General features: G+C 38.9%; 5 protein-coding genes and 1 long non-coding RNA gene across 22 annotated transcripts; 3 read left to right on the top strand and 3 right to left on the bottom strand.

Annotated features, from left to right (window-relative positions):
• Positions 1–54,441: 54,441 nt before the first annotated feature.
• LOC139079822 (uncharacterized) lies at positions 54,442–63,722 on the bottom strand. The gene is made up of 3 exons (XR_011533759.1): positions 63,441–63,722; positions 60,876–61,060; positions 54,442–57,384 (listed from the first exon to the last, which is right to left on the bottom strand). It is a non-coding gene; the product is annotated as an uncharacterized lncRNA (long non-coding RNA).
• A 6,027-nt stretch (positions 63,723–69,749) lies between these two features.
• Positions 69,750–167,059, bottom strand: MAP3K7CL (MAP3K7 C-terminal like). 8 transcript variants are annotated; one of them, XM_070597257.1, is made up of 10 exons: positions 166,746–167,034; positions 166,279–166,333; positions 163,809–163,897; positions 162,395–162,451; positions 142,255–142,320; positions 106,325–106,484; positions 101,325–101,433; positions 89,355–89,416; positions 79,214–79,329; positions 69,750–70,909 (listed from the first exon to the last, which is right to left on the bottom strand). In XM_070597257.1, the coding sequence occupies exons 6-10, from the start codon at positions 106,370–106,372 to the stop codon at positions 70,729–70,731; spliced, it is 516 nt and encodes a 171-aa protein (XP_070453358.1). In that variant the 5' UTR covers positions 106,373–106,484; positions 142,255–142,320; positions 162,395–162,451; positions 163,809–163,897; positions 166,279–166,333; positions 166,746–167,034; the 3' UTR covers positions 69,750–70,728. The 8 variants fall into 8 exon arrangements, with proteins under 8 accessions (XP_070453358.1, XP_070453359.1, XP_070453360.1 ...); XM_070597258.1 differs by lacking the exon at positions 142,255–142,320 and adding an exon at positions 108,554–109,110; XM_070597259.1 differs by lacking the exon at positions 142,255–142,320 and having other exon boundaries at positions 166,763–167,059.
• Positions 167,060–167,097: 38 nt separating this feature from the next.
• Positions 167,098–180,721, top strand: CCT8 (chaperonin containing TCP1 subunit 8). Its single transcript, XM_008527053.2, has 15 exons — positions 167,098–167,348; positions 169,775–169,865; positions 170,587–170,666; positions 172,070–172,219; positions 172,729–172,909; positions 173,022–173,083; positions 174,050–174,187; positions 175,085–175,263; positions 175,943–176,009; positions 176,082–176,169; positions 176,259–176,374; positions 176,925–176,996; positions 177,075–177,239; positions 177,574–177,693; positions 180,499–180,721. The coding sequence occupies exons 1-15, from the start codon at positions 167,289–167,291 to the stop codon at positions 180,574–180,576; spliced, it is 1,647 nt and encodes a 548-aa protein (XP_008525275.1). The 5' UTR covers positions 167,098–167,288; the 3' UTR covers positions 180,577–180,721.
• Positions 180,722–182,094: 1,373 nt separating this feature from the next.
• USP16 (ubiquitin specific peptidase 16) lies at positions 182,095–210,110 on the bottom strand. Of its 8 annotated transcripts, none has more exons than XM_008527058.2 (19): positions 207,921–208,061; positions 206,945–207,132; positions 204,728–204,829; positions 202,909–203,087; positions 199,698–199,801; positions 198,802–198,905; positions 197,458–197,642; positions 196,796–196,891; positions 196,085–196,215; positions 195,692–195,779; positions 194,554–194,632; positions 193,136–193,227; positions 192,728–192,784; positions 191,392–191,568; positions 188,786–189,449; positions 187,368–187,462; positions 186,364–186,450; positions 182,621–182,777; positions 182,095–182,517 (listed from the first exon to the last, which is right to left on the bottom strand). In XM_008527058.2, exons 3-19 carry the CDS (start codon positions 204,786–204,788, stop codon positions 182,393–182,395), a joined length of 2,481 nt encoding a protein of 826 aa, XP_008525280.2. In that variant the 5' UTR covers positions 204,789–204,829; positions 206,945–207,132; positions 207,921–208,061; the 3' UTR covers positions 182,095–182,392. The 8 variants fall into 8 exon arrangements, with proteins under 8 accessions (XP_008525280.2, XP_070453354.1, XP_070453355.1 ...); XM_070597253.1 differs by lacking the exon at positions 207,921–208,061 and adding an exon at positions 207,672–207,727; XM_070597254.1 differs by lacking the exon at positions 207,921–208,061 and adding an exon at positions 207,566–207,689.
• On the top strand, positions 207,766–222,376 carry RWDD2B (RWD domain containing 2B). Of its 2 annotated transcripts, none has more exons than XM_070597256.1 (6): positions 207,766–207,868; positions 213,340–213,514; positions 218,777–219,001; positions 219,083–219,150; positions 219,275–219,637; positions 220,255–222,376. In XM_070597256.1, the coding sequence occupies exons 3-6, from the start codon at positions 218,795–218,797 to the stop codon at positions 220,487–220,489; spliced, it is 873 nt and encodes a 290-aa protein (XP_070453357.1). In that variant the 5' UTR covers positions 207,766–207,868; positions 213,340–213,514; positions 218,777–218,794; the 3' UTR covers positions 220,490–222,376. The 2 variants fall into 2 exon arrangements, with proteins under 2 accessions (XP_070453357.1, XP_008525276.2); XM_008527054.2 differs by lacking the exon at positions 207,766–207,868 and adding an exon at positions 212,088–212,224.
• Positions 222,377–233,205: 10,829 nt separating this feature from the next.
• Positions 233,206–287,760, top strand: LTN1 (listerin E3 ubiquitin protein ligase 1). Of its 2 annotated transcripts, XM_008527063.2 has the most exons (30): positions 233,206–233,421; positions 237,783–237,986; positions 238,782–238,880; positions 239,389–239,619; positions 242,030–242,082; positions 242,795–242,975; positions 251,095–251,268; positions 251,573–251,763; positions 252,494–252,629; positions 253,459–254,268; positions 254,629–254,670; positions 257,457–257,646; positions 258,120–258,359; positions 259,175–259,328; positions 260,101–260,245; positions 260,833–261,019; positions 262,545–262,704; positions 263,659–263,763; positions 268,185–268,327; positions 272,017–272,152; positions 272,366–272,510; positions 273,441–273,654; positions 274,137–274,374; positions 274,727–274,801; positions 276,748–276,934; positions 281,515–281,686; positions 282,800–283,020; positions 284,574–284,768; positions 285,664–285,831; positions 286,425–287,760. In XM_008527063.2, exons 1-30 carry the CDS (start codon positions 233,380–233,382, stop codon positions 286,485–286,487), a joined length of 5,301 nt encoding a protein of 1,766 aa, XP_008525285.1. In that variant the 5' UTR covers positions 233,206–233,379; the 3' UTR covers positions 286,488–287,760. The 2 variants fall into 2 exon arrangements, with proteins under 2 accessions (XP_008525285.1, XP_070453353.1); XM_070597252.1 differs by lacking the exons at positions 281,515–281,686; positions 282,800–283,020; positions 284,574–284,768; positions 285,664–285,831; positions 286,425–287,760 and adding an exon at positions 277,902–278,092.
• The last annotated feature ends 598 nt before the right edge of the window (positions 287,761–288,358 follow it).

The following is a 288,358-nucleotide window of genomic DNA, read 5'->3' as shown; positions in this document are numbered from 1 at the left end:
AAAGAAAGTCTCTTCAACAAATGGTGCTGGGAAAACTGGACAGCCACATGCAAAAGATTGAAAATTGACCATTCTTTTTCTCCACACACCAAAATAAACTCAAAATGGATCAAAGACCTAAAGATTAGGCCTGAGACAATAAGTCTTTTGGAAGAGAATATAGGCAGTACACTCTTTGACATCAGTTTCAAAAGAATCTTTTCAGACACTGTAACTCCTCAGTTGAGGGAAACAATAGAAAGAATAAACAAATGGGACTTCATCAGACTAAAGAGCTTCTTCAAGGCAAGGGAAAACAGGATTGAAACAAAAAAACAGCTCACTAATTGGGAAAAAATATTTACAAGCCACTTATCCGACAAAGGGTTAATCTCCATAATATACAAAGAACTCACACTGCTTAACAACAAAAAAACAAACAACCCGATCAAAAAATGGGCAGAGGACATGAACAGACATTTCTCAAAAGAAGATATGAATATGGCCAATAGACACATGAAAAGATGTTCATCATCGCTAATCATCAGGGAAATGCAAATCAAAACTACACTAAGATATCACCTTACCCCCGTTAGATTGGCAAAAACATCCAAAACCAAGAACGACAAATGTTGGAGGGGTTGTGGAGAAAGAGGAACCCTCATACACTGTTGGTGGGAATGCAAACTGGTACAGCCACTATGGAAAACAGTATGGAGATTTCTCAAAAAGTTAAAAATAGAAATACCCTATGACCCAGCCATCCCATTACTGGGTATCTATCCTAAGAACCTGATATCAGATATCTCAAGAGTCCGTTGCACCCCTATGTTCATTGCAGCATTATTTACAATAGCCAAGACGTGGAACCAGCCTACATGCCCAGAAACTAATGATTGGATAAAGAAGATGTGGTATATATACACAATGGAATACTACTCAGCCATAAAAAAAGACGAAATTGGCCCATTCACAACAATGTGGATGGACCTCGAGGGTATTATGTTAAGCGAAATAAGTCAGTCAGAGAAAGACGAACTCTATATGACTCCACTCATAGGTGGAAATTAGTATATTGAGAAGGAGATCTGATTGGTGGTTACCAGGGAAAAGGGGGGGTGGGGGGAGGGTACGGAGGGGGAAGTGGTGTACCCACAACATGACTAACAAAAATGTACAACTGAAATCTCACAAGGTTGTAATCTATCATAACATTAATAAAAAAAAAAAAAAAAATTAAAAAAAAAAAAAAAAAAAAATATAAGAACTCAATGTGGTTGTGAGTTCTGGAAACCTTCTTGAAAGTACTTACATTTTCTTTGAGTATATAAAATATTCAAGAATAATTACAAATAATGGGATATTACCCTTGTTCTCCTCCCCAATTTGTGCATTTCTCATTCTTTCATACAATAGCTAATTGACTGAGAGAAGTCGCTTGACTTTATAACTTTTTATTAATAAAGCAACAAAAGAATTGTTGCCCTTAATGATGAGTCCAACCCTTAAAAGGGTGGTAAATATAGGCAGAGACACCAAAAAAGTAGGAAGAAATAGGACCCCTCCACCTTCCCAAGTTCAAAAGGACACATATGGAGTAGAACCACGTAAAGTTAGAGCAAGAAGGGACTTAGAAAATATCTACCCCCCAACTCCTCATTTTATAGAGGAGGACGTAATGGGAAGTAGTTTGGGCCACATCAGAAAGCGCTTTGTGACTGCTGTAGAACCACAAAGTAGATTTCCTGTCTCTTTCCATTAAGCCAGATCTCCATTGCCTAAATCAAGGTAAGTCAATGGTGTTCTAGAAGAAAATCTGCATTGCATTTTACCTTTTTGTTAACAGCATCCAATCTTGGCCTCCATTTCACAATGCAGAAAGAACGAAGAGGATATAAAACAAGGGAGATATTGGAACTATCAGGAAGTGGCTGCTACCTTATTGCAGTGGGCCTAAAAGTGAAATGCAGGATGCCCCTAAAGTCAGGAAAGAGAGGATAAACCGTGTTCAACAATGTGTCAGGTACATTGTCAAACAACACAGTCTGTGTTTCTTCAATTTCCAGATCCCTCAAAATGTATAATAATTATACTATTTTCCATGTACTCCCAGAATTTTGAGGCAGTCAGTAGTGTTTTATTAGAGTTTTTTTCCAAATTAACAATTAGGCTCACTGCTTTAAATGCAGAGCAACTCCATCTCACCTGAAAACATCTTGAGCCTATTATTTGAAAATGTCACTAACGTCTTGTTTTAACTAAAGTTTATCCTACGTTTCCTGACTTTGCAAATACATTATAGAATGGAGACTGAAAGATAAATAAGAAGTTCTTGGTCAAGAAATGTTGTAGATGAATAATGTAAGCTGGCTTAGACAAGTGCCTGAGACCTTTTAAAAAATGCTTACTATATGAATCTACACTCTGATGCTTTTGAACTATTTAAGCCTTAAAAACTACCAAGCTCGTTTTTCAGAATGTGTTGTTTTGATAGAGAGTAAGTTCCCCAAGGGTAGTGGTCTGTGTCGGTTTTATTCATTGGGGGCTCCCAACATTTGGGGAACATAGAAAACTTTCACTGAGTGTTTTCAAATGAGTGCTGCCATTCATGGAAAGAGGATTAACTTGATTTGGCTGGCTAAATAATCAGCTCACTGAACAGTGAGCGGTTGAGCAAAATCCCCAGGGCCTCTTGCTCAAGGATGGGTTGCATAATGAGAATCCCTCTCACCATGTAAGTTATCTGGGAATTATATCAAATATGTCAGCTTGACAAAGACACATCAGTGAGTTATCTTGGGAATTCATCATCTTCTGCATGTCTGAAGAAATACAGCACATTTTGACAGAGAGCCACAATTCATGGTTTCATGATATAATTGACATAATTGCAGCACTTAAAATAAGTTTTCCTTGCTTTTGGATGGATCTTGCCATCCTCTAATGCACAGTGTATTTTTTTAGAAGAGGATGTCAACAGTGAAGAACAAACATCATAATTATATAAAGTGTGTTAGCATAATTCTCTTTAGAGAAAAACTTCCTCATTTTAAGTATGTTATTGTCAAATGTGCTTATATTGCACAACTCTAACTCTAAGAGGCTACTACTTTGGTTGGTAGGGTGGACGAAAGGCACTAAAGGACCCAATGATTCATAGAGAAACTGAGAAAGTAGAAAATATTGGGAATTAAGATGAAACAGACCAACCACGCTTTGTGTTTCTATGGTATCAATAACCACGACTTCACAGTTACAGGTGGAAACTCTACCTGCCTGACATACTTTCTGGAGAAGCCTAGGTTTAGGAGGGGCATGAGGTATGTGGGCGGGGACACCAGAAAAAATTATAAAGAAGAATAGCTGTGTTCATTTTTTAACAAAGCGGTATATAGATGGTACAAGAGCTACTGCTAGAAGTGTGGGAAGAAAACCCAGGCAACTTGACTGTAAAAATGCCAACCCAACAAGTAGCTGCAACGCAGCTCTCTGAGTCTTAAGAAAGGGAATTTTATGCTACATCAATCTCTTTGGTGCATAAACTAAGATCATTTTACTTAGCAATATCTTCTTTTCAAACCACAAGCTGTGGAATCAAATAACCATTGTTCTCATCTGAGTTTCACCACTGGCCGACTGTGAGGCATTGGGCAAGTAAATATTCTCTCTAGGCCTCAATTCCACATCTCCAAAATGTCGAGCACAGTCCTACTTCTCACATCTGTAGAGGCCTTGGCACAGGGCCTGGCATACAGGAACATGTCAATAAGTGGTAGCCATTATTTTTCATCTTCTATATGGAGGGGTACGTAAATTTTCATTTCTTATTGTAGTTTCCCTTGGTATTTTAATCAAGTTCCTTTTGAAAATATTGTTCCATTCAAAAGTGGCAATGTGGCAAAGAAAAGGTGATATTGTCATTGTTTAGACTTGAAAGAGAGCAATGAATGCAGAGAATCCTAGGACCATAGCTGCAGTTCTGTGAAGTGTCAGCATGAAAGGCACAGACACCAGGGAAAGAAGATGGGGAACCTTGGAGCAGGCATTCCCGTCTCTACTGACTGCTCTGTGTTACACGTTCTTTTCTTTTCTGGAACTAGACTGTGTATTTTGTTCATTTTTTTGTTTAGTTACTCATTCCATTCAACACAAATGCTAGGCATTGTGCTAAATGTGGAGAGAGGGGACAGAAGATGACAGGGAGCCTGAGCTCTTTCAAATCTCAAGATCTAGGAGAGCATCAGACAAGGAAAATGACAAATGTAACGCCACATGATGAAGGGGACAGGTTTAAGGAGATGCTCCCAAGCAATTCCATTTCTGACACTTGTTTTGGTGCCAATATACATGTACATTTGGGAAAATATTTTACTGATCTTATGTGTTACAATGCTTATTTATTATTTTTCAAACAAGTCAATAAAAGGAAATAATTATAGGAGAGTTTCTTTCACTTTGTTAGCAAAGATGTTTTGCATATACTGGAAATCATTTTGATTTCTGGAAAGAGAGGGAAATTCTCTAATTAATTCTACACTGAAATCAAATTTTTCTCCTATTTCAAGTTTATTATAAGAATTCCTTATTGCCACAGGTCAAAAGCACACATCCTCTTTTAGACTTCCAAGAAAGCCTAAAAGTCAGGAAAAATAGTCTCACCATCTAAGCTACATGTCCCATGAAAAGATGCACTGATAAAACGGCAAGATAATCCAAAAAAATTCACCTGTGGAAAGTGAACAAAACTGTTCCTTACTATAATCCCAATAATCAGGGAAATAGACTCATGTTAAGTGTTCTTACTACAATAAATTAATCCATTAATCAATTAATTAAAATCAGAGAGATAGATGCATTTATTCTTACGTCTCACTCTTCTGTCATCTTCTACTTCTTGAACTTGTCTGGGAGTCAAATTGCCGAGATCTCTGCTTATGCTGAATCCTGCACCTTCTGGCCCAGCTCCAAGCCACAGTGATGCTGCAGCTACAAGAACACAATTTCAGACTCCGCCAAAAGAAGAGCAAAGTGGACTTTTATGAACACCAAATGAAATCAAAAGATGAAGTCGAACAAATGGAAGCACCTCACAGCAAAGGAGATACGGTTTAAGGCAAGAATGAGTGAACCTCAAGAGAGTTAGAACAGAGCCAGACTTCATGTCATCAAAGGAATGCTGCTATAGGCCCTTACAAACATGAAAACCAAAGAGACCTTCTTCTCTGTCTCCTTTATATAACAGCACTCAAGGATAGGGAAGACAGATTTATGGATCAGAGGGTTCTGTCCAGAGCCACACCTTTCTCATGAAGTTACATGTCTAGCATGTCAGCCTGAAATGATGGATTATGTATTGTTTCCCACATTGGCTCTCTTCCCTATAAGGTGACTACACATCCCAGCCCCTTTCCAGGTGACTTTTAGTGCCTCTCAATAGGTGGAGTATACATCTCTGCCACATTATCAGGCTTGGCCATATGACTCGTCTGAGCCAATGAAATGTAAGCAGAGGTGACAGGCGAATGCTTTGAAGAATCACATTTTTCAGCCAATTCTCCCTTTTTCTCTCTGCCACAAAAATAACATGTCCCAACTAAGTGCTGCTTTTTTTACTGGTTCCTGGAAAGAGGAGACACCGGGAACAGAGTTACAGTAACTGACGCACAACCCTCACCCTGTAATGTTAGTGGGAAATGAAAATGTGTTAGTGTGAGCCCCTGAGATTTGGAGACTATGTGTTACTGCAGCTAAGCTGACTAATATATCTGATATATCACAAAGTTTTAACACAACTGCATGGGGATAAGCATCCCATCTCCAAGGGGCATCACATCCCTTAAGGGGCTTGGATTTTATTCTGAAGATGAGCCAAAGGAGATTAGATAGGATTGGCTCAAGTCCTATGTCATTTGTAATCAGAAGGTACCAGGGATAAAAAACCAATTGTTGAACCATCCTAGAAGATCTGGGTTGCTATAAGGTAAGCCATAGTTATCCTGGCAAGTCATAATTAACTGCTTCACCATTCTGGGAGTAGATATGAAGTAGATAAGCCTTGATGGAGTGGGGCACAGGATAGGTTAATATTTGTCCCACCACAACTCATTTCTTAGAATCCATAGAAAGTTAATTTGTCCTCCGTTCCCAGAGTCCAAGGAATAAATATACACTGTCAATGCTATTAGAGAGTCACTAAACAGAAACTATTCCTTTTGGCTCCCAGTTCTGCAATTGCCTTTATGGCCCCACCTCTTCCTTTTAATTTATTTATGGGCTGTTTGACAACTCTACTGCTAAGCCAGCGGCTTTGGGGTACAATTACAAACACTTTAAAACTCAAAGTTAGCATGTTTTTCCAATCAATTAAAAGCATTTAAAACTATCTAGAGAAGAAGCCAAGAGCAACCAAAGTCCTAACCACCTGGACAGGCCCACGGGAACTTATAGGGCCTGACAGACTCAGTCTTGCCAGGACCAGCAGGAGGGGAGGAGAACCATGAGATTCAGAAAATAAGTTGGATGGCAGAAAAGCATGGCAGAGCAGAAGGGATCTGTTCCTAGAGTGCTGCTGCCTAATCCCAGAAGGACAGACAGGGCTAGGAAGCAGACTCAAGTATAGCTGTGAGAGTTATGTTGCAATCCTTAGCAAGCTTAGCTTGATGGTGCACCCCAGCCCTCATAAGAACAGTCAATAATGAGGTGACTGGAGCAATCAGAGATGATGTCTACTGTCTCTGGAGTGATTCATTCTTCAGAAGATTGGTATCAAAGAGGATTCACTCTTTGGCTAGACCCACTTGACAAGCTGACTCACCTTCTGGGACTTAGGAGTCTGGAAAAGGATGAGTGGAAGGAACTCACGGAAGACAAAGCTCAACGGAAGGAAAACAAGGACTGTCCAAGGATGTTCTATCACAGAGCAGCCACAGCTGGAAGGGACCTTAGAGCCAGTTTTCCCTATCAGGCCCGTTCCTTTCTTTTACAGATGAGGAAACTGAGCCCAAAGAGGTGAAATGACCCACTCGAGACCACACAGCCAGTGAGAACATGGCAGAGACAGGGCTGGGGACCAAATTTCCCATCTGCTGGTGGGAGCTCTTCCTGAGTCTCCACCCTGGCCTGTTCTAAAACAAATACAGGGCTTTGCAGAAACCCCTAAAGTCCAGTCCAACAGGCAGAAGGTGTGACTACACCCAGAAGGGCTTATGAATCTTGTTGCAACTGACAAGCGATCAGCCCAGGACATTGACCTTTATGCTCTAAGTTTCCAGAAAGAATAGGAGTATCAAGATACTATTGTACAGATATTATCTGTGTGTGTGTGTGGCAGGGGAGTTTAAACCATGTGGTCTCCAAAACCATTGAAAGTTCATATCTGAGAATTCCAGAAGTCAACCGTAATGTCAGTGGTAAAGATCCTCCCTAAAGAGAATTCCTTGAAGCATAAGTAAAACGCATCACACTCTATTTGGGGCTGGGGGTGGGGAAGGCAGGTGGGTGGAGTGGCAGGAGCCCAGAAGAGGAAGGAAGAAGAGGGAAGTGCTTAACAAAAATAAGTACTGACAAATAATGAAAACAAAGAACTTGACTGGGGTTGGTGCAGCTCAATTAGCTTTTCATAGGAAAAACAGAGCAGAAGACTCTTAAAATGTTTTAGGTAGACTGAAAGTTGTTTTCAAACACTGGATTGACATAAAGATCTTAGAAATACACAGAAAAGGCACATTCATTTCTGTGGATTTCCCTCATCCTTGCTGGTTGTCAAGCTTTCACTTCCTCCCAAATCAGATTCTAAATACTCATTCAGCAGAATAGAATACATGAGATCACAAACAGACATCTTCAACTATCAGAAAAGCAACTTAATCTCATTCTACAAATATTGTCAAGCTCCAGGAGAAGACATCCTTTTCCTAATCACTTGGTTGCATTTGGGCTTCACAAAATGATGAACTTCTCAAGAGGAAAAGCTTCTCTTAGTCTTTGCTGAATTCATTTAATTACTTCCATCAACGGCCTCTCGTGGTTCCCGTTGTTGCTACTTGAGGAAGATTATGACCAGCGTTTCTCTTTGCATAAACCACACAATAACCATGACCTCAGAATAGCTTTCAGGGTTTATTGAGCTGTGACAAAATTCAAACAACAGTGTGAGTTAAAGGGTTTCAAAGAACCACTGAGGCATCGGAACCCTTCTGAAAATGATTCTATGATGTGCTTAATCTATCTAATAGGGACCAAATGTGTTTGAAAATTAAGAGACAGTGAGAAACTAGACAGGCAATGTGATTCCATGGAACTTGGGCTCTTCCTCTCCAAAGAAAGCCAAAGCAGATATAAGAAGGCATTTGAGCCCATACTCATTTTAGAAGCAAATTCCTTGTGACTCCCTCTGCCCTCCCACTCCCCCCTGCCTTGGGTCCCCACTCGAGACCATGAACCTGCTCCTTAAAGGAACTAAACTCCACCTACAAAAGGGAAAACATTAAGGGGATTGATTTTAAGCTTCACACAATAATGCCCTATGTAGCAGAGCAATATTTGTGTTAGCATTGATATTAGAATGAAATTTAGTCTGTGTCCAGAGCTGTAACATTATAGCCAATTTTTGATCACGAAGCATGGTAGAAGTCCCAGAGAAAGCATGGCTCATACATAATCCAAAAGCCTTTTCTAGTCTGTAGCTTCAAAAGAGCCTTCCCCAAGAAGGGTGAGCAAAGCTAATGTCAGAGAAACCCAGTCGACCAGTTTGAGTTTCATTTCCCTCCACGCAAGAATAATGATGAAATACCACAAAAGTAACTGCTTTAAAAAACACCTAGATTCCCCAGGTTATTTTAGATGATCTCTTGGGAAATAAAATCTATGTGTGCTTGTTCACCAAAAAGAGTTTAACAAATATTAAAGTATAGATTTTTACAGGCCACATTGTGTGATCATAATTTAAAAATTATAAATAAATAATAAAAAGATGACCAAAAATTTCTTAATTACCTGGACATTAAGAAATAACCTCCAAATTAATCCTACATTCGTTTTTTCCCACCAGTTAAGACCTTAGTAGGTATATGCTGTGGGCTGAACTGTGTCTCGTCCTCAAAATCCTTGTGGTGAAGCCCTAACATTTAGTACCTCAGAATGTGACTATTTTTGGAGATAAATCCTTTAAAGAGGTGATTAAGGTAAAATGAGATGTTAGGATGGGCCTTAATGCACACAGATACACACAGAGGGAAGGCCATGTGAAGACACAGGAAGAAGACAGCCGTCGACAAGCCAAGAAGAGAGGCCTCAGGAGAAACCAAGTTTCCAACACCCTGATCTCAGACTTTTGGCCTCCAGAATTGTGTGGATTAAATTTCTGTTGTTTAAGCTACCTAGTCTTTATACTTTGTTATGGCAGCCTTGGCAAACTAATACAGTGTATTAACGCTTCCATAGTTTAACTACATACCTGAATGCATACATTAATAAGTTAAAAATTCACCACTAGGAAGTCACTTAAAAACTAAATATAATCTGTCATATTTCATATTTTGTTAATGTCCCTATTTCACCAGAGCCACATCTGAATAACCAACATAATGACATGATCAGCCTGGAAGTTTTGGCTCTCAAATCCATAATACTTGCTCAAACTATGTGGAGATCAACATTCACAGTTTGCTACTATCATCTCCATTTTACAGATGTGAAAAATGAGGCCTTAAAAGGCCAAACAACTTGTTCAAGTTATGCAACGGGAGAAGGGACAGACTAGGATTTGAATCTAGATAGCCTGAGTCAGAAGTTGTGTTCTTAACAATCATGAGACACTACCTCTGCAAGCAGGGAGAAAAGAGATTGTGATAGACGGTCGTCTGCTTTAACCTCAATCTCACTTTCTGCGGTTTCAGTTACCCATGGTCAACCATGGTCCAAAAATATTAAATGGAAAATTCCAGAAATAAACAATTCGTAAGTTTTAAATTGCAAGCCGTGCTGAGTAGCATGATGAAATCTCACACCATCCTGCCCCATTCCGCCCAGGACATGAATCATCTCTTTGTCCGGCAGATCCATGCTGTAGATACCATCTGCCCATTAGTCACTTAGTAGCCATCTGAGCTATCAGATTGACTGTCATGATATCGCAGTGTTTGTGTTCAAGTCACCCTTATTTTACTTAATAATGTCTCCAAAGCACAGGAGCAGTGATGCTGGCAATTTGGATATGCCAGTGAGAAGTCATAAAGTGCTTCTTTCAACTGAAAAGGTGAACGTTCTTGACTTAATAAGGAAATTAAAAAATTGTATGCTGAAGTCTCCAAGATCTATGGTAACTTTCACTACAGTACATTGTTATAATTGTTCTATTTTATTATCAGTTATTGTTAATCTCTTACTGTGTCTAATTTATAAATTAAACTTTATCATAGGTATATATGTTTAGGAAAAAACATATTATGTACAGAGTTCAGTACTGTCTGTAGTCTCAGGCATCCACTGGGGTCTTGGAACGTGTCCCCTGAGATGAGCGAGGACTACTGTTTTCTGAGCTTTAGTGGCTGAGAGAAAGTTCGTATCACTGGCAAAAACAGAGAAGATTCCAAAGTTTTGTTTTGAGGGGAAAACAAAAGTTGTTTGAGTTGGATGTTAGATCGGTTAACTCCAATGGCGCGCTGGTAGAGCCAGGGTGTGGCCAGTGGTGGGAATAATGGGGCTTCTCCCCGTAAGGAATGGAAGCAGATGAGACCTTGAAGCGAGAAATCCTAAAGAGACAAGAGAATGACAAAAACTTTGTTTGAATAGGGCCACGATTAAGAGGAGAAGGAAGCAGAGGCATCTGTGAAGAAGGCAGAGAGGCATAGCAGAACCAGAAAACACAGAGTCCCAGGGATCAAGGGCAAAATAATGTGAAGGATGCGGTGGCAAATACACAGAATAGCAAACAGCTGACCTGTGTTGTTAGCAAATAGAAATAAGTGTTACATTGATCTATTATGAGGGTAGGCAATCTGTTTAATCAACTTTTCATTATTGAGGTATTTGGGTCACCATATAATAGTAACAAGAATTTTCAAAAAATTCTTAATTTTCAGTATTCACTTAAATATGAGGAAAAAATTTAAAATACATAGAAACAAAAAACATATTATTGGCCTTGCAAATAATAACAATGATCTGAATATGAAAGAATGCTATAAAATCACTTCTTAACTTCAGAAAAATATTTAAGGGCTTAAAAAACCAACAGAGAGACAACTACATTTTAACAAAATAATGGAGATTAGTAACACAAATATCTAGTGATCCCTAATTTGTGACAAATTGAAAAAATGAAACTGTAGTCTAGTAAGAAAGAAGTAGAAACCCTCTTGCTTGGCTTAATCAGTGAAAATAAAAGGTCTTCTGGGGTAGCATTTTCATTAATGGAAAAAGGCATATATCCCACATATTTATTATCATTTTTCAAAAAATTAGACTAAAACTTACTTCTTAAATAGAATCTTTGAGTTGGAAAAACCATTCAACCTAAACCACTACACCATATATCTAGGCAGGAATTCCTTCTGCAACATCCCTAACAGGTGGCCACACAATAGTCCACGTCATTGTCTCTATTAAATACAGAAAGTTCTTCTTTATATTGAGTTTAAAGCTGCCTCTCTGTAATGTCGATCAAATGCTTCCCTTGGGACAGGATAAAGCAAGTCTGGACTTAAATAATTAGCCTCCCAGAAGACATTACTCTTGTCTTCTGCACATTCCTGATTCTTCCACTGCTTTCCCCTAGCACATAGTTTTCAGACCCTCCCTGTTAGGCCATAATTGTTTGTGTCACTCCAGCTTAGCAGCTGACCCTTAAAATGTGACCCCCCAACTTTTAATACATGCTCCAGCTATGTTGTGACCATTATAGTCGTTATTCAATGAATAATAATTGAGAATCTATTAAGCGCAAGACACTGGGGATATAAAGAGGAATAAAACATGGTGTTTAGAACTCAGATCTTCTGGGCATTATCGGCAGTTAGAAGACTGTGTTAAGTTTTTGGCAGCCATGTGGTCTTTTGACCTCACAACAAATTCATATTTGTTTGTGTTTTATTTTTATTTTCGCAAAAACTGTCGTCAGAAAAGGTTTTGTATGTTCTATCTTATCATTGTAAAGTTGAGATTTTGAAGCTCACAATAGGAACTAACACATTTCATGTCATTTTATAGCCAGTTGTACAGCCTGGTGAGATTATTTAGAACCTTTGATCTTTCACCCCCAGCTTTGTAAATTGTAAATTTTATAAACATGGCTTTTATGTTTACATCCAAGTCATCGATAAGAATTTTCACAGAAAAAGTCCAAGAACAAAGAACTGTGGCATATCTAGAGACATCTCCTCCCTTGATTTAGATCCTTTATGTGACTACCCGAAAAGCCATCTGTTTGTAGCATCAGCCATCCCACAAGCCCTTTATCCTGTTCTTAAGATTATTGAGATAGGCTTTATCCAATGCAATACAATCATAAAGATTGCCAAGGGTTTATTTGTGCTGTTTACAGTTACTTCTATGGAAAGAAGAAAAAGAAGAACTGTACAGGTAGCTAACTGATAAGAAAGCCAAACAAAGAACCAAACACAAAAACAACAGCAGAAATTGTCTGTAAAGAAACGATAGGACTCAGATAGTGGGGCACACCACTAAATCATATACAAATAGTCGTGAGAATGCAGAAATCCTTATCCCCTTAGGAAATCCCCATGTTTCTGGGAAATATGCCTCTTTCTCCTCTAGGAATATTGTGAAATAATTTGGGATGTGTCAAAGGAGCACACTGTATATTATAGGATGTGGTAGACACAATGAGTATAGAGATAGAGGACACCTGCCTGGGTCATGGAAGTCTTCATGGACTTTGACTTGAGCTCTGGTGATTCCTCCTCTGGACGGTATTGAGACTAGTCCTTACTGATTATCAAAGTTAGTTTTAATTTGAAGTTGTTTCTTACTTTATCTTCTCCCATGTGGATTTTGGTTCAGTGATGACAACAGGGCCAATAAGTATATGCTTTGTCTGCTCTTTTACGGTGATCATACAATCTAGGAAATCTATGATAAAAGAAAATGGGAGTTTACTTTGACTGACCTGTTCTTAGAAAGCATATGTCAGTCCCCATTAATTACCATCTTCTATTCCAAGTGTTCATCAACCATCTATCTAATAAAAGATTCCAGATTTCTCAAATCTATTTTTTAAATATTTGCACATTGCCTGGCTTCTTTCACTTTTCTAATTCCCCAATATCTCTGACAACACATCCAGAAAACCTTTACACTCTGAGAGGTAATTTATCTAATACTGGAGGCTTGACCACATTTGAGATCTCTTGAGGCTCTCTTACTCTCTCTTCCCAAATCCCAGGCTTGGTGATAGAGTGGAAAGAGATCAACTTTGGATTCAAAAAGCCATATATTAAGATCCTGGCTCTGCCACTTATTAACTGTGTGACTTTGGGAAAATTACCAACCCTCACAAGCCTCATTAAGTTTCTCTATAAATTGGGGATACCTCTTAATTCAGAGGGTTACTTTAAGAATTGACTAAAAATATGCAGGCAAACCAAATAAATAACAAAATATTAGCAATAAAATCCAGCAATATATGAAAAGAATTATACAATATGATTAAGTGGGGTTTATCCTGGAAATGCAAATCTGGATTAATCAATGCAACTCGTCATACTGAGAGCCTACACAAGAAAAACCACATGATTATATCAACTGATGCAGAAAGCCATTTGACAAAATTCAACATTCATTCCTGACTCAAAAAAAAAAAAAGGAAAAAACTTCTCTGCAAACTAGAATGGAAGCAAACTTCCTAAACCTGATAAAGAGCATCTGCAAAAAAACCTTCCGATAACATCATACTTAATGGTAAAAGACTGAGTGCTTTCTTCTTAAGATAAGGAATAAGCCAAGGATATCCATTCTCATCACTCCTATTCAATAGCATACTAGAAGTCCTAGCCAGTACAATAAGGCAAAAAGCATAAAAGGCATAAAGATTATAAACAAATAAATAAAACTGTCCCTATTTGCAGATGATATAATTGTCTACATAGAATGTCCCAAGGTTTCTATAAAAAAAAAAACTCCTACTAATAAGTAGGTTTATCATGGTCATGTGATACAAGGTCACCCACATCAAAATCAATTGTATTTCTATCTGTTAGCAATAAACAATCGAAAACCAAAATTAAAATCACAATACCATTGACAATAACTCCAAAAGTATAAAACACTTAGGTATAAATCCGAGGAAACATATACAGGATCTGCATGCTGAAAACTACAAAACACTGATGAAAGTAACCTAAATAAATGGAACAATATACTATGTTCATGGACTGGAAGACAACACTGTAAAGGTATAAATTCTCCCTAATTTATCAATACATCCAAGGAAATCTCAATCAAAATTTCAGCAAGATTTTTGTAAATATATACAAACTGACTTTAAAATTTACATGGGATCACAAATGAATGAGAATAGCCAAAAGAACTTTGAAAAAGAATAAGTTTGGAAGAATCACACTACTTTATTCCAGGATTTACTAAAAAGTTACAGTAATTAAGACAGTGTGGGACCAGTGAGAGTTTAGATGCGTTAAAGGGTGGAATTGAATACAGGGTCCAAAATTAGCCCCACGCAAAAATGGCCAATTAGTTTTGACAAAGTTCTAAAGGCAATTCAGTGTGGAAAGGTAGTCTTTTCCCAAGAAATGATATTGAAATAATTAGATGTTCATATGCAAAAGATAAACCTCAACTTAAATCTCACACCTTACACAAAAATCAACTCAAAATGGATCATAGATCTAAATGTAAAACATACAGTTATAAAACTTTGAGATGAAGACATAGGAGAAAATCTTCAGTATCGAGGTTAGGCAAAGTGGTCTTGGGCATCAAAAGCACAGCCCATAAAAGAAAAAATGACAAATTGGACTTCATCAAAATTAAAAACTTTTACTCTGTGAAAGATACTGTTAAAAGAATGAAAAGACAAGCTGTTGACTGGGAGAAAAATACTTGAGAAATGATATATTTGACAATGCACTTGTATCCAGAAAGTATGAAGATCTCCCAAAATTCAACAGTAGAAAATCAAACAATTCAATTTAAAAACAATTCAATTTAAAAATTTAAAAGACTTAGACCCTTCATCAAAGAGGATAGAGGATGTGAAGTAAACACACTAAAAGATGTTCAAAATTACTTGCAGTTAGAGAAATGCAAATTAAAACCAGGATGACACAGTATTGCACAACTATTAGAATGGCTAAAATAAAAAACACTGACAATACCAAGTGCCAACTAGGATGCAAAGCAACTGGAACTTTCATATACTGCTGGTGGGAATGCAAAAATAGTACAGACACATTGGAAAACAATTTGACAGTTTCTTATAAGGTTAAACATAGAGTGACCATATGACCCAGCAATCCCATTCCTAGGTATTTACCCCAGAGAAATGAAAATTTATGTTCACAGAAAAACTTTTACATGAATGTTTATAGCTGCTGTATTCATACTTACCCAAAACTGGAAAGAATCCAATGTTCCTCAATGGGTGAAAGAAAGTGTGGTTCATTCATAAAAAGAAATACTATTTAGCAATAAAAAGGAACAAACTATTGATTCACACAACACTTTGGATGAATCTCAAAGGCAGTATACTGGGTGAAAGAAGTCAGTCTGAAAAAGTTAGATACTGTAAGATTCCTTTTATCAAAAAGATAAAACTATAGGCAGATGTAGTGCTTAATGTTTGCGCACTCTGCTTTGGCGGTGGCCTGGGGTTCACATGCTCAGATCCCAGGCATGGACCTATGCACTGCTTATCAAGCCATGCTGTGGTAGGTGTCCCACATATAAAACAGAGGAAGATGGGCACAGATGTTAGCTCAGGGCCAATCTTCCTCAGCAAAAAGAGGAGGATTGGTGGCAGATGTTAGCTCAGAGCTAATCTTCCTCACCAAAAGAAAAAAAAAAAGATAAAACTATAATCACAGAGAATAGATCAGTGGTTGCCAGAGATTAGCTGTAGGGGAAGGATGTTATTACCAAGGCATAGCACTAAGAAAGGGGGGAGTGGAAGTAAGAAAACTATTCTGTATCCTTATTGTGGTAGGGGCTACATGAATCTATCTGTGTGTTACAACTCAGAGAACTGTACACCAAAAGATAAAAGTCAATTTTACCATATTAATTTAAAATTTTACTGTAGTTAAAGTAAAAAAAGACTTACAAAAGGACACCTCATTTTTGTCTCATCTATAAAACAGGAGTTTTAAGCTTACTTTATAGGATACAGTTAAGTAAGAGGCAAAACTGTTTATCAATGTGATTTTTGCATTGAGTAGTCAAGCTTCCTCAGGCATGAAGGATGGAACAGAGGTCAGTGCATGTATTTTAATTTTACAAGTTTAATTAAAGGTGCAGGCCCCCACGAGAACTGGCTTTAATTGAGCATCATTGTTTAAAAGAAGTTGCTTTCCTGGACTGACTACCAGAACCTGTTGGGTCAACCCCCAGTGATTTTCTTCTGTTTTTTCTTTGAGTTCTACATTACCCATTGGTTCAGTTCAAGATCCCATGCTAACTGGTCAACCATGCACTGATTTACAAATTTTACAGATTTTCAAGTCTCTATTTGAAAATAGCCCAAAGTTCAGTTCTTAAAGTAGAGTATATAACATCATCTGTCTAAAGCTCCAGCAAGTGCCTGAACCAGTGCTTGAACTTTAGAAATTCCAACTCGCCTCTAATGAAGGCCATGAAAATTGACTTCTCTCCCTTCCCCACTGCCTCTGGCAATACGGTCTTGGAGACATTCTAAGTCTTTCTGATGTTTGGAGAGAAGAGAATAACTTCTGAACTGGAAACTATCTCAAAAATCTTCCTCCAGAGCTAACACAAGTATTACTTCAGAAAAAGAAATTGCTGTTTAGGCTGGAGGAATAAAGCTGCCTTGTAGTACTTTTTACCTAATATCTAACACAAAATGTTAACTATTTTTAAAACTGCAAAAGAAAAAGTTTCGCAGCAGATTCCAAATAAAGTAAGGGATATAGCTAAGTGTCATTCACTTTAATATCTAAAAGTAAAAGAGGCAGGAGATTGTGTACCACAGCAGAAGAGCGTGGCACCACTCCTAATCTCACTCCTGTCCCCTAAGAAGACACAATGGTCTGTAAGCAAAATCCTGAGAATTCTCTTTTACATACCCTCACACACACATCTGAAAAGATGTAAATATAATATATTCTCTTATCTTCTTCCTCCTCTGACAGGGAAGGATGAAAACTAGACACTAAAGAAAGGCAGGAGATTTAAACAATATGACGTATTCTCTGTGAAGGAAATGAAGTCCCTGAGGTGCTTGTGAATTGAGAACAGTGTGAATCCAAGATCTAGTCATGGAATGTATCCCAACCAGGTTGAAAGAATCCAGGTGCCTGCCATTAAAGAGAGTCTCAAAAGTGAAAGCAGAGACCAGCCACACACACACACACACGTATACACACATACCACACACTCAGGATACAGGATAGTGAACAAAACGCAAATCTCTGTTGCAGCAGTGATGGGTGATGCAGCAAACTGAAGCTAGGCTAGACACAAAGTCTGGTCCAGATTTGAGTACTGGGGAGAATATTCAGACTCTGCTTAGATTACTTCCACTTGTTTCACTATCGAATCACCAAATAGTGCAAAAGTTCAAAGTTTCAAGTAGGCGGGAATAGATCCCAAAGGCTCCCTTTGCTCCTCAGAGTCACCGAAAGTCCAATGAATCTCAAAGAGAGCAAAGAATCTGCTGGCTAGAAGGGTAAAGAACCACGGCCAACAATAAGAGAGAATGAGATTTCAAAAAATAATAAATGGCACGACAACAGTGAAAAGAAACTGTAGACAAATAGGAGAAGAAGAAAGAACATGTAATATGTAAGTAGTAAAGACCCTAACCTAGCAAAAACAAAGCAAACAAGGAACAGAAGGAAAATTTTCAGAAGAGCTTTGAGTAATAGAGTAAGTTAACAACAACCACTTGAATTTGACAGAATAAGAGCACAAAGATTAGAATACAAAGAACATTATAACATGAAAAGAGAAAATACTATTCTCAGAAAATAAAATGGGGACCAAACAAGGTCATTAAAAATAAGCAAGTGGGGGGCCGGCCCCATGGCCGAGTGATTAAGTTTGTACACTCCACTGCAGCGGCCCAGGGTTTCACTGGTTTGGATCCTGGGCACAGAGATGGCACCATTCATCAGGCCACGCTGAGGCAGCATCCCACATGCCACAATTAGAAGGACCCACGACTAAAAATACACAACTATGTACTGGAGGGCTTTGGGGAGAAAAAGGAAAAATAAAATCTTTAAAAAAAATAAAATAGGCAAGTTAAGAACAACATGAAACTAATAAATAAGACTGAAAAAGCAAGAAACATATTCAACTGACTGACATTTAGAAAAAGATTATGACCCTCACAGTAATGCAAAGGAACATGGGTGCTTAAAGAATCATAGAGAAACTACTAATATAGAGGACCAAAACTGGCCCCCAACAAATGTATAATTGGTGTCCTAGATGAAACGTAACAGTGGAACAAGAAAAGTATTACAAACATATATTACCAGACAATATCCCTGAAATGAAGAACTGAATCTGCACAGTGAATGAACAGGAAAATTAGGTATAGAATTCTGTACAATGATATATATCCCTCTTACATTAACAAATTTCAAGAATGAAGAAATAATTATTCAGGCATCAGGAAAAGCTATCACCTCCAAAGGGAAAAGAAATCAGACAGCCCCCAGACTTCTGCATAGCAACATTTCATGCTCAACTATAAATGAGAATTGCCTGCAGTGGGCTGTGCCATATGATAGCCACTAGCTACTTACGGCCTTTGAGCACTTAACGTGGCTAGTTCAAAGGGAGATGTGCTCTAAGTGTACAATATATGCTGGATTTTGAAGACTTAGTATGAAAAAAAGAAATTAAAAACCTCATTAATAATATTTTATGTTGACTACATGTTAAAATGATATTTCAACATACTATGTTAAATAAAATATATTATTAAAATTAATTTTGCTTATTCCTATACATTATTTTTAAAGTGGCTACTGGAGAATTTAATGTTACATATGTGTTTACATTATATTTCTATCAGACAACATTGCTCTACGTAGTTCTTTAGAATATAATAGCCACCCAAGATGTTCTAAAGTAATTTGTAACCGGCATACATTTTTGAATATAATAAAAAGGAAATTCAGGGCCTGCCCTGTGGCCCAGAGGTTAAGTTCACACACTGCTTTGGCAGCCCAGGGTTTCGCTGGTTCGAATCCTGGGCATGGACCTGGCACCGTTCATCAAGCCATGCTGAGGCGGCCTCCCACATAGTAGAACCGGAAGGACTGCAACTAGAATACACAGCTATATACTGGGGGGGCTTTAGGGAGAAGAAGGGGGAAAAAAAAGAAGATTGGAAACAGATGTTAGCTCAGGTGCCAATCTTTAAAAAAAAATCAATCAATCAATCAAAGAAAATTCAGATCTTACAAACCTTTATTGAAGAAACTACTTGATGAAATCCAGAAAAGAATCAAAATGAAGGACTCAAAATTGGAGAGGTCATGGTAAGGAGGGCTAGTGGTGAGCATGCTATCCATTTAAATATAATGATACCAAAAAATGTGGAAGTTATGGTTACAAAGCAGATAATAAGTATTATAAATCTTGATAATATGAAAAGTAACAATACAACAGGGGTAAGCAAACTTTTCCTGAAAAGGGCCAAATAGTGAATATTTTAGGGCTTTGTGAGCCATATGGTCTCTGTCAAGACTACTTAATTTCACTGCTGTGGCTCAGAAGCAGGAATACACCAAACATAAACAAAAGGGTGTGGCTGTGTTAATCTAAAACTTTATTTATAAAAACAGGACCATATCGTCCCCTCAAGATGACTCAGTTTCACTGCTGTAGCTTGAAAGCAAGAATAAACAATACATAAACTAATAAGCATGGGCAATTGGACAAGTTACAATAAAACTTTATTGACAAAAACAGGCAGCAGGCCAGATAGAGTTGTACTTTCCTAACTGTATAACAGAGGGGAGGGGAAAGAAATGCGATGTGATAAAATTCCCATCTTCATAGTGGGTGTTCAAAAACGACTATCTAAAATTGAAATGTATTGCTTAAAACCGCATAAAGTCTATCTTAAAATTTGTTTAATATATTTTCCTTCAAAGAGAACTTTTACAGAAAGTGATCTTTTTGACGATTAAGAAATCTTAGTCTAAAATTCAGTTATTTCCATAGTCTTACCTAAATTTTTTTTTCTCTTTCGGTTAGATTCAAGTAACATTGAAAAAACTTTTTACTTTAAAAAATTACTTATGGGGCAGCAAGTGGCATAGCAGTTAAGTTCGTATGCTCTGCTCTGGCAGCCCGGGGTTCACCAGTTCAGATCCTGGGTGTGGACGCATGCACCACTTATCAGGCCATGCTGTGGCGGCATCCCACATATAAAATAGAGGAAGATAGGCACAGATGTTAGCTCAGGACTAATCTTCCACAAAAAAAAAAAAAAAATTACAGATTATTTTTTATGCCACAGGATTAATGTATCCCTTTGCTCTTGCTCTTTAACCCTTTTATAGTCATACACCAAAAAAGGCGTATGATTGCATTTCCTTAAAATGGTCGTTGAAAAATGTTTCACTTGGAATTTAAAAACTTCAGAGTACAAGATAAGCAGTTGTGTTACAATTATGATTTGCCACGTAAGGCTCAATATTCTCCAGATCTGATATCAACAACTCAGGGATCTTTTACAAGGGAGATTAATTTCTACAGCGATAAATCTTTTGCCTGATACTTGTTCAAGCATGAACTCCAACCACCTGAACCTTTTATTAGATACTGTCTTTCAGTATGGTTTCTTCCTTAATACTTGAAAAATCTTACTACAATTCTCTGCATGACTAGAACACCTTAAGGGGGGTTCCCATTAGAACCCTCTTTGTTTTTTCTCTGAGTTCCCCACTATTTTTCTGGATAGCGCTAGCTACACTTTAAAGTAAGCCACTGTGTTTGTTTTTTTTTTTTATTTCCAGCTTAGCCTCTTTGGTCAACTCAGGTCAACTATCCTGATAATGTGTGCTCCCCTCTCATATCATCTGACCCTGAAAATATATCCCTCCAAAGTCAAAGGATGTGTTTTTCTTTCCGAGACATTTTAACAGGTATACGATTCCTAAACTAAAGAATTATAACTAATGGAATTTCAGGCATGGTGGGCGCTGGGGTGAGAAAATTCTTTCGTCAAGGCCACTGTGTTCAGTCACCATTTCTGCTCCAGTTTTTGTCTGTTAGTTAGAAAAGAGATCGTCTGGTCTCTGTAGGTGGCATGCTGTCCACAGAACACGACGAAAACCAAAAGGGACTTCCCAGTTCTCTGAGAAAAGCAACAACTGGAGCTTCATAATAAAGTGCCAGTAACTCATAAACAACTCAGATATCTTTTACAAGGGAGATTAATTTCTGCAACGATAAATCTTTTGCCTGATACTTGTTCAAACTTGAACTCCAACCGCCTGAACCTTTTATTAGATACTGTCTTTCAGTATGATTTCTTCCTTAACACTTGAAAAATCTGACTACAATTCTCTGCATGGCTAGAATACCATAAGCGAGGTTGCCAATCATTAATTAAATACCAACCATTTCAATTTTTAATGCTTTTAAGAACTTCTACCACGTATTTGAACATTAATCTAAATATAATAGCTCAGGCCTAAAAAGAAGAAATTAGAAACTTTTTCACCTGAATAATGTACATTTTTTTTTAAATAAAGATTGGCACCTGGGCTAACAACTGTTGCCAATCTTTTTTTTTTTTTTCTGCTTTATTTGCCAACCCCCACCCCACCCCCCTCCCCACCCCACTCCCCACCCCCCTCCTCAGTACATACTTGTATATCTTAGTTGCAGGTCCTTCTAGTTGTGGCGGGATGTGGGACGCCACCTCAACGTGGCCTGACGAGCGGTGCCATGTCGGCGCCCAGGATCCGAACCCTGGGCCACCGCATTGGAGCGTGCAAACTTAACCACTTGGCCACAGAGCTGGCCCCCTCTACATTCTTTTTCACCTGAATAATCTACATTCCCCTCATAAGTAATCTCACCTCAATAACTATCCATTTTCTGAAAATCACTATCACTGTAATGGAGCCAGTTTCTTGCAGAAGAAGAAAAATGAAGTTCCTTGTACTGTATAGATTATATCTATTTTCCTCTGATGTCATCACAGCTCTTAGGCTGTGTCATCTTGGTGGCAATGTAAATTGTTAGATAACTTTTATGATAGACATATTTTACTCAAGCGCCATTCAAATATTTAAAAATAATTTTCTCTTGAAGAGAAAAATCTATTCTGAACTTGAGATAGGATAATTCTCCTTCACTCCTTAAATAGTAGGGTGCGTCATCAATCACAAAGCACCAAATACTCAGGGTCCCTACAGAAATAGTCATTTTGTTTGTTCAGCTGCGAATCACCCCACATATCTCAGCCCCATGTGTGCTTGATATATTTAGTAACTGCTCAAGTTGCTTATCTTTCTTTAGCATATTCTTTAATAATCCTAAGGAAGAAACTTCTGCCTCTCTAAAAATTTATCGTCATTTTGCTTATAGTCAGTGAGTCTTGTGGTTTGAGATTCCTTTGATTCAGAGGTTATCACTTCTCCACCAGTTCCATCAAAGGAGTTTAGATAAGAGATGAGATCATATTAGTAATGCAGGAATCACGGGTGTCTATATCCGCAAGGGTGAGCATCGTGGTAACCGCCCAAAGCAATATGAGAGTCAGAATGGCTGAGCCGATGGGGTTTGCTACTCTGCTGCAGTGTATCTTGATTCTCACATCTTGGTCAGGGAGAAGGAGAAAAGTGAGTGAAGGCCGTGGTGAATTTGTGTCAGTATATCCAAAATATTGGTAGGTGCTTTCTGGATTCCAAAGAAAAAGGATGTACTACTAAATAATTTATGATCCAGCCTCAACTTTCGTTCCAGGAAGACAAGGAGAAGGTTGCTGTATTTGTTCCATATTGGGTTTTTTTCCTCAACTGTGAATAAGGAAGGAAAACAAAAAGAAAGGCAGATGTTTAAACAGCACATCCGAGATCTAGATTCCATTCTGGAAGGATTTCTAGACTGATCAGTTAAATACGGGGATGATTTTCTGGGTGATGTTCTAAACTTCTCACATAGCAGGGTTTTAAGAAGATCTCGAGCAGTCTTAAGAAAGCAACTATTTACTATGGACTCACAGATAATGTGCTTTTTTAAAACAAACAAACATGGATCCAAAAACTTCAGTATGTCTCCTTCATTGGTATTGACGGGCTATCTAATATTATGGTTACAAGTGTGGCCTCTGGAGCCTGACTCTGTGAACTCAAATCCTAGGTCTACCATATATGAGCTTTGTCTACTTAACCTTTCAATGATTCAGTTTCCTTGTCTGTAAAAGTATCTACATCAAAAGATTGTTGTAAATATTAAATGTGTTAATTTAACGTGCCTGGCACGTGGTGAGGACTCCCTGTGTTTGCTACTATTATTTTCATTGTGCATCTTACATTTCATTTCTTATCAGGATAAAATACTGTATTTAAATTTGATTTTCTTAATGTCTTTATAGATGTAGCCTATTACAGAAACCTGGCATAAAGGCAAAGACAGATGAACTGTTAAATTCTACTATTCTTTATTTATTCACTCACTTTATATGGCCATTCATTTATTCATTCATTCATCCATTCATGTGGCATGTATTGAAAACCTATTATGGACCTCATATAGTGCAGGACCCTAAGGACACAAAGATAAATAAAATATAATCATCATGAAAGAAGAGAGAGTCACATATGTTACTAAGCACATCAATGTCACAGGTCGTATGGTAGAAGAGCGAACAGTGTACAGTGGAGGCTATGAATGAGGGAAGAGGAATTCTACCCTGGAGTAGGGTTAGGAAAGGCTCTGCTGAGAAAGGGATGCTTGAGCTGAGTGCTGAAAGATGAGCAAGGTTCCCCTGGGGTCTGAATTGGTTTGAGGACAGTGCACGATATGTAAAGAAGGACACAAAGAGAACCTCAGCGGATGAAGCAGAGGTCCTCCAGCAACCTAGTGGACAAGACTGATACAGAGCTTCCCCATGCTAGATAAAACAGCATAAGAAAAAATAGCCATCCTTGAGAGAAGGCAAAGGAAAGAAACCCATAGGTTCAAGAAATGATGAGAGAAATCAAATGAGTAGTAAATCAAGCTGATGCAGCAGCCTCTCAAGGGCTTGTCAGGCACCTTAGGACTGGAGGCTGAGTTTTAACGTCCAGGCAGGAAAAGGAAAAGGACATAGCCCATGTGAGGTGGAGAGCTGGAACTGAGACTCCTGCACTTAGCCAGGCCATCTATGAAAAGGGAACTAGAAATGTCCCACCCACCAACCCAGAGAAGTAGCAAGGATATTTGCCATATGCCTGGAGTGTGGGGTTGGGAAAAAATGGAAAATCCAAAACCTAAGGCACAGGTTCACGGGAGGGCACAATTTATATTTTCCCCATGGTATCAAAATCCTGGGATAAGACATAACATAAAGCTGGTCTAGGACCCGTGAGACCACTAGGAAACTGGCGAAACTGGTTCTTCCACTATCTAAGGCACTACTTCTTATGGAAAAAATGGGGAAAAATCAACCCCCGCTGAAGATTATCTCACAGTAAAATAAATAATTAAAAATCACACACACACACAGAGACACTAGGAAACAACTCACCATCACGAGAGAGAATCAGTAAATGTAACCCACGGAAAATCCACATCACAAAAACTAGATATAATAGATCTGAGTAAGACTATAAAATAAGTATGGTTTAACTAACCAAAGAGATAAAAGAAGAAAGAAACAAAGAGAAAACAGGAAGATGATGAAAAAAGACAAAGAAGTTAATGCTGTATGGTCCATTTAGATAAATACTTGGAACTCAGCATCTCTAAAGTGGATAAGTGGGGTGGGGAGTGGAGAGGTGTAGGGGTGGTCATGTGTACTGGTGGGAGTGTAGGGATGGTTGTGTGTATTGATGAGGAGGTAGAGGTGCTCATGTGTATTGATGACAGCATAGGGGTGGTTGTGTGCATTGATGTGGGGGGGGTAGAGGTGGTTGTGTATGTAAGTAGGGGTGTAGGGGTGGTCATGTGTATTGGTGAGGGAGTAGAGGTGGTTGTATGTATTGGTGAGTGGGTAGAGGTGGTTGTGTGTATGGGGGGGTGGTGGGTAGAGGTAGTCCTGTGTATTGGTGGGGGTATAGGTAGGGGTGGTTGTGTGCTATTAGTGTGGGGGTAGGGGTGGTTGTGTGTATTGGTGGGTGTATAGGAGTGGCTGTATGTATTGGTTGGGGGTTAGGGGGAAGAATGGAAAAGATGCATCAAGAGATAGGTTCTGAAAGGTAGACAGGATCAAGTTATGTAGGATCTTGGATGCCTTCTAAAAAGTTTAACTTTATCTCTTAGCAAAGGGAAGACTTTGAAGAGTTTTAAACAAGAAAGTAATGAATAGATTTGTTTTAGAATATTCTCTTTGGTAGTAATTGGAGAATGATTGAAAGGAAACAAGAATGGAGATATGGAGATCATTCAGATTTTTTTTTACAGTAGACCAGATGTCTTTAGTTCCAAGATGCATTTACAGGCCCAAGGAACGTTCCTATACACTTACCAGAGTGCCAAACTTTGTCCTGCAAACACCAGGAGAGCCCCAAAAGCTGCACGACTACTCCCAGTTTTAACACACATGGAGCATTTATGCTGTCTGATGTCGGGGTTACAGAGATGAATAAACACGGGCTCTGTGTTTCTCTTCTCCTCCAAGTGCTCACAAACTAGCAAGAGAATCAGACGTGTAAATAAATAATCATTACACGATGTGATGTATGTAAGAGAGGCACAAAGAGAACACTGGGGAGCCGGAGCAGAGGGCTGTTGACAAAGGCGTTACAGAGGAGACATTTGAGTTGAATCTCAAGGGAAGAATAAGAACTTTCTTATGCAGGAGGAATTTTGTAACTGCAAAGACTCATAAATGTGACATCTATATGATATAATTTCAGGGAAGACTTCCCATAAACTTCATATCTTGATGATATTCTGTCCTATGAGTCATCATGTAGTATAAGTAAAGTATAAAACTTGATCCTCAGGGAGCTTTTAATGCAAGAATAATTCCTTATTCTGGTATATCTTAATAATTTTACAAGCATTACACATGTTCTTTTATTTTACCCCCCACAATAACTCTGTGAAGTTGGTCTTGTTCTACCCATTTTGAGATGAAGAAATTTATTAGTAGAATAGTAATTAAAAACAAGACTAATTGACAAGAAATAACGAATGTTAGAAGCCAAGCAGTATGTGTAATGGTGGTGATAGGTCCACAGTTGTTCCATCTCACAGGGAAATTCACAACTGTTCTGATCCATCTGGACCAGGACACCCTGTTTTTCTTTCACTCTTCCTGCCCTAACAAGGTGCCTGTAGGATGGCAGAATATGGCACCACAAAATATGCTACTTTGGCATAAGGATTATTTTGAGCTGAGGACAATTGAGAAGAAGCAGATATAACAAGTGTTCTGTGTCCTACTCCTATTTGCCTAAAAGCTGGACAGAAATTTACAAAGGTGTCCAGCCCTTCTCTCTCTAGCAGGAAGGACAAAAGTTAATCACCAGAGACAACTTCAGGCCATTATCAGCCTGAAGAAGGCGCCAGGGTAATCGACGTAAACTTTACTAACCAGGCTTTATTTACTTTTAGTTTCCCATATATTTGCCTTCCCACAGTTTGCTGCCCCAGAAGGTCAGTCCTTTTCCTTTGTCTCATCACTTTTCTAAAAATTTGCTATTCCTTTGCTAAGATGCTATATAAGCCCAAGTTCTATCCCCCACTTTGAGTTACTTGTCTCTGAATGCTCCTATGTGTAAGTCTGATGAACATGCTGATAAACTTCTGTTTGTGTTTCTCTTGTTCATCTGTCTTTTATCTGTCAATTTATAGGGCTCCAGCCAGAAAAGTGCTATGAAAATTTTTCCCTTTTCCTGCAGGTACCCCACCTCTATTCAGGGGACAAATAAAGGCTCAGTACTTTTAGATGATGGGCTGTGCATGGACAATAGGTTACTGAGGGCAAGCTGATCTCAAGCAGAGTATGACATTGACTCCCTCCACATCCTGGTCCTTCCTCCTGCTCCCTGACTCCACTCTGATGACTCTCTTGCTTCCACACCATCCTCCTGTATCCCAGTCACCCTTCTGCCATCTTCTCCTCATGGTCTCAGCCCCAGACTTACGTAGTATTTACAAGAAAGCATCTCAAAATGCTTAAGTAGGTGTTTTATTAGAGTCTGGGGGTACCCCTGGGTTCAGGTGAAGATACGACACAGGAGGAAAGAGAAATACACAGATAGCAGATGAATATTCAAGATAACCCTGCCATGTGTGCTATAGCCTAAAGAGGCAATTGGAGTTCAGAGAAGAAACAGCTAATTCAAACTTAGGAAATGTGCCAAGGCCAGAGCTAGGCTGGGATGGAAAGGCATTTGGAGAGGAGAGAGAAGCTTATACATTTGAGGACTGAAAGGGATCTTAGAGATCGTGGAGTCTGTCCTCCTGCCACCCCGGCATCTTAGTCCTGGTCAGAAGGGCCATAATAAGCAAAGATACAGCTTAGACCACATGGAGCCCTGTGAGGAGTCAGGCCTAACAAAGGACATCATTGACATCAAGAAACGGTGAGAGAACAGAAGGATTTGGAAAAATAAAAATCTGTGAAAAATGAGCACTTCCTTTGACAAGCAAAGCTAGTGTTACAATTTTATTAAGTTCCTAATTTTTGTCCACCGAAGAGTCCATTCTCTTGATGACCCAGGAGACCCCAGAGGAACAGATTGTTCTTAAGAATGTACTATTTTCTTGAATAGTTGATATTAATTGTATCTTCCCGCTCATAAGTACATTAGAGTTAGTGTACTAAATTGCTTTCTCTTATTGAGGAAGCTACCTCTTGGTTGTAAATTATGTGTCTTTGATTGAACAGGAAATCTTAAGGCCACTAGCAAACTATTATTGAGAAGATTACTATTCCACCATAATATCCTATCATTTAAGTATGTAAAACTACTTCAAGTTCCGGGGAAGATCAGCCTTATACAAATAAACTCTATGTGTAGAATTAAGTCAAGTCAGTAAACCACTCTGTTTCATGCAGGACCTGGCAAACTTGATCCCAAGCGCCAAATCGATGTGCCACCTGTTTTTGTAAATAAAGTCATATTGGCGCACAGCCTCTCCCAATCATTTATGTGCTGTCTGTAACCACTTCCCTGCTACAACAGCAGAGCTGAGTCGTGAAAGAGACTGGATGGCCTGCATGGCATAAAATATTTATGATCTGGCCTTTTCCCAAAATAGTTTGCCAGCTCATGGTTAGTCTTAGTTTTCTTGCCTGAAAAATGTGATTAGGAATACATCCTGATCCTCCCTATTTCCCTCTATCCAATAAAGAGTTATGGAGCACCTGCTATGTGGTAGTCACTGAAGTAGGCACCGTAGGAGAGGGGTACAAAGACTGATAAGACAAGGCTCCCGCCTGGAATGTTCTAAGGGCTGAAAAGGAGGCAGCGTGGGTAATTTGGAGGTGTGTTGAAGACAGATAAAAGTATGCTCTGACACTAGGAAGACATAATAGGAGTAGAACTTACTGGAAACTGGACACAGCATTCTAGAGACATCAGACCGCAGCCAAGTGACAAACGATGAGTAGACGTTAGCCAATGAAAGGGCTGGAAGGAAAGTGGGAGGATTCAAGAGCCTATGTTGGCAGTCAAAAGCCAAAGTTTGGCTCTTTCTCTTTGCATTTCTACTGTGACAATCTCTACTGAGATAATGGAAGACGAGGGGTGTCTTGTACCTTACATAGTTTGCAAAGTTGACTTCATAATGACTTGCTACTTAAAGATTTATGGTGAGGAAGGAAAGAATGAAAAGCTTTAATGTTAAACTTGTTTAAAATGAAGGTTTTATCTCCATGAAACTCTAGTCATATTTTTAAAAGTCACGTAGAACTTACTGATAAATAATTCGACTTGCAAAAAATATAAACATTCTATTTTTTTTAATGTGTAAAAATCTGGACAATATCCACCCTGTAACAGGGTATGAAATAAAACTTTTTCTGTCTCATTTTCAACTGAGCCCCCAAAACCAATTCAATAGGTGACAAGTAACCCCCCAGAACAAATTCTTGGTAAACTTGTCTACGTGGTATGAATGGAAGAGAACAAACAAGGTCCTAAGCTCCAGGAGTATCTCTTCCACCAACCAACGTGGTGCCTTAAATTCCAGTCGTTAGAGGCACTCCTATGGGTTAGCACTGTAAATTTCCAAAGGCCATTTATCTTTCAGCTGTGTGTATTTGGTACCTGAGAAGTATAACACATTGTTTTTCCTTTCACTGAATGCACAAGGAGGAAATATTTTTTCTGACTAGTAAGCGAAAAGTAAAATCTTAACGGCCTAGGACAAAAGACCACAAATCCTGTCAGGGTTTAGGAGGCAGGAAAGATCCAGAACATGAGACACTGCACTGGAATATTTAAATGGATTATACATTATAGAAACAGGTCGAGAGAACAAATAGGAAGCATAAAGACCGAGGGCTTATTTTTCCTTGTGCAAGGTCTGTGAATGTGTGTGTCTGTGTGTTTGTGCATTTGTGTCTCTGTGTTTGGCAGGGCCAGGAGTTGCAGAGGGAACAAAGGCCGAATAGTACCAAAAGGAGGAAAGGATGGGTGGGCAGAGTTTATCAGAGAGAAAGTTTCCCGCATTCCAATTTCTGCTTAGCTATTTTTTAAAACACAGCCATGCATCACTTAAAGACAGGGATACGTTCTGAGAAGTGGGTCATTAGGCAATTTCATTGTTGTGCGAACATCACAGAGTGTATTTACACAAACCTAGATGGTATAGCCTACTACACACCTAGGCTATATGGTATAGCCTATTGCTCATAGGCTGCAAACCTGTACAACATGTTACTGTACCGCATACTGTAGGCAAGCGTAACACAATGGTAAGTATTTGTGTATCTAAACATATCTCAACATAGAAAAGGTACAGTAAAAATACAGTATCAAAGATAAAAAATGGTACACCTGTGTAGGGCACTTACCATGAAGAGCTTGCAGGATTGGAAGTTGCTCTGGGTGAGTCAGTGAGTGAGTGAGTGGTGAGAGAATGTGAAAGCCTCGGACATTACCATCCACTACTGTAGACTTTGTAAACATGGTACACTTAGGATACACTAAATTTATAGAAAAATATTTTTTTCCTTCAATAATAAATTAACCTTAGCTTATTATAACTTTTTACTTTATAAGCGTTTTAATTTTTTTAACTTTTGACTCTTTTGTAATGACACAGCTTAAAACACATATTGTACAGCTGTACAAAAATATTTTCTTCCTTTATATCCTTATTCGATAAACATTTTTCTATTTTTAAATTTTTTTATTTTATTTTTTTTACTTTTGAAACTGTTTTGTTAGAAACGAAGACGCAAACACCCACATTAGCCTAGGCCTACACAGGGCCAGGATCATCAGTGTCACTGTCTTCACCTCCGCATCTTGACCCACTGGAAGGTCCTCAGGGGCAATACACACATGGAGCTGTCACCTCCTGTGATAACAGTGCCTTCTTCTGGAACACCTCCTGAAGGACCTGCCTGCGGCTCTTCTCGAGGAGGTGCCACTCCTTTCAGAAATAGTCTATGGTGGTTTGCTTGGTTTGTTTCCTTGTTCCTCATAGATTTGCTTGCAAGCGGATAACATACCATGAACATTCCTCTCTATTAATGAAAACTTTTTGGTGTTAGGGTCTAGGTTTTCAAACTTTTTAAGGAGCTTGTTGAGGTCTGCAAAAGCTTCTGCTAAACCCTTCACTGAGAATTTTCTTGGGGGTTCTTCCTCATTTCCTTCTCCTGCAGTTTCCTCTTCTCTTGCCTCTTCTTCAGCTATGCGTTCCTGTTCCAGTTCCAACAACCCCTCAGTAGTCAATTCCTCAGGAACCACCTCTAGGAGCTCCTCAATGTCATCTGCATCCACACCCAGGTTAAAGTCGTTTGCCATCTCAACACAGCCTTGTTGATTTCTGCAACCTCCTCATCCCTGGCAAATCTTTCGAAGTCATGGACAAACCTCTTCAGTGTCTTCTTCCAGATTCCATTCACACACTCCTTGGTGACATCACTTCAAGCCCAAGCAAGGTTCTTGATGCAGTCACAGATGTTGTAATCCTTCCAGGATTGCATCAGTGTCTTCTACATTTGCAGCAATAGCCTGGGCAAAATTCCTCCTCAGGTAGTAGGCCTTGAAAGCTGCTATAACTCCTTGATCCATTAGTTGGATCAAAGAGGTGATAGGGGGGGTTTTGTGGTTTTTTTCTTTTTTTTTTTGAGGAAGATTAGCCCTGAGCTAACATCTGCCACCAATCCTGCTCCTTTTTTGCTGAGGAAGACTGGCCCTGAGCTAACATCTGTACCCATCTGCCTCTACTTTATCTATGGGATGCCTATCACAGCATGGCCTGATGAGTGGTGCTAGGTCTGCACCCGGGATCCAAACTGGTGAACTCTGGGCTGCCAAAACAGAGCATGTGAACTTAACCATTACGCCACTGGGCCAGCCCCAAAGAGGTGGCATTTTGAGGGAGAAACACTGCTTTGATGTTGGGATAAAGATCACCAATAAAAGGAGGATGTCCAGGATCATTATCAACAATAAGCAAAATCTTGAAAGATATGTTATTCTCCAAACAGTACTTCTCCATTTCACTGGGATAGCAATTCAGGAAGGCATGTTGGAAGAGGAGCTGAGTCATCCATGACTTCTTATTGCTCCTGTAGTAGTACGCTGGCAGTGTGTGCTTACGGATATGCTTGAAGACCCTGGATTTTCATGGTGCCAGATCATAAAGGGTTTCAATTTGTAGCCGGCAACATTGCCCCCAAGCAAGACTGTTATCTTGCCCTTAAAAGCCTTGAAACTGGGCCAGCCCCGTGGCCAAACAGTTAAGTTCATGCGCTCCACTTCAGCGGCCCAGGGTTTCACAGGTTCAGATCCTGGGTGGGACCTAGCATTATCCATCAGGCCATGCTGAGGTGGCATCCCACACAGCACAACCAGAAGGACCTGCAACTAGAATAAACAACTATGTACTGGGGGGCTTTGGGGAGAAAAAGAAGTAGAAAACAAGATTAGCAACAGATGTTAGCTCAGGTGCCAATTTAAAAAAAAAAAAAAGCCTTGAAACCTGGCATTGACTTGCCCCCTTATGGATGAAAGTCCTTTCAGGCATCTGTTTCCAGTTCTCACCCATTTTGAATATTTGCTCTGGCAAGTAAGTTTCGTCCACAGTCAGCTCATCTAGAGTTTCCAAAAATTCTTCAGCTGCCTTCACATCAGCACTCGCAGACTCACCGCTCACTTTCACATTATGTAATGAATAATGATTCTTGAATCATTTAAATCACCCACACCCAGCAGTAAATTCAGCATCGTAGTCAGGTTCAGCCTTTTCTTTCAACATCGCAAACAAACTTTTTGCTTTGGCCATGATTGTCAGGGCTCTGAGAAGGATATGCTTCTGTGTCTTCGATCCAGGTCATCAGAAGTTTCTCCATGTCTGATATAGGCCCTTGTCAAATTTTTGTCTCTCATTGCCTTCAATGAAGCAGATCCTTTACCAGCTCCCATTACTTTGTTCTTGTTCTTCAAGATCGTAGCTATGGTGGAATGGGACATGCCTGACTGACAGGCAATAACCATCACTGATTTTCCACCATCATAGTCCTTACTCACTTTTAATTTCATTTCCAGATCAATCATTTGATATGGCCCCTTATTGGCAACATTAGCAGTGGATTTTGTACACTTAGGGGCCATGATGATGAAAACAACACAAGATTAAATCAAGCACAAGAGAAAATGATGCAATCAAGAGACTTGATAAACATGAGATGTCTAAGGCTGCTGCCGGTCCAACACAGCATGCTGTTTTAGAGTAAACTTTTCTTTTTATAAGTAGAAAGAGTATACTCTAAAATAACAATAAAAAATATAGTAGACTAAATATACAAACTGGTAACATTGTAGTTTATTATCATTACCAAGTATTACATACTGTATATAATTTTATGTGCTATACTTTTATATGACTAGCAGCTCAGTGGGTTTGTTTACACCAGCATCACCACAAACATGTGTAATGCGTTGCACAACAACATCATGAGGGATACAACGTCATTAGGTGATAGGAATTTTTCAGCTCTGTTATAATCTTACGGGACCACCATGGTATATGCAATCTATTGTTGACTGGAACATCATTATGCAGCACATAACTGTAACCTTAAGTCTGTAGTTAAAAGGTAAATATATCCTGAGGCTAGTTAGAGGAGCAAGGAGAAAAGAAGTACTAAGCTGTGTAAGGAATAAGACAACCATCCCTACACATTCCCAGGAGACAGCTGCTCATTATTCCCCAACATACAGGTTCTTCCAAAAACTGAGGCTTCCAAGGAGAAAAGCAAAGCTTGAGGGTGAAAGGCAATAAAAAGCTCTGAACAGGTTCTCGTCAAGATGGCGCTGTGAGCAGACATTGAACTCACCTCCTCCCACAAACACAACCAGGTTACAACAATTTTAGGAAGAATCACCCTGGATTGAAAACTGAAAACTGGATAAAAAGAACCCTCACAACAAGGGACAGTCCTGACGAAAGCAGAAGAGGCAGTAACTCCAGCCAGAAAGGAAAAAAGCCACCTTTGGGAGCAGCAGAGCTTCTCAGCTGGCCAGGCGGGAGCCAACCTAAGGTACGCAGCCCTCCCTGGAGGAGTGAGGTCTGGAGCAGGGGCAATACTGCTATAACCATCCTTTGGACTCAGCCCAATTGAGATGGGGGTCTTACTCTCTGGCTTTGCTGGCTATTAACTGCAGTGAGGACACCCCAGAAAAGCTATCAGCCAAAAGCCGAAAAGATCCGGGTCTTAAAGGGCCCGAGCACAAACTCACTCATTGCAGCAACTTAAAATCACCAGAGAGAAGGCTGACTGTCCTTTGGTGAAACAGGACTCACCTGGTGGGCTCTGGGGGCATCTTGGTGAGAGGAGGGTCCTCTCCGGAGACTGAGACATTGGTGGGGGCCGTTGTTCTGAGCTGGTCCAGGCGTGCTGATAGGGACACAGGTGGGGGCCACTGAGGTGCGTCCCTTGGGCTGTTAGCCCAGGAGTCTGCCACACCCACTAGAGCACAGATTTAATCCAGTTCAGCCAGGGCAAGCAACCCGCCCTAGGGACTGGCCCCACCTACCAGCAAGCCCTCAGGCTACTTTTCAGCCTGCATTGACTGAGTGCCTTGATCCTCTACAGGCAGGCAAAGGTGTCTGCCTCTGTGGGGCAGGGCTTGTGTGAGGAACTGGTGAACTGTGGGGGACATTGGGGCAGAGGTGGGGACCTCTGCAGTGTGGCGGTGGGGTATGCTCCAGAGGGTCTCCGGCACACGGGTTGGTTTAGGGGGTGCCCGGACTTCCCGTAGACATGCTTGGGGACATGGTTGGAGCTCGAGTGCCCTGCTCTGCGGCCCGGGGGGAGGCTCAGGGGTCCCGCACCTCCCTGGCAGGGAAAGCCCCTGCTCGTCATTAGCAGGGAGGCCATGCCCAGAATCCAGGACAAAGGGAAGCTCCCGGCAGGCAGATTCCCTGGCACTGCACCAGGCTGCCAGCTGCTGCTGGGCGCACGGTCTCTGGTGCATGGGTCGGTGCAGAGGGTGCCCGGACTTCCCGTGGACGTGCTTGGGGACTGGGTGGAGCTCCAACACTTGGCTCTGCAGCCGGGGCCGATGCTCCAGGTTCCCACACCCGCCCAGCAGGGAGGGCCTCTGCTCGCCATTGGCAAGGAGGCCCCGCCCAGCATTCGGAACACCGGGAAACTCCCTAGAGCAGAATTCCCCACAAGGCAGCAGCTTACAAGCCACCGCCAGGCCCACGGGCTCTGGCCGTGTCCCAGACGAGGCAAGGGGCTCCCAGAGATCCCATGACAGTGGAGTGGGCAGAGTGGAGCTCCGATGAAATGGCTACATAGCCCAGGGTGGAACTCCAGGTTCCTACAGCAGCCTCGGTGAAAGCCTCTGCACAGCACTAGTGGAGAGGTCCCAACTGGCAATCATAAGGCAGGAAGGCCCTGGGGCAAAAGTAGCACAGATAGGTGAGCTAACAACAGACTGCAGAAGATACCCATAGCTCTGCTGGGACCTATAGTGGACAAGTGTGATCTTGTGGACTCTGTTAGGGACAAAGTGGCTATTATAGGTGATCCTGCTCCTGGCTGCTGGGAAAGCCCACAACACCGCTGCAGACCACAAGGAGGGAATGTGTCTAAGTGTGCTGCAACAGTAGGCATCAGCAGCCTCAGGCCCCCTTGCGATTGCCCCCACAACCAACGAGGGACCCCACAGGACCACTGTGACTATGAGGAGGGGTCCAGCTCCAGTCAGTAACAGCTGACAGGGTTCCTGGTTGGGGCAGTCTAAACAGCTGCATCCCCCCCACACACACCCCAGTCGCAACAAGTGGAAGCAGCGACTAAACGCTATCTCTATGCGGAGGCACAAATCCACGCCATAAAGCAGTATGAAAAAATATATTAAACCTCCAGAACAGAAGGAAAATGATAAGCACCCAGAAAACAATCCCAAAGACAATGAAATCTGTAACCTAAATGACGATGATTTCAAAACTGCCATTATTAAAAAACTCAACGACCTAAAAGAGAATTCAGATAGACAACTCAATGAGTTCAGGAGCTATATCACGAAAGAGCTTGACACTATAAAGAAGAACCAATTAGAAATACTGGAGATGAAGAACACAATGGAGGAGATTAAGAAAAATATGGACTCTCTGAACAGTAGGGTCGATAATATGGAGGACAGAATTAGCAATTTGGAGGATAGGAATATAGAAATGCTGCAGACAGAGGAGGAGAGAGAACTAAGACTAGAAAGAAATGAAGAAACTCTCCAAGAATTATCTGACTCAATTAGGAGATGCAACATAAGGATTATAGGTATACCAGAGGGAGAAGAGAAGGAGAAGGGGGCAGAAGGCCTGTTCAAAGAAATAATAGCTGAGAACTTTCCAAACTTGGGAAGAGAGATGGAACTGCATGTGACAGAAGCCAATAGATCTCCAAACTTTATTAACGCAAGAAGACCAACCCCAAGGCATATAGTAGTGAAACTAGCAAAAGTCAACAACAAAGAGAAAATACTAAGGGCAGCCAGGCAGAAGAAAATAAATTACAAAGGAAACTCCATAAGGCTATCAGCAGATTTCTCAGGAGAGACCTTACAGGCTAGAGGAGATTAGAATGAAATATTCAAAACTCTGAAGGACAAAAACCTGCAGCCAAGAATACTCTACCCAGTGAAAATATCCTTCAAATATGATGGAGAAATAAAAACTTTCCCAGATAAACACAAGTTAAGGGAGTTCATCACCACAAAACCTCCTCTTCAAGAAATGCTCGGGAAGAACCTCACTCCTGAAAAATCAAAAAAAGGAAAGGGGTTACAAAATCCAGAACAAAGGAGATAAGCAGAAGGACAATAACACAAAGTAACAGCTCTCCATCAGGACAAAATGCAAAAGAACTGGAAAACAAGTGATAAAATGGCAAGAGTAGGCCCCCACGTTTCAATAATCACTCTAAACGTGAATGGATTGAACTCTCCAATCAAAAGGCACAGAGTGGCAGGATGGATCAAAGAAGAAGATCCAACAATATGCTGCCTCCAGGAAACACACCTCAGCCCCAAAGACAAACACAGACTCAGAGTGAAGGGATGGAAGACAATACTCCAAGCCAATAATGAACAAAAGAAAGCAGGTGTTGCCATACTTATATCAGACAAAGTAGACTTCAAAGCAAAACAGATAAAGAAAGACAAAGGGGGGCAGTATATAATGATAAAAGATGACATAACACTTATAAATATACACGCACCTAACACAGGAGCACCAAAATTCGTAAAGAAACTATTAACAAAGCTAAAAGGAGACATCAACAGAAATATAATAATAGTAGGGGACCTCAACACCCTGTTAACACCAATGGACAGATCATCCAGACAGAAAATCAACAAGGAAATTATAGAATTAAATGAAAAATTAGATCAGATGGACCTAATAGATGTATATAGGACACTTCATCCATAAACAGCAGGTTACACATTCTTCTCAAGCGCTCATGGAACATTCTCAAGGATAGACCATATCTTGGGAAACAAAGCAAGCATCAATAAGTTCAAGAGGGTTGAAATAATATCAAGCATCTTTTCTGATCATAATGCTATGAAACTAGAAATCAACTACAAGAATAAAGCTGGGAAAGGGCCAAAAATGTGGAGACTAAACAACATGCTGCTGAACAAACAATGGATTATTGAAGAAATTAAAGAAGAAATCAAACATTATCTGGAGACAAATGAAAATGAAAACACACCATACCAAATTATTTGGGATGCAGCAAAGGCAGTCCTAAGAGGGAAATTCATTGCAATACAGGCTCACCTCAATAAGCAAGAAAAATCTTACATAAACAACCTCAAACGACACCTAACGGAATTAGAAAAAGAAGAACAAACAAAGCCCAGAGTCAGTAGAAGGAGGGAAATAATAAAAATTAGAGCAGAAATAAATGATATTAATCAAAAAAGACAGTAGAAAGGATCAATGAAACAAAGAGTTGGTTCTTCGAAAAAATTAACAAAATCGACAAACCCTTAGCCAGAGTCACTAAAAAAAAAGAGAGAAGTCTCACATAAATAAAATTAGAAATGAGAGAAGAGAAATCACAACAGATGCCGAAGAAATACAAAGGATCATAAGAGAATATGATGAAAAACTATATGCCAACAAATTGAACAACCTAGAAGAAATGGATAAATTCCTAGACTCATAGAACCTCCCCAAACTGAATCAGGAAGAAATAGAGAATCTGAATAGACCGATCACAAGTAAAGAAATAGAAACAGTAATCAAAAACCTCCCCAAAAATAAGAGTCCAGGACCAGACGGCTTCTCTGGAGAATTCTACCAAATATTCAAAGAAGATTTAATACCTATCCTTCTCAAACTGTTCCAGAAAATAGAAGAAGATACAGCACTCCCTAATACATTCTATAAAGCCAACATCACCCTGATCCCCAAACCTGACAAGGACAACACAAAGAAGGAAAACTACAGGCCAATATCACTGATGAACATAGATGCAAAAATCCTCAACAAAATTTTGGCAAACCGAATACAGCAATATATCAAAAAGATTATACACCATGATCAAGTGGGATTTATACCAGGGACACAGGGATGGTTCAACATCCGCAAGTCAATCAACATGATTCATTACATTAACAATATGAGAAACAAAAACCACATGATGATCTCAATAAATGCAGAGAAAGCATTCGACAAGATCCAACATCCATTTATGATAAAAACCCTCAATAAAATAGGAATAGAAGGAAAGTACCTCAACATAATAAAGGCCATATATGACAAACCCACAGCCAACATCATACTCAACGGACAAAAACTGAAACCAATCCCTCTCAGAACAGGAACAAGACAAGGGTGCCCACTTTCACCACTCTTATTCAACATAGTACTGGAGGTGTTGGCCAGAGCTATTCAGCAGGAAAAAGAAATAAAAGGAATCCAAATAGGCAACGAAGAAGTAAAACTCTCGCTGTTTGCAGATGACATGATCTTATATATAGACAACCCCAAAGAATCCATAGAAAAACTCTTAGAAACAATCAACAAGTACAGCAAAGTTGCAGGGTATAAAATCAACATACATAAATCAGTAGCATTTCTATATGCTAACAATGAACTAACAGAAAAAGATCTCAAGAACTCAATCCCATTCACGATCGCAACAAAAAGAATAAAATACCTTGGGATAAATTTAACCAAGGAAGTGAAAGATCTATACAACGAAAACTACAAGACCTGCTTGAAAGAAATCGATGCCGACATAAAGAGATGGAAAGACATTCCATGCACATGGATTGGAAGAATAAACATAGTTAAAATGTCCATACTACCTAAAGCAATCTACAGATTCAATGCTATCCCAATCAGGATTCCAATGTCATTCTTTAGAGAAATTGAACAAAGAATCCAAAAATTCATATGGGGCAACAAAAGACCCCGAATTGCTAAAGCAATCCTGAGAAAGAAGAACAAAGCTGGAGGCATCACAATCCCTGACTTCAAAACATACTACAAAGCCACAGTAATCAAAACAGCATGGTACTGGTACAAAAACAGATGCACAGATCAATGGAACAGAATTGAAAGCACAGAAATAAAACCACACATCTATGGACAGCTAATCTTTGACAAAGGAGCTGAGGGCCTACAATGGAGGAAAGAAAGTCTCTTTAACAAATGGTGCTGGGAAAACTGGACAGCCACATGTAAAAGAATGAAAATCAGCCATTCTTTTTCACCATTTACTAAAATAAACTCAAAATGGATCAAAGACCTAAAGATTAGGCCTGAAACAATAAGTCTTCTAGAAGAGACTATCGGCAGTATGCTCTTTGACGTAATCTTCAAAAGAATCTTTTCGGACACCATAACCCCTCACATGAGGGGAAACAATAGAAAGAATAAACAAATGGGACTTCATCAGACTAAAGAGCTTCTTCAAGTCAAGGGAAAACAGGATTGAAACAAAAAAATGGCCCACTAATTGGGAAAAAATATTCACAAGTTATGTATCCGACAAGAGGTTAATCTCCATAATATACAAAGAACTCACACAACTCAACGATAAAAAATCAAACAACCCAACTACAAAATGGGCAGGGGACATGAACAGACATTTCTCCAAAGAAGATATATGGATGGCCAATAGACACATGAAAAGATGCTCATCATCACTAATCATCAGGGAAATGCAAATCAAAACTACACTAAGATATCACCTTACACCTGTTAGAATGGCGAAAATATCCAAAACCAAGAGTGACAAATGTTGGAGAGGCTGTGAAGAAAAGGGAACCCTCATACACTGTTGGTGGGAATGCAAACTGGTGCAGCCACTATGGAAAACAGTATGGAGAGTCCTCAAACAGTTTAAATAGAAATACCTTATGACCCAGCCATCCCACTACTGGATATCTATCCTAAGAACCTGAAATCAGCAATCCCAAAGTTCCATGCACCCCTATGTTCATTGCAGCATTATTCACAATAGCCAAGTCATGGAACCAACCTAAGTGCCCAGCAACTGATGATTGGATAAAGAAGATGTGGTATATATATACAATGGAATACTACTCAGCCATAAAAAAGGACAAAGTCATCCCATTCACAACAACATGGATAGACCTTGAGGGTATTATGTTGAGTGAAATAAGCCAGACAGAGAAAGATGAACTCTGTATGACTCCACTCATAGGTGGGAGTTAAGATATGTACAAAGAGAACTGATCGGAGGTAGCCAGGGGAAAGGAGGGTCAGGGGAGGGCACTAGGGGTGAAGTGGTGTACCTACAACATGGGTAATAATGATGTACAACTGTAATTTCACAAGGATGTTAACTTTCATACCTTAATAAAAAAATTTTAATTTAAAAAAAAAAAAGGTAAATATATCCTAAGCCTGGCAAAGTTATTTCTACATGTTAGTATACAATGTGCACTATTTGGAGGTGATTTGTGGTCAAAAAGAGGTGAATACTGGTATTTTTTTTATTTTGAGCATCATCCCCTGAAGGTTAGGAAAGTATTTTTTAATGTACTTATATTCCTTGTTCTTTATAAGCCTTGTACCTCATAATTTTGAAATTGCTTCCACCAGATGCCAATTACTTCTCTCAGTTCGGTGAAGGTTATCACAGGGCACTGTATCGCCAGTCCTAAAGAGAGGTGTTGGGACAGAGACTATCCAGAGGCAGGAAAGGAGGTCGACAGAGGGTCTGGAATAAGAATTGTTTTCTACTTTGCCTCCTGATAGGTCCAGCCCGTTCAAAGACTGGTTCTATATCCAAAACACAATTATCAAGTGAGGAAACTAGTTTCCTTATGTGACGTATAATCCAATCCTGAAGGAAAGACCCAACTAAAAAGATGATATTTTAAAAACACCATTAGTGCTACATTTAAAATAAGGAAAGAGCTCAGAGGGGCCTTCTTTGGAGGCCAAAACTTGTACTGGTTCATTATTTGAAGTCTTCGCTGGTGGGATGGTGGCAGGTGGGCAATGTACACATCTAAAAACTGAGTCTTTTATTAGTCTAGTCTCAAATTTTAAATGTCTGTCAGGAAAGGATAAAATAAATCAATGGGCTTGGTCAAGTCATTCAAAAGTAATATAAATAGAAACAGAATATGGCAGACCTGTGAAACCAGCAGAGATTTTTCTTCACTGTGCTCACGTGTACATCACTGTGCTCAAGTTGTCCTCTCTCCTTTTTCTGTGTACCAGTCAAGCCTTCCCCATAGACGACAGGTATCAGGGTATCTTCAACTTTATGTCAAGCATTTCTGTCTCTTTTATAACATTGTCTAATGGACCACTTGTCATCATTTTTAAGAAACTCTCTCTAAGCAATGGCACTGCAAATATTATAAAATGTGTTCTCATGGGTGAGGTACCAAAGGGTTTTTTTCTATATCCATAAACTAGAAAATAATATTAAGAAAGAAAAATATTACTCTAAATTTTAAGTTAACAATAGAAAGAAAACATTCCTAGGACTGCATGGTCTAACATGGTTCCACAGGCTACATGTAACTGTTTAGATTTAAAGTAATTAAAGCGAAGAAATTAAATATTCAGTTTCTCACTCATGTTCGCCATGTTTCAAGTATTCACTAGCCACATGTGGCTACCATATTTGACTGTGTAGATATGAAACACTTTCATCATTACGGAAAGTTATTTCAGACAATGCCAATTTAGAGTTTCAGAGCCAATCATTTTCGACCCTTGGAAAATGACTCCTGTTTTCTCTGCGTGACTAGATTCTTAATATTTTAATCCTCAGTAAAGTTGAGCTTTTGTGAAGTATGAAGGTATGTGATATCAGAGGCTTATAAGAACAGAATATTATTCCTCATTTTAGAGTCAGGCCAAATTCCCTTGATAATTTTATTTTTAAACAGCCATTTTATGGTCAAAAGACAGGCAGAAATCCAGAATTGCAAAACTTTTTCCTAGAAGCCTGAATGCCTTTCAGATTGCTTGCAAACCATAAAAATTGAGCACTGGGGGATTTAGAATGTTGAGCTAGTGACCTTATGAATTTAGCTTTTTCTCAGAAGTTTTTATGGCTTTTCCACTAAACACGCAACACACTTCTTTGTATCACATTCTTTTCCCATATTTGTGATTTTCACTTCCTTTTTACATAAAATTTATTTTAATATATTAAGGCTATATTATTTATTGACATGATAGATATTAGTGCAAGTATTGAAGAGGAGAGAACTTTCAGGAAAATTTTTGGAATTCTGTCATCTTAGAGGCTAATAAACCTAGAGACTTGTTATTTGCTTGGAACAAGAAAAATTATGAGTTTTGAATATTTTAGATTTCACTATACAGCTCTTCTTCTCCATCAAAGAGAAAGCTGAATAAATCTTTGTCAGAATTTAAATTTTCTCTAACTGCTTCTTCCGGAAAACTACATTCATTGTCTAGTGAAGACACGGTCACATCTCAGAAATTTTATCCAATGTATAGCCAGAATACATTATTTAATCAGCCTAGAGTGGAAAATTTTATATTTAACCTATAGAGTCTCATTATTATTTTTTTTAAAACTTTCAGCGGATTATAGGGAGACAGAAAAGACAGTCCCTTTACCAGCTACATGGCCACCAACACAGAGCAACACCTTGACCTCATCTTGGAGCCCTGAAGCCCATAGGGTAGCTACCTTGCTAGAAAATTCTATATATGTGCATGTATGATGTTTATCATGGCTACCATTACATGAGTCTGACAGGCAGACTTCTCAAAATAAATTACTATGATAAATAATGTTGTTTTTCATGTATGCAGAATTTATACTTTTAACCCTTAGGAACCTTTTTTAAATAGAAAGGGATCATTAATACACTCTCCACCCTTTCATACGATTAAAGAAAGACTTTTAGAGAGACTGACTTTGGAAAACTAATTAATAGTGTTCAACAATTTAGGGAATCTTCTTAATTTTCTAAAGTTTACTCAGGTCCTCTTAGAATTTTCCCAAGCCCAACCATAATATTGGAATAAAATAAACCACATAGGATAGCAGAATTCAGAGAAGGGAAAGAGGAATGAAGGTTTGGATTGAAATGAATGGTAATGATTTTGAGTTTCCAGGAAGGGAAGCGTTGTGAGGAATTCCAGATGGAGCAGGCAGTGAGAGAAGGAGGTGACGGGACTGGGCCTGAGTCAGGAAGAGTACGAATGCCAAATGCTGTAATCAGGGCTTTTCAGACTTTGGCTTAGGAAGCACATCTTGCCAAAATGCAGCTTTTGATAAAATAAATCTAGATTAGGGCCTGAGATTCTGCGTTTCTGACAGGCTCCCAGGTAACGTGTGCGATGCTGGGCCTCCATAGACCGCATTCTGAGTAACAAAGCTATGGTAGACCCAATTACCATAATCAGGAAATAACTCAAATCTATATTGATGCTTTGTTATCTGAGACTGGCCCTCACATATTTTACTTAATTTGATCCTAAAGGGACAAAACAGGATTCTGTGAAACATCTGGTCTTATACATCATCTCAGATCTTCTAAACTCGTCTTTCCCAAGCAGGATATGATTAGATATGCCAACAATAAAAACGTTCCATGCTCAAAGAGGTTTAGAAAATGAGTTAAACATAGATAAGTTACTTTACTACAAGATTCTCAGAGCCTTGAACGTAAATGCATATTATGAATCTTCAAGAGAGAGAAGTGACCACACATAATGCTTTCTTCCCAGTAAACCTGTAGAAACTTCCCTACACTGTGAATAAGGAGGTTTTGAATACAAGTTCTGAAGTCTCATTGGTTCTTAAGTTCATAGACACTACCTTGGTCAGTGTAATTGGTGACCTACACTTAAATGTAAGTCACTGATAAGAGAGTTTTCAAGGAGGGTCAAAGCATCAGTTTAGAAATAATGATCGTTTTAGCACCAGTCAGACGGGGTTGAGCAGAGAACAGCTGCTGTAGAAAACATGGGAAAAAGCATCATGTTAAGAATGTACAGAAGACATGTTACAGAATTGGGATGTTGAAAACCACCATTTCACTTGGTACAGCATAGCTGTAACCTGTAAGGAAATCATAGTGGCAACCACGACAGACCAGTCTTTTGTGTACCAAACAGAAACAGAATTGCTCATCACAAGTAAGAGAAGTGCCCTACCCAGGGACACGGTTAAAATAAGTTTTACAGCCATGCCACAGTGTCTTGTGATCATTGTCTTTGCAAGTGGAGAGCAAGAGAAAATGTTTTCTATCACCAAGATTTGGGAAGTTTGATCTCAACTCTGTCCACTGTGATGACTGGGAGAGAAGCTTCTAACTATATAAAATATATGAAGCCCAAAGCTTCAGGAAACACTTCTCTGACTTTTCTCCGGACTGGTTATGTTGAAATAAATAGTAATCGCGGTTTTGCCTAAAGTAAATGGACACAGGGTGTTGATCGGCACTTCCTAAAGTGAACTCCGAGTAAGCAGATAATGAACTTCTTCCTTTTGATATAAAGAAAACTAAAAGAGCTTCAACCAAACTGACTTTTTCTTTTACACGTATGTGGGATTTCATGCTTTCAAACTTCAGGAGGAAGGAGCGAATATACTCTCGTGGTAGCTGAGGCTCCCTCATCTCAAAGTCCCATCTCACGAGAACCTGGAGTGTGATGTTCTCAATATTTAACTGCATCAGAATCACCTGGAGAGCTTGTTAAAACACAGATTATGGGAACTACTCTGGAATTTCTGATTTAGTCGGAGTGGGATGGGGCCTGAGGATTTGCATTTCTGACAAGTTCTCAGGTGATGCTGCCAAAGTGGGTCCAAGGCCCACACTTTGAAGAACACTACTTGGAATGGAAAGAGCCTTAGTGATCACCCAGGCCATTCCTTTACCTTACAGATGAAGAGTCTGAGGCACATAGAGGAACTTATCACCCAAGGCGCAGCCAGAAACGGTCCCCTTGACCACAGTCCTGTGTGCCATCCCTGCACTCTCTCAGTTGTCCATTGTGTTTCAATCACATGGCCCATCTCTCAGAATGTAGCCCCCCACACACGCTCCACTCTACGCCTGTGTAAGGAAAAACCATGAAAGACTTTGATGTGGGCAGAAAAGATTACTGGGAGTCCTGTCTACCCTTCTAATGTGTCCCTGACTTTCACTGTCTTTCGGCTGTTTACAACTCTGAAAGTTGTAGAAAACTGATAATAATGCAAATGATTTTTTTCTGAAGAAATGTAAGTGAACTGGGCTCTGTGAAATTCAATTGGTTATTGTATTTACCAATTGGTAACCAGTATGCACCTGTCTATAAACCTATTTCGGTCTTCCCAATTGCCTCTGTGTGTGCACATGTTCCTTCAATTCTCTCTGGAATTTATAACATCTTACTGGGCCCCACATTTAGTAATGAGTTACGTAAAATCCTTGGCGTGTGTTCATTTAGTATTTGTATACTTTGTGTCATGATTTTACCTTTTTTAAAATTCATCTTTTAACATCCTGAAAAAGGAGAGTACTTCTTGAATGGCAGAATAAGGACCTCCAAAAATTTGCTCCTCCATAAAAGCAACAAAAGCAGTGCCAAAAATTGTCAAAATCAACTTTTTCCAAATTCTGGAAATAAACTAAAGGATTGCAAAATTCCAAGAACTGTTTATCAAGAAAAATGGCTGAATCTTAGTAAGAATAGCTAGCTGCATTGTGGCATTTTAACTTGACCTAATCCTGGCTCCCTCTTGCCAGCTCCACAGTGGCCTTGAAAACCAAAACGCTCACAACTATGGTAGCTGTGCAGATCAGCAGTCTAGCAGCCAATGGAGAGGGTAGAATGAGTTTGGAACTTCCCAAAAGCCCCATAATTGCTAAGATTTGACCAGTGTGGCAGCTCATTGAAAATCTCCATTCTTGGGGATTAGCTAATTTATTTCAACTAACTCAGAACTTGCTTTGTGCCAACAGCCCCATCTCTAGGGAATTTGCTGGAAAAAAAAAAAAATCAGTGGCAATTGTTTAACATTGCAGCTGCCTGAGATGATGTTACTAAGTGGGGCTAATGAAACCACTTAAAAAGAACAATTGGGGAAAGAACAACTTTGAAAAGCTCACGTATATTCTTGGGTATCTGGAAGACCATGTGCGAGGCTGTGTGCCTACATAGGAAAGACTCAAAGAGGTCCTAATCTCTCCTTTCCTTGAGGCTCTGCCCAAGCAAAAAGTAAAGGCTTAAGGCAGAATTGTAAACTGCCTGCAGGATCATTGAAGATGTACCCCAACACATACATATAGCCAATCAGCAAAGGCTGGGAGACTTATTGGTTCAAAGCATTTATGTAAATCTCTGTCTAATCATTAGCTGCCCGCTAGGCTAACCAGTCAGAGACTTCAATGGCCACACATGACAAAGAATACAGACTTTATAGAAATAGTGCAGGAAAGTCACTAAACAAATAAATAAATGCAATAAAAACAAAAAACAGCAACAACAAGAAACTCTGGGGGGAGGAGAGCATCTGATTTCCAGAGTTGCCACAAAATATTTTTTAAAATGTCCAGTTTTCAACCAAAAAAAAATGAGACACACAAAGAAACAAGAATGGATGGCCCATACAAAAGAAAAAAACCACTCAATTCTCCCTGACAAAGTCTAGAATTTGAACTTATTAAATAAAGACTTTAATCATGTAATGAACTGAAAGAAACCGTGTCTAAAGAATGCAAGGAAATTATGAAAATAATCCAAAAATGCAATCGAGAAAATAATTCCATTTACAAGAGCAAAAAAAGAAGTTTATAAATTTTTTTAAGTATAAGACTCATACGCTGATAATCTACAAAATGTCATTGAAAGAAATTAAAGAATATCTAAATAAATGGAAAGACATCCCATATTCATGGATCAGAGGACACTATTGTTAAGATGGTACTATTCCACAAATTGATCTATAAATTCAACTCCGTCTCCACCAAAGTCCTAGCTGCTTTTTTTCCCCACAAATTGACAAGCTGATCCTAAAATTTATACAGAAATTCATGGGAACCAGAATATTCAAAGCAATCTTTCAAAAGATGAAGGAAGTTATAGGATTTAGACTTCCCAGTTTCAAAACTAATTACAAAGCTGTTGTAATTAAGACAATGTGGTATGGGCATAAGAATAGACATATATGTCGATGGAACAGAGCTGAGTTCAGAAATAAACCCTTACATTTACGGTCAATTGATTTTCAGCAAAGATGACAAGACAATTCAATGGATAAACAATAGTCTTTTCAACAAATGGTGTTGGAACAACCAGATGCAAGAGAATAAAATTGAACCCCTACCTTGCACCATACATAAAAATTAACTCAAACTGACCACAGACCTAAATGTAGGAGGTGAAACTATAAAACTCTTAGGAGAACATAAGAGTAAGTCTTCATGACGTTGGTTTAGGCAATGTGTTTTTAGATATCTCACCAAAAGCACAAACAATAATAGAAAAAATAGATTAATTTCAATTTCATAAAAATTTAAAACTTTTGTGGCTCAAAAAAATAAAGAAAGTGAAAAGACAACCCACAAAATGGGAGAAAATATTTTCAAATCATATATCTGATAAGGGACTTGTATCTAGAATATGTAAAGAACTCATACAACTCAACAATAAAAAGAATCCTTTAAGAAAGGAAGAAGAATTTCCATCTTGAAAAAGATACTCATCATTAATCACTAGGGAAATACAAATCAAAATCACAATATGATATGACTTCATATCTACTAAATAGTCATAATCAAAAAGACCAATAAAAAATGTTGAGAAGGATGTGGGAAAGTTGGAACCCTCAGACATTGCTGGTGGGAATTTAAAATGATGCAGCCATATTGGAAAGCAGTTTGGTAGTTCCTCAAAAAGTTAAACATAAAATTACCAGATGACCCAGCAATTCTTAGGTCTATACCAATTCCTACTCCTATCCAAGAGAATTGAAAACATAATCCACATTAAAAACTTATAGATGAATATCCATAACAGCATTTTTCATAATAGCTAAAACATGGAAATAGCACAAACGTCCATCAACTGTCAAACAGATAAACAAATGTGTTATAGCCATATAATGGAATATTACTCACTCATAAAAAGGAATGAAGTGCTGATACATGCTGCAACATAGATAAACCTTAAAAATATTTTTCTAAGCAAAAGTAACCAGATCCAAAACGCCACATATGATTCCATTTATATGAAATGTCAGGACTCACAAATTCAAAGAAACAGAGAATAGATTAGTGATTTCCAGGGACTAGGGAAAAGGGAAGATGGAGAGTGACTGATAACGAGTAAGAGGTTTCTTTTTGGGGTAATGAAAACATTCTGAAATTAAATTGTGGTGATAGTTGCACAGCTCTGTGAATATATTGAAAATCACTGAATTGTACACTTTCTTGAGATATAATTGACATATAGCATTGTTTAAATTTAAGGTGTACAATGTGATGATTTGGTACACTTATATATTGCAAAATGGTTACAAGAGTAGGATTAGTGAACACTTCCATCACCTCACATAATTACCATTTCTTTTTGTGTTGAGGACATTTAAGATGTACTGTCAGCAACTTTCAAGTATACAATACAATGTTGTTAACCATAGTCACCATGCTGTACATTAGGTCTCCAGAACTTATTCATCTTATAACTGGACGTTTGTACCCTTTGACCAACATATTCCCATTTTCCTCACCTCCCACCCCTGGCAACCACCATTCTACTCTCTGTTTCTATGAGTTTGGATTTTTTTCTGTAGGTTCCACATATAAGTGAAATCATACTGTATCTCAAGGTCCAGCCATGTTGTCACAAATGGCAAGATTTCCTTCCCTCTCATGGCTGAATAATATGCCATATCTTCTTTATCCATTCATCCATACACAAACACTTCAGTTGTTTCTATATCTTGGTTATTGTGAATAATGCTGCGGTGAAAATGGGAGTTCATATATCTCTTTGAGATCCTGATTTCATTTCCTTTGAATATATACCCAGAAGTGGGATGGCTGGGTCATATGATAGTTCTATTTTTAATTAAGGTATAATTGATATATAACATTATATTAGTTTCGTGTTCATTAGACATAATGATTCAATATTTGCGTGCACTGTGAAATGCTCACCACAGTGTCTATTACTGTCCATCACCATACATAGTTACAAAAATTTTTTTTCTTGTGATGAAAAGTTTTAAGATTTACTCTCTTAGCAACTTCAAATATGCAATGCAGTGTTATCAACTATAGTCACCCTGCTTTCATTATATCCCCATGACTTATTTATTTTATAACTGGAAGTTTGTACCTTTTGACTCCTTCACCCATGTCACCTACCCTACAATATTTTTGACAGTTGAGGAACCTCCATGCTGTTTCCCATAGCAGCTGCACTAATTTACATTCCACCAACAGTGCACAGGTGTTCTCTTTTCTCCACATCCTCACCAACACTTGGTATCTCTTACCTTTTCATAATAGACACTGTACCATGCGGGAGATGATAGCTCATTGTGATTTTGATTTGCATTTCCCTGATGGCTAGCAATGTTGAACATCTTTTCATGTACCTGTTGGTCATTTGTATGTCTTCTTTGGAAAAATGCCTATTCAGTTCTTGTGCCCATTTTTCAAGCAGATTGTTTGGTTTTCTTGCTATTGAGTTATATGAGTTTCTTATATCTTTTGGATATTAACCCTGTATCAGATGTTTCGTTGCAAATATTTTCTCCCATTCTGTAGGTTGCCTTTTCATTTCATTGAACATGTCGCTGATAACCAAATGGAAAAGCTGAATGTATCTTCCCCACAGAAACAATAGTACACGTACTTCAGTCACTGGGGTAGGATAAGCTTGGGTGGGCTAATCTAGGACACATCCTACCAATCTTAGAGGTTTCACTTCCAAACAACCAGCTCATAAACAAATTTAGATCAGACCCATTCTTCTGTTCTTCAAAGACTTTTTGTGTCTGTCCTTATTTCTATTGTTGTCTTTAATCAAATTGATGGTGCATTCCTACAGAAAACTCCTGAATATGTGTTCTGAAAACTTACCTCCTGTGACTCGGGACCTTGGGTAGAGAGAGCACAAGAGGAAGATGGGGCAGGGGTTTTCCTGGGGGGGGTGTGGCAATAGTCATGACTCATGCTACTTCCTTATTCTGACTCTTTCCATCAGTGGGGTGAGGGAAGCACACAGTCAGATCTGGGGGAAGCCATCTTTATTTAGAGGGTGCCTTTGGTATAGTGATTGCTTTTTGTTTTCCTTTTGCCACATCCAAGGCAGGGAAATAAAAGTGCAGAGCAAGACAGAGTTTAGAACTGTAACTATAGGACAATGAGTCATCTGTAAAATAATGCAACATATATTAAAAGTTGTTCTCTAGTTTTTGCAAAAAAGAAAGTCAAACTCAGCGTATTTCCTTTTTGTCTGTGGTCAAGTACTAAATGACTCTTTAATCATGCAAAGCCAATAAAAAGAACAGAGACAAGAAGAAAAAAGGAGTGCAAAGAAGAGGATAGTGCGAACATACTAGTTTTCCAACGTGGGTAGTTCCAGATAGCAACTCAGTTTCCCAAACGATGTTTGTTTTGTAATTTCATTGCTTTGCTCTTTAGATGTTTTCTCTCCCAGTGGGTAGAAGTCAACAGTTCCAGACTCTAAATCTGTCTGACAAGCAAAGTACTCAAGTCCTTCCCAAGTCTTTCCATTCATAAAAAGAGGAATAATTGAGGTTTTTACACCTTGAGAGATTTCTCAAAGCATTGCACAGAGATGAAACATAAGCAATTCTATAACACTATATGGAACTTAAAAGCGAGGGGAGAGAAGCCAAGTTGTTGAGAAAACCAGAGCCACGAAAGGATTGCCATTTAGTTCGCTGAACCATGCTGTTGTTCAAATATTATAATTCAGACCATTCAATGAAACTTGTTTATTAAAATTTCTTCTTGTTTATTAAAAAGAGGGACTTATGTGGGGCTGGCCTGGTGGCGCAGCGGTTAAGTTCGCACGTTCCACTTCAGCGGCCCCTGGTTCAGCGGTTCGGATCCCAGGTGCAGACCTATGTACCACTTGGCAAGCCATGCTGCGGTAGGCATCCCACATATAAAGTAGAGGAAGATGGGCACAGATGTTAGCTCAGGGCCGTCTTCCTCAGCAAAAAGAGGAGGATTGGCTGCAGATGTTAGCTCAGGGCTCATTTTCCTCAAAAGAAAAAAAAAAGAGGGACTTAGGGCCAGCCAGTCGCGTAGTGGTTAAATTTGTAGGCTCCACTCCAGTGGCCCAGGGTTTGGATCCTGGGCACAGACCTAGCACTGCTCATCAAGCCACACTGTGGCAGCATCCCACATAAAACAGAGGAAGACTGGCACAGATATTAGCTCAGTGACAATCTTCCTCAAGCAAAAAGAGGAAGATTGGCAACAGATGTTAGCTCAGGGCCAATCTTCCTCACACACACAAAAACAGAGGGACTTAGAATAAGGAAGGCATGAATTGCTATTCCATAAAATAGGCATAACCCATTGTATATGGTGTTATGAAAATTAAATTTTAAAATTATAGATAAAACACCTAACAGAGTGTCTGGCATATGTTTAAGGGATTGGTAAGATTTAGCTGTCATAGTTTTATATTATTACGGATGTTATCATTGTTATTATTGTAGAGGTGGATCTGTGAGTGAAAGGGAGATTGCTGGCAGTTGGATAACTGACCCAAATCATTAGAATGTTTATATTGTATTTCATGGACATGTACAGAAAATGGAATGATATTTTGGTCTTTGTGTCAAAGTGTAATTAGTTAATGCTAAACCTTCAAAAGAATCCTTAATTTTTATGTTATTATCCAAAATGAATTTAGTGCCAAATTCCTGTATGTGAATCCTTTGATCCCAATAACTAATTTTATTCACTAGCCAATTTCTGAATCTTGAGTTATTTATCATTACAAACCTGTCAGATGCACCAAAAGCACCCTTTAAAGAAAGAATACAGGAGAAAAAATGGGAGAGACTTTGAAATTTACTGTGTTCTCTCCAGCTCATCCATCTGGGTTATCTATGCCTTTGTTTACCTCTGACTAGGCCACTTCACAACCTTTTAGATATAGAAGTTGACTTGGAGAAAATTGATTACAATGCAAATAATTCCTGTCCATAAAAATCCAAATTTCATTCCTGTGGATATTGACCAATTTTACCAATTTTGCATCTATTTATGTTTGTTTCGCATTCTTTGTCTGACTATAAATGTGTAGTTCTCTTTTGAACTGGCTGCAACATCTGTTGGTCCCTCCTTAATTCCTGAGTTAAATAAAATCTTTGATACATCTTCATTTTATAGTGTATGAAAGTCATAATTATATCCTCATTTAAAATTTATTCTTTAATCAGTATAAGCGTCAAATTTATATAACTCCTTGGGGAACACATCTGAAATTCAAACACATTACCTTCCTTGCAAATGTTCTAGTCAAGGCCAGAATTACACCCTTCTTCTTGCGGCTTCTGGACAGTCGTTGTCAGAAAAGCAGTCAGTTAAAGATGGCTGCCTGGGGCCAGACCCATGGCCAAGTGGTTAAGTTTGCACGCTCCGCTTCAGTGGCCAGGGTTTCATGGGTTCGGATCCTGGGCGGGGACATGGCACCGCTTGTCAGGCCATATTGAGGCAGCGTCCCACATGCCACAACTAGAAGGATCCACAACTGAAAAATATATATACAACTATATACTCGGGGGATTTCTGGAGAAAAAGCAGGGAGCCAAAAAAAAAGAAGATTGGCAACAGTTGTTAGCTCAGGTGCCAATCTTAAAAAAAAAAAAAAAAAAATATGGCTGCCTAAGCTTACTGAGTATAGAGGATTTCCTGGAGAGAGGATCTGGAAGCCAGATTTGAGTTAAAAGAGGACAACAATATGAGTTCATCTCACAAGAGTGTGTTCAAGACGAACACTCTTTGATGTTTTAAATTAAAATTTGGCTAATCTCTTTAGAGAAAGCAAAACATTGAAAAACGTTTTGTTTTCATATTTTATCATTATAGCTGTATTTTTAAAAATATAGGAATAGAACTATTCAGCTTTTCTCTAGGAAAATATCACTAAAATGTCAAGCTTTTCTTTTTACTTCCTTTAATCCTCCATAATTACAGAATTGAATATTTTACAACCATAATACCATTCTAGTTATATAAGTAACATTTTATATAATTGAAATAATTATGTGGGAGGAATTTAGTCAACCCAACTATACAACCACTCATGTAGGTTACAGAATTGTAAAGACATTTAAAACATATTTTTATGTGAATGTGTCGTGTTTCTAACAAAGTGGTACCAAACTATAATCATATAGATAGCAGCTGAAGATTATAAATAATAACCCTTTAATGAATATGATTAATGATATTAGTGGGTGTTTAATAGAAAAAGGGAGGAAAAGTACGAGAGCTTAAGTGTGTGTCATCAATGTGGAACATTTAATAAGAGATTACAGAAAACTAACGAGAGCTTTTTAGAATGAAATACAATGTCTGTTTTTAAAACTTTTAATACTTCTTTTACTTGTGACTATTCTTCCTACATTACCTTTCTTAATCTGATTAGAAGGTGAGATAATTTTGCCAATCACTACTCAAGCATCAGCTCCCCTGCAAAGCCATCCTTGATGTCCGTATCACAGACGGAGATGTTCTCTCCTTTCTGCTCCCAGAGTGTAAATGCCGTAAGTGCTCAATACTTGTTATTTATCCGAGGGTCTCTATGTATAGGTGTGATATAATGAAAACAATGTAGATGTTGGAGTCAAACCAAATTTGACTTCCAAAATGACTAATTGCTGGTTGAGTGATCGTAGATGAGCAAATAAACATTATGAACGTCAGCAAGATGCACGTAACAATTGCGATGGTATTATTGTGTACACTTATACACACAATCGTGCTGTTTTATTGTTGTATAAACTTATACAGTCATGAGTCACTTAATGACAGGGATACATTCAGAGAAATGCAATGTTCGTCATTGTGCGAACATCATAGAGTATACTTCCCCAAACCTAGATGGAATAGCCCACTACACACCTAGGATATACGGTACAAATCTCATGGGATCACCATCGTACATGCAGTCTGTTGTTGACCAAAACATCTTTATGCGGTACGTAACTGTATATACAATAGTATTATAGTATTGTTGAAAAGATTAAGGGAAGTTACATACATTGCCACCTGGAGCACAGAGGGTACTCAACAAAAGTTAAACAAGCATTTCCACCTCTTACCTAGATCATAAATAAGCTATTTCTATCTGTTTCATTACATATTCATTACATAATGCTAAACAGATGTCGTAGTAGAAAACTGGAGGGGCCGGCCCCATGGCCAAGTGGTTAAGTTCACACACTCCACTTTGGCAGTCCAGGGTTTCACTGGTTCAGATCCTGGGTGCTGACATGGCACTGCTTGTCAGGCCATGTTGAGGTGGTATCCCACATGCCACAACTAAAAGGACCCACAGCTAAAATATACAGCTATGTACTGGGGGGATTTGGGGAGAAAAAGCAGGAAGGGGAAAAAAAAGAAGATTGGCAACAGTTGTTAGCCTGGGTGCCAATGTTTAAAAAGTAAATAAATAAAACTGGAAAAGACTAAAATTATAAATGCCTTAGAAGGTGTTAGTATTTGCCACACCACCCCGTCTTGTTTTGATTACTCATCATTAGTATTCACTTTTTCCTCAACTTGGCTAAAGATGCTGCTTTGACACCAGTGTTTGAAAAAAGGCAAATGATTGAGCAATTTAGGACTCTTGCAAAATGTCCCTGGTGTTTTTTCTTCATTATTTACAGAGACTAATGTCCAACGCTACTCAACTGGGTAAAGATGAAACATTTGCCCAGGCAGAAAGATCTAGTCCTGCCTGTTCACAAAGTTTGGCCAAGGCGGGTTGGGGGGGTGGGGGGGTGTTGCTCAGGGTATTGAGAATTTGACACCTGGAGTGACCAACCCTGCCCAACCATCTAGCTGGGTTTGTCACCACCCCAGTGCACACCTTCTCACACTGGCCTAACCAGATTGGAGCCAGTCTCTGAACCTGCTCTGCCTTTTCCCCTGGGATGTTTCTACCTGAACTGCACTTCCTCACATTTTGGCTTCCATCTTTTGCAACTCAACTCAGTTCACATATTTTCTAGAAAATCTTTCCCAAATCATGTATCTTTCTCTAATATCCTCATGTTATTAGTGCTGTCTAGTTGATCCGACTCCTAGTGACCCTGTGTCCAGCAGAGCGGAACCCTGTCCAGTTGTTTTGTGCCATCCTCTCACCTTCTGGTGTTGTATCAGACAATGCTGTGCTGTTATTTGTAGGGTTTTCATGGCCAATTTTTCAGAAGTGGGTGGCCAGGTCCTTTTTCCTAGTCTGTTTAGTCGGGAAGCTCCGCTGAAACCTGTCCACCATGGGTGACCCTGCTGGTACTTGAAATACCAGTGACGTAGCTTTGAGCATCACAGCAACACTCAGCCACCACAGTACGACAACCAACAGACGGGTAGTGTGGTTCTCTGACTGGAAAATGAACCAGGCTGTGGCAGTGGGAGTGCCAGATTTTAATCACTAGACCACCAAGGCTGGCCCATATCCCCATCGCACCCCCAAAAAAGGAGAAATAATCTCTTATGGGCCGTGTTCCTCTCTTTTAAGGTTGATAAAATACAGGAGGCCCAGGCAAATCTTTATTTTAATAAAAAATGAATAACTTTTAGTATTAGTATAGCCTAAATATTCCATGAGACAATATGTACTATTCGCTGCTTATCTGAAATTCACATTTAACTGGGCACCCTGTATTTTTATTTACTAAATCTGGTACCCCAACTCTCCCATCTTGTGCTATAGGACTGTACTGTGTCACCTGCCTTGTATTACACCACGAGTCACAGATGTTATCAGGTTCTCTGAGGCCAGGAATAGTGTCCAGCTCCTTTGGCTTACCCCCACACCTACCTCTTCCTTCCTGATGCCCCACCACCAAACACCCAGCCCATTTGACAGAGCAAGAGTAGGGGCCTCATTCGTCCTTTCATCCCTTCTTTCGGCTAGCAAATATCTCTTAAACTCCTACCACATGCCAGGCACCAAGTTATATTCTGAAGAAACAACTCTAAACGAGACACAACCATTGTCATCAAGGAGCTCCCAGCTCATTCACAAAGACAGGAATGTCAGAAAGCAATGTCAATCAATACAGTAACTTCTAAAATAGGATGAGATAAGACCACCAGGGAAGGCACCAGACCCAGTCTCCAGAGGTCAAAGGAGTCTTCTGGGAGGAAGCAGCAGTGAGGCAGAGACGTAATAATTGATAGGAGTTAACCAGGTGAAGGCGGAGAGAGAAGGCATTCCAGGTGGAGAGAACAGCATGAATGAAAGCTCAGTGTAAGAAAGAGCATGGCATTAATGTTTAATTAATTAAGCAAATCCTCCTTTTAGTTGAAGCTCATTCTGACCCATGGGTGCCTCTGGCTTTTGAGGTCTCAAGCCTCTTCTTAACAGATTTTTCTCAAGGAATTCAGTGACGACAGCTCTTTTTCTCTCTTACCACTTCGGCCTTCTCTGAGCTCTAGGCCAGTTTCTTTTCTTCTTGGTTATCTAAGAATCTTCTTCAAGAACGTAGAGCTGAAAGTGACCAGCTGTCTCAGCTCCCCTCATCTTTCTCCCATTCAGCCTCAGTCTCTCTGCTGCATCCAAAGTTCTTTCTTCGAATGATTCCAGTCAACCCTCATTCTGTGTTTTGTACATTAACTCAACTATAGTCCATAGAGCAGTGATGATGACATTCGCAGGGTTCCAACTCTAAAATTACAATCACAGAGAAAAACAGTATCACGTCCCTGGGGAGAGGGGTGAAAAGTGAAGGCAGGAAGCTCTCAGGTGAAACCCATTTAAATCAATTCTGCTGCTTTACCAACGTCCTCCTATTCATCAGCTGTCCTTAGCCCTGTTCGCAGCCCTAGCTGTGCCTAGTACAAAGCAAGCACCCAGTAGGCTGTTGCCGGAAGAATTTACCTTTTGTTCTAATTAAATCTTCAGTTGTGCCAGGTGGTAGAGTTGAACAAATATGATGACCAGTAGCTAGCTTTCTGTATTACATGCGAAGCCAGGAATTTTAAGTGTTACACAGAGTTTGTGATGACAGGGTATCTGTGATGGTTAATTTTGTGTCAACTTGACTGGACCACAGGATTCCCAGATATTTGCTCAAACATTACTCTGGGTGCTTCTGTGGGGGTGTTTTGGGATGAGATTAATATTTAAATTGATAGACTGAATAAAGCGGATTACTCTCCTTAAGGTGGGTGAGCCTCACAGTGCACTGAAGGCTTGACTAGAACAAAAAGGCAAACCCTCCCCCAAGTAAGAGAGAATTCTTCCTGCCTGAAAGCCATCAAATTGGGGCATCAGCTCCTCCTGGGTCTCAAACCTGCCAGCCTTCAGACAGGAACTACACCGCTGGCCTTCCTGGGTCTTAGGCCTTGACCCTTAGACTGGAAACGCACTGTCGGCTCTCCTGAGTCTCCAGTGTACCGACTCAGCCTGCACATCTCAGATCTTGCCTGCCTTCACAATTGCATGAGCCAATTCCTTATTTTATATATATATGTAAATATAATGTATATATAAGTTATATATATACCCATATCTCCTATTGGTTCTGTTTCTCCAGAGAAGGCTGATTAACACAGTATCACAGGAAATAAGGCAATCAGAAGCTACTTTGATTAGAATACCTGCTTTTAATTTGCCTTATAAATCTTTCATGATCCAGGTACAACCCATCTGCCGGGGTGATTAGTTCATTCTTCACTACATGTGGATGATTTGATTTTTATAGGTCACTTTTCCATACTAAATGTCAGGGGCCTTTGAAGAATATCTCTAGTTTATTTGGTAGGCATCAATCTCCTACAAACAGCCCCATGAACACTGGCCACATGTTTGTACATTACGATGAAGCTTCCTAAGATACTCATTCTATCGGGGATAGTCAGAAGACAGGGAAATGTCTGTGAACTCTGATATTCAGGAATACAAAGAAAAAAAAAAATTGGGGTTAAAGCCAATTAATGTTTTTTCATCAGACCCTCTCATGTCCCACAGTGGTACACAAAAGTAAAGATTTGGGAAGAAAAAGGAGATTCAAGGACATGGGCAGAGGGGATGAGGTAAGAGGGTAGAGGGACTGCAAGGCCATTAAAGTGCTCAACGCACAGTGCTAAGCAGGGCCAGCTTCATAGATGTGCCGCCTGTGCAGTTGATCAGCATCCACACTCAGAAGGGCCCTGCACTGGCTTTAATGCTCTCCTGTCACCATCTTGAGACTCTTAATAATCTTGGAAACAAGGGGTCCCAAATTTTTATTTTGCACTTGGCCCTGCAAATTATGCAATTGGTCCTGATGCTAAGTAAAGCCTTCTTTAGGTTTGGTAACCAATTATAAACTAAAAGATGTTTATTCAACTTTCCACCTATTGATTATTCTGATGGCCTTATGCTAGGACCCAAGAATAATAGCAAACCAAACCGAGATCCCGTACTCTCACGCTCTTCCCATGGATGGAAAATACAGGAGGCAAGAAATGCCTCGGAGCAGCACCCATCAGGAGCTCTGTACAGCTGGTCCTTGCGAAGAGCTGGAGAAGCGACTCAAGTTCCTATCAGCAGCTCTTACAAGAGCTTGTATCATTGCTTCTAAAATCAAGGAGTAGACCTCTAATAACGGGGTGACATCTGCCCCTAGTCAGTGGAATGGCTTCAAAATCGCCAATTTAGGAACTGAATAAAGTAATTTGGCATCATTGTCAAACCTTCCTCTGTCATCCTTCACCTTTGGTGTAAGCAAAAGAAAATGGCAACAATCCAGGAGTGTATTACCTGCTCTACAAAAGTAATCAGCCTCGCTTCCATTGCAGGCATGAAGACAGACCAAATACCCTATTTCCATGTTTATGCACGCACATTCCTAGAAACACAAAATGTGCATCACTGCACGAAGTGACAGGGCTTTCTGTTTTTAGAGATAATTGTATGTAACAAACACTGGATAGATATTTAAAAAAGAAGGAATTTGGATATGGTTAATATCTTTCAAGAACTTTCATCTGGTAGGACAGAGGAAGGCACTGCTACCCAATTTGATAAATGGAGAGCCTGACCTGCTGACATGGCAGTACTCTTGATCAGCTCCCAAAAGAAAAGCCTGCACCAGCATCAGTGCTGAATCCCAGCTGCCCTGGAGGCTTTGAGTTTCTCTCCTGTGGCAGTATCTCCTGCTTGCACCTCCACACATTTCACCCCCAAACTTGCTCTCTGTCTTCCGTATCAAGTTCCAGGCAATAGGATTGTATGAGTCAGAGTAACAGGGAAACAGAACCAATAGGATATATAAATAGAGAGAGATTTATTATGAGGAATTGGCTCATGTGATTATGGAGGCTGATAAGTCCCAAGATCTGTCATGTGCAAGCTGGAGGCCCAGGAAGGCCAATAGTATAGTTCCCATCTGAAGGCTGGCGGGCTTGAGACCCAGAAAGAGCCAATGTTTCTGTTCTAGTCTAAAGGCAGGAAAGAACTGATGTCCCAGCTCAACATAGGCAGGCAGGAATTGTTCCCTCTCACTCATGGGAGAGTCAATCTTTTTGTTATTCCGGCCTTCAACTGATCAGATGTGGCCCACTCACATCAGGGAGGGAAATCTGCTTTACTCAGTCTACCAATTTAAATATAAATCTCATGCCAAAACATCCTCATAGAAACGTCCAAAATAATGTTAGACCAAATATCTGGGCACCCCATGGCCCAGACAAGTTGACACATAAAATTAATCATCTCAGGGATACAACTGGAAGCATCTTGTAGCAGCTTCCAGGATAGCCAGCCCACTCCCTTGGCACCTCCTCTTCTTTATCCTTTCCTTCTCCAGCTGCCACCATCTTGGACCACAACAATGAGCTGGTGCCATCTTGCACCATGACAGTGAGCTGGCACTATCTTCAACCGTGATGTTGAAGGACATACCTCAGTAATGGCAGAGAAATCTGAGGCCCTGAAAATTGTCTGGAGCAGAACCTCTGTATAAGCCCAGGGCTCTACATCCCCAGTCTTTCACATCAGAGAAGAAGGAAACTCCACCCTGTTTAAGCCACTCTTATTTGGTGGTGGTGGTTTGGGGAAGCGGGGGAGGGTCTGCCCAGCTGATTCTGATCATAAGTGATGTATCTCCCTTTGTCTCCCATTTCACAGTACAGGATCGAATTATGGATTAGACAACAAATTAGCTAAAATACCTGAGGGCTGGCCCCATGGCCGAGTGGTTGGATTCACAGGCTCTGCTTCGGTGGCCCAGGGTTTCGCCAGTTCGAGTCCTGGGCATGGACATGGCACTGCTCATCAGGCCATGCTGAGGCGGCATCCCACATGCCACAACTAGAAGGACCCACAACTGAAAAATGCACAGCTATGTGCCAGGGGGCTTTGGGAGAGAAAGGAAAAACAAAATCTTTAAAAAAATATATTAAAATACCTATGACTAGAAAGAGAGAAAACTGTAAGTCCTGTGCAGCCCGCCAACTCTATAGTGAGAAGAATAATAACACTTTGTACAGCACGGTAAGGTTTTGTGCAGCTTTTCACAACATGACTTCATTTCTTTCCAGAAATAACCTCGTGAGGCAGAGAAGGCAGATGCTTTTATCCTCATTTTCCTCTCTGAAAAATCTAGGATAGTAGCTGCTTGGATGATAATTTGGTTTTAATTGATTCTTCATATTAAGCTAAGCAAAACTCGGCAATATCAAGTGGACAATCTAATATTTCGTTAAATAGAATGCTATCACTTTGCAAACATTCTGGGGGAGATTTAAAACCTCTTTATAAGTGGAAATTAAGCCTTAAAGCAAGATTATGAGATAACAATAAAATTCTCTTTTAATGTGATGGATACCAAAATGACTTTGCTAAATTTAAAATGCATATCATGAAAGCCTATGGTCTCTGCGGAACAAAGGGCCTGTTATTTGTTGTGATCATTTTTAAATAACCCAAGGAAACACTCTAATTGGTGTCACAATGCAGGTTAGCAAGAAATGCTAGGAGAAATCCTAAGCGGCAAGAAACTTTAGCTTTTTTAGACAGTGTTTCTCAAACTTATTTGACTATGAAACAGTTTTCTTTCTTTCTGTTTTTTAGGAATACTTAACATTTCAAACACTGGTGTTGCCAGGTCATGGTTTCAGAAATGCTATACCATATTCTACTCCTAGGACACTTGCTTCTCGCTAAACGAACTGTGGCAAAGGATGGATTGGGAGGGGCAGGGTTACACAGCTACACTTGCAGAGCCGTCTCCACACCACCTCCCTAATTGGGATTGCCAGATTTCTCCAACAAACATACAGGATTCCCAGTTAAAAAATGAACTTCAGATAAATAGCAAAATTTTTTTAGTGTAAGTATGTCCCATGCAATGTTTGGGACGTACTGAAACAAAAAAGTTTTTCTTAGTTTATCCGATTTCTGAAATTCAGTTTTAACTGGGCATCTTGTATTTTATCTGGCAACTTTACCCCTGACCCATCCCCAGGGAGGAGGAAGTGCTGGTCCTCCTGGTTCACATTTCCAGATTTTCAAGGGGGCTTTCCACCTAGGAAGGCACACAGGATTCAAATCACAAGCCTGGCCCTCCTGCTTTCTTTATTAGCTTCGGAGGCATGTCCATCTCTTCGGCTTGTGGGTGGTCCATGCTGAGACTCTCCAGGTGCCCCTGCAGATCCGCTCTCTCCCTTTCCCACCCTGCTCTGTGCCCTGAGAGACTGGTTACATGGACCTTAGCAAGTAGGCTCCCTTGTCCTCTGGCTTATGGTTGGGTTTGGCCAGTGGGAGCCACCAGCAGAAGATGGAAGGACAGGAGGAGAGAAAGACTGAGGTATTTATCCTCCTGGCTTCTCCCTGCCATGCCCTGGGTAAGCTGTGGCCTCACTAGCCAACCAAGGGACAAGTTCTTGGGGAGTTCAGTGGGGGAAAGCCTCTCCCGCAGATGCAGTTCCATCCAGGTCCTGGATCTGCTTCCTCCCTCCTTTGCCCTCAAAGGTCTAGGAGAGACTGTCCTGAGGCTGCCAGTCCCAAGGGCTTCACCAGCCCTCCCCATTTCCCTTAACTCTGCCCCCAACTTTGTAAATAGTCTCTTCATGAAGTTCTCTTTTCTTGGCCTCTTATGAGTGTGCTCCTGTTCCCCGCCAGGCCCCTGATTAATACAGGGTCAGACTGAGATGTAGGGCAAATGGAGATTCCCTGCATGCACCTTAATCCTAAATCTCAAACTCCAGCCTAGGTTTGCAGAAAGTCTTGCTTTGGAGGTTTCAGCACCAACAATAAAGAGGTTCCTGGTTTCCCATCTCTGGATCAGCTAGCCAAAGATCAGTGATGCCATTCAGTAGGCTTAATAGAACCTATGGCTACTCCCGCCACTGTTACTATTATTAGCACCCTAAATATCTACAATATTGCAGTGGTCATATAAGAGTTTGAGAGTGGAGGTCAGTGAATTCAAATGCCATCGACGCTCATCTCTCTCTACTTTATAAAAAAGGAGGATGTACAACCAAATCAAGATTTGCATGCAGACCACAGCGACGCTGTGGTAAGTCTTGAGTCCTGTTTCTTGCCTGGGATCTGAGATCTGACCTCTGTGTTTACCGTGTTAGTTCCCAGAAATCATAAAACTCTGAAATTTGGTTGGCAGACCAGATGTTCTCAGAATGCTTACGGCTACACACAATAACACATTAAGTGAAAAACAAAAATGAAAACAAAATTTTTTTTTAAAGAAAAGGAAAGAAACCACCCCAACTTACCCATGACCAATTTCTTGCTTTTTTCCAGCTATTTTTAAATAATCAAATCACCGTAGTATCTATGGCATTCTGGAGATTGCAGGGTTTGTGAGTCACATCCTTATTTACAGGAATGGTGGGGAAAGTCAGCATGTTCAGCATTTATTCCATTTTTGAGAAGTGAGCAGGCAATGAAGAAGCTGGGGAAAAAAGCTGTTTCACACATAATTTTACCTTGTCCTACCACCTCTTTGTCTTTCCCTCTTCAAGACTCAGACCTGAGAGAACAGCCACTGCCCAGACACATTCAGTGACAGATAAAATGGGTTGCGTGTAGCAGACTGCAAATGCAAATTCTTTCTAGTTTGGCTATGGAAAAACTTGGTTCCTCTTTAGTCACACTGGCTCGGTTGTTCTGCTCAGAATTCTTGTCCTAAACTCCTTAGTCCAAAAGCAGCCAATACAAAGTTTTTAAAAGATGAGCTCCTTAGAGAAAAACTTTGTTTTCCAGCTTTCCTGGCTTAGGCAATAACCTCGTGGTCATTATCATTACCTCGATAAGCTACATTCATAAAACCTCCCCTTTCATCTACCTGCCCCAGAGCTGCTAAGCGTGTGCATGTATGATGACTGAACAGAGACGATTTCAGAGAACAAAATGAAATAGATAGGATTTTAACACTACAACTTAAAACTCTGTCGAGTAGAAGACGTCTTTCCTTCAGGAAGCATTTGTTCATAACCAAGAGAACTAATATATTCCAGTTAATTAAAAAAAACATAGGGGGAAAAACATAGGGACCCGTCCCAGGGCCGGTGGTTAAGTTCGTATGCTCTGCTTCTGTGGCCTGGAGTTTCACTGGTTCAGATCCTGGGCTCGGACATAGCACCACTGGTCAGGCAACGCTGAGGTGGTGTCCCACACAGCACAACCAGAACGACCTACAACTACAATATACAACTATGTACTGGGGGGCTTCGGGGAGAGGAAGAAGAAGAAAAAACAAAGATTGGCAACAGTTGTTAGATCAGGTGCCAATCTTTAAAAATAAATAAACAAATAAAATTTTTTTAATTAAAAAAAGTTAAAAAAACATAGAATGTTAGAACTGGAAAGATATTCAAAGAATCTGAAGGTTAATGCCATCAGCTTCAAGGGCTATTTATTTATTTATTTATTGAGGAAGATTAGCCCTGAGCTAACTACTGCCAGTCCTCCTCTTTTTGCTGAGGAAACCTGGTCCTGAGCTAACATCCGTGCCCATCTTCCTCTGCTTTATATGTGGGACACCTACCACAGCATGGCGTGCCAAGCAGTGCCATGTCCGCACCCAGGATCTGAGCCAGCGAACCCTGGGCCGCCGAGAAGCTGAATGTACCAACTTAACTGCTGTGCCACCGGGCCGGCCCTTCATGGGCTATTTAATCTCTGCGTGTGTACGTTTTGCTTTCTATGTTCATGTGCGACGTGATTTGCACTCTAATCTCTGATTATTGTCATTCTTTAAAAATAAAAAAGACATGTGAAAAATATTGTCTTAAAAATTCTAATTTCTTTAGGATATTCTCTTACCAGCTCTGGGTTTGGCTTTGAAACTTTGAAACATGAGAGAAATATTAAAAAACAGGTGGGGGCCGGCCCCATGGCCAGATGGTTAAGTTTGCGCACTTCCCCTTGGCCGCCCAGAGTTTCGCTGGTTGGGATCCTGGGCAACAACATGGCACCGCGCATCAAGCCATGCTGAGGCGGCATCCCACATAGCAGAGCCAGAGACACTCACAACTAGAACATATACAACTATGTACTAGGGAACTGTGGGGAGAAGAAGAAGAAAGAAAAAAGATTAGCAACAGATGTTAGCTCAGGAGCCAATCTTTAAAAAAAAACAGAATATTTAAAAAAAGAACAGGTGGATCATAGGAATCTTCATAGAAAAGCAGGATTATTAATGTCACCCAATTAGATATGTTACTGGTGACAGTGGAAGTAGACTCAGTCTGTCTTTTCTTCTTCCAGCCACATGATAAGGGTTTACTTATTCACTAAAGAGAATAATATTCATTAAAATGACTTCTCAAGTAAAATGTGTACAATATCCCTATATAACTAAGCTAGCTAGCTAGCTAAATATGTATAGTATAAATAACCCTATATAGCACTCTAAGCAACTTAAAATGCAGTAACTTAAAAAAGAGAACTCTCCAAACAAGTTACCCTAGAAGATGATGTGTTAACATTTTACCCCCGTGCTTAAAATTCTTCAATGGCTTACCATTGCTTTTAGGATTAAGGGCAGAATTCTTAAGGTGATCTTCAAGCCTCCTGCCTTATTCTACAACCTCATCTTATACCATACTCTCCCAAACTCTTTATGCTCAGCCATACTGGCTTTCCTTCAAGTCTTTGAACATGCTCCAGGGCCTTTGCACATGTGTTCATTCTATCTGGATGCCTTCCTCCACCCGCCTTCTTTGCCTCCTTAGCTGTTATTCATCAGATCTTAGTTTGGTAGTCACTCCCTTAAGGAAACCATCCCAGACTCCTCATTTCAGTTAGATCCTCTTTCTTATGTGCATTCATAAACTGTGTTTTTTTTTCTGTTTGGCACTTACCTCATTTATTTGGCATATTTTTTATCTATTGCTGCATAACAAAGCACCCCAAACTTTAGTGGCTTAAAACGGCAAAACATTTATCGTCTCAAAGCTCCTGCAAATCAGGAACCAGTAGCAGCTTGGTTGGGTGATTCTGGCTCAGAGTCTCTCACGAGGTTGCACTCAAGACTGTCAGCCAGGCTGCAGCCACGTAAAGTCTTGCCTTGGGCTGGAGGATCAGCTCCCAAGTTCACCTGTGGGGCCTCAGTTCCTCACTACATCACCTCTCCCTAGGCCTGCGCGAGTCTCTTCAGAACATGGCAGCCGCCTCACCACAGAGCAAGTGATCCGAGGGAGCAGATGAGAGGGAGCTCCTGCGTCTCTCAGGACCTTGTCTTAGAGGTCACATACTGCCACTTCTGCTTTATTCCGTCTGCTAGAAATGAGGCTTTAAGTCCAAACCACACTAAAGAGGAGGGGAATTGGGCTCCACCTTTTGAGGGGATTTTTGGATATAGCATTTTAAGACTCCCCAGGTGGGTGTTTAGGTAAATGACTGCCTCCCTTACTAGTCTAAGGGTTCCTTGAGAACAGGACCCACATTCCCATTATTCACTGTTTTGTCTCTGGCACCTTCCTGAATGCCTGGTTAAGATACAATCAATCATTCAATAAAAAAAAAAAAAGAGGGAAAGAGAAAGAAAGAGAGAGAGAGGGAGAAAGAATGCAGGAAGGAAAGAGAAAGAAAGAAGGAAAGAAGGAAGGAAGGAAGGAAAAAAAGAAGGAAAGAGAAAGAAGGAAGGAAGGAAGGAGAGAGAAAGAAAGAGAGGGAGGGATGGAGGGAGGAAGGAAGGAAGAAAAAAAGAAAGAAACTTTGTATTTGAATTCCAGCTATTGAGAACTTTGTACTAATTATGTAACCTTAGTTTCTGGTTTGGAGAAAGCGATAATTATGACTACCTCTCAGATTGTACACCTAAAAGTAATACAATGTTATATGTCAATTAAATCTCATTTAAAAATTAATTTTTTAAAAAAGAATTAAGTAATACAGCCTCTGTAACGCACCTAGCATCGTCTGGCACAGAAGGGGCTCTATAAATGTTACTTCTCCTCATCTTCCTTGCTTCAGTTACCCGTGCAATCCATCCCAAGCCCTGTGCATTCCGCTTCTCAGTCTGTCCTCCCATCCCTGCGGGTCTGTTACTGCTTTTCAGTCGCTACCACTCTCTCTTCCTGCACGCTCCTTTCTATTGGCCTCCTAACAATTTCTCACGCCTCTGGTCTCTATCTAATATGATCCATCCCATGCACTGCAACCATATTATCTTCAAGTCCAGTCCTGATTGTTCACTCCTCTTTTGAAAATATTTATCTTGTCCAAGCTCCCCACAAAGCCAGGGCCTGGTGGAACTTCCCAACTTAATTTCTTGCTCTCCCTACACATACTCTACAGGAAGACCCTTCACTGCCTCCAAGTGTGTGGCCGTCACTCTGTGCTTCCCAACCACGGTGTCTCTGCTCATGCCAGTCTTTCCTTCTTTGAACCCCTATTATAAAATTTATCTTACTGCACTTACGTTATTCTTGTCTCCCAGGAACTAGAAGGTGTGTGCTATTTCTGCTACTAAATTGGAGGCATATTGAAGACTGGGATTGTGTCATTCCTTTTTGCATCCTTTATTGTTGTTGCTCTGCCCTGCACTTGGTAAGTGTATAATAAACTTTTCTTTTAAGAATTTTTATTTATTTATTTGTTATTTATTTTTGTGGTGTGGAAGATTGGCCCTGAGCTAACATCTGTTGCCAATCTTCCTCTTTTTTGTTTTTTTCCTCCCCAAAGCCCCGGTACATAGTTGTACATCCTTCTTGTACATCCTTTTAGTTCTTCTATGTGGGATACCACCTCAGCATGGCTTGATGAGCAGTGTGTAGGTCTGTGCCTAGGATCCAAACCCAGGAACCCTGGACCGCGGAAGCAGAGCATGTAAACTTAACCACTACGCCACTGGGCCAGCCCCAATAAACTTTAGTTAAATGAAATTTGAATTCCAGATTCCTTTTAGTTCCTTAGTTGTGTTGTCTTAATGATACATCCAAGCCCAGGTACCAGCATGATAGAGAAACGTGCTCTGCCAATACCAGTGATTAGAGATTTGACTGCTAGCCATGTGTAACCACATTCTTTTCATGTCTGCATAAACTAAATGGCTCACAATAGCAAATTCTTTAGTAGAGCAATTGCAAAATATAATGCGGGTTACATTTTCCTTTAATTCTCTAAGGCAAGCACCCTTGCCTTAATAATATTAGGACCTCTGTGCTCATTTTTAATCTTCTATAACATTTTCATTATTGCTAATAGGAAGATTATTGTAAATATATTTGAAGACAGAAAATTCTTAAATGATTCTGTGTTATACAGATAATATGCAGTGGTAAATAAGACTGGGGGAAACATCAAATGAATGAAAAGATGAGTCCAATAATATAAGAAATTTTGCCTTTAGATTTCTCTGATAATGCTACAAAAGTAGATGATGTTTTCATATTTTTAATGAATAAAAGTCTGCTTAGAATGCATACACCTAGGGAAATGCTTGCTTTTGGGTCATGAATAGATATCTTTTGGAAACACAGCAAAATTTCAGGCTGAGACTAGCACAGATATGAGAACTATTTACTCTGTGTCTCCTTAATGTAATGCCAGTGGTGTGCAAACATTTTAACCCTGTTAAATTATTTTCATTCTGGTAAGCAGAGAGACATTGGAACTATATTTCCCTGCCCCTTATTTTCTATAAGGGGCATGACTGCTTGAATTCTGTAAATATATGTAACCCTCTCCAGATGGGCAGTGAGCAAAAACTAATCCATGTATTTAAAGGTTGGTAACTTACCCTTCTTCCTCCCATTCCATTAACCCTGGATTTATATAAATTTAGTGAACAACCCTCCTTTACATTAGTATTTATAAGTCTTGAGGTTGCTAAAAACAAATGTTCTTCCAAGATAATAGAGACTTTCTCTTTGGTCAAATGTTAAAACAGCTTAAGCGAGAATGGGCTCATATAACATTAAAACTCTGAGATCTATTGAAAAGCTTCATTTTACAAAAAAAGGAAACTGAGGGTCAGGAAGCTTAAGGACCTCATGGACTCTGCACCACATGGCAAGAAACCCGTGGTCTTGCAGCGTGCTTCCCCTTGGCATTGCCCAGTGGTTAGCCTAGCCCAGAGGGTATCAACCTGGCACCATTGGCATGTTGGGCCAGACATGCCAATGTTCTTTGTTGTTGGGATGCTGTCCTGTGCATTGCAGGATGTTTAGCAGCATCCCTGACCTCTATCCTCTAGATGCCAGTAGCAACCCTCATCCTAGTCCTGACAACAACAAAAGAAGTCTCTAGACGTTTCCAAATGTCCCCTGGGAATAAAATCACCTACTCCCACCCCCCGATTGATAACAACTGGTCTATCCCAGGCCATCTTATTGTTTTAGTCAACTATTTATTCTCTTTTATGTTTCCTGGGCAAATACCTTAAGACTCTAATGCATCGTGTTCAGTATTAGAGCTCTGAGTGGTTTATATGAGAAACCACAGTCTTTCTAAGAAAAAGGACTTGGCTGCTTTTTTTTGGCACATACAAATACAGCTAAGACAAAACTCTGGCTGGGGTTAGTCAACCCCAACTTTCAGCATCAGGGAGGTTAAGACAGGGACAAACTACAGGCTGACCGTTTTGATCCATGTTTAATGAAAAAGAAGTTACCTGAATAGAAATTGACATAAAACAAAGAAATCAATTTGGGAAAATACGGTGGTAAATAGAATTAGGGGAAAATCATTTTAATCTTGAATTTACTCATATATTCCTACTAGTTATTACTGACCACAACATCTCCTTAAATCCAAACCAAAGTAATAGCTATAATTGTACTGATGTTTTCAGGGGAACTCACCAAAGTACTATCCACATAATACTTTTCCATTTCTCCCATGTCCCAGAACACACACAAGCAAAGGCAGAGATGTTTACTGGGAGGTAACGCGCCATAAAGAAAATGCAGCCTTATCAGCTTTTTATTACACCAGCAAGTTAGCACTGGCAAATGTGCTATCGGCACCAGCATCCTCTCTGTTAATATTTTCATGAGAAAGCTTTTGTGATATGCAACCATTTATTCTTAGTACAATCAATCATTGAGGAATTAAACCAACTCTGGTGAATGTAAATACATGCGGGGAGGTTTCTGACGGTTCAGATTTGAGCATGGTTGAAGTATCAAAGATGTGAAATTTAAAAATACAAGAGCTGGCACTGCAAGGAGCATCTTTCTGCTTTATCTCACAGCTTCATTCCGTTCAGCTCCTGCTGCTTAATGGAGTCAGTCAATATTCTATTTTTATCATTTTCTACCCAGATGTACAACAGCATCATAGCTTCCTAAATAAGACAAAAAATATCTTTGGAAAAGAATTACGATCTCTGAAAACATATACTGGTGATAAGTTCGCTTTAATTCTCTTACTTAAAATAAAATATCCCTTCTCTCAAACTAGATCTGGCCAGCATTAAACTCATTATAGACCTTTGCCATGCAGGTAATAAGAGAAGACATAGATTTTATTCACCATCTCTTTAAAATAAAAATCTTTTGGCCAGTGCATGGCGGTCACCAACCTCTTAGGCTTACATTGAATAATTTAAAGTTAGGAGGAGCCCTGTCTCTTCTGATACTGTATTCTCAGTTTTTCCAGTTGCTCTACACATTGTGACTGGGCCAACTTCAACGTCCGGTTCTCCTCCGTCAGCGCCTCGAATTCCCGAGCCAGCTGAGCAGCATCCAGCTTCTCCTTTTCCGCCTGATCCAGCTTGGCAAGCAGCTCCTTTCTGAAGATTCAAGGGGGCAGGTAAGGAAGAAGCACAAAACTGAATGCAAACAAATTCAAATATGCAGTAAGAGCAGAATGGAAGCAAAATGTTTCATCCTGCTCTTCTAAATTTTACCCATCTCTACTTGCCTCCAACTACTTTCTTTTATTTTTCCAGCTTCGCAGGTTTTAGATCCCTTTATTTTACTCTCGCACCTTGACTAGACACATCCAAAATACTAAACATACACAAAAAAAGCTCAAGAAGTCCTTCCACAGTCAAAACAGAGGATCCTTTTAGAAGCACAACAAATTGTAAAAATTACATATACACATATATATGCATATACAGATACGTAGATAGGTATGCCATCTCTCTGAGAGAGAGAACCTCAATAGTGTGTAGTGTTGGGGAAGGGAGAATAAAGCACATTGAGGAATGTTTTTAATAATTAGTGATATATGGGAGTTCTTTATACTATTTTTGCAACTTTTCTGTAAGTTTAAAACTATCAAAATAAAAAGTTACCCTGGGAAAACGACAAAAAGCAAATCAGAATAGAAGTTCTAGTATTTTCTTCCTGCACCAATGGACTGCCTTTAGTGACATCTAATTTGGTGACCACTGAGCAAAACCAGACATTGGAAAGGAAATGCCCATCAGGGACAAAGGGAAGATAATCTGGAAAGTTGATATGCATATACTCAAAGTTCCTTCGGGCTCTTACTGATCTTTGAATCTTGCATGGTGTTTAGAATATAAAGGCTCCCAATAAATATTTGCTGAATGAATAACTGAAGAGTAAGTTATGTCAGAGACAAATAAGGTATATTTTAAAGATGAGGAAATAGAAACTCAAAGTGCTAATTTAACTGAAAAAGTTATACAGCTAATAAGAAAGAGCCAGCATTCAAACCTATCCTTCTGATGAAATGTTTAGGGCTTTTTGTCTCTAAGCATATTTTAAGGAATAAATGTCAACAATTAAATATTAGTAAATTTCCTATGTAACTATCTTAAAGAAATAGATGAATAAACTTATACAAATAAAAAAGAGACTTGCCTCTAAATCCTCCCCCCATCAGATCATCTATTCCTGTTCTTTTTTTCCTTTCAAATTAACTGTGTCACACAAATAATTCATGTGGAAATAGATTTCTGCTTTCACATCATGGAACGGAAGTTGGCAGTATTGGGTATAACAATGACTATTGTCCTTGTTCCATATCTGAGTTCATTTAAAACTCCTGAGGACATCTGATATTAGTTTTGACTGCTAGGGAAAATAAATCACAAAATCACAGATTTTTCAACTAAAAGGAATGGTCAAGATTGTCTAGTCCAATCTTCTTGCATCAGAGAAAGTCAATAATAATTTCTTCCTTACTGGAATCAAGAAAACTCAACTGATAGGTTTCTAAATTAGTTTCATGTATTTGATAAGCAATTATACATGTATTCAATGACTACTCAAGACATCTGTTGTCTCCAGTCTAGGACCTATTTATATAGACATATTTATGTTCCTCCATTAGCAATTCGTAATTAAACCCTGGCACATCAAGCTGCAGAGACAATCTTATAAATAGACGATCTGAAGAATAAATCAATGTCTATAATTGGCTAGAATGTGGTCTTGTCTTTGGTTTCTCGTTTATCATGTCTCTCATTCCCTTCAACGTAATGTAATATGGGGGTAGGAGACCACAGTTGAAGTCAAGAACCTGTAACACAGATTTCCACATGACGCACCTCAACAGTGAGAAGGCCATCACCTTTGGTCCACTGTACATCATCTCCCGTCCCCATCCTAAGCCACATGCCTGGAAAAGTTTTTATTTGCAAAGACAAATCGAGGAAGGGAAAGTCCAAGTGGGTTGCTAAAGAGAACTTTGAAACTTTCTGGAAACTAATTCCAAAATTAAGGAGATTCTTTATGTTGCAGAAGGTTGGGACATGGATTCATCATTAGAACAAATATTTCTTTGTTTCTGGAAAAACCACTACCATGGTTCTTGGGACTTTCAAAGTTGACTAAAGACTTTTATTTGGAAAAGACAAAATCCTAGGTTTCAATGAGCTAAAGAGTTTTGGGTAATAATGTAACAAAATACTATCTTCATCATAGGGAAAATTTTATTTTAAATAATGAGATAGACTGCACTGTGGGTGGTTCTTGAGAGATGTGTATTCTCGTACTAGCATTTATACACAGGAGAGAAGGAGTAGATGCCTCATGAGGACAAAAAGGAAGTGAAAGTCCACCTTCATTTTATACAGGTGGAGGAACAATAAAGGTCTCGAAATGAAATTTCCGGAGCACAGTCTAGACTGTGGTGTTGGAGCCCTAAAAAGAATAACGCATGAAGAACAAATGTATTTCATCTTTTGGGAACCAAAAGGCAACACTATATCCTTGCAGGAAGAAGTGACATTTGCTCTAAAGTAGAGTTTCTCGCCTTGACACAATTGACCTTTTGGCCCAGACGTCTCTTTGTTGGTTGTGGCTGTCCTACACATTGGCAATATAGAAGGTTTAGCATTCTTAGCCTCTACTTACTAGATGACAGTAGCACCTCCCCCAAGCACACCTCCCACCCCTTGCATTCATTATAACCAAAAATGTCTCTAGACATTGCCCTTGTCCTTTGGCTGGAGGTTGGCAGGGGGAGGATTCAGCTTGGTTAAGAGCCACAACTCTAAAAGGAAGTGGAGTTTCCCACTATCCATAGCCTAAAAAGAGTTAACTCAGAGACAGGAATAAGGTGAAAGGCAAAATGTTTCCTCGGTCTGCTCCCCCAGAGATTGGAGCCTCTTTCCTTAGCAAAGGAGACCTACTTAAAGGCATTCTCATTGAGTAGAGGTAAAGATTCTGTCTGTTTTAATATGGTTCTTCAGACAGAGGGTTAGGTGGAGAGACACCTGGGAATGAGATTCCAGTTAAAAGACTGGACTGCATGTAGTCAGGTGGCATAAAAGGCCCAAATCGTTATGATCGGGCATGAATGGAAAGTATGATCTCACAGCCTGATGACATTTGGGATATTGGGATTTCACATAAAACTCAATCCTAAAATGAAAGAATCCCTTTGGCTATGCCTCTGCCTCCTTAAGCAAAGTGAAGAACCGAGACAGTTCTTTGGTCCTTCCATTCATTCTCTCCACAACTATTTACTGAAATCCTATTGCAAACAAGGCACTGTCCTCAATTCTTGTTAGCCAAGGTAGTCTTGGGAAGCCTATCTCCACAGTTGAAAGATGAACTCAAATCCTACACCTTACCCATATCTTAGGAAAGAGGATGGAAAATTTCCCCCACGTTACTACAACCCTGCAAACACTTGTGGAGAAATATCTCCATTTACTTTTTTTTTTTTATGACAGTGGAAACCTAATTTCTGAGGACTGAGTAAATCCTTAAGAAAAATATGCTTGGAATAGAAAAGTGAGGTTTCTTTTTCAATGTTTTCTAGATGCGGGATCCTTTTTCAAAGAAAAGCATACCCTGAAGTGAAGTAAATAAAACAGATAAAGTTGGCCCTTCTCTGGTTGGTCCCTGTACACTGATACCTCTGATCCCAATCTTTGAGATGTTTCCCAGAACACAGTTTAAAACCTCTGCCTTCAGGAATGTCCTAATGAAATAAACGTTTCTGACTAAACATAAAAAGCTCTTGTTATTGGAAATTTCAGGATAAATTAAATACCATGACTAAAAACAAATCAAAACAGGGCTATTTTTAGACTATGCTTTTACAAATCACATATGCTCCCTTTTTCCCCATCCTGATATGTTCCCCTCAATGAGATGTTGCTCCATCAATCATATTTTATATATTTTTGAAAGACATGAAGATATAGGTCTAACGTTGATTGTGGTATTCCCATAGGAAAACCCTTTCCAATGTTTTTCCTGAACCCACTAAAATTATATAAGGTTTTTTCAACTCAATAATAAATAGACAAATAACCCAATTAAAAATGAGTAAAAGATATAAATGGACATTTCTCCAAGAATACATAGAAATGTAAAAAAGCACATGAAAAGCTGCTCAACATTTTTAGCTATCAGGGAAGCATAAATCAAAACCACAATGAGACATTATTTTATACCCACTAGGATGGCTATAACCAAAAAGATATAATAAGCATTGGTGAAGACGTGGAGAAATCGGAACCTTCATATATTTCTGGTGGGAATATAAAATTGTGCAGCCACTTCAGAAACTGTCTGGAGTTCCTCAAAGGTTTACACATTGAGTTATCACATGACCCAGCAACACTACTCCAAGATACACACCGAAGTGAATTAAAAACAGGCGTCTACACAAAAACCTGTACATGAATGTTGCCAGCAGCATATTCATCACAGCCAAAAATGCAAACAACCCAAATGCCCATCAACTGGTAAAGAGATAAAGAAAATGTGGTCTATCCCTACAATGGAATATTATTTGGCAACAAAAAGGAACGAAGTCCTGATGCATGAGACCACGTGGAGGAACCTTGAAAACATCATGTTAAGTAAAAGAAGCCAGTCACAAAAGACCACATATTGTATGATTCTATTTATAAGAAATGTCCAGAATAGGCAAATCCATAGAAAGTAGATTAGAGGGTGACAGTGGCTGGGTGGGGGGAGGGAGGAATGGGCAGTGACTGCTCAAGGGTACAAGGTTTCTCTCCAGGATGATGAAAATGCTCTAGATTTGTGATAATGGTTACACAACTCTGTGAATGTCCTGAAAACCATTTAATTTTTTTTAAAATTATGTAACATTTTTCAACTTGGCTTTTCTGAGTTTACCTCTTTGCCTGATATTCTAAGTCAATCTTCTAACCACCACAGCACCTAGCACAACGTTTCATACATAGAGCAGACAAGTGGTTTTTCCTTTGGACAAGATCACTCTATCTGGAGCAAAGCAACCTTCACAGCTGATCTATTTGTAGTTTAATCATATACTTTAAAAACTTTCTGCCAAACAATTTGGCGATAAATTTCAAAAGTCATAAAATCACTATATTCCATTTCCATAAGTTTCTATTACATACACAAAAAACTGCAGGTGTTGTATAAAAATGCTTATGTTATAATATTTATTGAAAAACAGCCTGTACATGTTTCATGTTACTATATATGCAATTCTATAAAAATATCTATTCACATGTAAAAGGTCCAGAAAGAAATAGGCAAAAATGATAACAGGAGTTCTGTAAAGATGTCAGAATTCTTGGTAATTTTTTAAAGGTTTCAATAAAATTATCATTTTTTTTCAAGTGAAAAGAAAAAAAAATTTTCAATAAAAGCAGGAACAAGCTTTTCTTACATCATTGGTCAATAAGCCAGAAGTGATTCTTTAGACTAAATTCACCCCATGCTGAGTTTATAATCCTAGAAAATGTTTGACTGTACCCATCCAATAGAAATGATTTAGAATAATAGTTCATCAACTCTTTTCCTCCTCGCTCCTCTGCGGCCTCCCAAACTTGGTCCAGGGAGACCCCCTCTGGAGATGAGAGAGAAGTTCAGCTTAACCTACGTCTGCGTAACTCCAATAAAGAGAAACTCTTTAAAATACCTGAGTTAATGTCTAACTTACACTGGCCAATCACCAGAGGCAATGTGATCAGTCACACTCTATGAAATGATGGGGAAGAAATTCTCATCCAAATCACCAAAAAACAGAGGGCGAATTACTTGGGTCAAATCCATTTGGCCCAGTTTCTCTTGCTTAAAAACAAAGACTGTTCAGGAAAACATCTGTTGCAAAATGAATTTCCACTTCAGTAAAGTTAATGAAAACAGTGCTTATTGATAACCTTTGGAGGACCAACTTCATGCATTTCTAGGTGTAAGATATAGTCATACTTCCTATTTTAACAATTTATCTCAGCAATCCTTTATTGCCGATGTTGACTCTGTGTTTTAAATATAGACAACAGAAATTACAAATAAAACATGTGTGCACAGAGGATATTACTATGTCCTATAATCAGCCACTCTAAGTCACCTTCACTGGTATTTGACCCTGTGCACAGCTACCTGCTTGGTGACTGGGTACAAAGAGATGTCTAAGGGTGTCTGTGTCTGTGGGGAACTGTACACAGTCAGAAAGGCATGACAGAAACTTAAATGGATAACTCTTGATAGTACTAGCTTACAATAACTGCCAAAAGGATCATTCCAGTGAATTTTCCTTCACTCAGGAGAAGAGCTGACCACTGCAGGATGGTTGGGGCAAGGATATGGGTTAAGGCTTCCCAAGGAAGGGTAGCATTTGCGCAGACAAAGAGCAAGGAAGGAGTGCTCTAGACTTCGAGCTTGGTCTGAGCAAGGGCACAGAGGCAGGAGGGTGGGCTCCTGCCCTGAGAAAAGTGAATAGGCCAGTGTAGCTGAAGATGAGGGAGGAGCTGGAACATTCCACAGAGGTACTAAGGCCATACTGAGGTATGTCTTGAAATCCAGGCCAAGAACTGGGTGTCTTTTTCAAGCAATGTGAAACTGAAGGCAGGGAAACCAGTTATAACATTACGTTGACCGAGATTTACAGCACTAAGTCCCGATCCCAAAGGCTAAAAGCAGGAATGGAGAAAAAGAAACTTGGCTTTATGAAAAAGAAAGGAAAAAAATAGTAAAAGGATTTGGCCTTTGCCTCACATCTAGCTGATTATTTAAGAAGAGAAAGAAAAAAAAGACAATATTACAATTTCAAGAAGAGTCCAAAGTTCAAATAGGTTTGAGGAGGAAAAAAGATTAGATTTATAGAAACAGCAGGGATATGTTTCAATGAAAGACCAGACAAGTCACTCTCATAACATTACCCTATCATATTTTTTTAAATGCAACATACAAAAATATAAACTTACAGAACACATAATTTAGTGGATGAGTCTTGCATTGCCAAAAAAAAGAAGAAAAAGCCACACACAGGTTAGTTTAAATAGCAAAGTTCTCCAGTAGCTGTGATCTGAAGAGCTTACAAATAAATATGTAATTACTTGCCTTTTTTCTGTCACGAAATCGCAGTTCACACACACACACACACACAACGCGGGAACATACATTTATGGGCTACTGATTATTCAGTCTTCTTTAACTTCATCACTGGTCACATTATGAATAAGCTTCTTCAGTTCTTTTATGAAACTTTTTTAGGACTCAGATTGTGTGCAATCTGAACATTCTAATCAATTTACGAAAACTCTTAGACTCATCTTCCCCTCATAAGTCTGAGACGTAGAGCCCTAAAACCCATACCACCCCACCATGTTATACTGTCCAACTGTCATTCTTGGGAGGTCTCCAAAGAGTCCCAAGAATTTCATAAATTTTTCAAAACAAAATATATTTCACTTGCTTTGATTTAATAATTAAGTCATGAATATATATCATGTGTCACTCCAGTAAGAGGAAGGGGAGAGCTAGAACGTTAAAGATAATATGTTTGGATTATGTGTCACTTGTTCCACAAAAATTTCTTGGGCATCTTTATGCCATGGACTGTGTGTGGCTTCAGGAACACGATGGCGAGCAACACTTGACTCTCCCTGCTCTTATGGCACTTACCACTTAGTAAGAAATGCAAATATTAATCAAAAGATCTCCCTAATAAATAGGCAAGTGCAAGCTGATCATTGCTGTGACAGAAAGGTGTCTGATGCTTTGAAAGAATGAAAGAATGGGGACAACTGGGGTGAACATCGGCAGATTAAAATTCAATTAAAAAGGAGAATTCTGAAACAAAAACTTATGAGTGAGTAAAATTAGCATGCTTTAATTAACAGAACTGTGTTATTCCCTACAGCAGAACTGTAGCGTTAATAGAAGCTATCAAGATAAAACCTTTGACTATTGGACTATAAAATACAGTTAGTCAACAAATATATTTACATTATTCCAAGAGCTAGCCCAGCGGGAACTCCACCATGTAAGCATTAATTAAAATTCACCCCAGGCCAAAGTGCTCTGGGACCTATGGGCAACATTCACAAGGAACATCTTACGACTCTGGGTGGTATTTTGACATTTTTAATTTCCTGAACTAAAAATGCTTATTAAAAAATTAAGTTTTGGATAGGAAGTTCTCCTGCGGTCCCTCTCACTACTCTGTAAAGTATTTAATCTACAGTAGTTCCACTGGGATCATTTCTATAATCAAACATGACATACATGCTAGTTTCCTAGTAACCTCTCAACTCTGGAATGTCATTCCTCCTCCCTTCCTCCCTCCCCCTCACTCTCATGCTCACACTATCCCCTCCCACCTGTCCCCACTCCATGACCAGTAGACCGTGCTCAGAGGCGAGGGCACTACTCACTTCCTTTCCTCAAGCAGAGCGATTTCCTTTTTGACCTCATGGTATTCTTCCGCTATTTGGCAGTGCTGTTTGAACACCTCCATGGATTCCAGCGAGTCATGACAAGGCGGCAGAGGCTTCACAAACAACAAGAAGAAATCAGTACATTTTCTTGCATCAGAATAAATTATCAACCATTTTGCTCTGCTGAGGTTCTTTAAAGGGAAATTTTTTGCGCGAGAATAGCATCATCAGTCAACATTGGACAGAATTCGGCTGATTCCACTTGACTAAAAATAGAGAGGCGGACTGATGTTCCCCACATTCATCTTCCAGTGTCATTCACGGGCATTCCCAGGCCGGAGCCAGAGCTGCGAGACCCATTATGTGTCAGTACCTGCCAAGCGTTGGAGTAAAAATAAGTCTCCTAATAATTCCACGCTTCTCCCTAGAAATCTTAAACTCTGCTTTAGAGAATGGTAGTGATGGGGAAATATTCAGTTGTCTGTTTCAATTACCCCTTGCTTTCTGTTCCTGTAGCCCAGAGGCATAAACTCATTTTATGTAGGGGAGTTGCTCTATGAGAGAGGCTCTCTTCTGAGAAATGCATCCAAACTAAAGAAATGATGCTGGGCAGGAAATAACACTTTCAAGGATTAACAAACCAGACAAAGACCAAACCCCAAGTAAAAAGATGCTTATAATATGTGAGGTCAAAGAACATGAATTTGTAGCTTTGCTTTTCTCCTATCCATGAAGAAAACAAAGGCCAGCATGGCAAGCCTTGCTAACCACAACACATTGAAAATCCTACTTATGGAAATTAAAGAACTAGCTACCCCTGAGTTTACAATTCTAATTTCTAGTTAGCAACGCCACTAGAAGCATTATTTTTAGGAACACTGGTTAATAGTCTTTTAAAGAGTTTTTTAATCACTTTTTTCAATTATTTATGGAAAAAAGTGTTATATAATTTTGGAGAAATACAATTTCACTGTTAAAAGGGCTCTTCAGTCTAATCCTTTCTTCACAATAGTCTATACATGTAAGCTTTGTGTCTAACTCATATTCTCACTAATTTTATAGTAAATTGAGAACTAATGAATTTTTTAGTACTTGCTCCTTTCATTATATTCTTCAAGGACACAGATTTCTTTGGGTGTCATATTTAGCGACCCCACCAAAGATGCAATAGAAATCTATAAAGTTTATTGTCTGATTGATAGATGAGATGACCCTTCCTATTTATCATGAGGCTCTGAATAGAGATCTAAGGAAATAAAATGGTAAATAGATTCAGATGAAATTTACCTTCATGTGGAATATCCATTGTGTCCTAATTCCTGGAAAATCTAACAATAACTGTATTATGTAGCATCCTTCCCTACAGCCCCATGAACACGTTCACAGCATAAACTCAGCCTGGTGGTGTCATTATCCGTTTCTATAAAGAAATAAATGGAAAAGTACTGCCCAGGAGCATTACAGTATAACTCACCCCATCTGATAACGCTGTTGCCAAAGGAATTCAGAACTGCTGGCTCCTCCAAGTCTATGTCCTAGAAATCACTACCCCCTCATCAATTTTCACCTGTTACACTGGCAAATGACCAGGTATAACAGTAAGGGGAATGCAAGCAATTTACTCTGGGCACCCTAGCCAAGCCACTATTAAATCATCTGTGCCCTGTTAAAGGATTTGCATCCTGGAAGGCCCTAAGACTCCACGCATCCTATTTCCTGTCCTCATGAACACTCATAAACTACACTCAGTGCAGGCCATAACTTGCCGCATGGAGGTATCTAAACCATGGATTCGGCACAGTTACCTATGTGACGGTAAAAAGCTTCTAGGACTCTGTGTAAAGGATTTGCATGCATGAAGGATATAGAGTAGAGCTGCCATGTAAAGGGATAAGTGTCCTTTGCTGCTATAATTAAAAAGGAAAACTAAAAATTACATATATAATTTTCCTAAGAAGAGAGAAGTCTCTTTTGCCCTTTAGGTTGCAACCTAATGCTTTTTATTAAGCGTAAAGTTTCTTCATTTGTTCTTTTTTTATTGGCACTGATAATTGTGGGAAATTTGAAGATATTACATATAGGTTGCGTGATCATGCTGCTAAGGGTACACAAGGATCAGGAGTATTTTAGGATATATTCAGTGTCCTCATATGCTTTAGGAGGATGATCGTACTACTTATACATAATATTTTCAAGATTTCTCATAATTAAGAAGTAGTGTCAATTAAAAAAGAACAAGCTAAAAAGGCTGAGTGTTCGGTGTTTCAGGGAATAAAAGGATTCTGGTTGTCACTTCAGCTTTCAGCTTCTGCAAGCACTGTGTTCACCCCAACCTGACATATAACCCAGCACCACTTCAAGTTCTCCCAATTTGGGTGAACACATTAAAGAGCAATACAGATCTTTTTTTTAAGCAGGGAGGGAAGTTATGTCACATAATCCAACACAACATTGTAAAATGATCTCATTAGTTGCCAAGGGCTGGGGGGAGGGGGAAATGGGGAGTTATTGTTGAATGGGCAGAGTTTCAGTTTTGTAAGATGAAAAAGTTCTGGGGATTGGTCACACAACAATGTAAATATACTTAACACTACTGAGCTGTACACTTTAAAATGATTAAGATGGTAAAATGTATGTTATGTGTTTTTGCAATAAAAAAAAGTTAATGCAAAAAAAATTTATAATTAAATCTTTCTCTTGCTGCTAGCCCATCTTCTAATCATTGCTACCAGGATTCCTTATCTGAGGCTCACTTCATTCACACCCAGTCGTTCTCTGCAGGAAACTTAAAATTTCTCATCCCTTTATAATCAGGAACCATTCACCACTAACCCCAAATGTTGCTGGACAAATCACAGCACCCTCTGATCAGCAGGACCCCGTGTCCTTAGAAGGCATTTAACATCATTGGATGTTTACCCTAGCCCAGAAAGCTCATCAAATAATTTTTTAAACACATATGGTTCTCATCTCAACAGGAATTCTGGTGATTAAGAGTATTAAGAGATTTGGGTTTTAGAGCCAGCCCTGATGGCCTAGTGATTCAAGTTCAGTGCGCTCTGCTTGGGTGGCCTGGGTTCAGTTCCTGGGCGCAGAACCACACCACTCATCAGTCAGCAGCCATGCTGTGGTGGCAGCTCACATAGTGGAACTAGAAGCACATACCACTAGAATACCCAACTATGTGCTAGGGCTTTGGGGAGGAAAACAAAAAGAGGAAGATTGGCAACAGATGTTAGCTCAGGACGAATCTTTCCCAGAAAAACAAAGAAGATATTTAGGTTTTAGACCTAATATAAAAAGCAGAACTATAGAGTAATGAGATGTGTTGCTCTGTATGACATTGAACACTCTCATTGCTTTATGATATAAGGTGTGTTTGTGTATTCACATGTATGCGTGTAGGGTCTTCCGCACCAGGGGTGACTCTCTCTTACCTTCTCATAGTTCCTCAAAATAAGAGACAATATATGACCAAGAGTATTCATTGAATAAATGTTTTTGCCTGAGGAAATAGAGTCCCAAAATTCAAGTGCAGGAATCAGGTGTCCAAATTAAAAACGGAGCTGCCAGTAGGCTTATGTCATGTGATACTTAAAACACTGGCGCTCATGAATTAATTGGCCATACATGGTTTAAGATACTGTTTAGCAGATATTTGCATTAAAAACTAAGAAATAACTCAAAAGATGCCTGTGGTAACCAGATGAAAAACATCTATTAACTTCTTGGAATAAAAATTAACACATTTATTTTTATTTCAATTCTCATTGCTTAATTTTGACTACTCTCGTCCAAGAAATCTTCATGGTTATAATCTCATGCTGGGAATGGATAAGCAATAAATAAACTCTTAGTGTTGATAGTAAATTTATTTTCTCATCAGGAGGAGAAGATTCCTTGTTATCTTCTCCACAATTACGCCACATCTTCCCACACTTTGGATACATCGATTCCACACTCTTGCTTAAAGAGTGAAATATTGCATTCCAAAGGTATTTGATTTGACAATGAAAAAGTAAAAGTATCCTCCATGCACTAAAACATCAATTCTGTAAGGTCACAGAAACAACTTTTCAGAATCACTCGACGCCATGGTATCTGGTCAACTCACAACACAGGCAGTTCTAAGAAAGTTAAATTAAGACATTCTCCTAACAGCATCGCAAGCCAACTTGGAAACACATTTTTCCAAGACACAGATTGGGGTTTGGATGAGGTCAGAGCCCAGGAGGGGGCACTTCCTCCTCACCCCCTTTCCTCCATCTCCTCCTCCTCTTGCTGCTGCCTGTGGACGGAGCTTGCAAGGGCTTTAAATTACATGGCAGTGCGAGTGAGTCGCTACTATCTCTGGTATCCACCCCAATCATCAGGACCAATTTAACAAGATGAAGTAACAGAGAAACCACAGGCTTCTGTTCCAAGAATGCCAGCTTGAGCCACACCATCCCATCTCCGCTCTTTGCCCAGGACCATCAGTTTATAGCAAGCTCCTCCCGAAATGGACTCCGTCCTCTGGAAAGGGCCCCGTGGGAGAGGACCCAGCCAAGCATCTCTCTCCAAGGGACAAAGCCAGCTTGAGCGTTTCCGTTTTCTACTTGGCTTCTTCAAATACTACTGGCCCCATCCACTTGAAAAATGTAAGAATTTAATTTTCCTATCCTGGCTTCCCACACACAAGATATATTTAGGAAGCTAAATATTCAACAGTTGCTGAGCTCACTTGTATTTGTTCCTTGATTCTCAGTGTTATCTTTATTTTGGGGGGAGGGGGGATGAGAGTGTCTGGTTTAAATTTATGTTACCTTTTAATGTCCCCAAATTAATAAGCATAATTGGTTGAAATCAAGTGAAGAAAACATAGTCCAGACTAATTCCAATATTTGAAAACTCTGTTATCTTAGAATTTTAAATATTTTAGAAATATTTTAAGAACTGACATTTCTATAGTATCTATGTTAGAATCAAAGTCAGCACCAGTAATTATAATACATGTCTTTCTTTACACTATATAACAATGGAATGAAGTATATTTAAGTCATTTCTATGGAGATAAACAATATAAAAGGGAGTGAGAACTCAAGAGTGTCTCAAACTTTTTCAACATGGCATATCTTAATGACCACTGGGCTTCTCAGAAAAAATAGAAATATAAAAAGGTAGCATTGTAAAGTTCCAAGGTATCTATATATATTTTCTGTGTGGTCATAACAGCCAAGGGACAACTGTAAGATACTTTTCAACGTGTGTGAGAGAGAGAATTACAGACACTTGCTGTGCTTTCTGTGGAACTATTTCCTAAATGCATTTCCGGATGTTGTTCAAGACCAGTGTAGTGGAATCCTGGAAGGCTAAGACTTCATTTTCTACCACCTTCATTTCCCAGATATCAAGCGATATGTTGATGCAAGACCTAAAAGAAGTTTCTGGAGTGACTGCTCGGATAACAAGATATTATGGTACACAACTGAAGCTACGAAATTGTTTATTTGTGGAGGTGACATCAGTTTCTGGACTTATCAGAGTCTGTCTGAGAAAAGGCAAGTTCAGTGTGTACCACAGACACCTGTCACTGTCTTCTCAGATTAGATGGGAGGACGTTAGGAAGGATTGAAGCTATTGCTCAATTTGGTTTTAAAAAAAAAAAAAGTCATATTGTTTTCCAAGTGCTTTAGCTTAGTGAAAAGAAGTGGGCAACAGAACCTCTATCCCTAACCCCAAAATCCGAAGAGATGCTTCTTTTATTTCAGTTTATACATATAAAGATAAATTACTTGTTCTCAAATATTTTGTTCAATAAATGATTTCACTAGGGAAGGAAATTAACATTAATTGAGCAATTATCTTTGCCAAGCACTGTGCTAGATCACATTTAATTCCCACAACAACAACGCGAGATAGACATTGTTACCTCCACGTTCTCCAGGTGAGGTTTAGAGAGAGTAAACAACACGCCCCAAATCATAAACTAGTAGGTATGAAGCTGAGATCAAATGCACCCAATCTAATGCCAATGCCCGTGCTCCAGTCATTGAAATTCCCATTGGGGAGTTTATCACAATCTACTCGTTAGCATGTCCTCTACCAGATTATAAAAACGTATTCCTCATTCCACTGCGATTAAGACTACATTATAGGGTAGCTTTGGATCATCCATAGATCAAACCACAGTCCCAAAAACATAGCAACGTGGTTAAATTTTAAGACAAACTTGGTCCTGATCCAAACGCTGGGACTATTAAAGGATTGGACCCTCCCTCAGAATAGAGAGAAAGGTCAGTCATTACCTCTTTTCCAAATAGAAAGAAACTGAGGCCTAAAGAAAAGTAACGATTTTTCATTCATTCTTAGAAGTGGACATAGAATTGGGCCTCCCTTCTTTTGACTCTATGGTTGAAACCAGCTCTGGCCAAATACTGCATCTAAAAGGCATGGAGAATTTAGAAACCAAGTTCCAGGATAGGAATCTGCACAAAATAGAATCAACCTAACACCTGCCCCTGGGCTGAGGCCAAAGGCCCACAAATGAACATTATAACGAGATGTTCATTTTAACACCTACCTGACCCCAAAGTGTCTTGCTCAACATTCTGCATTAATAGAGACATCAAGAGAAATGTTTGTCGCTGCTATTCTTGCACAAGGCTTTTTATGGCTTCTGTGAAAATAGAAGCACGGCGAATTACATGCTCAAACATGTCCACATTCTTGGCAAAGCAACAGAAAAATCTTGGGGGTCAAATTGGTGATGGAGTATCTACCAAACAGATACTTTATAGCCGCATTTTATAAACTATGAAAGAATGCGTAATGGATATCAGAAAGTCGGAACAGATTTTAGAAGGTTCTTCTATAACTACATTATGGCAACGTAGTAAACCAGAAACAAAAAAATCTCCACCTCTCAAAGTAATTGAAGCAGTCCAGAAGTTCTACAAGAGGTGTAAGAGAAAGAAAGCCACCTAGATTCAGAAACAGAGAGCTGGTCTGAATTAGAAAATTTATTTAGACCAAACTTAGGCCTCCTGTTTCTCATCTCTAAAGTGGAGCCATAAGAGTTAGCTTACACAATGGTTGCAAGGATCAAATGAGATCATTTGCAGAGAAACACCCCTCACCTAGTCGAGACTCAATGCGCATGGGTGGGATTTAAATCTGAGGGTGTGCAGAGAGGAAGCCTGGAAAGAATCACCTGGCATCATTTATTTTTCACTAGGCAAGTTTTTAAGGTTCCAGTAGAGATCATCAAGAGTCGGTTCATCCTTAAGCAAAGAGTGACAACCAGAAGACGCTTCATATGCCTTTGTAACCTAACTTTTATTCTTCCGTAGAGGATTCTGATGGTTGGTAAAATTCCAAGAGCCGTTACTTGGAGATGAAAGCACATGAGAATGACTGTAAAGACGGCCTGCTCCATGGAATGGATTGCTCCTCTCGTCCATAAAGCATTTTCATTGCTTTCAATACAGACACTTCCTGCTGCAGAATGGCTTAAATTTATATGTTTATCCCAAGCATGGAAACAAGAATCTGCATTTCCATGTACTTTTCTGGGTTAGCTTTCTCCTCTGGAACTTTGTCAGCTTTTTTCTAAACACTCATGCCTGGGTGCATAGAATAAAGGTAACAGGCCACAGTCTCAGACACAGGCAACTCTAACTAAGTGACTTGTCAACTGGCAAATGTTTGTAACAAATTCAATCATACCCTTCACCTAACAAACAAGCACTTAGTTAAATGCTTTTAGATGTAATGCTAGGAATGTTCTCTCGTTCATGAAGAGGTCAAGCAACATCATATTTTAAGGGGGAGAGGACCAAAGCTCATGAGTCAGAAACCAGCCCCTCAACTGGCTAAGTCATTAAAGATCAGTGAAGATGAAATCGTCTCATTGGATTAAAATAAACAGACAATTTCTAATATATGTCAAATGGAATAAAAGCAATAAAAGTCAACCATTTGATGCTTTAATAGAAAAACTATCTGGATAATTGCCAGGAGTGCTATGAATTTTGTGAAGAATGATCCATGAGCCAGGGAACACTGTCAACCTTCCCAGAGGAAAAAAATTGTGCTGTCAATACAAAAAAGTATACTTAATGATCCATTATTTGATGGAGGAACAAGAACCGGAATATGTTTCTAATGTTTTGTTTTCAAAACATGTTTACTCCTTCTTTTCATCTAACTTCCATGATAATAAAATAGCTTTGAGGTGACTGTTAAAATAAAGGCAAAAAAGAGGCCGGCCCTGTGGCCGGGTGGTTAAGTTCGTGCACTCCACTTTGATGCCCCAGGGTTTTGCCGGTTCAGATCCTGGGTGTGGACATGGCACCACCGCTCATCAAGCCATGCTGAGGCGGGTTCCCACATAGCACAACCAGAGGGACCTGCAACTAGAATATACAACTATGTACTGGAGGGCCTTGGGGAGAAGAAAAAGAAAAAGGAAGAAGATTGGCAACAGATGTTAGCTCAGGTGCCGATCCTAAAAATAAATAAAAAATAAAGGAGAAAGAAACTGTGACTGGGGAAAGAATAGAGTTATTATTTTACAATCCCAATACATCACCAGCAGCACATACTCAGCCCTGCTGTGAGGATAGAGCCTAAGAAGGAAGGTTGTATGTCATGTGAGCGTGCCAGGTGGAAAAGCAGGGGGACAGCTGAATTGTTCTCCACGATGAAAGGAAGTGATTTTGGGGATATGGTTAGACATCGGGAACCAGGACAGCTATTTGAAGACCCAGCATGGGGGACAGGAGAAGACAGAGATAAGATGGCTAATAGCTGCAGAGGAAATTTTAGAGGAGAACAAAGCTGTCTTTTAACAACACATGTGGTGATCAGTCCACCTTGTGGACAATCTTCAGTAATGTCTACACAACTGATATTGCTCTGTTGAGCAGGCTCTCTGTTGGAGGCCTGTGACAATGCCCAGGACTACAGCCGAGGTGAGAATGAGGGCTCCTGCAACAAGCCCAATCACACCTGTTGTGCTCGGTTGATCCTTAGAGGCCACCCCGGCAGTGGAGCACCAGCTCTTCCAACCTCACCTAGTTGCTGCCAGGTTTTTAACTCAGTGTCCTGGGTGCTGAGATAAGAACTGGAGCCAACACGAAGTGACCCCATCTTGGGCTGCATGACAGCTCATTCTGGCTTCTTCCCACCTCTGTCCAGGGCTGTTCAGGACCAAGGGTCCCAAACTCAAGTGACTTCAGGATACCAGGAACACCTATAAATGGGAAAAACTACTGGGTGTAAGATGAAAGGGAACTTCAGGGCCTGTTGGAAACTGGAGGCTGCAGACCCCTCCTAAAGTCTTTCAAAATCAATATTTAGGGGAAAAAGTGGTGACCAAGCAAACGTCTGTGCACAGGATTCAAAACTCCTGTTAGACTTGTCCAAATGTGCCTGCAAAGTGAAGTACTCAAGCGAACGTCTGCCCCAAGGCCAATTTCCAGGTATTTTAAGCAGAACCTCTTCCTAAAGCCATCTTTGCCTGGAATCACCATATGTCAACTAAAAAAGATTTAAATGTCATAAATTGGTTCCTTTCAAATAATGCTAATGCATTAAAATGGGATATCTTGGATAGGTCATCCATAGACTACGCATATGAAATATTTTTCTCATGGGTCAAACCAGACAGTTTTCAGAAGGTTTAACTTAAAATAATTATATTCTGTGAAAAGTTGTTAGAGAACTGGGGAGGGGTGGGGGGCTGGAGTAGAGAAAGGAAGATTCTTCTGAAATCTTGCCACACAAGACAAATCTCCTTTGCACAGTTGATTATTTAATCTCTACCCCCAAACAGGTCAAACCTGCAATGCTTAGAGACGTGCACAGCAAAGAAGAGCAGGGACCAGCCCTGTTCCCAGGCTTCAGAACTCCTTAGAAGTGGGAGCTAGTTTATACTATAAATTCATGGTATTCTGGTGCTGTAGCTGGATAACCTGGCAGGGACATTGTGTGAGGGCTTCAGCCTGACTTTGGAGCTCTAGAAACGCAAACCTCGATGACTTGAAGGCTCCCCTCTCTATCTCCAAGTCAGTCTTCCCTAGTTGGGCCACTCCCCAGCTTACTATATTTTGTGAAACTGAGGAGGAAAGAAGAGAGGCTCTAGAAAAATCCTTACCTGTAGATGCTGTTCTAATTCTGGAAAGACCAGAGGAATGGCGTCTTCAGGAGGTGCATCATCTAAAACATGAAAATAAAAGGATTCTTCACTATAGGGTCCTTTCTCTCACAAGAGTTGTCCTGCTGTTAAACCATCTTTAGACTTCGTCGTTAAACCCTCAGTATATACCGCTTCAGTTATTTCCATCACTTCAGTTGGGGACAGATAGAATGCAGAAGACAATTTTGCTCATTGTCACTACAAACAGAAGCACAGACAGCTTAGCTGGCCTCACCAAAATTTTGCAAACAAATATCAGCATCCTCCAATGTTCCGTCTGGGAGCTCTCCAGTTAACAAGTGCTGCTTGTCTTTCAATACTCCTACGTGAGCCAAAACCAAAAAATATGATCTGCAGGAAAGCACTTTAACAAGGTGCTAATGAGGTGACCAGCACAGTCTCAATGGGACAAGAATGTGTCAGTGAAAATAGAAGCGTTCGTTCTGCTCTGAGTGACTCCAACGGTGGCAAGTTTTGACGGTTTTGCCCACTGCTCTTACCACAAACCACCACTAACAGGCAGCTAACCAGAGCCTTGTTCTGGGTTACTGTGGGTAACAAGCAGCACTCCCAACCTGGGGCTCAGTCCACTGCCTTGCTGTGGGAGAGCCTGAGCTCAGAGAGTGGGCAATTCTGTCTTCAACTCACTGACTCGCAATAGGCAGGTGTTGCTGGACGAAAAGATGCAGTTCTCAGAAACCTCAGAGGAAACCTGAGAGAAGTTTGGCCTCAAATATCCAAGTCACCCACAAATCTCTTCATGAAAATCCTACTGACCGAGCCCTGGCTCTAGGGGACAGCCCCCTTGTCAGCAGAACCTCTGTCTCTCCAGGCAGACCATTGGCCATTCCTCTCCAATCCCCTCCTTGTTGACAACACCAACCCCAGGACCTAGGACGGTGAGAATAAGACAAAATACAGGCTACAGGAATAAATAAAGACCAAAGCTATTTTAAATTACAATAAAGAAAGGAAAGATAATAGGTTTTGTGCTCCCACTACCATAATCAAATTTATTTCTAAAAACTGTTGATGTTCTCTTTGAACTAGAGGAAGTGATACGGGCCATACACAGTGCAGGAGCAAGTATCCTCTCCCTACTCACGGAGAACACATTCCAGAATAAAATGCAGCACACAAGGAGCTCCTGGCTTGTAAGGGATTACATTTCTTTGAAGGCGCTGAAAATAATCACCAGAAAGATAATTCAAACAAGGACAGTATTAACCTCTGCCAAACACCTCAAGGGTCACGTCACTTCATAGCCTCTGGTATATTTTAGTCAATAATACAATAACACTCCCATTTAAAAGTGGCTTAAGATAATGACAATGTCTCATGCAATGTAAATCCATTTGTCCCTGTACCTGTGCCAGACAATGGATGCCCACAGGTTCACTGACACCGTTTAGCTTCCTGAGCAAGTAGAAATGGGGCAATCTTCCCAAGACCCTTGCTGCAGGCTGGAGGACTGTCTTAGAGGCAACAAGGAGATCCAATCTCCAGGCCCTTTGAATGTTCTCTTCCTACTCAGAGTAGACGTGACAACTTCTGCCAATGGCTTTTTAAATTCATCTTGTTATTTGCAGAGAATTGGACAAAAGAGAAATATTCACTTGTTGCCACTGACCCTTTAGAGGTGGGCTTCATTATAAAACCTATAGTTTGTAAAACTGATTTTGGTCTGAGGTGCATTTAAATTTACTTCAATAAAGTATCAACAGCCCAGACATCATGATTGTTTTAGCTCATTGAGTTAAGGCCAGGACAATTTGGCATGGGTAAATGTGAACATATTATACTTTGGCATCTCAACCCTAATAATCACAGATGAGCAGGCACTCCTTAGGAGAGACCAGTTCTGTAAAGTACCAGAGCAGACAGTGCATTCTAGAATTCCAAGACAGCCAGGAATGCAACTCAAAGCTTCCTGGACTTAATCCACCTTGCTCCCTGTGAAGTCACACTCCTTCCACCTTAATTATAAAAAAGAAAGAAAAAAGTTACTTGTTTGCTTTACTATAGTAAAGTAAATAGCAAATACCTGGCCTACCCAGAATTAATAAAGCTCACTATAGAAATCTGTGTCATTATTTATAGTCATACCATGTAGCATCACATATATGTGACCTTGCTGATAATTTTGCAAATAAGTAAAGGCTTAAGACTGGATTCCTTGAGTTGAAAAAAAAAGTTTAGGGGCTGGCCCGGTGGCACAGTGGTTAAGTTTACATGTTCTGCTTCTCAGGGGCCCGGGGCTCGCCGGTTGGGATCCCAGGTGCGGACATGGCATCTCTTGGCAAAAGCCATGCTGTGGTAGGTGTCCCACGTATAAAGTAGAGGAAGATGGGCATGGATGTTAGCTCAGGGCCAGTCTTCCTCAGCAAAAAGAGAAGGATTGGCAGTAGTTAGCTCAGGGCTAATCTTCCTAAAAAAAAAAAAAAAAGTCTAAATGATTGACATAGAAACAAACATAATGGATGTTTTAGAGAGACAAGCAAGATAAAAGTAAGGTTTTTGTGAAGGAAGGGATCAAGTTGGATTAATCCAAGTAGGAAATGGCAGTGGGAACAAGAAAACCAAAGACAGATGTAAGGAAACTACTCAGTCTGAAAGCCAGTCCCGCATGTCACTGCTCGATGCCATCTGCTTCAGCTGGCATCCCTGCCAGCCAGAAATTTCAGAGCTTGCGAAGCTGCTTACAGAGCTGCCCCAAGTTGATGTGTGGTGTGTTTACTTTTAAACAGTGGCTGCCTTCTTTGACTGGTTTTAAAAATAGGCAAATATTCTAAAAGCAGAATGATGAATCACAGGATTGGGCCAAAACGAAAGAAGGAAAGTGACTCAGGCAGACTAGTAGCACAGCTGTTCCACAAACATTTGGCCAAATCGTTGTAAAACATTTTGACAGTGATATTGGATCAGAGTTCCTGGGAGCAGTTAAGTTTGTTTTGACAATTCAGAAGCACAAAGTAGAGTGTAAAGAGCTATACACAGCAAATTTGGCTTTTTTTAAAAAAAAAAAAAAAAGGAGAGCAGTTGCTAGATATGTTTATAATGTGCCAGAATTAGAATACAAGTACATTTTTATTAAAATTTATTTATTTACCAAATATTTATTGAATGCCTCTTATTCATAAGGCTGGGACTGAAGCTCTATGCTAAATCGGCAAATCATTTTATTATATTTTTTTAAAACTTCAGGAAATAATTCATAGGCTTCCTTTTAAAATGGCTTGATGGACTAAGCAAAACATATCCTAAGGGATTTTTAAAGGATGAAATCTAAAGGAAAGAATTAAAGAGGAATTTTTTTTTAATAAGCAGATGTTCACTGCCTGTTTGGCAAACATGATATAACTAAGTCAATGGTACTTAAGATAGAACTTTCTTCCTGGTATCCCAACCATTATGACATGCCATAGTACATTTTATGATGGGCTCGTCTCTGCATCTATTGAGCAGCTGTTGGGTTGTTTCTGTGGTTGTTCTGTTTCAGATTTCCTTACATTGTTTCTCCATGAATCGGATAAGTGGGATCCGTTGGGTCTGTAATCCAAATGCGCACGGTGATTGAGCAATGAGAGCTATGTGGGCAGAGTTCTCAGAGAATGCTGAGCTGGAAGGGGCTACGCACTCGTCTGGTCCAGAACTTTCCATGTAGAGTGAAAGACAAGGGCCCCCAAGAAGGGAAGCGAGTCTCGTAAGACTAAGGGGGGCTCCCAGCCCAGGGCTCTTCACCATACCACGCTGCTCTCCCTCACCTTCTGATCCAAGAGCTCCTACACTTTTACATTTCATAAGCCCGTGAAATTTTCCCCAAAACATTGGAAATCATGCCGTAGAGTATTCAACTTTTTATTCAGCTAGTGGAGGTGATTCAGAAACAACTACCATGTATCATTAGTACCTCTTTTTGAGAGCGAGAACATTTTAACACCAAAAAAATCGTTAGGCAAACATGATCTTAGAAAAGAATATCCATTATATGGGATAAATTTAGCTTTATAGACAAAAACACACAAAAAAAACCTCACTGCCACGTCCTTATTTCTTTTGTTTTACATCACAGAGGCGAAAACTTCATCAAAGCCAGAATAGGTCTGTGAACCAGCATTTGAGAACCAGTGTTCTGGGCAAAATCTTGACTCGACTTTGGAGTCAATTTTCTCCCCCTTCCACTGTGCTCTCCATCCTAGACATAATTGGGGTCTAAGCTGGGAAACTCTAAGTCCACACAGAGAAGACTTCAAGAGAGGGAGAAGTGACATCACAGGACATTCCCAAGCCCCACCCGACTCCCCAACCAGGAACTCCAGAGGTAGTCCTGCCTAGAATCCATTCAATCTGTCTACACGTCCTGCAGTCCGAACCGGCCTCATGGGCATGCACCTGCGCAGACACACAGAGCCCTTCGCTCACACAGGCCACGCTTGATTTAATGCTCTGCCTATACTGCCTTGAAATTCTTAATAACTTTTTAACAAGGAACCCCACACTTTTTGCATTATGCCTCCACAAATTGTGTAGTTGGTCCTACCTGCAGGATGACCTCTGAGTGCTGGTGTCCTGGAGACCATCCTTCAGGACACCCAGAGAAAAACTGATACTTAAGGGGCAAGTGAGTTTGGGCAGTGGCCACAGTGCCAAGGCTCGTGCAGAAAACTTTCCTGGGAACTGTTTGCCTGTGAAGGCTCCTAACCACTAAAGACACAGTGGGTCAGTGCCACGTTCAGTGGGACAGACCTGCATTTAAATCTCAGATTGGCCTCTTTTTAATTGGTGAATGTGGACAGTCAGTGTAATCTCTTTGAGACTCAGTTTTCCCCTCTGCAAAATGGGCATGATATTCCTTGCCTCAGAAACTTGTTATTAGTAAAGGAATGTGTATGCCAATCATTTAGCCTAAAGCCTGGCACCAAGGAAATAAGCAGGGATAATAATGAATGCTTGATACAACTGAGTTTACTTTCTGTTCCTTTTCACCGTAAACCCAACCAATGGGGTAATAGGCAGACAAGACACCTGTGTGTGCATATGTGAGTATGTGTGTATTGGAGAGGTTGAGGGTATTATTCTTCATCATCTGAATAATACAAAGAGAACAGGCAGGGTGAAAATCGCTGACTCTCATTACTTAATTCTCCCCATGCCAGTTAAGGGAGATTTCCCTGGTGCGGCCATAACCTCCAGTCCTGTGGGTTTACTCTCTTCATTTAAATCTAGATTTAAGAAGCGTTTCCTTTTTACTCCCCTATCAAAGCAACCACTTTCCATATGAAATATTGTCCAAAAAAATTTAAATTACGCATGAAAGGTCTTTGAGTACTTTCATTTTAAATCTAAATTGAGATTAATACTAATTTATCAAAAAACTTTTAAAAACTTCCCAGATACCTAGGTTCTTGTTAGAGCATCAGTTTGTTTTGAAACACATCAAAGGCTTTTTTAACTTTGCTTCCTGCTTATTAAGCGTTGGCGTGTGAATTCTTTAACACACATTGGATTTTTCAGGGCACATAAATTTAAAAGTATAGATACAGATTTGGATATGGATATAAATACAAATATGGATACTGGTAGAGATTTGATATGATACTTAGCAGATTTTCAGTTCTTTATAATCAATAATAATCACCATGTTACCTCAACCAGTACCTAAAATTATCAGGCAAACAAGATCATACATCAAATAGACTGAATGATACTTCTCTGTATGGAGCTCCGATTCCGTTTAGAGACAGGTTTTATGTTTGTTAGAAATATTCATCTAGTCACTATTATTGTAGCTATCATTTTGTGAATCTTATCGATTCATCCTTTTGTAAGAATATTTTTACTTATTTTGCTTATAACATACTTGCCCAGAAACGTCTGCTTCAGAAAGAGCCTGTTAGAAGTTTATTCTTCAACACACCACCAAATAAAATTTACCTCTCCTTTTCTTCTTCCCTACTCTTCAAAAATATATCAGAACTAACCTTCTTCCATCATTTCACATGACCAATGGGGAAGCTCTTTGCTGTCAGGGACATTCATGCTTCTCTCTTATTACATGGACCCTACCTCCAAATAGGTAATAAAGTAAAAACAGTCCCAAGGGCTCAGCTTTGAATCTCTTCTGACTGTTTATTAACTGCTTGATTTGAGGTAAGCTACTTAACCTCCCTTAGTCAATGGTCCACATCTGTAAAATGGGTATAATAGCATCTTCCTGCAGAGTTGTTGCCAGGGTAAATTAATGAGACGATACAAGGAACAGCACCCAGGTGCTCAATAAGCATTTACTTCCTTTCTGGCCTTTCTTTACCACCTTAAGCAACAGATTTCAACCAATAAATCCAGTTGTACCTCAAAGAATCTTCACTGATATCAGAATAAAGAATTCAAAATGGTTATGCATATTGTATTATTGATTTCATAGCATTTCATAATTAAGTTTCTACCACAGTTTTCAACTCTGTGTTACTCTGTGCTCTGTAAAAGATGTGAATATAGGAGACCGCCCCACTCCTACCCAACCCGTGAGGGTTTTTCGACTGACTGTTGCCACTGCATACAGAGGCAGCTTTAAAGGCAGGGTCAGAACTGGGACAGAATGAGACTTGAGAGAGTTCCAAAAGGCTCACCCAGGCCGTTTTGCCAAATGCCGTCCTTACCAAGGTCATTCGTAAAATTCCAGTGGGAACTTTATCCCTTGATTGCCTACTGATTCCCTGGGGATAGGAAAAGAAACACCCCAAGAGAGATAAAAAGGTAAACCTCAATATTCATTTACTGCTTAGTGTGAATGAGCTTTTCCCAGTCTTTCCAGAAAACACAGATAAACACAGATTGAGAGCATGGAGAGAAGAGCGTACTGGAAATTTTGGACCCTGAGGAGGGAGACGGAAATGCTACCAAGCGTAGAAAAAGTTGAAGGAAGAGGACAACATCAAGAGACACTTCACCTGCATCACAGTTTTGCTGAAAGGCAGTTTTGTTTTTTTTTTTTTTTTTTTTTTTTTTTTTTTTAAAGATTTTATTTTTTCCTTTTTCTCCCCAAAGCCCCCCAGTACATAGTTGTATATTCTTCGTTGTGGGTCCTTCTAGTTGTGGCATGTGGGACGCTGCCTCAGCGTGGTTTGATGAGCAGTGCCATGTCCGCGCCCAGGATTCGAACTAACGAAACACTGGGCCGCCTGCAGCGGAGCGCGCGGACTTAACCACTCGGCCACGGGGCCAGCCCCTGAAAGGCAGTTTTGTATGTGTGCACAAGACATTCACACAATACCCGGTTTAATTAGATTTTAAGGTAGCTATTTCAGCTACCACACCTAATTCCCACCACCACACGAAACACCCAGATATGTGAGGAGAAAATAGTATGACTTAAAAGAGACACCAACAGAATGGGTCTTGGATTTTTTTTAACTAAATGTCATATAATTAATTCATGCCTAGATATGAAAAATCCTAATAGCTTGGAAGAATTTTTTAAAAACAAAATGTTGAAAGCTATCAGCTTGAGTTGATACCAGTATCCTTGACTCTTTCTAAATAAAAACTGAAAACTTAAAAAAAAAAGAAGAAGAACCCCAAAGCCAAGGTCTAAATTTACATGAGAGCTGCGCCAGATTTTAGCTCTGTTGAAGATAAAGAAAACTCTCAAGTAATTAACATGAAATCCTCACATCAGTCCAAATTAAATTCTCTCTAATTGGAGAAGGGCCAGTGATTTTCTATCCCAAGAGGTGGGATTCTCTTTTCTCTTCTGTATGTTTTCTATTGGGAAAACTAACTCCATGAAGGTCTCAATTTAGAAAGTTAACTCTTTGGAATTCCCAGTTTGGATGTAACGCCAATCATACCATTAGTTTATTCCAGACAGGCATTGCTGCCTCTGGGAACTGCAGTTAGCTAAGTGTTACTTAATGAAGGGTTCTGATAATAGGCAGAAATGGTGACTGTATTTTAAAGGGTTTTTTCCCCCTAAAAACCTGCTTCCTTTATTTAAGCCCTTGGAGGTCCACGGTCTATTTGGAGTCTTGCCACTCATTCTGCTATCAATGAACAATGATCAACTCCCCATCTACCAGGGCCAGTCTGTCACCAAGTCCTTTCAACCCTTCCTCCAAAATGTACTTGAATTCAATCATCCCACTCCATTCTTTAATCCAGGCTCTCATCACCTCTTTTCTATATCAATATAAAAAGCCTCTCCCATTCTCTCATCTCTCCACATTCCGGACTATTCCACCAATTGAATATTTACCGTTTTCATCATATTACTCCTTGCTCAAGAACTTTTGACACTCTATTGGTTCTGATCAAATCCAGACTCTTTTGTTGAACTTTCAAGATTGGCTTGGGAACGCTAGTCTACTGCTGTCTAAACAGATAGTCTGCATAGGTGCCAGCACAATGCCTAGCTCAAAGGAGGGCTCAATAAACAGCATGTTACTCTTCCACAGTTCAGACCTTGGCTCCAATTGACAAGAGTTTTAGTATTTCCTGAATATATCATGTTCTTCCTGACTCTTGGGTTTTGTTCATGCTTTCTGTTTGGAGGGAAAAGGAAGAATTGTTAGAAGATGTGTAGCTCCCTTTTTTTGTACCTGGTACCCAGAAATGGCATCTCTCCTATACTGCCTTTCAATGCCCTACCCACCTTCAAGCCCAGGTTGACTCTCATATCTTCCAAAAAGCTATTCCTATCTGCTCTGGTGACATAGAATTTTTCCCAAATCCCTTTGCCTTATAAAACCCGTAGTAGGAATCATGCACATCCCACTCACCTTTGGCAGAGTGTGGGAAGCACAGAAACTAAGTAAAGTTCAGCTAATTGATAAGAGATAACCATAATCCACCAACTGGATAATTAGTCCCTAAATAATTGCAAGTTAGTTATACAATAAACTCCACCTTGACATCAAGTAGAAGTGTGAGACGTAGGTGGGATGCAAAACTGCTTAGTAGTTTATATTTTACTTAATATTCCAGAATTAATTATCCTAAATCTAGGGACCAGTAGAGTACTTAATTTGTGTCAAGCACTTTGCCAAATGCTTTACCTATATAGTGTTATTTAATTCTTACAACAACTTTGTGAACTATTACTATACACATCTTATGGGAAACTGAAGTTCAGCAAAGTTAAGTGACTTACCCAAGATCATACAAATAGTGATGGAGATGGGTCTAGAAACTACGCCTCGCTGACTCCAAAGCTATACGTCCTTAACCTCTACACCAAATCATCTCAGAAAAATATGCAAAAAAAGTCCTAACATAACTGGAGGAATGAGCACTGGATTAGGCTCATAAGAAATGAATAAGTCAACATTCAAAGACAAAGAGGACTCGCTTCTCATGGACTCTGCTTACTCCTCAGCAATAAATCCATGAATAGGGAATTACTCCCCAAAAGTTCATCTTAGTTTCCCCATTTACTATGAAAGTCTGGGGTGTTTTCCCCCTAAATGTGTGGTCTGGAATGCACTGGAATTCGAAAGGTATGCACAGTGTGTGTGATGGCAAGTGTTGCTCAGTGTGACGTTCCACATGCTCCTTACTCAAGAATTCAGAGGGAGTGGCCCCAAATATTTGCAAAGCATCTTTCTGTGCACTCACACTGCATGTGCAGGCAAAAATACAGATCACTGGGCCTCGATCTGGGCCTACCTCATCAGAATATACAGGAGGAGGGCCTTAGAACATATGTTTTTGAGGCGTGCTCTCAGGTGATTATTTTAAGAAAGGTTGATAAACACAGAACCCCAGCTCCTGTCTTCACTCTCTAGTTAAGTGCCCTTTCTAGAGATAGGGGGACACTTTGATCATAAGAAAAATTCTTTCAATTTTGGCAGATTCTTCATAAGGCTTCCTGAGCATGTTTTTGTAGAACTAGAGGGTAGGAATTACTTGAAATAAATGACAACCCTTTTTTGAAGCTACTATATCAAAAAACATGAATTTCACAAGTGGGCATTCTTGGGACATTTGAAAGAAACTAGAACAAATCAATCTAAATTGATTAGTGAATAACATGCAGGAGCTCCCTGTCAGGGGCCAAGAGAGTTCAAAGGAGGATGACAAATTAATACAAGTTATACATCTTATACTTCAAGGAAGAGTCTATTCATGCAGGCTAAAGATAAAGATTCACCTCGCCAAGGCTCTTTTCTGTACATAAATTAAATTCTTTTAAAATAAAGATGAAGGAACAGTACCTTTATTTGTCCCATCCAAAATTATGATATAATAATATTGTTTGAAATAAACAAGATTCCTAGACTGAAATTTTCTTTGAAAAGCCGTTGATTGTAACAGGACTTGTTCTGCCCATGTGGGACATGAACACAAGCAAGAAAATTATATATCTTCTCTCTCCCCGGATTTTGGGTTTACATGTGTCTGTCTTGAGAACTAGTCACTCAAGCACTATTCCTCAAAATCTTGCATTTATGAAATACATAAAAACAGGAGGTGTTTTTCTTTTCCTTCTTGGAGAAACAGTATGGGATAATGGAGAGAGTTTGGATTGTCAAGTCTAGAGACCTACGTTTAAATCATAACTTTGTTACTTACGAGCAGTCTCTGGACCTCAATCTCTGTCTCTGCAAACTGGGAATACTAATGCCCACATTGCATGGTTAATTTAAAGATCAGAAATAATGTACATGGATGCCTAATACAAAAGAGAAATGCAATTAATGTTAGTTGTCATTTCTATGTTGGGATGGACTGGCTTGCCTATTGGGAGATTTCCCTTTACCACTATCTTTCAAGGCAACCTCTGAGCGGGAACATAGGACAACAGAAGACCACGGGAACAGTGTTAGAAGAACAGATGATGAAGAGCCAAGGCTTCACTTCTTCCTACTCTAGAATAAATCCTCCATTGGGGGTGTACCATCCAGGAAACCAGGGGATAGATGTGTCACCACCATAATCACTTGGTATAGTAAAGCCTGAATTGGCTGTGTAACATCAAACTTCACAGAGTCTAGATCCTTACTTTGCATTATTTTGGGGATGAACCTGTCTCTTTTCACTTATTACTTTTCAAAGCATTACCACTACACGGGCATTGTAGGAAGAAAAATAGCTAGATAGCTAGATAGTTGGATGGATGGATGGATGGATGGATGGATGGATAGATAAAGAGATAGACAGATAGGCAGATAGATAAATAGATAGATAGATGGAATTTGTCCTCAAAAGACCCAAGGTTTAAATGGTAATGCTTTTGAGCATGTATTATATGATTTTAACAGACCACACTAGACTGAGAGCAAAGGCTGGCACCAATGGCAGAGATCCAAGCCTCCATTCCTCACCACTGTGACCTCACATCACCTGAGGCCCCCTGTCAAAGGTGGTGCAACTCAACATATGTGTTAAGAGGTCATTGAGGGGAGCCATGATGAGGAGCTCTACGTGTGGCAGCCTCACCTCAGACCTTACTATTTTGAGAGGGTCCGCCTCACCTGTCCCATTCATTACGCTGGCTGAAGACTGTTTGTTATCACCGGAAGTGTGGGAGCACCAGTGAGAAACCAGCTTTTGGAACTCAGGCTTCAGGAAATGCTGCTGGAACTGGGACAGTGATATTTTTATATTATCTAACCAACTGCCAACTCTTAATAAATGTTTCCTCGTGCAGTTTTAACAATGACATACTTTGCTATCATTAGAAATTGTCATACCTCCATGAATTTTATAATAAAAAAAAGCTAAAATGGGGACAGTAAAAAAGAAGAAGAAATGTGCTAAAACAACCAAAGGACTGAGAAGCCACACTTGAACAATGCATGATGAAAGATCACATTCCCCATAGGTCGTGCCAGGCATGCATTTTTAAATGCCCTTTGTGAAACTAGAAAAGATGATGGTAAAAAAGGCGGCAGGCATGGAGGTGGCCCTTTCCCTTGGAGCAGAGCATACCTGAGGCATTATCAAGGCTGAAGGCGATGCGTACTGGCTTATCCGCAGGTACCCTGGCTGTGCTGATCATGTGGGCACCTGCGCCTTGGCCTTCCCCTGGGTCTTCCAGCTGTAGGGACAAGAGAGAGAGCTGTTGTCATTTTACCCAAGGTCATTCCTTGAACACTCAGAGGCCCTTGGAAATTAGAGAAGAAAGTAAGTAAGCATTGATTTCTTATGTTAAAGATACTCCTAGTTCCTAGCTTTCTTTCCCTACATTGAAAGGTATTTGCCTACCCCATTTAAAATTATTTTTCTGGCTTATAAAAAATTGCTTTAGAAATATACATCTAGAATGAAATATACAAGATGGAACAAAATCTCCACCCCCTCTCACTTTTTTAGTATCCCTTCACAACGACTAGTCCAACTTTGGCCCTTCAAGGTCTTATATAGTGTTTTATTTTTAATTGAGGGGGATAGAGAAGTCTTAATGGGGGATCAAATGGCTCCAGGTTAGACTAGCTTTTCACACTCATAAACCTAGATTGGATCTGAGATATTGATCTGGGAGTGGTAAAGAATGAGTATCATGGAATCATTTCAAGAATACCAAAGATTATTTAAAAATATCCCACAGTTATATTATGAATATTATGTGCTTTAAATATATGATCAACTACCTGTAAATCTAGCAAACATTTCCAAGTTTGTACATCTTAACAACGTATGATACAAGAAAAGACAAAACTTAAAAACATCCTATTGATGTTCTACCTCACCCATTAAATTATCATTTAATTAACAAACTAAAATAAAATGAATGGAAAAACATCCTACAGATAAGATGGATTGGGATGGGCAAAAATACATAAATATATCTTTGTTATAATAAGAGAATTTAGCCCAAATACATTTTAACTAAGATATTTGATATTTTTGTCCAATGGGACTGGAAAAAGATATTGTTATAAATACATGACATCTTTATTATTTAAATACATATATTTAACTTTTCTATTTTTAGTGCTGTTCCCCTAAACCCTCTACTTTCCTTCTCACGGAATCAGTAAATCAAAAGCTCTGAATGATATTTTAAGGAAAACATCTCTAAAAATGGCAAAATATAAATCATCTCTTTAGCCATCCTTAGCAGGATTCTGGGAACTGCTTTCACGGGAGATTTTCTCATCGCAAGGTTTCAGGCTTTTTCCCATAACTTTTCTCTATCTAAAAATAGTGTCTAGAACACTGAATTTTGTTTTTACAATTATTAATAGAGCCAAAGCAAATGCACATATATATATACACACACACATATATACACACATATATTTAGACACACATACATATGGAATCATCTTACCCAGTATATGAAAAGAGAACAAGTTTATATTAAACACCTAATATAGTTTTGGAGAAAAACCAGCAATCGTATTTGGTCCATTCATTTAACACTACAAATAGAATGAACCATAAAGCACTCCAAGTCATGCCATTCTAAGTTAGAAAAAAGTAGTAACGTGAAACATTCAATGTAAGAAAACGGTAACATAAGATCACTGTTACTAGACTGAGGATTTGTTTTATCTTAGCTCTGACATACATTTCTGTGTGGTCTCGTCTGCTTAGAATCAACCTTCTTGTTAGCCACCTGTTCCTAGGGAATAGAACAGACTGTCTCAAATTTAACAAAACAAACAATAAAAATCCCCTCAGAGTTGTAGCTAAAAGAAAAATTCTTATTGTTACGCACTGTACCATCATCAAACCCTTTTATCATAACATCTAAGGATGAAAAGCTGGGCTCCTCTTTTGGCTACATCTCCCAACACTTTCCTGCACCAAGAAAGCAAGCACAAGAGGTGGAAATTTGCCTCCAGGATTTTGTACAGAGATCTCTGGTATCGTTTCCAGCAACAGGAAATGGAATTGATAAACACAGCTAATTACAGCCCCTCCCCTCCACACCATCAAGAACATCTGTCTGCCTCCAAAAGGATGGCGGCAAAGAAGAGGGGTGGGTTTTGAGTCCCACACGGTGTGGACCATAAGAGCCCCTCAACCAACTTGCCTTTTCATCACACCGCCTGGGGAAATGGACCACTGGTTCCTCCTCTCGGCTGTAACAGAGCTTTGGTTAAGTTGCTGGTGCTCCGAGCGTTTAGTTCGGTTTTCACACCTGTTGCCTTACCTCACTTGGTTGAGTGTCTGCACTTGTGTAATCCAGGGCCAGCCACTGCCTTGGCCAGTCGTTGCCTTTGTGGAGTAAAGACTTAGCAAGAGAGCAGGCTGCACCTGCTACATAGCAGCCACTGACAATCTGAGGAGCAATGACAGCTGTCAGGGCAGCTCGCTGCTACCTGCTCTCCCCCAGACCCCAGCGTCCCACGGGGCCTCCCTGTTCTGCTTCCCTCCACAACCCCTCTCTCCTTTCCTTGCCTCTCCAATAGCCAGGATGTTGTCATGCTTCTAGAAAAAGCAAGAGCAAAAGAAAACCCTCCTCCTGTCAGAGGCATTGATAAACAGCAAGTTGTGGAGAGTCCAAATGTTTTAATTCATTAGTCCTGGCAAACTTAAAATACAAACAGACTTGCTTCACAAGACAGGAATGTCTTCAGCATGACCCAATCGGTGCCTGTGTCTATTCCAGCAAACTGGCAAAGATAGCATGACTCCAGTCAGCAAAAATGTCGGCAGCTCCAGTCAACTCAGCAAGACCCAGCCAACTTGGACGGGCCACAGGCTGACTCTCAGATGGTAGCAGCGATGATCCCGGTTAAGAACGTGAGGTTTGAGGTTGAGCTGCTGATGGGCTCAGTGACTTGATCCCAGCTACAAATGCAACTGACTGCAAAATCAGTCAATGGTCAATAGCAATGGACCAGTAGGGTTTTCAACCCTGATAAAACAGCAGTTAACCTGAATATTAATAGTACTTTAAGATAGTTGGACGGTGAAGTTGAGGTTAAATAATTAAAGACAAAAAAGTATTAAGAGAATGCAAAGACAAGCCTCAGACTGGGAGAAAATCTGTGCAAAATATATACCAGATAAAGGACTGGTATCCAAAATATAAAAAGAACTCTTAAAACTCAACAATAGAAAAACAAACAACTCGATTTGAAAAGTGGGCAAAAGATCTGAACAGACACCTCACAAAAGAAGATTTACAGATGGAAAATAAGCATATGAAAAGATGCTGGACACCACATGTCATTAGGAAATTGCAAATTAAAACAACCATGAGACACCACTACACACTTACTAGAGTGGTCAAAACCCAAAACACTGACAACACCAAACACTGGTGAGGATGCAAAATGGTACAACCACTTTGGAAGAGTTTGGCAGTTTCTTACAAAACTAAATATACTCTTACTATGTGATCCAGCCATCACTCTTCTTAGTATTTACCCAAAGGAGCTGAAGACTCATGGCCACACAAAAACCTGCACACAGATGTTTATAGCAGCTTTATTCATAATTTCCAAAACTTGGAGGCAAAAAAGATGTCCTTCAGAAGGTGAACGGATAAATAAACTATGGTATATACAGACAATGGAATATTGTTCAGTGATAACAAGAAATGAGCTATCAAGCCATGAAAACACATGGAGGAGCCTTAAGTGTATATTACTAAGGGAAAGAAGCCAATATGAAAAGGCTACATACCATACGATTCCAACTATATGACATGCTGGAAAAGAAAAACTATGGAGACAGCAAAAAAGCAGTGGCTGCCAGGGGTTAGAGGGGAGGGAGGGAGGGATGAAAAGGCAGAGCACAGAGGATTTTTAGGGCAGCGAAACTGTCCTGAATGATACTATAATGGTGGATACATGTCATTATATATTTATCAAAACCCATAGAATGTACAACACCGAGAGTGAACTCTAATGCAAACTATGGATTTTAGTTAAATAATGTATCTATATTGCCTCATCGATTGAAATAGATGTACCACACTAATGCAAGATGTTAATAATAAGGGGGAGAAATGTGGTTAGGAGGGGATATATGGAGATATATGACATAGATAAGAACTCTGTGATTTTCACTCATGTTTTTTCTGTAAACCTAAAACTGATCAAAAAATGTTAAATTAATAAGTAAAAGTACTTGGAAGGTTTGCTTAATCTAATGAATAAAAGGCTGATTTGTTATGGTATACACAGCAATAAGCTGCATAGATTCAGATGATTAGAGCACTCACATATAAACCTACTTGCATTTCTAACTGCAAATCTTTCCAGGAGTTATTATTACTGTTTTCATGTTATTTTGTAGTTAATAAGGTCATCTTACATAATGCATTATAATTTTTCAAAAGAGGCTCATCTGCTACCTCATCTTCATCTTCTGAATAATCCTGTAAAGTAGTCATGGCCGATATTGTCACCCCTATTTGACAGATGAGCAAACTGAAACTCAGACAATTTAAGTAACAGGCTCAAGGATAAATGCTCATTATGGAATAAAGGACCCAGATAGAATCCAGGTTTTCTAATTTTCAGTTCACGCTATTTCCACTACACCAGGATGTACTCTGTATGAAAGATCCAATTGAATTGTTTTCATTAACAATGTCTGACTCTCAGCTTTTGGCTTGGAGGAAACAAAGGTATAACATTCTTCAAAGGTCTAGCATCCAGGTTCATCTGACACTAACCATCTTTATCATGACACTTAAGTTCAACCCCAAGAAAATCAAAGTTGTGCATCTTATGTGAGCTAATGGGGAAGTGGATACCACATCTGCACTGGCTCCCAAATCAGCCCCTGGGTCTGCCTTCAGAAAATCTGGTGGTGATAGCAACATTGCCAAGGGAATCAGTGACTGGAAGCATCTGGATTCCAGTGAGACTGATCCATCAGAATGGAAAGACCCAGAATGAGGTAGCACCTTCCTCCTCTTCCCCCATCATCAAAGCCCTTGGGGAGTCACCCAGAGATAGAAAAGAGCCGTTACACATGAAACACAATGGAAATATTGCCTTTTATGATCTTGTCAAGAGCACCTGACAGATGAAGCGTAGATCTTTATCCAGAGAATTCTCCAGCGTCATTAAGCAATCCTGGGGACTGCCCAGTGTGTGGGCTGCAATGCCAATGGCTGCATCCTCATGACATCCAAGATGACATCAACAGTGATATGGCAGATACCCAAGTGATACAGAGCTACAAAGGAAAAGATTTTGTGAAAGGATAATTTGACAACAGTGAGAAAGGAACAAAAAGAACACATCTTAATAGTCTAAATGTGCTCTGTCCAAGTCTAATCATATAAACTCAAGGTTTTAAATAATAATACTATTCACCATTTTTGTTCTCATAGGAGCAACAACGTATTTTTTGGCCGTTAATCTAAACACCTCCAAGAGAGTTACAAATCTGAAACCCAAGTGAAATCCCTTCCAGCTGTAACCCAAAATAATTACATAGTATTTTAAGAATTCAATAGAATTATACTAATTCAGTCCAGAAAGGATTATGTGTGTACATCAAAATATTAACAGATTAACAATATGTCTCTGGGTAGCAGCAATAGATATAATTTTTATTTTCTTCTTTTCAGCAATAAATGTGTTTTACTGTTATATGGAAAGTTGTTGTTGTCATTGTTGTTGTTTGGTGAGGAGAATTGGCCCTGAGCTAACATCTGTGCCAATCTTCCTCTATTTTGTATGTGGGTCACCGCCACAGCATGGCTTGCTGAGCAGTGTGTAGATCCACACCCAAGATCTGAACCTATGAACCCTGGGCCACTAAAGTGGAGCACACAAACTTAATCGCTATGCCACCAGGCCAGACCTGGAGAGTTATTTTTAATAGTATTTAAAGAGCTTTATGGATAATGAACTCTAGACTTGCTTCTGAATTATGGTCTATAATACACACAGCATCTCATGGTATAGACTGTTATCACAATTAATGTGATCTCAACTTCTTGATATAATTCAGTAAGTATTTTGGGAAGAATTGGTATGTTCCAGGCTGGTGTTTCCCAAATTTGCCTCATTACTGGGTCTGTGCATTTTAAAAATACCCATTCCCAGGCTCTGCCATGGCAGTGACTCAGTGCGGCTGGGATGGGCCCAGGGTTTTGTAAATTTAAACAAGAAATACTAATGTTTATACACAGCATTTAGAGAATGGTTTAAAAGACATTTTCACCAACACTAAAGCTGGCCCTCTACTGCTCTGTACCATGTGCAGCCCATAGTCTCCAAAAAAGAATATATCATGATACTGAAATAACCAGTCTTCCTTATAACCATTGTCAGCAATTTTTTTCTGTAAAGGGCCAGATAATAAATGTCTTACACTAAATGGGCTATTACCATCTCTGTCAGAACTACTCATCTCTGCCATTGTAGCACAAAAGCAGCCACAGATGACGTATTTGAATGGATGGGCTCCAACTTTATTTGCAAAAACAGGAAACAAGTGGACATGTCAGAGTTCCAATAAAACTTTATTTACAAAACCAGACAGCAGCCTGGATTCAGCCCACAAGCTGTAGCTGACCAACTCCTGCCTCTCCTTATCCCAAACTGAACGACCAGTGGACACGCTCAGCACAGCTTCACCTACAGTGCCATGTGGCACAGGACGAGTCTCTTTTTTTGCCACTCTCAGTTCCCTCTCTTCCATTTACTTCTCCCAACTCCATCCCCACCAAAATTTTAATATGTCTGACTTTCTTCAGTCAGTGAAGCAAATGCCCCTAAGTGATTTATTAAGCTGACTATTTCATAAAGCACTGACACATCTGTTTGAAACAAACACAAGTGAATAAATATTTAACTAACTAAGTAAGTAATTAAAAGCACTTAGCAGGTTTCCTTAGTCTAGTGAATGGAAGGCTAATTTGTGATGATACACAGCACAATAAAGCTGTAGAGATTCAGATGATTAGATTCTTCTAACTGGTTCCAGGGACTGCACATGCAGGCATGGGGGGAAAGCAACACAGGGACCTGTTGCATAACATGATCTCCAGCCATTGTTCTTTTGAGTGGCCTCTTCCTCTGCTCCCCACCCCAGTCAAGCCTCAGGTGAGATTTCCCATGCTCCCAAAGAAGTCTCTTTGTGGTCCCTACTTGCAGCAATGTTGTCATTCCTTTGTAAATCTTTTCTCAGGGTGATACAGTGAAAGATCACAAAGCAAGGACAGAAGCTGTAAACCAAAATCAAGACCGTTCCTCCCCAAGAACTTCTGATCATACATTGTTGAAGCCAGGTACCTGAGGGTTACTGTAGATATTCAATAAGAATATGGTTGCCTTTTGACCTTGTTCCCAACACGGACATAGAGGAAACTTGTCAATTTGCTGTTTTCTTATTTAACTTGAGGGGTGACTCAGGGGATGTATGAGTTTGTTTTGCGGAAGAAAGAGAATGCCTTTGGGAAGGGTGTGTTCACCAGATGGCCGGCCCCCAGCAGCAGTTGCAGATTGCCAAGGGGCTTATCAGGGGTGACCTTTTCGTTTTTCCAAAGCTCCTCCTGCCAAGCCCCTTAATTCAGTAAAACTCCCTCTTTTTGCTCTGGTTAATGCAGATTTGAATGAATCCATGCTCCCACCTTCTTGTCTTGACCAACTCAAATAAACCTTTCTCCATCTCCAAGCACCAATGTCTCAGTGTTTAGCTTACTGTGCACCAGGCACACAAACTTGAGATTAAGAGGTTCAGTATCATTGTCAGAGCCTTTCATTTTAAAGGTGGCAGGGAGACATTTTCCTAATCCAAGTTTACTTCAGGCTTCAGGTAGCAGAACAATCAGCTTCATATCATTTTTGACCTAAAGTTCAAGAGAGAAGTGAGTAGGATTAGAACCATTAAACTACTCAATGGGTTCTCTTTCCTGGGCCTTGTCGTTCACTCACTGAGACAGAACAATGTACAGTGTTTAAGAGTCTGGCTGCCTGGGTCCCCAACCTAGCTCTGTCTCTTGCTGGTGTGGGACTTTGGTAAAGACACTTAAATAACCTGTGCCTCAATTTCCCCAAGTATGGGGGATAATTATAGTATCTATGCTATCTGCTGTTTCAATGATTAAAAGACAATATAAGTAAAGGACTTACAACAATTCCAGGAAGACAATAAGTACTATATAAATAGAAATTATTGTTTCGAGGGGGAAAACTATAGAGAAACACACCCCCCAAAGGGCACCTAGAGTTAGAAGACGTAGGTTTGAATTGTGATTCTGCCTTCAAAGGCTGTGTGAGTTTAGACGAGACACTTCACACCCCCAGGCCTCAGGTTTTTCATCCAGAACAGGGGTCAGCAAATTGTTTCTGTAAAGCACCAGAGGGTAAGTATTTTAGGCTTTGCAGGCCATACAGCCTCTGTCACAATTACTCATCTCTGTTGTTTCTATTATCAAAAGCAGCAATAGACAGTATATAAATTGATGGATAGACTCTAATAAAACTTTATTTACAAAAACAATAAATAAATGCATACAGCTATATTCCAATAGAACTGTATTTATGGACACTGAAATTAGAATTTCATACAATTTCCAAATGTCACCAAATATTATTCTCCTTTTGATATTTTTAAGCTTTTTTGAGATATAATTGACATATATTATATTAGTCTCAGATGTACAACACAATGATTTGATAATTGTACACATTGCAAAGTGATCATTGCAGTGAATCTAGTTAACATTCATCACCACACCTAGTTACAGGTTTTATTCTTGTGATGAGAACTTTTAAGATCTATTCTCTTAGCAACTTTCAAGCATATGATACAGTATAGTTAATCATAGTCACCATGCTGTTCATTATATCTCCATGACTTACTTATTTTATAACTGGAAGTTTGTCCCTTTTTGATATTTGTCAACTATTTTAAAATATAAAAGCCATTCTTAGCTCATGGGCCACACCAAAACAGGCCCTGGGCCAGATCTGACCTGAGGTCTACAGTTTTCAGACCCTTAATCTATAGAATCAGCCATGGGAAAACTCAGGGCTTCCCAAACTAGAATAATATAATGTGTGTGTGTGCGCGTGTGTGTGTATGTGTGGTCATTGTTTTGCCTTTTTAATTTGATTTATATGGAATTTAAGTGGTTTTATACTATATGTTTATCATTTATAGTTGACTAGATTTGACATATGTATTCCTATTTCTATAATATGTGTTCCTATTTCTATAATAACTTATACATCAGGCTCTTGGAGAGAGAATGACATTTCCTTTAATATCTTGACCATGGTAAAATTATATTTATCTTATATTTCAACATTTGTATCTTTCCTGAGAATATAAACTAGAAGGACTAATAAAACCAAGTCTTAAAACTTGCTACAACAGTAAAGATATATTTATTTGATCATTTTAATATTATCCTAAGGAAAACAGGAATTCTTTATCATCTATAAATATCCCAGGTATACCCCAAAGGGCAAGAACACTCCATTCCTGCACACAATCAAACAGAACTATCACATCAAAAAACAACCCACAAGGTTCCCCAACATCATCAAACATCCAGACAGTATTGAAACCTCCAGTTTTCTCACAAATATCTTAAATTAATTTTTCAGTTTGTTTTTCATTTTTAATCAAGACCCAAACAAGGTCCAAATATATGATTGGTTGCTATTTTTTTTAAATCTACAGGTACAGTCTCCAACTCATTTTTTTTTTTTTTTTGCAATTTATTTGTTAAAAAAAAACAGAGACCAGCCTGACGATGCAGCAGTTAAGTTTGCACGTTCCACTTCGGCAGCCCGGGGTTCACCAGCTTGGATCCCAGGTGCGGACATGGCACCATGTGCCATGCCATGTTGTGGTCGGTATCCCACATATAAAGCAGTGGAGGATGGCCACAGATGTTAGCTCAAGGCCAGTCTTCCTCAGCAAAAAGAGAGGAAGATTGGCAGCAGATGTTAGCTCAGGGCTAATCTTACTCAAAAAAAATAAATAAAATGAAGTAAAACAAATTTTTTTAAAAAAACCATAGGGTTTCCCACAGTTGCACCTCCACATTGTTGTTTAATGTGCTTTTCTGTCCTCTAGATTCTCTGTAAATTGACAATTGGGTCCAGGAACTTGATCAGATTCAAGTGAATAATATTCTTGTAAAAGAAAAAATTGTCTCCAATATCAACTTAGATAATTTTGCTAATAATTTTACTTAAGTAAGTACAAGCATAAAATTATGCGTAAACTTCTTTTTTGTAATTTTAATTTTTTTATTTTTTATTTTTTTGAGGAAGATTAGCCCCGAGCTAACATCCACTGCCAATCCTCTTCTTTTCACTGAGGAAGACTGGCCCTGAGCTAACAGCCATGCCCATCTTCCTCCACTTTATATGTGGACCGCCTACCACAGCATGGCTTGCCAAGTGGTGGCATGTCTGCACCTGGCATCCGAACCGGCAAACCCCGGGCTGCCAAAGCAGAACATGCACACTTAACCACTGTGCCACCTTGCTGGCCCCTGCGTAAGCTGCTTATGAAACTCTTATAAAACCAAATTTATAAAGCTCTTATAAAACCAAGTTGACAAATTAGATACAAATAAAACAACAAAGTTAAAGTATAATTTATCCGCATTGATTTAACATGACAGAATGTTTTCCTGAAAATAAGCAAGTGCACACACACAACGTGAACATGGTACTCATTCTGTAGCGCAGACTCATTTGGGTCCCTCCTCTCCACACTAATACAGGTGTGATGACTGGTTCCTTGTGGGGCGTTTTCTCCGTGACCTGCTTTGAAATTCATTTTTGATTGGCACGCATGACATCCATGGCCTTCACACAACAAGCATACACTGAGGAAAGTGCTGAGCACTTGGTGTCTGTAAACATTGGTCTCCTTTTTGTTTTCCAACCACAACTGCTTCTTTTGTACCCTATTAGCCCATGACCACAAGTCTGTTAAAATCAGAAGGCCTAAACAGATGTATCCTGAATGCCTTTCAGACATTTCTCGAAGGAACTTCAATTTTAAGGTCACGTCTTTACTGAAACTGTTAAGGAAGCTCATTGAACTATTTCTAAAAATCCCAAAGACTGAGCTGTATGCTGCATTAAATATTGTGGCTCTCTGCCCCTTTGGTGTATGTCTTTACTTTGAAAACATCCCACTGTGAGAGAGGAGCAAATGCCAGTCAAACCTTCCAAACAAATGAGGGGAAGGAAAAAAAGAAGTTTTAGGCCTGAATTAGTCAGGATTCTTTTAGTTGCAAGAGTCAAAAACCAATTTAACATTGGCTTAAATATCAACGGGTGTTTATTAGCTCACATAACTAGGAAATCCAGAGGCCTCCTCCTTTCAGACATGGATTTATCCAAAGGCATTAAAACATCAGGAATCTGTTTTGCTCCACCTTCCGGGTCAGCTTTCTCGTATGTTAACTCCATTCTCAGAGGGAGTCTCACCATGAGGTGGCCACCAGCTGCCTAAATTTACATCCTACAAGCTCTACAGGCCTAACGAAAAGAGAAGATCTTTCTCCTCAAGAATACTTGGGTAGGATAGTCATTGGCCAAGGTTGTGTGCCATCCATCACTGTGGACCAGGAGGAAAGTACTTAGACAGTTGAGGCCTACATCATGGTTAAGGTTGGGTAGAGAGGGAATTATTTCCCAAATTGACAAATTGATGTTAAGCATACCAAAAAAAGAAAGGAAGAAAGGAAGGAGAGAGAAGGGGAGGAAGAAAAGAAAAGACAAGAAAGAAAAGGCCACTTAAAAACCTTATGCTATTGATGTGGGATTGGTGAGTCAGGGAGTCAAAAGAAAGATTTCTTGGACTCTCAAGGTCTGGCAGTAGTGCTCTTTTATTCAGATAATAGCATGGGGACAGGAGCCATGGGCAGTGAGGAGCTGCTTCAGTGTGTTGAGAGTTGGGGCTAAATTTATAAGGCATGGCTACGTGACTTACTTTTACTAGACAAAGAAAAGATGATGTAAAAAGTCATTAAATGGTTTCACTGCAGATGGGTTCTGGTTATTGTGTGGTCGTATAACTTTAGACATGAATCTGGTCATACAAATCGGCATGTAGGCCAGGATGCCCTGGGCTTCTCTCCCTGGGGCAGCCCTAATCCACACCATAAAATCCATTGGGTCATGTAGATCGGCATGCGGGCCAGGTCACCTTGGGCTTCTCTACCTGGGGCAGTCTTGATCCACATCACTATTATCCTCATAATAGGATATGTCATTGTCCCATGAGACATTCTGATTTCAAGACATTGGTGAGAAACAACCTTGATGGGACAAATACTATGAGCCACTCAGCTAAGCTCTTTTCACACACGACATAACTTAATGCTCACGACACCTCTTTAAGATAGCTGCTGTCATTCCTGTCTTATAGAGGAACAAACTGAGACTCAGAAAGTTTTAGGAATCTTCCCAAAGTTCCAGAGCTAATAAAGTATTAGACTAATTTGTTTGCCAAAATAAATCTCTTCATCTACAAACCAAAATCCTGTTCAAGGCATATGGCTAAAATTGCTTTTGTAGGAGATGCCTTTTCCTATTGCCAGACTGGGAGTCTCAAAAAGCCATTTCCTTATGAAAGAGAGATGTAAAGTCTCAGGGAGTATGAAGACCTTTGCTTATTTTAACAAGCTAATACCAGCAGATGCAAATCTGATCACCTCATGTGATGAATAAAACCATGAGTGATTCCTTGTGCAAGGAATTCCTGGAAGCATTTATAACCAGCAATCAGAGAAACAAGGAATATTAGAGTGGAATTGGATCTTAATCCAATTCCTTCTTGAGGAAACTGAGGCCCGGGAAAAGAGAGTTATGCCTGTAGACTGAAGAACAAAAAGGAAGGAGATTAGCACTAAAAGTTCACATGTGCTTCAGCCGCACATATTAGCTTTAATTTATGCAGGAGTACTGATAGGCCAACAAAATATTACCTTTGAAAGCAGAATAGGACTCTGAAAAGGTAGGGATTTACAACATTCAAACTTTGAAAGAAACTATACGTGAGGTAGGAAAAATGTCTAATCTCACTGATCCTTCTCACACAGGATTTCCTCTCTGTCACCTCTCCATGCAGAATTGGTAACCAAATTGGGTGAATTCTTCCTCAGAAATGTTTCACAACATGCAGGTGGTGACTTCATCACCTAAATTCCTACTATGACTCTCTTCTAGATCATTCTCCACACAGCCACCATTGGTTATCTTCCTTTAGAAGAGAGATATGGGGGCCAGCTCAGTGGCATAGTGGTTAAGTTGGTACGCTCTGCTTCAGTGGCCCAGGGTTCATGGGTTTGGATCCCAGGCACAGACCTACACACCACTCATCAAGTCATACTGTAGCAGCATCCCACATACAAAAATAGAGGAAGATTGGCACAGATGTTAGCTCAGGGAAAATTTTCCTCAAGCCAAAAAAGGAAGATTGATAACAGATGTTAGTTCAGGGTCAATCTTCCTCAGAAAAATAAAAAAGAGATGTGAATCACTATCATACCCTGGTGAAAAACATCTGTTGAGCAGAAGCAGCTTTCAGGGACCCTCACTTGTACAGACCCCTTCCAAGGACCTTGGTGGGGCTCTTGCAATGGGTTCACAAGGTCATATTTCTTTGTAAAATTTGCAAAAGTGAGATAGTTTAACTGCATCAGTTGAGACTTCCATCTCTTACCATTCCAACTTCCTATGTGTCACACTTCCTCTTATGTTGGGTGGGAATGGAATAGCTGTGGGAATTTGGCTAAAGGGAAGCTGAGTTGGGTATACATTTACTATCCACGTATTTATGTGGTTCTTTGATTCATATAGAATATGTTGCTGGCTGAGCCAGTGTAGAAATGGCTTCCAGTACTACTCTACCACCCACTGTGCCAACTCACACAACATGACAGCAAGAAGGTACAGGGTTATCAGTCATCTCATGGTATTAATCTGTCCTAGAGGGCGTTCATGATTTTGTAAGCTTTATCTCCAACAATACTTTCTGAGCTTCAAGCCCTACTAACCAAGATCCAAACCCATATTCCTAAAGGGGCTTCCAGGTAGAGATGGCATCTTAAACATTTTCTATTTCTAAAACCCTGCTAAAATGATAGTCAAGTTTTGTTGTTGTAATTGTTTTTTGTCTTTATTGGTTTTGTTTTGCTTTTAGGCATGAATCCACAAGAATGGAAAAGGACACGAGAGGAACAAAATTTTCTGAGCTGGAAAGCAGACAGAAGAAAGGAAAAGAAGTGATGAGTAGACTGGAGAGAGCTGAATCAAACTTAAAGCAGGAAAAACTGAGAATCAAAACAGATTACAATCCTCTTAAGAAGGGAAAAAATAAAAGAGTAGTCAGAAATATTTCTGGAGCTCCCAATAACATTGGAAACCACAAGGAAATGGAGTTAGTCTTGAATATTCTAAAGGAAATATCATTTCCAACCTAGAATTCCATACCTGACCAAACTATCAATCAAGTCTGAGGATTAAGGTCTTAAAAAAAAATTTACATCCTGTGCTCTTTTCTCAGAAAGCTACTGGAATAAACCAGGAAAGAGGAAGTCCTAGGTACAGGAAACAGAAAGATCCAACCTAAGAGAGGGTAAAATAACACTTCAGGATGACAGTACAGGGGATTACAGAGTGACCCTGTGTGCCAGGAGAAGAGGCAGCCTGTCTCCAGTCCCCACAGAAGTAGGTCCAAAGGCTACAGGAATGACTCCTTAGGAATAGGAAATGGTTAGACTTTATTGGGAGAGTATGAGAAGAGATTTGGACATTTGGCAGAAGGGCAAAGACTTTTGGGGTTGAATTAGTGACAAGCACATGAAATGAAATAGCAAACAAACAAAAAAATCAACTCCAAGGGCCAGCCCTGTGGCTGAGTGGTTAAGTTCACACACTCTGCTCCAGCAGCCCAGGGTTTCACTGGTTTGGATCCTGGGCGCAGACATGGCACCACTCATTAGGCCATGTTGAGGCGATGCCTCACATGCCACAACTAGAAGGACCCACAACTGAAATATACAACTATGTACTGGGGGGATTTGGTGAGGAAAAACAGAAAGAAAAAAAAAGATTGGCAACAGTTGTTAGCTCCATGGTGACCCAAGCATCAGAGATGTTATCTATGAGTAACCTAGTGGGAGTCAGATAATACATTGCCTAAGCGGCACAGCTAACAATGGCCAGGCCAACAACTAAAAACTACAATTAACAACTGTCTAAAAAACTTTAGTTACTATCTACCCAATCAATAGTGGCTAACTGTCCACTGGTTTGAAAACCATCCTCTCTATCTCCTTAGGAAACATTCAATAAAATCCACATCATTCACCAATGCTTTTGGAATTGTGTATATTGAGAATGCAAAGAAGTAGTACATCTGAACTCAAAGCTGGTTTTGGGGAGACAACAGAGGTTACCCAAAGGGCGCAGTTACTTTTGGGTATGACACTATTTCTGAATAGTGTCACAAAGACCAACGACACAGAGAGTTGTAGCAATCATCCCAATGAGAAGCTGCTGGTGTGGAAACATTTTGTTGTTGATGATGGTGGCATTCAATTAATCAAATCACCAGCTCAAACTTTTCCATTTGATTATCAGTTTAGATACACTCAATGTTTTCAGAGGTGGGGTCAAAAGTAAAATGGTACAGAAGTGCAGTGGAGCAGTGGATATGCCTTAGCAATTCTTTTAGTGGAAAAGTCACTAATGCAAAGAAAGAAGAAAGAGGACTCTCATTCCATACATGGCATCAAGCTGTTAGCAACCTTTTCATCATGGTTCATTTAGCCACATTGAGATTGTCCCTTCACGTCTCTGGGCCACAGTTTCCTCATCTGGAAAGGGGAGATTTAAAATTGATGCTCTTTACAATTCTAAATTCTTTCATTTTAGGAGGTGGAGCAGCCCCAAAATGAAAAAAATAATTATCCTTAGAAGTACTTCCCTAGTTTTGATTCAGTAAAGAGTCAACTGGTTTGTAATAAACCAAAAATACATTTTACAGCAATCATCAAGAAAAGAACAGAATGAAGATAATCCCTCTTCTTTTTCCTGTTGAAGCCAGTTACCAACACCACCCTCAATTTTACTGCCAAACCCACTTAGTCATCAGCTATTTCGTAGCCAAGCAGAATCCATTCAGTCTTGATTATACCATGAAACCCAAGGACATCCAGAGAAGTGACAAGGAAGAGATCCTGTTTTGTTCATCAAAACATTTTTCAAATTAAGCCATCACATCCTAAAATAGTGGATTAGAATCACCCAGCAGGACTTCTTCCTGAAAGCATGCAAATGTACAATCCTTGTTTAGATGTGGAGTGTCAATTACTTGTGCAGATACAAAAATGACTATTAGCTGAGGCCTAATGAGACACCTGTCAATTTCCCTTTTTTTAGCTTAGCTGCTTTCAATTCACAGGAGTCGCCCAACACAAACAGCATTTTGCTGACAGTTCTGTGTGTGCTTAAGCAGTGATAGCATTCAAACTAAAATGGAGTTTCAGATATTTCCATCCACTTCTTAAAAATTCACTTTAAGAATTACAGTATTAACCACAAATGAATGGCTGCCCAGCCTCTCAAATGAGATACAGAAATAGCATTGTTAAGTCCATCACAGAAGGGACAGCTTCCCATCATTGCTCCAGCTAAACGAGAATGAAGATTTCCTAGAAGAGTCTACAAATAGAAACTGACATTTTCCTGGAACAGAAAAATCCCAACGAAGGACAGCAGATTATCTCCCTTTGAGATTTGTGAATATATTAAATATAAGAAACCTATGAATAGTTAGGAGAGAATTCACAAATGCTTTTGTGTTTGAAAAGAGAGCATGCATTATTAAGCAACAAAAACCTTACTCAAGGTGAGTACGATGACCAAGAATGAAAACGATATTTTTTACCAGTTGCCAAATTAATACAAATAATTTGACTTAGACAAGTCTGTACTGCAAAACCCTTTACAGCCTGCGTTCCATGAAAATGAAAGTTATTTATCTACCGGGAAAACATTCCTGAACATAAAAAAAGTTTATGGATTTAAAAAGCCCTCTGGACTAACTATAGCTAATTCATACTTTGAATGATAAAATTATTTATATATTCAAATGTTCAAAGAACTCTCTGCAGAGCCTAATGAGCATGCTTTTAGAATTCTCTTTCCAAATTTAGATTTTGAAATTTGCAATGAATAAGAATGACATTGCCTTTTTACCAAGAAAAAAATAAATTAAGATTAATCAGAATATAGATAGAATAGTATTTTGTACGCCATTTAGGTTTTTTAAACAAATATTTTAAGAAAATTTTATCTACCATTGATCTAAAATGTTTTTAATAGTTTTCTTTAAGGACACATTAAGAACAAAAAGCAGAGTAATTTTAACTAGGTCTTTCCAGTTGTGTCTACAAGGGCAGCAACAAGGAATTGGGGCATGTGTAATTATATTACTAATGTTAGAACTAGATTTCTTTTAGATAACCTAAATCATCCCCTGGTTTAACCCAAGAGGAAATTCATCCATCATTTCTATTTTCATTTATCTTTTTAATATAATTCACACTTTTTAGTTCTGTTCATATTTTGATGACATGATCTCAATGTCATTTACTTGACTCTTCTAAATTCATATGGCTTCATCGGTAAGAATCCCATGGCCTATCCAATGGCAGAGTTAGTATATCTCGAGGTCTATTCTAGAGGGCTATACCATTGTAAATAAAAAGCAAATAACAAACAAAACACAAAACTCATGAGCTGCCTATTGCCACTGTCTACTGCTGTGTATGGAACGTTAAAAGCATTCAAAATGCTTTTTGAGTCAGCCAATGCTGATTGGATGGATGACTTTCGTTGAAGAAAGCAGAGAGTATATGTAAATAAACTATGCAGGAAGCCATAAAACACACAGAGCCTAGGCCTCACTTTACCACCAACTCACGGTGTTTCCCCAAGCTAGTGACCATCTCTTGGGTTCCCAGATTACCCAACTGTCATTTTCCAGGTTTATGTGCCAGGCACTACCTTAAGAGCTTTAAATACAATAATTCATTTAATCCTCACAACAATCCTATGATCCTGCTTCACAGGCAGTGACACAGGGTCCCCCACTCAGAAGGACCCCACACTTGGTTTAATGTTCTGCTGTTGCCATCTTGAAATTGGAACAAGGGGCCCAGCATTTTCATTTCACTGACTTTGGAAAAGGGGGCTCCACAAAGTATGTAACCAGTCCTGTCTATGAGATTAAAACTATTATCACTTCCGTTTTACAGATGCAGAAACCGAGGCAAAGAGAGGTTAAATAACTTGCCCCGGGTCAAAGTTGTTATTAGAGCCAGGAGTCATACCCTCTAGCCACTGTACTCAGGAGGAGAACTTGGAAGCCACTGTGCTCTGTTCCCAGCTAGTTCTGTAATTCCAACTAAGGTCGTTTACTAAAAGGAATGTTGATTTCGATCTTCTCTCCATCAATCAATGCTTTTTTTAGATGCAGAATTGCAGTGGATAAAGAAAAAGAGGTGGTGCATTCACACACAAGCCAAATTTGAAAAAAGAACTGCTTAGCTCAATGAAAGGTGAGAGGGTTTTAAATGGTGAGGGCAGGGGCTTAGCTATTTAAATGACAAGCTAAACAAGATACCTTTTGGGCTATTTCAGGCTCTGATCCCCAAATTAGAGCTTTTAGGAGTGGGATCCAGAGTCCTAGATGGGGAAGACCAAGTTAGGGCGATGCCACAGCAGAGGCAGGACACATCAAAGGAAGCACTCTACGCTGCCTTTTATAGATGTGAAAACAGCCCTACTGCCCTGTTGTCCAATGGGCACACATAAATAAAAGGCTTGCATCAGCTGAGGATCAAATACTAAAGAAAAGAGTCAAGATTTCCTGAGGGCTCTGAGTCAAAGGTCGAGTCCCCTGTGGAGAGAAGCATCTGGCCTCCTTCGCTCTCAGAATTTCCTGCCCCACCCTTTTCCATCCCCATCTTCTATCTAAGGTAACTGTGGGTGTTTGGCTTTGACTAAAATCTATGAGCTCAAGGGGATGGACTGCAGACATTCCCCATTAATCCAGGGCTTGATCCACACCATAGAGGCTCTGAGAATTATCATTATTATCGTGATTATTTGCTGTTGTTTAGTTTTCTGTTTGCATTCTGCTTTTGATTTTTAAAAATCAGAAAAAAAACTCTTCGGTTTTATTAATTGCACAACTAACTTCCAAATATAGATAAATAAAAAAGCCACCTAATTTAGGCAGAAATGATGTCTCCAAAGACACCCATGGAAGCTACTATTCCAAACCCAGCACACTTATCATTGCCAAATGCCCTTGCCCAGTGCAGACTAGAACCAACTGAGCAGACCCAGTAATCGATGGTGTCGCATTATAGGAATGAATGGTCTTAAAGAATCTCAGAGTTCTCTGATAAAACTGCGTAATATTTCTCTCGTTGGATTAAGTAAAGCCAATGGGATCCCATAGTTCTTAGACTATTATGATTTTCTGATTGGTCGATGAAGGCCTCTGTGCCTTTTAATATTTAGTTAATTAGCCAACAACAGCCTTCTTAGGAGGCCCCCCAACCTCTGCCTTCCTGCTCAGAACTATCAGGAACCAGGGGAAGATTCCCTTCCCTGTCCCCATGTCCATTCTGCATTTGTCTGTTGTCAGATAACCTGTCACTGCAATCTGGCCTGGAATTTCTTTCAGTGGCATCATTTCTCTGAGTGCAAAGTCAGAATCACTGACCCTAAGAGAGCAAAGTTGAAGGTGCACCTGTGAAGGGCATGGTTGGCAGCAGGGGAGCATGGGAGGACGGTGTCTGCCCTTGCCCCCTGGACACAGAAAGCATCTGCAACCACACAGCTCCCTGTCTACATTAGCATCCCTTTACTATTCCAGGAAACTTGGAAGATGAAGTTGCAAATAACTTGAGTGTTTCAAGAACTTCCAAAAAATTTCCTTATCCAAACACTGGACTATTCACTAGCCCTCATTACAGTAAATAATCCCCTCTCAGAACAATAGAGCTCTCAACCAGACTCATCAGATGATTGTTTATGCTTCATGACTGGTTTCACAACTCTCATTTTGTCCACTAATTCTGAAGGATTATGAAACAAACTTTGCCCAATCCCAGTCAACCCAAGCCACATTGAAAGACCTGCCTTAAACCAGACCCCATAAATATCCCACCTTTACCCTCCTACCCCCAGGCAGCTACTTAGACTCTGCTTTGCCTTATCAACATTTTGATATTTGGAGGCTTTTTTCAGAGAGTCAGTAATCAATACCCCTTCCCCTCCACTACTAACTCCAATCTATTTGTCTCCCCTGACAAATGCCAAGTAATTAGTAACTGGATACAAGGAAGGCCTTGGGTTCTGTGGGAGCTGCAGAGGAAAGAAGTGGTGCAGGGCCTTCTCCCCCATGGGGTGGGAGAAGACCTGGAGATCAGCACCGGAGAATCCAACGGAGCCTGCAGGGACCTATGGTCCCCGAGGAATTGGTCTCCCTGTCCCTCTAGAGGTGAGCTAAGCCCTCACTGACCTGGAAACTGGGAAAATAAAAGAGAAGACGGATGTCTCAGCAATGGGTTAGCAGCCTGCCTGTGTCTACTTTACCTTCTCAGGAGCCTTCGCCGCCACCCTTTGGAGACTCCAACAAGAACTACACCACAGGGAGCAGACAAAGAAAAATAGACACATGTAAGAAGGCTCGGTAGTCACAGCAAGAGAGCAATCAATCAGATTGTTCCCATTTAGCACATGCCAAGAGAAACAGTGGTGGAGGAGAATGCCGGGGAGAGAAAAGAAGTTCCAATTCAGGTCCGAAAACAGTCTGGAGTTAAAACTTATCATTTTCCAGCTAACATTTTATGAGTTGAGTTGGAGGAAAGGAGGGCCATGTTGAGATTCAAAACAGTGGTGTAAAATATCTAATGGAATAAATATCTTAAAGGACAAAGCAAAAATATAAATAGATGGAAATTATGAAGGAAAAGTACAGAATTTTGAAAGAAAATGGCTACAATCCAAGAATCCTATGTCTAAACCACCTGCCAGTGTAAATACAATAGAGGTTCCAAGGCACAGAGGGAGATGAAAAGAGGAAGAAGAAATCAGAAATAAACCTTGACTATATACACACATACATACAGATAGATATAAATACTTAAACATTGTATATATATATACACACACATATATATACATACATATATATCTTGATAATATATTTGTTATTGAATAATGATATTCATGAGGATCAAGGCTGCCCCAGGGAGAGAAGTTCAAGGCATCCTGGCCTACATACAGAGCTACATCATCCTCTGGGAAGCATAGGACATCCTGACCTGATCCGACCTGATTCCCATCCAAAGTTGTAGGACCACCCAATAACCTGACCCCACCTACACTGATACCATTTTAACAATTTTTTTCATGATCTTTCCTTTGTCTTGTAAGAAATAACTCACATATCTATGCCTTATAAATTTAGCCCTACTCTCAATACATTGCAGCTCTTACTGCCCATGGGTCCTGTCCCCATGTTGCTCCATGCTATTCTTTGAATAAAAGAGCACTACTGCCAGACCTTGAGAGTCCAAGAAATCTTTCTTTCAATTCGTCACTCACCGAGCCCACATCAATATACTATGTAAGAATGTGTGTAGAAGTGTTAATAAGTTAACATTTATCAAACTCTGAAAGAGGCACTGTTTTTTTTTTTTTTGAACTATTTTTTTAAGGTTATAAAAGTTAACATCCTTGTGAAATTACAGTTGTACATTATTATTAGTCATGTTGTAGGTACACCACTTCACCCCTAGTGCCCTCCCCCCACCCCCCTTTCCCCTGGCAACCACCGATCAGTTCTCTTTGTCCATATGTTAACTACCACCTATGAGTGGAGTCATACAGAGTTCGTCTTTCTCTGTCTGGCTTATTTCACTCAACATAATACCCTCAAGGTCTATCCATGTTGTTGTGAATGGGACGACTTTGTCCTTTTTTATGGCTGAGTAGTATTCCATTGTATATATACACCACAACTTCTTTATCCAATCATCAGTTGCTGGGCACTTAGGTTGGTTCCATGACTTGGCTACTGTGAATAATGCTGTAATGAAGATATGGGTGCACAGAACTTCTGGAATTGCTGATTTCAGGTTCTGAGGATACATACTCAGTAGTGGGATGGCTGGGTCATAAGGTATTTCTATTTAAACTTTTTGAGGACTCTCCATACTGTTTTCCATAGTGGCTGCACCAGTTTGCATTCCCACCAACAGTGTATGAGGGTTCCCTTTTCTCCACAGCCTCTCCAACACTTGTCACTCTTGGTTTTGGATATTTTCGCCATTCTAACAGGTGTAAGGTGATATCTTAGTGTAGTTTTGATTTGCATTTCCCTGATGATTAGTGATGATGAGCATCTTTTCATGTGTCTATTGACCATCTGTATATCTTCTTTGGAGAAATGTCTGTTCATGTCCCCTGCCCATTTTGTAATTGGGTTGTTTGATTTTTTATTGTTGAGTTGTGTGAGTTCTTTGTATATTATGGAGATTAACCTCTTGTCGGATACGTAACTTGTGAATATTTTTTCCCAATTAGTGGGCCGTTTTTTTGTTTCAATCCTGTTTTCCCTTGACTTGAAGAAGCTGTTTAGTCTGATGAAGTCCCATTTGTTTATTCTTTCTATTGTTTCCCTCATGTGAGGGGTTATGGTGTCCGAAAAGATTCTTTTGAAGCTTATGTCAAAGAGTGTGCTGCTGATATTCTCTTCTAGACTTATTGTTTCAGGCCTAATCTTTAGGTCTTTGATCCATTTTGAGTTTATTTTAGTAAATGGTGAAAAAAAATGGTTGATTTTCATTCTTTTACATGTGGCTGTCCAGTTTTCCCAGCACCATTTGTTGAAGAGACTTTCTTTCCTCCATTGCAGGCCCTCAGCTCCTCTGTCAAAGATTAGCTGTCCATACATGTGTGGTTTTATTTCTGCTCTTTCAATTCTGTTCCATTGATCTGTGCATCTGTTTTTGTACCAGTACCATGCTGTTTTGATTACTGTGGCTTTGTAGTATGTTTTGAAGTCAGGGATTGTGATGCCTCCAGCTTTGTTCTTCTTTCTCAGGATTGCTTTAGCAATTTGGGGTCTTTTGTTGCCCCATATGAATTTTTGGATTCTTTGTTCAATTTCTCTAAAGAATGACATTGGAATCCTGATTGGGATAGCGTTGAATCTGTAGATTGCTTTAGGTAGTATGGACATTTTAACTATGTTTGTTTTTCCAATACATGTGCATGGAATGTCTTTCCATCTCTTTATGTCATCATCAATTTCTTTCAAGAAGGTCGTGTAGTTTTCATTGTATAGATTTTTCACTTCCTTGGTTAAATTTATCCCAAGGTATTTTATTCTTTTTGTTGCGATCGTGAATGGGATTGAGTTCTTGAGATCTTTTTCTGTTAGTTCATTGTTAGCATATAGAAATACTACTGATTTATGTATGTTGATTTTATACCCTGCAACTTTGCTGTAGTTGTTGATTGTTTCTAATGGTTTTTCTATGGATTCTTTGGGGTTTTCTATATGTAAGATCATGTCATCTGCAAACAGCGAGAGTTTTACTTCTTCGTTGCCTATTTGGATTCCTTTTATTTCTTTTTCCTGCCGAATAGCTCTGGCCAACACCACAGTACTACGATGAATAAAAGTGGTGAAAGTGGGCACCCTTGTCTTGTTCCTGTTCTGAGAGGGATGGGTTTCAGTTTTTGTCTGTTGAGTATGATGTTGGCTGTGGGTTTGTCATATATGGCCTTTATTATGTTGAGGTACTTTCCTTCTATATCTATTTTATTGAGGGTTTTTATCATAAATGGATGTTGGATCTTGTCGAATGCTTTCTCTGCATCTATTGAGATGATCATGTGGTTTTTGTTTCTCGTATTGTTAATGTAGTGAATCATGTTGATTGACTTGCGGATGTTGAACCATCCCTGTGTCCCTGGTATAAATCCCACTTGATCATGCTGTATAATCTTTTTGATATATTTCTGTATTTGGTTTGCCAAAATTTTGTTGAGGATTTTTGCATCTATGTTTATCAGTGATATTGGCCTGTAGTTTTTCTTCTTTGTGTTGTCCTTGTCAGGTTTGGGGATCAGGGTGATGTTGGCTTCACAGAATGTATTAGGGAGTGCTCCATCTTCCTCTATTTTCTGGAACAGTTTGAGAAGGATAGGTATTAAATCTTCTTTGAATGTTTGGTAGAATTCTCCAGAGAAGCCGTCTGGTCCTGGACTCTTATTTTTGGGGAGGTTTTTGATTACTGTTTCTATTTCTTTACTTGTGATTGGTCTACTCAGATTCTCTATTTCTTCCTGATTCAGTTTGGGGAGGTTCTATGAGTCTAGGAATTTATCCATTTCTTCTAGGTTGTTCAATTTGTTGGCATATAGTTTTTCATCGTATTCTCTTATGATCCTTTGTATTTCTTCGGCATCTGTTGTGATTTCTCCTTTCTCATTTCTAATTTTATGTATTTGAGACTTCTCTCTTTTTTTTTAGTGAGTCTGGCTAAGGGTTTGTTGATTTTGTTAATTTTTTCGAAGAACCAACTCTTTGTTTCATTGATCCTTTCAACTGTCTTTTTTGTTTCAATATCATTTATTTCTGCTCTACTTATTATTATTTCCCTCCTTCTACTGACTTTGGGCTTTGCTTGTTCTTTTTCTAATTCCGTTAGGTGTCATTTGAGGTTGTTTATGTAAGATTTTTCTTGCTTATTGAGGTGAGCCTGTATTGCAATGAATTTCCCTCTTAGGACTGCCTTTGCTGTGTCCCAAATAATTTGGTATGGTGTGTTTTCATTTTCATTTGTCTCCCAATAATATTTGATTTGTTCTTTAAGTTCTTCAATAATCCATTGTTTGTTCAGTAGCATGTTGTTTAGTCTCCACATTTTTGGCCCTTTCCCAGCCTTATTCTTGTAGTTGATTTCTAGTTTCATAGCATTATGATCAGAAAAGATGCTTGATATTATTTCAACCCTCTTGAACTTATAGATGCTTGCTTTGTTTCCCAAGATATGGTCTATCCTTGAGAATGTTCCATGCACACTTGAGAAGAATGTGTAACCTGCTGTTTATGGATGAAGGGTCCTATATACATCTATTAGGTCCATCTGATCTAATTTTTCATTTAATTCTATAATTTCCTTGTTGATTTTCTGTCTGGATGATCTGTCCATTGGTGTTAATGGGGTGTTGAGGTCCCCTACTATTATTGCATTGCTGTTGATGTCTCCTTTTAGTTTTGTTAAGAGTTTCTTTACGAATTTTGGTGCTCCTGTGTTAGGTGCGTATATATTTATAACTGTTATGTCATCTTGGTTGAGCATCCCTTTGATCATTATATATGCCCCTCTTTGTCTTTCTTTATCTGTTCTGCTTTGAAGTCTACTTTTTCTGATATAAGTATGGCAACACCTGCTTTCTTTTGTTCATTATTGGCTTGGAGTATTGTCTTCCATCCCTTCACTCTGAGTCTGTGTTTGTCTTTGGGGCTGAGGTGTGTTTCCTGGAGGCAGCATATTGTTGGATCTTCTTCTTTGATCCATCCTGCCACTCTGTGCCTTTTGATTGGAGAGTTCAATCCATTCACGTTTAGAGTGATTATTGAAACGTGGGGGCCTACTCTTGCCATTTTATCACTTGTTTTCCAGTTCTTTTGCATTTTGTCCTGATGGAGAGCTGTTACTTTGTGTTATTGTCCTTCTGCTTATCTCCTTTGTTCTGGATTTTGTAACCCCTTTCCTTTTTTTGATTTTTCAGGAATGAGTTTCTTCCTGAGCAGTTCTTGAAGAGGAGGTTTTGTGGTGATGAACTCCCTTAACTTTTGTTTATCTGGGAAAGTTTTTATTTCTCCGTCGTATTTGAAGGATATTTTCGCTGGGTAGAGTATTCTTGGCTGCAGGTTTTTGTCCTTCAGAGTTTTGAATATTTCATTCCAATCTCCTCTAGCCTGTAAGGTCTCTCCTGAGAAATCTGCTGATAGCCTTATGGAGTTTCCTTTGTTAGTTATTTTCTTCTGCCTGGCTGCCCTTAGTATTTTCTCTTTGTCGTTGACTTTTGCTAGTTTCACTACTATATGCCTTGGGGTTGGTTTTCTTGCGTTAATAAAGTTTGGAGATCTATTGGCTTCTGTCACATGCAGTTCCATCTCTCTTCCCAAGTTTGGAAAGTTCTCAGCTATTATTTCTTTGAACAGGCCTTCTGCCCCCTTCTCCTTCTCTTCTGCCTCTGGTATACCTATAATCCTTATGTTGCATCTCCTAATTGAGTCGGATAATTCTCGGAGAGTTTCTTCATTTCTTTTTAGTCTTAGTTCTCTCTCCTCCTCTGTCTGCAGCATTTCTATATTCCTGTCCTCCAAACTGCTAATTCTGTCCTCCATATTATTGACCCTACTGTTCAGAGAGTCCAGATTTTTCTTAATCTCCTCCATTGTGTTCTTCATCTCCAGTATTTCTAATTGGTTCTTCTTTATAGTGTCAAGCTCTTTTGTGACATAGCTCCTGAACTCATTGAGTTGTCTATCTGAATTCTCTTTTAGGTCGTTGAGTTTTTTAATAATGGCAGTTTTGAAATCATCATCATTTAGATTATAGATTTCATTGTCTTTGGGATTGTTTTCTGGGTGCTTATCATTTTCCTTCTGTCCTGGAGATTTAATATATTTTTTCATACTGCTTGATGGCGTGGATTTGTGCCTCCGCATAGAGATAGAGTTTAGTCACTGCTTCCACTTGTTGTGACTGGTGTGGGGGGAGGGGGGCAGCAGTTTAGACTGCCCCAACCAGGAACCCTGTCAGCTGTTACTGACTGGGCCTGGACCCCTCCTCATAGTCACAGTGGTCCTGTGGGGTCCCTCGTCGGTTGTGGGGGCAATCGCAAGGGGGCCTCAGGCTGCTGGTGCCTACTGCTGCAGCCCACCTAGACGTGCACCCTCCTTGTGGTCTGCAGTGGTGCTGTGGGCTTTCCCAGCAGCCAGGAGCAGGATCACCTATAATCTCCAATTTGTCGCTAACAGAGCCCACCAGATCACACTTGTCCACTATAGGTCCCAGCAGAGCTATGTGTATCTTCTGCAGTCTGTCATTAGCTCACCTAGCTGTGCTGCTTTTGCCCCAGGGCCTTCCCACCTTGCAATTGCCAGTTGGGACCTCTCCACTAGTGCTGTGCAGAGGCTTTCAGTGAGGCTGCTGTAAGAACCTGGAGTTCCCCCTTGGGCTACGTAGCCATTTCACTGGAGCTCTACTCTGCCCCACTTCACTCTCACAGGATCTCTGGGAGCCCCTTGCCTCGTCTGGGACATGGCCAGAGTCTGTGGGCCTGGCGGTGGCTTGTAAGCTGCTGCCTTGTGGGGAATTCTGCTCTAGGGATCTTCCTGTGTTCCGAATGCTGGGAGGGGCCTCCCTGCCAATGGCAAGCAGAGGCCCTCCCTGCTGGGGTGGTGCGGGACCCTGGAGCTACCCCCCGGGCTTCAGAGTCGGGTGTTGGAGCTCCACCCAGTCCCCAAGCACGTCCGCGGGAAGTCCGGGCACCCCCTGCACCAACCCGTGCGCAGGAGACCGTGAGACCAGCGGCAGCTTGTGGTCTGGAGCTGTCCCAGGGGATCCGCCCACCGAGAGCTTCCCTTTGTCCTGGATTCTGGGCGTGGCCTCCCTGCTAATGGCCAGCAGAGGCTTTCCCTGCTGGGGAGATGCGGGACCACAGAGCCTTCCCCTGCGACACAAAGCCAGGCGCTGGAGCTCCAACCGTGTCCCCAAGCACGTCTACAGGAAGTCCAGGCGCCCCCTGCACCAAGCTGTGCACCTGAGACCATGAGCCCAGCGGCAGCTTGTGGTCTGGAGCCGCCCTGGGGGATCCGCCCACCGGGAGCTTCCCTTTGTCCTGGATTCTGGGCCTGAAAGAGGCACTGTTTTAAGTACTTGTTATAGAGTAACTAACTTAACCCTCACAAAATCCTCATGAGGATGGTACCAGTATTAACCTCATTTCACCAGAGATAAAACTGAGGCACGAGATGATTAAGTAACTGACCCATAGTCACAAAACAAAAAAGGAGCAGATCTAGGATTCAAACCCAGGGCGTCTGGCTCGGGATCCTAAGTTTTTAAACACATTATCCCTGAATTGTCCTTAAACAGGGACTTCTGAAGAAGAAACATACTGTAAAGAGAAATTCTAGCAAGAGTATAGAATCAAAAGTTAACTATTTTGCCAAAAAGTATTGGAGCTGAGAGGTGAAGTTGGAGGGTGGGGAGGATTTAGAGCAGAAGTTCCAAAGGTCTCATTTGCTGGGAGGAAAGGCGGAAGGAAGAGTAGAAGTATTCTGAAGGACTCAGCTAATCAAGATGGGAGGGGACACATGGTGAAGCATAAAGAACATCTTGATAAGGACAATAAATGGTATCTTGTTTCCAACAATGGTAGAGAAATAGATATATGATTATGAGGACCAAAAGGGAAGATAGAATGGAAAAGCATAGTAATTATTAAAAAAAAGAAAGAAATGAATTGCAATTTGATCAGACCTACCAAAGAAAGGAAAAAGGGAAAATAGCAATCTAAAATAAATAACAAATATAAAATCAGATATAAAGAATAAACTCTAATGCATCAATCCTTAAAGTACAAAGCAGAGACTGCCAAGAAACCCTAGCTGTAGACTAATTACAAGAAAGACACACAAAACAAAGTGATAAAGAAAGATACACCTTGATAAGGATAGAGGATGGCATCTAATTTTAATCCTTCCAAAAGCTGCAGCAAAAGGTTTTGTAATGAATGAGCACAGAACCTAAAGGAGATGGAGAATTGGAAAGGAGGCAATACAAAGTCTGGGCTTGGAAATATCCAGGTGTGAGAATGACAGATGGCTTAGCACACCAGAGAGTATAAGCCCTCAACAGAGGAAAGTCAAGGACCAACTGGATTATAATGCAGAATCCTCCAAAGGCTCAGGAATTGGCGGCACTAGGTACCTGTGGAAGTGGGGACGAAGTGAGAAACTAAAGTAAAGAGGATGGCTTGAAATCTGTTTGAGACACAGTCAGGCCCTTAAATCCCTTTCCTACTCCATTCTCCTAGGAGAATAATGATGTCTTTTTCTCTGGAGAAGGGGGAAGAGAGGCAATGTGGGTACATCAGTCCGGAAACAGGGAGGATTAAGTGAAAAGATGTGGTCTTCCTGTCTTCAACTTCCACAATGCTGACAAGCCCCTCCTCTCCAGGCAGGCAGGAGTCTGGAAGATTCTTCTCAGGAGACTCTGACAGGCCCAAGAAGACAGATCTAAAGATATTGATATCAGGAGGAGAAGGAGCTCCCAACAATGCAACAGCCAGATCACCCACCAGTCCACAAGCCCACCAGTGCACTCCGAGCTTCCATCCAGCCTTTTCACTCCTTACTTTAAACAACAGCAGACAACTGAGGATCACCAGACACCTGAGGAACATCTGTAACATGGAAGATCAGGACCAAAAGAAAACCAACTTAGAGGAAACAGAGACTCCTGAGAGAGAAAAAAATACGCCTTAAAAAAAAAATATATATATATATATACACATCAGATTTAATACATGCATTCAGATAACATAAATATATTCAGGTTTAAAAGAAGATACTGCATCCATGAAACAAAAATAGGATATCATAAAAGGAAAATTCAGGGGCCGGCCCTGTGGCTGATGGTTAAGTTCGTGCACTCTGCTCTGACAGCCCAAGGTTTCACCAGTTTGGATCCTGGGTACGGACATGGCACTGCTCAACAAGCCATGCTGAGGCGGCATCCCACATGCCACAACTAGAAGGACCCACAACTAAAAATATACAACTATGTACTGGGGGACTTTGGGGAGAAAAAGGAAAAATAAAATCTTTATTAAAAAAAAGGAAAGTTCAGAGAAGGAAAAGAAGTGGGTTTTTTTTTTAAATTAACAACATAAAAGTAGAAATGAAAAACTCAATAGAAAGGGTGGAATAAAAAATGAAGGACTTACTAGGGGCCAGCCAGGTGACATAGTGGTTAAGTTCGCAAGCTCTGCTTTGGGGGCCCAGGGTTCACAGGTTTGGATCCCAGGTATGGACTGCTCATCAAGCCAAGCTGTGGTGGCATCCCACATGCAAAACAGAGGAAGACTGGCATAGATGTTAGCTCAGGATAATCTTCCTCACCAAAGGAAAAAAATGAAGGACCTACCAGCAAACAGAACAAAAAGGCACAGTGATGCAAAATGGAGCAGGAAGGGGATAAAAAAAAATTAGAGGACTAGTCCCACCAATATTTGAATATAAGAGTTCCAGAAAGTGAAAAAGTAGAATATGTACCTCAAAGTTAATGACTTTAGTTGAAATCTATAATTAAGATGGGTGATTAAAGTACACAATGGCAGAGAAATATGAATATATGTTCATATAATGGAGGTGGTTTTCTACGAAGGAAAAAATAGATTAATTTTGTGTTTAAAGTAAAATGCCTGATCCCAGGATGCAATGGAAGAGAGTAATAGAAAAAATTTGAATGAGTACAAGTTGTAGAGTTTTGAAGAAAAGTAAAAATGTGCTCAAATTTACTAAGAGTTAAGGGAATGCAAATTAAATACACAACATAATATCACTTTATACATCATCAGACTGACAACCTTTTAAAAACAGATAACATCTCTGTTGGCAGGGTTGCAGGAAAAACATAGAGTTATGCATTGCTAGATTAATGTCTTGTTGCAGAGCAATCTGACAACATCAATTAGAATTAAAATTATATATACGCCCTTTCACCCAGAAATCCCACTCCTGGGAGTCTACACTATAAAAAATGAAAGCAGCAGTGGAGAGGATGTACATACAAGACAGTTTATTGGAGCAAAGTACATAAAGGTAGAAATGGAGACACAGTGAGCGCCCACCAGTAGTGGAACCATTGATTCAATCACAATATTTTCATATAAGGGAATGTTACACAGCCATTCAAAAGAATGAATTAGAGCCATAGAAGCTGGCTTGGAGGCACTACTACCAAGGGTTGTTGAGTGAAAAAAGCGAGATACAGAAAAGCATGTATAATATGATTTCTTTGTATAAAACATATACATAGTCATATGTGGGCTTATGCATATGTATGTTTGAATATGACTATACGAACATGGAGAAAAATGTGAGAGGACACTTTTATTAACATGGACTGGAAGAAGGAGCAGTGGGTAATGTGGGGACACCAGGGAAGGGGAGAGAGGAAACGAAGCCAAAAAGAAAAGCAATTCACTTAAAAACGGAGGCAAGATTAGATCACATTTATACGTTTATGCATAGGTGTTTGAAATTTTTTAAATTTATAGGAAAAAGCACTGTTTTGTTTTCTTAAAAGGGAGAGGATGATTGGATAAGATTAATGAATTGTCACTTTATGAAGCACAGAGAATCTCATGATCTGATATCCTGACTTGCTAAGTTTCAATTGTGAGGGGATAGGCTGAGGATTCGGTTGAAGTGTGTAGGTCTCAGACGACTTCTTCTAATATTGTGGTCTACAGGATTCCCTGGGCACTGTGGATAAGAGGGACTATGAATAAAAGACGAGCAGTAGAAAAGACAAAGAGGAAACTAAAGTTGGACCATTTTACCATTTTGCCTCGGGCCAGCTCAAGGCACAATTGTTTATATCAATTGCGGTTTATTCCCAAATGCTCAGGACTATCGCTTATAGACATGCATCATTACTATATCAATCCTGTGTGTCAGGAAAGAAAAGTATGTTACTTGAGTTATATATGTGATGTGTAAATCAAGAAATAGATGTCAGTAGAGTGAAATACTTATGGGAGCACCAATCAAAATCTATTCCTAATATTTCTATCTACAACTATGACAAAGAGAGAACAATCGACTAATAAGATGGGGTTTTGCCAGAAGTCTCTCACATATAAAAGTCTTCACACCTCCTGTTCAAGCATCTTTTTAAATCTTTCAGCTCTCTCTAATTTCAAGGGAAAAGAGACTTAAGTCAATTTTTCTATTACTAATAAAAATTTAATTACCAGAGGCAATAGTAATAATGGCATTAACTAAATGGGTGTAAAACAAGCTTTACTCAATGTGCGCTGTCTGATCATACACGATGGGGTTTCTTCTTCCTTGGATGTCCCAGAACTTAATACTCATCCAGACCCCTCCCTGTGTCCACACCCAGCAGCTTTTACTAGGAAAGGACTGGAGCAAAGGTGGTTAGGAAAGAGGAAGAAATGAGTACCCTCACCCAACCCGGACTGGTTACCATAATTTGGAGATGGCATGACGTTTGAGGCCTCTCTGATAGGATCCAGGCAGGTTAAGACTATCAACTTGGTAGCAAGGTACAAAATAGCAACATAGGAATATAATTCTGCAACAAAGAAAGGGAAGTTCATGTACTATTTTGAGCTACTTTTCTAGAATCAGAAAATGGTTTGGGTCCAGCCTAAATAGAATTCAGTTTCCGGTTGAACTTTGGGGCTCTAACCTAAGCATTTTTGCATGTTTCATTTTGACTAATTTTCACACCATTTGAGTTGACCCAACACTACAAAATTATTTCTGTTTCATTTGACCTCCTAAACATTCTGTGGTTTGTTCTACTGAGGCAGGAAGATGAATTAACACAGCCACTGTCATCTGTGTTTTACTTTAGTTTACAAAATGTCTCCTTACGATTTCTCTCCTTGGCACTCTCAATGGTCCTGGGAGGCGGCACCAGCAAAGCTGGGATTATTATTGTTATGCTAATTTAACAAATGGAGATACTGGGACTCAGAGGGAGAGTGGCTTGCCCGAGCATACCCAGGCACTGAAAGCTTGACTGCCTTTCCAGTTCAGGTCTTCTAAGTTAACATTCGGTATTGGAATATGTACAGGGAAATGTGCATTTTTTATAAGCTCCTGGTGGGGGTGCCAACTAGTACAATGTTTCTGGAGGACAATTTGGCAATAGGTATCGAAAGTCTTAAAATAGGTCTCAGTTGTCTTGAGCTGCCATAACAAAATATCACGGACTGGGGAGCTTAAACAACAGAAGTTTATTTCTCACAGTTCTGGAGGCTGGGAAGTCCAATATCAAGGTGCCAATCCAAATCCTGGTGAGATCTCGCTCCCCGGCTTGCAGACTGCTGCCTTCCCACTGTGTCTTCACACAGCAGAGAGAGAAAGATAGCTCCCTGGTGTCTCTTCCTAGAAGGACACTAATCCTATCTGATCAGGGCCCCATCCTTATGATGTCATTTTACAGTAATTACTTTTACAAAGACGCTGTCTCCAAATATAGTCACATTAGGGGTTAGGTCTTCAACTTGGGAATTTCAGGGGCCACAAACATTCAGTCCATAACAACATGCATACCCTTTGAGCAAGTAATTCCTTTACTAGGAAATTAACTCAGGAAAGTAATTAAACCCATTTACCAAAATATATGTGGGGGCCAGCCCAGTGGCATAGTGGTTAAGTTCAGTGTGCTCTGCTTTGGTGGCCTGGGTTTATGGGTTTGGATCCCTGGTGAAGACCTACACCACCCATCAAGCTATGCTGTGGCAGCAATCTACATACAAAATAAAGGAAAACTGGCACAGATGTTAGCTCAGGGCCAATCTTCCTCAACAACAAAAAACTATATATGTATAGGACATTTCTTGCAGTGTTTGGGGGGTAAAATACTTTATACTTCTGAACTTCAGTTTACTCATATCCAAAAGGAGAGATAATAGTAATACATACTGCATAGAGCTGTTATGAATATTATGAAGATCCAGCACAGTACCTGGCAAATCATAGTTTCAATATCAGTTAAGATGTTTTCATTAGCCATTAACAGAATACTCAAAAAAATGGCTTCACCAATGGATATTTATCCTCTCACATAACAAGAAGCCCAGAGGCAGGATTACTTAATTCAGCAGCTCAATAAAGTCAGGACTTTTTATTAGCTTCCCTGTTGTTTTTCATAACTTTATTTCCTCATGGTCTCAAGATGGCTGCTGTAGCTCTACACACCACATTCCCACATGACAACTTCCAAAGGTAGGTGGGGGTGGTAAAAGAGGAAAATCTTTCCCAGAAGGCCTCAGCAGACTTCCCTAGAACTAAGTCACATCCCTATCCTAAATCCTACTGCAAAATTCTTCTCAGAGCTGGGGCAGCTGGCTGGGGCTAAAGGGAAACTAGTGGCAGTAGGCATTCTATTCCAAGTCTTGCAATACTGGACTCTCCTGCCAGAGGTGATGCTTCAAAGCTGCCTCATGTGGTTTTGCAGATTGTGATCCATGCAAGGACCCCAGACCAAGAGCAGTGGGTGGGGACCCAAACCCAGCTCAGCTCTGCTCTCCAAGTCATGACTCCATTGCTGAGCTCCATCTACCTAGAGAAAGAAGCACCTTTTTCTTCAGAAGGGCCACCTTTGGGTACCACCAAAAGGGCTTGCCAGTCCTGGACCACCCATAGGAAGGTGCCTCTTTCTAATTCATGTGGAGATTCCATATGGGCTACCTGTAACCCTGTCTAGCTTGATCCTAGAGACTGGGGGCTGGAATGAGCTTACAGATGAGAAACCAGGGAGATTCAAGGGCTCCCAGTGGTGGGAAGAAAAGGCCAGGAACTGGCAAGGATTGCCTAGGATCTACTTTTGCAGAATTATCTTTAGCAATATTTTAAAGAGAAAAATTTCTTTCTGTCCTAAAATGGAATCTCTTCCAAAAGAGTTAGAGTGCAGGGCCATTTGCATTCCAGCCAAGGGGTAGCTCCAGGCAGAACTCACCCTCTGTCCTACGCAGTGTGGGTAGATGATTTAAAGCGCTGTTTTTTTAAAAAAAAGATTGGCACCTGAGCTAACATCTGTTGCCAACCTTCTCTTTTCTTCCTCTTCTTCTCCCCAAAGCCCCCCAGTACATAGTTGTATATTCTAGCTGTAGGTCCTTCTGCTTGTGCTGTGTGGGACGCCGCCTCAGCATGGCTTGATGAGCGGTGCTAGGTCGGCGCCCAGGATCCAAACCAGTGAAACCCTGGGCCACCGAAGCTGACCACGCAGACTTAATCACTCGGCCAGGGTGCGGCCCCTAAAGCACTCTTGAACAGCACCACTCTTGCTCCCGCCCCGGCCCTTCTGCACTGAACTTCTAGAATAAGACCTATGAAAAGAACGTCCCCTAAAGTGAGCTTCTTATAGCTCTTCCCTGAGGACACTGTGGGGTTTCATGTCCCTTTACCTCTATATGTAATGTTTATTGCCACTGCCTGGAATCTCCTGCTTCTACCCAACTTCTCCTCCAGGTAAACAATTACTTGCTCCTTCCTCAAAGATCCCCTTGAACTTGAATGTCCTATAAATCATTAGTCACATTGCATAGAGATTATTAGTTTACAGGTATGACTCAACAACTAAGCAGGAAACTCCTCTTCTGGGCCAAAGACCTCATCCTTATCATTGCAGCTGTCAGCTCAGAGCTCCAGGAGCTCAATGGAAGGAGCGAGGATAAGAATGAAGGGAAGCATCAGACCTGTTGAAGGTTAATAATCAGCATGTCTTGGCGGAAGGGTGGAAGAGAAAGGAGGAACATCTGTAGAAGGATTGAGAAAGGTCTGTGAGAAAGGCCTTCCTTAAGCATAATATCCCCGAGGACAAGCTCTTCTTCCAATGTGGGAGTCCTAGAGACAGAAAGCAAAAGATCAGGATGGTCCAGAGCCTAATCAGGGGGATACCTCGGTGAAAACCAAATGTCTTTCCTGGCATGAAAGGAGGCCACCAGTGCCAGCTTCTTCCCTTCTCTTTAGGAAACCTGCACTTCTCAGTGAGACAAAATCCTATCTGTGGCTCTCCAGCCCTCTTGCGTGGTCCTTCAATGGGACCCAGAGTTTGACTGGTTATTCACAAATGACTATGAAATGTACCTCGTGGGGGGTGAAGCTAGGCCCATGTGCCCCAGAGGATGGACCAGTGAGCCTCCAAGGCATGAAATGACTGCGGAAGGATGCCGTGTAGAAGACGGTAAATGCAGCAAGAGCACGTCCCCGTCGGTTAATAAGGATTAGCCGGAGGACGTGCTGTGGTTCATAGCAGACGTAGTTTTGGGGTGATGCTTCCTGGAGTGCTGTAATTAGAGATGGCCACACACACATTCTGTCGTTTAGGCAGGTCAACAAATACGCAGCCCTTTCCTGTGTGTGATTCCAAATACTCCCGGCTCAGGACAGTGTCAAGTTTCTACGCAGGACTGTTCTAATCCAGACAAGCTTTCCCTTTGGGCAAGGAGGCTCTCAGATTCACGGTGTGTGCGTAAAGCTGGTCAGCACAGAGTGGAAAACAGCAAAGCTCGCCTCCACGTGGAGGACTTGCTTATTTTCAGTCCAGTGCGCAATTGGAAATGAACTGACTACTGTGCGCCTCCCAACATAGACCACATCCCATGGGGTGGGAAGAAGTGAATGCATTTGAAAGTGTGGACAGAGGTTTTTTCTGCCGGGACAGCAATAGTTTAAATGTAAACCATAGCTCTTGCTGAGAGGAGAAATGGAGAATATTTCTGAAAGGAGAACAGAAAGAACCTTGAGGAAAAAAATTGTCTGTTGTTTTTCAAGTGTCATCTGGGGTGGTACTGATACCGCTGGCCCAAGGACCACCCTTTGAGTAGCAGGGCCCTAGAAGACAAAGGCCTGAGACTGGTTTGCAAGAAAATGTGTATCCAGAAGAAAAAATGTAAACAGCATCATGGCAGGAGTTTGTGTTGATGGCAACTCAGCACCGTGGGCCAGAGGGTGGGATAGCCAGAAAGGATGAGAACGGGATGGCCGCTTTGGAGTAACTTTGCTACATAGCAATAAATATCTAATGCAGAGGAATTTGGCAAAGCTTCCTAAGAGACATGTAGAGAAATATCCTCCTTACCTTGATTTTGTCACATGACCCATGGAACTCAGAGTCAGTTACTAAGAAAGCAGGCAAGAGAGAATTGTGGAGCTGTTTTGTGTCAAAAACCAACCTAAGAAATGAAGAAAGTGCAAAATGCAGAGCCCATCCCCTACCTAGTCAATGCCAGGCTAACTGTGGGAGGTGGCCCCAGCAACACAATGCTGACGCCACCAGACCAGGCCCCCTTCCACTCCCTAGACCTCTCACTGGTCTGAGTGGGGACGGGTGTCAAGGCCACCATAAAATCAATGGAGATGCTACAAGCCATCAAGGGTGTTCTTTGGGTCCATTTTCCTCCCAGATGTCTAATTGTGAGTGCTCTTGGAGGCACGGGGAATCCAGGGTGGCCCAAACCACGTGTTCTGGCTCCCTTCCCCCAGAGAGTGGTGCAGATTTGCAGGGAAGAGGCAGTGGTGGAGAATGGGGATTGATTCAAGGTGGAGGCAGTTTAAGATTTCGCTAGAAAGACCTTGCAACATACTAAACTGTGTTGAATCTGCTCCCCAGGTGTCTTGACAATGACTGTGTTCTGAGATGAGTCAGGCTTCTTTCACTTGCAGAGCTGTTCTGTTCAAGTAAACAGTTGTATAATTAAGATGATTTTAGCTGCAAGTAACCAAAATCCCAACTCAAAGAACTAAAACAATAAGAAAATGTACTGTCTTGGGTACTACGAAGAGCTGAGGTAGGGTAGCTCCAGGGTTGATTAACTCAGTGGCTTCATGACTTCATCAGAGACCCAGTGTATTAGGCAGGGTTCTCCAGAGAAACAGAACCAACAGGATTTATATGGATCTATAGAAAGAGATTTATTATAAGAGATTAGCTCATGTAATTATAGAGGCTAAGAGGTCCCACTATCTGCCATCTACAAACTGGAGGCCCAGGGAAGCTGGCGTTGTGGTTCCAGTTCAAACCCAAACACCTGAGGACCATGGAGACAATGATAAGTCCCAAACTGAGACTGAAGGCCCAGGAAGCAGGAGCACTCATGTCTGAGGACAGGAGAAGGTGGATGTACCAGCTCAGGCAAGAGAGCAAATTCACCCTTTCCCCACTTTTGTTCTATTCGGGCCCTCAATGTATTGGATGATGCCCACCCGCATTGGGGAGGGTGACCTTCTTTACTCAATCTACAGATTCAAGTGCTACTCTCTTCTGGAAACATCCTCACAGACACACTCAGAAATAGTGTTTATTTCTGAGCTATCTAGCCATCCCTAAACCCAGCCAAGTTGACATATAAAATTAACCATCACACCCAGGTTCTTTGCTTCTTTAAGCTCTGCTATTCTCATTGTTAAATTTATCTTTAAGTTGATTCCTCCCACGGTCACAAAATGATAGTAGCAGTTCCAGAAGTCATAGCTAGATATGACAAAGTTAACATAAAGAAGAAAATGTCTACTCTTGTATGTCTCTCATAGGAATTTTTGCCATATTCCTCTGTATTAGATATCTATTGCTGTGTAAAAAACATCACTCCAAAACTTGGCAGTTAAGGAAGGGATTGGCACACCTTCCATCTGAAAAGGGCCAAATAATAAATATCTCCAGCTTCAAAGGTCATGTGGTCTCTGTCACAATTACTCAACCCTGCCATTGTAGTGGGAAAGCAGCCATAGACAATAGGTAAATCAATGGACATGGCTGTGTTCCAATATAACTTTATTTGTAAAAACAGACAGCAGGCTGGATTTGGCCTTCAATCTATAGCTTGCCAATACTGGGCTTAAAACAACAAACATCTGTTACCTCACAGTATTTCTGTGGGTCAGGAATCTGGGAACAGCTTAGCTGGGTGGTTCTGGCTCAGAGGCTCTCATGAGGGTGCAGTTAATCTGTGGGCTGGGGCAGCAGTCCTCTGAAGGCTTAACCAAACCTGAAGGATCTGCTTGCAAGACAGCTCCCTCATATGGCTGTTAGCAAGAGTCCTCACTTCCTCATTACATGGACCTCTCCATAGGGTTGTATAAGTGTCCTCACAACATGGCAGCTGGCTTCCCCCAGAATGTGTGGTCCAAGAGAGAGTAGGTAAGAAGCCATGATCTCTTTTATGACCTAGTCACACATATCCTGCCATACTCTGTTTGTTGGAATTGACTCATTTGTCCAGCCCACATTCAAGAGGAGAGGAATTAGTCTCCCCCTTTTGAAGGGTGAAAAGATGAAAACAAGAAGATGATGGCATCAAACCAGTCTTGATGTCTTGGCCAAACATGTGATCCATTTCTAATAACTGAGATCCAGCCTTATTCCTGAAGCCTGTTTCCACCATGTACTTAATTTCTCTGTTCCTTGGGTCTCAGTTAATTGATCTGACACTCTCAAGACTCTTTTTTACAAGTGCTACTGGGAAATCACAGGTCTGCCACACATGGTTATACAGTTTGTATGCCATCTAAGAGGCCCAGATAAGACGGAAAGTAGCGGCTGAAATCTAGCCTGCCCTCAGCTCATCCAGCCTTGTTCCCTGAGGAAGGAGACAATTTTTGTCATTCTTTTGCCCAGAGGAGGCAGTTCTGCAGGGATCCACATAAGGTGACTTATGTGCCAGTGATGACCCCGGCATGTTGATTGTTGGAATGATTTACCCCCAATCTTCATATATTTGGCGGTCATTCCAGCCTGTTGAGATTTATTTGGGTCCTAACTCTGACATCTACCACATTCTCCATCTCTCCATCACTTTCTTTGCCAGTGGGGTGCACACAGCCCAAGAGTGCATAAGATAGTCCTTTGGAGTTCAGGTAAAAAATAGCAGAACTTCTATTTTTAGCTTGTTTTTTTTTTCATCCAAAGCAAGAAAGGAATTAAGCCTTACTATTAGTTAATAAATTAGTGCTGGTCGATGTTTATATTTATAAGCAAATGTACATATATTGAGATAAATGCTCAGAAGTTTTTACAGATGCATGATCAAGAAATATTAGAGACTGTTGTTTTATATCATCATCTAAGTCACTGATACAAATTTTGAATGAGGCCAGCCTGAGAACAGAACCCATAGATGAACACTGATCTAATAAGCTGTCTGAGTACCATTACCATCTGACCCAGCCCCTAGCCCAAATCAACCGCATGTAACACATACTCCATGCTAGGCAGCCTCTCAGATGGTCTCCAGTGATCCTGCCTCCTGCTTTTCACACCCACATAAAGGACATTTTGCATGACGCATCATGAAGCTTTATAAAATCCTGAGCCAGAGATATCCGGCTAAGCCGCACCAGGATTCCTGACCCACAGAAACTGTGAGATAAGAAATATGTGCTGTTTGAAGCTGCTAAATTTGGGAGTTATTTGTAACACAGCAATAGATAACTGGTCTATTCTTCTAAGCAATGAGTAACAGATACCTCTAAACTTGCAACAACACTGCAACCTAGATACTATCGTCCTCAACTTACAGATGAGGAAACAGAGGCTCAGAGTATTTAAACGACTTTCCCAAGTTTGGGACAGCTAGTAAATGACAGGATTAGAATTTCAAATCGAATTTAGCTCCAAAGTCCACACTCTTTTCCACTAACAATAAGTTATTCCCTTATCTAGCTATATGACCTTGGGCAAGTGACTTCAATCTCTTGGCAGTCAGTTTCCTCATCAGTAAAATTAGGGACTGAAACAAATTATTCATCTCTAATATTATAAAATTACATACCCCTCCTCTGCTTTATTTATAGTCTAAGAAGCAAATTTAAAGGAGGAATGTTGGGGGGTCAAAGATTTGAAGATCATTTGATTTAGCTGAAGAAATGCATCAAAGTCCAAAACTGGAGGCTTGTGAATCTCCCTTGTTTACGTAGCTGATGCCAACAGCTTCCTATACGTCCCGGTGCTGCCACTCAGAGGATAAAAGGGGGACAAGGCAGAAAGTGAAATACCATATGATTTCACCCATAAATAGAAGACAAAAACAACAAACAAACACATAGAGACAGAGATTGGATTGGTGGTTACCAATGATTCCCACATGCGTATGGTGATGGATGGTAGTTAGTCTTCGGGTGGTGAACATGATGTAATCTACAAAGAAAATGAAATATAATGATGTACACCTGAAATTTATATAATGTTATAAACCAACATTACCGCAATAAAAAATAAATAAAAAATTTTTTAAAAACCAAAATGGAGGACAAGGTCTATTTCTAGGAGGAAACAAAGAAGAGACCTCTAGTCTACTCTGCCCATTCCCCAGCTGCAAAGAAGGTAATAAAAGTAATAAAATTTAATTTTGCTGCAACTCAGTATATACTCTTAACACATCTATGTGACAGATGGATTGTGTGGAGCAATGCAGGCAAAGAGGTAGCACAGTGTCAGAGGGACCCCATGACCAACACTGTGATCATTGTGGATGCATTCAGCCATATAAGATGTTGTCTTACTTTCCTATGCTTTATCATCGTCACTGGCTTTCTGTGTGTTTGCTGTTTTGAATCTTTCAACCCCTTGAAATGTGCCTTCAAAAGCTCTAGTATTTTAAGCTACACCTCAAACCCAAAAAAGTGGAAACTGTTGCCCTAAACCCTAGGACAATGGCCTGACATGATCTGCTAGGGGACCCTTTCAGGACAACTCATGTCAAAACTCTACCTGCCACTTTGGTATCTTTGGGAGTTAAAGAAATAGAGACCTTCAACTTTAACCTGGTGAGGAGACTGCTGTACTTATAACTGAGGATGCAAAGTCCAGATAAATAACCAGATAAGGTAGATAAAAATACAGAGTTCCTTCCTCCTCAACAGAAAGAAGCCCAATAACAAATCTCTTTTAGAGTTTAATAATGTTTGGCAAGGCGATCTAGCTGGAAGCTTATGGACTTTGTTATCTAATCATTCATTCATTCATTTCTTTAACAGATCTGCCCCTTACTAGCTAGGTGAACACAGACAAGTTATGTGCCTTCTCTGAGCCTTAATTTCCATCTTTGTAAAAAGAAGGGAATTATAGTACCTCCCTTGTGTATTATTGTGGAGATTAAAGAAGATAGTTTATTTCAAAGAAGAGCACACTGTGGTGCAAATAGTAGGAATTCAATGAATGTTCGATTTCCTTCTTTTGCATTCCTTCTCTTTTTCCTTAAGAAATTTACATTTGGTCTATGTTTTTAAACGATCCCCCTGGCTCATCTATGGAAACTATATACAAATGGAAAGAACAGAAGCAAGGAGGTGGGTCAGGAGGCTGTTGCAGTTGTCCAGATGGGAGATAATAATGGCTCAGACTCAGAGGGTAGCAATGGAAAAGAAGAGAAGTGGGTAGATTGAGGATGTTTTAAAGTAGTAGTTGACAAGACTTACTGTGGAACATGGGGAGAGAGAAAAAACTCTTGTTAGAATTTTTATTTAGCTCATTTCATCCCAAAGAAAGGGAACTTGATCCATCAATGTTGTCTAGATTAGCATTGTCCAATACAACTTTCAGTGATGATGGAAATGTTCTATATAGGTGCTGTCCAACATGGTAGACACTAGCCATATGTACCCACTGAACACTTCAAGTGTGGCTAGTGTGACTAAGGAACTGATTTTTTATTTAATTTTACTTAAATGTATATAGCTACTAGATTGGACAGCACAAGTCTAGGTAATATACCCGCTAGAGGTTTTCCCCTATATTCCCTTAATTATACAGACATGACAATTTACAGAACTTCCAATTTGTTTTCACATACATTCTTATGATCTTGTCCAATCTTAACTGCTCGACCAGTTTCTGTTACTTGAGCTAAAACCTGAAAAAATTTGCTAAGACTCTTCTACTTCTATTAATCCTAATATTATAACATTAATGGGTAACCCATTTTGTCCAACGGTAAATATCATGTAAATTATATCCTTGCGTGATTTAATTAAGTTGGAATATTGCTCCTCTGCCTAATTTATGTGAAATCAATTGTAGTGGTAACTACAGATCATATCACTTAACCATAATGCCCAAAGGAGAAATGATTAATTTCAAAAGGACTCAGAAGGAAGGCTATGACCTAAACAAACCAGTAATAAATCTGACTGTCTTCTAGCCTAAGAACTGAAGTTGTCATTGCACACAGGTACTTAGCAGGCATCTGAAGGTCGACTTAGGGGGAATTTCAGTGGTGATATTAAAATTAAAAATAAATTTTAATTATTTTCTATCTCATATTTGTTGCACAATATTAATATTTCCAATTTATAAGGGCCCTTTTTTCTTTTCTTCCTTTATCTTCTTTTCTCATTTTCCTTAGGTGAGCTCCAAATATGTCCAGCTACCATGTAGTCCACATATACCTCAACAATGTATTCAAACCCAAACTTATCATCCAAGCTACATTTAGGGAAAAGTTCAAGGTCTTACTGTGGTACACATACTCCCCCTATCTTTCTACTAGATACTCGATACTAGATACTTGTAGTGAATATTTTTTGGTTCTGTCTGTCCAGCATCACTTTGCCCCTTTTTTCTGATAACCGCAACTCTCTCCTCCCTAAGGTAATGTCCCTTGCCCCTACCTGTGATTTTGATGGGACAGCCAATCACAGTACTCCTCCATCCCCCAGCCACAATCATTGGCCTGGAATGGTATATGATGCAATCAGAATTCTTACCTGGGATTTTATACGCATCCTGGAAGAAAGGAGACCTCACTTTCCTTTGTAGCTAAACCAAGATGCTGTAAATCTTGAGCTGCCTCCAGTCATGCCCTATCATTTCCCAGCCATATGGAGGAAGCGCCTCCGAACTGGAAGAGAGTAAGACCGGCACATAGAGGAAAGTAGAGGAGAGTAAGAGAGCAAAGAGGCAGACCTGATGATCTCATTTCACTCCCCCGAGTCCAGCTCTACTCGTGGACTTCAATCAGCCATCAATTTCCCTTTTATACTTAAGCTCTGCGAGTTGGGCTTCTGCCACCTGTAACCAAATGTGTCCTGTTGAATATAGTACCTCTCATAAGGAGCCACACGCTCCTTCACTCTCCATGTTCCAGCCATACTCGAACATTCTCTCTGGTCACTGTGCTCTTTCATCACTGGGCCTTTGGACATATCATCCCTCTGTCTGGAGCCCTTGCCTTCAGATCTCAGCTTAAACTTCATTTTCTTTGGGAGGGCCTCCCTGGCTTTTAGATGAAGTAAATTCACCTGCTGTCAGCTCCCGTGACACACTCTGCTTCCTAACATAACACTTACCTAGTTTATCATCGTATCTTTGATACCTGTCTTCATGACTAGACTCCAGGCTCCGTGAGGCCAGGGCCTGTGTCTCTTTTTCACTGAGTATTCCCCAGTACCTAGAATCAGGCTTGGCCCAGAGTAGGCACCTAATGAATATTTTGAATGAACAAATAAATGAGTGGTGTTTTCTCATACTTTCTCATTTGAAACTGACACAAATCTATCAGTATTGTCAATATATTATCAAAGCATAGTGTACGTTTTCATCCTCACTTTTTAACAGATAGAATCAAGTTGGTAGACATTAAGTTCTCCAAATCCCACACCTCAGAATGCCAATTTCTAGGCTAGAACTGTGATATTTTGACTCCTAATCCAGCTCACTTGTCACTCTAGACATCTACTTCCAAAAATATGTTTTCATACAGAAAAATTATAAACTCCTCAGGTGCAGCCTGGGTTGAGCACCACTGTTCTAAAATCATCTGATTTTTTTTATCTTAGAAACAGCTGATGCCACCAACTCGTATCACTCTAATTGTTTTGTGTGTCTCTATATTCATTCTAATTCTTTTAACAAAATTGTTAGTTTCTTGAAACCTTGGTCTTGCTACTCAAATTGTGGTCCCTGGACCAGCAGAATTCACATTACGTCAGAGCTTTTTGGAAATGCAGAATCTCAGACCTATTGAATTAGAAACTGCATTTTAACAAGATCCCCAGGCAATGCCAATGTACAGCCAAGGCTGAGAACCATTGCTCTGGAGTAGTCGGTCACACCGGATAGCTTTGTACCATAACATTTATCTTCACAGCGCGTGGGTTGAGGGGAGACTGTAGGTGAAGGAAAATACTTAAGACCAGCTGTGAACAATCAGGTCTCAAGGTGGTCAATCAGGACAATGAGACAAACTGAGAGTGACAACCAAGCATTTATTCACTTCCTACGACAGTGAAAACAAGGAGCAAAAGAGAAAAGCTCCAGCTCCCCTCTGTCCCGTTTTTCCTCCATGGAACAGCACAGGTGAGGATCAGATGACATGCAGAACAGAAGGAGGCATCAACTCCGGAGCAAAAGGAGCTCCGAAACAAAAGGCTCTTGCCTCTTTATGGCTCCCATTGGCTGTGGAGAGGGGGAGGGGAAGGGCTAGGAATGGAAAAGTGAGTCAAGTGAAGAGAAGTGTCTTAGCTAAGGTCCCCAGTAAAGAGGCCTCAGAATGGAGGCACCTGGGCTAAGAAGGCAGCTATGCATATGGGCATAGGGGATGGGGACCTGAGTCCTTGAACGCAACTCCCTCCAGAAAACCTCTAGCCTTGCACAAAGGCTGGAGTGGGAAAGGCAACCTCTCTTCCTGAGGGCTACCAGGAAAAGCCTTGTAATTGCCTATAATCACACATATCACACAAAGAATTTGGGCCTAGGGCCAGACTCCTCTACTAGCTGGTACAAACTTTGCACCATTTAACAAGTAAAGACACTAGTTTGCTCAGTAGGTTAAGGAAAGCAGCCTATGAAATCAAGCAATGCATATTGATGGAATTGTCTCCAGCAATGGTTCTCAAGGTGTGGTCCCTGGTCTAGCAACATCGGCATCACCTGGGAACTCCCTAGAAATGCAAATTCTTGGACCCCACCCTGGACCTTCTAAATCAGAAAACGTGGGGCTGGGGCCCAGCCATTCGTATTTTCACAAGCCCCCCAGGTGACTATGATGCATGCTAAAGTTTGAGAAGCACTGCTCTAGAGGAGGGTTTCTCAGACTCAGCACTATTGACATTTTAGGACAGATCATTCTTTGTTGGGGGAGCTACCCTGTGCGTTGTAGGATGTTTAGATGAGTCTCTGGCCTCTACCGACTAGATTCCAGCATCCTCCTAAGGTGACACCTCACAATATCTGCAGACACTGCTAAATATCCCGAGGAGACAAAATTGCCCCTAGTTGAGAAGCAGTGCCCTAGAGTAATAACTATGGCCTAGGCCGGTCCTAGCTTAAATCACGATATATACACAATCTGTCCATAACATATGCACTCCAGTGTTCACAGATATGTGACAATATGACATAAGCTAAGGTTTGAATAGTTTATAGTTTACGAAGCCCTTTCACATAGATGTCATTTCTTCCTCATTAATTCTCTGAGGAAGGTAATTAATATCATTCTCATATTACTGGTAAGAAAACTGAAAGGCCTAGAGGCTCTCGATGTGCCCAAGGTCACTGCCTGCTAAGTGGCAGAGCTGGAACTCAAACTCAGATCTTTCTTTTTCATAAATAATAAGAATTATCTTATCAAATGGATTACGTAGAGGATATGTGTAGCCTTGAATAATATCATTGCTCTGACAACAAATTCAATATTAGCTCAGAAGTAACGGTTGTAGGAATACTTAAAGATTGTTCGATATGAAAAATGTGTTGTGTATCCAAGATTAGGGTAAACCTATTCATAGATGTTGGCATGAGCCATTATTCGGAAATAAAAGCTTCATGACAGTTATGGTGAGCCTTAGTCAGAGATGTCGGGGAGATTTGGACTCAAGTCAGAGAAGTTAAAAACAGCACAGTTAAAAAATTCAGGAATAGGGGCCGGCCCCACGGCCGAGTGATTAAGTTTGCGCACTCCACTTCGGTGGCCCAGGGTTTCGCCAGTTTGGATCCTGGGTGCGGACATGGCACTGCTCATCAGGCCATGCTGAGGTGGCATCCCACATGCCACAACTAGAAGGACCCACAACTAAAAATACACAACTATGTACCAGGGGGCTTTGGGGAGAAAAAGGAAAAATAAAATCTTTAAAAAAAAAAAAATTTAGGAATAGTCTTTCTCCTCTAAACCACAGCCCCTGATGAGAAAGTGAAACAGAATCAGAATCATTGACTGAATGACCCAAGAACACCACAGAGCCATTGTCCCCTTCTGACCCAGGTCCCTGTAGAATGAAGTGCTGCCCAACCAGCATTAGGCTCCTGGGGAGAAGTGTGCAAAAAATCTGCACAGCCCACAACTTCCAGAGAGTGGATGCAATCCTCATGCAGAGGTGAGCTGGGGATTTCCAGGGGCACAGTAATAGACTTTGGCTCCTGCCTGAGCATCCAATCGCCAGCAGCCAACTCACTGACCTTTGGATGGTCCTCCGACATGGCCAAACTTGTTGCAGAGCATAAAACCGAAATGCTAAATAAAGATCAAGGCCAAATCAAAGTCAGGATGAGACAAATGACCCCAAACAAACCTTTTGATGTCAGTTCTTTTTTGCCCTGAGAGGAATTTGAAACCTCTTGCCTCTTCTTCAGAGAGGATCGCTAATGGTCCTATAAACTGGAGTTTAAATACAGAAACCTTTCTAATCAGAGGAAAGAGCACTGGGCTTGGAGTCAGAAGGCCTGGGTTCTGGTACTGGATTCTCAGTGGAGAAACCACTCAGCATCCATTGGTTTCAGGTTTGGTTTTGGGTTTTTTCCCGCGAAACAGAGAGATCTGATTACAGGAATTGTAGGATCTCTTCTACCTGTAGAATTCTACTCTTTTTTTTTTCTGAGGAAGATTAGCCCTGAGCTAACATCTGCAAATCCTCCTCTTTTTGCTGAGGAAGACTGGCCCTGAGATAACATCCGTGCCCATCTTCCTCTACTTTATATATGGGACTCCTACCACAACATGGCGTACCAAGCAGTGCCATGTCTGCACCCGGGATCCAAACCAGCAAACCCCGGGCTACCGAGAAGTGGACGGTGCACGCTTAACCGCTGTGCCACCGGGCCAGCCCCTAGAATTCTAGTCTTCACAAACATCCTAAACTTGCAGTTAATACACCCACAACTTGGGAAACACCATGCATACAGTTAAAGAAGCTGCGACTTGGGGTGAGGACAACAGCGTGAATCCCTGCTCTGCTGTTTTCTAGCTAGGCCACAATGAACAACTCCCTAACCCTCCCTATCCTCAGTTACCTCATCTTTAAAATAGAGTGACAATAACAGTATCTAACTCAGAGGGTGATTGTGACTATTAGATGGAATCATATGGACAAACAATTAGCACACACTCCTTGGCACACAGGAAGTATGCAATAGATGATAGTTATTGTCATGTATTTGAAAAATGGACATTCAGAAAAATAAAATTGAAGGCTCTGATTAAAATCTGTACCTCATATTGTGATAGAGAGAATTAGAGTCACTTAAAAACTGACTAGCTAAGAAATATTATTTACATTTTATTAAAAAGATCTCAGAACTGGTAGATGATAGTCTCTCAAAGGAACGCAGGCCATTTCTCAGGTTTCCTGCATGATCCAAATTAGTAGATAATTAGACATAAAGGGCCCCTACATACATAGCACCATTTTGTAATATACTGTTTTCTGCTAGTTTAGTTAGGGATGGGGAAATTGTGAATGAAAGAAAGAAAGTATAGAGCCGTGCTGTCCAATTCAGTAGACACGGGTCACATGTGGCTTTTGAGGGGTTGAAAGTGGTCAGCCCAAGTTGCAATGTGCCATACATGTAAAATCTACATGGGGTTTCGAAGACTTGGTACCAAAAAAGGAATGTAAAATATCTCATTAATATTTTAATATTGGTTATATATTAAAATGATAGTAATTGGATAAATTGGAGTAAATAAAATATGTTTAAAAATTCATTTCACTGTTTCTTTTCACTTTTTTAATGTGACTACTAAAAACTTTTAAATTACGCATGCAACTTGCATTATATCTCTATTGGACAACACTGGTGTAGAAGGAAGGGAAGAATACACACACACACACACACACACACAGAGTGAGAGGAAAAGGAAGCCCCAAGGAGACAGCAAATTGAAAAAACATCAGCTCATGAGGGAGGACACAGGCTTGTCAATCCTAGCTCCGTGTAAAGAAAGGAAGGCATCAAGATTAATTTTCCTATTAGCAAAGCAGCTAAAAGAGACGGCACCCCCTCATTCTCAATGTCTTTTACATATTCCACTTTGCAACGTTTGGCAGAATAAAGAAACGAGAAGTTGTAGCTCCTTCACCTCTTTTCATTGGTTAACAGTTTTTAATCTTATAGAACAACTTGCCCTCTTTCGGTAAATGGTCGGAAAGACCTAAATTAAGGAAAGTGCACCCTCTGCTGGCTACTTAGTAATATTTCAAAAGACAAATAGGCACAGTGAAGGAAGACAGTCTGTAAAAATAATGAATGTAGAATGAATAAATGAACGAGTGAGTTACATTTCACATTACTGCATATACAGCTTTAACCGTGGACTCAATAATGATGGAAAGAAAGACAAAAACAGGTTTCCTAACACGGAAATTATTATTAGATCGTGTCAACATTTTCTTCTTTTCTTCCCTCCTGACTGCTTTCTCTCCTTCCTTCCCTCCTTCCTCTCTTCTTTCCTTCTCTCCTTCCTTCTTCACTTTCTTCTTCCCTCCCTCCTTGCTTCCTTTTCTCCTGCCCTCCTTCCTTCCCTCTTTCTTTCCTTCTTTCTCTCCTTCCTTTCCTTTTCTCCTTCCCTCCTTCCTTCCTTCTATCCATATTTTTCTTTCTTTCATCCTTTGAACAGCTCAGACACACTTTTTTTTAATAAATCCTATGTACTGACAGAAGGCACAAGGTCAAATTCAACTTAGAGATTTATGCTGCTTATTTCTATACAATGTCTTTATGAGGTCAACACTTTGTTCACGTGTCTAAGCCCACCCTGCCAGAAAAGGTCAAGAAATGATAAGACCACAAATGTTCACCAGCTGCAAACTTAGCAGCATCAAGTGCATAATGATAAGCAGCCCCCAACTTAGGAAAGGCCTGTTTTCCCAGAGGCTGTTTATATGCTGGTTGTTTAGCATGGGGAATCTTTCTCATTCGCTCCTGGGCCACTTTTTAAATATACAAATACATGTTAACCTGTTATGTATCTGAGACAGACTACTAATGATCCCATTATTTCTACTGTATCAAACAATAACATTTAACAGTATTTTTATGGGAAAAGATACATCAAAGGCCCAACTTGGGATCTGAGGAGGATCTTTCCAAAAGCAGTATGAGGGGCCTTCCTCAGCTTCTTGATTTAGGGAGGAGAGGTGTGTCTGGGAGACCCATGCCAGATACCCCCAGCACCGGTAACTTATTAGCTCCCTGTGTTGCAAAAAAGGAAAATAACGCACTGGGACAGTCACACCCAAAGATTTCCAAAGTGCAGAAGAAGGAAATAAAATAAAATGATCATCATGAGATCAGAAAAAGCAAGAACACAAAATGTGGACTATCCCTACCTTCTTCAACACACACACACTCACACACACATACTTTTCCTTGTATCATCAAAAGTGCTCATTTCACAAACTGATCAATTGCAGGCTAAGACTGCCTATAATGATCATAATAACTGGGCTTCAATAGCCTCAAGAAATACAACGTTAGTGTTATGGAATATATTTCCTATTAGCATTTTTATTATTTGCAGCATAATTTATTTTAAAACCAATTTAATTCCTTTTAAACTATCAAATAAAACTAGCATGCTTAAATTAAACTTTGCAGGGTATGAAATAACTTAAGGAGAGCTTATGAGAGGGAGGTTACAGGAACCCAGAAATTATGCTTATCACTCACATACAATTCAAAACATGATGAAAATGTAATGCAAGCCTGCAAAATTGTGTGCTTTCTGTCAAATATGGATTACATGTTTTAAAATAAACACTAGCAGGAGACCACAACAAAAAGTGATAGCATTTATTATTTGCTGTTTCGTATGCTTATATTTAAACTCCTTAATCAAAAACATTTGGAACAGCCTAAATTGTGCCTAAGTTTCACTTCTCATAGTTAAATTGGTGAAAAAAATAAAAGCATCTATCTTGATCAGAGTTATTACAACGTAAGTGAAATATTTTCACAGCTCTGCTCTCTCTGGAGTGCACAGTCTTGAAATTCAGCACTTTTGAGAAATACAGGCACTATTTAATGCGTAGTGGTTCAATAAAGAAGCTCTTACCCACTCAATTAGCTTAGTAGATTAAAACACAACCAGAATTCCCCCCTTGGGCATCTAAGTTTAGTTTTCAGCTATTACCTATATGTGAGTCCAGGTTTGATGTAAGAGATCTCTTTATCAGTGTCTTATATCATGGTGGTTAAGAAAACGGGCTTTGGGAGTTAAGCCTGGATAAACACTGCATAAGCTTTTAGGAACTGTGCGGCCTAAAACAGACAATTTAAGCTCTCTATGCTTCGGGTTCCTGATCCAAAAACTGGGGTTCATTCATTTACTCAACACCTGCCCCGTGCCAAGCACTGTTTTAAAATGTAGGGACATAATAATAACAGACACATTTGGTCCATTCTCAGGAAGATTACATTCTAATTGGTGGGAATAATTTTTAAAATCGATTAACATGAAAAACTTCAAGGAGTATTAGATGTTATGGTGAAACAAAACAGGGTGATGGGAAAGAGGTATTGAGGAGGTTCTTTAAACAGAGTTGTCAAGGAAACCTTCTCTGGGGAGGTGAGATGTAATCTGGGCCTGAATGACACGGAAGAGTCATCCATGCTAAGGTCTCGGAGAAAGGTGGTCTAGACAGAGTGAGCAACTGGTGGAAAAGCTCTAAGGAGAGAATGAGCTTGGCAGGTTCCAAGAACAAAATGAAGACCCATGCGACTGCAGCTGAGGGAGTGGAAAAGAAGATAGATGACAGATAGGGACTAGATCATGCTGGGCCTTAGAGACCCTGGTATAGAGTTTGGTTTTTATTATAAGTCCAATGTGAATTCATTAGAGGATTTTCATCAGGATGGTTGTAAAGATGAAATGAGATAACATACGCAAAGGGCTTAGACAACACATGGCACAGAGGGAGCACTCAACCAGAGGTGACGTTGTCATCATCATCGTTATACGATAAACTCTGACATACAATACTATAAGTGAGGTCCAAAATGTTTATTCCTATAAAATTCAGGGTCAAGTTATCACAAAATTAATGAAGAACAGGGTCTGAGTAGAAGATGGGAGTCAACTGCCCATCAGCATAAAGCCAAGTTCTCACTATTGTGGGGCATGTTTTACTGTATTGTCTTACTTATCATCATCATGAGTTAAACTGAAGTCAAATCTTAGGCCAGCAGTGTTCGCTATTCTTAATTTTTGCCATGTGAAGTGACACAACAACCTGCCTACGGTGCAGTGAATCTGAAGGAGCAATCCTAAATGCTGTGGTCACTATGAAATGACATAAGCACCCCTTCATTTGCCCTGGAGCATCATCAGGTAAGTGGACTTTATCTCCAAGGCTTTGGTGAGAATCCTTCTACCCACTTCCCAGAGCTGGAGGGCAGCAAACACTTACTGGGCTGGGAACATCAAGAAGTCCTTTTTTTTTTTTTTTTGGAGGAAGATTATCCCTGAGCTAACTATTGCCAGCCCTCCTCTTTTCGCTGAGGAAGACTGGCCCTGAGCTAACATCCGTGCCCATCTTCCTCTACTTTATATGTGGGACGCCTACCACAGCATGGCGTGCCAAGTGGTGCCATGTCCGCACACGGGATCCGAACCAGTGAACCCGGGGCCACCAAGAAGCGGAACATGCGCACTTAACCGGGCTGGCCCCCAAGAAGTCCATTTCACGTTGGAACTCACACGGGTGCATCAAGGGCTTTGTTCCTGGCCACACTTGATCATCTGTGCCTTCTCTTTCTGTGAGAACACCATATAAAGCAATCCTTACTCCATGGATCATTTAGTTTACTAAATCATGGTTTATTTTTTCCTCAGGATATCACATGCTATTTTAGAGTCAGTTTTCAAAAGGTCTTAAATGACTTGGCTTGACATTGGTTTTGTATTAAGGGAAAGAACCGGTGTCCCAGAGTTTCAATCAGCACCTCAACAAACAGGCAACTGACCTCCCCCAGATTGCCCAGAGGGTGCCAGAAGCAATAGTTGGCTTAGAGACTTCCAAGGTTCATTTCTCTCTGCTGCTTTTCTACATTTTTCCTACCCTATTTTCAATGAAAAGAGAACTACAGTCAATAATCTTATGGAAGGGTTTGGAGGAGAGGGGGCATACAATAAGATCTGTCACCATATCCCACGTAACTATTGATGGTATGATGATCTGAACCACCCGGACGCTTTCCACAGAAGTAATTTAACCCCCTGAGTTGTCTTTCATGGACAGTGACAAAGAGTTATGATTCTGCATCAAAGCTGTCACAACATCATTTCAAACAACATACCCATCATGTCATTAGCATTCAATTAATGTCAAATATAAGTAGCATTTCAGTCATATCTAGTATCGGAGGAATGAAGTTATCGATATAAATGAATTTTCCAGACAAATGACACTCCTCTCACCAAGAACCAAAAGATGTCTTGAAATTTTTCAACATTTTTGGTAGAATTTAAATGTATTTTATGTATTCAATGAATGCTTAAACAAGGTGCAAGAATCATGATGTATTTTGTTTCTTTATAGCCAATGACCAACTTTAAATGGAAAACTCTGATACGTGCAATGGCTTCACTAAATAGCTTCAATTAGGATTCTCTAGTTCTTCAAGTCTCCTTTGAGTCTGTCAGGGCTTCGTCTGGCTATTGTCTGTCACTTCGTGCTATTATCAGGAGGTCTGACTGTCCTTATCTTGTGTGTTCCCACACCTGTTCTCATGGCTCTATGTGAGACACCAGACTACAAAGGTTGTGGGAATGAGTGGCATTATTTTGAAATTCTCAATCCAAAAGCTCTAGTTAAGGGCCTAAGAGTCATTCCACGTCTCGAATGAGAAGAAAGTGCACAAGCTTAGACGTCAGTAGTTCCCCTGCTAGTCTTTTTTCCCCTTTTTCCTCTGTAATTTTTTGGCAAAGTTTGAGAGTCATCTTGAGATAAGGGACTGTGTATTATTACATTTTCTAAACATATTCCCTTGTATCTCTTATTTCTAAATAAATTTTCTCATTCATCCCAAAAAGTTAATTTCTAACTATTGTTAGACTATTTTCCTAAGTGGTCAAAAATCCCTATATGATGAGCCAGCCCTGATGGCCTAGTGGTTAAAGTTTCAGTGTGCTCTGCCTCAGCAGCCTAGGTTTTGTTCCCAGTCATGGAACCACATCACTTGTCTGTCAGTAGCCATGCTGTGACGGCAGCTCACATAGAAGAACTAGAAGGACCTACAACCAGAATATACAACTATGTACTGGGGCTTTGGAAAGGAAAAAAAAAGAGGAAGATTGGCAACAGATGTTAGCTCAAGGCGAATCTTTCCCAGAAAAAAAAAATCCCTGTATGATGCCGTAGGGGGATGAAACGATCTTTTGGAAGGGATTTTTGGTAGCCATCACCCTCTTTCATCAGTATTCCTGATGTGATTTAACATTTATCTCCATGGTGCAATTTGGCACAGAATCAGAAGAGTGAAGATCTGTTAAGAAACAGATAATAGCTAAATCAAATAGCAATGAGGAAATGTAATTGCTCTAGCCAACCACTACATAAATAGACACATAGATCCTTTCTTAATTTTATTCCCCTGAGACTAATGACTGACTCTAATGAAAATCCTAGTGGAAATTATTGTAATAAAAATAGCCAAAACATTAAGAATAGGAGAAGTGAAGATGACGATAACTAACAAGCATTTGAACCATCAAGCATCCTTACTAATCCAACCACAAAAATAAGTACTAGCTGATGGGCCAAGTACCTAAAAGAAATCAGGGACCATCTTTTTTTATTTTTTTAAGATTGGCACCTGAGCTAACAACTGTTACCAATCTTCTTTTTTTTTTTTCCTGCTTTTTCTCCCCAAATCCCCCTAGCATATAGTTGTATACCCTAGCTGTGGGTCCCTCAAGTTGTGGTATGTGGGATGCTGCCTTAGCATGGCTTGATGAGCGGTGCCATATCCATGCCCAGGATCCAAACCAGTGAAACCCTGGGCCACCAAATCAGAGCGCACAAACTTAACCACTCCACCCTGGGGCTGGCCCCAGGGACCACCTTATATGAATCAATTAGTGTGTGTACCTTAAGGAAAAAAATTTTACAATAATTCTTTATTTCGCCGATTGTTTTTAATGGATTCGATGTATAGTAATGGAAGAAAGTCTCAAGTTTGTTTTATGCTTTGGTGTTGTGCTACTTATAGTGTGGTTGTATTTCTAGCAAAAATTGTAAATTCCTCTTCCTAAATTAGTTTAAAAAAATCATTCTGAAGCAGGTTTCTAACCTTTTTAATCATCCTCAAACCATGTGTAAATCCATAAACTAGCACTTCAAAAAATATATTTATGGGGCTGGCTCTGTGGCCTAGTGGTTAAGTTTGGCGCACTCCACTTCAGCGTCCCAGGTTCAGTTCCTGGGCATGGACCTAGACCACTCGTTGGTGGCCATGCTGTGGCAGTGTCCCACATACAAAATAGAGGGAGACTGGCACAGATGTCAGCTCACAGCAAATCTTCCTCAGCAAAAAAAATACATGTATACATATATATATATATATGTATATACCTCTCCTCATTCCATCAAGGATTTTATGTGGTTTATAAAAACATGTAAAATCAATAAGGATTCTTTTTTTTAGGTTGAGATAGTCTGGGCAGAATAAGAAAGAATAAGCAAGAAAATAATAAAACCAAGTAGTAAGCAGTATATAGAAATATCATACCATAATATTACATATTTGGTAGAGCTGGGCTACACATTTGGCTCAAAGTTTAAGAGAGATACAAAACAGTAAGATTCTTAGAGGGCACAAAATAAAATCAATGGTTGAATGATGAGGTAATTTTCCCCACAGGTCATATAAGAAGAATACCATGTAATGAAATGTTTGACATCCACAAAATCTGGCCTAGAGTAGAGACAACAGTCCACTACATTTGGCTGTCCCTTTTACTATCCCTTATTATACAACAATGGCGTGATACCAAAATGCAATTTGTCAAACTCAATTCTCCAAAGAACTAGAACGTTGATGGTCTGGCTTGATCCAAGGACAAAATTTATTCTAAATGAGAGTGTACTGCATAATATTCAGAGAATTTCCCTCAAACATAAATTTTTGCAATTAGGCTTTGATAAAGATTAGGTGAAAGATGGTTAAAAGTTATATTTTCAAATTAGAATCCAGGGCACAGATATTCTGCGTAGTAGAGTAAGGCAGAGAAAATTGAGGAACTAACAAAGGCAAATGCCTAATCTCCTTTAGAAAGGACCAATGTCGTGCCTTCCAAAAATTTCAGAATTAATTTCAAAATATAAATAAATGGAAAAGTAAGACCACAAATCTCTACAACAGAAAGAACAATCACACTCATTTTTAGCCTCAGTCTTTTCAATACAAATATTAACAGTTGTTTATTGTGGTTCAAGAAAAAAAAAATCTCAGTAAAGTATCAAAAGAAAATTTTAATTTAAGTAATATTGCTTTCTAATAAATCCTACCAGGTAAATTCGTTTGGATAGTTTCCTAAAATAACTCCCTGAGTGGACTTGTTGAATACAAAGCAAATGAGTGTTGGAAAATTCTTGCCAAAAAGGATGATTGGGGTTTGAGTGGCTATGGTGGATTGACAGCACTATTGTCCTCAATTTTCTTGCTTCTTTGCCTCTCCACAATTTGATTCTGTCTGCCCACACTGACTCTGGACTTGGCCATGTGACCTACTTCAGTCAATGAGATAGTAGCAAATTCAACACAGTATTTGCACATTTCTGGTTGCTCTCTTGGAACCCTCCATTTTCACAAGCACCAGCCCAGGCAGCCAGCTGGAGGATGAGACCAGGTGAGGCAAAGCTGAACTGTCCCCATTGAGGCCTCCTAACCTACCACTCCCCAGCCCACCCATCGGCTGAGTGCAGATACAAAAGCAACCCCTGCCTAATACAGCAAAGCCTGGTTCAGGTGAACCAAAGCGCCCACCCAGCCCCAGGCTTGTGAGAAATAACAAGCAGCTGTTTTCAGCCACTCAGTTTTGCAGTGGTTTGTTCTTGCTAACTGCTACAGCACCTGAATTTAAGCCATTCCTTTATGCAGTATTAGAAAAGAGGACCAAGCGCTGACAAAGTCATTTCTGGAGCTTGATATTATTAGTAGATGAAACTTGCTACTTTTACTCTTAATGGGAGAGAGGGGAGAGTCAATTAGCTCATCCAAAAGTAATACTGAATACTAAGAAACAAGTAAAAAGAAAGGGTCAAAACATGCCTGTTTCACTCATCTTTACATAATTATTTAATTGATCAGAAGACTGTTCTTCCACACCCAAATCTTGGCACCGGTGTTAAGATGCAAATTCTACGTAAGAATCAGGACTGGGTTCGTTATGGTAGAGTTTAGCCCACAATTGGTTCCTATCCACAGAGTCAAATACCGAGTAAAGATCAATAAAACTGTGAACAATCATGTCTTGCTCATGAAAGATTTTGCATGAAATATACAGAAAGAAAAGTAATTTACTGTGGAACAGCCTTGTCAAAAGCCTGCTCTTTGCATAGAATATTGGCCTGAGAAACCCAGACTTGCAATGTGTCGTGGGAAACTAGCTAAAATGTTTAAAAGAAAAAAACAGTAATCTGATAAATCCATAATTTGAAAAGAGTGGAGGATTTATCTTTTTTTCAAAAAGTGGGGGAAGTGGGAGATATACATACTTTGGTCCATCAGAGCAAAGTTGGAAAGGCCAGCTACCAGCAGACCATAAACAATTTTAGTAACAGAAAATTTTCACGAGGTAACTTTTCATTTGAACTTTTTAATCAGTAAGACTATGAAAATAAATGTTTCCTGCATGTACTAGAGAGAAGCATTTTATCTCAAATTAAAAATTTGAGAAAAGGGGGTCTCTCATTTCGCTCAATATTGGGGCTTCTTCAATTTTCCTCATCAGGTTCGTCTCAAAATCATTCCTGATTCTCAGTTCCAGGCCAGCCACAAGGGATTAATTTTTAAAAACCAAAAATTTTTGAAAATCAAGAGTGAAAATTGGATTTGGCAAGACCCTAAATGACTTCTGAATTTCATCTCACATGTTAGCTCACAAGCCTGGTCATGACTGTTCTCAGCTTCCTAACGATCATAAACACAGGAATTGTCTCAATCAGTGTCCCACGTAGGAAACAGAAACCACTCTAGGTATTACAAGTAGAAATGGTTTTACTACAAAGAATCAGATGCTTCAAAAACCCACTGTGGGATGGAGAAGCCAGCTCTAAGATGGGCCTCCAGGAATAAATCCTGAATGTCACAGAACTGCCCTTCCTTGGGAGGCATATTTTCTGTATGATCAGAAAGACAGAGAATCAGGAGTCACTGCTGGATGGCCTGAGATCAAGAACACACCCTCACAGCTGTGATCTAGAGAGCAAGAAGCCAGGAGGAGGAAGTTGTCCCCATCTCCTCAGCTGCCCCTCCACACAGAGCAACTACTGCAATAGTGATGCCAAAAATGCGTCCTCTAATGACTCCGCTCGCTGGCAGAACTACCAAAGAAGCATGAAAATAGACCTTGTCTCCCTACCACCTTCCAACCCTCACATGAAGGCATCTAACTGGTGGAGACTTATTAGATTCAGAACCAGAACTTCAAGAGAACCTAGGAAACACAGTTTCCACTCTCTGGCCTCTGTAATACAGGACAAGCGAGTCAGTCTAGCAAGTCCATCAGAGGAACCATGGCAGGAACTCCCAATTTTACTAAAAGAGGGACTGATGAACACCGTTCTAGTTTATCAACAATCCATTCGTAAAAGCTGAAGGGAAACTTCTGTCTCAAGTGCCCTAAGGTAGAGATTTCATCATTCTCCAGCGATCTAAGGCATCACCAATAGAATTTAAATGTCTCTGACTCCATTTCACCTTCCTCATTCTCATACTCTAAACAGCTCAATCATGCTAGGCACAAATAGGAACCACAGCAACGCAGCCAACATTTAAATAAGAGGAAAAGGATCACTTTCAGCCAGTTCAAGATCTCCATTCTCAGAATGGTAATAAACAGGGAGTGATTAACTATAATATATTTCATATCTTTTTATTTTTACCTTCATCCAGAAAATTCTAAGGGAGCTATGAAACACAGCATAGCCTCGAACAGATTGACTAGACTACTTACGAAACTCTGAATGTGGGCCACACTCATAACTCACTTTGGGACAAAACAGTCACAAAGCATTCCTTACACTAAGGTTACAGATGATCCTGGCTTCCTGGTCACCATTGAGTGTACCCAGAATTCTTACTTAGGCCAAGGCAGCCATAGAGGCTGGTGGTATCCTTGACTTGAGGATTCAGCAGAACCTGGGGACTTTTTCATTGGATAGCAATAAACTGAACCAACCAGATCTTCTCTCTTGGATATTTAAAACTGAAACACACAGAGACCCACCTGAGGGGGCGGGGAAGCTGAGAGATACAGAGAAAAGGAAGCAAGCCAAAGCTAAGACGTAGGGAGAAGAAAAAGAGGTCAGCAGTGGAAAGAGGTGAAGAGAAGCAGATGCCACTTTGGTAGAAGCCATAGAAACAGAGATAAACTAAACTATGAGAATGGTAACTCAGAGACGCCCAGCCTATGGCGGTATCCAAGAAAAGTTAGCTGGCTCTGGGGACAGTTGTGCGATTTCTTACTTTTTTATAATCCTTAATAAACCACACCCTCTACAGTGATCCTAGCAGGTAAATTTCCTTTCCTTGCAAGCTTGAAGTGCCTAACTCACACACCACTGCTCCCATGTTTATCCTATGTGAACTCTCCAGGTTTATCCTGTGTGTTAGCATTCAAAATGAGCAGACTCCATAAGCAAAGGAAGTTGGGGAGGAATTTACCACTCAACATGTCCCTGAGGTCCCCATAGAAGTAGCTGAGGGGAAGGTTAATCTTCTCTCTCTCAACGGTTTGAGGTTTGAGGCACATCACCATCTGTTTTTTACCAGGCTAGGTGTTCAAATGGTTCTTCCTGCTATGGGGTTCACAGAATCAGTGAACATCCAAAGATGACAGAAATGTGGCCCAATACCCAAGCAGACAGCAGGTGGTCTGATAAGGGCAATATATGCATCAAGGCAAATCTCATCTGATTTATCAGAGAAATTAATCAGGACAAAAAAATTCCTAAGAGAATAGGGAATGCTATGGACAGAATTGTGTTCCCCCCAAATTTATAAGTTGCAACCCCAACTCTTAATGTAACTGTATTTGGAGATGTAAGGATGTAATTAAGGTTAGATGAGGTCATAAGGGTGATGCCCTGATACAATCAGATTAACGTCCTTATAAGAAGTGACATCAGAGACCTCACACACAGCAGGATGGTGGCTGCCTACAAGCCAAGAAAAGAGCCCTCAGAATGAAACCTACCTTGCCAGCACCTTGATCTTGGACTTCTCAGCCTTCAGAACTGCGAGATAATAAATTTCTGTTGTTTTAGCCACCCAGTCTATGTTTATTTTGTTATGGGAACCTGAGCTGACTAAGAGTGTTTGTTGGCCATCATCCTCCACCCACCAGAAGTTTGAAAAATGTGAGCATCACTAGCACCTCCTTACTTCTGAAATATTTTCCCTATAACTAGGAAAAGAGGGACCTAAAACCTTAGCTATAAGGCCTCCTGCAGTCAAATGATTAACATAGCCAGAATAAACAGAGTAAGTTTGCTTGAGGTTTTTAACATAAGGTAATATAAGAACCTTTTTTTAGGCCCCAATTATGCCATATTCTAGTAGAGGAATCTTATTCTTGGAAGGAAAACAACCTTCAGCTAAACAACCAAAAATAGAAAATAGACATATTGGTCGTGGCGTATGGACTGATATCAGCGAATCTGCATGTGCCTCTATGTGCTCAGCATCAGTCTAGCTGCCTCTTCTGAATCTAAACATGGCCTCCACCACACCAGTATTTGGAACACAGGTTCTCTGGACCAAGATACCGTACCTGATGCTGAGCTCACAGGAGATTCAATCATCTGGAGAAGATCCTCTTTGATTGTCCCTAGAAAAAAGTGTCAAGAGTGACAACTGAAACCATCTACACCCACATAGCTTGCTGTCTATATTAGTATGACTTTACTATTCCAATGTTTCCATCAGCATAACTTTATTCTAGGAATCACTGGCCCAGGAAGATAAAAGTTGTAAATAACTGAGGGCAAGCCCCATGATGTAGTGGCTGAGTTCAGCACATTCCACTTTCTTTTTTTTCCTCTTTTTAAAATTTTTCTAATTGCAGTAACATTGGATTATAACATTATATAGCTTTCGGGTGTACATTGTAATATATTTCGAATTCTGTGTAGATTACATGATGTTCACCACCCAAAAACTAAGTGAGCCCATCCCCTCACATGTAAGCCTAGTCACCCCTTTTGCCCTCCCCCCACTAGCATGCTCCACTTTTGTAGCCCAGGTTTGCAGGTTCAAATCCTGGGCAGGGACCTACACTGCTCATCAGCCATGCTGTGGCAGGGACCCACGTATAAAGCGGAGGAAGACTGGCACAGATGTTAGCTCGGGGCTAATCTTCCTCAAGCAAAAAAAAAAGAAGATGAAGACTGGCAACAGATGTTAGCTCAGGGATAATATTCCTGAGCCCCCCCTCCAAAAGTTGAAAATAACTAAATTTTTCATTCCAGAAGCTTCCTGAAAGATCCAACAACTCTTCAAGAGAAAGCATCAAATGACAGTTTCATGAACCCCCAAGACTCTTTGAACCCACTGCCTCCAAATCCTTTCCTTGCTGTGCCCATCAATCCTATATCGTGATCTTTACTCAAACCTCCCATGCTTCTGCATTGACAGACTTTCCTTAACCAGACTTCAAAAACTTATAAATATCCTAACTTTGCACACCCCTCCCCAACTGAGATGCTACTAAGACTCTGACAAAATAGTCCTCTGACTGCAGTAGAATAGAGCTGTCAGGTTTGTCTCAGCAACATATTGTCTTGCTGATATTTTAGGATGCCAGTATTCTATACGTGTCAGGAAATAATCAAGGATAACCAAAGGGTGTGAGATCTCTCGCAACATGGGGCTGGAAAAGTACTACCTTACAAGAGCGGGCAGGAAGGGTAAGCATCCAAATGGAATCGCAAGACGGGCCTGAGCACAAGGAACATCACTAGAGTAAGCCATCTGAGGATAGCCACAAGGAGAAACAGTGCCAAGATCCGTTAGTGGAATGGCTCTGCCATGGTGCCATGGCAACTTTGCATGTTTCTACACAGACCGTGCAGGCAAAGGCTTGCCCCAAGCTAATCTGAGTCTTGGCAGAATGCCTTGTGATCTTCCTGGAATGCAAGTGGATGGGAGGCCTATGAAGAGCTTCTCTGAGGCCATTTCCCTCTTACCTCCCTATGCCCTTTAGGAAGCTGTCATGAGGCAGTTTTTCATCATCTCCAGTGTTCTGATGAGGTGTGGATCATCCTGCCGTACCCTCCTGCAGTAGAGAGGCAGAATATAAAACTGAGTAGCTAAGGCCAGAGTTAGCTCCTCAGCAGTTGGGTATCCCACAACTTGCATTACAGTCTCCTGCGTCCTCTGGTTCAGTGTTATTCTTTTGATGTGTGGGATAATGACCTCAAGGAGCTGGGACCTTTGGCCATCTTCCTTTCATTGTCAATGTAAGTGATAAACTGTCTGATTCTAAAAGTGGCTCACTATATCTTTACCAGCCAAATCAGTCAGGAGTTGGCCCTGACCTTGCCTTGTTTCTTGACAGAAACTTCACGAAGCTATGGGATCAACATGGAAGTCTGAGGCCCAATCTAACCCCCGACCTCACCCCTACCCCACACATAGAAGGCTAGGAATGGGAGGTTTACAGGGAAATTAAGACACAAAAATAACAATTACACTGGAAGAGTACTTCTTCATACTCTATTGGTTTTCCCCAATCCTCCTGGCTTCCTGCTTCACTCCTTACCCTCCAATTGGAGGGAGTTATCTGGCTTGGTGGGTGACTGACATGGGGTCACCTTTCTTGCTTACACGAAGTTAACCCTTAAAAAGTCTATCGTCCTCTTTTCTGCTTCGCCATTCCAATTTAGGGCAAAGCAGCAATCAGGGACAAGAATGTCTGGGCTTTCACACTAAGCCATATCCTCCAAAGTCCATGATGCTTTGAATCCCAGTCGCCTGACTCAGATTTCACTTTGGTGACTATTTCCAAACTCCAAGAGAGAACAGGGGTTGCCTTAAGTCCAAAGAAATTTGATTAACGTGGAGAAAAACTTTAAATTTATAAAGGAAAATTAAGAGATTTTCACAAAAAAAGAAATTGAAGTTAGACAATAAGCCAACACAAAACGAGTCATAAAAATCCAAAGTCAAATAAAAAGAATTAAATTTTGATGGAAAAATAGTGAAAACTAGGATGATACTGTAACATGAAATAAATAATACATATGGGGGAGGGGAGAAAAGTCAGAAGAGTAAAGATTTGATGGGAGTCGGTAAAATTAAATAAGAATACCAAATAAATTAAAATATATAGATGAGGCAAAGACATTAAAACAATTGTGAAGTACAGAAGTTAAAACTTTAGGCAAACAAAAGAAGTGGGGAAAAACAAAAAGTCACTGGAAACAAATGGTGACCTGAGTCCTTATCAGAGCCTTGAGTTGGCTTAGACATCGCCAGCCCAAGAGTGCAGTTCTTCCTGAATGGGGGGGCGAGGGGGCAGACACTCCCAATCCACAAGGCCCTGGCTCTCCCCTGGACGCTGGAGGTCATATTTTCAGTTGGTACCTAGCACGAGGGTCCTGGGCTCTTGAATCAAAATAGCAGAAGCCTGTAGCCTTCTTGGCCTTTTGCAAACTCCTAATCAAACCATTTCGATTGCTTTGTGATGTTCTCTAGTTTTACAGCATGTACTTCTGGATGAGAGGAACAGAGACCACACCTCCCAATTCTTTGGTCTCCCCTTCCAGACACCCATTTGGTCATCCATTCATTCATTCGACAACTATTTATCGAGACTTTACCCCACGCAATGCCCAGTGACAGGTGATGGCAATACAGCACCTACCTACTGGTTGACAAAGAATACAAATAATTTTGTCATTACAGCTGTGATAAGTGCTTTGAAGGAGGACAGATGTTAGGAAAGTGACTAACAGGGAACGTCTTGGGAGTCACAGAAAGCTTTCTAATGAAAGTGTGTGTTTATGAGGTAGAATTAACTCAGCCAAAAGGAAATGGGAGAGCACTCTACCTAGAGAAAAGAGCAGAAGCAAGGCCCCTGATGCAGAAGAGGTAAAAGACAGGATCAACTATTCGGGCTACTATGGCCAGAAGACAGAGAGGAAGATACATGTGAGCTAAGCAGGGACCGGAACCTAAGGCCTGCAGCAACAGTAAGGATTTGTGTTTCTTTTCTTTTCCGGTTGAGGAATATTTGACCAACTACTTGGATCCAATGAAAATTTTGCCCTTGATATTTTGATCCTATAATTATGAATACACAGTTTAACCCAAATAATACAAAATTAATGAATTTTCATCTAAAAAGCATTCTTCTTAGTAATTAAATCAATTTAATTTCTTGACAAATTACCATACAGAAGATTTTAATTGATTTCAATTTCCTTTTTAATGGATTAAAATTAATGTTAGATCAATTTTTTATTATAAACTTTGCATGGAAATTTGATTCATCAATTGTTTTGTCCTCAAGTTTAATTTTCCATGGTCCTTATCAAGATTTGATTCCTTAGTCATTTTTAATTAATTAAATTTTATCAATTCTCATTTTTAACCCCTTTCAGTTTTATGGCATACTAAATCTGTCCCAATTTAAAGAAAGTAAGTAATTTGCACCTGTTCAAGAACAAAAGTGGAGGCAAAACGTTCTGCTTCGCGTTTTCCGTATTTTCTGCAAGGAAAGTGGATTGCTTTCAGTGTAAAGTTATTCTTAAAAGTGCTCTATGACCATTCCATATTTTTAAAATCAGCCACGTGTTGACGCGGGAAGACAGAGATCAGGTTTTAAAAGATTCTGGGAAAGAAAAAGAGAAATATTTCCAGGAAAAAGCAGAAAAGAGGACTACCAACAGTGGTTAAGAACGTGCATTTCGCCGTGGGTCTCATCTGGCTAGGAATCCTCTTTTTAACATTCCCAGCCCTAGGATCTTGGACACATAGTCGTTTGTAAACTTCACTTTCCGCTTCTATCAAATGGAGATAATAGTTCACCCCTAAGTTTGACCATTCGCTGAGATATCGCACGTAAAGCTAATAACACAGACCCTGACACATATGGGCACTCAGTACTTAGTTATCCTTACAATTCTTAATTTATCACCTTCCGGTCCCAGCGCTTCCTACAGAGCCCAAGACAGAGCAGACGCCCAACCATAGATTTTGGGGGGATGACGGCAGATGCTCTGCCTCAGGAAAAAAGGGAACACCTGCCCTGACGCTGCCAGTGGGTCTGGAAAATTAAGCGGAAATTAATTTTAGGAGACAGGCGTTCCTTCTAGATCAGAAATGGAAACATGTAACGCGCCGTCCACGGACTCTCCACAGCGCAGTCGCGAACCAGCCACAACAGCGTGATCCGCCTGCACCTGCGTCGGCCGGACGACCGAAGGCGCGATCTGCGATCGGCCCGATCGATCGACCTGATCGAGGATCGTCAATCCAGTCTGGGCTGCGGGAACTGCTCTTTCTCGCGAGGCTTCAGACCAGGCGGCTGAGGAAGGGGCGGGCCCCGCTGGGGAAAGAGGAGGGGCGTGAGGCCGCGGCACGCTGCGTTCCCAGGAGGCTGTGCGTCCCTCTCGTTGCCTCCGGATCTGAGTGAGCGCGTGAAGGCTCTCTGCATACTGGTCATGGCGCTTCACGTCCCCAAGGCCCCGGGCTTTGCCCAGATGCTCAAGGAAGGAGCGAAGGTGAGGAAGGGAGGGTGAGGTGGGAGAGCCGGCGCAGGGCTGCGGTGGCCGCAGCGAGGGAGCAGGGCCTAGTAACGCGCCCGGCGTGCTCCCCGGACAGTAGTCGGAGGAAGAGAAGGTTCTGGAAAGGGAGGTGTTCTCGGGAGGGCTTGGCCGCCGAGGCCCGCGGACATTTCCGTCCTTCTCCGACCCCGGGGGGGGTCGAGGGGGCAGAGGCGGCGGGTGAGGGGCAAGGCCGCAGGATTCCCGTTTTGCGCTAACTGACTGGGCAAGCGTAACGCCCTTGTGCATCTTCCCTGCATCAGTAACCGGGAGGTGAGATTGCTTTGGGCGACTGCCGAGCCGATTGACACACAGTTCGAGGATTGGGCGATCCGAGGGGAGAGGCGAGGAGCAAGGGCCGGTTCTTGGCACCTTCCTTCCAAATGAGAAACAGAGGGTTCCGCGCTTAGTTCGCAGACTAGTGCGTTATAGTAGGACGAACATCACTTACAACCCAAATGAGCTCTTGTCTCAACTTAGGCTAGCTACCTTGTAAAACTTGCCCACCAGAGTCTTTCTTTCCTCATCTTTAAATTGAGATTTTACCAAAGGTGCTACCTTTAAGTCGTAACTGTCCAGCTTACGTGTGTAACTCGCAGATAAGTGACACCCTGGCCTGAATTGATGAGACTGCTTTGTTTTATGGCCAGGTCTTGAACGTAATTTCAAGAGTATAATTTTTAAAAATACTTCAAGTTTTAGGGAACTAGGTTCTTGTTGGCAGGATGCACTTCGGGGATAACACGAGTATACTAAATAAATATCGGGGTTTAATGTAAATGTTGGTGAAACAAACTGGCTGAAAATGACATCTACTGGTTACTTTTTCTTTAAAAATTCAGGCTGAAAACTGTTCGTAGTTTCTATTCTCCTGAAGCAGAAATAATAAATAAATAAGGCTAATTTAAAGTAGTGACAAAGGAAATAAACAGTACTGTGGGAGAGAATGGCAAGAAGAAAGAAAGACTGCCTCCAAAAAAAGGCAAGGGTCCAAGGTAGATAGAACAATTAAATAAGATATTCAGGGAAGAACTCTTAGCTCGGTTTCTGAGTGACAGAAGGAACCAGCCAACACTAAAGAGAGGAGTGTCCTGGACTGAAGGACCAGTAAGTACAAAGACCCGGAGGGTAAAATGAGTTTGACCTGTTAAAAGGAAGCAGTAAGAAAGGTGATGGTACTGAAGGTCACCGAGGGAAGGCAAGAATGGAAGAGATGAACTTACAGTAGCCTTAGGCAGTGGCCAAACATATGGGGCCTTGTAATCCTGAGGAGGGATTTACTTCTTATCCTGAGAGTGACGGGAAACTACTGAAGGGTTTGATGGCATCTGATTGATGATCAGAGGGCTGTTCCTGGGGGACGCGAGAGGATATAAGAGTATAAGCCAAGAGATCAGACTAAATGCTGTTGGAAGAGTCTGTCCCTTGTCGATGAAGACGCTGCTTCTAAAGTGGTTCTTAACCTTCTTAGGATCACAGTTCCTCTTATCTATCTTATAAAAGCCACGCCTTATACCCCAGAACACACTGATAGAACTTTCTGCAGTGATGGAAGTGTTCTGTATCAGTGCTGTCCCATATACTGTCCACTAGCCACATGCAGCTACTGGGCACTTGAACTGTGGTTAGTGCAGTTGAGGAACTGAATTTTTAATTACTTGAAATTTGAATAGCCATATGTGGCCACTGGCTACTATTTTGGGCAAAGCAGCTCTAGAAAAATGTTCACATGAACAGTATGCTCATGAAACCTATCTGAGGCCACAGGTAAATCCCAACTCTAAAAAAAAGTCCAGTGTAAAATTTGCGAATTTTAGTACTGTGAGCAAGCGATTCAGCAGGTTTTCAATAGGTACACATTGGAATTGTGTTGCACTTCAAAAGCCTGTACACTTTAGTCCCTAAAGAGTTTGGGGACAGGTATATTAAGTGGGAATTCCCAGTGAACATGGGACTGCTGGCTTTACAATGCTCAGGCTTTAACACAGTAAGAAAAAGTTCATACTGCATTTCAACTTTTTGTCAGAAGGTCCTGGTAAACTCTGAAAAGGTGTTTGTACCTGAAATGGCTCCATATGCTGTCTCTAATCAGTCTTAGCACTCTTCCTGCACTTTTCACTGCATCAAAAAAAAATTATAGGCTTTGTGTTTTGATATATAAGTAGGTACCTGTGGTGCCTAAAATTGTCGTGCTTTATTCATTCAACTAGTGAGCAAATGTATGGATCATTTCTGAATACCAAGCACCATGCTTTCCATACATAAATCTTGCTTGATTGAGTCAACAGTCCAGTGAAGTAGGTACTCTTATTAGTCCCTCCATTTTACAGATGAATCAGTTCTTGTTTTCACTGGCCTGTCTAATCAGAAGTTTTGTTTTACAGCATTTTTCAGGATTAGAAGAGGCTGTGTACAGGAACATACAGGCTTGCAAGGAGCTTGCCCAGACAACTCGTACGGCATATGGACCAAACGGTAACTTCTAAATTCACGTTTTAAAAGATCCAGTACTAGAACTTTGTGTACTAGCTCTTTCAAGCTTGTTCTGAGGATATTATATTTAAATTGACAGTTTTAGCCATCATATAGTGTGGCTTTGAAAGTTATTTCATCATTCAGTGACACCAGTATAGTGTTTCCAGTTTTTAATTGGCAACCTATATCTCTTTAGAAAAATAGGAATCAAAATGTTACTTTTTATCCTGTTGAGAGGATAGAAGAATTATGGTGCTGTTATTATTGAGATAGTACTTAATGTTCATTGTGACAAATGGTGAACAGTTCTTTTACGTAAAGTGACATTATAATTTAAGGGAGAAAACTCTCTCTTGCTTGCTACCATCAAATGAATTGATATAGATTTAGGGAGTAAGCAAAAAACTAAATATACTTTTGAGTAAATTATTTTGGTCTTTGTACATTTTAATATAATTTATTTTTATTGAACAAAAAATGTGATGAGGTTGGCATCCTCCCTAGAAAACATTATAGGAGATTAGAAAGGAAAATAATAGGAGTATGTGGTCAGGAAAAGCCATGGGGCTATGAGAGAATCTTAAAGAACAGGTTAGTATGTGTTGAGTTCTTGCAAAGTTGTTTTAAGAAATGGATACAAATTTATATTTCTTGACTAAATTTTTCTTGGGTATTTGGCAAAGGATTTGAGTAATGAATTTCTTTTTCTGTTATTTTTGAGGAATGAACAAAATGGTTATCAACCACCTGGAGAAGCTGTTTGTGACAAATGATGCAGCGACTATTTTAAGAGAGCTAGAAGTAAGTTTAAAAAGCCAAGAAATATTTTGGTGACACCAGAAATTGAGTATATTTTAACAGAGAAAAAACCTCTTATTTCAGATTCAACAATAAGGGACTATTTTTTTCAACTTGAAAATTTTTTACACAGATTTTCGTAATTATAGAGTTCTCTTTAACGTGTTAGCCACTCAAAAAAAATCTCCTGAGTTATTAATTTATGGAGGAATTGGTTGTGACAAAAGTGTCTTTGCTAATAATCATACCAATTTGAATATGTTGTCTTGTTCTATAGAGTGTGACACTGAAGTGAATTATTCCATAATGCAGAAACAGCTGATACTGAAAACTGTGGTTTAAAAAAAGAAAGTCAAACCACTGGCTTTGTTAAGATGATACAATCAGTTGGTGGAATTTTGCTTGGTTCACCTGTAGTTTTGATGTTACAGAGTCTATAGAATAGATACTGCCAGCAGGGTAATGGAAGGTGTGAGACCTGAGCAACATACAGAGCCCTTCCTCGCCTAGCTGCTTTGTAATTGATGGATATGTTCCACCTCAGGAGTTTTCCTGAACTTAGCTCTTAAACTATCAGAATGTAATCCTTTTAAGTGAAACTTATAAATCTGTTAACATTTCTCTAACTTCTTATATAACAATATATTCTTAAAAATATGTATTGAACAAAAATTTAATTCCCCATGATGTTTGCGGAGGGACTTTTCACTGTGACCATGAATGTTACATGCAGTGATGTTCTCAAGAGTTAGTCAGCTGTGATGAGGATACTGTCTTCAGAATAAAACCGTAGTGTCGACTTCTAGTTTTCTCACTGCTATCAGTTGTTGCTCTAATGTTGCTCAATTCTAAAAAACACACAAAAAACCAGCATCTAAATCCCTAAGGGAAAAAAAAAAAACAATTTTGGTACATTTTTTTGAAGAAACATTTTTTTATAGTTCCTTTTTTTAAACCACAATTGATACCCCTTACAATAAAAGTATACATAGAAATTGAGACTCATGACCAAGTTAAATGATGTCTCTTAGCTCTCCTGAAGCCTTTTTTTAAAAAAAAAAGTCTAGACATAGTGGTTGGAATTACTTTGTTTTTAATTTAGTGCACATATAATAATGTTCTCAACCTTAAGTATGGAGATGGATGACTGGCCATCAGAAGAAGGTGCACTTGGAAGTTGCTTTCATGTGTAGTGATGCCTTTGTGCTGGTAGGCCTAGAGGGACTTGGATTGTCATCTTGTGGCTACGCTGTGAGTAGCCTATAGCAGTGTGATCGAATGGAGTTACCTGGCCCACAGGCAGAGTGCAGTGTATTAATTTAAGAAGAATGGAAATGAATGACTTTATATTGCTTTGAGGATCACATGTTTTAACTTGATATTTAAATTCAAACCCCTTCTACCAGGTACAGCATCCTGCTGCAAAAATGATTGTAATGGCCTCTCACATGCAAGAGCAAGAGGTGGGAGATGGCACAAACTTTGTTCTGGTATTTGCTGGAGCTCTTCTGGAATTAGCTGAAGAGCTTCTGAGAATTGGCCTGTCAGTTTCAGAGGCAAGTGTTCATTTTATAATGTACTCCTATTTAATTTTTGCCTGTGTATGTGTCTGTGTGTATATATATGTACACACACACCCCTATTGCTTCAAACTTAAATAAGAATCGTTATCATAGTAACAGCTAACATTGAGCAGTTTACTGTGTGCCGGGCATTGTAGTACATATGCTTCACTTGCAGTATATCCTTCTATCCTTACAAGAACCGTATGAGTAAGGCCTATTAAGAGTAATCCCATTTTATTTTATATGAGGAAAGTGAAAGTTGAGTTGGAAAATTTTAGTCAAGATGTTTTAGCAAGTAAGCAACAAAGTTAGCATTCAAATTTGAGCTGTCACCAAAGCATACACTTTTAACTAGTAGGTTCTGCCATGAATATTCTGGAAGTACACCTTCTCATTTTATACTGAAAATCGATATCCCTTTTCATTTGGTTACCAAAGTAAGCTTTGTTGTGTCAAAGTGATCTCTTCGAAGAAATAAACTTTTGCTCTTTACATTTAAGGTCATAGAAGGTTATGAAATCGCCTGCAGAAAAGCCCATGAGATTCTTCCTGATTTGGTATGTTGTTCTGCAAAAAATCTTCGAGATATTGATGAAGTATCATCTCTACTTCATACCTCTGTAATGAGTAAACAATATGGTAACGAAGCATTTCTGGCCAAGCTTATTGCTCAGGCATGTGGTGAGTAAATAGCAGTAAATGAAAAGATCCAAAATAAAAATGTCTTAACATGAGTAAGATGTTCTTGTTGTTGTCCCAAGATATCTTTTGATCTGTCTCATTTTCTTAACAGTATCTATTTTTCCTGATTCCGGCCATTTCAATGTTGATAACATCAGAGTTTGTAAGATTCTGGTAAGTTTAGAAAATGCATTAACATTATCTAGATAGGTCAATTGTTTTTTTGCAAAAAAAAAAAAGTGTTAATCTAAACCTAAATTTTACCTCAGGTTTTGGACACTTAAGACTTTGCTGCCTTTTGAGGCATTATTTATAATATTTCAATATTGCTAGGTTGTGGTACCTGTTAAATTTTAAAGGGTTTGACATTATCTACTTGTAGAGTCATCTTTTTTCCATGACAGCATGAAGGATGAGAATAGTACATAGACAAAATATTAATTTTTTGCGTTCTTCATTTATGCTAAATTATACCAATAAGCTTAGAAGGCAATTTCTGAATGGGATGGAAGTTGTCCTGTTGCTCTACAATAATGAAATTCATACTTTAATGTTAGTATTGAAATAAGAGTATATGTTTCATAAAAATGTATGTGCTTGATATAGTAGAACTTAGCGTTGTAGTGGTTTTGTACATTCGCATTTGCTAGTGTAGTTGAGTTTGGCTTCCATAAGCAGCTGTGCTAGCTATGTGGGTGTGTATTTATATGTATGTTGTGTGTTTTCTGACTCCCTCTGTGTACGGTCGCCCCTTCCCCATTAAATAGTATGCTTGTGAGATCAGAAACTTTGTTTCCTATTCTGTCCCCAGTACTGATGGCTGTGCCTGGTACATCAGCACCAAGTACTTGGTGAATGAGTGAATGAATGGCTTAGAGCAGTTGCTATCTTTGGTTCTTCTGAGTACACTGAAGGACCCCCTCCTCCACCTCCATAACAGTGGCTCATTCCCACAGTGGTTCCTTCCTTGAGTAGACTGCTGTGCTGTGTGTGTCTACCACCCTACTCCTTATCCCCAGTCACTGCCTTGGCGTATTACTTTATTTAGGAAAGGATATTTTTGGTGCATGCAGAATCAGCAAATTAGCCCTAATGTTGTTTTCGTGAGATCTCTGATGATTTTGTTATTCAACTCCTTAGGGCTCTGGTATCCATTCCTCTTCAGTATTGCATGGCATGGTTTTTAAGAAGGAAACTGAAGGTGATGTAACATCTGTCAAAGATGCAAAAATAGCGGTGTACTCTTGTCCTTTTGATGGCATGATAACAGAAACTAAGGTACGTAGACTTCAGAATCTTTAAAAGGCTATAGCGGTTGCCCTTTCAGATTGTTTTATGATTCTAAAGTCTCAAGATAGACTTTGCTCTTAACTCAGTGAACACTGCATAATTATTGAAAACTGCAGGATCCTATTTTTTAAAATCAGATTCATATTCTTTGAAGACCTAATTCAAATACTAAATATTAAATTTGAAACATTAGATGGTGACGATATTGTTTATATTCCAATATACAGTCACTGACTTCTGGTAGAATTTACACACTCAGCAGTAGAATGCTCACTGAAGAGAATATGAGCACTTATATGCTCTACATTAAAATACTAAAAGAAATGTTGAGATTCTGTAGCATCCTGAAACAAAAATATGCTAATAAAATTTTAAATTGATAAGTTTGTTTTTAAAAATACGTGTTATGAAGTTTGAAGGTTACGTTTATAGGTCAATTCTGACTTCGTCCCTAGAATTAAAATCCGAGTTGTTGATGGTTTTAAGTTTCACAGATTTTGAGGGTAGCAGGGGTGGTTGGTCATTTAGTCTACATTTTAGAAAAAGTTTGAGAACAACGTTGTTTTGGTATACTAGTTGACATTTGTCAAAGAACAAATGCCAAGACACCTGCCCAACGTATCTAAAATTACAGTATTTCCCCAACTTTTCCACCAAAGTGCCTGTCACAGAGCATCAGTTTGGGGAGTAGAGCTGTATAGGAGCTAGTTGAGTTTCTATTAATTTCATATAGATTTTGTATTCTGCTTCATAATGCATGCATATTTATCTTAATATTTCCTCCCAAATCTTTAACATAATTCTTCACTAAAATCTTATTCTGTGACTTTGAACACCAAAGAAGTAAAATGGTTTTAAAGAGAATGTTTGCTTATTTTGCTGTAGGGAACAGTATTGATAAAGACTGCTGAAGAATTAATGAATTTTAGTAAGGGAGAAGAAAATCTCATGGATGCACAAGTCAAAGCTATTGCTGACAGCGGTGCAAATGTCATAGTGACAGGTGGCAAAGTGGCGGACATGGCTCTTCATTATGCAAACAAATACAATATCATGTTGGTGAGGTAAGAGCTGTGTTATATTAACCTATAACGTAAATGGCTTTTTGGTGATGTAACACTAAACAGATAAATTAAGCACATCAGGAAAACTTAAAAAAGGGCAAGTATAAGGTATTGGATCAAATAGCAGAAGGACTTGACCTACTTAGGGGGACAGGAAATACCTATGAGAACACTTACATTTAAGCTGAGAGCTGAAGGACCAATCAATAGCTGTTGTTACTTGAACACGGAGAGGGAACAGCATTCCAGGCAAAAGGAATAGCTTAAGAGAGCAGACACAACCTGGTGCATACTGTCAGCTAGAGTGTGGGATGAGGAACATAACTTAATCCATAAACACATGGGGAACACAATTCCTACCTCTCCGAGCACCTATTCTAATGTGCAGAGTAAATCACAGCTCTCCTCCTCGCAGAACAGGTGACTGCCCGAAGTGTTTTAGAACGATAAACCCTTGACAAGCTAAGGAGACATGAACTCTCCCAATTCCAGAATGCCATAAATGCCTTTGTATGGATTGTACAATGCAATCCAGACCTATTCTGAGCTTGAACCTGCAGGATAAAAAGAATGTGACTTGGGGACCAGTGTACAGTTTCCTGTTTAATCTTTGCATTTTATTATGGGATCTGATGGAATTAAAACTTCTCTGAAGGTCTTGGTTTTGTTTTTTTTAAAGGCTGAACTCAAAATGGGATCTCAGAAGGCTATGTAAAACAGTTGGTGCTACAGCTCTTCCTAGATTGGTATGTATTTGGGACATTAAAGGATAGTCGAACCTATGGATTATTTTTATTACAACAGTTACTTTCTTACAGACAACTCCTGTCCTTAAAGAAATGGGACACTGTGACAGTGTTTACCTCTCGGAAGTTGGAGACACACAGGTGGTGGTTTTTAAGCATGGTAAGTATAAAATGGTATGTATAAAATGATAAAATATGTAAGTGTGGGGTGTTTTTTTTAACCCTCAAATATATTTAATTTATTCACAGAAAAGGAAGATGGTGCCATTTCTACCATAGTGCTTCGAGGCTCTACAGACAATCTGATGGATGATATAGAAAGGGCAGTAGACGACGGTGTTAATACTTTCAAAGTTCTCACAAGGGTTAGTATTAGCAGTAATCTTGATTTAGTAATTTGTAAGCCCTCAAAAAAACAGTTGGCAGACTTCTGAATATTGAGAACTTCCAAATGAATGACCTATGTAAAGCAAAGCACCTTTTTTACTTAAGACTGAAGTGTCCATTGCTGATGAGTATGATAGTTTTCTAGAATGATTATGCAAAGGAATAAACAGCAAATCAAGACTTTGTTTTTTTTACCTGTTTTAAAGGGATAGTTTATGGTTGTTTTGATTTTGATCTACCTTATGTTGCTTAAGCACTATCCTTAGTGCCATATCTGGAAATGCAGATAAGGTATAGTGCTGGTCTAATTTTTAAACTTTGGTCCTCCCTTGTCATATATCATATGTACATTAAGATAATTTGCCCAAATGACTCCATTTTTATAAAATTTGTAATTAGGATTTGAGTAACATTGCCTGATTGGAAACTCTTAGTCTGGTGGCAGACTGGAATCAGATGATTAGAAAACTGCAAACTGCTTCTTAGTGATCACTTTTTTTTCCTTCTTTTTTTGACTACTTATTATAGGATAAACGTCTCGTACCTGGAGGTGGAGCAACAGAAATTGAGTTAGCCAAACAGATCACTTCATATGGAGAGGTATGGCTTTCTCTGTATAAACTGACTTTCTTCTTCTTGCTTGAATAAAATACAGTAATACACACACCTTTGTTTTAGACATGTCCTGGACTTGAACAGTATGCCATTAAGAAGTTTGCTGAAGCATTTGAAGCTATTCCCCGGGCATTGGCAGAAAATTCTGGAGTTAAAGCGAATGAAGTAATCTCTAAACTTTACGCCGTACATCAAGAAGGAAATAAAAATGTTGGATTTGATATTGAGGTATTTGGAAAAAAAAACTATGAGCGTAAATTGTTTTACTTTGTGAATGTATAACCTGAAAACAGAAGTAATAAGTATTAAAAAAAGTCAGTGAGAAAATATTCTGATTTGTAAGCAAATGATTTTCACAATTAGCTTTTACAAATATTTGATAAAGAATTTAGTTTTCCTTCTGTTTTTATTAGTAACCTTTTGTTTTACCGTGTGTATAGGGTATTACTTTTGCCTAGTTACTTTGCTAGTACTATTTAAGGAGCCATGCATTTTTATTATCGAGTATAAACATTTTCACATAAATTAAAGTGAAAGAATGAAAATTGTTTTGTGTTCACAGGCTGAAGTTCCTGCTGTAAAGGACATGTTGGAAGCTGGTATTCTAGACACTTACCTGGGAAAATATTGGGCTATCAAACTGGCTACTAATGCTGCCATCACTGTACTTAGAGTGGATCAGGTGAGTGAAAGTGAAATTTTGATCTTTAAAGTACTAATTTTCATATGGTTCAGTAGTAGTTTCCTAGAACATAGTGCAGTTCTCATTCTGTTCAAAGGAGTATTCCTTTACCTTCCTCTTAGAGCTGCTAAAGTGTCCCCCAAGACATTTTTATTTTTTTCTTCTATTATAGTTTTAAATTGTACAGAATATATTTCAGCTTATATGAAATGAAAATCTTTCCAGTGAAAGAAACCTTTGCCGTTTTTAAACTGGAATGGGTAAAAAAAAAAAATCTCATTTCGATTAATAGTTTTCAGACTTTTTTACACCTAAGAATCCCTTTATACAAATAATCTAGAGAGGAAGTTTAATACATAATATTAATATGGAATATAAGAAGGACCCTAAAGCCCTGAAGCAAACATTGCAGACCACCAACTTGAAGGAAAAGGAAGCCTCCAGTTGTCCGTGAAGATGATAGGAGCAGGGCATTTGAAATTTTTTCTGCTGTGACAAATTATGTCTTGAGGTACTGAAAGATCTTAAAGGTGTTAAAAATAATAGTATTTCTGCCATTTTCTTGAGGAATTGTGACAGAGGAAAAGTGGTAAAGACTATTGTGGGTTCAAGAGATAAACCAGAATTCATAATTTTTAAAAAAAAAATTTTTTTTAATGTTTTCTGGTAAACTTAAATCCATTTTCCTAGAAATTATAGAACTGATTGTTAAGCAAAGATTTATCTTTAATTAATGAATAGAAAATTATAACTGTGGGAAACAGTATAAATCCATTACCTGAAAATCACACCAGATTAATCTTAGAAGAGGCAAGTTATAGGTAGAAATTAATGGAAAGGAAATTAGATGTATTCTAAGCACAACAAGGACTAGTTGGTGGTAGTTACAGCAAAACTAATTTCCCCTCAGTAAAAGCAAGAACTTTACTCTTAACTCAAGATGACCAAAAGTGGAACTGGATATCTCATTTCAACTCATTGGAAATAAAATAAACAGAAATTGGATGTTCGTGTACTCAGTGTGTTAATAGGGTGTTCTTATATTGATGTATCAGGTAGTTTTTAGTGGAAGAATATGTTTTTGGAGTTTTTAAGTAAAGATAATGGAAGGCTAAGGAAATGTTTGTCCTACAAGTTAAAATAGAAGGGGACAGGGGAAGCTAAGTAACCTGAAGCATGAGGTAAGCAGAAATTGTAATAGTGCAAGTTTCTGAACTGAGGAACTTTTTGAATGTCACTTATCCAAGCAAGACAATAATTATAACAAGTGCTTTGGTCAGAAAGGCACTTGTGAATTTTGGTTTTAAACTGGGAAGGGTGTCTTTTGTTTTACGGTGAGTGAGGATGTTCCTTGTTATGTGCCCCTGGTCTTGGCACCCTGTATGTAAAATCTGTATCTGAAGAACCTATCCCACTACGTGAACCAGTTTGTTTCTGTAAGCTTGTATGCTTTAAGATAGTTGTATGTAATTTTGTATAGTATATATTCTGGAAAGTGACTTGCAAATTAAGGTCTAGGCATTGGATGATGTAGTAGAGCTGGATTAATCTTTGTTCAAAAATTCATTTCACTGGTTCTCAAATTATGGTCCCCAAATCAACAGCATCACCGTCACCTAAGAACTTGTTAAAAACAGAAATTCTTGGGCCCCACCCCAGACCCACTGAATCAGAAGCTCTGGAAGGAGGCCCAGCAGTCTGTTTTAAATAAGCCCTCCTGATCATTATGATGTACTCAAGTTTGAGAACTACTGTTCTAGGTACTTTTTTAAAAATCAAGCTATACTTCGGTTCTAAAATTATACTTAATGCTTTTAATTCAATTTGAACTTACTGTAGATTAGTAAAATGTTATGCCAAGAATTTTAGGTTTAGATTTCTTGAAGTTTCTGAAAAGGGTGTGGAATCTATTGGAGGTGGTAGTGAAGATGTTTTAGTTTGTGTTGCTTGAGATACAAGCCAGACCCCTTGATGGCATACAGAAAGATCTCTTAATCATATAAATTTGGGAAGCAACAAATAAGTAGTTCCAGTTTTGAGATTCAGAATGTATATTAGAATTTGAGGGTTCTACTTTGAGGAAAGCCAACTAGTTCAGTTTCAGCTTCATTTTGCTTTGAAATTTATTTGACCCCAAAGCTGTCACCACCCCCTTTTTTTCCCTAAACATAAATCCTGTAAAAATGCTAGATGGTTATACTTGGAAAATGCTGGGTTTAGTGCATTGCAGATAAATTAGAGACTCCTGGTTTGTTTTTTTGAGTTACCAGGGAATTGGGTGCTTGAGTGTTTTGTTTATAAACATACTTCTTGCCATTTGAATGGTTCTCATTTATAGGTACCTAGAACATTTCGGTGTTGAACTTAATATATATATATTTATATATCAACCACTTTAGATTATAATGGTAAAACTAGCAGGTGGATCTAAAGCTCCTAAACCACAAGGAAATTGGGATAGAGATGGTTGGGAAGATGACCGTCATATAAATAGCAAATCAGGTGCCAAACTGATTTATGCCAGTAATGCATGCAGATATTTTTCACATTTAGCTCATTGGGTTATTGAAGTACCTGTCTTGGAATGCCCTTCACTAATGTGTATAGATTTTGTTGCTGTTAACGACCACAAAAGCAGCAGGAAACTCTCGCACTGCTGGAAGCTAACAGTCATGCTACAGTGTTTCACATGCAGTGTCAAGATGACTGCTTAATCTTGAATCGAGCTCACAGAAAAATATTCTTTCCTCTTTCTAAAGGTTGAGTTTGTAGGTATACTCTTAGGATTTTTGTTTTGTTTCATAGATCATCATGGCAAAGCCAGCCGGTGGGCCCAAGCCTCCAAGTGGGAAGAAAGACTGGGATGATGACCAAAACGACTGAATGACTTAATTTTTACTGTAGGTGAAGGCTGTATTTGTAGTAGTACTCTAGTAATTGCCTGATGTTTTCATATTCTCCTTAAATTAAGAAGTGTTTCGTGTTTGTATCCTTGACTGGATGATATAATAAACATGTTATTACCAAAGCCTCAGTCTGGTGACCTCTGTTCTTTTATCTCAGTGACCTGTCTCAACCTTGTTAATGAAATTAGCTGTGGGACCTAAGGCAAGTCACGTAAGTAATTAGGGGCCTGTTCCAATTTCTGTCTGGCCTGCTGCTTGTTTCTGCACCCAAGATTTACTGGAACATAGCCATGCTCATATACTTACATACTGTCTGCTGCTGCTTTCTACAAGGGAATGGCAGAATTTAGTTATGACAGACCAAATGGCCTGGAATGCTTAAAATATTTATCTACCAGAAGTCTGTCAACCCCTGAACTAGATTTTGAGTGTTTTTTTCAAAGCTCTGGAAAACATAAGGCTAGAGGTGATTTGTTTCAATTAGTAATGAATGATTTGTTGAATGGCTGTCTTATATTCTAGTAGGAAAGTACAAAAATACTTGTGATATATTTATAGTTGTATTTCCTAACATGTATGAATTAAAAAGTTTTCATAAAGCAGATCTTACTTTTCCTTAAAATCAGTAAGAAGTTTTGAAAAAGCAAAGAACATTGTTAAAAAGTTAAATTAACTGATTATACAGGACAGGTGCCACTGTATGTTGGTTATATAAGGTCCTGAAATAAAACTTTGCAATTGTACACTGTTTTTGGTATTTCAGAGGAATTTTGGAAGCAGTATGGCTGACTGGGTCTTAACATAAACTCAACAAGTGTTAGGAATGATACTTCCTGCCTAGGGTTCACTGTATGTCAAATCCTAATGAAAAACCTTGGGGCCGAACCGGTGGCACAGTGGTTAAGTTCACACATTCTGCTTTGGCAGTCAGGGTTCACAGGTTCAGATCCCGGGCATGGACCTACCTACCACTCATCAAACCACGCTGTGGCAGCATCCCACATACAAAAAATAGAGGAAAACCGGCACAGATGTTAGCTCAGGGCCAATCTTCCTCACCAAAAAAAAACCTTGCAGGAAGTTTAGACAGGCTTGGTATCCTTAAGGCTCCTAGGATTGCATGCAACTTGAAAACACTGATTGGCTTGGGTAAAAACAACTTATTAGGACAGTTAACAGGCTTGCTCTGGCATGCTGGCATTAAGGGCATCTGGTACCCAATTACTTGAGTCCCAGGAGTGTCTACCTTGGGTCAGTTAACAACTGCACAAAGGAAGTGCAGTCAGGCCCAGCTTATGCACACTGTATGGCATCAGAATAATTATGTGTTTCTCCCAATTACTACTACTCTCAAATCTATACCTATCAAAGTAACACTTTTTAAAAAACTTAACACACTTGAAGTTTCATTAGCCAGTCATTCAAACATTTTTTAGAATGTCACCTAGTAGGGTTAAGTCAATACAACTTAAAATCTTCTAAGTAATAAAACAAGTTTTGGGGGTAAGTCAGTTTATTGATGTGTTGCAGCCCACCACCCAGACACACTTAAGCGCAGAGGACTTAATTCTGAATCCTTTCCAGAAATGAAGCAGGAATAAAAACCACCATGACAATACAAAACCATTGTAAACTTTAGGTATTTTCCCTTCAGTATTTCAATAAACTTGCTTCCTTCTGGCATGTATTTCATTTTAAGTGAACATGATTTACAGTTAGTCTTTACTTTATTATTATTACAGCCATTATAAAAGCCATAAACATGTTTCCAGAGAAAGCGCCTTCTGAAACTGTTAGAGTACTCTCTCATAAAATAGGAGGTACGCTTGTGAGTTTAGTACTTTAGTTGTAGGCACAGCTTGCACATGTGTATCACTGATGTGAAACCACTGCCCTTTGGTTGATTGCATTTCAAAATCTGTTGAGAAAATGTAAAATTGAATATAAATGGAAAGATCAAGTTGATTATTTTTTGCTTTTGCCATAATCTGCTGAATACTAGAATTTTCCAGACTTCTTACCTTGTGGAATATCACCATGGAGAACAAGATTAGAGAGAGGACTATTTGCAGTTCGTGCCTTGGCGTAGGCAGTATAATGTCCTGACCTCATGGTACCACTGTGTTCAACGACTCCATATAAGGAATACAGTACCTTTGTATTTTCTTCAGCAACATTCTTTAAAAATGAATGGAATTCAAAAGTTAGTTCTAGTCTCACACAGATGCCGTTGGCAAGATAATTTTAAACTATGAAAGGGTCTCTAACCCTTACTTTTGGAATGCAGAAATCATTCATGAAGCTGAACTTTACTACTATTTTCTCCCTACCTTTTCAAAGCCCGAGTAGTGTCACACTTGTGTTTTTATTAGAAAGTTGCCATTGTTGTTTTTCTGCTGGAAGAACATAAACCAGAGGCCACTTGCTATAATCAATTTCCTGGCCCAGATACTTAAATAACCAAACTGAACTCGCCAGAGTCCTTGGGAGTCTTGGGATCAGATAATTCCAAAATACCTCCACAACTCTATCATTCTAGTTCCTGCCCAGAATGTAAGCCTTTAGCAGCAAGAGGACAGCATTGAGCTCTTGCCAAAAACCACCCCTCACATTTTCAAATGCCCCCTAGGGATTTGGTGAGAAGCACACTGAACCTCTCTCGTGCTCACTTTCCCCACCCAGAGCAGAGGCTGCTTATTCTTTGAAGACCCCATATCCCATTGGGCTGGCAACACGGACATGTTTCTCCCAGCTGGGGACAACTTTCAGACAACTACTCCATTTATGTTCTCTTCTAAAAAGTCCTCCTGAACAGGCATCACTGTCTTTCAATATTACTGTCATCTCTTTAATCTACAGCCCCCTATTCACTGAAGAACTTTACACTTCACCCCAAATCCAGTCGGCTTCGTCAGGGATTTCAGTGTCCATCAATAAGCCCGACAGGAGCCAACTACAACCAGGACTGTATTCTGGAACTGGTCATCACTCAGAACTGTATGACTTCAGAAAGCTTACTAATTTTCTAGTCTCAGTCCACATTTCTTCCATTCTTCAAACTTTCATCTCACCTATACTCTTCAACCTAACAGGATCCTCCAATCCTCATTCTCTCCCGGCCTATGAAGCCTCTTTTAGCCTAATCCTACAGAAAGTCTGTATCTTCGCTACTCAAAATGTGGTAATGGAACAGCAGCATCAGCATTACTTTAGAGCTTATTAGAAATGCAGAATCTTAGACCCCACCCCAGACCTACTGATTCCCAGATGATTCATAGCACATTAAAGTTTGAGAACTTAGACCACATGTATCACTCTCAAAAGTAATCTCTCAACACCCACCACTAATCTTGCCACCACATCCAATTCCTCACAAAACCCTACTCTGAATGCTACAACCTACCTTCCCCAACCCCACACCCAGACACCTACTACTGCCAGGGAACAAAATTACAGAACAGTGTGCAGACTGGTAAATTAATGATTTTCTACCTCATCAGGGTCCTCAATATGACCATATAACCTTATAACTCGTTCTTAGCTGCCACTTCCATGGATGTCCTTCACAGGAACCGGCCCACCCTTTCACTACTCTTTTAGCCTCTCCTTATCTCCCAACCCTTTATTCTCCATAGTTGACCTCATCTCCCACTTCAGGAAAACTGAGACACAACCTACCCAAGTACAAGTTGCCCATTCTCAGGAAGATGCAGTATCCTCTCTCTCTTGTTCAGAGACAATACTCCCAACTTTGTGTCCTCATCCTAGTTCTTCCGGCTTCCTTCAGAGTCTTGCTCAATCAGTTCTCTCTCTCTTTTCTCTATCTTCAACTTCTAGCTTTTTCTCTTGGCCTACAAACCTATTTAAGTCTCCAAGACTTTAAAAAAAGTTCTTCATTGATCCACCAATTCTCAGCAAAGGTTCTAACATATCTACATGCTTTACCTCCAATATTCTCATTTATTTCTCAACCCATTGATGTTACCCACACTTTTTGAAAAATTTGCCATGACCTCTATGCTGTCTAATCCATAAATACTTTCTAGTTTTTTTCTCTGATATTCTGACCCTGAAGCCACTTAGTCCTTTCCTTGAAACTTGAACACAGGGCAATGGCATTTTAAGCAAAATACGGATTCCTGATGATGTTGTATTCAAAACTAATCCAACCAAAGGTTTCTGTTTACCAGCAAAAATGGCCCTGCCCTATGGTGATAACATAAAAATAATTACAATTCACTCTACCCACCAGCTCTGAAATACCCTTCTTGGAGAATTTTTAATTGGGAAGGGAGGAACGGAGAATTTCCATCACTTTAAATTTGGCACAGAAAGACTTTATTAATATGTTTATACTTAAATATCTGAAATCTGAGTATATACAGAACAACAGTATAGCTTTTCTAATTCCCCAAATTCTTCCTCGACATGGAGATTCGGTGAGACCCTTGGTGGTGTCCTCCTCTTCTACCTACGCCTCTTAGACCCACATGCTCGCCAGAGTTGTCATTACCATCTCTTTTCTTTCTCTCTCCATGCTCTACACAGGGGATCCTATCCTCTCATGGTTTTAACTACCACCTATGTACTGATTTCCAAATCTTTATCTCAAGCCCTAACCTCTCTGCCCTGGGCCTCAGCCCCATGAATATCTCAAAAATATCTGAAACTCAAAGTATCTAAAACTGAACTCATTATCCTTTCTCTACCTCCCAATCTTCTCTTCTTCCTGTATTTCCTACTCAGTTTAGGGCATTTCACCTGCCCCATCTGCCTAGTTCTCAACCAGGCCCTGGGAATCAAGAATCAACTCCTCTTTCTGCACCACCTTCAGCCTCCATTTAAAGGCCACTGCCTCATTGTCTAGAGTCAATTGATGGTAAGCCTGGTTAATTTTACAACCTGGAATATTCCTTCAATCTCCCCCTCTCCTGCCCTAGTTTATGCCCTCATCATCTATTGACTGATCTAACTCAACAGCATCCAAACTAGTTTTTCGGTCTCTAGTCTTTGCCTCTTAAAAATCCAGCCTCCCTGCTTCAGCAAGTAACCTATGTAATACACAGACCTGGCTGTCACCCCATTGCTTTAAACTCCTCAGTGGCTCCCCACTGCATCCCTAACAAAGCCCAGGTTCCTCACCATGATAATCCTCCGAAGTCTCATCCCTATCTCACTTCTCTGGCTCCATCTCCCAGCGTTCCCTAGACCTTGTACTGTAAGTTCTAGAACTGCCTATACTGCCAGTCTCCAGCATCCACCCTGCCATTTCAGGCTGCTGTGCCTTTGCTCCTGCTGTTCCCACTGCCTGGAAAAGTTGTTTTTTCCTGACTCTTCATACTAACTCTTACTCCTTCTTTAAGTACTAGTTGAGGCATGGTCTACCTTCACAGAACTTCCTTCACCCACCAACGAGCTGGGTTAAGTGCATACCACCCCAGCTCTGTGTATACCAATTTTAACACCAAACCATATTAAATTGGGATATGCATGAATGTATCTGCTCACCTTTAGTTTTGTGCCCTCACTCCCAAGACAATGTCTGCCACAATAATGAGGGTTCAAAAAAATGGTGAATTGAAATAACAACCAAACGTTCAAAGTGATTCATCACAGATCTTAAAATTATAAAGGTGCGAAGATCAAAGACCCACTCTACTCAGTAATTCGTATCAACTTCACACTTATGTGAGTTGCTGCTGGAGTATTTGGTAAGCTATGATTTCCCTGAAAGCGTTTCTCCAAAAGGACTACTTTCACCTACCTTACATTTAAGGGTACAAAAAGGAGCCAGATCTAAGATTTCCGGAAATTTTATGTGTTTGTTAACTTTGCGTAGGTTAAAACCAGCCTAAAAATGAGAGAGAACAGATTGAGTTCTTTTCCTGGAAAAGCTGTACACATTGTCAACTGCAGCCCCACTCCAAAGCCAGAAAGAACACCAACATCCAGCCCTAGTTTAGTCTTCCTAAGAAACTCTATTTTTCCTGACCACTGATTCTTAGTTTGTTTTTGCTAAGTGCACACCATACACACACACTCCCAAAACATTAAGAAAGCTGCTCCCATGAGAAAATTCTCAAGGTTTCTGGTTTAGCCATCCAGAAAAACCAGATTAGCCCAGAGGTTTTGAGTGTTTCAAACTCAGCCACAGTAGAATACTTTCCTGGGAAGCACACAGTCCCAGCCTCACTCTCTAACCAAGCTTAGTGAATTGTTCAGAGACCCACCTCATTAACCAAGCCCATACCAACCATAGGAGGGAAGACGTTCTGAAGGTACTCTGGCAATTTGGAACTGAATTTGAAACTAGTGCTGCTTACAGCAAGTCTTCCAGAAAAGATGGGGGTCACCAAAACGATGAAATTCCAAGGTACCAATGTCTTTTTATCAAGGATCAGTAAAAATAAAATACCACACTCAAAACAGGAAAACATCATGAAATTTCCTAAGTGTGAGATATAGCTAGTAAACTGGTTTTTTTTAACCTGAAATTAAGGTTAGAGTAAGATGCTATATTACTAAAAAGAGCAACATGAGCTCTAGTACAACTGAGGAAGGACTGTGCCCAAATTTCTCCTCCACCTTGACATGTATCTTCATCAAACCTTTTGTCTTACCCATATACATTCTTTTACTTTCCTACTTCTTTGAAGTTAGAATTAAGAAATAAGAGAAAACCAAAGAAACACAGCACCACGTTGAGACAATACAAATAAAGCAGATGTTACATATTTAAAAGAAATTTTGGGTAACAAACAAGGGTACCTGCTGAAATCTCTTTAAATGAAGAGTGAGAACAGGAGGAGCAAGAGAAATTAGCATCTGTTTTTTGGCATTGGTGTAAACATGTTTCCTTTCACCTAAAGAAAGAAAGAAATTTTAGCAGTATGAAAATCATTTTAGACCTCTAAAGCATTCAGATTTGCTATAAAACTCATTTTAAACACCTTAAGCAAGAATCAGTAAACTTTCTGAAAGGGACCAGATAATAAATATTTTAGGCTTTGTAGACCAAGAAGCAAAATCAAGGATATTTTGTCATTATTTACATATTAAGGAAAATCTTCCACAAATTTTTACTGATGGAATTCAAAATATAATAATAATGATTGAATACGATTACAGTGTACTGAAAAGAAGAATGGAATTATTTTTGGAGAGTTAACATTTTGGTTAACTAGGGTTCAAAGTTAGCATTCTCCACCATAAAATCATTTTCAAATGTTAAGCTATAAAAAACATTCTTAGCTCAGAGACCATACAAAAACAGGTAGCAGGTCAAATTTGGCCTGTGAACCACAGTTTGCCCACACCTGCTCTAAAAGCAAACAGAATTGCTGTAAGATTAACACAATCTACCTTCTGTATCAACATGTAAATAAATAAAAAGCTAGACTTCTAAAATGTTTCAACAGGGGCCGGCCCCATGGCCGAGTGGTTAAGTTCATGTGCTCTGCTTCAGCGGCCCAGGGTTTCACCGGTTCAAATCCTGGGCGCCGGGCATGGCACTGCTCATCAAGCCATGCTGAGGTGGTGTCCCACATGCCACAACTAGAAGGACCCACAACTGAAAATACACAACTATGTACTGGGGGCTTTGGGAGAAAAAGGAAAAATAAAATCTTTAAAATGTTTCAACAATTCTAGTAAGAATCCTTCAGAATCCATGATCGCTCCCTATCCCACTTTTACTCAGACTCAAAAACAAAGGGAGGAGGGGAATTATCAATATCCTCCTGTTCCATATTGGAGGTAGACTGTAAGAAAGCACCATCCTTCCAGTACTCCCAGGACTTTGCACTGGGCATGTCACTTTAGCACAGTGATGAATTAAAGTGTGACTTCCTTGGTGCAGAGATGAGGGCCATCGCAAATGCTGACAGGAAACTGAAAGAAACAGCCACTATCTGTAAGGATCCTGTTGTGATAATATCCCAGGGGAACGGTTTACCCACAGGGAGAGGTGTCGGAGAGCAAACCGTCCCATTTTAACTGCTGCTGGAGTACTAGCCATTCCGATAAAGTTCTGCTTATCCAACCTTCTACCAACATATTTACACAGAAGACGGAACTTAGTGATGCCACCCAAATCCTGAGACAATTGAAAGAGGAGTCCTCTACCTATGCAGTACAAAATGTGCCCTGGAACACGAACTTTACTTTCCGTGAGAGAATCTAAATACCTTTTATATTTGCCTTTGGTCCATTATACTGTCTCCGGGTACATACTTCACAAAGTAGTTTATTTGCATCTCGAAGTTTCTCATTTCGGGTGAACTGATATAAACAATGTTGGATGGAACACTCATCAGTATTAAAAGTCTCCCTGTTTGCAAGAGTACAGAAAGCAGTTTCTGGGTCTTCATTTACGACCTCATACACCTTGGTCCCAGGAGTATGACTGTCATCCAGAATCTCTATATTTATTTCATCAGGCTGGAGAGCAGCATTCAAGCTAAGGTCTTTGAAACTACTGGAAATGTCCACTTCTCCATCGCTCCCTTCCTTCAGGTGGGCACCATTTAAATCCCTACTACATTCAGCGGGAGAAGATGCCAAAACCCCCAGATCATTATCCATGTTGGTATTTTTCATATCTACTTCCTCTGTGGATTTTTGATTGTCAGTTACAATTTCTATCATTTTTTCTTGGCCATTCAAATCTTTCTGATTAACGTAAGAGTCTTTATGTACAACCTCCTCTTGTGAGATATGGTTGGTATTCATATCCACTTCTTCCTGAGGTGACATTTCAACTTCACATTCATTATCTTCAGGATGGTCAACGGTACAGATGTCATTTAAATGAAGAACTTTCCCTTGAATTTTTTGTTGCCTTCGTTGGTTCTGGGTAAAAAGTACAAAATGTGTTTGTTTGTTTGTTTATAGAAAGAGAGAAGGAGGGAGAAAAAGAGAAAGAGCACATCAGGTTTTCTTACTTATCAATCAAAAATAAGCAAGTTAATAAGGACAAGTTTACTCCCAGACTTCTGATTCTAAATGTTCCTTTACTCTCTGGGATCAAATAAATTATGAAGAAAAGTTCTTTAATTGAAAGCAGGAATAAACAATCACCAATCATCAAAAACTGTCACACTGGAGGAAATAAAAATGTGCAAGCCATGGTCTCTGTCCTAAGAGAAGTGACTAAGAGAAGCCAAGTAGCCAAGTATTAAACCACGTGGTGAGCCTGCCTACACACACAACAGGAAGGGATGTATCCATGTGAGTTACAACTACTGGGTCAAAGTTTCACTGAGAAGATAAAAAACAGACTGAAAACTCAAGAATGCACCAGAACATGACTGCTTTGGGCAGAGGGACAGAGGAAAACATTCCATGACACAAATGGCCCAAAGTTAGGGAGGAAGCAAGAAAGCCAGTGTACAGAGGACAATAAAGGACTTCCTCCCTAAAGTCACCTTCTTTGCCATTTGCAGCCTATTTCCAAGTAGAGGGGCAAAAAGGCATCTCATCGAGACTCCTGTGACTGGACTGCCTCAAGACTCAAGGGATTAGCACTTTTGGTTGTAACTAAAAGGACAGTCCCTGTGAGGCTAACTTATAATACCAGAAGGCTGAAGGGCACAGAGGACAAATGACACAAATATTTTCTGATGTACCTCAGCTAAAAATAGAGTTATATATGAAAGAAAAATGGGGAAAGAGTATAAACGAATACTTCAAAGGAAGCACAAATGGCTCTTAAATATATAACTATGCTTAACTTCACTTATATTAAAATAAACGGAAAATAAAACTGCATTGAAATAATATTTTCCATCCATCAGACTAGCAGAAATCCAGAAGTTTGATAACACACCGCTGTCAAGGGTCAGGAGAAACAAGAAGCTTCATGTTCGTGGTGGGACTATACTGGTACAACCTTTGTGGAAGGCCGTTAGATAATATTTATCAAAACTACAATGTACCCTACAATTGACACAAGTACAGGGTTACTCACTATAGCACGGGCCATTACAGCAAGACTACAAACAACCTAAATCAAAAGAGAATTGGTTAAATGAACTATGATACATCTATGAAATGGAATACTATACAGCTGTTAAAACAATGAATCTTTGTGTCCTGAAATGGAAAGATCTCTAAGAATCTAATTAAGAAGATACAAACAAAAAAAAAACCAAGGTCCAGAACAGTGTGTATAATTTTTAAAGGGAAGGAAAAACAAGACTACCTATTTGTATTTGATCATATTTTCCAAAAAGACATGAAAGACACTAATGAAAGTGGTTATCCATGTCATAAAAGGAGAGAGGTGAGGGGGACTTCTATTGCATACCTTTATATATTTTAAAATTTTTGAATGTCAATGTATTAACAACTCAAAAAGTCATTAAAAATGAATTAAAATTTTTTTTAAAAGTTGTCAAAAGTACTGCACATTAAAAAAAGAAAAGCACAATCTTCTCTTCACATATACTTCCCTGCAGAGAATACTAAATGAGCTACTTCTATAATTGCCAAATGGAAGTGCTATATTTAAAATAACAGACATGTCTACCAACATCATTCAGACTTCAAACTGAAGACAGTCATGCGTCGCTTAACGGGGACACGTGCTGAGAAGTGCGTCGATTTTGATGTACAAACATCACAGGGTGAACTTACACAAACCTAGATAGCCTACTACACACCTAGGCTGCATGGTACTACTCTTGTGGGACCACTGTCGCATACACGGTCCATCGTTGACCAAAACGTCATTATGCAGCTGTAGTCTGAAATGCGAAATTAGAAAAGTGTAGTTTTCTTCCTAATTACCCACCTTGGCTTGCTTTTTGGCTTGCTTCTTTGCTTTTTTCTGCAAGTGCTTACTTGTTCCTGAAGGAATATCATTTCTCTCTTTCATGTAACTGTCGTTATCTTTTTCTTCTTCACTGTCTTTATCTTCATCCTCCATTGTCTTTTTCAGATTTTTATCATTTATACTTTTCTTAGCACTCTAAAAATGTGGAGAGAATATGGGCCAAAAACAAAATTTTACAACTACTGCTTGTGAAGAGATTTCATGTCACCTAAATTTTTCTACTCCTATTTTCCACAATGTTTGAAAATATATCCAGGACAAAATTCATTCATCTCAAATACTAGAAAGCAATCTTCAAATACCGAGAAAACAAGCAAACAAAACAGTAAAAAAGGTAACTTCACATGCAAGTATAATAGAAAGGAATCCAATGACTTTTATTAGACGCAGGTGGGATCACAATGTAATTAGGTCCATTTCCAAACGCACTTTCTATTTATAAGTAATTGATATCCCACTACAGGTGTTCCTTTTTATTCTTTTTTCTTTGCATGTAAATGATAGTTTCAGAGAAAGAGAAAATAAGTTTTATAAGACTTTAATCACTAAATAACAGTGATTAAAGGAACCTCTAATTCATATTAACTTGAAAAATGATTTATGCAATATTCATAACACATTCTCTTTTTGCCTACTACTACTTGATAGGAACTAAATTAATATGGCTAAAAACTGAGATACTGTCTATTAATATTTATGAACTTAAGACTGTAAGAGATTTGTGGTTAGTCTTAAATAATGAGAATAAATAGTAACTTCTAATAAGAAGAAAATACTTCCTTACATGTAAACTAATCAAGTTAATTATCTATAAAGAGTTCTAGGAGCCAGCCTCATGGCTGAGTGGTTAAGTCTGTATTGCTCCACTTTGGCAGCCCAGGGTTCGCCGGTTTGGATCCTGGGCGCAGATCTATGCACCGCTCATCAAGCCATACTGTGGCAGCAGCCTACGTAGAAGAGCTAGAACGACCTACAACTAGGATATACAGCCTATGTAGTGGGGCTTCAGGCAGGGAAAAAAAAAGAGGAAGATTGGCAACAAATGTTAGCTCAGGGCCCACCCTCCTCACCAAAAAAAAAGAATAATTCTAGATACACCATCCTTCTTTAAAAGAAAAGTTTTTACCCCATTTCTTATTCAGATCTTTAAAATTCTTCTATCTCAAATAGATAAAGAAAAATTTTTCCATGAGCTAGTAATGTACAAACTTGGAAAAGGTGATAAAGTTTCCCTCGTAAAATCTAACACAGGAAAAAATATTCTACTTAAAGGAAATAAACTCAATCGTCTTACCTGATCATCTAAAACTGGTAGAGACAGATCAAGGAAAGATTCATGAACCAAGGAGACCTTAACCAACCAAAAAAAAGAAAATGTAAAAGGAAGGCAAAGATTCACGTTAAACACTGTACAGTAACATTACGGGGGGACAACTAACGTTTAAAATAAAGGCTTAAGAAATTGAAATAAAAAATTACACAGCGTTGAGGACTATGGGTTAAGGGAAATAAATTAAAATGTTAAACTAACTTCTTCCAGATATAAGGAGTCCTCATAGTTCCAGCAAAGAACTATGCATATTTGGGCAGTTCAACAGACTATCTTATGAAACTAGACATTTCTGTTTTTGAAAGAAACAACTGAAAAACTGTACTCTGCTAATATTAATGAATAAATCCAGTCCATACTACATCTACTTACAGTTCTGCATTCATCACACATGATTGTACTAGTTAGTTCGCCACCAAAGATGCGGTCCACAAAACTTGGTACTGATTTTTTCTTTTCATAATCTATAAGGGGGAAAATGTTTACCAATTACCTTTATACAATTACTTGAATAAGTCAAAACTACTTACCTATCGAACCCTAAAATTTTATTTTTAATTTTCCATCCCATAGACTTGTTTTTCTCTATTCATAATTACTATAGTTTTATTTTTATGCTATAGTCAGCAGCATATACTCCACTTTTGAGCATAACACAATCACAGAATCACACTCGTGAAAAAGAATAAAAAACTTCTTATCCAAGATCCCAAGATCTAGTCAGTGGAAAATAAACTGTGCAAGCCAGTGAGACTTTCTGTACATCAATGTCTCCAGTAGTAAAATGAGGAGACTGGGCTAGGCAGGATGATATTCTAGTCACTTCCAGCTCTAACATTCCAACATTTGGCAGCACACTTGGGAGAGAATGCATGTAACTTGCTTTGTGAACTCTAAGACTGAACTCCATTTAAAAACCAAAACAATAAACAAAAAAAATCCTAGGAAAATGTTTCAGACAAAATCCTCCTTTTATTTTTCCTATGTTCCCAGAAATAATCTTGATAACTTTAGTATAAAGTGAAATAATTTTACTACCTGGTCACCCAATTTTGTAAATACATGAAATTCATAAGTCTTATTCAAATGATAGGTGCTCATTTACATAAACACATTTTATGACAGATAGTGCCAGCAGACACAATCCTCTCTGTTACTGGCCAGGCCCAATACCAAGGAGGCAAAGAGTTGCTATGTGCTTATTCTAAACTGTGTTTTACAACACAGTAGCCACTAGTCACTTGCAGCCATTTAAATTAATTAAATTAAATAAAAATAAAAATTTAGCTCTTCAGTTGCACCAGCCACATTTCAAGGGCTCAAGAGCCACACGTGGCTAGCAGCTGCTGTATCGGATAGTGTAGATATAGAAGAGTTCCACCATCACAAAAAGTTCTCTTGGAGAGATCTGCCCTAAATCTTTAAATGACACACAGCAATAAGAAGGAAGGTGGCTCCATAACTGATAAACCAGCAACTAACTTACACAGACAAGTTTAATCGACTTATCATTGCTAATCAGAAGGCTGAGCTTTTGAAAAGTAAAAATGTGATATGTTAATTCTATCTTTATTAATTTCCCTATAATATTGCACAAAATGAATATGCCAAAAGTTAAATTTTTCTGAATATCTGTCTTTGAAGTATTGAATAATTTTTTAAAATCAATGGTGATAAAGAGAAATTTTATGTTAAAAACTGTGGATTCAAAATACACGTGGCCAGCAATCTTCTCCTAAGGTACAGAGAAATTGGACTACAGTGTTTTAGTTCAAAAAGTCAGACATTACCTTTAACTTTATTTTTTAGTTCTTCATCCAATTTTTCAGTAGAACTACCAAATGCTTTAAGAATTCCTTTACTCACTCTCTAAAAGTAATAAAATGGATATATATACTATTAAACTTTAAATTTTATAGTTACTTTCCTTAGAAAATATGTAATCAAGTCAAGAAAGTGATCAAGAATTAGCTCCCCAAACTTACTAAATAAAAATTAATATTTATAAAATTACATTTTCAAAGTTAATTCAAGGAGCTAAAAAGAATTATACGTTTAAAACAATCACTAACCCCTGAATAAAGACACTGTCTTATCATTTCAAGATTTTAACCTATTTAAACCAAAGCTTTTCAGAACATGCCCACCCCTCCTTTGAGAGCCCAGTGAAATACCATGTCCTAGAAGCAGAATGGTTAAACGAGACAGGGACAGACTCCAGTGCTCAAAGCCCAGCCCCATCATTAGTGGGTGACCTTGAACCAGGTACTGAACTTCTCTGCACTCTAGCTTCAGAACGTATGGAGTGAGAAAATGATAACAGCGTCTACCACAAAGAATGGTTGTCAGGACTAAGTAAGCAATTTACATAAAATACTGAGAGTAGTGCTCAACATGAAGTAAGAAAATAAATATTAGTTGTTATCACTCTATTATTACTATTATTAATTATATTTATATCCACAGATTCATTACTTTACATCCTGGCAATTAATGAAAATTTTAAAATGCAACAAATGTTCCCTGACTCTTACGAAACGAAAATACTTCCAAAATTGAAAAAGCTGTGTTAAACCACAGTCAGAATAAGAGTAAGGGTGCCCTGCAACTGGGAATCGTTTTAGGAGAAACATTTTCCCATACTTCGTAGCTCTCCTGGTATAGGCAGGTACAATAGAACCCTTAAAGGACAATTACATTGTAAACATCAGGCAAAAGAGAGCATCATGAAAAGGAGAAACATTCCTAATTCTCTTCATTCATTCTAATGATTAAAACATACTGGTTGAAAAGGCTGATGCAGAAAAAGATTTTAAGTACAATGGCTCAATAACTAGTGTTCGTTGCTTCAACAACCCTTAAGACATCAAATGACAGACAAGTGAATGAAGATGGGATTATAAACTACGCTGGTCAAAATTTGCTAACTTGATGTTCTTCCGCTCTCATTCCATCCAATAAATATCGAAGCAGCTCCTGGCTGTCTTGCTGCTGATAGCCTTTAAATCGCACTGCTCTACAGAATAAAAAGGAAAAAAAAAGAAAAGCAACAATGAGTCTACTAAAATATGAAACTATTTTTACAAAATCTTAGGATCAGATCCCAAATCTTAGAGTGTTCTAGTTTCTCAAAATTTCTGTTTAGTCCAATAACACCCTTGGCAGATTTAATTTTCACATAAAGCAAATGTTTTCTAATCCAAGTGAAATAAACCATGCTTGAATAAATGTACGAGGTTGATTCTAAAGCTACTAATTTTTTCGTGTCATTTCTCAGCATCTTACTGATGCACAGAAAGTACAATCAAAGCAGATACTCACTTTTTACAGACCTGAGAAAAGAGTTCTCTAGGTGTCACGATTCCCTTTTTGGTCTCTTGCATCTCATTAAGAAACTGGCTCATGGCTAAAGTAAGAGGGCCTGGAGGCTCAAGGTTTATTTCTAAGGGTTCCTGAATATGGGAATAAAAATCACTTTCTTCAGTCAAATGTTGAATCATTTATTTTACCACAATGTAACTAGTTACCCTACATTGCCAATGTTCCTAATAGAACTGCCTCATTTAAAACTTCAAAATGTACATCAAAAGATAAAGCTTCTGGTCATAGACTGTTTTATGAAGAATTCAGTTCTACTGTTTTAGTTTTAGATTATCAGAAACTTACTACATAAGAACTGAAAAAACCAAAGCAAAATGTAAATAAAAATGGATATGGTAAAATTCATTTGGCTACACAACTTTTAAGTCACCATAAAGATGCTAAAAATAACAATGCACGCCTAGGGCTTCACAAATATCAACAACATTCCCAAGAGGGAAACCAAACACTAAGGCACAGCAGAACCTGGCAGACACAGCAAATAAATGTAAAGGCCCCTGATAACTTCTATTAGCCCAAGAACCTTGAATAGGTTGGCAGCCTACACAAAACAAACAGGAAAGGTGAAAATCAGCATCAGTTCTTTAAAATAATTTAGAATGGGGACATTCACAAATTACTGATTATAAAAAAAAATTTTTAAGTACATACTGTTAGTGCCAAATCAGGTGGCTCAATTTTTACAATTGTTCCAGACATTTTTACTTCTTTTAGTAGTTCTCTCAGCACAGGTGTCTGTGACAAATTCTGGAATGCAGGATGGAAAAGAAAAGGAAAATTATTTAAAAGCATATCAATTTATTCAAATATTTCTGAAGTATCTGTTCTATCAAAACAGAAAATCACTATCAACACTGCAGTCTTTATTCATCTATCTTGGGAAACAAAAAGTAATGGCATGCTCTTCTGCCCACTCTATTTGGTTCGTAAATACTTCACCTCAGAAGGGCACTCTCTCACCACCCAATATGAAGGGGTGAGCCTACCACCACCACGTTCTCTCACCACCACGTGCCACCCCTTGCAACTAGCTATCTGTTTCTGTCTTAGGTTATCCTGTGCTTCCCGAACCCAACGGCAAGTTCCATGAGGGCAGGAGCCACGTTTGTGTGGAACCCTACTGCACCCCAGTGCCTTGCACACTGTTTTACTATCATGCAAAGTAAACATTTCCTTGAGTTTTCTCTGAAAATATAGAAATAAATTACTTGGGAAAAAACTCAATACTGTAAGTAATAAATATGCAAAAACATCCTACAATATGAGGAAAACACTAGATTTTTTCTAAAGGGAGAAGAAATTAACACTGGCACCTGCATAACCGCATTGAAGAAACATGTATTTCCCAAATTACTGAGTCCTTTCACAGTTATTTGGGAAGGAGAATTCGTGGAAGGATTTTCTTTAGCCATGTTTTCCTTTTTTTCTCTCTCTTGTTCATTTTTACTCTCCTTTTCTAATTTTTTATTTTCAAGTTCAATATTACCATTATCTTTTGCTGTTTAAAAAACAAAAGGAAGAAGAAAACAAGATTTAGCAAATGTGTAATAAAGCCATACAAAACGCAATTATACTTGGGAGGGAATTCTAGAATTTGTGAATTTTCCTTTATATCATTGTGTGTCACCTGTTTGACTTTAAATCTTTCCTAATAAATATAAGTAAATTACCACTGAGAGAGAAAAAACAATAAACAAAAAATGTTCAGAACTGACGTAAGCATTAGTTTGACAAATGAAACCAAACAGCCTATGCTTCGGGATAAATTCCTTTTGTACAGCACAAAAGTTTCCACAAATGAAACTAGAGTAGAAAGCAATCAAGTAAACAATGTGGACATGAAATAAATTTTTAGATGAATTCCGTGAGTCACGAACCAATCCTGAAGTTAGGAATAAGCAATTCTGGGGGCCAGCCCGGTGGCGCAGCAGTTAAGTGCACACGTTCCGCTTCTTGGCGGCCCGCGGTTCGGCGGTTTAGAACCCCGGGTGCGCACACGGCACCGCTTGGCACGCCATGCTGTGGTAGGCATCCCACATATCAAGTAGAGGAAGATGGTTATGGATGTTAGCTCAGGGCCAGTCTTCCCCAGCAAAAAGAGGAGGATTGGCAGTAGTTAGCTCAGCGCTAATCTTCCTTAAAAAGAAAAAAAAAAACAAACAATTCTGACTCTGCCAAAGATACTTCTGTGACGTAAAAATCTAAACCAGCTTAAAGCAGATGATGTATGCCAATCCAATTAGTTTATTTATGCAAGGAAAAAACCTGAGATGTATCTTCGCTTTTGAAGGCATTACAAGTACTTTACCTTCATATCATCCAAACCATGTAACAAAGTAAATTCAGCAAAGGTAGGGCTGTCTATCTTAAGTGCCTCTGCCAGGGGATGGCGGCAGAGCATTACTGCCCATTACTCAGTCCAGAATCTTCATCAATCTGACTAGACTATTTCTCAGATTCTCATCTAATTCTAACACCTTAAAATTATCTATATTTTCACTCTTTTACATTCTTAACCAAAAACAGTTTCTTAGTTTGAAATCAACCATAACTGACGTTATTTGCCTATATGTAATGCTAGGTAGTACAGTAAATCTAAGTATCAGCAGATGTATAAATCAACTTTACAGTATATATTAAGAAACAAATGATTTTACCTGATTTTGGAGTTGTAATACCAGCTTGTTTTCTAACATAATCAACCACCTGACCCAATCGGTTTGAAGTGCAATACTGGACCTCATCATCACATAGGTAACACCTGTGTCCCGAAAATCAGAGAAGAAAAGTGACAAACTGACAACCAAAAAAGGGGACAAATTATAATCCCTGGAGCCCAAAGTGTGTAACTGTCAAGTTATTCTACTAGAAAAACTGAAAATAAAATGTTTATGTTTTCTTGAAGAAGACTATTCATATTAACTCTGGTTTATTATTAATAAGTTTAGCCCAAATTATGGCTACATATAAATACTGTGAAAAAACTCCAAACATTTTACTGAAATGGCTATTTACAACATTAATGTCAAAAGCTTTTTCTACCCATTCTTCAAAATACAGACCTCTATCATCAAAACTAACAAATTATACAACTGACGGATGACGTTCAATCAACACTGCTGTGTACATGGTTTTTAAAGATACGAAAATCTGTTTTAATGATGTTAAAATACAGGAAATACACATACCAGCCTGACATTTATTTTCATGCAAATTCACTGCCAAAATTTTACTATATTCTCAGTTTATCTGGGATTTCTTCTTAGTGTCCTATTTTTAAACTAAAAACAACCTACCATATGCTTTACAATATCACAAGCAAGAAGAACAAAGGGTGAAGAATCCTAAGTCACCTAAATGCTACCAATTTTGTGTTTGTACAACACGAGGCAAACGCTTTTCAGAACATCACATTCTCTAGCCTTCTGAAAGTGATGGTATTTAAACAAATATTACAAAAATTTTAACTTTCTTGCTCCTTAAACATTTCAAACACCTGTACTCTCCAATATTTCAAATAATTTTGTCAATGGGCACAGGAGTTGAAACTCACCATACACTCCAGTTGTCCAAACTAAGAACCAGACAATGAGGTTCAGATCTTGGCGTCAGATAGTGCTTCAAGGCGTGCTGCTCCTGAGAATTTCGGCCGCAGCCCTAGAAAATCAGAATTATAAACCTCAAAGCCACAAACACTCACCAAAAGAGGAAAGAATTCGCAATCTATACTGAACAAGGAAGTGGGTGAGAAATTCTGCCATTCCTGTAATTTTAAAAATAAAATGTCGCACTCTAGAGAGTGATTTTGTTAAAACTTAAATATGAATAGGCAACTGAGGACATCTAAGGGAGAAGCTATTTAGCAAACCATGTGGTAAAAGTATTCTTCATCTCCAACTTGCCCTGTCCAGTCCCAACTAAACCACGCTAATGCAGTCATTCCCTATGTCTAGTCTGCTTAGTCTAGGTCTAGTTAGTCCTTAAGAGCTGCCTAAATATTTCCCTAACTTCAACCTCTTTTTTCACATACGTATCTGTTTTCAGTTTAACGTTCCTAAAACAAAGCTCTATTCTATACACTCAATTCAAAAATTATGAATTGCTCTCCAACTCCTAATCAACAAACCCAATACCATGTGACCCCGATCTACCTTTCCAGGGTTAACTCCCATCTTCTCCTATTCACAGTCCATCCACCGGCTAAAAACACACTCAGTGCTTTCACAGCAACACAGTTTCGTTCATGTTATTCCATTTGTCTTGGAATCCTTTACCTTTACTGCCACTGACCAAATTCCACCCACTTGAGGATCTTACTCAAAGGCTACCTCCTGTCAGGAGCCTATGCTCATCCTCCCAGATAAGAAACTGTATTCTTCTTGTAAATACACTCCTACAAAACAGTGTGTAAATTCCTGATGGCATTCCTTATTTTCTACCGTATCTTAAAGTTGTTAACGTCTATATCCTTTCTCCCCTGGACTATAAATACTGAAGGCATGAAAAAGAGAATTAATCTATTACCAAAAAAACCTAGCAAATGGAAGGTCAATGAGCATTAACTGAACAAGTAAATGGGAGATTTTCACCTACAAGATGTGCAGGCTTATTCATAAAAGAACATGACCAAACTTTCTGGCTCCAGCTGGGTAAATCACTGCTAAGAAATACATCCTCACTGTGTATCTATCTGAACCAGGCCACCAACTCCCTTGGACTACAGTCCATGTTCCTGTTTCTACTGTAGCTAAAAATATTGTTTGGAGGGGAAATGCTTATCAGTGGCTTCTAATCCTTTAACTATTATATCATACACTATTGATTTAATTTATCCCACTCAACATTTAATTCTAAAATAAGTGAATTAAAATTTGATATCAATTTTGAAAATTATAACACTATTTGAGATCATTTGAAATGTACGGCTGAGTTGTCTCAAGACAACAATTGAGAATCACCTGCTAACAGCGCAACAGACATCCATAGCAGGACGAAAGTTAACAGCTAATACTGTCACTGTCTCACCCTTAGGAATTAAAAAAGTAGCAAAATAAATAAAATTTGTAACAGAAAATGTATTCTGGAAAATTTGAAGTAGCAAAATACATTCATGCTCATCATATGTTTTTAAGAGGTTCAATGAAAACCTTTCAAATACAAATAAACAATAAATGTCCTTTGCAGGCATACAAATTTTTTTAAATTGTCTGAACATAATGAGATATCACTATTCACCTATCAGAATGGTTAAAATAAAAAACTGTGACAATACTAAATGCTGGCAAGGATGCAGAGACAGTGGGTCACTCATATATTGCTGGTAGGAATGTAAAATGGTACAGCCACTCTGGAAAACAGTTTGGCAGTTTCTTAAAAACTAAACATTCAATTATCATATGACCTAGCAATTTCACTCTTGGACATTTTACCGAGAGACATACACAAAAACTTGCACACAAATGTTTACAGCAGCTTTATTCATAATTGCCAAAAAATGGGATCAGCCCAGATGTCCTCCAACAGGTGGATAGTTAAACTGTGGTACATCTATACCAAGAAGTACTACTCAGCAACAAAAAAGAACAAACTAGTGATACAGACAACTTGGATGAATTATGCTAAGTGAAAAAGCCAATCCCAAAATGTTACATACTGCATGATTCCAGTTACATAACATTTTTGAAATGACACATTTTTCAAAGAAAGAAGAGATTAGTGGTTCTATACAGGGCCTGGGGTAGGGATGACAGCAGGGAAGTGGGTATGATTTAAAAAGGGCAACATAAGAGAGCCATGCGATGTTGGAACTATTCAGTATCTTGACTGTGGCAGTGGATACACAAATCTACACAGGTGACAAAACTGTATAGAACTTAATACACACATATGCACATACACAACACACATACACACACAGAAATGAAGTACAACTGGGGAGATCTGATTCAGACTGATGGATTATATCAATGTTAATATCCTGGTTGTGATATTATACTATAGTTTTATAAAATGTTACCACTGGGGGAAACTGGGCAAAGTGTACAGAGACATCTCTGTATTATTTCTTATACTGCATGCGAATCTATAATTACCTCAAAAAAATTTCAATTTAAAAGAAAATGAAAAAAAAATAGCTGTGTCTCATTTTGAAGCTTCATGACAGGACTGCCTAGTTAACTCGCCACCACTGAGGGTGATTAGGAGGCCCTGACCTTTAGAACCATGGCAATACCTGTGAGCTGTTCTGCCACCCAAATACCATCCAACCCCCAAGACCAAGGTACTCATTCCCCCAGCCGCCAGGAATGTGGTCAGCTGAGCGCTCACAGTTCAGTCTGTCTGTCCACGCCCGGGAATTATCCTCAGTGAAGGGAGCTGTCTTGCCCAAGGTTAGTCCCCCTCCCCAGGGGCAGCCCACATCCAATGAGCGGTCTACGCACCAGTCAAAGGCCTGGCCCCTCGCCTCAATTCAGGACATCTCTGAGGGCCAGAGGTCACTGTGGGATCAGCTAAGGCCCTGTAGCACTGCCTCTTGTTCAGCTTCTCTCTCCACCTAGTCCTGCTTCCCTCACTGTTTTCCTGGTGTGAGACTCTCCTCAGCAAACCCCGCAGACACAAATCTCAGTCTCAGAATCTGTTCTCCAGGGAACGTGATCTAGGCCAGCCGACATCCTACTCACCCATACTGTGCTTTGAGGTAATACCCTCTAAAACAAGTTCAAACCGTTTTATAAAATCCCACATTCATCCAAATCTTAGCATACCTGATGGCCACATTTAAGACACAGCCAAACTGAAGGGTTTTCTTCCGTTTCTTCTTCAGATTTATCTTTTACTTTATTGTCTGTCTTACAATCTTGACAAATATTCCATTCCACGTTCACTAAAGCCTTTTTCAAATTACCTTGTTCCAATCCTTTTCTAATGTGTCTGCACATAGGTTCTATTAAAACAAATAAAGGAATACAGAGGTAAAATACAGCTTTCCTTAGTTAATCTCAAAATTACCTTTGATTTGAACTTCAAATATGAATTTACTCTATAAACAAATTGTTAAATAATCTGATAGTTGAATATTATGAGATTATGTGATAAAGAGATTTTATAAAAATTTTGAAATTTTGCTTTTTTGAAGCTACCACCCTAAATTCACCTCAATTTAAATTAAGGCTGTTTATAATATTTATAATTCTCTTTATTTTAATAGGTTTGTAGAGAAGTTCCTTCATCCAGTCAACAACAGAGCGGTCACAGGCCTGGCACTATGGTAGATACCAGGGAACCAAAACCTGACTCATTCACAGCTCTTCTCTTGGAGTAGCTCACATTCTGGCAGGAGAGGCAATTAAATAAATACATAACAATTTCTAAAACTTGCTATAGCAGCACCAGAAGAGAAGGCTAAAGTCAACAAAAGTTTCCCAGGGGAGGCAACGTCTGTAAAGACTTAGAAGATATTAACACTGATAAAAATTTCTGATCCTGATTAAGCACTTACTATGAGCCTGACACTGTGCTAAATGTTTTGCATACATTAGTTCATTCAGTCCTTACAACCACCCTGGCAGGAAGACACTACTATCCCCAGTGACATGAGTAAACTAAAATTTAGTGCCTAAGGTCACACAACTTCTTAGTGGCTATGCCAGAATTTGGACTCAAGTCTTTTTGACTTTGAAGCTCACACTTAAACTTTGCCCTCAGGGAGGAAAGAACAATCTGAAAGGGTCACATCCCATGAACAAAGAAATGGAGGTATAAAACGTAAAAGTGCATGCTATCTGCTCAGAACGGCAGTCACATGTGTATAAACGGGCAGCCGGACCCGAGAGAACACGCTGTTGGGAGCAGATCAGTAAACGGCTTTGCAAGCCACTCTAGATGTCAACTGTTGCAGGGTCCCTGGAGGTTTAGAAACTACTCCAGTGGCACAACTAGCTTTATGTCCAACGAATTTGCACCAAGAGAATACAAATGTAACTGAGATCATGTGAAAAATCACCAAATCCCAGTAAGCAAAGAAACATAAACTAACAAAGGAAGATACCCTTTTTCAACTAGCAAAATAGCAAAAATTTTTACAAATGATACTAACCAGTGTTGAGAAAGGTTCGGGGAAATGGGCACTTTATTATGCTTCTAGGGGGCTGTAAATTAGTAAAACATTTCTGAAGGGCAATTTGGCAATAGAACCAAAAGAGCCCTGAAATACCGTTTAATTTATACCATTTAATTTAATAATATACCATTTAATTCAGTGATTCTAATTCTAGGATCTGTACTAAGAAGATAAGCGGACGGGCACAGAGATTTAGCTACAAAAATGTTTACTATCTCTCCATTCCTAACACTGAAAAGCTAAAGACTATCTAAATAAATTATGATCCATGGTCGTCTATGTCAATGAAATATCATGCCATTAAAAATGCTGAAAAGACTTAAATGACATGTAGCTCTAAACACTAAGTTAAAACGCAAATTACATAATAATAATGTACACCTTAAGCCCACTTTTACATAGTAAAATGTGTGTCCATTTAGGGATATAAACATTACTTTAAAGATTCAATTGGTGAAATATACCTAAAGATTCAGAAGAATCATCAGTTGGAACAGTTTTTCCCTTTGTCCGTTTCTTTCCCATGTTGGCACTTTATGGATTACTTACGAAGACAAAATAACAATCTATAAAACAAGATAAAGTTAGCTTGACAAAAAAAAAAGTATGTTTTATATTTCTCTAGTAGATAGTAATATAACTAAGCCACATCTATTTTGCATGTCTATCACACTTCATAATTTACAAAGACCATTCACATATATCATCTAGTTTTCAATAAGAACCCTGAAGTAGCGACGATAGTATTACCCTTGTTTTCCATAGCTTAGGAAACTGATTCTTAGTAAGGTTAAGAGGTTTTCAATAAAAGTAAAGGTCAGGAGAGAACCTACATCTTCTTACGCAGTTTTGGAAAAGTCTCAGCACTTCACACTATTAGGAATTCAACTTCTCACTACATAAGTGTGGAATAGTGGTTGTCCTTTGAAACTTAAGATAATTTCCTTTCCTTCTAAGCTATCTTTCTTAGGTCTGCAGTCTATGCAAATTAAATTGATAATTTCTCTAAGAAAAACTAAAAATAATTCTGAAAACAACCTCCTAAAGGGAGTTAGAAAATTTACAAAGTAATTTCAAAGCCAGATATAAAATGTGATACACTGTTCTGCATTTTCCACACTAGGATCTCCGATGGATATCACCTAACTGAGAATTGATTACAACTGCACTCTCAGCTATTTACATTATTACAGTATTGCCACAATCAGTTTGGAAGACTATGACAAATCTAGCTGCACACCACATCTTCACCTCTTTAGTCAACAATTCAAAACTAGAAAACATGAAAAGTGCTGAAAGCAATAGAGGTCTACTTAACTCTAAATATAGTGATTTTGAAAAACTATATTCAAAACTTGTTTTTTACATACATTAGAATAACTTAGTGTCAAAATCACTTCAACAACCATAAAAGTGATTTTACCTGGTATGCTTATTAAAATTCTGATTACATACTCAGAAAGTAGGACCTGGGACGTTCATGTTGAAAACACTTTCCAATTAATTCTGCTACTTGGCTGTCATCCTGCCCTGCCTTAGAGCCCTAGAAGTATTCCTCTTTTAGCTCTTAATGGGTTCATGTAATTAAAGGTAATTCAGAAAGGTTTGTCTGAAAAATGAGTGCTACATCAAGTAATCGTTAACCTTTCCAAAGATTATTTAAAATGTAACAAGCTCCCATGTTTACAAAATAAATGAATTAACAAATAACAAAAGAACACAAAGTATATGAGTACATGTAAAATGAGGATATATTTTATGAACTTTTTCCCACCCTAAAATAACACTTAACATAATTTATCTTATCTAGATCGTAGATTTTAGAAAAAAAATAGCAGCCAAATTCTTGCCTCCAATCCAACTCCCTCTAATTTGTGCTGCATTCTGGTACCACATATATCTTCCAATAATGCCATTTTCATCACATCATTCTCTTGACGGAAGGCATTTAACAGTTTTCCGGTCCACACTCCTGAGATCTCCTTTATAAATTGTCTCCAATGCTCTGGTAATCCTGACTCTCATTACTTCTCAACAAAGAACCTCATTACTTCCCAACAAAGAACTCAATTTTAATTATATGGTGCTTTTGCTCTTCAAAGCCCTTTCATAAACATTTGATTTTCACAACAACTCTTTAAATGGAGAATTTCCCTAAAGGAGGAAACTCAGAAACAAAATGAGGAAAGACGACGGGGGTGGCAGAGATGGAACTAAAATGCAGATCTTTTGGTTCCAAGACTACCACTCTCCGTTCCAATCAAGCCAGTCTCTTCGGGACCCTCTACTCCAAAACACCTTGGCACACCTCTATACCTCTGATCTCTAGCGGGGACATTCTATCTACCCAAATCTTACCAATCCTCCAAGATATCCACTTCAATGAGGCCTTAGGCAAACATTCTACTCTAAATAAATCTCTCAACTGAACTTTCGCAGTGTTTATTGTGTACACGATTCATCTTGTCCTCTAATCAGATACAACAGTGGGCTGCTTCTTAAATCTTTAACCTGGACATATGTCATTTCTCTATCTGGAATCTAAAGTTCTAGGAAAAAGAAATGGTTTCAGGCATTACTTTTCAACTGCCTATAGCACCTTGCATAGTGTTACATAGCAGATTACACAGTAGGTTCTCAAGAAATACCTTTTGCATTGAAATAGAAAAAGAGAATAGTACCTGAGGCATAAAGGATGATTATAAGGTGCAAAGGTAGGTACATAAGACTTAAGCAAACAAGCTCCGGTGAAAAAGACAAAGACAAAGAATGAAGAAGTCTGCAGTCGTGAAGACAGACTAGCAAATCTGGTTTGAGGACTGCAGAAGCCCAGACTCCAAAGGAAAACTGGAAAGACGAATTGCAATTGCTGCAGGCAGAGGACAGGAGGGAGTCACTTCAATGATGTGGAAAGAGTTCCAATAAATTTTTGACAACTGTAAAGGGCATCTAATGAGTCGTGAGAACAGAGTACTGCGAGTACCATCAGCTATAAAACATCAATAAATCTATTACGTCTTTCAGGCGAGCCTTCAGAGAAGAATTAGCTTCTTAGCAAATTACTCCTTGCAGGACTCCACAGAGAATTTGAATCAAAGCTCATCTTGCCGGCTCTCATATTAATCCAGTTCCCATCCCTCTCTGCCCTCCCAGTCTTCCCATGCCTGCTCGGGTCCATTAAAAAAGCAAGCGCTTGGCAAACTTTTGTCAGCAAGTCTTCAATATGGCTTTCAAGTTTTGCGTACATCTGTCCTACCCCAGGAGAACCGAACTGGTTAGATGACAGAGCTTGCTTTTCCTACCAATCACACCATACGGATGCAACAGCAAACCCAACCGCAACCTGCGGGATACCCAAGGCCGCGCGGCGCCCGCCACACCTCCCCTTCCCTTCCAACTGCTCCGCACCCACGGGGGAACCGCGGCGTCCACGGCGTCGAGAAGGGCGCCAGCACCGACAACTCATTGGCCAGCTCCTGGAACTGACAGGACAGGAAGCCAATGAGAACGCGGTACCGGGCCGAGGCCGCGTAACGTGCTTAAGGAAGAAGAGCCTTGAGCAGAGGACCAACTCGGAGCAGAGGATTCGGGCTCTCGGAGCGCAGGTAATCAGGCGAGCGGTGACCGTGAGTCAGAGTCAGTGGGACCAGAACTCACCCACAACGACAGCGCCCATAACTGCATCCCCTATTGGGCCTTTCGGCTGGGCAGTCAGCTCCGTCTTCCTCCCGGTGACGAAAAGAGAGCGACAGAGCCGAAGCCAGAGTGACCCCTAGAAAGCAACAACTTCCGGTACGCGGCATTATGGGAAGTGGCGTTGGCCCCTAGGGTCCCCGGGCGCTGACGCTAGTTAATCGGCGCCTGCGCGCGGCTGGCACCGGAAGTTCAGAGCCTACAGCGTCGGAATCTGCCTGTCAATGAGTTTTCCCTGTTTGGATGTAATATGGAGTTATTTAAACGCCACTAAAATACGGGTACCTGCTGCTGGTCAGAGGTTCGGAGTCTACCTTACTCAAACACAATACATCAGAAGGCGGCTAAGACGGGAACATTTAAATTTCACGCGGTTTCCCTAAAGTTGATTCTGTCCAGTCAACTTTTAAAGTTAAGTACGTTGTCTTGAACTAACCTTGCCGACGAAGGGTAAAATTTTCAAACCTTTATTTTTTTATTGGTGCAATATACGTAAGTGCCAAGCCCTCTGCGAAGAGAATTAAACAAACATAAACCTCGCCGCCCGGGAGTTTAGTTATACAGAAGACATAATAATCGATGGGGGAAAAAGATGCAGGTGCCAAGAGAAAAATAGAGAAGGGATATAAACAAGTAATTCACGATAAAAGAACAATTGGTCATAAAAGATATGAAGAAACGTTCATCCTTATTAGTAATCGAATAAAAGTGGGATAAGAAAGTGGCATCCTAGCCTGTCCAGTTAGCCAAAGTAACGATGGTTAAACTTGGGGGGGGAAACTGGCTCGCTGGCTCTTTACTGCTGATCTAATAATTTTTTAAGCTCTCATCACTCAGCACGCAGGCATTATTTTTCTATGCTAAAACACATTCTTGGGGCCCTTGCACCACCTGCTTCCTCTGCATGGAATACTGTTCCCCTTGATCTTCCGTCGTTGGTATCTTACTATAATTGTATTCACACCTTAAAAGTCATTTTTCACAGAGAAATTGAGCAACCTTAGGTAACAGCCACCCGATCACTCACAGCAACTTATTTTACTTCTCTGTCCAGCAGTTATCACTATCTGGTATTCTTCTTTCATATTTACCTATATATTTATCTCTGAATTTTGCTATATACTTGAAATTTTTCATAAAAATTGAAGAAAAAAGTAGATTATTTAATGACATTGAAAAAAGCTCACAAAACACCAAGTAGAGGATGCAGCTATGAAGACCTATTTACTAACCTTACTTTAGTTAAAAAAAAAAAAAAAGTTGTGGAAGTTGGCAACAATACCTGATACCAATGAACATCAGTGTTTACAAAAAATCTTGTGAGATTTCTAAAATGAATATGTTACAAAGAAAAAAGTGCATTGCGTATATCTAGATTGAGAAGGAAAACACTGCAATAAGTCTCGTGTTGGAGTCGCCTTCAAATTGTCCTTTTATTAGTCGGGATAAATTTCTGTGCGTGCACAGGGTCCTACCTAAGGTCACCACGGCCACCAACCACGCTGACCTCTCCCTAATGCCTTGCTACCCAGTGTGGTTCAGGGACCAGCAGGATCGCTACTGCGGGCGAAGATCTTAGGAATGCAGAATCGGGGTCCCCACCGCCACCTACCCAATCCCGATCTGCATTATACCAAGATTCCCGAACGATTCCTCCGCAAGTTCGAATCTGACGAGCGTCACTTTAACGGCCCATTCCTTGACCGAGGAAACTGTGCCGGCTGTCCTTCTCCCTCACAGCGGCAGCAGCCAGGAATGCCACTGGGGTAGAATAAAACCTCTGCGAGTGAGAACTTAGTGGGGCCGGGGAACTCCAGTCGTCCGATGCGTCCCACTACGAAGAGGTCGCCGCCTCTCGGGCTTCCGGGACGCGCGGCCCCGCGAGCGCGCCTGCGCACTCCCGGGAGGCGCGCGCTCAGTTCCACGGGGCCGCCCTGCCGGAGTGGTGTGTAGGCGTCAGGTTGCCTGGTCCTAGAGTCTGAGGCTCCTTCCGGATGAGAACTGAGCTGTCAGTGCTGCCTGAATCCCGGGGTGACAGCACCGAGGGGGTCCGTGGGTCCAGGTGAGTCGCTGTGCACTGCTGCCCAGCTGTACTGGGGGTCTCTCCAGCGGCAGCGGCCGGCTCCACATTCGGGCACCGCCTCCCCACGCGCTGCCCCCCGCTCATTGGTTAGAGCCTGCGTCGGCTTTCCTGGTCCCGCCCACAGCCAGGGAATTACGCGCCCCGCCCCCAACCCAGGTCGAGACAATTGTTGGGGGCGACTGCGAGTGCGCGCGGGGCTTGTGTCGTGCGCCCAGGCGCCTTTCTGAGTGTCAGAACTTGGGCAGCCCAGACAGGCTCGGCTCTTTAAAAAATAAAATCTGCAAAGAAAAAGAATAATAAACCACTCAGGTTTCGAAACGTGTGCCTCTTAATAAGTCCAACTCCTCCAGCGGCGTTCCATATCAGTCAGGATAAAATCCAAAAGTCCTGGCCGTGGCCTGTGAGTCCCATCATAAACGGCCCCACTTTCCTCTCTAACCTCGTCTCCTAAAACCCTGCCGCGGGCTCGCTCTGCTCCAGCCATCTGGTCTGGCACCCTCCTGCCCCAAGGCCTTCGAACTTGCAGTTCCTTTTGCCTGGAAAACTCTTTGCCAGAGAAGCACATGGCTTCCTTCTTCAGAGCCTTCAAGTCTCTTTCCTACAGTCACTTTAGCAGAGAGGCCGTCCGTGCGTAAAATGGACCCCTCCCCTGCCCCAACTTGCTTCTTGTCTTCAGTCTTCTTTGTAACAGTTATCCCTGCACATAGATATTTGGTTTTTGTTCTCGTGGTCTCCTCCCACTAGATTAAATCTCTTTAAAGGCAGAGATTTTTTGTTACTTTTGTTCATTGTTATAGTCGTAGTTCCAAGGACAATGCTTCACATGCAATAGGTGCTCAAGAAACAAATTCGTTGAATTTGTTGAGTGAATGACCAATAATAATAACAAGCGCTTTTATAGCACTGATTCTGTTGCTAGGCACTGTTTTAAGCACTTTCCACACATCCTCATTTAATCCTCATGGCAACCCTGTCGTTCCCATTTTGGAGATGGGGAGACTGAAGCACAGAGAAATTAAGCCACCTGTGTAAATTCACGCTGTTCCTAAGTGACAGCTTGACAGTCTGGTAACAGAGTACATGCGTTAACCACTACAATAAAAAAGCAAAGTAAATTCATTTCGTCTAATAACCATCTAACGAGTTGTTTCCTAGATTCAATTCCAAATCAGACTAGGAAAGATATTTATGGAATTCCAATAAGTCCAGGAATTTTAAATATTCATGAAGATGTTTTTAATAACAGAGCAAATGCTTACGTTAGAATGTCAAGTGAAAAGAGCGGGATATAAAATTATATGAAGTAAAGAAAACGCTGTGTCTAAAGGAGGGAAGAATGTTTGCAGCTCTAACAGAAATTTGAAAAGGACTCAGACTGAAGATGGTAGGTAGCCTTGGTAATATTTACTTAAGTTGTGGCAGCTGGAGGACAAAGCAGGGATTCCTGTTCTGTGGAGAGGAGAGCTAATATCATTAGATCTGGAAAAGAATGTTCTGGGGTCAGATAAGTTTGGGAGAGTTAGATACTAAACCCTCCTCTTAGAAATTCACAGTGCCTATTGACAATAAAGACTTAGAAGTCACACAACAAGCGTGCCTGTAGAGTTTATTATTGTTGAAATGGGGTTACTTTTGTCTAGGATAAATACTAAACCAGTCAGGACAATAGGATGACCCACAGTCACCCTAAAGAAACCTGTTGAACTTTGTGTTATTCAGCATTTCAAAAATTTATTTAACTACAAAATTCTTTGTGTATTTTTTTTTCCAGCATGGCATTGACAGTCTGGTGTCAGTGTTTTAAAGACATCTGTTGAAAATGCACTGAAATTAGGAATGATGTATTGGTATTGATTTGTACACTGATCTGTGGAGACAGTCCAACATGTGCAGGAGTGCTTCATATTTTCCTGATTCATGTCCAGTTAATCCTAATGAATTCCATACCCCACCACATTTAATCATTCCCATAATCCTTGATGTGTTTTTGAGCAGACCCATTGCAGTTATGGATCTGTCACTTCTGAGTAATTTGCATTTCTTTTTAGGTGGAGGAACTTTTATTGCTCTTTAGAAGTACCATATAATGAATGAGCTAAATTGTTGACCAAACACCATTTTCAGATATTAAGGAAATGATCCAACTGTGTTGGATGAAAAAAAGATGACTTGAATAAAGGGAGAGGTATGTGTCTGGATGGAATGGGTCATACAAGGAAGCCTTTTTGGAGTGGATCCACTCTCAATGTGCTGGCATTTCGTCCTACTGAGTCTGTGAAACTAACAGGCAGATTGTGAACTGGGATCAATTCGCTCCACTGAGTGACTGTGAGGGTCATCAGCAAGGTTGCCTTCCTTCTGTGGGAACCTAACACGCCCCACTCCTTCCTCTCAGACTGTAACACTGTTGTCCAATCACAGGTTATGTGAGCTTTTTCCCCCGAAAGATAGTTGATGCTCTCTTGCTGGTCTTGGCAGACTTTATTAGACACTGCACACGATCAGCTTGACAATGTGGAGCATGAGTTCATGGAGAGCCGTTAGAGGCAGAGTCCAGGTAAGAGGTGTCAAGGTTCTGGAAGGAAATAGGCACACGCTCAACTTTGAAACTTTGAAGAGACTGTTTCATAAAGGGGCTGTTTACAGAGGTGTGGCCCGATTTAAAGGACCCATGACTACCCCTAGGCCTGAAAGGCCTGCTGGAGCTGAGGAAGAAGGGCTGCCTGCAGAAGTTGTGGTCTTAGGGCGTCACAGCCATTGTCAGAATCCCACCAAAGCAGGGAAGGAGTAGAGAAGAAATACCTTGGCCTCTTTCTGTTCCCATCCTCCCACTTCCTCACAGAGCGTTGGCTGAACCCAACTACAAGAAAGGCAGAAGAGTTGGGTGCTGTAGGCTGTGGAGGTTGGCTGTCCAGAGTCCAGGACAGGGAATAGAAGGGCCAAGAATGGGTTTAGGGGACAAACAGAAGTAACCAGCACAAGAGAAAATAGTCCAAGTGATCAGCCCCTGAAATAGGCCTTGGTAGTTGGGGCTGTGAAGAAGGGACAGGTTCAGGTCTAGGCTATTTTTCTTGTGTTTTCCTGCCTCACAGACCTTTCTTCTCTCTCCCCACTGCCTCCTCCTCCATTTGGCTAAGTCTTACCCTACCTTCAAGGCTGAACTCAGGTCCTTCTATCTCCCTCAAATCTTTCCTGATGGCCCATTTCTTTGATCATGCTCTCATCTTAATCCCTGTGATAATACCTGTACTGACATTTAACACTTAGCCTTTTTATCTGCATTGTTCTCTATCTCATCAGATAGACGTCTTGATCCTCAAACTAAATAGAAAGCTTCAGGAAGGAATGAAGGATGAAGCTCTACTTATAGCAGCTGCTCAATAACCCCTTATGAAAGATGAGAGAGAATTCCATGAAGATTCTACTAACCTAAGTATTGGTATTTGATCTCACAGAGTAAATTCTTTTTGAGAAGGTAAGCCATGTTTTCCTTTGCAGCAATGGGATTGAGGTCTTTTTTGTCTTCTCAGAAGTGTAACCCTTCTTTTTCTTTGCTGAATTTAGAAGTACTATATGGTAATCATGAAACTTAAAACCATACAGAAGCATGTGAATTAAAAAGTGAAAGTCCTTCTCTCAACCCACATTTAGCCAACTGTTAAGAGTTTGGTGAATTCTCTTTCTGACTTTTTTCATGTGTGCGTGATAGTATAAAAATGAATTATAGCATCATCGTTATTTATATTGTTCTACAGTCATTGCTTTTAGGTAACCATATATCATGAACATCAATGTTAATATCCATTTTTAAACTATCTCATAGTATTCTACTGTTTGGCTGTATATTTATTTAACTACTCTTTATTGCTGAACGTTTAAGTCATTTCTCCTTTTTCCCTTATAAACAATAAGCAATGAACATCCTTCCACGCAAAATTGTATACACTGTCTGACTTTTTCCTTAGGTCAATTTCATAGAATTGGAATTTTTAGATCAGTTTTCCTTACAGCAACTTTTTGCTCTATGGTAATTATCAGACATTAGCTATCTTTTTTTTTATGCTAACTTGATAAATTAAAAATGTTGTGTTGGGGGCACTTCTCCTTCTGGGACGAAAGAGTAGAAGTGTTTTACCTATTCTTCCTTCAAAGTATGACTAAGAATTCTGGACATTATATATAAAACAAACACAAAAAGACTCTGAAAGGTGGAGAGAAGTCAGACTAGTTAAGGACCTTGAGACTCAAGGAAGGACATGGTGAGCCCTTCCCTGGATATTCCTTTTTGCCTCAAATATCCCAAACTTGAGAGCGAAGAAGCAGCAACCCAGAAACACCAAGGGTACAGACTAAAAAGTTTTTTTAAGCCCCCCAAAAAGGCCACTCTCTTTAATCAAGTACCAAGAAAGGTGCAGCCCAGCAAGACAGAAAACATTTAGATAATAAATGCTCTATGTCAGGCGAATACCACAGTAAACACTGTGGCCTCTGCCCCATCCACACCAGCAAAGGGAACATAGATTTCACCTTCACTGAGCTGTAATAAGTACCTTAATGCTCACCCTTTGTTAGAGAGATGTCAAAAAAAAGTCTGATTACGGACCTAGGGCTTTCCTCACCCCCCAAGCAATAACAAGGACCCCACCACAGTGTCAGTGTCAGTGTCAGACAAAGGTAAGGTCCATGTGAGACCACACGGAGAGCCTGTCCTCCCACCCTGCTGCAGCAATAACAAGGGGCTCCTCCTTCATCCTGCTGGGGTGATCTCAGAGAAGCCTAGTGGAAAGTCAGAACTTTCACCACTACCTAGCATTAACAAAGCCACCCCTCACTGTGGTGTTGTGAAGGCCACATAGAGACCACTAATGAGGCACTCTTACTCCTCTGGGAGATATCCGTAGTGACCTACAGTGGAGCTAGAACCCCCTGCTCACCCAGCAGTAATGAAGGGCTCCCTCCCCTCATCCACTCATCTCAGATGTCAGCAGAAGCTGGGTAGGGAACCTGGACTTCTACCTCACCTGGCAGTAATGAGGCAGCACCCCCCACTTTCCCTCCTGGAGCCTTATCAGAAAAAGCATACAAAAATGGAAGATTTAAATAATATCCAGAGTCTTGTAACATAATACCCAGAATGTCCAGGTTTCAATCCAAAATCACTGATTATACCAAGAACAAGGAAGATATCAAACTAAATGAGAAAAAACAATCAACAGATGCCAATGCCAGGATGACAGAGATGGTAGGCTTATCTGACAAAGATTTTAAAACACATATCATAAAAATTTTCAGTGTTCAATTACAAACACATTGGAAGCAAATATTTTTCATAGAACCTCAATAAAGAAATAGAAGATATAAAGAAGAACCAAATGGAAATGTTAGAACTGAAAAATACAATAACCGAAATTAAAAACACCTTAGATGGACTCAGTAACAGAAGGAAAGTGACAGATGAAAGAATCAGTAAACTTGAAGATACAACAGAAATTACCCAATCTGAACAACTGAGAGAAAATAGACACAAAATAAATAAACAAACAGTTTTAGGGACATGTGGTACTATAATAAAAGATCTAACATTCATGTTATCCCAGAAGGAGAGGAGAAAGAGGGCTGAGCTGGAAAAGTACTTGAAGAAATAATGGCTGAAATTTCCCAAATTTGTCAAAAGGCATAAACAGACTCAAGAAGGCATTAATGTCAAGGATGATGAACTCCAAGAAATTCACGTCAAGACACATCATAGTCACACTTTTGAAAACTAAGGCTGAAGAAAAAATCTTGAAAGCAGCAAGAAAGAAATGAACCTGAGCTATAAAGAAAAACAATTCAAATAAGAGTATTTCTCATCAGACACTATGGAGGCCAAAAGGAAGAGGCATATTTTTCAAGTGCTTAAAGTAAAGAACTATCAACCCAGAGTACCACATCCAGTGAAAACATTCTTCAGGAATGAAGGGGAAATCAAGACATTCTAAGATGAAGGCATACATACCCTAAAAGAATGGCTAAAGAAAGTTCTCTAGACAGAAAAGAAACAGTAAAGGAATTATTATGGAAGAAATATCATGACTGAGCAAAAAATATGGGTAAATTAAACAAACTTTCCTTCTCTTGAGTTTTCTAAATTATATTTGATTGTTGAAGCAAAAATTATAATACTGTTGTGTTTCTAAATGTATGTAGAAGAAAACTTTAAGATCATTATAGGGGCTGGCCCCATGGCCGAGTGGTTAAGTTCGCACGCTCCACTGCAGGAGGCCCAGTGTTTCGTTGGTTTGAATCCTGGGCGTGGACATGGCACTGCTCATCAAACCACACTGAGGCAGCATCCCACATGCCACAACTAGAAGGACCCACCATGAAGAATATACAACTATGTACCGGAGGGCTTTGGGGAGAAAAAGGAAAAAAATAAAATCTTTAAAAAAATAAAAAAATAAAATAAAATAAAAAGATCATTATATTGTAAATGGGGGAAGGTAAAGTGACGTATGGTTTCTATACTTCACTGGTAAAATATGACACCAGTAGATTGTGATAAGCCATATATATAATATTTGGAGTAACCACTTAAAAAGCTATGAAAAGAAATTCATGCAGAAACATTACAGATTAATCAAAATTGAATTCCAAAATAGTTTCAACCCACAAAAAGGTAGGGAAAAGAAAACAAAGAAGTGAAAAACATAGAAAAGAAACAAAATAAAATGATTGACTTAAGCCCTAACATATCAATAATTGCAATAAATATAAATGTTTAAATAATATAGTTAAAAGACAGAGATTCACACACACACACACACACACACACACACACACACACACACACACACACAGAATTATCTGGTCAAAAATGTCAATAGTGCTGAGATTAAGAAACACTGAACTACAGTCTAGTTAAACTCTAGACTCTAGACTTTCAACAAATTCATGTTTTCTACTGCATACCACACCACTGCTTTCCAAGGTACCTTGTGCTGACAGCTACGAGAATTTCTGAAGTTCTGCAGCTCCCCTACTGGCATGACCAAGCAGTTAGTAGAGGTAAGAAAGCTGAAATCTAAGTTAGTTAAAACCCATTCAACCCTTTCCATCTTCCAGAATTTTGTTGCGATCTTTTATCTGTTATTTTCTCTCCCTTTGTCTTTGAGAATTTATTTCTTTACTCGCATTTTAGTGGAGGTCACAAGGAGAAAGAGAAATAAATACATGTGCCCAGCCTCCATGTTTTATCACAATTCCCCACACTTTTTCTTGCAAATGAAGTTAAAATCAATTTATTAAATTCTAAAAATAAAAATCATATTTTGATTAGCATCTCAGTAACCTTTGTAATTTTGGAGTGGTGAAACTTTTCTAACAAAGATTCAAAGTCCAGAAGCTATAAAAGAAAAGATTGATGAGCTTGCCTACCTAAAAATAAACACTCATGAATGGCACACACAGACACGGAACACTGTATAAAGATTGTATTAAAAATTTTTTTAAAAAAAGAGGGGACTATGTAAAAATTTTAAACTTCTGTGGGGCAACTTTCTGGAAGGCAATTTGGCAATATCTACCAAAATTTAAAATGTACCTCTTGATCCAACAAGCCATGTCTACAAACTTATCTTTGAACCAAAGCATTTACAGTTCACCAAACTGTATATATAAAAAGAGCTTCCATTATAGAAATGTTCATAATAGCAAAAATGTGGAAATAACCCAAGTGCCCATCCATAGGTAAAGAATGCAATAAATCATGACATATCTACGTGTTAGTATGATGGTCAACCTCTAGAAAGAATGAGATCACTCTGTGCTGACAGAGAATAGATCTTCGAAATATATTTGGAGGGGAAACGATATAGGAGTAGGGGAAAGAAGATACATATATATGATCCATTATGGATACATTTTAATTAAATATCTCACTCTCTACATATGTACGCATTGTACGAGCATATATTTTCCATATATATATGTATAATGCTTAAAATGTTTTCTGATTTTATATTATTTACACATTATACCAGCACATATTTCCATATATGTATATAGATATATATACTGCTTAAATTGTTTTCTGTTTCTGAAACACCAAAACTCTCTTTGCCTTGGATCTAGCACTTAGGCAGGTAGGGGAAGGGACCATCAGTAGGAAACAATATCTTCATTTTTTAACCTTCCTCTACCATTTGACTTTTATAACCTTGTACTGTCTCTTTTTAATCTTACCATGGGTTACTTGAGCTGTGAAATAATTAGCTTTTATTTTCTCTTTGTCACATTCTTCTGCTTTTTAAAAACTAATAAACATTAATATTAGGAGAAAATCATTCACCATCCACATAGCTAACTTTCTTCCTTATTCTGTTCATTCTAGGTTTCCAAGGTAACCAGTCGTAGCTTCTCTCCTAGCTATATCATTGATATGACTTTTGATTACCTAATTAGTTTACTTCAATGAAATTGTTTGTTGTGGTAGCTCAAGATGCCAGATCAACTGTCTAGACCCAGAGGAATTTGGTGCCTGGTCATTATTAGAGTTTATGGCTCTCACTGGATTGTGCCATATTTTGGGTCCTTAGCATATTACATCTGAAAGTAAAATAATGAGGAGATATTCTGATTGAATTTCATGTTTTATGAAGCTAGCAAATACATTTTCAATAACTACCCATATTGATCTATTGAGTGCTCTCAAGACTGTACTTGTAAATTGTTTCTCTTCTCCTTACCTCCTTAGAAACTTACATATCCGGAAATGATTGAGATTGAGCAGGCAGAGGCCCAGCTCTCTGAGTTAGACCTGCTGGCCAGTATGTTCCCCGGTGAGAATGAGCTTGTCGTGAATGACCAGCTGGCTTTAGCAGAACTGAAAGACTGTATTGAAAAGAGGACAATGGAGGGACGATCTTCAAAAGTTTACTTCACTATCAATATGAACCTGGAAGTATCTGAGGAAGCAATGGTAATTCAGTTTTGCTTTTGGAAGAATTAAAATATGTCAAGACTTAAAACAGCACTTAGGGCTTTGTTCTTTTTTTTTCAGGTGACGTTTTCTCTGGCCTGTATTCTTCCCTTTAAATACCCTGCAGTTGTGCCTGAAATTACTGTCCGGTATGTCACAGAAACTGCCAACTTTAGAGGTCAAAACTAATGTGAGAGTAAAAGCAATTCTCAAGTTTGTTTTCTGTTCTAAGAAAACTGATTTGGCTTTTTTATCCCACATCTTTTCCATCAGATCAGTATCATTAAGTAGATCCCAGCAGACTCAGCTGAACTCAGATCTGACCGCTTACTTGCAACAGAATTTTCTCGGAGATGTCTGTATATTGAATGCCACAGACTGGGTTAAAGAGCACGCCTCTGGCTACATCAGCAGAGACACCACAGCTTCCCCGGCTCCAGAAAGTACAGTTCAGCCAGTTGATCTCACTCTCACGAGACTCTGGATCTATAGCCATCACATCTACAACAAATGCAAAAGAAAGAATATTCTAGAGTGGGCAAGGGAGCTTGCCCTATCTGGGTTTAGCATGCCCGGGAAACCTGGTGTTGTTTGTGTGGAAGGCCCACAAAGTGCCTGTGAAGAATTCTGGTCAAGGTTTGCTTTCACAAATTTTGTATGCTGTGTCAATAATTTTAGTACTAAACAAGATACTAGAGATGTAGAAATTAGTACGTCCCTGGGGTGTATCTTATGGGGATTCAGTCTCAAGTCAGTGGATAAAACAGAACTCATGTATGTCAGTATCACTCCCCTCACCTGACACAGTGCTCATACGAGATATTCTGTAAATAGATGTTAAATCCAGCTCCTGCTCAGGATGCTGTCTACCGTCCCCTCCATTTCCATGGATCTTATTCTTCTTTCATCTTAGTGATGCTGTAAGCTGTGTGAAACAAGGGGATTTCTCATCTTTCCATTTCTCTACTGATATCCTAAATGAGTTTCTGAAAAGTCCCTTCAGGAGTTTGAGGTTCAGCAATTTCCACATTTCTAAAATGCTAATACGAGGATGTAATAATGGCAATAAATGAGATTGGGGATGGAATTAAGACCAGAATCATGTCTGATTAAAATCAATCCTTGTGAGATAACAGTAGATTTCTTTGCTTCTAGGAAATGGCATTGGTAAATCCATTTTATAACTTCTATTTTCAGTACTCTAGGATACACAACACATTTTTCAAAATTTCTATTTGAAAATTTCTTTTCAGACTCAGAAAATTAAACTGGAAGAGAATTTTAATTCGCCACCGAGAAGATATTCCTTTTGATGGTTCAAATGAGGAACTGGAAAGACAAAGGAAATTTTCAATTTTTGAAGAAAAAGTGTTCAGTGTTAGTGGAGCCAGAGGAAACCACATGGACTTTGGTCAGCTTTATCAGTTTTTAAATGCCAAAGGATGCGGGGATGTTTTCCAGATGTTCTTTGGTGTGGAAGGACAATGACTGAGCAGAGGAGTAGTTGTTGAAAATATTTGTCACTGTTGGCCTTTGGTTTTTTTCCCCACTCTTGAAAGATTAAGTAATTGCACGTTAGTCTCATTCTAGAATGTAGGGGGGAAAACGAGAAAGTAGTATAGCTGAAATGCATCTACTAAATATGTCGTGATTGAAAGCAGAAGTGAGTCTTTTTTTTTTTTTAAAGATTGGCACCTGGGCTAACAACTGTTGCCAATCTTTTTTTTTTTTTTCTGCTTTATTTCCCCAAACCCCCCCTGTACACAGTTGTATATCTTAGTTGCAGGTCCTTCTAGTTGTGGGATGTGGGACGCCGCCTCAACGTGGCCTGATGAGCGGTGCCATGTCTGCGCCCAGGATCCGAACCCTGGGCCGCCACAGCGGAGCACACGAACTTAACCACTCGGCCACGGAGCCGGCCCCCAGAACTGAGTCTTAAATTATAATCTTAAAATTGTTGATAGAAATTTGTTGACATATAAACTACCCATTTTTAAAGAGAAAATTATATTTGAGGAAGATAATGTTGGTTGTCCAACTTGCAACCCCTTGCAACTCCACTAAAGAATCTGGAAAAGCTAAATACCTACTCTCCTAACTTCTCTCGTAGCTAGGGGTAGCCTCGGGACACAGCTCTAGCTAGGGGACTTCAGGAACACTTTTGCTTTCCGAATTTAAATGATAGCTGCAACTGTGGCCCCTCTTCTCTCTCTTTCTGCCACAAACACCATAGTGATGGCTGGAGCCGCAGTATCCTTTCAACCATGAGGGAGGAAAGGACCAAGAGAACCACAGAGGGGTCAGTCCCCAAATTGTTGCACTGTTGATAGACATCAGCCACTACCTGTCTCTAGACTGCTAATTATTAACTAATATTAGTTTTATTGAGATTTCTGTGCCTGTTACTAGCAGTTGAAAGCTTGTTTGCCAAATAGATTTTTTTCAAAGCTTTAGTTTTGCATCTGCACTACCTATTTGATACAAAAATAGGTGAAGTTTTTCCTAAACAGAGTTTGCAGTTAATCTCTATTTTTGTGTTCTTACACTCTGCCCCTGTTCCTGGGCTCACCTCACAGAAGGCTGAGGCATGAGCAGTTCTCAAACTTTGTGACAGGCCTTAACAATTCATCATATTGGTAATTTAGAGAATTCATTTATGGCAAATTGGATTTTACAAATTTTTCATCCTGGAAATAGCTTTCTGTACATTGATTTTCAGCAAATTGACCTAGAGTCAAATAAAGACAGTACTTGGTTTTTGAGCCCCTCCATAAATCAGTTCCAGAAGTGCTTATTAAATATTTACTAATTCCTAGCACTCAGGTTGGTACCATGGGTTGGGTATTCCTTGAAGAGTCAGACTTGGTTAGAGCTATGGGGTTGCAGGAATGCACAAAGCCTTGTTTATCTTAGGAAAAAGTTGGAGGCAACACGTGTACCCATCACTCAGTGAATCCGTAAGTACAGTATGGTGCATATTATGCAGTACTGTGCTGAAGTCAGAAGGAATAAAGTAGAACTAACAAGGCAATGTGGATAGATCTTAACTATACAGGTGGTTAAACACAAATAAGAATCAGATGGCATTTATAGCACGGCGCCTATGTTGGATGTAAGCCTTACGTACCTCAGATTCCCTCCCTGCTGCCCCCCCCCCCCGGATGGCCCAGTCAGTTGCCCTGGAAATGCCAGTCCTTCCTGAGCTGCCACCACACAGCCAGGTGGCCCAGCTATTCATCTAGAGCTTCTCACTCCTCCAGGCACTTTCAGATTTGGATGAAATACCCTACAGAGCAAGGGATCTGCCATCCGTAGAGGCCATGAAAGAGGCCACATGATGTACTTTTAGCTGGATTAAACTGCCAAAACTTTTCAGTCTTTGTACATTATTTTAATTAAAAAAAACCCAGGTCGCTGTGTACAAATATACAGATTTCAAGTATAACATAAAAACATAGAAGGCAATAAAGTAGCTTTATAAGTTTTCTTCCCTGAGACACACCTGTCAAATTTAAACATTGGATTATTAAGACAGAGTGAGGGGCTGGCCCCGTGGCCGAGTGGTTAGGTTCGCGCGCTCTGCTGCAGGCGGCCCAGTGTTTCGTTGGTTCGAATCCTGGGTGCAGACATGGCACTGCTCATCAAGCCACGCTGGGGCAGCATCCCACATGCCACAACTAGAAGGACCCACGACAAAGAATATACAACTGTGTACTGGGGAGCTTTGGGGAGAAAAAGGAATAAAATAAAATCTTAAAAAAAAAAAAGAAGAGTGAGCAAGAGAAGTACAGCTTTTCCAACCTCAGGATTACTAAACTCCCTTAAAAATGGATGGAAGTATTAGACATCAAAAGAGCAAACAGCAAGTTAGAACGTCCTGCCAACATTGTATAATGTAAGAGACACAATAAAAGCTCTAAGGACTTTAGTTAAATGTTAGGCAAATAGGCAATATAGCTGTGTTAGATTTTTACCAATGATTATATACTTGATATACAAACATCCTTCAGTGTAAGATTGTTCAGTATGATTGCATGTATATTTATTCCACAATGACAATATGTCAATATGTTAATCTGATATACCTCTTGAACTGGAATCATCTATAAAGAAATAGTGATAAATCCTGAAATTATGTTTAAAAGTTAAAAGGTCTATAGAAAACAAAAGTGTGGGCCGGAAACATTGGCTACATATCCATTTTTATTTGTAAAAGTAATTCTTATACAAACAGTGGTATTAAGTCAAGTAAAACTAAACAAATTTTTTTTTTTTTGAGGAAGATTAGCCCTGAGCTAACTACTGCCAATCCTCCTCTTTTTTGCTGAGGAAGACTGGCCCTGAACTAACATCCATGCCCATCTTCCTCTTCTATGTGGGATGCCTACCACAGCATGGCTTTTTGCTAAGCAGTGCCACGTCTGCACCCAGGATCCAAACTGGCGAACCCCGGGCCACGGAGAAGCGGGAAGTGCGAACTTAACTGCTCTGCCACCGGGCCAGCCCCCTCAACAAATTTTTTTAAAATTCTAAAATTAATCCCACCAATTCAAATTTGTTGAACTTGGAGTAACAAAGTCAAAGTCAGTCTTGTCATCTGCACTTTAATGGCATAAACTGCATCTGCTGCCATACAGAACTGCTTACTTTCAACACTTACATAAAAACAGCTGATATACAGTTGTGTTTGTTAGGTTTGTTGTTGTTGTTGTTTAGAAAGCTGTATCAGGATATCAGGGAAACTCAACAGAATATGTCATTCGTGAAATTCCAGAAAAGCTGGAAGGCAGCCAAGACTTAGGGCATTTAAAGGACAGGTGGTTACTTCCTGTCCCCTGCCCCCGGCAACAATGATTACAACTACTTAGGACAAACTGAATTTATGAAAATTCTGCAAAGGGGCACAAGGAGCCTTCCACTTAAGCACAATCTGGCAGTTTGATCCCACCGGGTCACGGGGGGGATGTAGGCCTGGATGTCCTTTGCCATCCCCACCAACTGTCCAAGGCGGAACCCCGCCAGGAGCAGGGCCGGGCGGCCGAGGGAAGATTCCAGTTCAGCGTGAAAGCCGGGTGCTTGGCTACCTACCGCACCCGGGTCCCGAGCGGCTCCCGAGAGCTCTGGGGCTGAGGGAAACCCTGGCCTTCTACAACCCGGCATCTCCGAGCACCCGACCGCCCCACACGCGACCCAGGAGCACAGCGGGGAGGAGCCTGCAGCGCTTCACTCATGCGCCCCTCCTGTGCCGGCCTGTCCGGGAAGCCCCAGCCCGAGGGGGTGGGGTCTGGGGGCGAGGCGAGCGAGGGGACAGCGGGTCAGGTCGCCTAGCCGCAGCGGGTAGCGCTGCATTGGACTGTGGGGGAAGGGTCTGACTCCAGGTTTCAGTGCTACACTACAGACTTGCACTTCAAGTGGGGACCTAGCAGGCCTGCCAGGTGCTGCTCTCATGCTCAGATGGGCTTTAAAAAAAAATTATATATATATATATAATATATATATATATATATATATATACATATAAATATATATACATATTTTTAAATTTGTAAATTTTATAAATATATAAATTTATGCATATATAATTTTATACATATATATAAATTTTATACATATATACACAAATATATATATTTGCAGGGAAATATTCGACTCTGAGCTAACATCTGTTGCCAGTCTTCCTCCTTTTGTTTTCCTTCCCAAAGCTCCCAGTATATGCTTGCGCATCCTAGTTGTAAGTGGGCTTTTTTTGTTTATTTTTTTTTAAGGCTTATTGTCTTTTGGATAATAAGACATTGATCCACATTCTCTTGGGCTTTGCCTGATGTTGCTACAGCCGGGAGAATTGGAGGAATTATGCTACCTGGGACCCAGGTGGCGCCTTCGAGGTGAGGGTGTCCCTCGATTTTAATAGGGAATTACTGAAATGGAGGCTTAATTTGTTTTCCCCCGGAGGCGTTTGGCATTTCGGATTTTGTAAATCGGTTCTCTCCTGCCTGCCCCCCCCCCAAATATATGTAAATAAATATGTGTGTAATACGTTTTTATTACAAAAGATGACCATTATAGAAAACGTAGAAGTAACTGGATGTAAAGCTCACCCATTATCTTGCACCCAAGAAGACAATATTAAATTTTGATTTTACGTTTTATTTTCTAGTGTATTATTTTTACCTGTATGTATATGTGGTCATTTTTAAACAAATCATACTGTACATGCTGCTTTGTATCTGCCTTCTCTTATTAAAACAATAGATTGTAAACGTTTCATGCCATTAAATATTTTCCCACAACATTATCAAAGATTGCATTGTATTCAGTTGTATAAGCATACGGTAATTGCTTTCAGCAATTCATTGTTTTGGTCACAAGGTCATAACGTTTTTCGGTCTTGTTTTGTTTTTCATCAACAAAGCTACTGTGAGCATGTGTTATTATCTCTTCAGGTTAGATTTCTAGAAGTGGACATTCGTTCTTAAGCCCTGGACTGGTCTTGCCAAATTGCACTGGTGAAAGGTTGAGAAATGAAAATTGCAATGCTTCTAAAATTTCCTTTTTCCTAGATTTTTACCAACACTGATTACCATTTTGCCAATTTAAGAGATGAAAAATCTACATTGTTTTTGTTATCCTCATTGGACTTTTAGTGTGGGCCAATATTTTTTATATGTGTACTGGTCAATTATATTTCTTTTGCAGTAAATTGCCCGTTTATGCCTCACTTATTTATACGTATATAGGCAGGCTCGAAATATTTTTTTGTAAGAATTTTTGTAACAGAAAGCATATGAACTCCTAGTTAATGTTACAGATATTTCCCGAGTTTATCTGTTTTTTCTGACATAGGAAAGAAACCCCACTTTTTAAATTTAATGTACAGTACTTAAATTCATCCATCTTTTTTTTTTTTTTTTATGGTTTTCTGTCTTTGGAGCATTGACTGGAAAGGCTTTGCCTGCTCCCAGGGTAATTTTAAAATGTATTATGTAACCTTGTAATATTTTTTTGTTTGTTTTAAAAGAATCTTATTGTGAAATAGATATGTAACATTCATCCTATTTACCTTATTATAAAATATTTACCTTGTACAAAAAAGTAAAAAGAATAAAACAAGGAACAGTCATAATCTTACCACCCAGCTTAAGAAATAAAACTTTATGGTCCAGCCCTCATGACCTAACAGTTAAAGTTCAGCATGCTCCACTTTGGCAGCCCGGGCTGGTTCCTGGTGTGGAACCACACCACTTGTCTGTCAGTAGCCATGCTGTGGCAGGGGCTTACATGGAAGAAGTAGAATATACAGCTATGTACTGGGGCTTTGGCAAGGGAAAAAAAGAAAAACAAAAAACTTTACCAGTGCAGTTGAAATTTACTTGTGTACTTTTACTTGTGTAGTTGAAATTTACTTGTGTACTTTTTACAATCCTGTTCCTTGGCAGTATTAAGCCCTACTCTGAAGTATTTATTATTCCAGTGTATTTCTTTGTACTTTATGACATGTGGGTATCCTTACGCAACATCTTATGGCTTCTTTTTATTTGGTGAGGAAGATTGATCCTGAGCTAACATCTATCGCCAATCTTTCTCTTTTTGCTTGAGGAACACTGTCACTGAGTTAACATCTGTGGCAGTGTTCCTCCACTTTGTATGTGGGATGCTGCCACAGCATGGCTTGATGAGCAGTGTGTAGGTCTGTGCCCGGGATCTAAACCTGTGAACCCTGCCTGGGCTGCTGAACTTGACCACCATGCCACTGGGCCAGACCCTTATTGCTTCATTTTTAACATTCGATCATCAGCATTCATTTTAGAGCACTTCATGAAGTAGGTACTTAAATTATTTTCTCAAAAGGTGACCAGTTGTCCCAGTGATATTCATTGCATAATCCATATTCTTCAAAGGTTTGAGATGCCACTTTTGTCAGAGCCTGAATGTGGGTTTCTGGATTTGCCATTCTATTTCAGTTTACTCCTGAACAACACTGTTAGAATTGTTATGGCAATATCTTACATTTTAAAGTCCAGTAGAAGAAATTGTTGTTATGCTCACTTTTCAAAATCTTTTTGGCTATTCTTTCAGGTGAGCTTTTGAGATAGTTTTGTGATATCTAAAAACAAAATCTTAACTGAGAATTTGACAGGGAGTACATTAGGTTTATGTGCTTAGTTTATGATATTTGACACCTTCCAGCTCTTGTGATTTCCCATACTCTCTCTAGTTATGACTATGATTAAATTTTTGTAGCCTTTTTCCTCTAGGTACTGCACCTATATATTATGTTAATTTTTAAGTATTTTGGATTTGATAATTATCTTTAGGTCTTTTATTTAGAACTCGTTTATTATTTTATATCTTCAAAATAGATGTTACTGTTTGATTGGACAAATTCTTCTCAGCATTATTTACCAAAAATATCCTTTTGATGCTCTCTTTGTTCTTCCAGATAGACTTTTAAATTATTTTTTCAAAGTTCATTAAGACTTCAGTTTATGTTAAAGTTATAGGTATTTTAATATCCATACTACTAATAGCTAACATGTATTAAATGCTTACCAGGCCTTGTGCAAAATCCTTTTCAAGGACTATCTCATTTCTCTTTACAGCAATCCTTCGATAGGTACATTATTATCTCACTTCACAGATGGTAAAACTGAGGATCAGAGAGGTTAAGTAACTTGTCCAAATTTGCACAGTTAGTAAGTAGAGGAGCTGGGCTAGAAACTCAGATGGCATGAATCTAGAATTTGTCTTTGGAACCACTAACATACACAATCTCTAGTCATTTTCCTATTATTTCATTTTTCTGTCCAGAAACATGAGATATCTCTCCATTTATGTATTTATTTATGTATTTATTTATAAAGATTTTATTTTTTTCCTTTTTCTCCCCAAAGCCCCCCAGTACATAGTTGTATGTTCTTCGTTGTGGGTCCTTCTAGTTATGGCATGTGGGACGCTGCCTCAGCATGGTTTGATGAGCAGTGCCATGTCCTCGCCCAGGATTCAAACCAACGAAACACTGGGCCACCTGCAGTGGAGTGCGCGAACTTAACCACTCAGCCATGGGGCCAGCCCCCGTTTATCTTTTATGCCCCTCAGTAAATGTTTTGTGGGGTTTTTAAATATAAATTGTATTATTTTATTCTTATTGATATGTTTTTTATTGCTATTTGGAATAGCATCTTTTTTCTATTATATTTTCTAACTGCTATTGTTGGTCAAATCAATACCTTTATTATTTTGGATATTTATTTAATGTCTGACTACCTTACTAAACTACTTTACTCTTTTGAATATTTATTCTATTGATACCCTAGTGTTTTTGAAGTAGACAAGCATTGTCTGAAAATAATAATCCTGTTGCCTCCCTTTCAATATTAATGCCATTTATTTGTTTTATATATATTTTTGTATTAGTTAGAACTACAGAAAAACAATCAAGAATGACGGTAATTGAATGCTGTTTTTTCCCTGAATCTGTTGTTAATATTTATCATCATTATTTATTCAATAACTGTTTAACTACCCGCTCTGGAACAGATAAAAGTAAATCCGGTCTTCATGGAGTTTTCATTCCAGTTGAGGAGGAAGACATTTGACATCTATTGAGACTATTAGTTATTTTCAATTTTGATAAGTAGAGCAACCCATGAGAGTATATACGCAGAACCCAACAAAGCTGGACTCAGAAAGGGTGGGGGGTTTTGGAGAGATGGAATGGCAAAGTGCCTTTCACCCCCAAAAAACAACCTTAGGAAAGATCCTGAAGCTGGAAAGCCTGTGACATGCTTAAGAGACTAAAAAAGGCTAGTATGGCTCATGTTTGGCAAGTACGTAATGAGCAGAATGGCATGACAAGGTGGAGTGGAGGGCTGGGGCCATCTAATATATGATCTTAAAGGCCACTTTTATTAAAAAGATTCCTCTGGCTGCAGCACAGATGCTGGATTGAAGGGGGAATGCATATTTGCAAACCGGTTAGGAGGCTATTGCCCATGAATGATTCTTGCCTTAGACTGTGGTGATGGAGATGGAGAAAGGTGAATAAATTTGAGAGCTATATAGGAGGTTAACATGTTAGGATTTGAGAATTTATTGAAATGGGTAGGAGCGAGTGATAGGGAGCTCTATTCTTACAAGAATGGCTTGTGCAACTGGATTTATAGTGGTGCATTTCACCAAGACAGACAATACAAGAGAACCAAGTTTGGGAGTAAAATAATTAATTCCATTTTGGTGGACTTCAATTTGAGTGCCCCAAATACATCCAAATTAAGTTTTCTATCAGAAGTTATAAACATAGGTCTGGACTGTAAAGAGAGATCTGAACTAGGTATAAATTTGGGCAACAAGCTGTGAGTATGGATGAAATTGCCTAGGTAGAGTGTATGGATGAAAAAATCAAACGGCTTGAACTGAATCTTGAGAGACTGCAATATTCAATATTTGCAAACTGGCTAGGGGCAAATGAGTCATCAAAGGAAACTGAGGAAAAGAAGATTGGGAGGAAAAGTCTGGAAGTATGGTGTCAGAGTAGCCTGGAGAGTATTGTATAGACACACTCAAATTTCTGCTCCTATTCCCTTACTCTACTGGATTTGTTGAAGCAAATTCCAGACATCATATCTTTTCACCTGTAAACACTTCAATGTGTATCTCTAAAAGATAAGGGCTCTTTTTTTTTAACATACCAAAAATACCTTTCTTACACCTAAAAATTATCAACCATTCTTTAGTGTCATCAAATTTCCAATCTGTGTTCATATTCCCCCACTTATCTCATAACGTTTTTACTGTTTGAATCAACATTCAAACAAGACCCACATTTGCATTTGGTTGATATGTCTCTTCAGTCTCTTTCATTTGTTTTTTTAAATTTATTTCTTATTTATTTATTTTTGTTTGTTTGTTTGAGGAAGATTAGCCCTGAGCGAACTATTGCCAATCCTCCCCTTTTTGCTGAGGAAGACTGGCCCTGAGCTAACATCCGTCCCCATCTTCCTCTACATTATACGTAGGACGCCTACCACAGCATGGTGTGCCAAGCGGTGCCACGTCTGCACCCGGGATCCGAACCGGCGAACTCTGGGCCGCTGAGAAATGGAACGTGTGAACTTAACCTTAACCACTGCACCACTGGGCAGGCCACTCTTCAGTCTCTTTCAATCTGTCAGTTTCCTTCCCTGTTTCTCCTCCTCCTCCTCTTCCCTTTCTCCTCCTTCTCCTCCTTCTTACTCTGCAATACATTTGTTAGTGAAACTGATTGCTTGTCTTGTAGAATTTCCTACATTATGGATTTTGTTGATTATGTCACTGTTGTTTAGTATGTCTCTCTGTATCCTGTATTTTCTGTAAACTACTAGTCAGATCTAGAAACTCAATTAGATTTGAGTTTAACTTTTTTGACAGAATACGTCATAGGTATTTAGTATCCTATAACATTACGTCAGGAGATACATACTGTCTCATCATTAGTCTTTTTAAGCTGTTAGGTTGATCAGACGTCAGCTTGATCCACCAAATTTAAAGTTCTCCATCAGGGTTTCACTTAATGACTTTAGTAACCTTTGATGATAATTAGCTAGATCCATTATTTAGTTATTTTTATTGAGGTATAATTGACATATAACATTATGTTAGTTCAGGTGTACAACATAAAGATTCCATATTTGTCATGATTTTTTAATGTTATCACTCCTTCATTCATTAGCTTAAACTATACCATTAAGAACAATTCTCGCCCATCAACTATTGTGTTACCCTGAGGTAAAGTTCATACAGAGAAGACAGGATAAATGTTTGATTCTTCTGCTTTATTTACAAGTTTTCAGAATAATGAGTTGGTTCCCTAGAATTCTCCAACATGGCCAATGAATTGGTTTTTCTTATTTATTATCATTATGAAGCCATGGATTTTAATATATATGTTTTAGATATACAAATTGTGGATATTATTCTTTTAAATGCTCAACTTGTCCCATCTTTGGCCAGTGAGACCTCCTTTAAATTGTCTCCTGGATCCTTTGACATGTTCTCATTATGCATTATGCATGATAAGGTATTCCAGACTCATCCTATTCATTTTCTATACATCTATACATCCTATATATTTTCTGTCCCAGGTGTGGTAACAGCCATTTTCCAACACTCTCATTGAAAAATAGTACCTAGAGAACACCATCTGGGCATTAGGGGTGCCCCTTGCAACTAAATATGCCGTTATTTCTATACCTTTTCAGGAGACAAAACTTGTAACTATTATTCAAATTTTTTTTTAAATCTTAAAGTATTTTCAGTAATTATAATATCATAATAACATCAGTACTACTATTCTGAATTCAAATCAAATAATTGATTACTATAAAGGTACAGAGGGAATTTTTTGAGTGATAAAAGTGTTCTATATCTTAATTTAAGCAGTGGTTACAATTATATACATTTGTCAAAACTCACCGATATCTACATGACAAATGATGAGTTTTTCTCTAAATTCATCCTTGATTTAAAAAGCAATATATAACTATGTTAACATCGATAGGAACTAAGACAAACTAAATACAAATATAAAATGAAAAAGGCTGAAAAAACATTTATAAATTTGAACTGAGAAAAATTAGTATGAACTGATTAGTATGAACTAATTAACTATAATTAGTATGAACTAATTATATTTGTGTGTGTACATAGATTTTTTAAACTAATATTTAAAAGCTTTGTTCCCTGAAAAGGTCTAGAAAAAACTAGGGTTGAAGATGTAAGAAAGTTTGTGGTCAGTGGTAATAGTCAACATATTTAACAACCAATATGGCATGAGCACCATCCAGTTAGAATAGACACTGGAACACCTTTTCTCTCACAACTCCCCAATCTGCTCAGGGATAACCCACCCCGCCTGTGGGGACGCACACATGACAGATAGGTCCAAGCCAGAGCTGTCCCTAACCAAGCACACCCTCCACAATTTTCATTAAGAAATGGCTCATTGTCGGGTTTGACTGGAAGGTTACCTCTACTGGGTAATAAGGGTGGCATTGGGAATCCTGAGGTCACATACAGGTAATCACTGCATCAGCAGCTACTATCCCCAGGGCTAGGAAAAGAAGGAAGGAAAGAAGAGGTTGGGGTAATTAGAATCTAAATTCTATGAAATTAATTTCATTTAATTTAGGCTTGGAGGAGGGCCCTGAAAAGCTGGGGCTCCATTCATGCCTATGAAGAGGGTGGTGCCTGTCTGTTGCTTGTCCTCCAGAGTTCAAAGAAGGGACCACGGTGGTTTTGGGACTCATACTTCTAAGGAGGGGGCACCATTGGCGTTTTAAGAGCTCAGAGGGGCTCCGTGGAGCCAGGACTCAGACTTCTGAGGAGGAGGGCCCTCGATGCCTGGCAGCTGCTGGTACCCTTGAGGAGCGCAATAAGGCTGATCGTGTGATTGTTGACAAAAGGATGGAGACTGAAACCAACCGCTGCCTAAACCACTTGTATTGCTGCTGGGATGATGCCAACAGAATGGAGCAAGTCCCTTCTCTTTCCTCTTGTCTTTCATTCTCCTTCTAGTCCCCTGAGTTGGTAGAATCTAACGGAAGCCAGTTGAATAAAACAGAAATGGTTTGCAGAGCCTCAACACCACGGAGTCGAGTACAAAAGGGTGAATGTGTGGACATGAGAGACGATAACCGGCAACATGTGGTTGTTTCTCTAGTGTCCTTCTGAGGAGCAAAATCACTGAAGTTACAAGATCTGTACATTTCAAATTTTAATAGAGACTGCCACATTATCCTCTTTTGTAAAAGCTATTCATAACACTTTTGATTAAAAAAAAAGTGTGGGAGGGATTTAGAGAGAATATTGCCTAGCGTATTATTTCTCAAATTTTAACAAGACCTGGGAATCTTGTTAAAATGCAGAATCTGATTCAATAGTTCCAAGCTGCGCCTTACAGTCTGCATTTCTAACAAATGCCCAAATGATGCTGATGATTGCATTTTAAAAGGTCTAACATTTTCCTATCTTTCTACATCCACCACCACGTCATTCTACTGCTACCCTTGTGTGAAAATGCCTCTCATACGGCTCTTGCCAATTGAAAGCGCGGAAGGCAGGATTTGGCGCCACGGGTCCAATGCCTGGCTTCCTATTGGATATGAATGACGTCACCCGGAGGGGCGGGGCTCTAATTATTACGTAGCGGGCGGCGAATGGTTAGGGACGCGGCGGGAGGCGGGAGCGGAAGTGGGGCGGCAGGTGGGCAGGGTGTGTGGCGGAAGGGGTGGGCCGGGAGAAGTCGTCCCAGTGGGCCCTCTTCCGGGGCGAGGGGCCGGAAGTTGTGGCCCGGCCGTGTCAACCGGGATCAGCGGGCTGAGAGTGCGGCTGAGACCCCGACCATGGGCGGGAAGAACAAGCAGCGGACCAAGGGGAACCTGAGGGTGAGTGGCGGGTGGCCCGGCCGACCGGGGAGTCCTCGCCTCGTAGCTGCTGGCTCCGCCCCGCGCGCGGCTGGAGGATGTGTGGAGCGCGGCTGTGGGAAAGCGTATGTTTGCGTGTCGAGTGTGACCTCCCTGTTGGAGGTGCTTCCCCGCGGGCGGGGTGGGTCATCTCTGAACAGATTGAGGAGTTGTGAGAGAAAAGGTGTTCCATGCCAGAGCTGTCCCCAGCCGAGCCTCCTCCCTCACCACACAATTTTCGTTAAGAAATGGTTCATTGTCGGGTTCAACTGGAAGGTTACCTGGCCAGGGTAGCGGGGGTGGCCTTGGGAACGAGGGAGTTGGGTGGGAAGCAGTTCAAGTGAGCCTGGTGTGCATGCTGTCTTGGATTCTGTCACTTCTTTGCCCAAAAACATGTTATAACATCCCTAATCCCCATATCCCTCGGGGTAAAACAAGGCCAAAGCCCTTACAGTGGTATTCGTGGTGTGTGGTCTGCCCCTCGCCCCTTTCCATCTGAGGCCCCATCTTCAACTCCCTCCTCCTTGCTCCATCCAGCCAGACTGGCCTCCTCAATGAGCCTGGATCTTGCCTGGCAGGCACTCCGACGCTCTTTTGTTAGGTGGCTCCAAATTTTGCTGGAGACACCTCAGTGAGGACTCTGTGATCACCCTGTTTTAAATTGTAATCCTCCTCCACGCTCTGTTCTCCTTTCCTGCTTTATTTCGCTCCACTGCACTTAGGACTTCTAACATATTATGTAGTTGACCATCTCGCCTCATTTACGGTCTTGCTTCACTAGGATATAAGTCTTATGAAGGCAGGTGTTTTTATCTACTGCTGTTATCCTCGGAGCCTAGAACAAGGACTGGCATATAGGAGAATTTCACTAAATACTAGTTTAAAGAAAACCCAAGAGTGGATGAAACTTATACAATTACGGACGTTATAGTGAATTTTTTTTTTCATGGCACTAGGTTTGCAATGGCACATTTCACTTTTTTTCCTGGTTCTGATCCAATTCTAGTGATTTCAGTACCACATCTTCTTAGATCTGTCACTTAATCTATTTTGAAAGGTAATAATAATGTCAACAACAATAATAGTAGCTTACTTTGTGCCAGTACTGTGCTGAGCGCTTTACTTTCATTCTCATTTAATCTTTTTTGAATTTAAAATTTGTTTTCAATGTTTAGTTTTGAAATATTCTGAATATGAGGAAAAGTTGCAAGAAGGTTAGTGACAACCCATATATTCTTTAGTTAGATTCATCAGCTGTTAAAATTTGATCATGCTTGCTTTCTCTCTCTAAATATATGTATTTTACTGAACCATATAAGAATTCTTGCAGAAATCATGACACTTAACTCCTAAATACTTCAACATGTGTATTTTAAAAACAATGCCATTCTTCTACATAACTGTGAGCAATTATAACATAGAAAATTTAAATTCATTATAATACTACTGTCTAATAATATACATTATTGTATTCAGATTTCTATAGTCATCTCAATAATGTTCTCTATAACTTTTATTTTAGATATAGCATTTTAAAAAACATCCAAGATCCAGCCCAAAATCACTCATTCCATTTAGTTCTCATTCAGATGTAGACAGTTTCCCAGTACCTTTTCTTTGTAGAGGGGTTCTTGTATGCCATGGATTTCTTGGAAGGGCCTAGGCCACTTGTTTTTGCTTAATTTAGATTTGTCTAATTGTTCCTTATGACTAGATTCAGGTTAAACGATTTTTGACAGGAATGTGTTGTAGATGATGTGTCTTTCTCAGTGCATCACACCTTAGGGCACATGATGCCTGTTTGTCCCATTATTGGTGGTATTTGTTTAATCACTTGCTTAAGCTGATGTCCATTGTAAAGGTATCTCTTTCCATTGGCTCTTGACAAATAGTATGTGGAGTGGTAGTTTGACAGGGAATAACTTGTTCTCTCATAAACTTTCACCTGATGGTTTTAGCATCCTTTGATGATTCTTGCTGGAATCGATTATTCTAGTGGTGGTATAAAAAACGTTTAATCTTGACAACAACCCAAGTAATCATTTAATTACTATTATCTCATTGTAAAGATGATGGTACTTAGGCTTAGAGAAATTAACTTGCTCATTTAATTAAAAATTAATAAGCTCATGTAGCCAGGAAGTTGCAGAGTGGAGATTTGAACTTAGAGTGGCAGTCATTCACTCAACAGAAGACTTTGAATACTGATTGCCATGTATTCAAAGATGATAGACAAATGTCTCCTATTCTTGAACTATCAGTTTGATGATAGAGACAGGTAAGTAAGCAAATAATTATAATATATTAAAGAAGTATGATACCAGTATGAATAAAAAGAAAGTGGGAGAACAGAAAAGAATGGTGATTGATCTGAGGGAGGCAACTGTTGAAAACATGAGTGTGTTTTGAAGTGAGAGTAGGAGTTTGTCAGACAGTGAAAAGGAAGGAAGGGTTTTCAGGCAGAAAGAAAAAATTACTCAAAGACCAAGTTGTAAAAGGGCATAACATGTTCAGGGAGCCTTGAATTCAATTTGAGAGTAGAACACAAATGGTGGCAGCAAAATTAGGAGAGGGGAGGAGGAAGTGGGACAAGGGAAGAAAAGAGTGGTGGGAAATAACACAGGGAAAGGTTAAGGGCAGATGGTGAAAGATCTTGTAAGTCTTCTGAGTTTGGTCCTTAAACTGTAGACTCAGGATTGCCACATCAAATATCTCTAGAAGCCAGGCACAAAAGAATGAAGTAGGTGTAGTATGAGAAAATTAACTGCTAGAAATAGAATCAAAGTTCTTAATTTTTGAACTGTGGGTATAAGCATCTAACATACAGTAGCGCAAGTAATGAGAAACAGTAACTATATTTTAAATACAAAGTAGACCTTGAAAAAATACAATTAGTATGTTTAAAAAATAATTTGTTACTTTTGAATTGGAAACTAGAAATCTGATACCTTTTCTTCTGCACCTAGTTAGTATCACTGTCAGCTCTGGTATTTCAGGTCAGTTCAGAATTCAGCCTTGACTCTTTTTAGCTGTTAGCAATAATTTTTTAATACTATTTCATTATTTTGTTTAATGATAAAACTGTTTACAAATGAGATTATAGATAAAATTCTGATGTCTTGTCATTTAGTGTCCAGAATTGTATTGTAATTCACTAACTTCCTTCGTAGCTCTTTATTCATGTACTGACATTGAGAGACGCGAACTGAATAATGTTAGTTCATTTTAATAAAGTTTTAAAATAGAGAAGCTTTTTTGAAATTAGTCTTAAATGGTACTATTTTGGGGGGGAAAAGTAATTCTGGCCGTTGTTTTCATTTCTGGTCACTCATTTCAGTTTAGAAAGTAGTCCAGATTATTTTTTGACAAATGAATTTCCAAAACACAATTTTGCTAGGTATGAGCAAGTTAAATCACACATTTGGGTAACCCTTTCGAACGTTCTTATAGAGAAATAAGAAACAGATGAGTTTAGATGGGTTGTAATGTCATCCTGGACATTGAACTGAGGCATTTTTTATTAGATGACAATGAACATGTTAATTTCTTTCAGTAGGTCAAATATTTTCTTTTTCTTTAACAACTAATCCCTTAACTTCTAGAATTAGGAAGCTTCTATATTATGTATCAGTCAAACAAACTACTGACTGTGGTTCAAAACAAAGGCGTCTGTCTTATATCCTGACCACTGTGTTGATTTTTATGTCTATAATAATGTAATCTGTAACTGTTTTAGCCCAAAGAGGTTAGGCTAGGCTTTGGGTATGTGGAAATGAGTGTGTCTGCCCTCAAGGCGTTCCTAGTCTGGAAGCAGCTATCATTAGACAGCCAGTGATGGTTGCTTAATAAATATTTATTGAATGAATGGATGAATGAAAAGATGTAATCCATTTGTGAGTTAATTTTACGTCATTACACAGTATGTGTATACATACTATTTATACAAAAGTTGGAAATAAGTTTCATAAAACAGTACTTATTCTTACCATATGTGATACATTCTCATTTTTAAAATTTTATTCTATTTCTTTAAACTGCTGTCATGGATCATTAAGTTGATATCATGAGCCAGTGATGGATTGTATCCACAGTTTAAAAAACATTGTTTTGATGTTTAGGAAACCAGGAAATAGCTCCTAGGATCATTACTGATATGTTCTTAATGACAGAAACATTCATCTTTGGGCACGTTGCAGTAGATGAAATCTAGCTTAGAAAAAAAAAAGTCCTCAAATCAAAGCTTGTTCCACCGTGGGAATTGTCAAGGAATTGCTCTAAAGAACTCAAAGTTAAGTTTTGAACTCTCTTGGCCTCTGACGTTTTTCTCCCTACTTTCTTATCAGCCTTCAAACAGTGGCCGGGCTGCAGAACTCCTTGCCAAAGAACAGGGAACAGTGCCTGGATTTATTGGTTTTGGAACATCTCAGAGTGACCTAGGCTATGTTCCTGCCATTCAAGGAGCTGAAGAAATTGACAGTCTTGTGGATTCTGATTTCCGAATGGTGCTGCGGAAACTTTCTAAGAAAGATGTCACAACAAAATTAAAAGCAAGTTTTAACATTTTAATTTGTTAAAATGTTACAATTCTTTTGTTAAAATGTCTGTATTTTGTGTAAAGAAAAATGAATCATTTATCACTAATAAGTTCTTTTACTACTGTACTTTTTTCTGACATGTAGACTTAAGCTTAGTTTACATTTATCTTCCGGTTTATAAATTAGTTTGTTGCTCTGCATTTATTTGAAGCACTTTGGAATTCTGGCTTTACGGTTTTTCCCATTAGAGGATGTAATTTTGACCCTATAATTTTTTTTTTTTTAAGATTTTTATTTTTTCCTTTTTCTCCCCAAAGCCCCCCGGTACATAGTTGTATATTCTTCGTTATAGGTCCTTCTAGTTGTGGCATGTGAGACGCTGCCTCAGCGTGGTCTGTTGTATATTCTTCGTTGTGGGTCCTTCTAGTTGTGGCATGTGAGACGCTGCCTCAGCGTGGTCTGATGAGCAGTGCCATGTCCGCGCCCAGGATTCGAACCAACGAAACACTGGGCCGCCTGCAGCGGAGCGCGCGAACTTAACCACTCGGCCACGGGGCCAGCCCCGACCCTATAATTTTAAATGGGGCTTTTTGTTTGTATACATTTTGGTTTTTTAAAAACTGAGAAGTTTCTATCATAGTAGCCTGTGAAGGAACTCTTCAGATTAGTCCCATATGGCACAAACAGAAACGGTGTATTCTCATATTACATAAAATAGGCTAAGCTTCTAGAACAGAGTAAATATAATCAATAACCAATATTATGGTTGTTGATCCTTAACGATGTTAATAATTAATTTACTTTTAGGCTATGCAGGAATTTGGAATCATGTGTACAGAGAGAGATACAGAAATTGTAAAAGGAGTTCTCCCGTACTGGCCAAGAATTTTCTGCAAAATTTCACTTGTAAGTATTGAGACTTTACTGGTTTATTTCTGTTGTATATTTTTTTGTTGAGGTCATAGGGACTATCAAATTTATATGATTCATTTTCAGTGAGGATTATGAAATGTTATGGCAGCATTGTTATGCAGATTGGATTATGTTGGGTTGTGTAAAGTGTATAGAGAGTGTTTGTTTTCAGAAGTTAGGTCATTACTAGAGAATTACCCAGATACTTTCCAGTCATAGTAAATTTTGACAGCTTAATTTCTTTATATATTTACTATCGAAGAATGAGAATGAATTGCTGAATTATTCAAGGCCTAGCTTTGACTCTATCTTGAATACAGTTATTTTTATCTCATGGGGAAAAGGAGAAAAGGAGAAATTAATTTTTTACATAATTATTGATTTTTGTTTAGCTCTGCACATAGGTGAGTTCTTCTCAGTGGGTCATCATAGCATATCCAGAAATGTTTGTATTTGTTTTTATGGGCTAGAGCTATTTTAAACCACGTTACATTTTTGATAGGATCATGACCGCCGGGTTCGAGAAGCCACACAACAAGCTTTTGAAAAACTTATCCTTAAAGTAAAAAAACACTTGGCTCCTTATTTGAAAAGCTTAATGGGCTATTGGCTAATGGCTCAGTGTGATACGTACACACCAGCTGCATCTGCAGCAAAAGATGCCTTTGAAGCAGCTTTCCCTCCAAGCAAGCAACCTGAAGCCATAGCGTTTTGCAAGGACGAAATTACAATCGTAAGTTCTTGGAACTGTTCTGTATACATATTTCTTCTCGAGTATTTAAGGACTATAAGGCATGTTACGATGACAGCTCTTTGACCTGAATTGTGAGGGAATGAGTAAGTGCAATATTTCCAAAGGAAGATTGCCTTTTTAAAATGGTGTTTAACAAAATTGACCTTTTTGGATTTTTACGTAATTAACATTTTAGGTTGGATCTTTTTAAATTATTTAAATTTTCCACCTTTAATTTATAAATCTTAATTTATCGTATTATCTAAAAAACTTAGATATATGCTTTGTAATATATAATCTAAAAAAAGAGTACATCTGGAAATTAAATCTAAACTTATTTTCTCCCATATTCCATATCAGTACCTGTATACAGATCTAGTTCATTCTTTTTGTTGGCTCTCTGGTATTTCTTTGTTTGGATGTACAACAGTTTATTTAACTTCTTTTACATTAATATACATTTAGAATTTTTCCCCAATCTTTTATTGTAATGAACACTGCTTCAGTGAACTTTTTTTTTTAATTGAAGTATCATTAACATCCAATATTGTGAAGATTATGGAATAAATCTCTTTATCCCCTGTGGAGTGATAGTTACCAGAACTTCTAGTAACCATATGTTGGGTCAAAGGATAAGAACATTTAAAATATTTATAGATATTGTTAAATTGCCCTTCAAAAGGTCATACAAATTTATGCTCCCGTTAACAGATATAAAAGTTTCTCCAACGCTCGGCCAACGCTTTTGCCAGACTGATATCAGCTATAACTTTTGTGCCTTTGAGTTCATCTGTATCTAATACTGTCCTTCCTCATTTCTTCCCTCCTTATTTGCTATTCCTAATATATGGACTGGAAAAACCAGACGGCCAAGTTTGTGAGCATTATATCAAGAAATAAGAGTAGATGGACTGTGAGTGAGGGGGAATTGAGGATTTAAAAAAATTCATGCTTGCATTCTTTCCCTTATTTACTACTTCTTTGTTGCCATAGCACCCTGTTTATAATCCTACTTAAACACCCTCCCTCCCTTCCTCCTTTCATTTAGTCAACCTTCCTGTGGCTTCCCATTACACTTACAAGTCCAGATTTCTTATCTTGGCCCATAGGGCTCTGCATCATCTGATCGCTGCTTACCTATGTGATCTCGTCACCCAACACCTCTCCTACACACACACACGTGTGCATTCTAGTTCCCCATTTAGGTTCTTAGTTCTTCCATCCTTCGTTTCTCTGGTGTACCAAGCTTACTTTTCTAGGGAGAGGGTTTTTGGCTTTAATCGTATTCTCAAAGAGAGTTCTGTAACCAAACCATAAATTAATCACTGGTTTATTTAAAATAGCAAATGATAAATGTTATGAGAGTGGAATGTCATGAGTTTGGACACGAAGAGTTTTAGAAAATGGATTTTGAGACAACTAATTTGTTCATAGTTTTTTTGTTTGTTTTTTTGTTCTTGACTTTGTTATGGATGGATAACTTATTGAACATGTGGATGATTTCCTCCATTATTTTCTCTTTAGTTGGCCATGTCACAGTTCATAACAGATATTGGGTTTGAGCTTTCCCAAATTCAAAATGAATGTATTAGAGAGGAGTTAGGCAAATGAAGATTAAAATGTCATATTTATAGACAGTGTGTCATAATGTCTATCGCAATGTGGGCTCTGGGTCATACCATTGGGTTCTAGTTGCTTTCTGCTATTAGTTGGATGTGTGACCTTGGACAAGTTTCTTTGCCTCCGTTACCTCATCTGTTAAAGTGGGAATTAACGTGAATTCATTGAGTTGTTGTGAGGATTAATTTAGTTAATGCATGAAATGTGCTCAAAGCAATACCTGGCATGTGGAAAAACTCAATAAGTGCTAGCTGTTCTTATTGCTGATAAAATAGATACTGGAGCAGTGGGTTTCCTAGTCCTGCACACTCCAGAAGTTAGGCACGCTTAAACTCGCATTTCAGATGGAACCTTAGACCTCCCTCCAGGATGGCGCAGAGTACAGTGTGTGTCCTCTGTGAGCAGGGAGGTACTCAAAAAGAGAGGAGAGGAAAGCAGAACCTAATTTTTCTCCCAAACTTACTAACTGAATATTTCATCCACTTCATCACTGTGTGCAAGAGGAATGGAGAAGCAAGATACCAGGAATATTTAGGGGAGAATTCCTTTTATGGCAACTGGAGGTGTTTAGAAGAAGCACCCTGTCCTTATCCCAGCAGCAGCCAACTTTGGGAATTGATAGGGAAAGAAAAATAGGTAAAATGTCTTCAGAACTTTTAGTTTTGCTATTTAATTTTGCCACTTTTGTGGGGAATGGGGCAAAAACTTTTAGGTGAGATGAGGTTTATGCTCTGTTCACTATTGACAGTTCAATAAAATCTCAAGGCTGTGGGCTTTTCCTCTTCTCTAGGTGCTGCAGGATCATCTTATAAAAGAAACGCCTGATACACTCAGTGACCCGCAGTAAGTTGTGTTGTATCTGTGACTCTTGTTGAGGATTTGTTTCATCCATAGGGAGTAAGATGATAATTTCAATGTGACATTTTTTTAAAAAGGTACTTGAAATGTAGAGCTGAAAGTACTTAATATAGTGCTGTATGCCAGGTACTGTTTTTAAGTGCTTTTACTTACAAGTTGTCCTGCTATTTAAGTTGAATTATCTGGGAGCTACACATTTATTTCTTTTACAAAGATGTTTTTAGATTTTTCTCACATTTGCCTTTTGACAGTCAAAGCGGGAACCATTTTAAGGTCTGGTTGAAAATAGTTTAAGAAGTATGAATAGTTCTATTGAAAGAGTAGAAAAATGTTCCATTTACTTTTACTCTTAGGTTCTAATCAAGCTGTTAAGAGTCTGTAAGGGAAAGTCATCTTAGATGCATTGGTACCCGTTCCCCAGAATTGCCCTATTGACTGCTCCTGAGAGCAGTGTCTTTGCACACATGTTTCAAGACAGGGCTTTTGTCTGCTTTCACCTTGTATTATTAGAAAAATACGTAATTAAAGTTCTGTGAATGTTTGCATTTTGTGGGAGGAGGGGTTGGCACGGGGGTAATAGACTATAGAAATAACGCAAGTTTGGTGGATATTTAATGATAAAACATTTAAAATGGAAGTGCCAAAATGTTCTTTGGCTTATTCTCAATCCTTCTCCATATTTTCTTTTCACATCAAGGACTGTTCCAGAGGAAGAGAGAGAAGCTAAATTCTATCGAGTTGTAACCTGTTCCTTATTGGCTTTAAAGAAATTGCTGTGCCTCTTACCTGATAATGAGCTTGACTCTCTGGAAGAGAAATTTAAGTCTCTTTTATCACAAAATAAATTTTGGAAGTATGGAAAACACAGTATACCTCAGGTATCTTAATCTTTTTTATTTTAAGACACTTCCCTGATACCTTTTTTCCTCTGATCTTGTTAGTTTATGTTTATGCTTTATGTTTAAAACTCTACAAACGCATCTTTGTGGTGCGACTGAATTGCCTCTCTTACTAGAATGTTACTGTATTTTCACTTTTTTATTTAGCTGTTTGGAGCTCAGATTCCGAATTGAATTACCATGCTCCTATGTTCATGGCACCTTAAAATTGTTGGTTTGTGCAAGGCTCTTCTCATTTAATGTATTTATTTTTCATCTTTTGTCCCTATCTCCCTCTCCATTCTCCACCTCCACCAGCTGACCATTCTAATATGCTTAATGTCTGTCCTTTTGTTTCTGTAGTCGATTCTTGTTGTTTACAGTGATTAGATTCTATAAAGTCCCCACAAATACTGAATTAGTGAGTACTGAAGGGTTGTTCTTAGGAGAAATACAGGATTAGGTTCCTGCATGTCTTTGGTCACAACATTCTTGTCACTTGGTCAATTACATAACCTTGTTTCATGTATGTCTGTTTAAAGACATCTTTAATATATAGTGTTGATTTATTGACATTGAATTCACGGACAACAGCAGTAGAAGTCATGCCTGAACGAAGCTTATTGAGTTTGTATTTTCTCTGTTAGGCCCATCACAGCCTTTTTGCAGATGTTTTTAATTCACATAAATGGTATTGTGGTATATTTCATTCCATTTATTGCTTTTTACTTAGTACTATTTTTCTTTTTTTAAAGATTTTATTTTTTCCTTTTTCTCCCCAAAGCCCCCTGGTACATAGTTGTATATTGTTTGTTGTGGGTCCTTCTAGTTGTGGCATGTGGGACGCTGCCTCAGCATGGTTTGATGAGCAGTGCCATGTCCGCGCCCAGGATTCGAACCAATGAAACACTGGGCCGCCTGCAGCGGAGCGTGCGAACTTAACCACTTGGCCACGGGGCCAGCCCCTACTTAGTACTATTTTTTAAAGGTATGCTTTTTTTTTTCATGAGGAATATTGGCCCTGAGCTAACATCTGTTGCCAATCTTCCTCTTTTTTTTTCTCCCCAAGCCCCAGCACATGGGTGTCTACCCTAGTTGTAAGTCTGTCTAGTTCCTCTATGTGGGATGCCACCACAGCATGGCTTGATGAGCAGCATATAGGTCTGCACCCAGGATCCAAACCAGTGAACCCTGGGCTGCTGAAGTGGAGTGTGTGAATTTAACTACTACACCACTAGGCCAGCCCCCTACTTAGTACTTTTTAAAAAAAGTACTAAAATACTTTAAATCCGTCAGGTTGCATATGTGTATCTGTTCCATGGCGTCTAAGTGCTGTGTAGTATTCGGAAGTTTGCATCTATTCCATTTTACCTGTCCATTCCCCCAGTGATAGACCCCCTGATTGCCTCCAACTTCCTGCCCTCACAAATAATGCAGCAATGAATATCTTCATTCATGTATCCTCAGATCTGTGAGAATTCCTTTTTCTGAAATTCTCTCACTTTCTGAATTGCTGAGTCAAAGAATACATGCATACTTAATTTTCTGGAGAAGTGCCAGATTGCTCATCTGAATGGCTGCATTACTCTAGACTCAACCACCAATGCATGATGAGGCCTCCATATCCTAATATTCCAGCCAGGACTAGGCATCATTCAGCTTCCTAATTTTTGTCAGTCTAATAGGAGTTCAAATGTTCTCTCTCTTTAATTTTAATTACTCTGCTAACTAGTGACTTTTAGCATCTCTTTATAAACTTTTTAGATTTTTGTGTTTCTTCCATAAACTAGTTGTTCCTGTCTTTCTCCCCTTTTTTTCTATTGGAGTCATTCTCTTTTTCTTGTTTTACTGGAGTTCCTTGTGTATTCTAAATATTAGTCCTTTTGTCGTTTTTAGGCATTACAAATATTCTCTTATTCTTTCGCCTTTCATTTGTCCTCTGTTAGAAATCTTAATGTTGGTGTAGTCAGAATCACTGGTTTTGCCTTATGTAGGGCTTTCCCACTTTAAAGCCATGAAGATACTCTTATATTTTTAATAGTTATATCTTTTTTAACAGTTATATTTTTTTATAGTTTTACGTTTAATATGAAGTCTTTAATCCATCAATAATCCACCTTTTTATATGGTGTTAGGCAGAGACCTGGTTACATTTGTCTTCATGTATAGTGAACCAGTTTTTTTGTTGCCTAGTAAGCTGTTCGTTCTTTCCCTATTGACTTTTGATCCACCATTGTGGTACATCTAGTTCCCATATGTTTGTAAGTTTGTCTCTAAACTCTATCTTCTGATCCAAAGACCTTTGTTTGTTCTTGTGCCAGTACCTCTGTTAATATGACATTATGATATGTCATAATAACTGCTCAGATGAGTCACTCTCTTTTAGTCATCATCTTTCAAAATTGACTAAGTTGTTTTGGAACTTTATTCTTCCATATAAATTTCAGTAAATTTATTGAATTCCTCAAAAGAGTCTAACTGGAATTTCAGTTGGAGCTGCACTGAATGATTTGGGGAGACTTGCTTCCTTTTTTTAAGGTATGCTTTTTTTTCTTTTTGGTGAAGAAGATTAGCCCTGAGCTAACATCTGTTGCTAATCTTCCTCCTTTTTTAAAAATTTTTTTTCTTTCTCCCCAAAGCCTCAGTATATAGTTGTATATCCTAGTTGTAGGTCATTCTAGTTCTTCTATGTGGGATGCTACCACAGCATGGCTTGATGAGCGGTGTGTAGGTCTGTGCCCAGAATCCGAACTGGCAAACCCCAGGCCACCAAAGTGGAATGCGTGAACTTAACCATTTGCCCACGGGGCTGGCCCCAGACTTGCTGTCTTTATGTTGTTGAACTTGATGTTATGATGAACCTGTCATATCTCTCACTTTATTCAAGTATTTAAAAAATATCCTAGAATAATTTTTTAAACCAACTTAATTGAGGTATAATTTACACACAATAAAATGCAGCCATTTTAATCATATAGTTTGATAAGTTTTGACAGATGTATACACCCATCTACATGTACAAACCCGTGTAACCACTACAATCAAGATATAAAACATTTTTATTACTGAAAAATGGGTTTCTTGTGTCCCTGCTAGTCATCCTTCCCTTTACCCCAGGCAGCCATTGATCTGCTTTCTGTCACTACAGATTAGGTTGGTCTTTTCTAGGGTTTCATATAAATGGAGCCATATATTACTCTGTATCTTTTGCTCAGCATAATGCTTTTAAGATTTTTTCATGGTTGTTGCATGTCTCAATAGTTCATTCCTTTTTATTGCTTAGTTTCGTATAGTCTTTGTATGGATATATGTTTTCATTTTTCTTGGGTAAGGAGAGGAATTGGTGAGTCATATGGTAAGTATATGTTAAATTTATAGGAAACTACCACACCATTTTCCAAAGCGGTTATACTGTTTCATACTCTTTTTGTTGGTGAGGAAGATTGGCCCTGAGCTAACATCTGTTGCTAAGCTTCCTCTTTTTGCTTGAGGAAGATTGTCCCTGAGCTAATATCCGTGCCAGTCTTCCTCTGTTTTTTGTATGTGGGATATTGCCACAGCATGGCTTGATGAGTGGTGTGTAGGTCCATGCCCAGGATCTGAACCTGCGAACCCTGGGCTGCTGCAGTGGAGTGTAGAAACTCAGCCACCACACCACTGGGCTGGCCCCTGTTTTACACTCTTATCAGCAATGTATGATGTTTTTACTTGCTCCATATCGTCACTTTGATGTTTTCAGTTGTTTTAAGTCATTCTCATGGCTATGGGATCAGGGGATCAGCAGACTGCAGCTCATAGGTCAAAATCTGGCACACCTGTTTTTGTAAATAGTTTTTTGTATTGTGTGTGGCTGATTTCATGCTAACAAAGCAGAGCTAAGCAGTTGCAGCAGAGAACATATAGCTTGCAAAGCCTAAAATCTTTATTCTCTGGCTCTTTAAAGAAAATGTTTACTCACCTCTCGGGTAGAGACTTTTCCTTGTGGTTTTAATTTGCATTTCCCTGATGGCTAATAATGTTGAATGTCTTTTAATGTGCTTATTGGCCATTTGTAAATCTTCTTTTTTGAGGTGTCTAGTCAAACCTTTTGCTCAGTTTTAATATATTGTATTTTTTATTTCTACTTGTTTTTTTTGTATTTTCTATTGCTTTGATGAAATTTCCTTTTTTTAAAAGACCTTTTTTTTTAGAGCAGTTTTAGATTGACAGCAAAATTGAGGAAAATGTCCAGAGATGTCATACACCTCCCGCTCCTCCCAAGTGCATAGCCTCCTTCATTATCAACGTCTCCCACCAGAGTGGTACATTTGTTAGATTTGATGAACCTACACTGATAGATTATCATCCAGAGTCCATAATTTACATTAGGGTATACTCTTGGTGGTGTACATTCGATAGGTTTGGACAAACGTTTAATGACATGTATCTGTTTCCTATATTTTTTTTGTCATTCATTGTTATATTTTCCTTTACTTCACTGAGTATAGTTAATAAAAGCTGATTTGAAGTCTGTGTCTGATAATAACATCTGGGTCATCTTGGGCTTGTCATCAGTTAATTGTCTTACCTCTTGAAATGGGATCACATTTTCCTGGCTCTTTGTGTGCTGAGTAGGGGCTGGGCCAGTGGCGCAGTGGTTAAGTGTGCACGTTCCACTTTGGCAGCCCAGGGTTTGCCGGTTCGGATCCTGGGTGCGGACATGGCACTGCTTGGCAAGCCATGCTATGGCAGGAGTCCCACATATAGGAAAAAAAAAAAAGTAGAGGAAGATGGGCATGGATGTTAGCTCAGGGCCAGTCTTCCTCAGCAAAAAGAGGAGGATTGGCAGCAATGTTAGCTCAGGGCTAATCCCCCTCCCCCCAAAAGACAAAAAGATCTGTATGCTGAGTAATTAAACTGTATCCTGGACAGAGATATTTAGATTGTATCCTGCAATGTTATGTTTTGGAGACTGGATTATTTTATATTGCTACAAAAGTGTTGATGTTTTTGTGTTAATAGGCAGTTTACTTAGATTCAAACAGCAAAATGTCATGCCTGCAGTGGGCAACATCTCAGATCTCATTTCAGTTCTGAAACCTTAATTTTAAGCTGTTTTCAGTTTACTCTGTGCATGCATGGTTCAAGGATCAGCTGTAGATTTAGGTTGTGTAAACATGGCATGTGGGGGTTCCTTTCTCTGGTTTTCTCCTTTCTAGAGTTCCCTGTCACTCTCCTGCAACTTTGTTTACCTTGGGCTCCTTTTCCTGCTTCTTCCAGTTCCTCCACTGAGAATGATGTCAGGCTTCCTCTTGGAGTTGTGGCTGCCCCTGGGCCTTTGTGGTGGTGACTGCAGCCACCTTCAGGGCAAAGCTGCACACAGTGGGAATCAGTCTGTGTGGATTGCTTAACTCCAAGTTTTGATTTCCCCTCCCAAATGTGTATTTCAGTCTTCAGAGCCCTCAGGTAGTTGTTTTTTGTGTTTTGTTCACAGAACCTGTAGTTGTTCTAGGAATCCTACAGGAAGATCAATGTATCATTAGTCTCTTGCTACAGCATATTCTTTTTGTAATTTTTGAATTGAGTTTTAAGTTTTGAGTTGTAAAGGTGCTTTATTTATCCTGATTACAAGTATTTTGTCAGATAAAGTATCCTGAATGTTTTCTTTCAGTCTGTGGCTTAGATTTTCATTTTGTAAATGGGATTTGGAGAAGGCGTTTTAATTTTGATAAAGTCCAGTTTATCAATTTTTTTCTGTTATGGTTTGTGCTTTTGATGTCTTATCTAAGAAATCTTTGCCTTCCTCAAGGTTGCAAAGATTTTCTATATTTTATTTTAGAAGTTTTGTAGTTTAGGTCCATTTAGAGTTAATTTTTGTGTATGACATAAAGGTGAGTGTCTAATTTCTTTTCATATAGGTATCCATTTGTTGACAGACTGTCCTTTCCTCACTCTGGCACCTTTGTCAAAATTCAGCTGACCATATATGTGGGCTTTTAATTTTGAACTCTTTATTCTGTTCCATTTATCTATATGTCTATCCTTACACTAATACCACATTCTCTTGATTATTATTGTTTTATAGTAGGTCTTGAAACCCTCCAGCTTTGTTCTTTTTCAAAATTGTTTAGGCTGTTTTAATCCTAGAATAATAATATATAGTATTCTCTATACTGAACACGTCTTTATGGCTTTTGTCATTATTGTGAAATGGTTTTTCCTTTTCAATTACATTTTCCATTTTGTTTCTACTGATGTTTAGGAGTACTGTGCTTTCATATGTTAATTATACATCCAGCAGCTCTTCCAAACTCCTGTGAGTTCTAATAGTTTGTCTTTAAATTGAGTATTTTTTATAGCCTGTTTTGCCACGATTATAGTTTGTTATTTGGGTAATTTTCCAGTTCTTTTTTTTCTTGTCTCTTTGTATTAATTAGGTCCACCAGTGCCATGTTGAATAGAAGTGGTGATAGCAGGCGTTCTTTTCTTGTTCCTGATTTTAATGGTGATAGTTTTAGACCCTCAGGGTTAAGTATGATATTTGCTGTAGATTTCATAAGGTTTAAGGTTTCCTTTTTATTCTTAGTTTGCTGAGTATTTCTGTCATAAATGAATGTTGAAATTTTCTTGATTGTGTTTTCTGATATGTTTATCTGATCATATGATTTTCCAGCCTAGCATTTAAGAGGCAAACTTAGTCATGCTGTATGTATATCTTTTAAAATACTCTGCTGACATTCATTTGATAATATTTTATATAAAATATAGAGAAATAAAATATTTTGTCGGGCTAAATATATGTGTATTTTTTAATCCCAGAAAACATTATTATTATACTCTCAATCTTCGTTTAGATTTACCTACATATTCTTTGCTTTGTTTGCTCTTTATTCCTTTCTTCGTCTCTTACCTTCCATATGGGATTGTTTACCTTCTGTATAGGGTGTGTCCTTTGCATTTCTTTTTGTGCTGGTCTGCTGGTGATGAAATCTTTTTTCTCTGTCGAAAAAGATGTTTTTATTTCACTCTCATTCTTGGAAGATATTTTTACGAGGTACAGGATTAAATACTGGCAGTTATTTTTGTGTTGAAGATATTATACCACTGTATTCTGATTTACGTTTTTGCCATTGGAGTCAGTTATCAGTCTGACTGTCCTTCCTTCGAAGGTAGTTCATTTTTTCCTCTGGCTACTCTTAAGATTGTGTCTCTGTTTGTTTTTTGCGGTTGCACTGTGATGGGTCTTGGTGTGGATTTCTTTTTATGTATCTTGCTTGGGATTTGTTGGAGTTCTTGAATCTGTAGATTGGTGTATTTCATTGGCTGTACAAAATGCTCAGTTATTCTCTCTTCAGATAGATCCTTTGCCTCATTGTCTCTTTTCTTTCCCTTGGGGATTCTGATTAAATATACGTTAAGCCTTCTCACTATCCTTTATGTCTCTTATGCTGTCGTCGTTTTTGATCTTTTTGTCTTTCCATGCTATTGGTGGATAAATTCTTGTGCTCTGTCTTTCAGTTCACTGATTCTCTCTTCATCTATACCTAATCTGTTCTTAAACTATGAATTGAGCTTTTATTTATATATATATAGTTTAGGGATTATGCTTGGTTCTTTTTCAGATTTGCTGTGCTTTTTCTAAGGTCCTTTTTCCTTCATATTTCCTTAAACTTTTGTTTCTTTAGATATAATAAATATTGTTTATATGGAATTTATAACTGATCATTCTAAGATTTAAAGTCTCAGATCTCTGTGTTATGTTTTGTTTCTGGTGATACTTGCTCATGGTGACTTATTTTTTGTGTGTTTGGCTGTATTTAACTTTGTGTTGGCTAGTATATTTGTAGGGATAATTTGAGGCCCCTAATGAAGGCTTCTGCCCATGGAGAGGATTTGTGTTTGCTTCAGCCAAATAAATAGAAAGTTGAATTATTTTTCCCTTCACTTTTGGCTTAGTAATTCCTAATGTCTTTTCACTTATTTGATATTCTTACAAAGATTTTAAAAAGTATTTTTTCCAGCCCTTTTAGTTTTATTAATAAGAGGGTTAGTATGAATAACCTATCTGTTATTACCATAGGTAAAAAATCTTCTCTCAGCTTTATTAGGCTTTAATTTAATTCAGCTTTTCTTCTTTTAGATCCGCTCGGCTTATTTTGAGTTAGTTTCTGCTTTGTGCCAGCGTATTCCGCAGTTGATGAAAGATGAAGCATCCAAAGTGAGCCCATCAGTTCTACTTAGCATTGATGACAGTGACCCCATTGTATGCCCAGCTCTCTGGGAAGCTGTGCTTTATACACTTACAACTATTGAGGTAGGTAAGAGTGGTACATTTAGTACAGGGAATACTTGTCTTATTTTTATTCTGGAAATCATTTGAGAGAGAGCCTATCAGATTATAATACCTAAAACTTACTGAAAAATACTTTCTTGCAAATAAAATATTTAATAATTTTTTACAATTTCAGAGTTTTAGTTTTTAATGGTGGTGGTGAAAGATTTTAATCTCTTTAGGTAGAATACTTGATTTATTTTTGAGAGCCTGTATGTCTTCTCTCTTAATTGGGAAAAGTATGTTTATGATGTCTTGTTATTATTATAATGTTTTCTTTGGTTAGGACTGTTGGCTTCATGTAAATGCAAAAAAAAGTGTGTTTCCCAAGCTGTCAGCTGTGGTTCGTGAAGGTGGTCGGGGTCTGGCTACTGTCATATATCCTTACCTTCTGCCATTTATCAGCAAGCTCCCTCAGTCCATTACAGATCCAAAGTTGGATTTCTTCAAAAATTTCCTCACGTCTTTAATTGTAGGGTAAGGAGTTTACATTTTTGATCTTTAAAACAAAAGAGATTTTTCTTGTATTCATAAATGGGTAGAATGACCTACTCATTATTGTCTTATTTAAATTTCCCCAAATTGTTTTGCTGTTTATTAAACACTTTTGAAGTTTTCAGAGAATTTCAATTGGAATTCTTTTCTCAGGTGCTTTCTAGGCTTTAGTGGTAGTAGGCAGCAGAATGTGAGATGAATATGGTAAGGCCCTTAGATGGAAATAGTCCATTTTTCAAATGAGCCCTTTCTTTGCATGTTGATAAGTACAAATACCCAAATGCAGAAAATGAAACAGTGGAGTTTTTAAAACTTCCATAAACTTATATATAATTGCTGTTTAAAGTCATACTTAAAAAATTATTTCAGTGTATTCATTGAACTTAATAAGTAAAAGTTTTATTAATAATTAATGAATATTCCTTTTCACTGTACTATTATCTTTGGTTAAGTCCTCTCTTTCAAATTTGCAGGTGGATTGGTTCATTCATAAAAAATAAATATGTATTATCTTTTGTTGACACTTTTTCATAGTTCTGCAAGTTCATATTCTACTCGGGCTGTGTTTTGGTTGGTTGGTCTTAGTTTTAGCTCAAAAAATCGTCTTCTTTTGGTATGATGCCTTCCCCATGTCTTTATTTTGGTGTTTCTTCTGAGTTGCTTATTTTCTTTTTCATGAGAGACTAAGCCACAGTTATTTATTGTTTTTTAGGCTATCAACAGAGAGAATCAAAACCAGCTTTTCAGAGTGCTCAGCAGTAATATCTGCTTTTTTTGAATGCTTACGTTTTATAATGCAACAAAACTTAGGTGAGAAAGAGATTGAAGAGATGCTCGTCAATGATCAGGTATTTATAATGTAAAAACCATTAGTGTCTTTGCACACTGACAATAAAGAATCAAGTTCATTTCTGTCTTGTTGCCATTTTATCAATTAGCCTTCCTTATAAAGATTTCATTTCTGACTAGATAAATAACAGTTCTATATTGTCAGTTGCTATCGTAATACTATAATGCCTAAGTTCTAGTTAGTCTCTGGATTTACAAATTCTAACTGTTTTAGGGAGTTGCAATGCAAAACAGAATTTAGAAGATGCTATTTGTGTTTATTTAATTGTTTAAATTATGTAATAATCATGTTACTTCTAAAATATTCAAGTACATTTATCCTTTTGTGAACAGTTGTGCTTGGCTTTTAGAACCAGTGATGAGAGCAGGTTCTGGAATATAGTTCCTTATGGTATGAAATTAATTAATGAAATTATAGAAGCCCAGATCCTAATTGATGTCTCAGATAGTTAACTTCTCTTGTCTTTGTAATTTAAGAACAAAGTTTCTGAATTCTCTGGGTCCCGTATGACTTTCATATTAACTTAGAAAAAAGCTAGAAACTTGGATAAGTTCAGAAGATGCAGAGAAAACTATATTATTTGTTAATGACCAATAATCTTGGTCAGTTATATCATGGAAAAGAAATAATTCAGGAGAATGCAATGAAATCATTAAGCTCTTTCTATGATTTGAAAATGATCTTCAAGTTAACTCTTTTCAGCATTTTGGGAAAAATCCATGCTTTTCAGTAAATAAATACGAAATTTTATGATGTTTTACAAATACCTTGTGTACATATTATTTCTCCTGAAAACTGAACTTTTATAATTCTACTTCCTCTTTCAGTTGATTCCTTTTATTGATGCAGTTCTCAAAGACCCAAAATTGCAAGATGGGCAGCTCTTTAACCATTTAGCAGAAACTTTAAATTCCTGGGAAGCCAAAGCTGATATGGAAAAAGATGATAAGACGGTTCACAACTTGGAGAAAGTGCTACTAAATTTCTGGGAAAGACTGTCAGAGATCTGTGTGGAGAAAATCAATGAGCCAGAAGCTGATCTTAAGTCTGTTTTGGGTGTATCTAACCTATTACAGGTCCTCCAGAAGCCAAAGAGCTCATTGAAGTCAAATAAAAAAAAAGTTAGTAAGGTTAGATTTGCTGATGAGATGCCTGAAAGTAATAAAGAGAATGAAAAATGTGTCTCCTCAGAAGGAGAGAACAGTGAAGGCTCTGAATTAGTGGCTGAACTGTCTCTCACACATAATTGTTCAGACGTTATATCTCCACTAAGGAAAAAACCTTTGGAAGACTTAGTCTGTAAGTTAGCAGAGATGAGTATTAATTATGTCAATGAACAAAAGTCAGAGCAGCATCTAAGGTTTCTTTCCACTCTGCTCAACTCCTTCTCTTCAACCCAAGTATTTAAAATGCTACTAGGTGATGAAAAACAGAGTGTTGTCAAAGCCAAACCTCCTGAAATAACCAAGCTTGCACAAAAAAATCCTGCGGTGCAGTTTTTATACCAGAAACTAATAGGTTGGCTAAATGAAGATCCAAAGAAGGATGCTGGTTTCTTGGTGGACATTTTGTACAGTGCCCTCCGTTGCTGTGACAATAATATGGAAAGAAAAGATGTCTTGGATGATCTAACCAAGGTATTAACTGTTGTATGTCTTTTTAAACTGTAATGGTTGACACTGGCACACTCATTGTAGAAGAGTGGAACGAGACCTGCATGGGGCGTATTTTTGGATTGTTTCTTGACTGTGAATGTCAATTTAAAGCCCAGCAATATATTCTTGATTGTGATTGGGACGTGTGTGAGACTTCTGGGTAAGTGTGTTAACATGATAAAAGTTGATGATTAAAAATTGAGTTCTTTCAGTCCATACTTTTTACACCTGGACTGCCTAAAAAAGTTTTGGTTTTATAGTGGTTACATAGTTACATTTACTTGTAAAAAGTTTTACTATTTCCTCTAGCAGATTGTTTCTAACTCTTTTTTCCTCTTCCAGGTGGATCTCAATTGGAATTCTGTTCTTCAGGTCATTGAAAAGGTAGCTTAGGGATTTTTTTCTGTTTTTTTGTATTTATGGGTATGGAAAAACCAAAATTACAGTCATACTCACACTCTGGTATGTGGTCAGGTGTTTATGTTAGAAAACTTCCTTATTACTATAACTTTATTCTCATAATTTGGGAAGACATTGGTGTTTGCCTTTCTATAGTATTGTTTTTCTGGTTAGGAATATCAGGGAAAAATGGACAGGCTCTGGAAAAATCAGTGTTTCTTCCCTGGCGGGTGACAAAGGGAGAGCTAAAAATACATTTTATTATCTTTAAAACTAAAGCTACAGGTTTCTGTTCTTTTCCTAGTTTTTCTTCTATAGACATGGATTGAATGGTTCTAGCTTTAGCTAGAACACGTCAGGAAAGTTTGTCCTACTCTGGAATACTATACAGGCAAATTAAAATCTTCTAGCCTTTGTCTGATTGCCACTTAACTATATAAGGAAATTAGTGATAAGAATAACGAAAAGAAATCAAGGAACATAAATAATTTAGAAATTTTAAAAAATGCCTTAAGTATTCTTTGCTTATGAAGATGTAAATGATGTAACTGACACTTTTCCAACCATAGAAATGTTATGGCTAGCTACCTAAAATTCTTTTTTTTTTAACATTTTTGTGATTATTTTTTAATTTTACATAGGTAACTCTTTAATGTGAAAGTTTCTTTTTTTTCTATCTTTTAAAATTATGGTAAAAAAATACATTAACATAAAATTTGCCATCTTAACCATTTCTAACTGTAGAGTTCAGTAGTGTTAGGTATATTCACCTTATTGTGCTACCAATCTCCAGAACTTTTTCTTCCTGCAAAACTGAAACTCTTTACCCATTAAATAACAACTGCCTGTTTCCCCAATAGTTTATTTTTACAAAATAAATACAAACTACTAATTTACTATTTTTCAAAGAGAAATATTATTTATTAGGCACACAATTTGCATTAGTTTATCTAGTACCTTCTCTCCCTGTAGGCTGACTTTGTGAAAAGTCAAATTATCAGAAAGCTTCTTGAGAAGTCTAGAACCAGAGCAAAGGCAATTAATAATTTGATAAGAGAAGACTGATATATCCATTTCCACCTTAGGAATGTCCCTGCTGGGTAGTTCAGATACGCCTGTTTGGAGGACTGTCCTCGTCCTGGGCAGTGTTTGGAAGTTCATAGCCGGTGTTTGCCCCCTGTGCTTCCGTGACTAACTAGCCTCCTCACCCGCTTAAAGCTGATCAGATTTTGTAAATATGTTAAAACATCGAGGAGTTGAAAATGATGTCTTGATAACCTGAGAGACATTTTATTCAGAAGTTTGTTCTCTGGATTCTGTAGCATTCTATAAAATAGTTTGGTTTGGGGCCAGCCCCATGGCTGAGAGGTTAAGTTCACGCACTCTGCTTCGGCGGCCTAGGGTTTCACCAGTTTGGATCCTGGGCGCAGACCTAGCACCACTCATCAGGCTATGCTGAGGCAGCGTCCCACATGCTACCACTGGAAGGACCTACAACTGAAATATACAACTATGTATGGGGGGCTTTGAGGAGAAGGAAAAAAATAAATAAAAATAAGAAAAAACCTTTTAAAAAAATAATTTGGTTTATTTGGTAAACTACATTAGCAAAGCCAAATTATAGCCATCTAAATTCTAGTTTTTCTTGGCTTTATGCAACCTCATACTTTTTGAACAGAGTCCCTAAGTCAGCTTCTTTAAAAACAAACCCGAATTTTGTAACCAGAAAAGCACCTTAGGGATTTTCTAGGTTAATCTTCATTTTTCAAATTAGGAAATAGGCCCAGTTTGGTTAAGAGATTTGTCCAAGGTCATAAAGCCAGAATAGTGGTAAAGCTTGGGCTAAAATAAAAGCTCTGGTTACTAACAGTTTTTTAAATAAAAGGATAATGATTTTTCAGGCACTACCCAATCCACACTTGGATTTTTTTTTTCCAGATTGCTTTGAAATGAACCAAGTTGCAAATTCCTTTCTTCTCAGCCCTTAAAGCAAAAGAAGCTCTGGGAACATGGATCAACATACTTTTGGGGGTGGATTTACAAGTTTTTTTCTTGCTTCCCTCCCCCATGAAAATAAATCAGTTACTCTCAGATGTCTGGCTCCAGTAACTATTTCAGAGAATTTGGAGAAGTAATAATAAGTCCCATTGTTCATATTGAAGTGATTTACCACTAGTAAATAGTAACTGTTCTTTAATTTTAGCAAATTAATGAACAAAAATTTAATATCTATAGAGCATTTTTAAATCTGTCTTCAAAGTCCATCCATTCATTATTCATTGAACATATCTGCAGTGTTGATAGCAGGTATCAAAGAAGTTTTAAGACAGTCTCTGCTCTCAAGGAACTTACAATCTCATTGGAAACAAGACATACACAGATGAAACATTATAAATAATAATACAATTCAGTAAGTGCTTTAGAAATTCAAAGAAAAACAGTGATGAGTGTGGGCTGAAGTAGTTGGGGATACTTCATAAACAGGTGGGCTTTGTACTGATTATCAAAGAATGGATGGGATTTTGATAAGTAAAGAAGAGGGAGAGTATTTATGGTTGGGAAGACGGCATGAGCAAAGTGTGGAAGTGTATGTCAGCAAGGCTTAGTGGGGAACAGGGAGGATACCAGCCTTCTTAAAACCTTAGGTGGAGGAGTGGGGGGTAGTGTTGGGGTCATGATGATGAAGGGAGGTAATATGGTATAAGTAATATTTTAGGCAGATATACTTTTTGATCTTGCTTCTAATATTTGCTTTAATTTTATGGTTTTAGGCATGTTCTAGTTCAGATAAACATGCTTTAGTAACTCCTTGGCTAAAAGGAGATATCCTTGGAGAGGAATTGGTAACCTTGGCAGAGCATCTGTGTAATAAGCACTTGGAATCCAAAGGATCTTCTGAATCTTACTTCTCAGAAAGATGGACTCTTCTAAGCTTGGTATTATCCCAACATGTTAAAGATGGTAGGCAAAAACGGGGCTTTTGTTTTTGAGTAGGGAATATTCCTTTCACTTTTTGGGATGATTCCATGCTGCTCATTTTGCATATTATTGGTTGAGAATAACAAGACTTAGTTTATTCAAATGTCTTAATTTTGTAAGCACCCTAAATGTTTATTAATCTTTGCAGCATGACTTGGAAGGCATTTAATATTTTTAGTTTTATATTCTAAATGTTTTACGTTTAGTGAAGCTGTTCCCTCTAATTTTGTAGAACGTTGCCTTTGTACTTAATTTAAAACTGCTTTTTTCTATGAGTGCCTTTATATGTGAGAGAACAAATTGATTTGTTGGTATAGTTTTCTTTTGTCTAATACATAAACATTTTTTTTTAAACACATGGAAAGACTCAAGTGGTTGTTAACCCAAAGTAAGGTATTCAGCAATGCACTGTTAATATTTTTTATTTTTTGTCTGTGTGAACTTTTTTTCTCTAGATTACTTGATTGGAGAAGTATATGTTGAAAGAATTATTGTTAAACTTCATGAAACTTTATCCAAAACAGAGACATTGACAGAAGCTGAAAATAATGACTCATCAGTGTCTTTTATCTGTGATGTGGCCTATAACTATTTCAGCTCAGCAAAAGGATGCTTGCTAATGCCATCATCTGAAGATTTATTATTAACTCTCTTTCAGTTATGTGCTCAGAGCAAAGAAAAAACACATTTGCCAGGTAATAGCCTACTGCTCAAATGTTTTGTTGGGAGTCTCCGGCTCTGACCTGCATAGTGTAAGTGCCCAGGTTTTATTAATTGAATCATAATGTGTTTTGAAAGTTGAAAGCATTTTGAGTAAAAGCCTACAAATCTTAAATACTTTCAGCTTTAGAAGTCAAGTTAAAGATGTTCGTAGACATTATGTCTAAAGTTCTTACTTCATATTAAAGAAACAGTTTTGGAAGAGACCATGATAGACGAGTTAGAATCTTATCCTCTTCACTCAGTAGCTCTGGCATTTGCTTAATTTCTTGATGCCTCACTTTCTGCATTCATAAAGGGGGATATTAATATCTCCTCTTATAGTTAAAAATGTTCAGTCTTGGTGTATATCAAAATGAAATTTTGATTGGCTGTTTAAGGACCGTATGCTTGCCTCATATGTTAACTCAGACTCATCTATGAAAGCAATATAAAAATACTGTTGATAGACAGCCTTCCTCCCCATCACTTTCTTTAACACTAACTACTGTATTTGGAAAAGATATAATATTTTTCACATCTCCAAAAGGACAACTCTCTTGTAAGTTCAGAGCAGGAAAAAAGCTAACTTTAAAATCTTACCAGTTTTACATTTATATGGCATGAGCTAGCTTGTATTATTGCATATTTATGACATAGTTATTTTGTTTTGGCAATTGAATAGTAATTTTATGTTTTCTTTTTCTAGTGGTACCTTAAAAATCTCAGATCTGCAATGAGTTCTTTCATTTTGTACTAATTATAGTTGTTTCAGAGGGGTTACAAATTACTGTTGACATCTTGATTTTAGACTTTCTTATCTGTAAACTGAAAAATACTTGGCTCTCGGGTGTGAATTTATTGGTCCATCAAACTGGCAGTATATATAAACAGAGTACCTTCCTACGTTTGTCTGCTCTGTGGCTGAAGAACCAAGTTCAATCTTCATCTTTAGATATCAAAAGGTAAGCTTTTTATGCTCAGTTGCACGGTATCTCTTTAAGATTTGATCACTGTCGTGAAATAAGATTCCATGATTAGTGTGAGTGCCTATGAAAAATGACTTGTTACATAAGAAATCTACCAATTCTAAGAGAAGATCCAAACAGATTTTTCTGAAAGGATTTTGTTTTAATGATCATCCACTTAGACTCGCTTAATTGAAGAATGTCTTGTTATAGCATATCTGCTAGACTCCTAATTTATGGTCAGTGATGTGATGGTGGCGCTACCTTGTGTCTTAGGCTGATGTGGATTGTCACTGTAACCTCTCATGGCCACCACACATAGTGATTGTATTTTCTGGGGTTCTGGTAACCACTGTTTTAAGGTGTGGAATGGAAAATATATTTCATATCTCATACCTAAATCCATATGTAAAAGTGAAAACTAGAAGAATGCATCCAGGGGCTATTTGGATTGGGCCAAATCTTTTTCTGGTCATCCTGTTATTTTCATGGAATAAGGTAACTATATTTGAGAAATATCTGATCGGAAATAGGTCAGGTTCCCTTCATTCTGAGATAGAAGCAGCACTCAGTTTCAAATCATAAATGTTGGATTAAATCCCCAATTTGACTGTGTGAATGTTGGTGGGGTGAGTAGAGGGGTCACTTTATTTTTATTTGTCTTTTTGTTCAGGTAAGCTATTAACTGTTCACAGTATTTAATGTGTACCAAGGTCTTCAAGTTAGTCATAGCATAACTACAACAGTTATGTTTTCGCATTATTTTCAGTCTTCAAGTCCTCTTGTCTACTGTTGATGACTTGCTAAATGCACTTGTGGAGAGTGAAGATACCTATCTTCTGGGAGTTTATATTGGAAGTGTAATGCCAAACAACAGTGAGTGGGAAAAGATGAGACAGTCTCTTCCTATACAGGTATGTTTGAGATTAGAGAGTGCTTATCTCATTCTGAAGTTTGGATTGAATGCAAGGTTAAATGTTTTAATTTTATTCTGGGGAAGAAAAAAAGGTAAATGAAGTCAGTATCATTTTATTCTGGGGAAGGGAAAAAGATAAATGAAATGAGTATCTTTTGTTTTATTCTGGGGAAGAAATGAAATGAAATTAGTATCTTTTGTTTTATTCTGGGGAAGAAATGAAATGAAATTAGTATCTTACTTTGCCTCTTTGTCTCTGAATGCCCATGTATTTGATGTTTGCTGTTTGCAAGACAGCAGTTGCCACTGGCAGTTGGCATGGTACAAGGTGAATAAGACCAAGTTCTGTCCTGAAGGAGTCTTAAGAAAATACACATGTTGATAATTTCCTTTAGTAGAAACCAAACTTCTAGGCTTCTGTGGTTTGACTAATAAACTAGTAACAACTTCATTTTTGATGTTACTCTAGTAACATTTTGAAGATAATCTAATAACTTCATTTTTATACAGTCTTAATTGCATAGGTAGTAAATAATTTAGAATATCTAATGCGTTTGTGTATAATTTAATGTATTCTTTTTACAGTGGTTGCATAGACCTCTTTTAGAAGGAAGATTGAGTTTGAATTATGAGTGTTTCAAAACAGATTTTAAAGAACAAGATACCAAGAAACTTCCCAGCCATTTGTGTACTTCAGCATTATTGAGCAAAATGATATTAGTTGCCCTGAAAAAGGAAATAGTCCTAGAAAATAATGAGCTAGAGAAAATAAGTAAGTATATATGAGCATTCAGATATAATATAAATATAAATTTTGAAATAATTTTAATTCTGAAATAATTTTGTACACTGCAATTTAAATCTTTAAAGAATCAAAGATCTTCGGCTCCTGTTAACTATTTTAGTGATGAGAAACTTGAGGTTACTTAAGTGATGAGTGTTAAATTGCAAATCAGGTGGAAACAGACTGAAATCTTGCTGTAATCTTGTTAGCTGTAGAGCAGAATTTGGTATAAGATCAGTTACTCCCACTGGCATGACATCAATATAAGCAGATCCTATGGCACGTAACCCTAAAGAAAATGATTGAGTCTGGTGTTTCATCAAGGATTCTGAATTTTCAGTTAAGTTTTGAACCACTACACCTTGTACTCATAGGGCTATAGTATTTTTCCTGGCAAGTGGAGGTTGAGATGTTGAATCTCAAGAAGATTTAGCATTTCTGAGAATTCCTCCGTTTCAGGAAATAGTGTAGAATTGTAAGTAGCAGGGTGACCTGTACAAAATGGTATTAAAGGTAGAGGATTTGTATAATTCCTGTGTCAGTCTTGTTTGTAACACGTCAGCTGTAACACAGTCACTAGTAGAGGACAAGATATGCCCTGTGGAAGAGAGCTGGAACACCTCTTTTGGTTAGCCAGCTCCATAAGCAGTTAAGAGCAAGGACATTAGCCTACAGTTTACATTGCTCACAGAGTGACTCTGTCCAGAAACAAAACTGGAAATTAGAGTAATATTTTTTGTAATTATTTTTGTTATTTGTGTTACTGATTACACACTGACAACATTATGTATTTAATCTTATCACAACCCTATGGGTTAGATATTATTATTGTTGTTTATCTTATCTTGACTTGATTAGAGTTATTTAGCTTGTAAGGGATAGGATTAGATTTTGAACCAGGTCTCAAGTTTTCTTACTCCAAAATCCATACATGGCTTTATGAAAGAGAGGTATGGCTAATTATGTATTAAAAACCTATGATATGCCAGGTTTTGTGACAGATGTTGGTTATTTAATTCTCATAACAGTCTCGAGAGGTGGATTGTAGTATCCTAGTTGATAACTAAGTATACAGCTCATTTGCATCCAGACCAGACTGTCACCGAGACCCTGTTTACTGTATCATGCTGTCTCCCATTTCTTAACACATTGGCTTGAACTTCTCATCTCACCTCTTGGGTCCGTTGTTTGTTTATCCTGTATGCAACTTCTTACCACTTGTGGCAAAAATAGTAGGAAGATTCCTCTAGTATCTCTGGTAACGTAGGCCCCTGTCACATTCTTAACTAATCAGAAAAGGGACCAAGTAAGATTTGGGAGAAGAGTGGTATTTTATCAGAAAAATTTTCTCAGTTTGCACTATCATTGAACGTCTCAAAGCAGATTTGAAATCGGTTAATAGATATTTTGAGATTACTGGGCATAGCAGTGTTAGAAAATGGGGCATAGCCGTGCAAATGATGGAAAGGTCTATTCACACACACACTTGATAACATGTTGTCCTTTCTGTTAGTTGCAGAACTGCTGTATTCACTGCAGTGGTGTGAAGAATTAGACAATCCACCTATTTTTCTAACTGGATTTTGTGAAATGCTTCAAAAAATGAATATTACGTATGATAACTTATGTGGTCTTGGTAATACTTCTGGCCTTTTGCAGCTGTTATTTAACAGGTGAGAATCCTTTCAATTTCCATTTTTTTAGTGACTGTTTTACTAGTTTATGGCTTTGTTTCAGTAAAATGTAAGCCCACTTCATGCTCATCTTTCATTCAGAGGGTTTGATCTAAATTAATCCCAATTATTAATGATAAATACTTTGTGGAAACTAAGTACTTGATTTACTCTTCTGGGGAGATATTTGGACTTTGCCTGTGTTATTAAATCCATAAATTCATTCAAGGGACAGATGTTGATGAAAGAAATAGAAACCTGCAGAAGTTGTTTTAATTTGTCATCTGTGAGCCATCCTCCTACTACTCTCAAATTTAAGCTTTTACCTAGCTTGTTGTTACAGGTGTGTCTTAATATTATAACCACAAAACTCTCCCCCAAGATGAGGAAGTCAGTAGGGAAACAGAGTCATAGAGGTTATAGCAGTTAGAAGTCAACTTGTTAAAATTACTGTGTTGCACTGCATTCTCTTTAAGAGTTTTTCACTTGCTGATAGTATTTTGAGTATGCTTTGCAGTATCAGAGGCCCCAGGCTGAACAGGTCTTCCTCTTCAGTTCTACTCCACGTGCTCAAAACTCAGAACTTTCTTCAGCAGATGTCAATACCTCTTTGGTTCCTCAATTTAAACCAGCCCAGGTGTCCTCTGGGATATGTCCTTTTCCCAGCTGTAGCCCCAGGTCCTCAATCCTAATTTTTAAAGTCATCTCCGCTATTGCGACTTGAGGGCCTTTGGGATTGTCTGGGGGTGAGAGTTCAGTACCAGTTGTGAAGAAGTTTCAGAAGCCTAAGCTCCCAGTCCTTTTGATAATGACAGTTGTTTCAGTGCAAAAGTCGTTTGTGAACTGATACCCTCAGAAGGTGATTTATTTACTTCTGTAGAAGGAATCCAGGTAAACAGTTACCTTACAATCTTAAGTACATTTTCAAAATGGAATTTTTTTCCCCTTTTTTAGGTCCAGGGAAAATGGCACCCTATGGTCTCTTATTATTGCTAAGTTGATCCTTTCCCGAAGTGTTTCATCTGATGAAGTAAAACGGCATTATAGGAGAAAAGAATGGTATTCTTATTTAAAATGTTTTTATTTTGTAATTTATTGTAATTGGTCACCTTGGCAACCCTCAACTAACAAAAAATTTCTAATAAATGAAGAAAACAGCGTTTAGGAAATGAAGAAATTAGATTAAAGGAAATAAGAATTAAAGACTTTAAAACAATTTCAGTTGTTTTAAGTTTGGGACACACCTTTTATAATAAGCACTTTTGACTTTATAACATTTTGTTTTGGAATTTTATACTTGTTTTAAACAATTAGCATTTCATAGACACATTCTTTTTTCCCCTGAAATCTTTTTGGTAGAAATCTTTTTTTTTCGCCCTCCCTAACATCCTTCTTCCATCAGTTTATTTGCTATGGAAGTGATAGGAAAAGTTACTTACTTTTCTCTTAAATAAGGATCATCCCTTTGAAGTATATTCTAGAAATGCAATAAATGTGTTCTTAAGACAAAGAAATAGATTATGGGATTGGACATCCCAGAGATCTACTAGAATTGATCGTACTAGAGAAGCTGGGCGTTCAAATTAAACACTTAGCTGAAATTTACCGACAGGCATTTTGAACTTACTTATTTACCAAGAAGAATTGTGAAGTGATGACATGTGTATGTTCTCATACAGTAGAATTGTAAACTAAATTTCGATTATTTTAGTCTTATTTACAAATTTTTAAAACATTATTTTGAGGTAATTATAGATTCATATGCAATTATAAGAAATAATACAAAGAGATTCCATATATCCTTCATTCACTTTCCTCTGGTGGTACCATTTTGCGTAACTTTGGTACAGTTTCACAACCAAGAAAATGGCATTGATACAATCCAACGACCAAGTTTACATGCACTCATTTGTGTGTGTGTTCTGTGTAGATCACATGTGTGACCACCACCACCACAGTCTAAGCTACAGGATAGAGGATGTCTTGTGTTACCCTGTTATAGCTACAGCCACCTCCCTTCCTCCCATTCTCCTCATCTCTGGCAACTAGTAATCTGTTCTCCCTCCATATACTTATATCATTTAGGAATGTTATATAAATGGAATCGTACAGCATATGACCTTTTGATATTGTTTTTTTTATTCAGCATAATTAAATTTTTTTCTGATTATAAAAATAATAGAGAATTAAAGAACTATTAGAAATAATTACTAATGAGATGGATATATACTTGACATACAAAAAGCAATAACTTTCTTATTTACTAGTAATAATCAATTAAAAAATGGCATAGGAAAAAAGAGATTCTATTCACAATGACAACAAAACTGTAAATACCTAGAAATAAATATAACACAAAATTATAATTATAAAAGTTTAGTAAAGATCACAAAAGGTGGGAAGATAATTGTAAAATGGTTGTATGAATCGATAATTTCAATGCAATCTCAGTCAAAATTTTAGCAACTTTTTTTGAGAAACTGTTTTAATCATCATATGCATTTGAAGGAAAAAATGCTCGAAAATCTCTGGGAGATTTCTGAAAGAGAAAATTGAAAAGGACTTGCTTTGCCAATACAGTAATTAAGCAGTATGAAATTGGTGAGTAGACAACCAGTAGATCAGATACAGAGTCCAGAAACTAATCCACACATATATGAGATTTTAGTTTTTGATACAGGTGGCCTTTCAAATCAGTGAGGTGAGTCAGTAATAAATGATATTAGAAAATTGGATATGTGTTTGAAAAAAATAGCAAGACCACTCCTTTACATTATACATAAAAATAAAGTTGAGATGAAAGCTAAATATAAAGAACAGAGCTATAAAAGTATTACGGGAGAAGAAGAGAGCTTGTATCATCTTGGCATGGGGAAGATCTTAAGCAAAGCGCAAAACCCAGAATCCTTAAAAGAAATGATAGATATTTCATTTTGTAAAAATGGAAACTTCTAGCAACTTAGGTGCCCATCAGCAGATGAATGGATAAACAAAAATGTGGTATATAATACAATGGAATATTATTCAGACTTGGAAAGAAATTCTGACGTGCTTCAATGTGGATGAGCCTTGAGGACATTGCTAAGTGAAATAAACCAGTTACCAAAAGACAAATACATTATGATTCTACTTATATGAGGTACCTAGAACAGTCAAATTCATAGAGATAGAAAATAGAATGGTGGGTTGCCAGGAGCTGAGGGGAGAGGACATGGGGAGTTCTTGTTTAATGGGTAGAGTTTCAGTTTTGTGAGATGAAAAGAGTCCTGGAAATTGGCTGCAAAATAATGTGATTGTACTTAACAATACTGAACTGTACACTTAAAAATAGTTAATGTGGTAAATTTTATTACATATATTTTACCACAATTAAAAACTTTTTAAAAAAGAAAGAAGACTTTTGTATGACAAAAATACAATAAACAAAGGTTAAAGGACAGGTGACGAAGTGGGAGAAAACATTTGCAAATTAACAAAGAATTAATATCCATGATATATAAATAGCTACTATTAATTAGTAAAACTATTCAAAGTGAAAAATGTGTCAAGGACTTGAACAGGTAATTCATAGATAAAATGTAGTCCCCCCTTATTTGTAGGGGATACATTCCAAGACCCCTAGAGAATGCCTGAAACCATGGATAGTACTGAACCCCATATATACTATGTTTTTTCCTATACATATATACCTGTGATAAAGTTTAATTTATAAACTATGCACAGTAAGAGATTAACAACAATAACTAATAATACAATAGAACAATTATAACGATATACTTAATAACAGTTACCATAGATCACAGCAACCTCAGCATATAATTTTTTTCCGTTTCCTTATTAAGTCGAGAACTTTAAACTTTTCACTTAAAGGAAGGGTTATATGGCTTCTCTTTGGCATATCCAAATTGCCAGCATCACTACTTTTGTGCTTTGGAGCCATTATTAAGAAAAATAAGGGTTACGTGCACACAAGCACTGCAATACTGTGACAGTCGATCTGATAACAGAGACGGCTACTAAGTGACTACTGGTGACCCATTGTGGATACGCTGGACAAAGGGATGATTCATGTCCAGGGTGGGATGGAGCTGAATGGCATAAAATTTCATTATGCTATTCAGAACAGCACACAATTTAAAATTTATGAATTGTTCATTTCTGGAATTTTCCATCTTTTTCCATTTTTCCATGGATGGAATTTTTCCATCCATATTTTCAGACCAGAACTGACTGGGTAATTGGAACCACAGAAAGTGAAACCATGGATCAGGGGGAGCTACTGTAATTTATTTATGAAATATGAAATATGAAAGGATATGCCTTACTAATATTAATGACAAATGAAAATGAAAAGAAACACATTTTGTTTTTTTGCTGAGGAAGATTTGCCCTGAGCTATCTAACATCTGTTGCTAATCTTCTTTTTTTTGCTTGACACTTAGCCCTGAGCTACCATCTATGCCAGTCTTTCTCTATTTTGTATGTGAGTCGCTGTCACAGCATGGCTGACAGGTGGTGTAGGTCTGCACCTGGGATCCGAACCTATAAACCTGGGCTGCTGAAGCAGAATGCATTGAACTTAACCACTACACCATGGGGCTGGCCCCCAAAAGAAGCACATTTTGTGCGCCATGTTGCCAGGAATTAAAAAGATTCATTAAATGTTCAACAAAACAGTCACACTTCTACACTTTTGGTGAGAGTGTAAATTGATTACACTTTTTGGAAAGCAATTTGAAATTACCAAAATATGATACATTCACATCCTTTGATCTTGCAATTCTACCTGTAGGAATCTAACCTAAAGAGGTATTTGCACATATTCAGAATGCTATCTGCCCAAGGACATTTATTGCATCATTACTTGTAAGAGCAAAAATTGGGTGAAAATCCCTAAATGTTCACTAATAGGAAAATAGTTAAATTATGATAGTGTGGGATATTTTTGTTTTTTAAGAAATTTACTTATGTAGCTTTAAAACAAGAATAATTTATATCCATATGTTCTGACATGGAAAGATCTACAAAGTGTATGAATGGCAAATAATTCAACAGTATGTTTAGTGTGATCTCATTATGTAAATAAAACCCAACTGTATATATGCACAAATATGAATTATCAGTTCATAAAAAGGACACGCAACTAGTACTGTTTAAATTGAATCATTTGACTCTTAGAGCATGATCATGTATTGTCTGTATAATTTTAAAATTATACATAGGGGAAAAATTATATATGCTTATATTAAAAATTAGAAACATAAAGAAAGAGAAAGCAGCAGCAAAAAATAATTATCCACAATTTCATCATTCAGAATCAGCAAATGTCAATCTCTTTTCATAGTTTCTTTTATTTTTTTTCTGTACAATTATTTTATATAGTGGAATTATTAGTCTTTTTGAATAGTCTGAATAAGAGGAATTTTCTGAAATAACTGCATATTTAGGATAAATATAATTCATACTTTTTCTTTAAACAGTTTTTTTCCACTAACAGAAGGTAATATGCATACCATTCAAAGTCTCTGTCCGTTTTTGTCAAAAGAAGACAAGAAAGAATTCATTGCTCAATGTATACCTGCCCTTTTGGCCTGGACTAAGGAAGATCTTTGCAGTACTAATGGTTAGTTGCTTGATAATAAATATTTCATTAATTATTGCTTAAGATAAAAGAAGTGTTTCTTAATATCTAAACCCAGTCTAGCAGAGATAAATTGAATTATAGCTGATTTATTCCTAGTTTATATTTTTGCTACATAACAAATTGAGAGTCAGTAGCATGAGTGTCATTGGAGAGTGGGTATTATCATTTTGCAGTACAGAAATGCTACAGCCTTAAGGGAAGATTTACAATCACAAGTACCCTCTAATCATTTCTTTTCCTTCTATAGCTTTTTTAGCTGTGCCTCATTTCTCCCTCGTCAACCAATGGTTGAACATATAAAGGCAAAAGAGGGAATACCTTTTGTTATATTTTAAACTTTTTGGATACTCTGCACTCTATTACTTCATTTGTTTATAACTTAATAAACACTTATGGAGTACTGGCTATGTTCCTTTTGTAGAGAAAACAGACATAAAGTTATATTATGTGATAACTGATGTAGCAAAAAGATGTCCTATGTGTGAAAGTGACAGAAAAGGAGTTGTCCACTCTGCTTTGAGGTGTCAATGGCAATTTCACAAAGAGAAACATTTCAACTGAGTGATGAAGGATAGTTTTGATATGAACATAGTTGGGGAAGAGCAGTGCAGGTACACAAAAACATAAGAGTGTAGATGGTTCAGTTTGGCAATTAAGGTAGAAGGTTGGGAACAAAGGGTGTTAGGATACACAAGAAGATGGATTTTGAGAACTGGCCAGGCACACATCATAAATGCCTGATTTTGTAGGTTAAGGAGTTTAGACTTTAAACGGTAAGCAGAAAGGAGCTATTGGCCCACATTAAGTAGGAGAGTAGTAAGAGTATCACATTTACGTTAGAAAGATTGTTTAGACAGCTGTCTGATGGGGGGGGTGTGAGAGAGAGAGAATGGGGGTAGAAGACCAGATAGGAAGCTATTAGAATAGTCCTACTGAGAGAGAAAGAGAGCTTAAATCAAGGCATAGATGGAACAGAGGACATGGAAATGAAAGAGATTAAGGAAATAGAATTGATGGGCTCTGTGTTTGTATTTCTGGATAGGGTAGATGAAAGTACCATTAGACCTTATAGAAAACCCTATGGCAGACTTGAGGATTGGGAGGAGGATGGGGAAGAAGTATACAGGGATCTGATGTTAAGTTTTAGACACGTTAGGTTAAGGTGGCTATGGAATACATATTCAAATGGAGATTTTTGGTAAGCAATAGGCTATTGACTGGATGGGAATACTACTTTTGAAGTCCACATCATGTAGGTGGTAGTAGTATAATCTATAAATGAGGATGAGCTTATCTAGGGAGAGTGAATGGAATACCAAGGGAACACCAGTACATAGGTTTAAGGGGTATGTGGGTGAAGGGAGACTTGAGAATAAGGACTAAAGATAAAGAAAAGAGCAGAGGAGGAATTTTAGGTAATATTCATCACCTGTGTTAAATGCCACAGAAAGTTAAATAAAATTAGGGACTGAAAAGTGTCCATTGACTTTGGTGTTGTTGGAATGAATAGTGGTGAGAAAATTGAGGCAGATAGTCTGTTCTAGGTGTTTGGTGAAAAGGAATATAGAAAGAGGGTGAAAGCTGGAGATGAATACAAGGTCAGAGTTTGGGAAATATATGTTGTGAGGAGAAGGGGGAATAGAAGATAGAGACAGGGAAGAATAGATGATAGTTCCAAGTGAGAAGATGGGAGCGGAGGGCACATAGGGTGGGATCTAAAGCATAGTTACAAGATAGGACCCTTATGTAGGTGGAGTGACTGTCTTCTGAGACCTGGAAAGGGGAAATGGAGGATGGATGTAGGTGTGGATGTGGAGGGGGTTGGGAACTTCGTGTGTTCTTAATAAGCGCCATGTCTCTTCAGGCTAGGTCATTGAATGAGTGGAAGCTGGATTGTAGATTTTAAGAATGGTAGTGAAAATTTGAAATAGCAGAAGAATAAGATGCCCATCAAAACATTAATCAGAAAGAATTGCCACATGGCACCAAGGGCCAACCAACATCACAAATTTTCATGGCATTAAGCTTTATGGTTGAATTCACCTACGGAGGTAGACTGTGGGATTAGGTTAGGATTTGCTGTTGCGGGATGGGGATGCAGTTGAACTGACTGTGCATAGAGGAAAGGAGTGTCTAAAGGGAATGTAGGTGATTTCTCTAACTCGTTATAACTGAAGGATGGCAGAAAGGAAGAAGGGGCAGGAGATAGGGCTGCAGTGTCACACAGCTGTGTGCTGCTCACCCAGACCAGAAAGACCAGAAGGTGCACAGCTGTGCGGAACCCCAACAGAAGGAGGATTGTGTTTTAGATTTGACAGTCAATTTTATTCTTCCAGCCAAAGTGATGAAACAGAATTAGCTAACAAATACTTTTTAGTTGTTAGAAAATCAGTTAGTTCTGATTACATTTGAGCCTCTTCTGTTTGCAAGGAAGGTTGAATACACTATACATTTTTTTTTTCTTTCTTTCTTCCTTGGTTCCCTTTTGCCTACAGGATGAAAACCTAAGTCCTTAGTTTGGCCTGTTAGACGTTTTACCGTCTTACTGCAACTGATCTCTTGAGTTTTACCTCTTTTGCTTCCACCCTGGACCCTGGCGATGCTACAGTCTCATGATTTTTGAATAGTCTATGCTTTTTTACAACTTGGTGCCTTAGCGCTCCATGGAGTGCTCCTTTGCTAGTCTTGTAGACTCTTACTTATCTTTTGATGAATCCTGGTTCAAACACTAATTTTGGGAAGCCTTTTTTGCCTCAATCTAGATGGAGATAGTTGTTTCCTGTTTTGGGCTCCCAATCTTTGTCCATATGATATTCTAATTTGTTTTTGAGGCTGCCAGTACTGCTGGATGAGTCCCTTTAGGGACTAAATTTTGTTCAGCTTTCTCTCCCCAGCATCTAGCAGTGTAACTTGTATTCATTCATTTATTCTTTCTTCCTTTAATCGGTCAAAATAAATGTCTCTGCACAGGCATTGTGCTAGGGGACGTATAGACTGGTAAGACAGACAGACAAGGTTCCTGCTCTCATGGAGCTTACTTTCTAATTGAGGAGATAATAATAAATAAGTAAACGAATATTAGTGCTATAACAGCAACAAACAAATGATATTTGAGAGTAGAGAAATGCAGAGGGGCATACTTTATATACTTGGGCATTTCATAGAGTGGCAGCAATATTTAAGCTGAGAGTTGAAGGATAAGAAGGATCCAGGGATTCTAAAGTGTGAGAACCCCATAAGAGCTTTCCAGACATAGTAGATGCTTATTGAGTGAATGTGCAAATTATGGAACACTGTGTTCTCTTTTTCATCCGTATTTAACTTTGTACTGTAGCTATGGGTTTTTTGTTTTTATTTGGGAGGTGAGTAGCTGCGTAAGTCCTATACTTAAGAAACCAAAATGAAAAACAGCATAGGTTGGTTTAAAGGACAGTATCATTCACTCCTTCCACCCTTCTCTTTTTTGTGCTAGGTGCTGGGTATGGAGACAGGGTCTGCCCTGTGGAGCTTACAAGCTCCTTGGTTGACTCTTTCATATAAACCCTTTTTAAAGTTCTAAACCTGAGCATTTCTCAAGGCAGTTTCTGACCTATCTCAAAGTAGACTTTTTTGTAGTAGCAATACAATTAAAACAAAATTTTTAATTTTCATTTTGAATTTTACTTTAGGAGGTTTTGGACATCTTGCCATTTTCAATTCTTGTCTGCAAACCAGAAGCATAGATGATGAAGAGCTATTACATGGTATATTAAAAATTCTAATATCCTGGAAGAAAGATCATGAAGATATTTTTCTTTTCAGTTGGTAGGTGATACTTTATAGTATGTTTTCCCCCCATATACAATGTGGAGCCAGACTGTGTATCTTAGAGTCACAGTTTTGTAGAGTAAAAGGATGTCAGACATTTAAGTCAGTCTTTTATAAGTATATAAGATTTAAAATAGAATATTTTCAAATTGAATGTCTGTGTAATTATTTAATGCTTTTCTTGTTTTGTTTTGTTTGTCTTTATCGTAGTAATCTATCAGAAGTAAGTCCAGAGATACTGGGTGTAAATATAGAAATAATCCGGTTCCTCTCCCTGTTTCTGAAATACTGCTCGTCTCCTTTAGCAGAGAGTGAGTGGGACTTCATCATGTGCTCCATGTTGGCTTGGCTGGAGGTAAATGGACTTGATGTGTCATCACCTCTTGACATCACCTCTTGAGTCTTTGTGTGTATCTCTATGCCAGAACTGTTTACTCATCTTATCCTTGCAGTAATGATTGTGATTATAATTAGCTCCTTTGCAAACATTTAAACACTTTGTAGATGTACTTCACCAGCTACTATTTGACAGAACAGTAAAATGATAGAGATTTAATGTCTACCAGTATCATTTAGTGATGAAATCTCCTTACTGCTATTAAAACGTTCTCTCCATTAGCTCATTCTATTATAATATAATATTTGTAGCACAGCCCTTTCAGGTTTTATCTTTTTGTGAAAGTTTTTTGATCTTTTTGATTTGAATTAAATTATTCTTAAAATGTATTATGTCAGTATTGCCAGAATAATGTGTTAGAGATCAAGCAAATGCAGAGGAAATTAGTGTTCTTTTTATGACCCAAAGCAACCAGATGTGTAAGAGTTGTGGGCTTTGACACAGCAAATCACTCAGGGTTGAACTGGTCTGAATCTCCACTTTGCTTGCTGTTAGCTGTGTGGCTTAGGGTTTCAAACTTGGCTAATTGAGCTTCAGTTTCCTTATTTTAAAAGAACTTAATAATGCCCAATTAGTAGGGCTCCTGAGAGGATTATAGATGTCTTCAATGTATGTATGTCACCTGATAAATCGTAATTGATACTGTTTTCTTTCATAGTTTTAGAAATAAAACAGTATTTCAGAATAAATGGGTTGATTCTGATTCCTAGTATTTAATTTTGAAAAAAAGTTATTTGGATACTAAAATATGTAAATGTCTCCTGAGACTATACACTTCAACAGCTTTTTGTTTTAAGTTTAGAGGAATGAAAGGGACTTCTCTTTATTGCCTTACTTTGTGGTGTTCTGGTAGAAATGTGCTTACCTGTTTCATTTTCGTCCCTTCAGACAACAAGCGAGAATCAAGCGCTGTATTCGGTTCCACTTGTACAACTGTTCGCCTGTGTCAGCTGTGATCTGGCCTGCAAGCTCAGTGCTTTTTTTGATTCCACAACTCTGGATACCACTGGCAACCTTCCTGTAAATCTAATCAGTGAATGGAAAGAATTTTTTTCCCAAGGCATCCACAGTTTGCTTTTACCTCTTTTGGTAAATGTTACAGGCAAGTGAAAAAGGGAGTAATATTGAGATTCATTAAAAATGACTTGTTGAAAAATTCAAAACAAAAACTTTGGATTTTTAAGTCAAACAATACAAAATAGTAAAAGAAAAGAGCCAGAGAGAAAGCTTGGCATCTCAGAAGCATCATATATGCTTCCACTTTACAGACAAGAATTGAAAAAATGGTAAGGTATTCAAAGATCATTGCAAATTAAAGTAATAACAATTCATGTAACATGAATTGATTATTTATAACTCAAAATCTCTCTCTTTCTTTTTTTAAGGATGAGATAATAGAAGTCGTTAAACAATTGAGATTATCTGAAATATATATTCAGTTCATATTTCTAGTTAGAACTGCTCTAACGTTTGTCAGGTTTTTATTTTATTTTCTTCAATAATATTTGATTGTCTGTGAATCACCCAAGCTGTATTACTCATTTTCTTTTGGGCTGTGCATGTTTCTTCCCTTTTTGTCATCAGGAGAAAGCAAAGATACATCTGAAACATCCTTTCACAATGCAATGCTGAAGCCCATGTGTGAAACATTAACTTATATCCCAAAGGATCAGCTGTTGAGTCACAAACTCCCTGCAAGATTGGTTGCTGGTCAGAAAACAAACTTGCCAGAATATCTGCAGACTTTGTTAAATACGTTGGTGCCATTACTCCTTTTCAGAGCTCGGCCTGTGCAAATTGCTGTTTATCATATGCTATACAAGTAAGAATTCTTCCAACTGAATCAATGTGATGGTGGTCTAAAAAAATAGAAGATATGTGTAGTTTTAACTCTTCGTTGTTAAAAAAAAGTCAAAGTAAAAAACCAAAAATCAAAAAAAGTAAACTTGACCATGCATTTCAATAACAGAGTTGCCAAGTTTTTAACCTTTGGGGTCACTGTTCTGCATACAAAGTTTACATTTAGGTGGTCCTGGCCATATGCAGTTATGTCAGCAACAATCCATTAAAAAATGTGCTCATTACAGAATAAGGATTGGTCTTTCTGCTCTTAACCATGATTCAATAATGAACATTTAATATAAAATAATTTAAAGTAATATTCTAATTTCCAGGTTGATGCCTGAATTACCACAGTATGATCAGGATAATCTAAAGTCATACGGAGATGAAGAAGAAGAACCAGCCCTGTAAGTTTTTAAAATTTGTTTTATTAAATTCTCATAATCCATCTCACTTATAATGACTTTAGAAGACAAGGCAACATAAAAACTCTAAATTCAGAGTTTATATTCATTCAACAGATCTTTTAAAATTATCTGTGAGATAAAAATGAAATCTAGAGTTTGTCCAAAAAGATTATTCTCTCTTAATTGTTCCTAAATCATATTTTCCATTTGCTACTATTTAGTAAAACTTTCTTTGTCCACATGGTAGCTGTAGAAAAAGTAGATCAAATCAAATATCTATTGAGTACCCACTTTGTGCAAAGTATTAGTTAAATGCAGAGGGGAGAATAGAGTGTTTAGTAAACCTTCTTTTTCTTAAGGAGCTTGCAATCTGATACAGACAATATTACCCTGTAATAGAAGACAGTGGATGACAAGTGCTAAGAAAAAGGGTAGATAGCATGTTATGGGGGCACACTGCTGTGCACCAGGCAGGGAGGACTTTCTCTTGAGGAAAAGACATTCATGCTGGACCTTTAGGGTTAGGTAGCATTTCACCAGGCAGGGAAGACAGTAAAAGTTAAGGGAACACCATGTGCAAAGGCACGGGGGCAGGAATGTTCAGGATGTGCTTGGGGAAATTGAGTAGTCACCTCTTAACATATTTTTTTATTGTCTATATGTTCTTCCACTGGAATGTAAGCTCTGTGAAGAAAGGAATTTTTGTCTCTTGTTCTCAACTATACTCACAGCACCCAGGGTGGTTCCTGGCCTAAGGCAGACACATGAGTAGTGCTCATTTGTTGAATAAGAGAATAAATGAACAAATATGTGTGAAGTAGGTGGGAAGGGTACAGTGGAAGATAAAGCTGGGAGGGTACTTAAGATAATGAAGGCCTTACAAATGACTTCCTTTTAGGGTTTAGGGCATCATTTGGTAAAAGATGGGATACCGCCAGCTGATTGTGGCAATAGTATGAAGCATAAATTGTACAAAGAAGCAAGCAGAGGTAGAGACCGTTCTAAAAGTTATAATGGTGCATGGAGGGCAGAGTGGAAAGTGGAGAGAGATCTGACCTAGTATTTGTAAGATCTAGTGTCTGTTGGTATGGGATAGAGAGGGGTTGGTAGGTGAGATGGTGGTGTTGAAGGTAAAAACCTAAGGGCAGAAGCTGGAAGAACACTATGTTTATGGGCCCAGAGAGGGACGTGACAAGGGAGGAAAGATCACAGAGGTGAAGGGAGAGCACCAAGAAGTGTCCTAGAGAACAGAATTTGACAGATTTATGCAAGTATTTCACTTTTTGAGAATCTCTTAAGTTCACCTTAAAGTGTTGATGAGTGCAATAGTTTAGTAAACAGGAAATTTAACTTACGCTGTCATGAATTAATGCAAATGTTAAATTTGCTTTCCTGAAAAGACAGTCTTATGATCTCTTTACCCGTCACCGGATGATAAAGGACCTGGTAGGACTTGGTACCCCTCATCATTCCCGACTGGCTGAGGGGCTCTAGACCAATTGTTTAGCTTCTCTGAGTGTGTGATATTTTTCCATAGATATTTTCTTTCCTTTAAGTGCTAACTTCTAGAGTCTATATTCTTAAAGCGTATTATGTATATTTAGTATATATAAATATAAAACCTATATCCAAAATCTTTTTGTTATATATTATATACTTTTTAATATTTATATTTTATATATTCATAAATATAAAAATATATACCTATACAATACATATTTTATGTATATTATATATATTTATATAACATTTTATGTCTTAGAGATTCTATAATTGCCATTATTTGAAATTAGGAGTTAGAATCGAATCTATAAAGGGGGACTTTTAAAATGGTTTTTGGAAAACAGAGAAAGATTTTTCTTAAATGCTTGAAGTTTATACATGCTATCAATTTGTTAAGGGATGAGTTATGAAGAAAATTGTGGTGTTTAATCGTTGATTCTCAGGTCACCACCGGCAGCACTGATGTCTCTTCTTAGCACGCAAGAGGACTTACTAGAAAATGTTTTGGGGTGTATTCCCGTTGGACAGATAGTTACTATTAAGCCACTGAGTGAAGACTTCTGTTATGTTCTGGGATACCTCCTCACTTGGAAATTAATACTTACTTTCTTCAAAGCCGCTTCATCTCAGGTAAATAAATATGTGACAGCTTTTGACAGTTCTGTCATATATGTGTTTTTCTATTAGTATCCTAAACCCCTTCTTTTCCCCTCCTTTTGAGAAAAAAGAGAAAAGCCTCACATTTTAATCTAATCTTATCTGGCTAACTTCAAACGTTTTGCTAAATTTAGTTCTGTCCTTTCTTCCTCACTCTCACAGCTATTTACACGCACACACATTTTTGCACAAGTATTAATCTTTGGAATGTACCTGGATTAAGTTTTTTCTGATTGTAGCCACCAAGTCCTTTTATCGCAAGAAACAAGATTTGTAGTACACGATTTGTACTACCGTAATATAATTTCAAAAAAAATGGATTTTGCTATTTTTTTTCTTTGGTCAACTTCTGACTGTTATGGGAGATTTCACTTAATACATCATTGAAAATTTACCTTATTTGAAAATCAGTATTTAGAGAAAGATCTGTGAAAGATTACCTGTGTAATTCACACTATTATCTCTAAATGTTGAAAATATCCTATAATAATAATTTTGTCTCAATTATTCTAGCAGCCACTAGATGTCTCTGTTGTCTCATGTTTAGGAAGAAAGATGTTAGTGTCCAGGAAGGAAGCTAGAAAAATCTACTCCAGTTTTTTTTTCTTCTTTTAGGCAGGTCCCCACTTAAAAAATTTCAATCAAACTTTGAATCATTTTAATAAAGTCTGTGGCTTCTTAGAGTTAGTTTCTCACTTGGTATTTAAAGTGTGACTAAATATCATGGCATTCATTTCCAGGTGTGATTTTTCCAGAATTCTTAAACTCTAATTTATCTCATTGCTAATAACCCATACCTTGGTACAAATATATCAGTGTATGCATTTTTGCATTTTTATATAAAGGGGAAAATCAAATCACAGAGGCAACATTGATTTAGCTGTTTCAAGAGTGTTGAGCTTTTATGTTCGTTTCCTTTTTTTTTTCTTTCCTGAGGAAGATTAGCCCTGAGCTAACATCTGCTGCCAATCCTCCTCTTTTTTGCTGAGGAAGACTGGCCCTGAGCTAACATCCATGCCCATCTTCCTCTACTTTCTATGTGGGACGCCTTCCACAGCATGGCTTGACAAGTGGTGCATAGGTCTGCACCTGGGATCTGAACTGGCGAACCCCGGGCCGCCGAAGCAGAAGGTGCGAACTTGACTGCTGTGCCACCAGGCCAGCCCCAATGTTCGTTTCTTAAAATATTGTTGATATCTGAAAAATTGCAGGAAATTGAGGCATCCATTATGTATGAGAATTTTGTTCTTGTCATCTTATATTCAGAAATTAGGAAAATGGCCATGCATCATCTTTATTAAACTAGAGTGAGGGAGGGGCTTGCAAAGAATTATACAGCAGTGTTTATTGAGGCTGTCAATTGAACTGAGCTATGGACTTGTAAATCAGAATAACCCACTAAATAACACTAATTAGATGAATCCTGAAACGGAATTTTTTAAAAAAACTTTAATCAGTCCTAAATCTAGATTATTTTAACTTTCTTTTGAAAAAAACTCCTGGTGAATCAGATGGAACTGTGTGTGTTTGTGTTGTAGCTTTTTGTTTGTGCCATCGAGTCGATTCCGACTCCTAGTGACCCTGTGTACAGCAGAGTGGAGTCCTGCCTAGTTGTTTTGTGCCATCCTCTCACCTTCCAGCACTGCATCAGACAATGCTCCGCTGCTATTCAGAGTTTTCATGGCCAGTACTTTTGGAAGTGGGTGGCCAGGTCCTTCTTCTTAGTTTGTCTTAGTCTGGAAGCTCTGCTAAAACCTGTCCCTCCTGGGTGACCCTGCTGGTGTTTGAAATCCTAGTGGCAGAGCTTTCAGCAACACGCAGCTGCCACAGTCTGACAACCAACAGACAGATGGTGTGGTTCCCCGACTGGGAAGTGAATGTGGGCTGCCGCAATGAAAGTGTCAAGTCTTCACCCTTAGACAACCAGGTTATAGCTTTACTGAGATATATTTCACTACTATCAAATTTACTTATTTGAAGTGTACAGTTTGGTGTTTCTAGTATATTCACAGAGTTGTGCAATTGTTGCCGCTCTCTAATTTTAGAACATTTTCAACACCTGAAAAAGAAACCATTACCCATTTGTAATCACTTCCCATTTCCTCTTAAACCCTCCAGGCCCCTTGCAACCACTACTCTTTGTTCTATCTCTGTAGGTTTGCCTTTTGTGGACGTTTTACATATGTAGTCTTTTTGTCTGGCATATCTCACTCAGCGTAATGGTTTCAAGACTCATTCCTGTTGTAGCATGTATCAGTAGTGCATTCCTTTTTATGGCTGAATAATATTCCATTGTATGAATATGTCACATTTTGTTTGTCGATTCATCTATTGATGGACTTTTAAGTTGTTTTCACTTTTTGGCTATTGTGAATAAAGCTGCTGTGAACATTTGTTTATAAATTTTTGTGTGGACATATGTTTTCATCTTTCTTATATTGTATACGTAGGAGTGGGAGTGCTGGTAATAATATACATGTGTTTTTAAAAGCCCATTGATATGTATGATTAATTTTTTTTTAAATTCTTGCCTTCCAACTTTTTATTTTGAAAAAAATTCAAATTTACTGAGAGGTTGGAAGAATAATTCAATGAGAAGTCATATACCCTTTTCCTGGAGTCACAAATTTTTAACATGTTGCTACATTTGCACGTGCTTTCTCTGTAATTTCTTTTTTCTGCTGATCTGTTTGAAAATAAATTGCAGACGTCATGATGCTTTACCAAAAGTATTTAAACATATGTCTCCTGAGAACAAGGATGTGTTTCTGCATAAGTATAATATAATTGTTACCCTGAAATTTAATTTTGATGCAATAATGTGGTCTAATCTGTATTCAGATTTCCCCAGTTGTCCCAGTAGAGTCCTTTATAGTTTTATTTTCTTCTCTATTGAGGATTCACTAAAGGATCATGTTTGCATTTGTTTGTCAGTTTCTTTAGCCACTAATTCCCCTACCTCTCCTTTCTTTCTTGTCATTCACCAGGTCAGTTATTTTGTAGACTGTCTACAATTTGGATTTGTCTGATTGTTTCCTCATGATTGGATTCTGGTTAATTTTTAGCAAGAGTACTTACTGCACAGTGTATTACTGCACATGTGTCCTCAGTGTATTACCTCAGGAGGCACAGAATATCAGTGTGTCCTTTTATTATGTTCAGTTTGGTTACTCGGTAAAGGTAGTGTTCTCCAGATTTCTCCATTGTAAAGGTACTTTGATCAACATATTTTAAGGATCAGTTCCAATTCCTATGGCTTGATCCTTGTAGTTGAGCATTCATTGTGTTGAGAAAATGGTGTCTTTCTACTCTGAGGAGATGCATGATATAGTGGAAGAAATCATTTTAAACCAGGACAAATATCAAAGAGCTGCAAAGTAAATGTGAACAAATGAAAACTTGGTTGTTGAAGGGCAAGGAGTTGTAAAGCACAGGTCTCACACAGATGCCTATAGTGCCCCCAGTGGTGCCAAATTTTCTTGTTTTTTTTTAAAAAAGCCAGAGGGGCCCAGCCCCGTGGCCAAGTGGTTAAGTTCGTGTGCTCTGCTTCGGCGGCCCAGAGTTTTGCCAGTTCAAATCCTGGGTGTGGACATGGCACCGCTCATCGAGCCATGCTGAGGGGGCATCCCACGTGCCACAACTAGAAGGACCCACAACTAAAAATACACAACTATGTACTGGGGGACTTTGGGAGAAAAAGGAAAAATAAAATCCTTGGAAAAGAAAAAACCCAGAAACGCATGTTTTTATGTGAAATTTCCTGATTTACAAAACAACTGTGAGAAGACCCCCAAGACATTTTAGACTGCCAGTTTGTGCCCTCTGTCCTAGAGGGATGCTGGAGTGATCACTATAGGGTGGGGTCAGCCATGAAAATAAGATTAGTTTTAAGCCAGATTTTGAAAGATTAAGGACTATGGTGTGGAAGGAATGTGTGGAAGACTTGGGAGGAGAGTGAGGGGGCCTGTCCCATGGCCAGGTGGTTAGGTTCACACGCTCTGCTTCAGCAGCCCAGGGTGCGGACCTACACAACACTCATCGAGCCATGCTGTGGTGGCATCCCACACAGAAGAACTAGGATGATCTACAACTAGGATATACACCTATGTACTGGGGCTTTGGGTAGGAAAAAAAAAAAAAGAGGAAGATTAGCAACAGATGTTAGCTCAGGGCCAATCTTCCTCACTCAAAAAAAAAAAGAAAAAGTAAGTGAATCATCTGGAAGATTCCAAGAATAATTTTCTTGGTTCAGAGACTCCAAGTAGAGGTGAACTTATTAAGAGGGAGACAGTTTGGAAAGATGTTAGAAGCATATGCCTAATAATGAGGGGATAGTGAAACATCTGCTGGTTTATGAGGAAATGGAACGGTGCCATCAAGTGGCACATGTGGAAAGTAAGAATGTGGCATATATTTTGTAGGACTTTTCCATGTAATTCTGAATGTTCAAGTTAATGCATTTTTTATTGTGTTCTTATACAAGCTGTTATACTCTGGTTTGTTCTTATCTTGGTTTAATTGAGTTTACTAACAAATGCTTTGCTGTCCACTAGCTTCGGGCTCTGTATTCGATGTACCTTCGGAAAACAAAGAGTTTGAATAAATTGCTCTATCACCTGTTCAGGCTTATGCCAGAAAACCCGACCTATGCAGAGACAGCTATTGAGCTTTCCAATAAGGACCCTAAGACATTCTTTACTGAAGAGCTTCAGTTGAGTATTAGAGGTCAGTAAAATCTGTGTTTGTGTTCTGTTGGAGCCTAGGTTCAGACTAGGGTGTGGAGACTAACCCCAAATGTGGGTCCTGGCTATGAGAATGTTAAGTGCATGATTTTCCATATTTCTCTAAATAGGACGCATAATTAGATCTTGCAGATACGGTTGTTGAGAATTTAGTAAATTTTTGAAGCCCAGCTTGTTGAGACTGTTATATTTTACACTGTAAACAAATATTTGTGGGGCTGGCCCCGTGGCCGAGTGGTTAAGTTCGCGCGCTCCGCTGCAGGCGGCCCAGTGTTTCGTTAGATCGAATCCTGGGCGCGGACATGGCACTGCTCATCACACCACGCTGAGGCAGCGTCCCACATGCCACAACTAGAAGAACCCACAACGAAGAATACACAACTATGTACCGGGGGGCTTTGGGGAGAAAAAGGAAAAAATAAAATCTTAAAAAAAAAAAAAAAAAAACAAAAACATTTGCTATGTGATAATGTTTTATAGACCTGTAAATAGGTAGTCTTTGTTTGGGGAAACAAAGAAGAGTACAATTTATTTCCTTTGCTCTGGGAGCTCACATTTTAGCAGAGGGGCTAGACATACATGCATCTAGCTGTACTCTGGTATTATAAGTGATTTCCTAGGAATCAGAATTTTTTAAATGCCTCAGAGATCTGAGGATGGGACTGCGTCTTGTGAGTGTTGAGGGGGTATTCTAGAACTTTTGCATAATGCTTCAGTGACCTCTGGGGAAAGTAAAGGAGGCCAAACTCCTTTTCATTATTTTTAAGATTAAAAATCTTTGATTTTTCCTCCTTTTAAAAATATGTGTTCCATTTTATTTGCAATCTTTAACATGAAATATAGAATGCTATTTCTAGGCAGATTTTTCAGTGTCAGTTGGGATCTTCATTCTTTGTATTTCATTCTGCCATTCTGAATGGTTCATTTTGAATGTGTGGGAGAAAGCTAATACTCTGGTTTCGTTGATGTGTCTTTTTTTATGAACTCTAGCACTAATGTTGAGGAATTGAAAATGATTTTCTAAGGAAAATACTAATATTAGTCAGTATTCTGTGTAAGAAATACGTTACTAACTAAGAATTTCCTTTTTCCTCAGAAACAGCAACTCTTCCATACCATATTCCCCACTTGGCTTGTTCAGTCTATCATATGACATTAAAGGACTTGCCCGCCATGGTTAGGCTGTGGTGGAATAGTAGTGAGAAGCGTGTTTTCAATATTGTAGATAGATTTACAAGCAAGTATGTCAGCAATGTTCTTTCTTTCCAAGAAATATCTTCTGTGCAAACAAGTACACAACTATTTAATGGCATGACGGTTAGTATCGTCTTGAATTTTTTTCTAGAAAAGTTGTTTGAATATTGGTTATGTCTGTCATTTATAGTGAGTATCATCACAATTGTAGCCCTTGGTTTAGAATTTACAGAAATTGCTTACGTTATTTTCCAATTTTGTGCATCAAATCTTAATAATAATGTATAGGTTGAAACAATGGTATAATTTCGTTTACTCCCCATCAAATAGTTTTTGAACATTCATTAGTTCATTCAAAATATATATTGGAATGCCTCAGTCATCGGTGTGCCAGTCATCTGGGAAATGAACAGTTTAGTAGAGCAGATTCCTGTCCTGTAATAATGTACAATCTAATAAAGAGAAAAGAGCGATACAATATTTTTTGTGTTGGAAACTGGAAAATGGCACATTAAGAGGGAGAGTGCTCTGTGATTAGAATGGGAAGGGTCATCTGCTGAGGGGCTCAGTACACTTGGGAGGAAGATGACTTTGACGTGGGCAGGATTTTGTCATGGGGAAAATGAGGGACAGGCATTTAATAGAGAGAAAACAGTATGGCAAAAGCAAAAAGCATGGAGATGAGAATGTAATTTCTATGACTACCCAAGAAATGTTGAATAACCCAGTACTCATGTAGGGTAGGACTCCTGAAGGTGAATAGTCAGAGAACAAACAGCTTCTATGATGAATTAGGCCTGGATTGGGAAGGGCCTCAAATAGTCTGAAATATTTGGTCCTATTGAGCCACTCAAAGTTGTCCTTTTAGGCGGTGACACAGTTGGAGTTATAATCTGTGACACCGCCCTGACTACAGTAGACAGCATGGGCTGCTGGCATGGAGCTGGGGTTCAGATGAATAGCTAGGGGAGACTCTTGGTGTACACATTATGAGCAATGAGCAGGGCCTCAGTGAAGCAGTATCAGTGGGAATGTAAAAGGGGAGAATGTGATGAATTTTGTGGTGATTTATCCAAACTTGGAACTAGTTAATATCTGGGATGAGGTAAAAGGAGAAATTTAAGGTGATGCTATGGTTTTCAACTTGGAAATAGGAGAGTCAGAAGAATAAATTTGTAAAGGATTATAATTTGTGTTTTATGATGAGTTTGCAATGCTAGTAAAAAAACCACAACCAGGTGTAAATATTTTGGCTGTCGATGGTTGGCTCTGAGGTTCAAGAGAATTCTGTGGTAGGGAAAGACTTGGGAGACATTGACTGCAGTGATATTTGATACCCTGGGTGTGAAAGACAAGGAGTGATTAATAACCCATTCTCTCATTTGTCTATTCAAAAACTAACTATTATGTGATGAGCCTAATATAAGAACTCATACTTTTTTTATGAGCAGTGTATTTCTTTTAAAACAAATTTTGAGTGTCATAAAATCACTATAAAAGGTATCAGATATCTAAACTTATTTCTTAAATATCTCATGTCAAATAAGTGAATGAGTTTATCTGCATTTTTTTTGAATGAAGACTTTGGCTGCTAATAATCAACCTCTCAAGATGTTTTTTATCAAAGAAAGGAAAGAAATTTGGCAAAAAAAAAAATTACCTTTCATGTATTGCAGGTTAAAGCTCGAGCCACAACTCGAGAAGTCATGGCGACTTACACCATTGAGGACATAGTCATTGAACTTATAATACAGCTGCCCTCAAATTACCCACTGGGGTCAATAACAGTGGAAAGTGGGAAAAGAGTGGGAGTGGCTGTTCAGCAGTGGCGGAATTGGATGCTGCAGTTAAGCACTTATCTTACCCATCAAGTACGTTTCTGCACACACATTTGGTTTTCCAAACTAGAGAGAGAGACTGCTGATCGACTATTTGAAAAGGCAGTAAAACAGAAACTATATCCCTTCTGCTGAAGGTAGAAATAGATGTTATATTCCTTGGAGAAACACAGATATATGCCTAAATGACTTCAACCTGCCAAGCTGTTTTGATTTTTAAGGCTCTGCAGTTTTTTTCTGGTGTTTGAGAGGAATTGACTACTTCACTGACATTGTAGATGATATAGAACAATGCGTGGTATTAAGGAAATAATTTGAAAGGGAATCTTTTTGTGAGATACTGGACAGATGAATACCTTCTAAGCTACTTTTAATTTTATATTTCAACTCTCCTTCTGTGGTTAGAGAAATCGCAGTACTTTCAAAGACCTTTGCCTTTAAAACAGTTTGTAAATCTTCTCTAATTTTGTTTGTACATTCTGGTGTATCTCAGGCATTTTACAGTAAAAATTATTTTAAAACAAATATATTTACTAATATTATAGAGCTGGAACAAATCAGCAGTTGAGGAGGTGGAATAAATAATTTCGTCATTTTTAGTTAAAAATTTGGAGAACTGATCTAAATGATTTCATTATTTAAAAAGTTTCATCAAGCAACAAGCTGAGACTAAAAAATTTGAAGTATTGGTGCAGAAGCCTTTCTTTCAAGTCTGTCTTTAATGGAGAAAAATTATATTCTGGCTCCTAAAACTTGGGAGGTCATTTTAAAAGCTAGCATTCATAAAACTTAGGAGATGTGAATACAGCCAAGCAGATTCTCTTCTCTCCAGAATATAATTCAACTTTAAAATTTGTGAAATTGAATAAAAATGACTAATTGGTGGTCTTTAGTGTATGTTGACTCTCTTTTTTCTTCTTGTTAACAGAATGGAAGTATTATGGAAGGCTTAGCTTTATGGAAAAATAATGTAGACAAACGTTTTGAGGGTGTTGAAGATTGCATGATCTGTTTCTCCGTCATTCATGGTTTCAACTATTCTCTTCCTAAAAAAGCCTGTAGAACGTGCAAGAAAAAGTTCCATTCAGCCTGCTTGGTAAGTGTAAAGAGAAATTAACTTACTTATATTTTATGTATATTATGTATGTATGATGTCTAACTTTGGAAAAGAAAACAATGAATGTTAAACTCTTAATTGTAGTTAATGGGACACATATTAAAAAATGATTTTTCAAAATAATTAGTAATTTACCGAGAGTGGTAGCATCAAAGCACTTTAATAAATGGATGCTTCTAATATAACTCTCAGCACTGAAAAAAATATGGTCTTGTCAGAGCTAGGTCATAAAGGAGACTGAAAGAATTGGAACAGGGAGCCATCTGACATCAGAGCCTTTTGCTCTTTTTAAACATCATATTGAAGAGAAGGTCACTCTATGTTCAGTTGTTTTGCAGGAGGTCTTCCTTACACAGCTTGGTGGTTGTGTGTATGAGCCTAAGTACCAAGAATCATACTGTAACCTTTGGAAGTAATACTGAGTTGTGTTGATTTTAGAGATAAATGGAGGGAACAAAAATGTCAGTATTCTCCCTTTTTTTTACTTTATTATTTTAAGGTTACTTTAGATGTTTATGTAAAATGACAGCTTTAAAAAGGTCTTTTAACATTTCAAACCTTTTCTTTTTCAGTACAAATGGTTTACGTCTAGCAACAAATCTACTTGTCCACTCTGTCGTGAGACCTTTTTCTGATTTTTTTTTTTCACCATTGGAAGTGGTTCCTGAAGTAAATCAAGCAAAGGCAGTGGATTGGATCCATCTTAAAGTGTTGATGTGAGGAGGCCAGTGAGCATTACTTTTAAATAGAATCTTCTCTGGAAAATTATTTTGGTTAATGTAATGATCCCAAAATCAGGTTTACGTATCTTTAGATTGCTTTGTAAATGTTTGGAAACCTTTTCTTTTACATAAGAATATTACATATTTGAGAGAATATTTATATTAATAGTTTAATCTCTTTGTATATTAAAAAATAAATATGGAAAAACCCTAAATGACATAATTAGAATTTGTGAAAGCATTGTACAACTGTATTATACTAATAAACCCATTCAGTTTATTGATCTATGTTCTAGAACAGTCCAAGTGAGGCAAATGAATTGAGAGAGTTGATTTACATCTATAGATATTTTAAGACTTATTTATTAGTTATGACAACAGAATTAATGAGTATTCTGATATTTGTAGATTATTTTAATGATAAAAATGACAGTATAGCTTATCTTAAGCTATTTGAAGCATGCTCTGAAGTCTTATATAAAAGAGTGCAAACTGAACTTTAAGGTGCCTCTATTTATCAAGGGTTATGAAATCCAGAAAATTAAATTCATGACACTGACCTTGTGCTGTGGAAGAAGAATTTCCATATGTTAGTGAAATTTGAATTGCAAACTTGTCAGTGAATTTATTACTCAGTTTGAGTGAGTCTCCAGAGGGTGAGAATTTGAGAGAAACAGGATTTAGATTATTTTATTCACGAAGCAGAGAGCTAGTTATTCCTCTATTGAGAGGGAAGAAATAAATGAGTATTTCTGAAACTTAAGATTAGTGGAAAGAACAAAAAATTTAAAAATGTAGGAAACTTTCAATTTTGTAAGCAAATTTTACTATTCTTACTGGCCAAAATTACGCTAAATTAGAGATTTGAAGGAACTAATTTTTTCTAGCCTTCAGAAGTGAAAGTTAGGAATTTTAGTACTAAGTAAAATTGAGTATAACAGGCTGAAGTGGAGTAGGTGAAGACCTGCCTTTTCCCACAGCACTATTACCTTTAAAAATTGTGCCCAAAATTTAAAAGTGTAGAATTTTGGAACTTGGAGTCATTTTACTGCAGTCTTCCATTACATCGGGAATACTAGCATACCTAATAGCAAGGTTATTTCAGAGATCAGCTAATCACCTCTGTTGCAAATGTTTAATTGGCAAAAAGCAACTCATGTTAAATAAAATTACTGGTTACCATCAACTGGGTAAAATGGTTATTATTGAAATAGTATGAATGTGGTCAGAATATTGTAGTCGAGAGTGAAATATTCTGTGTGAGTTACAAATCTCTTGAGTTGTATTTGTAGATGCAGTGTTGTACCCAGTTTTGTCTGTCTCCTAAATTTTTCTCTGTGGTATTTATTATCTTCTAGCCTTGGAGGCTCAAGGAGTCAGTAAGTTAAGTACAGATAGCAAAATTCTACCTCTTCTTAACCCCTTTCTTAAAATATTGTCTATCTTTCTATGTCTCTCTCTGACATAGTAATCCCAAAGGATTGTGTTACTCCTCTGTGAAGGTTACACACTTTTCCTTTAAAAATGGTTTTATAATAAGACTTTGTTTATAGCTTTTCCAATGTTCGTACTTCTTGGTTTCCGATCCAAACACCAAGTAGAAAAGACAAGGGAATAATGGAGCATTGTTTTTCCGCAGTAGTAGTAGGGCATCTTGATCTTGGTGAAACACTGTAATTAAGTGGGATACCTACTCTTCATACTTAGGACTCTTAACACATTTCTTTGAGACTTGTAAATAAATGTAAAGCTTGTTAGTGTTTATATGCTAAAGAAAAAGCTCT

The sequence above is a fragment of the Equus przewalskii genome, chromosome 27, assembly GCF_037783145.1.
Source record: "Equus przewalskii isolate Varuska chromosome 27, EquPr2, whole genome shotgun sequence".
Classification (NCBI taxonomy): domain Eukaryota; kingdom Metazoa; phylum Chordata; class Mammalia; order Perissodactyla; family Equidae; genus Equus; species Equus przewalskii.
The sequence above is the reverse complement of the archived record's forward strand: the minus strand, read 5'-3'. Positions and strand labels throughout refer to the sequence as shown.

What these genes read in the sequence shown, in the direction of transcription:
- LTN1 (XM_008527063.2), top strand. Translation starts at nt 233,380, where the DNA reads ATGGGCGGGAAGAACAAGCAGCGGACCAAGGGGAACCTGAGG. An exon ending in AGATGCTCGTCAATGATCAG is followed by an intron (nt 252,630 to 253,458) that starts GTATTTATAATG and finishes TTCCTCTTTCAG; the next exon opens with TTGATTCCTTTTATTGATGC. An exon ending in ATCCCAACATGTTAAAGATG is followed by an intron (nt 257,647 to 258,119) that starts GTAGGCAAAAAC and finishes TTTTTTCTCTAG; the next exon opens with ATTACTTGATTGGAGAAGTA.
- MAP3K7CL (XM_070597259.1), bottom strand. Translation starts at nt 106,372, where the DNA reads ATGACGCTGGAGAATTCTCTGGATAAAGATCTACGCTTCATCTGTCAG. An exon ending in CAGCCTTGATAATGCCTCAG is followed by an intron (nt 89,417 to 101,324) that starts GTATGCTCTGCT and finishes TTCATGTTTTAG; the next exon opens with ATGATGCACCTCCTGAAGAC. An exon ending in AATTAGAACAGCATCTACAG is followed by an intron (nt 79,330 to 89,354) that starts GTAAGGATTTTT and finishes TTGTTTGTGAAG; the next exon opens with CCTCTGCCGCCTTGTCATGA.
- CCT8 (XM_008527053.2), top strand. Translation starts at nt 167,289, where the DNA reads ATGGCGCTTCACGTCCCCAAGGCCCCGGGCTTTGCCCAGATGCTCAAG. An exon ending in GCTTATTGCTCAGGCATGTG is followed by an intron (nt 172,910 to 173,021) that starts GTGAGTAAATAG and finishes TTTTCTTAACAG; the next exon opens with TATCTATTTTTCCTGATTCC. An exon ending in GGTGGTGGTTTTTAAGCATG is followed by an intron (nt 176,170 to 176,258) that starts GTAAGTATAAAA and finishes ATTTATTCACAG; the next exon opens with AAAAGGAAGATGGTGCCATT.
- USP16 (XM_008527059.2), bottom strand. Translation starts at nt 204,788, where the DNA reads ATGGGAAAGAAACGGACAAAGGGAAAAACTGTTCCAACTGATGATTCT. An exon ending in ACTAAAAAATAAAGTTAAAG is followed by an intron (nt 193,228 to 194,553) that starts GTAATGTCTGAC and finishes TCCCCCTTATAG; the next exon opens with ATTATGAAAAGAAAAAATCA. An exon ending in TGTGTGATGAATGCAGAACT is followed by an intron (nt 192,785 to 193,135) that starts GTAAGTAGATGT and finishes TGGTTGGTTAAG; the next exon opens with GTCTCCTTGGTTCATGAATC.
- RWDD2B (XM_070597256.1), top strand. Translation starts at nt 218,795, where the DNA reads ATGATTGAGATTGAGCAGGCAGAGGCCCAGCTCTCTGAGTTAGACCTG. An exon ending in AAGTATCTGAGGAAGCAATG is followed by an intron (nt 219,002 to 219,082) that starts GTAATTCAGTTT and finishes TTTTTTTTTCAG; the next exon opens with GTGACGTTTTCTCTGGCCTG. An exon ending in TGTGAAGAATTCTGGTCAAG is followed by an intron (nt 219,638 to 220,254) that starts GTTTGCTTTCAC and finishes ATTTCTTTTCAG; the next exon opens with ACTCAGAAAATTAAACTGGA.